Raw genomic sequence first — 234,762 nt, 5'->3', positions numbered from 1 at the left:
GATATATATAAAAAAAAATTGAACTTCTAGATGTGAAAATTATATGTGAAATGAAAAATACACTACATGGGATAATGACAGATTAGATATTACAGATGAAAAGATGACTGAACTTGTACACATAGGAATAGAAACAATCTAAAAAAATTGACTCTTTATAGGAAAGCAGATTGTAGCAGGGACAGAAAGACTATTTGAAGAAATAACAGCCCTAAATTTCCCAAATTTTTGAAACACTAAAAAGCTAGAGATCCAAGAATTCAACGAACACTAAACACAAGAAACAGAGAAAACTACACCAACACACACCAAAACCAAGGTAAAGTGAAAAATCTTAGATGTAGCAAAAAAACATATTAGTATGAAAAAATAAAGATACGAATGACAGATTTCTTGGAGGAAAAAAAGACACGAGAAGAAAGTGAAACAACATACTTAAAGTATGTAAAGAAAAAAGTTGTCAAGGTAGAATTCTGCACCAGTGAAAATATCTTTCAAAACCAAAAACTGAAAGAATTAATCATCAGCAGATTTGCACTCCAATGTTCTCCACGAATTATTAAAGGAAGTCTTTCAGAGGGAAGGAAAATGATAGCAAATGGAAATCTAGATCTACACAAAGGAATAAAGGACAATGGGAATGATGTTTACAGGGGCAAATATGATAAGACTATTTTCATATTATTTAAATCTCTTTTAAATAAAGAAAATATTTAAACCAACTTTTTAAACAAAAAAATAATAATGTTCTGTGGGGCTTATAACATATGTATAAGTGAAATGTATGACAACAGAAGCATAAAGGCTAGGAAGGAAGGAATGACATTGTGAAGTTCTTATACTATATGTGGAGTGGTATAATATTAACTGAAGGTAGACTAAGTCAAAGGTGTATAGTATAAACCCTAAGACACCATTAAAATAACAAAATAGAGAATTATAGGTAATAAGCCAACAAAGGAGATAAAAAGACACATAAAAACAATCCAGTAGAAATGATAAAAAGGAGAGGAAAGGGAACAAAGAAAAAATGGGACAAACAGAAAATAGATAGCAAGATGACAGACTTAAATCTAACCCAACTGTATGTTGCTGACAAGAAATTCACCTCAACTAGAGAAAGACAATTAGACTGAAGATAAAATTATGGGGGCGCCTGAGTGGCTCAGCCGTCTAAGAGTCCGTCTTCAACTCGGGTCATGATCTCACGGTTCGTGGGTTTGAACCCTGTGTCAGGCTCTGACAGCTCAGAGACTGGAGCCTGCTTTGGGTTCTGTGTCTCCCTCTCTCTCTGCCCCTCCCCCATCATGCTTTGTCCTTCTCTCTCTCAAAAATAAATAAACATTAAAAAAAAGATAAAATTATGGAACATAATGTACTAAAATTAGACAAAAACAAACTTGGATTGTCTACATTAATATTAAAGTAAATTGTACAGCAAAGAATATTATCATAAAGAAGGTCATTTCGTAATTATAGAAGGCCAATTAGTCAAGAGGATATAATTATTCCAAGAGTTTATACACTTAATAACAGTTTCAAAATATGGGACCCCAAACTGATGGAAATGCAAGGAGAAATAGACAAATTCTCAATTATAGTCTGAGATTTCAGTACCTTGCTCTTAATAGTTGATATACCACAAGGCAGAAAATCAGTTAAGGATACATAAGACTTGAACTACATCATCAACTAACTTGGTTTGACATTTACTAGAACACTATACTTAAGAAGAGCAGAATACACATTCTTTTCAAGTGCACATGGACACTAAGACAGATTCTATTCTGGGTCATAAAACAAGTTTCAATAAATTTATAAGGATTCAAGACATAGAAAATATATTCTATGACTACAACAGGATTAAATCTTAAATCAATAATACAAAGATATCTGGAAAATGTTCAAATATTTGGAAACTAAATAACACACTTCTAAAAAAACCCCAACCATGGTTCAAAGAAGGAATCAAAGAAGAAATTTGAAAGTAGCTTTAACTCAAAGAATATAAACACAACATATAAGAATTTGAGAATGCCACTAAAGCAGTCCTTATGGAGAATTTATAATATTAAATGCCTATATAAGAAAAGTAGAACGTTCTCAAGGTCACAATCTTAGCTTTCACCTTCAGCGACTTGACAAAAAGAGCAAATTAAACTCAAGGTAAACAGAAGAAAAGAATTAATAAAATAAATAATAAAGCTAACCTCACATCAATGAAATAAACATAGAAAAACAATAGGAAAAAAATCTATGAAAACAAAATTTGGTTCTTTGAGACCAATCACATTGATAAATCTCTATCCTGACTAATTATGAAAAAAGGAAAGAAGACACAAATCACCAATATCAGGAATGAGAGAGATGACATCACTACAGATTCTTCAAGTATTAGTTTTTTTAAAAAATAGTTGTTTATTAGGGGTGCCTGGGTGGCTCAGTCGGTTAAGCGTCTGACTTCAGCTCAGGTCATGATCTCGCAGTTTGTGAGTTCGAGCCCCACATGGGGTTCTGTGCTAATAAGCCTGGAGCCTGCTTCAGATTCTATGTCTCCCTTTCTCTGCCCCCCTCCCCCTCGCGCTTCCTCTCTCTCTCTCTCTCTCTCTGTCTCAAAAATAAACATTAAAAAAAAACTTTTTTTTTTTTAAATTTTTTTTTTCAACGTTTTTTTTATTTTATTTTTGGGACAGAGAGAGATAGAGCATGAACGGGGGAGGGGCAGAGAGAGAGGGAGACACAGAATCGGAAACAGGCTCCAGGCTCTGAGCCATCAGCCCAGAGCCTGACGCGGGGCTCGAACTCACGGACCGCGAGATCGTGACCTGGCTGAAGTCGGACGCTTAACCGACTGCGCCACCCAGGCGCCCCTAAAAAAAAACTTTAAAAAAATATTTGTTTATTTTTGAGAGAGAGAGAGAGAGACAGAGCATGAGTGAGGGAGGGGCAGAGACAGAGGGAGACACAGAATCCGAAGCAGGTTCCAGGCTCTGAGTTGTTAGCAGAGAGCCTGGCCTGGAGCTCAAACTCATGGACTGTGAGATCATGACTCGAGCTGAAGTTAGATGCTTAACCGACTGAGCCACCCAGAGGTCCCAACAAATATAAATTTACTATGGGAATATTATGAACATCTTATGCCAATACATTTGACAACTTAGATGAACGGACAAATTCCTCTAAAGACACAAAATACTAAAGCTCACGCAGGAAGATATAGTTTCAATAGCCCTATATCTATTAATGAAACTGAATTTGTTTTTAAAAAACCTTCCAAAGACAAAAACCAAAAAAAAACCCCAAACAACTCCAGACCCAAATGACTTCATTAGTGAATTATATCAAATATTTAAGGAAGATATAATAGCAATTTCATGCAACTTTTTCAAGAAAATTGAAAGAAGAGAATATTTCCTAACTCATTCTAGGAGACCCTGATGCGAAAACAAGACAAATACAAGACAAGAAAACTGCAGATCAATATCCATCCCTCAGGAACATAGATGCAAAAATTCAAATTTTAGCAAATTAAACCTAGTAATATGTAAAAGAGAAAATACATCATGACCAAGTACAGTATATCTCAGGAATACAAAATTGGTTTAACACTCACAAAACAGCCAATGTAATTCATAATACTAATAACCTAAAAGAAGAAAAACTGCATGACCATCTTGATCAACACCTAAAAAGAACTTGACAAAAATCTAATATATAATTTTCTATAAAAAAAATCTTAGCAGAGTAGGAATAGAACTGTAATTTCTCAATCTGATATAGGGCATCTATGAGAAACCTACAGTTAACTTGGAGTTATTGGTGAAAGACTGAATGCGCTCTCCCTAAGATCAGACACAAAACAAGGGGATTCACTCTCAACATTTCTATTTAACATTGTCCTGGAGGTTTCAGTCAGTGCAATCAATTAAGAAAAAGAAATAAATGTCAACCAAATCAGAAAGGAAGAAGTAAAACTGCCTTTACCCACAGATGGTGTATCTCTATTATCATCTATGTAGATCTGATGGAACATGCAGGAAAAATCTCCTACAATAAGTAAATTTAACAAGGTTGTAGGACACAAGAACACTATACCAAAATTACATTTCTATATATTAACAATGGATAATCAAATTGAAGTTAAAATAATACTATGTACAACAGCATCAAAAATATGAAATAGGAATATATCTGCCAAAAAATGAATGTGACTTACATAATTAAAACTACAAAGGAGCTGAGAGAAAGGAGACATAAACATGTACCAGGTGCATGGGTTGTAAGACTCAATACTGTTAAAATGTCGTTTCTCCCACATTGATGTATATATTTAAAGCCTTCCCAATCATGGTTTTTGTTGTTTGTTTTTGTTTGTTGTTTTTTTGTTTTTGTAGAAATTGACAATCTGTTTCTAAAATTCATATGAAAATGTAAAGGACCTGGAGTACCCAAAATGACTTTGTAAAAGAAGAACAAAGTTAGAGGCCAAATGTGACTTTTCATCAAGATCTGTTGTAAAGCTAGGTATTTAGCAAGGCAGTTTGGTATTGTTGTCAAGATAGACAAATAGGTCAATGGAACAGAATGGCGAGTCCAGAAATGAACCCCACTTATATAAACAATTTACCATTGACAAAATTGCACAGGCAATTCATCTGTTCAACAGATGGTGCTAGAATAACTGGATATTCACATGTGAAAATAAAAATGAAACAAAAATCTTTGATGCATGCCTTACACCATACACAAGAATGAACTCAAAATGGAACACAGATCTCTATATAAGAACCTTCGTGACCTTGGATTAGGCAAATTTCCTAAATATGACACAAAAGAATCATAAAAAAGACTTGATCAAAATTAAAAATTTTCTGTTCTTCAAATGAAACTGTGAAGAGAATGAAAAGACAAGCCACAGGCTGGGAGAAAGTATTTATAAAATATGTATCTAATAAAAGACTTGTACCTGGAATGTGTAAAGGACTCTCAAAACTTAACTATAAGAAAACAAATAGCTCATTATGAAAATGGGCAAAATATTTAAAAAAATTTTTTTCAACTTTTTTATTTTTTTATTTTTTTTTATTTTTGGGACAGAGAGAGACAGAGCATGAACGGGGGAGGGGCAGAGAGAGAGGGAGACACAGAATCGGAAACAGGCTCCAGGCTCCGAGCCATCAGCCCAGAGCCTGACGCGGGGCTCGAACTCACGGACCGCGAGATCGTGACCTGGCTGAAGTCGGACGCTTAACCGACTGCGCCACCCAGGCGCCCCTGGGCAAAATATTTTAATAGACACATCATCAAAGAAGCTCTATCAATGACAAATAGGCACATGAAAAGATGCTCAACATCATTAGTCATTAGGGAAATACAGTTAAATTCACAATGAGATGTCATTTGCAACAATCAGAACGACTAAAATTAAAAAGATTACTAAGCATTGTTGAGGAGGTGAAACAGGAACTCTCACACACTGTTGGTAGGAATGTAAAATGCTGCAATCACTTTGGAAAACAATCTGGCAGTTTCTTAATAAGCTAAATATACACCTAGCGCATGATTCATTTAAGTCCTAGATATTAACATAAGAGAAAAGAAACCATACATTCACATAAGGACTTATGCACAAATGTTCATAGAAGTTCTATTTTTTATTTTTTAAATGTTTATTTTTTTAAAAAAAATTTTTACTGTTTATTTTTGAGAGGGAGAGAAAGCACGTGCATGCATGCATGCAAGCAGGGAGGAGCAGAGAGAGAGGGAGATATAGAATCTGAAGCAGGCTCCAGGCACAGAGTTGTCAACACAGAGCCTGATATGGGGCTCGAACCCACAAACTATGAGATCATGACCTGAGCCAAAGTTGGACGCTTAACTGACTGAACCGCCCAGGCACCCCTATTTATTTATTTTTGACAGAGAGAAAGTGTGAGTGGGGAAAGAGCAGAGAGAGAGGGATACAGAATTCCAAACAGACTGTGCTGTCAGCACAGAGCTGGAGGTGGGGCTCAAACTCACAAACCCTGAGATCATAACCTGAGCTGAAATCAAGAGTCGGAGGCTTACCTGACTAAGCCACCCAGGTTCCCCAAGAGTTTTATTTTTAATTAGCAAAACCAAGAAACAACTCAAATGCCCTTCAATTGGTAAATGGATAAACAAACTGTGGTATAGCTATATAATGAAGTAATACTAGCAATAAAAAGGAACAGATATGCTACCACATGAATTGGTTCAGTTATGTTGAGTGAAAGAAGCCAGGAAGAAGAGAGTACAAACAATATGCCTCCCTTTATATAAAATTCTAGGAAATGCAAACCAATGTAGAATGATCAAAAGCAGATCAGCAGTTGTCTTGAATTGGAGATGCAGAGAAGAGGGGGATGTACAGATTACAAAGAGACATGAAGAAACTTTTGGGGGTGATAATTATGTTATTGCTTTGATTGTGGTGGTAGTTTCATGGGTATATACATAACCCAGAATTTATCAGATTTTACACTTATTTTATTTTAAATTTATTTATTTAAATTCAAGTTAGTTAACATAACAATGCAGTATTGGTTTCAGGAGTGGAACCCAGTGATTCATACAACATCCAGTGCTCATCCCAACAAGTGCCCTCCTTAATGCCCATTACCCATTTAGCCCATCTCCCGCCCTCCACAACCCTCAGGTGTTCTCTGGATTTAAGAGTCTCTTATAGTTTGCCTCCCTCTCTGTTTTTATCTTATTTTTCCTTCCCTTCCCCTATGTTCATCTGTTATGTTTCTTAAATTCCAGATATGAGATTATGTACTTTTATATGTCAATTAATAAAGCTGTTTAATATATATCTACATATCAGATATATAGATATCTAGATACCAGCCTTCCAGAGATCCTTCCCCATACACCACTCTCCCCATGTAGATCCTTCACATTCCAATTCTATTATTTACTACAGATAAGTTATTTCAAGTTTCACCCTATTGTAATCATTCATCAAATATTTATTGAATTCCTACTATAAGCAATGCATTACATGGTAAAGAAGAACTCCGAGAAACATAAAATCTAGAAGGAAAAAAGATCAGGTACACAACTACCATGATTCTGGGTGGTACAAATGCTGGAAGAGGGGGAAGTGGTAAGACTTCAGAATGGGAACCATTACTGTTGCGGTAAATCAGCTTGCTTGGTTGAGAAGATTTCAAGAACAAGAAGAGAACAACCCCAAGTAGAGTGAATAATTAGCAAAGGCTCAGAAGTGCAAAGTAAAATGGGTATACAGCTAACCAGTATAGCTAACCGGTATGCATTGGGGGTGGGGGATATCGGTATAGGACAGCATTTTCCAAACCAATCTCCCTTGTACACTAGAAGCACAAGACATTAATGCACAATCTAGAAGAGAGGGTTATTGACAAAGATGATCAAGTAAATTGGTAAACACAAATATTGATTGCACAAAAGAAGGGTTCTCCAATAAACATGAACAAGTTTCATTACCTGAAGTCTTCTCAAAGGCTTTAATGTAGTATAATTCCTTGAGAATATACCACAGAGGGATATAGTACACAACACTTCCCCTAACTGTTTGGACCATGAAATCCTCTTTTCTGGAACACTCATTAAATCTTATGCAACTGGTACTTTTTGAGCACTGTTCGGGAATCCAGGAGGCAAAGGAAAACTGAAAGGCTGGACCCAGGTTTAGAAGACATCGATTGCACGCCAAGAGTTTGATTGACCTTATTCGACAAATAGTGATGAGCCCCTGAAGGTTTTATAAAGAAAGAAAAATCAAAGTGCTAAGGCTGATCTGTTAATTAGTGGGCAAATATAATGGAAACCACAGCAGGCAAAGTGGCCACTGATTTTCAAACTTTAATCTTCTACCATCTTTCTAAAAATGTTTGTTTGTTTGTTTGTTTGTTTAGAGAGAAAGAGAGAGAGCGCAGGGGAGGGGCAGAGAGAGAGAGAGAGAGAATCCCAAGCAGGCTCAGTGCTGTCATCTTGGAGCCTGACACAGGGCTCAATCTCATGAACCATGAGATGAAATCGAGAGTTGGATGCTCAACTAACTGAACCACCCAGGTGCCCCAGTCTGCTACTATCTTGATGACTGTTAGCATGTCTGCATTCTGCCTACAATATTAACTTTTTCTTTAGGACTACAACTTTTTAAAACCTAAATACTTCAGCTTTACTCCGATAAATAATCAGTGACATTATGGGTTTGATGTCATATTTTCCCATAAACTATACATTAAAATAAAAACATAAGTATTAATATTTTAAAAGTTGGTCTGTGTTCCACCAAACATCACATTAGGCATCACCAATTGCAAACACTGCATACCTTGGGAAATTCTAGATTTGAGCCATGTTTTACCACCATTTTTAGCCATGACCCACCATCTAAGATTTCATCAGGTTTTACTTGCTATAATTTATATTCTGATAAAATAGGCACTTTCCCTAAAAATAAAGTTAGAATTTTCTCTATGCTTCTTAAAACTTCCCTCTAGAAATTCTGGTACCTCTTCAATAAGTGGGTGTGGCCCTTTATCGCTGGTTGAACGAATCAGAGTACTGTACAGAATGAATTCAGGTGCACAGTAGCAGTGAGAAGGGAAGTGAAGGGAAGGATAAGAAGAATTACTGAAAGAAATAATTATTGCAACTTGAGAACTGCTTGGATGTAAAAATTAAAGAAGGGAGACAGTCAAGACTGACTCTGACATTTTCATCCAGGAACTCGAGATAGGCATTGGCATACTATGGCATGGTTCACATACTATCCACTGCTTTTGTAAGTAAAGCTTTATTGGAACACAGCATTGTTAATTCATTTACATATGGTCTTTGTAGTACAAAAGCAGAGATAAGTAGTTGTAACAGAAACCTTATTGCTCTCAAAGCCTAAATAAAGTATTTACTATCTGGTCCTTTACAGAGAAAATTTATTGACACCTAAAAGTAGTGATGCCATGGACAGAAGTAATGAGATAAAGGGGAATGGTCATTTTGATAAGACAATCAGTTTGGTCTCAGACAGATTGAATTTGAGACCGTGGGAGAAAATTTATATAAGAATGTCCAACTTATGGCAAGGATGCGGAGAAAGGGGAACCCTCTTGCACTGTTGGTGGGAATGAAAACTGGTACAGCCACTCTCAAGAACAGGATGGAGGTTCCTCAAAAAACTAAAAATAGAACTACCCTATGATCCAGCAATTGTATTATTAGGTATTCACCCAAAGGATACAAAATATAGATTTAAAGGGGTATATACACCACAATGTTTATATCAGCGTTATCAACAATAATCAAACTATGGAGAGAGCCCAAATTCCATTGACTGATGGATAAAGAAGATGTGGTATATATATACAATGGAATATTACTCAGCCATCAACAAGAATGAAATTTTGCCATCTCCAGCAATGTGGATGGAGCTAGAATGTATTATGCTAAGAGAAATAAGTCAATTAGAGAAAGACAAATAACATATGATTTCATTCATATGTGGAATTTAAGAAACAAAACATAAACATATGATGGTGGGTGGGAGATGGGTTAGATGGGTGATGGGTACTAAGCGGGGCATTGGTTATGATGAGCACTGGGTGTTGTATGTAAGTGATGAATCACTGAATTCTCCTCCTGAAACCAATACTGCACTGTATGTTAACTAAATTCAAATAAAAATTTAAACAAAGAATGTCCAACTTAGAATAGAAATATATTGGACCACCTAGGTGACTCAGTCAGTAGAGCGTTGTGACTTTTGATCTCAGGGTCTTGAGTTCAAGCTCCATGTTGGGAGCTTACTTTAAAAAAATTAAAAAAATAAAAAGTAAATAAAAAAGAAGTTAGAAATATATCACTAGTTCTTGAGTGACATCTTTTTAAAGATGATATTTTTTCCTTTTTAAAAAAGTTGGTAACTTATTCCATGCCTACATCCAAATAGGATTTGAGATGGCTAGAGATAAGTGTTGAAGGAGTTAAGACTGGACATAGCTACCAGGGTAAAGTGTGGCCACTACTTGATAATCCAAACTAGAGCTTTACTTTCTCACCAAGAGAGAAAAAAAAAAAAAAGTAGGAACTTTTCTTTCCTTCATGAAGCAATATAGAATGAAAATATGAGGGAAGAAACTAGCTGAAGGCCAGTCTGTGAGAAAGCTATGTGAGAACGCTACAGAGGCCCGTCAATCCCAGCAAAAGTCTCTCCTGGGCAGACCTTCAAAGTGTGAAAGGCTAATCCTTCGGTTCAACATCTACACATTGCCTAAAAGAGACTGTACAGAGACGGCTGTACAGAGACGGCTGTACAGAAACTCCGTGCTATCCCTGATTGCAAGATGGTAGCTGACTTTTTTTCTGATAACCTCTTGACTTAAGCTTTCTCATCTGTTCACCCCATTGGCTGATGATCCAATCACTTCAATAAGTGTTATAGTTTACAAAAAGAGCAGGAGATTGGGATCGGGAATCTGAGACTCAAGAGTCTGTGCTGGCCCAACTACTCGTGTGATTTGGGCACTACCAATAATTGATATTCACATAACACTTTGATGTAAGGTATGGAGGCAGATATGACTAACCCTATTTTATAAATGAGGACAGTGAAGCTGAAAGAAGCTAAATTACTCGTCCAATGTCACACAGGCAGAATCAGGACCCTGGTCTTCTGATAATTTGGTCTGACTTTCATTGACCAGTCAGTCTTTAGCAGTGGGAAGCAAATGCTCTTGCTTTGGAAACCTAAGACTGCATTTTAAAAAGTAAAAGGAGCGTCTGGGTGGCTCAGTTAAGTGTCTAACTTCGGCTCAGGTCATGATTTCACGGTTCATGAGTTCTAGCCCTGTATCAGGCTCTGTGTTGACAGCTCAGAGCCTGGGGCCTGTTTCGGATTCTGTGTCTCCCTCTCTCTCTGCCCCTCCCCTGCTTGCACTGTCTCTCAAAAATGAATAAACATTAAAAAAAATTAAAAAGTAATATGTTTTTATAACCAGGAAATGTAACATCTTCAACAGATTTAACCACATTTTCTTATCTTCTATTTAGAAGAGGCAAAGATGAAATTTTAGAAACTATGTAAGTAATATGCTCTGTAATATTAGCTATTCCAGGCCTCGAACCTAATGTTAAACTTTGACATTGGGTTGATTTTTCTTTTTTTCTTTTTTGGCTTGACTGTAAAACATGGTTTGTCTAATGCTGCCTCTTAATATTAAATCCTTAAAACAGAGATTATCCGGGCACTCCCAGGCTGGAGCTAACTTGCACATACTTTTCTTCTTTTTGGCCAGATAGTTAAAAAACAATTAAGCCAGTATTTTAAAATTAGAAGTTTCACATAGATGTAAAGATCTAGTTTTCTGGATTTCTGGCTTCCTACGAAAACTCAGAACACCTATCACCACTGGGCTGACGTCATCACAGGCAACAATCAGCAAGGAATGAACAGCAGAAGTCCTGGAGGTAAGGTGCCAGGTGCCATCACTCCCTATTGCTCCTGGATATGGAGGCAGCAAAGCAGTTTCCATTCGTCATCAGTCATCATTCCTATGTTGCTTCTTATTCTAAAAGAATAAGTCTCTGTAACCATACCTTTCTTTTTTTGTTGTTTTCAATGTTTATTTTTATTTCTGAGAGAGAGAGAGAGAGAGATAGAGAGAGAGGGAGTGGGGGAGGGGCAGAGAGAGAGGGGGAGACAGAATCTGAAACAGACTCCAGGCTCTGAGATGTCAGCACAGAGCCTGATGTGGGGCCCAAACTCATGAACTCTGAGATTATGACCTGAGCCAAAGCTGGACACTTACCTGACTGAGCCACCCAGGCTCTCCACCATACCTTTCTTTCAAAGTGAAAGGCTGACATTAAGCGGTGTGGTTTTCCTGGCCCATGTCACTTGCCACTCATTTCCTACAATGAATCTAATCTAAACCATCACTTAAACAAGATTATAAGATATACTACTATTTTATAATCACTAAGAAAAACAACAACACTGTTGTTAAACTAAGACTTGCTATCAATTGTAACACGCATTCCAATTTCAGAGATGTTTAAATACCAAAATGTGCACCTCTGAAGCAATTAGCCAGCCTGGCTTCTGGAAACATTTGAATCCATGACCCCACTTTAAATACGTGTCCATTTCAATGTGCCTTGCATCATGTAGGAACATTTTTAGCACAAAGACAGACTCTTCAGTTCACTTACTTGGAGCTACATGCTTATCATCAGCCACTTTTCTTTTCTTTGAAATAGCCATAGCTGGGGTTTAAATTTTCATTAGATATCAGCCCAGGCCCCACCCACCACCCTCTCCCTTTCAGCCTTGGGTGAAGCTTCCCAGGCCTCTCAATCAGTACCTACAACTGCCGGTCAGACATACCCAATCAATTGATGCTATTCTTTTTGCCAGACATGCCCAGTAGAATGCTGAAGTATATGATCAGCCCCAGATCCAAATATGAGGAAGAAGAGGTCTGAAGTGGGGTCTCAGTCTTCCACTTCCAAGAGGTGATGTTCAAAAACTTAATAACTGGTATAGCAGGAGGACCAACCAATCTGTATAGATGGAAACTATGCTGGAGCTAGGTTCAGAAGGTCCCCTGCTGTTACAGGTGTTAACCTTTGGGTGCTGACTTGTGGGGAGATGTAGGGAAACTTGAGGGAGGGGCAGGAGCTCCCAGGGCATGGCTCCTGGAAAATAACAACCATTATGACTGTATGAGAGTCTACTAGTTAAAATGCAACCTTGCCCCTATGTAAGCTGGGGCATCAAAAAACTGAGATGGGAAAACATCCTAGAAGGATATAAAATACCCAAACTGTATAAAAAGGAAATAAAAAATCTGAATAGAACTATAACAAGTAAATAAATTATATTAGTAATTTAAAATATTTACACAAAGCAGGGCACTTGGGTGGCTTAGTCGATTGAGTGTCTGAATCTTCATTTTGGCTCAGGTCATGATCCCAGAGTCGTGGGATGCAGCCCCTTATTGGTTTCCATGTTGAGTGTGGAGCCTGCTTGAGATTCTCTCTCTCCCTTTCTCTAAAACAAAACAAAACAAAACAAAACAAAACAAAACAAAACAAAACAAAAGCAAACAAACAAAAAACCCAAACACATTTACACAAAGCTAAGCCCAGACCTAGATGGCTCCAGTGGCAAATCCTAATAAACCTTTAAAGAAGTAATATGAATCTTTTGAAAATTCTATCAGAAAATAGAGGAGGGAATCCCTTACAACTCATTCTATGAGGTCAATATTATCCTGATACCAAAGCCAGATGAAGACATAATAAGAAAACAATAAGAAAACAACCAATACCCTTGATGATTGTGAACACAAAAAGTCTTCAACAAAATATGAGAAAAACAAATATAGGGGGCCTGGGTGTGGCTCAGTTGGTTGAGCATCCGATTCTTGGTTTTGCTCAGGTTTGAGCCCTAAGTTGGGCTCCACGCTGACAGTGTGGAGCCTGCTTGGGATTCTTTCTCTCTCCCTCTCTCTCTGTGCCTGCCTGTTTGTGCTCTCTGTCATTCTCAAAATAAATAAATAAACTTAAAAAAAAAAAAAGAAAACCAAATCCAGCAACATATAAAAAAGATTATACATTATGACCAAGGGGGCTTCATTCCTGGAATGTAAATTTGGTTTAACACCTGAAATCATTAATGTAATACACCACATTAATAGAATAGAAGACAAAATCTACATGATCATTTTAATAAATGCAGAAAAAAAAAACACACTTGGTAAAATCCAACATCTACTTAGGATAAAACTTCCTTAACCTGATAAAGGGCTAATAAAAACTAAAAATAACCCTAATGCTAACATCACACTTAATGGTGAATGTTTGAATAATTCTCTTGTAAGATTGGAAACAAGGCAAGGATGTTTGCTGTCACCACTTGTATTCAAGACTGTAGTGGATATTCTAACCAGTGCAATAAAGCAAGAAAAAGAAATAAAAGGCATGAAGATTAGAAAGGAAGAAATAAAATTTTATTATCAGGTGACATGATCCTATATGGAGACAATTCTAAGGGAGATACACACACACACCCAAACAAAACAAAAACAATAACAAAATCCTACTAAAACTATTAAACAATTTCAGCAATATCAGAGGATACAAAATAAACAAAAATTACATATCTATCAATCTGAAGATGAAATTAAGGTAACATTTCCACTCACAATAGCATCAAAAAGAATAAAGTACTTAGGAATATATTTAACAAAAGAAGTACAAAACTTGTACACTGAAAATTATGCAACATTGCTGAAAGAAGTCAAAGGAGACCTAAATAAATGAGATATATTCCATGTTCATGGATTAGAAGCCTTCATATTATTAAGATAGCAATACCCTCCAAGTTGATCCATAAATTTTATGTAACCCCTATCAAAATTTCAACTGCCTTTTTTTGTGAGAGTATAATTTGACCTTAAATTCACATGGAAATGCAAGAGACCTAGAATAGTTAAAACAATCCAAAATAGAACAAAGTTGGAGGATTCACACTTCCATTTTAAGAACTTCCTAAAAAGCTACAGTAATCAAAGCAAGTGGTACTGGCATAAGGACTGACATGTAGATTAATGGAATAGAATTGAGAGTCCAGAAATAAACCCTTACACTTAAGGTCAATTATTATCATCATTATTATTATTACTATTATTTTAAAGTTTATTTATTTATTTTGAGAGAGAGAAAGAGAAAGCACTCATGCAAGTGAGGGAAGGGCAGAGAGAGAGGGAGAGAGAATCCCAAGCAGGCTCCACACTGTAAGCACAAAGCCTAATGTGGGGCTTGATCTCACAAACTGTGAGATCATGACCTGAGCCAAAATCAAAAGTTGGATGCTTAGCCAACTGAGGCACCCAGGCACCCTGGTCAATTATTTTTTGACAAGAGTACCAAGGTAATTCAAGGCACAAATAATAGTCCTTTTCACAAATGATGCTAGAACAACTGGATAGGGACATGTAAAAGAAAGAAACTGGAGCTCTACCTCACACCATATACAAAAATTAACTCCAACTGGGTCAAAGGCATAAAAGTAAGAGCTAAAACTGGAAAACTCTTAGGAAACATAGGGCTATGTATAAGCTTGGGTTAGACAAAGATTTCTTATGTACAATGACAAAGGCACAATAGATAAAAGAAAAAAATAGATAAATTGGACTTCATGAAAATTAAAAATTTTTGTTGCTTCAAAAGACACCATAATGAAAGTTAAAAGACAACTCACAAAATAGGAGAATATATTTGCAAATATGTTTCCAAACACTTGTAGATATATCACATATTTGATAATGAACTTCAACCCCCCAAAAATAATAAACACAACTCGGTAATAAGACAAATAACCCAAGAAAAAATAGGCAAAATGTATGAAAAGACATGGGGTGCCTGGGTGGCACAGTTGGTCAAGCATCTGACTTCTGCTCTGGTCATGAGCTTGCAATTTGTGAGTTCAAGCCCTGCATTGGGCTCTCTGCTGTCAGTGCAGAGCCTGTTTTGGATCCTCTGTCCCCCTCTTTCTCTGCCCCTCCTCCACATGCGTGCTCTCTCCCTCTCTCTTTCTCTCTCTCTCTCTCTCTCTCTCTCTCTCTCTCTCTCTCTCTCAAAAATAAATAAAAACATTTAAAATATATTTGAAAAGACAATTTACCAAAGAAGATATATGAATGACCAATAAGCAAAAAATCAAAATCACTACTCATTGGAAAGTGAAAATCCAAACTACAATGAGAATCACTTCACACCCACCAGAATTACTATAATCAAAGAGACAGACAATAAGAAGCTTTGGAGAGGGTGTAGAAAAATTGGACTTCTCGTAAATCACTGGCAGAAAGTAAAATTGTGCATTTACTTTACAAAGCAGTTGAGTAATTCCTCATAAAGTTAAACATAGAATTACCACATAAACCAGCAATTCTGTGCATAGGTATATACTCAAGAGGCCAAAAACACCTGTTCACACAAAAACCTGTACACATCTTCATAGCAGCATTATTTACAATAGCTAAAAACTGAAATCAATCCAAATGTTCATCAACTGGTGAATGGATAAACAAAATGTGGTATTGTCCATATGATGGAATATTATTTGGCAATAAAAAAGGAATGGAATACTGATACGTGCTATAACATAGATAAACTTCAAAAACGTTGTGCTATAGCCAGATGCAAAAGACCACATACAGTATGATACCAGACAAGGCAAACCTATAGAAACAAAGTTTATCAGTGATTGCCTAGCCTGGGGTAGGAGTGGGAAGTGCCTGCAAATGGGCATAAGGTTCTTTTTAAAGTGATGGAATTTTCTAGAATTCCAATGTGATTAATACTTGCACAACTCTAAATTTGCTAAAAAATAACTGAGTTGTATCCTTAAGATAAGTGAATTTTATGACATGTAAATAACACTTCACTAAAGCCATTAAAAATAGCTATAAACCTGAATAAACAGGTTTATATGTAGCTATAAACCTGAATAAACAATGCACTTTTATGTGTAATTCTGGCTTTTAAATATCTATGACTACAGGACTTTCCTAAGATTGGACAGCCCTAATTCTCAAAACAATGTGGCAGAGACTCCCAAATCTTGAAAACCAACCCTAAATTAATGCTATGGTTCTATGAATACATAGATCATATGCATTAGTTCCTGGCACCTAGTAGGCCTCAAGAAATGTTTACTGGATGAACAATTAAACCATCTTCATGAAAAATACAAAGAAATGGAAAAACATTCCATACCCATGGATTGGAAGAATAAATATTGTTAAAACGTCAGTACTACCCAAAGCAATCTACACATTCAACGCAATCCCAATCAAAATTGTACCAGCATTCTTCTCGAAGCTAGAACAAGCAATCCTAAAATTTGTATGGAATCACAAAAGACCGCGGATAGCCAAAGTAATATTGAAGAAGAAAACCAAAGCAGGAGACATCACAATCCCAGACTTTAGCCTCTACTACAAAGCTGTAATCATCAAGACAGTATGGTATTGGCACAAAAACAGATACACAGACCAATGGAATAGAATAGAGACTCCAGAATTGGACCCACAAAAGTATGGCCAACTAATCTTTGACAAAGCAGGGAAGAATATCCAATGGAAAAAAGACAGTCTCTTTAACAAATAGTGCTGGGAGAACTGGACAGCAACATGCAGAAGAATGAAACTAGACCGCTTTCTTACACCATACACAAAAATAAATTCAAAATGGATGAAGGACCTGGATGTGAGACAGGAAACCATCAAAACCCTAGAGGAGAAAGCAGGAAAAAACCTGTCTGACCTCAGCCGTGGCAATTTCTTACTTGACACATCTCCAAAGGCAAGTGGATTAAAAGAAAAAATAAACTATTGGGACCTCATGAAGATAAAAAGCTTCTGCACTGCAGAGGAAACAATCAACAAAACTAAAAGGCAACGGACGGAATGGGAAAAGATATTTGCAAATGATATATCGGACAAAGGGCTAGTATTCAAGATCTATAAAGAACTCACCAAACTCCACACCCGAAAAACAAATAATCCAGGGAAGAAATGGGCAGAAGACATGAACAGAGATTTCTAAAGAAGACATCCAGATGGCCAACAGGCACATGAAAAGATGCTCAACGTCACTCCTCATCAGGGAAATAAAAATCAAAACCACACTGAGATACCACCTTATGCCGGTCAGAGCAGCTAAAATGAACAAATTAGGAGACTATAGATGCTGGTGAGGATGTGGAGAAACAGGAATCCTCTTGCACTGTTGGTGGGAATGCAAACTGGTGCAGCCGCTCTGGAAGACAGTGTGGAGGTCCCTCAAAAAATTAAAAATAGATCTACCCTATGACCACCAATAGCGCTAGGAATTTCCCCAAGGGATACAGGAGTGCTGATGCATAGGGGCACTTGTACCCCCATGTTTATAGCAGCACTTTCAACAATAGCCAAATTATGGAAAGAGCCTAAATGTCCATCAACTGATGAATGGATAAAGAAGATGTGGTTTATATATACAATGGAATACTACTTGGCAATGAGAAAGAATGAAATCTGGCCCTTTGTAGCAACGTGGATGGAACTGGAGAGTGTTATGCTAAGTGAAATAAGACAGGCAGAGAAAGACAGATACCATATGTTGTCACTCATATGTTGATCTTGAGAAACTTAACAGAAGACCAGGGGGGAGGGGAAGGAGGAGAAAAAAGAGTTACAGAGAGGGAAGGAGGCAAACCATAAGAGACTCTTAAATACTGAGAACAAACTGAGGGGGTGGGGGAGAGGGGAAAATGGGTGATGGGCATTAAGGAATGCACCTGTTGGGATGAGCACTGGGTGTTGTATAGAAACCAATTTGACAATAAATTATAAAAAAAAAAAAAGGAAAAAAAGAAAACTTTATTGAAGAAAGAGAAAACATGCAAGTCTGATGCTTTTCTTAAAATCCTTTTTTTTTAATGTTAGTCATGAAAGGCAGATATCTTAAACCTATATTTTTCTTTTTATAATATGCACACAGATGCACATTTTACATTTATCTTTGAAATGTTTGGCAGGATTTTCTTTTTGTGATTTGAATGTTAGTGCAGAAATTAATGTTAGATCATTTATTAGAAATTGCAAATCAGTTTACTGTCTTATGGCAAGATATTGTTATCTGAAACTGTCCAATCTGATAAAATAATTTTTAGAAGCAAAAAATAAAAAATAGAAAAACCATCTTCATGATGTGAGTTCTCTCTCCAAACACCTGATACCTGAAACTCAGTTAATTATGGAAATTCTTCAAAAAAAATTTTTTTTTAATGTTTATTTATTTTTGAGAAAAAGAGAGACAGGGCGTGAGTGGGGGAGGGGCAGAGAGAGAGGGAGACAGAATCTGAAGCAGGCTCTGTCAGCATGGAGCCTGACTCGGGGCTGGAACTCACAGACCCCCGAGATCATGACCTGAGCCGAGGTCGGATGCTTAACCGACTAAGCCACCCAGGTGCCCCTATGGAGGTTCTTTTTTCACTGAAGAAAACTTAGGGGCACCTGGGCGGCTCAGTCAGTTGAGCTTCTGACTCTTGATATCGGCTCAGCTGGTGATCCCAGGGTTGTGGGATGGAGTCCGTGTAAGGCTCCGTGCTGAGTGTGGAGCCTGTTTAAGATTCTCTCTTTCCCTCTGCTCCTCTACCCCACTCACATGTTCTCTCCCTCTCAAATTAAAAAACAAACAAACAAACAAAAAACTTAAATGAAATGCCAATGTCCCAAGGGGAAAACCTGCTAACAGGCGGACACGACTGGATAGGCTAAAATGAGGTAACATTAGCTCCTCCATGCTATCCACTCATTTGGTTTCAGAGTAGGGGGTGGGGAGTGGAATGTATGATCCACAAAGTCACTTAGAGATCCAAGCTGACCAAGCTTTAACTAACAGGCGTCACGGCACACCGGGAGATTGGAAAACTGTGGATGAGCTTTTCACCGCTATTGGCCAGAAGTGACACAGGTCACGAGTGCTAACATTTCATTCTTCCCTGAACTGCAAAGAGGGCTAGGATATACAGGGGAGTAATGAGATATTGGCGTAAATTTGGTGAGCGCAATTTGGTCCACCACATCGGTCATCTGCAGCAGGGGGCCTTGTCTCAAAGACTATTTTCCACAGCCAGAGATTCCTCCTTCTCTAACTAAGAACCACTGATCAAAAACTTAGGATGGGGATGCCTGGGAGGCTCAGTCAGTTGAGCGCTGCTGCTCTTGATTTTGGCTCAGGTCATGATCCCACGGTTGTGGGATAGAGCCCCACGTTGGGCTCCGTGCTGAGTGTGGAGCCTGCTTGGCATTCTCTCTCTCTCTTCCTCTGCCCCTCTCCCCTCCTCATGCTATTTCTTTCTCAAAAAAGAAAAAAGAAAAACAAAAACTAGGATGGATGAGCTTTGGATTCTTTGAAGCAAGTGTTGAGGCAGGAGACAAACATCCAGCTTGGTGTTTCTGAAGGACTTTACTTTTTATCGGGGGAGCTAATCCTTGATTCACCTGTTTGCCCAACACTGTGGAAAGTATCTGGTACCTGGTGGCAGCTCACTGAGTGTATGGAATTTAGTTTTGTCTCAGAGAAACACGTCAGGTGAAAGCCTACGGTCTGAGTAAGAATACCTCCCATATTCTCATGGTGTTCTTCGATCATAAGGGTTTTTTTTTTTGTTTTGTTTTTGCTTTGGTTGAAATTTCTTCAATTCAGCTGAACAGAACCAAGAAATAGTTCTAAATCCTAGGGAAAAGGAATAAGAACTTATCTAATGTGAACAATGATCCCTTTTAATTGTGTTAATTGCACAACTACCACCACACCTAGTAAAATTCATATTTGTACCACTAGACCAAAAATAAGCTCAACGCTTTAGAAAAATGCAAAGAAATGCATTAAGATTTGTTAGTCAACCATAGGAAAGTAAAGTAATTTGGATAAAGTCTCTTACAAGGCTGCTAACCAATCTGTACTCCATTAGTTACAGTAGTAAGTCCTTTTAATTCCTAGTCTCTGTTCTTGGAACGATCTAAAATTAGGCTATCAGTTTTATCTTCTTCAGTTACTACTCTCATTAGGTCTCACTCCTTCTGAAAACCAAGGACCAAACCCCTTAATTCCTGCAATTTTGACTCTTTATGCAACTTTTTGGGGGTCTTTTTTGCTTAAAAAAACACACACAAAAAACAGGTCCCCAAATGAACCTTCTGCTGCAGTCAGAGTCCATCATTTTTCAGGCTTGCACATATTTGCTAACAACTCAACCAGTACCCGGGATGCCAATTCCCTCCTTTTTTATCTACTGAAATTTCGCCTATTGCTCAGGACCAAACTGGGTCTTAAGCATGTTGTGAAGCTCCCTCTGAATGTTTCAGGTCACACTGATATATATACTCTTGAAGTGCCTGTGGTTTACAATAGGTATCTATGCATCAAGAGCTGTCCAGAAGTTCTGGTTTAGATGTTTTAAGCCTCATTTCCCAGCTAGAGTATGAGTTTTTTGAGAGACTTTATTTTATTATTTTATATCCCCCTATAACAGAAGCCATTCAAAAAATATTTATTGCATTCCTACTCTAATTTATGCTCTGTAGATATAGATGTGCCACGAAGTATATTTATTAGTTGAATTAATACATGAAGAATCTTTAAGGTGCTATACTTTGGCATTATATATTTGGCTGAATCCTAAAAAATACATTATATTGCTATTTCAAATAAAAATTATTCTTGCTTATCAATATTTTCCTGAACTTTCATGTTTTAATTTTTTTTTAATGTTTATTTATTTTGAGAGAGAGAGAGAGAGAGAGACACAGAGTGTGAGCATGGGAGGGGCAGAGAGAGAGGGAGACACAGAATCTGAAGCAGGCTCCAGGCTCTGAGCTGTTAGCATACAGCCCGATGGAGGGCTCGAACCCACGAATCGTGAGATCATAGACCTGAGCCTAAGTCGGCGGCTCAACCGACTGAGCCACCCAGGTGTCCCTCATAATTTTAATGAAAATATCATTTTGAAAATACAAATGTTGGGTTTCTTTTTTGAGAATTTATCCTTATATTAATTACCCATTGATTCTGGTACATATAACAACACTATGTTTTCCTGGGTCATTAGCAGATTTGTCTCTGAATTACCCAATCTACAAATATACAGAAATTTTGGATCCAAAGCGGATTCTAATTTTCTCTTATATTTTGATTACAATTACAATAATACAATTATTGTATTACAATAATATTACAATAATATTACTAAGTGTCCCTCTAAATCCATATTAAACAACAATAAATCACAGCAGTTTAGGAAATACAATAATCTATAATTAATCTTTTTCTTTTCCCTTGTTCCCTTTACCATTCAAAAATTCAATGATTATTTGGAAATAACATTCTTCCAATCTCACCCTAAAAACAGCTTCTAAAAACTCCTTTTCCTGCCACGATTGTGCCTGTATTTTATCTGGTTCTCCTTTGACGCTTACTCCTTTAAAACTATCGAAAAACCGGAAAAGTTTCTTTAACTCTCAAATCTCTGTGTCGTAAAATCCTTTGTCAATTTACCCAGTACGCAGGAGAGGATCTCTGTTTCTTTTTCGAGCGAATTACACAGTTGTCTCCGCAGCCTGATTTGCCAGTTTGGTTCCCGCTGTATGAGTTTGGTGATTCTTTGTACAAATTAATCACCATGAAAAAGTCTAAAGCAGGGCAGTTGCAGACTAAATTATAGCAGTCTTTTCCCGTAAAGCAACCTGGTACCTCACAAAACTCCAGGCGAACAATGAATGATAGAGCATGCACCAATAGGGAGTGGAAGAGAGTATTTTGTGGAAGTTTGCAACCCAATCCCGGAGGGCCAGAGGTGGGAATTTTAAAATGGGGTTTTCTTTTTCTTGGAATTTTCTTAAAGTGGTATTGCTGCCTTTTGATGTTAAAGTTTGTCAAAGATTGCCAAATTGCCAGATTAAGGAATTTTGAGTGTTTTGTGAAAATCGATACACATTCAAATTGACATTCTGGCACAGAATCCCTTGGCTGTTTTTATAGCAATTTCAGGGCTGTAGAAGTTATTTAAAGATAATTCATTATTTATGATCAAAAATAGGATGTTACAACGTGGATGGAATGGGAGGGTATTATGCTAAGTGAAATAAGACAGAGAAAGACAGGTATCATATGTTTTCACAGAAACTTAACAGAAGACCATGGAGGAAGGGAAGGGGAAAAAATAGTTTCAAACAGAGGGAGGCAAACCATAAGAGACTCTTAAACACAGAGAACAAACTGAGGGTTAATAGGAGAGGGCAGGGGAGGGGAGAAATGGGTGATGGGCATTGAGGAGGGCACTTGCTGGAATGAGTACTGGCTGTTTATGTGATGATTCATGGGAATCTACCCCCAAAACCAAGAGCACACTGTATACACTGTACATTAGCTAACTTGACAATAAATTATACTTATATATATGGAAAAAAACAAAAACAAAAATCAGATGTTAGGGATGCCCAGGTTGCTCAGTCTGTTAAGCATCTGACTGGGGCTCAGTTCCTGAGTTCCAGCCATGCTGTGGCTCTCTGCTGTCAGCACAGAAACTGCTTCAGATCCTCTGTCCCCCACCTCCTCTCTGCCTCTCCCCAGCTCATTCTCTCTCAAAATAAACTTAAAAATTTTATTTAAAAAAATTGAATGTTAAATTAATGCATTAAAATATTTCTTTTGTTTTTAAGAAATGAAAACTAAGTGGCTAACATTGATTACTTTTAAAAAGACCTATTGTTAATCATTTTTGGAGTCACTTTCCAGTATTAGGAGCAAGTCTTTTTATTTAGGTTGATTCTTAATAACCTAAGTATTTTTGTTTTTACATAAACTAGGTTTCCTCGTTTTAAGTCCACCAAAAAGTTCCTAAGTACTACAAATTCTTAGGTATCTAAGAATTCTTAGGTATCTAAGTATTTATATCAAAGTTCTTAGAAGTACATGACATTCACCATGCCACATAGTTCCGGAACTTCTGACGGCCAGGTTTAATAAATAGGTAATTGGTAAGTATTTCATTATAACTCATACCTCGTCTTGGAATAAATGTTACTTTCATTTAGTATAACTTTGCTTTAGAGATTATTCATCTCTAACAGTAATTAAATAAACCAACAGGAAACTAGTTATAAAATCAAGGTTGCCTGGCAATGAATCGCTAATAAATTAATCAACATCAAGCTTTTCAAAGAACAATGAATGACAGCAGATTCATGAGAGGAAGTTTAAAAAACCCTTCATTTCAGAAAGTTGCCATGTTAACAAACATCATATTTAAAAAATAAATGTTTTTAAAATGTTCCTTAGCAATGTTTAGAATTATTATTGTTACTATTATTATTTTTATTTTTACTAGCATAATGCTTTCTTCCTTTGATGTTATCTTTCCGCGGACATAGGAATTCTCATTTTAAAGAACTATTTATTGACGGCCTACTCAGTCATTCTAGGAACTGCCATAATATTTAATTTACTAAGCTGTTAGTGTCCCTTTTAGCAACCGTTTCACACAATAGACTTTAGGTATTTCAAGAGCAGAGACTAGGTTACCCACCTCATCTTTGGAACGAACCTGTCAGCGCGCACAGTGAGCCCTTAAATCCCATGCTTAGGCTCACCTCTTGATAACTAACCTTGGCCATATTACATAAACCTTCCAGACATCAGATTTTCATTCGTTAAACGAGTATGATACTAGTACCTGTGTCATGAGACTGCTGTGAGGGTTTAAGGGATTGTGCACAGCTCTTAGAACGCTGCCTGGTACACAATAAGCGCTCGGTGTTACTACTGTTGTAATTCCTCAATGTATACAATGAATAAGTGCACGAGTCCCTGAATGAATGTATGAATGAAAGAACAAATCAGTTATTGGCAAGTCCCTAGGCTGGAAAGGGCTAAGTTGCCCCCCTCAACGAGTAAAGGGAAAAAGTGCTCTCAGCACAGCAAAACTCCAGCCGGAGCCGGAAGTCTAAGTTAAGCTACGGGCGAGGCCAGGCTGGAGGAAGCCGAGCTTTTGGCCAATAGGCACAGCGCTTGAAAAACGAACATCTCGTCCAAGATGTTTTGCAACCGCGAGAACAGGGGAGAATTATCGCGATGTTCCGTCTTCCCTCCCAACTCTCAGGAGCTCGGGTTCCGCCCCGCCCCGCCCCCCGCCGTCCTCGCCTCGCCCCGCCCACTGCCGTCGGCGCCCCGCCCCTCTCTCCGACCCTCGGTTGGCAGTCCAGCGCCGCCTGCGCCCGGAGCGCTGGCTCCGCCGGCGCCGAGGTGAGTGCGGCCGTCTGTTGCTTCGGGTGGCTCGCGTGCCCAGGGCCCCCTGGCCCGGCTCCCCGGCCAGCACGCTGGGTCCGGCAGAAGCGTCCGGGCAGCGGCGAGTGGTCCCTGGCCCGAGCGGGCCCGTCCGGCCTCGGGTCGCCATAGCTGCCGGGCCCTCCCCGCCCTCTGTGGCTGCAGAATTCCGATATCGGGTCTGTGAAATCCCTGCCACTGAGCTCGCTGCTTCCAAACTGTAACGACCTTAGTGTTTGGTTAACTCGGGCAAAGCGGCAGGTGTTTTGCCCAAGACTTACTGGGAAAACAGTCTTTTACAAATGCTTTTAATATACAATTTTTAATTCTCTAATTTCCAGTATTAGAAAATTGGAGTGGGTATTCTACTGAATTAAATACGGAAGTCAGTCTGAGGGTCTCGTTTTACACACACCTGCTTAACATGTGTGGATTTTCTTAAGGTGGAAGGATTTGTTTACTTGTTTTAAACAATAATAAAGTGGGTTGGTGTTTACATGTCAGAAAATTTGTGGAGGTACACTTGGCATACCGTTAATATTATTAAGTGTCCCATTTATCGTTAGTAGATTAAGAGGTAGTGAAGGGAATTTGTGGAAGAAATTAACCATCTTGGTAAAGGCTGTATCTTGCCAATGAATGCGTTTTGGAAAACCATTAGCATTTTTATTGGCACCTTTCAGATTTCATTTATGTAGATTTTATCTCCCACACTGCCTTTGTAGCCAGATGTATTTTAGCAGGGTGAAATGATGTTTTAAAGGCAGCCCAATCCCAGCCTTCAGGATTCAGAAGGAAAGCAATTAGGGTACACTGAATTCTCTTATTGGATCTTCATCGGTGAGTGTGGATTTTGGGTGTAGTTTTGCTTTGTAGTCTCACATTCGTATAAGCGTTGGCTACTACTTAAATTTAATAATATGGAAGAAACAGGCTCCATTGAACACTGAAGTGCCTGAAAGGCTATATTGTAAGGCAGTGCACAGACTTTGGAGTCAGTCCACCTGGGTTGGAATTCTGGCAAGTTATTACTCTCTGAGAAACTCAGTTTCCTTATGTATAAAACAGGCTAAATAATGTCTATTGCAATGCGTAGTTGTATGGATTAGGGATCTTTATGGTACTTAGCAAGCATTTAGGATGTAGTATCTACAAGATGACCAAAGATTAGAAAGTGAAAAAAAACCTACCTTGCAGTATTACATGTTCTACTTTCATCCACTGATCAGCCGTTTGAGGGCACCTGCTTTGTGCTAGATATTGTGTCCAGGCGGGTATACAAGAGTGAAGAAAGAGCAAGATGTCTGCTCTCAGGAGCTTCCAGTCGGTTGGCTAGATTGACAATAGATACACCAGTAAATATTTAGATTCCAGATCATGAGGAGGCCTCCATAAAAAAAAAAAAAAAATAACAGGAGAAGAGTGATTTTTACTTTGAAACCCAAAGGTTGATGGGACAGTGCTTTCCAGGCTAAGAGGAGAGGTAGCAACTGGTGTGAAGAGTTGGACTCTTCCAAGAGACTAGGAAAAAAGGACTAGAAAAGCCCAGGAGCTTGGTGAGAAGCCAGGGAAGGGTATATCTTATCTCCAGATAAGGCTGGAGAAGCGAGGTGGGAGGGGGGGCCAGATTGTGAGGAGCCCTCAATGCTTGGTAAGAGCTTGATTTTCTTACAAACGTTTGAAGGCTGTGTTTAGTTGATATGTGTGCACTAGGGAGTGAGTTTCCCTGAGAAGGGACCATGGGATTTACATTTTTAAAGGTCCACTGCTAAGTGGTTAATGTGTTAGAAAGTATCTAGAGTGGACACCAGTAATACTCATGGCTCTGGCCGGAGATGAGAGTGGTTTTTGGTTTTGGCTGGTGGAGAGATGTGGATGGACTTGAGATGTATTTCGGAGATGGAAACCACTGGCCTTAAGATAAATTGGAGGTACCAGGTGAATGGCAGGATGGACCCACTCATGACTTAAAGCTTTCCATTTAAGGGATGAAAAACACTGGGGAGAATTCGGATTGCTGATGAAAAGCAAAATGTGTTAAGTTTGCAGCCCTTGTGAGCCATCTAACCTGCTTCCAGTTTACTACTTCAGTGAGTAATAACCCGGCAAACTTCTCTTTCGACACAGAATCGATTCTGGTTTAGTTCCCTTCTGCTTTGCAGGTCAGAGAATTAAGATGTAGAAAGATGGAATATGTTGTTCAAAGTGACATATGTGTCATAAAAACAGGTTAAGTGTGTAGGTAGAATCAGTATGGGAAGGTTTTGAATTCTTATGTTGCACCAGGGATATTATTGAATATTCCACATTGTCTGCCCTTTTAGATGAAATGGCAAGTGCTTTCATACTAGATAGGAGTTTGGAAATAATTTAGTTGGAAATAATCTAGTTTCATACTAGATTGGGAGTTTGGAAATAATAGAAAATTACCAAAAAAGTTACAAAACTCTGCTAATGGAAGGCTTATGTTACTGCATTTTGCACTAACTTTGTGTTAAGACCCAGTGAAAATAGTTTTTCTTAAGAAAAAAAATTTTTTTCTTTGAAAGGCACTTTCAGTTAGGGAGTTCCAGAAAGGATGCCCAGGAAAATGAGGGTTTTGCACAGAGCTCACTCAGCCTTTTAATGTTTTTGCATTTCCTTAATATCCTTTGGAATCCTGTGAAGAACCCAGTCTTTGAAATCCACTGGACACCCTCATCTCTACCCCAAAGTGGGGAGGGGGGAGTCCTTGCTTTTATCCCTTATGAGCCATTTGACCTTGGACAACATTGTTGAAGCTCTGAGTTTTTTTCCTCTTGTGTTAGTTAAGTGATTGTGAAGTTTGTTTCTGCTCTGTGCCTAGTTGATAAGATGGCAAATGTTATTTCTCTTCCTACCCGGTCACTTTCAGAGCTAGAAGGGAATTTAATCTGTTCTGGGTTCTGGGCTTTACCAATAAATTGCTGTCTCCCTTGTATATGTTAGGCAACTGAGGCCTGAAAAGATTGTAAGAAAATAATACAAGGTTCTTATTTCCTAGTGCAGTGTTTCTTCTTTCATTGAAATAATAAAACCGTATATTCCTGGACCTGTTTCTTTACTGCTTCTGATAATCTACAAAGCGAAGAAGGAAAAAAATAGAGGTAAAAGAAGGAAAAAATTAGGATATAGGACAATATTCTGTACATAGTAAGAAATGAGGAAAGTAAAGCTGTAAGTGGTCTAGATGTTTTGTATGTATTTAGCAATATTTTTGAAACACCTTAAGCTACACATAAAATGAGGTAGCTCAAGAAGGAAATGGGTTTGCTCTATCTGATTTTTAAGCTTTCTTTGGGTGCATGTTATGAAACTAGTCTCTCTTCTATTAGGCATTCCTATCTCAAGTTCAAGAACTAGTTTTTCAGTTAGGACTGTTGCTGCAAAGTGGTACACATTGCTTAAGTAGTGAGAGTATTTAAATAGTTGCTCTCATCTCCTAAATATGTTCAGTTGTTATGAAGGAAAAATATAGGGAGCAAATGTGTAACTCTCTCTTTAGTGTCTGCTAATAGCTGTGTGTGCTAACTGGTTTATTTGGCAATGCTTATGAGCACTATCATAATGATTCAATTTTCTTGTTCTCTTTAGAAATGGACCAATTTTGACAAGATGTAGTGCTGCAGCGTGCCTGATGGGATATATTCAGTCATGGCATCTGAACTTTGTAAGACGATCTCTGTGGCAAGGCTGGAAAAGCACAAGAATTTGTTCTTAAATTACAGGAATCTGCACCATTTTCCATTGGAGTTACTGAAAGATGAGGGACTACAGTACTTGGAGAGGCTCTATATGAAAAGGAACTCCCTGACAACCTTGGTACAGTATTATATTGCATTTTAAAAAAATCATTTGTAATGTGGTCCTGACCGAGATCTATTTTACATATCCTAAGACATTCAGACCAGGATGTACATCCCCTCTTGTTATCTCAGCAGGTAGTAAGGATACAAATACAGAGGTTTCTCGTTAGTGGAGAATTCATTATCCAAGTCCCTCCAATATGAGGTTACAGGAAGAGTTGTATAGGAAAGCAAAATATTCACTGATGCGCCAGTCATAGAATTAGTTTCCATTCCAGAACCCCACTTCACTTACCCTGTGCATCTGTCTTTGCTTTCTTTGTGGGATAGGCTCCTTAGCTGGTTTTTGGATGTTACCATACCGAAAAAGTTAAAAAGTAAAGAAGAAGAAGGCCAAGAAAGATGACCTTGAGTTAGAGGCATTTAAAAAGAGATGATCTGAATATTAAAATATATGAAGACAGGCATTTGGGAAGCTTCATGTAGCCTTTGTTTTGGGGGAAAAACAACAAAAAACCCTCCCGAACCAAAAACCCTTCTTTATGATTGCACTGTGGAAATCAAATGATGTTGAATCGGCTCTCATCCAGTTTGTTGGAAAAATTTTTGCCACAGACGCAACATTTGATTCACTGTTTTTACATTCTAAGAATAAGCACATAGTTATTATAACCCTATTTTTTTTATTACATATAGAACTTTATTATATATTTTATTACATATAAGATTTAAAAACACTATTTAAACATTTTTTTCCAAGAGTGTCCTAATGTGACTTCTCATTCCCACTCTTATTGTCAAAATTAATCTCTGTTTTAAATGGATGTGCTTTACGTGGCCTTTTCTGGCTATTACTTAACCTCATTTGAGTCTTACACTTGAACTCTTATTCTTATTTTATGATGTCTTGTTTCTCTGTGAACAGACCTATTTTTCATTCTCTTCTCTAAGAGAAGAGTCTATTTGGACTATCCTAAATATCTGAAAGTATGCCTTACTGGCTTCATTTATATAGAGTGTTTTCCTGAAAAAGTCTTATATAATCTGTGTAAAATACCTCCAGTGAGTGGAAAGCATATGATTTGTTCATTTCTGCCATATCTAAAAGTAAATAGAAATATGTCTTTCATTTTTAGTGTTTGGCATTTTGGCATATGTGTTATTTTGAGTGCCTAGTTAGATTTTTTTTAATTAGATTTTTCAGTTTTTTATTTTTTTAACATTTATTCATTTTTGAGAGACAGAGATAGAGTGTGAGTGGGTGAGGGGCAGAGAGAGAGGGAGACACCACATCTGAAGCAGGCTCCAAGCTCTGAGCTGTCAGCACAGAGCCCAACGCGGGGCTCAAACCCATGAACCATGAGATCATGACCTGAGCCGAAGTTGGACGCTTAACCAACTGAACTACCCAGGCACTCCATAGGTTTTTCAGTTTTAAAACTGTAATTATTTTGGGGAGCCTGGGTGGCTCGGTCAATTAAGTGTTCAACTCTTGATTTCAGCTCAGGTCATGATCTCATTATCCTGAGATTGAGCCTCGCTTTGGGCTCTGCGTGGAGCATGGAGCCTGCTTGGAAGCCTCTCTCCCTCTTTCTCTGCCCCTCCCCTGCTTGTGTTCTCTCGCTCTCTCTCTCTCTCAATCTCTTTCTCAAAATAAATAAACTTAAAAAAATTATCTTAATCAAACTTTAATAGTACAGTTATATTAATCCTTTTGCAAAATCATCATTGCATGATTTACCAAGTATTTCCCTCCTCCCTTTGGGGAACGAGTGTTGTGAGAAATAATTTGTCAAGGATTAAAGCCCAGATTTTCCCATGTTTGTTATTTTTAAAAAAATTTCTTTCATGTCTGTTTATTTGGGGGGGGGGGCAGAGAGAGGGAGAGAGAGAATCCCAAGCAGACCCCGAACTGACAGCGTGGAGCCCAATGTGGGGCTTGATCTCATGAACCATGAGATCATGACCTGAGCTGAGATCAAGAGTCGGATGCTTAACCAACTGAGGCACCCAGGTGTTCTTTCCGTGTTTGTTATTGATGTACTAGGAGAAAACTGTGAGTAGATTACTTCTTAACTGTTAGTCACAATCTACTGGAGTATGGTTTGTTCAAAGAAATTGATCTTTGTTTATGAAAGTTATAGTGAGCTTTTGGTTTTGTGTGGTTTCTCAGCTAAAGTTTTCCCTTTATGAAAATACCTAGGTATCTGCTATACAGTTGTAACCGATATTCATAATGGCTCATAAGCATACATTTCAAATTCATGCTCTGCCACCTTTTTGTTGATCAGAGATTAACTTGTTGCATATGTTTATGATAGGTGTATGTATTTTATTCGAATGCTTTCTAGTGAGCTAGAACATTTGATTCATGTGTATCAAAGAGCTTTTAAACTGTAAAGTGCTATGCAGATATCAGGGTGTAGGAATCATAGCAGCCATCCCATTCCTTTACGGTGCTGGATATAAGACACCTAGTATATACACCTAGTATATACACCTGGTATAGTCTAGGAATGACTTACTGCATAGGTTTTGAAAGCAGATGAAATAGTACTTATCCTAGAGTGCTCTAAACTAGTGACTTCAGGCTTTTAGAATGTTTGCTGGTGTTCTTGATACAGTGTATTTCCTAAAGGGGATTTAGTATGTGGATTTTTTTTTTTTTTTTGAGAGAGAGCATGGGGGAGGGGTGCCAAGGGTGGGTGGAAAGGAGACAGATCTTAAGCAGGCTCCACACTCTGTGCAGAGCTCAACATGGGGTTCCATCTCGCAACCGTGAGATCGTGACTTGAGCCGAAATCAAGAGTCAGACACTTCACCAACTGAGCCACCCAGGTGCCCCTAGTATGTGGAATTTGACCCACAACTACGATACTGACGAAAGGGGAAAAGAAAACATTGGAAACATGATTTAACACATATGGGTTAATTGGCCTTTTTTTTTTTTTTAAAGGAAGCTTGGGAATCTGCCAATAATTTGCATTTTCACATTGTTTTATTTTTTTTAATTAACACTTTTATTGTGTTTAAATCTTTTCTCCTCAACATTATCCCTTTCCCTTCTCTCCCCTCACCATATGAGCCTTTCTGTGAGAAGAGAAGTCATTAATGTACCGTCTCTGCCCTTCTTCCTTTCCTCATCAAGGGGCTTGGTATAGCAGAGTGGTTTATATTTTGTAGGATGATTGTTAAATGCTCAGAATTTGAGAAATGCCATATTAAAACTAAAACACACAAAAAAGCCTTTTTTATATATTTGATAGAATAAAGTTTTCATATTTTAAATCCAAAAATGATACATGCTCTAATATTAGTGACCATATAGGAACATATGGAAAGTAGTTGTCTCTCCATCCAGTTTTTGAAAAAAAATTTTTTTTTACATTTATTCATTTTTGAGAGAGAGAGACGGAGTACAAGTGAGGGACGGTCAGACAGAGAGGGAGACACAGAATCTGAAGCAGTCTCCAGGCTCTGAGCTGTCAGCACAGAACCTGATGCGGGGCTTGAACTCACGGCGTGTGAGATCATGACCTGAGCCGAAGTCGGATGCCTAACCGACTGAGCCACCCAGGCGCCCCTATAATTATTTTAAATGCAGTTCAAGAATTGTTAAATCTCACCTTTGTGGTAGTTAGAAGACGAGAGAATAGGAGATACAAGTTCTGTGTTTGTCGTGGGATGGGTATTCACATAGTTATTGAATAAGTAAGTAAATACATGAATATAAAGTAGATTAATATAAGGACTCTCATGTAGGTATAAGAGTTCCAGACTGAGTGCCTCTGAAAGCAGGGACTCTGTCATAAATTCTGTATCCTCATGCCTGGCCTACTGCCCAACATTTGTAGGACACATAATCTAATTCTATGTTGCAGGACTGTAGAAGACTTTTTAAAGAAGATGCTATTTGCATTGACACTGAAGAGTGACTTTGACAGGAGGTTAGGAGGAAAAGAATTCATTCAACATGTCTTTACTGAGCACTTACTATGTGCCCAGTATTCTTCAAGTCACTGACTTGGAACAAATTCTTATTCTCATGGAATTTTCATTTGTTGACATCCCAAGCTGAAGAGAAAGTATGAACTAAGACTCAGTGGCAGGACGTTCAGGGGACAAGTGTAGGCGCCTATTTTGCCTAGAGCAATGTTGTGTTTTGTTTTTATTTTTTTTATTTTTTTTATTGTGTTCTTCAGAGCCTGAGGGTTCCTAAAAAGGGCTGAGGTGGAGAATTATGGGAAAACTGAGCAGTAGTGTGTCTCCTCTGCAGTCAGAGCAGCTGTCCTTTTGTTTGCTCATATATTGGTGCTCTTTACACAAAACCCCACGTGGGTGGGATGTGTAGATCTAATAAATGTTTGCAAATTCCTTTTAGCAGAACCATTTATTCGGAAAGTTTGATGAGTAACATAGATGTAACTGGGAATTATTCTTATTTAGGGGAGGGGATAGGCAGGATTCTTGCTCAGTCCACACCTCCTTCCCTTCTAAGGAACTGTGTGTCTAGGAAACCACAGAGTAGAATAGAAAGTCACTAACTTAGCACAGCTGACATGAGAATTCTGCATTCTACCAGGCAAGGCCATCTGCTTGGGGAGTGGAGATTTGCAGAGAATGCAGGCTTGAAGTTGTGAAGAATCACATGGCACTTTGGCCAGAGAAAGGTAACAGGATTGTTGGCATTGTTCAGCAAGCTGTTGGTTGCCAGGCTTAATGGTGGAACTGTGTGCCTTGTTTAGGGGAGTTTCTCCTACAGCACTCAGCTGAGGTATGAAGAAGGTGTGCTGTTGTATTCTTGAAGGCTTAGGTGTTTTCCAGGTGGATACAATACAGTACAGAAGGACTAAGGGGATTTAGTAATTTGGCAGGAGGGATTGGGACATGGATGATGGAATATGGAACGTGAGCTGGATTGGAGGCAAAGAAAGAAAGGAGGAGTGCATGAATAGGGAGAATGGAGAGGGGCCAAAGGATCCACTGACATTGAAGAATTGTATTAGGCACGATTGAGTAAGCCATCTAGGGGGATGGGACATGTGGTTCTGGAGAGAGACTGCAGGTGTAGAGAAGTTTCAGGTGAAGGCCGGCTAGGAGTGTGCTGGATGAAGGGGGCTAAGGTGAATCCTACCCCCATTCCCCCTCAGTTCTGCACCAGTAGCTGGAATCAGATTTCTAAGAGTTGGAGAAGGAATATAGCTCGGAAGCAGCAATCACCAGCTCTCACCCCTAACCCGGAAGTTCATGGAGGAAGGGAATTAGCAGGGGAAGCATTTAAGGACTGCAGTCACAGGAAGGGGCTGTTTCAGTGTTTAGTAGCAAAGATAACAGACCCAGGTTCTATGTGCTACACCTCTTTGGACCTCAGTTTCTTCATTTACAAAATAAAAGGCCACAAGAGACTTGGAAGGGGGGGGTAGGGAAGAAATCCCAACCAGGAAGTGAAATCCCTTAACGGATCTGCCAACTTCTCTTAATGAGAATAGCAGGCAGGAGGTTTTCCTGGGGACATGGAATAGTGACCTACCCAAATACTAACGGAGCTCTCACCAGTTACCAGTTTTGTTTGTGAATATGAATGGACAAGAAAAGACATCTAAGTTTTAATGAAAGAGGAGAGTTTGGCTTATGTCTGAGCAGTAAGAGCAGCTGGATCTTGATGAAGCAATTAATCTGTGCTACAAGAGAGAACCTCACTTAAAAGTGATATCCTGCTGGGATTGACGGGAAGCAGAGGTCTGTTCATCACATTCCCAAATTGGGATGGGGCATAAGGCACGGAAGTGTTTCCTTTCCTGTGGACCCAGGAGAAAACATTCTTGACCTTCCCCATAAAATATAAACAGGCAAATAAATAATAAAAGAATACAGATAGTCCAAACACAAAAAGGTGTTTAACTTCCAATGGAAGGTAAAACATCGATCATCCTTTCCTACTAGATTGGCAAAGACTAATAAATACCTAGTGTTGAAGATTATTAATTTTTGATGTGGAAGACAATAAGAAGATGCTCTCACACACTATCAGATGGAGTAGACTGGGCTGAGTACTTTTGGTGGCTGGTTTGAGCACATCGGTCGGCATTTTGAAAGAGTATGCGTCTGAATCAGTATTTTTCACCTGTAAGAATTTACACAGCAGAAAAAAAAATATCAAGTGAACATTTGTGAATATGTCAAATGAACATGTCAAGTGAACAGGATGGTCATCAAAACGTTGGATGCAATGAAACATTATGAAAACCTAAATGTTCATCAGTCTGGGATTGGTTAAAATCTGATAGCAGCTAACATCTTTTGTAACATCATTTGTAACATCATAGCAGTAAGTTACAAGCACTGTCTTAAGCAATTTACATGTATTAAATTAATTAACTAATAAATTAATCTAAGACAATCCTGTGAAGTAGGCATTATTATTATCCCTACTTTATAGATAAATAAACTGACATTAAAAAGCGCATCAATCAAACTTAACAGTGATTAGAGCTGTAGGTTGAGGGAAGGCAAGAGAGTGGGGGTGGGAGCTGGAAGAGAAAGAACCTTACCTAAGGATGCAGAGTACAAGGGAAAGGTTCTGTGAAGTTTGGTTTATGTTTTTTCACTAAATACCTACTAGTTTTACAATTAAAAATTAAAGTAAGATTGTTGGCATAGAGTACCGCTAAGATCTTAGCTAGCTCTCAAGTTGTGTTAATCAGTGAGTCTAGATATTTTGATTTACAGTGATGACGATGCCTGCGTTTATGCTGCATCGACAGCTTCTGCAGCTGGTGGCAGGGTTGAGGGTGCAAGGGGCTGATGTCTGGGAAAGTAACATAGCTATGCCCTCCACCCCCTTTGAATTTGGTTAAGAGTAGGATCTGGATTAAATGAACATCACAGAACCTTGAAGGGAAAACAAAGAAATAGTAAAAGAGCGTCGTGCCATCAAGTGTGGCAGAAAAATTTGGGAGAGGGAATTAAGTTTTGTTTTTGTTTGTTTGATTCACTTTGAATTCCAACATAAGGGGCTTCTTGTTATTTCTTAAATGGAATGTGTGGAAATGATACGTCAAGTAGTAAAGCGTTCAGATGCTCTGTTTGTGTTTTAATGCTGATGTGTAGTATGTGATGTAGTTCTGCAAAAACACTGATTATAAATGTATCCTGTCTCAGTAATACACACATGCCTGAAGAGTAGGAGTTTTGTTATAAACCAAAGCTGCTTTTCCTACTGAATTTTCAGATTTCACAGTTTGCCCCCTGATCCTTACTGGTTGATTGACGGTAGTTCCCTGTCAAATAGGTAACAAAGTATTTGAAATAGTTTAGAAAATGAATGTCTGACCCCTAATTTCATTCTGTTTCTTGAATCACAGAATTTCAAAGCTAGATGGAGCTTTATAGGCAGTTTAGGCGATTTTTCTTTTTGGGGAAAGTAAGCTTAGAAGAAGTTAATGGACGGGTCCAAAGTCACTTTTGTGGCCAGTTAGAGCATGTACCGGGTCTCCTCATTTGTCACCTAGTCGGTCTTTTGTTTTAATTCTGCAAGTATTTACTGATGACCTTTTTCTGGCCTCGCACCATATAGTTAAAATGTAACCACATTTATCTGTTTCAGAGCAATGAGGTGTTCCCCTTTAAGTGAGTTTTCCTAGTTACCTCTGTGACGTTTACCTCTGAGATCTACTGTGTAACTTTTCCTGATAGAAATGTTTTTAAAACTTGTATCTCTCTATACTTTCTTAAAATATGGGGAACATGATTTAGCCTACCCTTTGTGATTTGTAGTTTCTGCCTTGGGAGTTAGGAAGGGAGGGTTTAGAACGAGGTGGCAGGGAGAGAAGTTTTTCCCTTACACCAGACCATATCCTTGGACACTGGAAGGGCTCTGTTTGCCAGCAGAAGGCTCAAAAGCCATTGTTATGTATGTGTTTCCACAAGTTGAAATTCATTTTCAAGCATGCACTATACTAAAATGAGCCACCTGTACCTTAAAAATGAGATGCCAGTTTCTAAATGTTAGCCCCATCAGATCAGTCAACAAATACGTATGTGAGTGAGGTACCTGAAGTATAATACATTGAGCTTTGGAATATGCTCCCCACTCATAATGAACAATTATGTCATACATCGTCTTTTTTTTTTTTAATATTTATTCATTTTTGAAAGACAGCACAAGCGGGGTGGGGCAGAGAGAGAGGGGGACATAGAATCTGAAGCAGGCTCCAGACTTGAGCTGTTAGCACAGAGCCCGACGTGGGGCTTGAACTCATGAACCACGAGATCATGACCTGAGCCAAAGTCGACACTTAACCGACTGAGCCACCCAGGTGCCCCATCGTCTTTTTTTTAAATGCTTATTTATTTTGAGAGAGAGAGAGAGAGAGAGAGAGAGAGAGCAGACGTGCACTTGAGTATGTTGTGATGGTTTGTAACTGAAGTGCCTTTTTTCCTTCAGTACCAAAACTTCATTAACTTTTTTAAATTAAAAAATAATAAAAATAATTTTTGAGGTGAAGTTTATGTAATGTAAATCAACCATTTTAGAGTGAACAATTCAGTGGTGTTTGGTACATTCACAGTGTTGCACAACCAGTGCCTTTGTCTCGTTCCAGACATTTCCATCACTCTGGAGTAAAACCCCTCACCCATTAAGCAACTTCTCCCCATTCCCCTCCACACTTCAGCCCTGGCGACCGCCAATCTGTGTTCTGTCTTTATGGATTTATCTCTTATGGATAGTTCATATAAATGGGATTATTCACTATGTGCCCTTTTGCGTCCGGCTTCTTTTCACTTAGAGTGTTCTCAAACTTCCTCCAAGTTGTAGTGTGCATCAGTTCACAACTTTTATGGCTCAATAAGATGCTGTTGTGTGTGCATGCCACAGTTTGTTCACCCATTCATCCATTGATTGACATTTGGCCTCTTTCACCTTTTTGCTCTTGTGAACAGTGCAGCTATGAATATGGTTTACATTTAAATGTTTGAGTACCTATTTTTAATTATTTTGGGTATATACCTACCTAGGTGTGGAATTGTGGGGTTATAGGGTAGCTCTGCCTTTTTGAGGAACTCCCAGAATGGCTGAACCACTTCACCAGCAAGGTATAAGGATTCCAAGTTTCTCCACATCTCCCCAACACTTGTTATTTCCCAGTTGTTTTTTTAAATATTGTTATTATAATAGGTGTGAAGTGACACCTCGTTATGGTTTTGATTTGCATTTCCCTAATGCTAATGATGTTGAGCATGTTTTCATGTGCTTGTTGGTCATTTGCATATATTTACAGAGTATTCAAATTCTTTGCCCATTTTTAAATTGGGTTGTTTGGGGGGTTTTTTGGTAAGAGTTCTTTATATACTCTGGATGCTAGACCCTGAGCAGATACATGGTTTACAAATATTTTCTCCCATTTTACATGTTGTCTTCACTGTCTTGTAATTCATTTTCTTGTAATATCCTTTGATGCACAAAAGTTTTTAATTTTGGTGAAGCCCAGTGTATCTGTTTTTTCTGTTGTTCCTCATGCTTTTGGTGTCATATCTGTGAATCCATTGCCAAATCCACAATGATAAAGATTCACTTCTATTTTTCCATGAGTTTTACAGTTTCAGCTGTTCTATTTAAGTCGTTGGTCCATTTTTAGTTAATTTTTGTATGTAGTGTCAGAGGTCCAACTTCATTCCATCTTTCATAACTGCTATAAGAACTTAAATACATTTAATTCATGACTTCTTTGAAATGTGTTTTTAGAAGTCAGAAATGGAGCAGGTTTTGCCGAACCCTGAATCATAGCGGTTTGCAACAGCACAATTACTTCTTTTACTCACACTGTCATGACTCTCTTACTGCTTGGGGACTCTGGTTAATGGTGTCGAAAGTCAGGGATGGAGACTGACAAAGCTTGCATCACGTGGAGGTCACTGTGAACTTTCTGAGCTTTTATGTAACTTTTTGTATTTCACTTCAAAATTTTATTTTTATTTTTTTCATTAAAAAAAAGTTAATTAGGGGCGCCTGGGTGGCTCAGCTCAGGTCATCATCTCACAGTCCTTGATGGAGCCCATCATTGGGCTCTGCCCTGGGTGTGGGGGCTGCTTGGGATTCTCACCTTCTCTCTCTGCCCACCCCCCCCCCCCCACCTCCCAAAATAATTTTTTTTTTTTTTAAGTTTAGTTGTGGGACTAAAGGGGGAAAAAAAAACATTTCATTCACAAACTGTCACAATACACACAACAAGCTTCGCGGTGTTTGTAAAGACACATTTCAAAGTCGTGAATTAGATGCGTTTTAGTTCTCACAGCTCAGGCTCTTGAAGGCTACCACTTCAACATAATTCCACTGAGCAGAGTAAGTCACTTAGCCACATCCAGCTCGAAGAGACAAATGCAGTCCTACCAGGTGCCCAGCCAGAGAAGAGGAAGAAGCAGGTGGCTCACAGTGCCTACCAGGGCACATCACTCAGCATAGTGTTTGCAACATATTTGAACTATTTGTTCCAAGATACACGATTTAAAAACGTTCGCATGTAAGGAGGTAGGCAGTTTTCCTTAAAAGGGTGTAGTAAAACATCATTGATTCAAAATCAGAGGTAAATTTTATACTTAAATGTGCTTGCTGAAGGTTACTTTTACATTCCCCGTAAAGAAGAGGTGTTCAGCTAAGTGCAATGTGGGATTTAATGCAGAGAATTTTGGCTTAATTTAGAAAACATTTGTAACTAGTTTAGCAGAAAGTAATTCAGTGATGCTTACCAGTAGGTGTCAGCCACAGCCTGTGCAGTGGGCTGCTCATTTGTCAGGCTGGTTGGGCCTGAACTAATTAATAAGGGTTCGGGTTTTTCCCCACCCGTGTTGTAATGAACTGCAATTTTCTTAAGGTCACCTTGCTTATTTTTAAATAAAAACACAGTGTATCTAACTGTTAATAAAGATATGGTAATGCACCATTAGCAGTAGAAACATTATTCAGTGCTTAATTGTGTGTGAAGCTGTGTATCTCAAAAGAGCTAACCAGTTTCTCATGGGATAATTAGAATGCTGTTGGATGGCACGAAATCGTCATCTGGGAAAAATGATCGCAGGTCAAGATATGATACTGATTGTAGCAGATAAAATAGATGAGTCTTTTTTCTGGATAAGTTTTTCCTTTTTAGAGGACCAGCTATTATTAAGCCTCTTACTGCCCCCTTCCCTCATCCTTCCATCCCTAGTTGCCTAGCTTGCCTAGGAAGCTTTGTATGTATGCCCATAAATGGAAATGCATATTCTCCTTAAAAGAGAAGATACCCATACTAAAAGAAACATTTTGAGGATTTCTGCAGATCCAAGAGTAACATCTGAGGAAAGACTTGTCATGAAGGACTTCATTGCATATATTGATATCAAAACATGTGGGGAAAAAAAAAGGAATCACAGCATTCAGCATTTGAAAACTAAATATAAGTGACTTGATCAAAAATGGGTACTCAGTAAATGCTTCATTGTTCTCATAACAATATTTGTATTTAACATTTGGTTATCATAAAAGGACAAGGATATATGTGTATATAAGCAGCTTTGGATGCTGTGGCTAAGTATTTAAATTCATCAGTATGCCAACTTAAAGTGGTAATGTCATTTCCTTGTTTAAACCAGTGGATTTCTATTGTGTTCAGAATTTTTAAAAAGTTTTCCCATTTTATAAAATATAAGTTCTAGTGGTCTGTTCCAGGCCACTCTGCGAAGTCATTATAAACCTTCATACCCTATGGCCCAGGCATATCACACTAATGGTGTTTCTCTTACTGTTTAGAACCCAAATTGGATGTAATATGATTGATTACTCAATTATGTAGCAGTTTATGTGCATACCACATTATCGAATGTAATGGTTTTCAATTATATGAGACCCAACATGTTCACTGTTAAAAATTCAAATGATACTAACATAGAGTGAAGAATAGAGAGCACCCCGATCCTTTTCCTAATGATGATCATTGTTACTTGGTTTCTGTCTGAAAAATTAGTTTGTTGCAAATACAAAACCTTCTAGTCCTCAACACCTATTAACACAATTGTTTTTATAACAGGATTTTCGAAAGTGTAAGATCTGTTCAGGAGTAGTGTTCGGGAGTTACAGCAAAATAGATTGTATTTGCAATTTCCCAGACACACCTCCCTGCCTCACATTTTCCTGTGTTGCTTCTTGTGCCTAGAAAGCTGACCAGAACCCTTCCTCTCTGCCCCATAGCAACCTCTGATAATTTATATTTGTCTTTAGGACTCAAGCTACACCTAATTACTTCTAAAAAAACGATTACTGATTCTTTGTTATTGATACCTAGCTTACCTACAGTATGTTTGAGTGTAGAATAAATATATATCTATTACTCCTGACTCAGTGTGCTCCTTCAGTCTTAACAACTCCTGTCTTTGTGTTTGTGTGAATTTGACCTGGGTGGCGGGGAGGGGGGAGAGGGAGGGAGAGAGATGCAGGCTGGCTTTCAGTTGCTTAGAGGAGGCTTTTCCTTTTGCCTCTGGCAGAGAGAAGCCCACTTGCAATCTGGGAGTGGGATTTCTGGGATTCTTTTTGTGGAAGGGCCAATCCTTCCAAAATCGGGACTGGGTAAGGCACCTAGATCTTTCCCAGCCTGTCTTTCCAGTGGCCTGTTTCCTACCCCTGCCACCCCCCCCCCCCCCCCCGGACCACCTGAGCCCCAGGACCACTCTGTCCTGAGCTTAGTTAGGTCTGGCTTTCTGGCACCTGGGGATTTCCCTTATTTATTTAGTTTTTCCAAGGCACCCAAATTGGGAGTTTGGGGGTGAGTATTAGTTTTCTAGGGCTGTTGTAACAGATTACACAGGATAGGGGGCTTAAAAGAACAGAAATGTATTCTCACTGTTCTGAAGGCCGGAAGTCCGAAATTAAGATGTGGGCAGGGTTGGCTCCTTCTCAGGACTCTGAGGGAGAATCTGTTACTGTTTCCTTGGTTCTGGTGGTTGCCAGTGATCCTTGATGGTCCTTGGCTGTGTCACTCCAGTATCTGGCTCTGTTGTCAGATGGCATCCTCCCCTCTGTGTATGTCTGTTAAGAACAGTGTAACTTCTTCTGTGGCCGTTTCTCAGAAAGACACTGATTTTATTTATTTATGTATTTATTTATGTATTTATTTATTTATTTAAAGTTATTTATTTTTTATTTTTTAATTTAATTTTTTATTTTTTAAAATTTACATCCAAATTAGCATATAGCGCAACAATGATTTCAGGAGTAGATTCCTTAGTGCCCCTGACCCATTTAGCCCATCCCCCCTCCCACGACCCCTCCAGCAGCCCTCAGTTTGTTCTCCATATTTATGAGTCTCTTCTATTCTGTCCCCTTCCCTGTTTTTATATTATTTTTGTTTTCCTTCCCTCATGTTCATCTGTTTTGTCTCTTAAAGTCCTCATATGAGTGAAGTCATAGGATTTTTGTCTTTCTCTGACTAATTTCACTTAGCATAATACCCTTCCAGTTCCATCCACGTAGTTGCAAATGTATTTATTTATTTTTGAGAGAGAGAGAGAGAGAGAGAGAGCGAGCAAGGGAGGGGCAGAGAGAGATGCAAACGGAATTCCAAGCAGGCTCTGCACTGTCAGTGCAGAGCCCAACGCACTGCTCAAACCCACGAAACTGCTAGATAATGACCTGAGCCGAAATCAAGAGTTGGGCATTAACCCACTTGAGCCACCCAGGTGTCCCAAGACACTCATTTTAAGCGTTCAGATTTATAGATTTAAACTGTAGTATGGGCCATGTAAGCATAAAACCCAGACCTGCTGATTTATTATTTTTGCATTATTTCCTTCAGATTTACACTGCCCCCCCCCACCAAAGATCATACTCTGTGTTTAAGCTCATTAGAACTGTTTGTACATTTCTCAAAGATAAAATTTAATTCTGAGTTTTTAATTTTCAGCCAGAAAACCTTGCTCAGAAGCTTCCAAACCTTGTGGAACTGTGAGTCTGTTTATTCATATTTTTATACACAACAAGAATGAAAATACTTCTAAGTTATTTGAAATACTAGGACATACAATTTTAATGTATTCATTTATTATATTTTGGTGTCATAGTCATAGAGGTAGACCTGAAGTTCTGCTAACCCCAATAGTATTTTAAAGTATTTTACCATTTAAATTTGTGTTTTAAATATTTTACCTCAAGGTAGTAAAGATAATGAAGGATACTTCCACCCACCCCCCATCCCTCCACCCCTGGGTACAGCCTCTTTGTCACAGAATCCTTCTGGATAGTCAGTATAATTGGGAAGATTTATTGTTACTACATGTGATACTTGATATAAATAGTCCAATGGTATAAAAGGTTTAACACACAGAGGAAAAGCCTATTTCTCTGTGTCCTCCACACTGCATTTGTTTTTTTAATTCTTTTGACAATTACCTCCATAATGCTAAATAATATGTTTACACCTTTGTTTTCTGGTGCATCAACTTTAAGTCTCTATTGACTTACCCGTAAGGAAGATACTTAGAACCTTATATTTCCCTTGCTTTCCAGCTCCCTGCTAATTTTGTTGAAGGAGGAGTTTGCACTGCTGTTTTTTGTTCTCTTAATTATTTGGCAAAATTTTCAGGAGGTAAAGTAAGGAAAACTAACTTTATACCTCCATCTTTAATCTGGGAGTCTGTCATTTCCTGTCTCCCCACCGCCCCATCCTTTTATTTTGAAAAATTTCAAACTAACAGGAAAGTTGAAAGCATAATACAGTGAACACCCATATACACTTCACTTAAATTTAACCAGTTAACATTTTGCCACATTGGCTTTCTCTTTCTGTCTCCTACAGTCTTCCTCCCTTCTTCCCTTTCCAGCTCTCACACGCACACACACACAAATTACAGACATTATGATACTTTACTACTAAATATATCAGTATGTATCTCCTAATAATAAGGGCAGTATTGCACATAATTATACTATTATCACACTTTAAAAGTAATATTAACTCAGTAATATCATCTAATATGCATTTCATATTTTAATTACCCTAATCCCTCCCGTCCCCAATGTCTTTAAAGTATTGTGCAGATTTGTCTGATTTTTTTCCTCTTGATTAGATTCAGTTTAATCATCTTTGGTAATGTTCTACCCCATTTGCTTTGTCAAGTTTTTAATTTCATTCTCTTTATATATGTGTGTGTATATATATATATACATATGCATATTTTTTGAAAGGCTTTGAGAGTGTTGCATACATCATTTTTTTTTTTTACCTCTAAATAGTTCAGCGTATATTTCCAAGAAAGATGTCTTAACATTATTTTAGGTCTATTTTTTGTTTTTATAGGTTCTTTATAGTTTCCTTCATATAGGTTTTGAACATTTCTAAAATATATTTCTAAACATTTAATATATAATTTTTTGCTAGTGTAAATGAATTTTCTTTTTTTTTTTAATTTTTTTTTTTAACGTTTATTTATTTTTGAGACAGAGAGAGACAGAGCATGAACGGGGGAGGGGCAGAGAGAGAGGGAGACACAGAATCAGAAGCAGGCTCCAGGCTCTGAGCCATCAGCCCAGAGCCCGACGCAGGGCTCGAACTCACGGACCGTGAGATCGTGACCCGGGCTGAAGTCGGACGCTTAACCGACTGAGCCACCCAGGCGCCCCTGTAAATGAATTTTCTGTTAGCTCTTCTAAGCAGTTATTTTTTCAATATTAACTTTATATCCTGCTACCTTGCTAAAATCTTATTGAATTAGTTTTATCATTGATCCCTCAAGGTTTTTCAGGAATACTCTCATGTCTGAAAATACAGATAGTGTTGTTTCTTTTTTTCTAAACCTTAATGCCTTTTATTTATTTTTTCTAGTCTAACTGCACTGGCCAGTCCCTCCAGAACAGTGTGAAATTGTACTTGAGATAATGGGCATCCTTGTTTTGTTTCTGACCTTAGTGGGAATGCCTCCAGGGTTGCCCCATAAGAAAGATGCTGACTTTACAATTAATGTGTGTATGTTCTATTGTGTTAAGTAAATACCCATTTGTATTAATAATCTATTGCTGCTTAACAAATTACCCCAGAATGTAGTGACTTAAACTGTAGTAGGGGTGCTTAACAGAGTAAATACTTATTATCTCATATTTTCTGAAGGTCTAGAATCTGGGCTTGGCTTAGCTGGGTATCTTGGCCTCAGTGTCTCTTTCAAGGCCGCAATCAAGGTTGTTGCCCAGGGCTGCTGTTTTTACCTGAACATTCAACTAAAGAAGTATCCTCTTCTGTGTTCACTCATGTGGTTTTGGCAGGATTCAGTTAATCTCAGGTTGTTGGCCCGAAGGTCTCATTTCCTAGCTGGCTGTTGGCAGGAGGACTCAACTCCCTTAGGTCTTGCCACTTGGCTTCTCTATAGTGTTGCTCCCGACATGGCGGCTGGCTTCCATCAGCACAAGGGAAAAAGCAAGAGAGGGTATGCAAGACAGGAGCCACAGCCTTTTTGTCATCTAATCATGGATGTGACATCCCATCACTTTTGCTATTTTCTGTTCATTAGAAACAAGTCAGTAGGTCCAGCCCACACTTAAGGGGAGGCTATAACACAAGGGCCTAAATGCCAGGTAGTGGAGATCAGTGGAGACCGTCTTGGGGGCTGCCTACCACATCATTAATTCTGACTTCCTCAAGAATTTTTATTAGTAATGGGTGTGGAATTTATTCAAAGCCTTTTTCAGACTTTAAAGAAAAAATTCTTGAGGACTTCAGGCAGAAAAATGAAACAGTCGTGAAGATGAAGATAATTGCAATGTAATACCCCAAACTGTATTATATATCCAGCGGTGGTTGCTTTCAGGCTTGACAGTGTTTTTCTTTGAGCCCTTTAAAAGTATTTTTATATAATATGTATAATATAATGTGTAAATGTTTATATATAAGTTATATACTATAACATAAACAATATAACTGTTGTGTATATTATATAATTATATTATTATATATTAAATATATTATATATTAAGTATACTGTATATTATATAACATAATTATTAAGTATATATTAAATTAATAATTATATATTTATTATTAAGTATTAAAACAATGATCTATGAACTAATAATATATATTATATTATTTGTTATGTAAATATACTATATATAATAAGTTAGTGGGATTTTAGTCATTTTCCACATGTATTAATATATCATTTTTGTCTGGCTGCTTTCAAGATTTTGTTTTTTGGTTTTCAGAAATTTAACTATGATGTGCCTTGGTTTAATTATCTTTGTATTTATGTTGGAATTTGCTGAGCTACTTGAATCTGTGAATTTATGTCTTTTCCCAAATTTAATACATTTTCAATTATTATTTCTTTGAGTAATTTTTATGTACTGTTCCCTTTCTCCTTCTTGGGCACTGTTTACACATTACATCTGTTAATGTTGTCCTACATTCCTCTGAGGCACTGTTCATGTTTCCTTCAAGCTTTTTTCTCTCTGCATCTTAGATTAGGTCATTTATACTGATCTTTTTCAAGTTCATAAACTCTTTCCTTTGTAACATTAATCCTGTTGTTTAGCTTCATCTTGTAATTTTTTCAGTTTTAGGATTTTCTTTCTTTTATTCTCTCTATTTCTTTATATTATAGGCATATTTTACTTTAGATCACTATGTATATCTATATAAAAATTTCTTGTCTGCTAATTCCAACATCTTGGTTATCTTGAGCTTGATCTCCATTGTTTATTGTTGTTAATGGATCACATTTTCTTGGGTTTTCATATGTTGAATAATTATAGATTATATCATGATAATTGGGGATTTTATGTCTTGGAGACTGGAATCTGTTGTATTCATTCAGAGAGTGTTGATATTTTTGCTTTAGGAGGTAATTTACCTGGTTTGACTCAGACAAGTGAACTGGTTTTTGGAGGGCAGCTGAAAACTCAGTTCAGTTCTTTCACCTGGACTGTAATTTCTTCCATATTTGCATGGTTCTGGGATTGCCATTGATTTAGACAAAGTTTATAAATAGAATTTGGGGTTACGCTTCCCTGGCTCTTTTTTTCAGGTATTTTCCCTTTACTTGCCAGTGGTCATGGTTTCCCTGAACTCTGTCCTCCTGTTCTTTAGGTTGGTAAGAATGAAGTTTCCTATTAGAATTTTAGCCACTTTGCTTGGTAACTGTCTGTACTTTGCCTTACTCTAAATGCTGCTTAAAAAACAAAACTCGGGGCGCCTGGGTGGCGCAGTCGGTTAAGCGTCCGACTTCAGCCAGGTCACGATCTCGCGGTCCGTGAGTTCGAGCCCCGCGTCAGGCTCTGGGCTGATGGCTCAGAGCCTGGAGCCTGTTTCCGATTCTGTGTCTCCCTCTCTCTCTGCCCCTCCCCCGTTCATGCTCTGTCTCTCTCTGTCCCAAAAATAAAATAAAACGTTGAAAAAAAAAAAATTTAAAAAAAAAAACAAAACTCAAACTCACTCAGTGCCATTCGTTCTTCTAAGGTTTGACTCTTCTCCAGGATGGCTTGTTTTTGTTTACTCTGTAGTGCCTTAGAGTCGTGTGTGTGTGTGTGTGTGTGTGTGTGTGTGTGTGTGTGTGTGTGTTATCTGCCAGAGGATCAGTCCGGTGGGAGTTTATTCTGCTGTACTGAATTGGAACTTGCATTCTTTTATTTTAACCTCTCTGTGTCTTTATAACTCAAGTGATTTTCTTGAAGTCAACATTAGTTCGTTATTTGATTTTTGACCAATCTGACAATCTAGGCCATTTAACTGGAGTGTTTAGATCGTATTACATTTAATGGGATTACTGATATGATTCATTTTAAGTCAACCATCTTACAATTTGGTTCTATGCGTCTCAACTGTTACTTATTTTTTCCCTCTTCTCTCCTTCTTTAAAATTATTTCAGTGTTATGTAGGACCCCATTTTACTAACCACTACTGACTTATCAACTCTCAGTGTTTTAAGGCTTACGTTGTGCTTCCTTAACCTTTTACAGTCTCCCTTCACATAACAGACCACTTACTTCACTTGTAATGTGGGAACTGTACATCAGTACTTCGTTCTTTGTGCTGTTGTTGTATATGTGTGTTTGTGTATCTGTCAGCATACGAATATACGTACGTATCATGTGTATGTCAGTCAGGAGCCAGTTGGGAGATAGAAACCGTACCCCTAGTTGAAACAGGGAAAATTAATATAAAGAATTGCTGACTAGTGAGGTGTTATTAACCGCTAAAAGAGATTAAGAGAACTCTGTGGTATTCAGAAGTAGCAAGTACAAAAAACAGCTATTACTTCTGGGCTGAGAGAAAGTAGACAAGGAAGGGACTGAAAAGACTTAGGAGAGCTCCAGCCCCTAGGCTGAGATTGAGAGCTCTTCAGTGAAGGGCCTGACTGGGAGCACACAGCCTGCTGGTGGCCGAGAAGCTTGCCAGCTGGTTTAGGCTGGAGCCGATCTATAATATCAGCTCAGTGTTGGAGGAAGGTGTTGGTAGTCTGGAGCTGGTGTGTAGAAGCAGCTTGACAGTGTGGCCTACCCACCACAGAAGTGGCCACGGGGTGGTAGTACAGTTGCCTAAGGCCCGTTGAAGCTGGTATGTAGAAGTGCATTGATGGATGGGGAGAGTGGGCCTGGGGGTGCGGCCAGAGCTGCTTCAGAGCTGGGTGGGGAGTCACGGTTGGAGGAAGCAGCTTGAGGTTTCCCAACAGGGCTGCCGAGGTGAGTGCTTCTGGGCCTTGGCTCCTGTGCTAAATAAACAGTTGCTGGGGGACTGGACCCAGAAAGGAGGTCCTTGCTGCTGCTGTCCTCTGATAGAGTCACTCCAGTGCCCTCTTCCAGCCCTAATGTTAGGCCAGTTGACAAGGGAGAGTTGACAGCGTCCAGGTCAATCGGGTATAGAAGGTAGATCTGGAGCTGACAGACCAAACTGATACATTGTTAATTCTCAAGAAATTTAAAATGAGGAAAATTGTCTTTTATATTCATTCCTATATTCTCTCAGATTTGGTTTACCTGAGTAAAGTCTTTATCTCTCCTTTTTTAAAACAAATTAAACTTTTTCCTTTGAGATAATGGTGGATTCTCATGGAATTGTAAGAAATAATACAGAAAGATCCCGTATACCCTTGTAGTTTCCAGCAGCATTCACATCTTGCGTAACTATAGTGCAAGATGAGCACCAGAAAATCGGCACTAGTGTTATCTTCCTCCAGTGTTCATCATTTTCTGTGCACTCATTTGTGTGTGTGTGCGTGTGTTCTGTGAAATTTTATCACATGTGTACATTTGTACAATCCCTACCATAGTCGGGTAGAGAGAGTACTTTCATCACTGCAAGCATTGCTTTAACTGCCCTTTAATTTTTTTATTTTTATTTATTTTTAAATATGAAATTTATTGTCAAATTGGTTTCCATACAACACCCAGTGCTCATCCCAACAGGTGCCCTCCTCAATGCCCATCACCCACCCTCCCCTCCTTGAACTGCCCTTTTATAATCATGTTACACACGGTCCCCAAACCCTGGTAACTGCTACTCTGTTCTCCATCTCTATCATTTTATCACTTTAGCAATATTATGTAAATGAAAGCATATAGTATGTAACCTTTTGGGACCTTTTTTTCATCCAGCACAATCCCTTGAGATCCATTCAAATTGTTGTATGTATCAATAGTTTGTTCCTCTTTGTTGCTGAATTATATTTCATGGTATGGATGTAATGCAGTTTCTTAGACCATTTACCCATTGAAGGACATATTGGTTGTTTTGTTTTTATGTGTAATAATTGATACTGCTTGTAGCATTTCCGTACTTTCATTTATTTTTTTGGTGAATAAGTTTCCATTTCTCTGAGATAAATGACTAAGACTGCAATTGCTGAGTCCTGTGGTAATTACACGTGTCACTTCTTTTTTGGTTGAGATATAATTCACATACCATAAAATTCACCCTTTTAAGTATATAATTCAGTGGTTTTTAGTATATTCACAAGGTTGAGCAACCATTACCGCTGTCTAATTCCAAAACATTTTCATCACCTCAAAAGAAACCCATTTAGCAGTCATACCCCCCTCCCCCAACCCCCTAATAACTCCTTGGTGACCAATAATCTGCTTTCCATTTCTATGGCTATGCCTGTCCTGGACATTTCATGTAAATGGAATCATACAGTATGTGGCCTTTTGGGTCTTGCTGCTTTAACATAGCATGTTTTCAGGGTTCATTTATGTTGTAGTATGTTTCAGAATGCATTCTTTTTTGTGGACATACTATGTTTTGTTTATCCATTCTTTAGTTGATAGATATTTGGGTTGTTCACACATCTTGGCTATGGTGAATAATGCAGTTATGAACATTTCGTGTAGAAGTTTATATATGAACGTGTATTTTCAGTTCTTTAGGGTTTATCCTACTACTGGAATTGCATTGTTAGCTTTGTTTAACCTTTTGAGGAACTGCCAAACTGTTTTCCAAAGCTGCATCATTTTACAATTCCACCAACAGTATGTGAGGATCCTAACTTCTTCTCCACATCCTCATTAACACTTGTTACTTTCTGTCCTTTTGATTATTGTCATTCTAGTAGGTGTGAATTGGTATATCATAGTTTTGATTTGTATTTTTCTTTTGATCTTTTTTCATTTGCTTATTGGCTGTTTATATATTTCTTTGGAGAAATGTCTATTCAAATCTGTTTTCTATTTTAAAATTATGATATTTTTATTGTAGAGTTGTAAGAGTTTTTTATGTATTTGTATGCCTTATATATTTGAGATAGCTCTATATATTTAAGTGCTTTATATTTTTGAGATATATATATTTATATATTTGAATGCTTTATATATTTGATACCATATCAGATGTATACTTTTAAAATATTTTCTTCCATTCATGGTTTATCTTTTCACTTTCTTGATAATTTTTTATCTGGCATTTTGTGTTTCGGTATCATATCTATGAAATTGTTTTAATCCAACATTATGAAGATTTACCTCTGTTTTTCTTACTTAAGTTGTATCATTTTAGCTCTTACATTTAGGTCTTTGATCCATTTTGAGTGAATTTTTGCATACGATGCAATGTAAAGGCCTGACTTCTGTTTTTGCATATGCAACTCCAGCTATCTCAGCACCATTTATTGAAAAGGATACCGTTTCCCTATTGAATTGTCTTGGCACCTTTGTCAAAAATCATCTGACCGTGAACATGTTGGCATATTTCTGGATGCTCAATTTTTTTCCATTGATCTATTTGTCTATCTTTTTGCCAGTAGCACACAACTTGATTACTGTAGTTTTATAGTTAAGTTTTGAAATAGAGAAGTATGATTCCTTCAACATTATTCCCATTTCTCAAAATTGTTTTAGCTCTTCTAAATCCCTTGCATTTCCATGTGAGTTTTAACATCTGCTTGTCAAATTATGAAGAAAAAAAGGTATCTGTGATCAATGGTGGCGATGGTATTGAATCTTTAGATCAATATGTGGAATATTGCTGTCTTATGTCTTCTAATTTATGAATGTGAGATGTCTTTCCATTTAATTAGGTCTTCAATTTCTTTCAACATTTTTGTGTTTCAACACCGAACACTTTTCAGTGTAAAAATCTTGAATTTGTTAAACTTATTCCTAAGTTTAACTTATTCTTTTTTAAAATTAAAAAAAATTTTTTTAAGTAGGCTTCACACTCAGTGCAGAGCTCAATATGGGGCTTGAACTCATGACCTGAGCTGAAATTAAGAGTTGGACGCTAAACGAACTGAGCTACCCAGGGGCCCCAGTATTTATTCTTTTGATGCTGTTATACGTGGAATGGTTTTTCTTAATTTCACATTAGAATTGCTCATTGTCTGGTATGTAAGAATACACCTGATTTTTGTATATTGATGTTTTACCCTCAGCCTTGCTGAACTCATATATTAGCTCTAATTTTTTTTTTTTGGTAGATTCCATAGGATTTTCTATATACAAGATCATGTCATCTGCCAGTGAAGATAGTTTCATTCCTTCCTTTCCAATATGTATGCCTTTTATTTCTTTTTCTTGCTTTATTTTTGGCTGTAACATGGAATATTGAATAAAAGTGGTGAGACCAGACATCTTTGTGTTGTTTCTGCCTGATGTTAGGGGGAAAGCTTTCAGTCTATTGCCATTCAGTGTGATGATGGCTATAGATTTTTCATAGGTACCCTGTATGTAATTGAGGAAATTCCCTTTTATTGCTTGTTTGTTGAGTATTTTTAGCATAAAAGGATGTTTGATTTTGTCATATGGTCTTCTTTTCATCTACTGAGATGAATGTGTTTTTTTTTCTTTATCCTGTTAATATAGATGTTGATTTTTGCTTGTATGTTGAACCAACCCTGCATCAATGAGGGAAAATCCCATTTGGTCGTGGAGTATAATCCTTTTTATAAGTTGCTGGGTTTGGCTTACTAGTATTTTGTTGATGAATTTTGTGTCTGTATTCATAAGGGAAACTGGTCCTTGGTCTTCCTTTATTGCGATTTCCTTGGTTTAGGTATCAAGGTAATATTGGCCTCATAGAATGAGTTGAAAGAGTTCCCTCCTCTCCTTTTCCTTTCCTTTTCTTTTTTTTTTTTTTTTAAGTTATCTGCTCAGTTACCTTAGTGGTCACCTGATGGTTAGATTAGAGATTTCCTTCGCTACCTGAATCCAGTAGTCTCCCAGTCTTTGCTGAGGACTTCTGTTATTGTATGGTGGCATGCCTTCAGCTCCCAGCCAGGCATTCGACAACTTTGCCTTATCCTGCGCTTCCTGCTTATGCAGGAGCCTCAAGTTCGGCAGAGCTGATTGCTTAGAGTCTTTCACCTCTTTCCTGAGCATTTGCACGTTTCTGACCTGCCTTAGACCTTCTAGAATTCCAGAAATACAACAGAGCTTTTCACAGCTCCTCTGGACATCTTGCCCAGCTTTTCCATTTAAGGTTTTTGGTTGTCTATTGTTTGCACCAGCTGTTATTTATTGACTCAGGTGGGTGTGAAGTCAAACAATTGCCCATAATGTGTTTCAACTGGGGAAAGAGTTTTTGTAGGGGGCAAGTTTCTAGGCAGAGCAAATTAAAAAGAACTTTGCAGGTGGGGCCTTTCAGGGAACCTTGAGACAAAGTCAAATGACGCCAGTTCCCTGGGAGTGAGTGCTGACCTGGTTTTGTCCCTTCAGGTGCTAGGCACGCTGCCACTTTTTCACTTCGATTGTGGACCGGGTTTTTGTTTTGTTTTTCCATGCTTCTGCAGAGTGGAGAGTGAGGGATACAATTAGAAGAATTGAAAATGCCCCAAAGTTCACACAGCTCACTGTGCTTGCTGAGATTTTTGCCATTTTTCTTAAGATATAACCCTCCTTGTATCACTTTGGCTAGTTTCCAGAGTTTTGTACATAAGCTTCTTACTACTACTTTTGCCAATATTCTTGTTGATTTTATGTAAAATAATTTTTGGAGGCCCTTACTCTTTCACTTTTGCTCTGGATTTGTAGTTTCCTAAGAAATTGCCAAATAATTTTCCAGGTTGGCTCCACCTTTTTATATTCTCCCCGAGCAAGGTATTGTTTCAGTTTCTCCACATCTCACCAGTATTTGGTGTTACCATTAGTTTTTATTTTTGTCATTTTGATAGATGTGTGGTTTTATGTCATTGTGATTTTAATGTATATTTTTCTAATGGTTAAGGATACTGAACATCTTTTCAAGTATGTGTTGGTTACCTGTGTCTTTTCTTCAGTGAAACTCATTTGTTGCTCTTTTTCTAGTTGGATTTATTTTTATTCTTCAGTTTTAAGAGGTTTTTATTTTTTATTTTTTTACAAATTATAGAAACCAGTTCTTTGTTGTATATGTTGTTTACAAATATTTTCTCCCAATTTGTAGTTTGTCTTTTCATTCTCTTTTTTTTTTTTTTTTAGAAATTTATTTATTTCAAGAGGAAGAGAGAGAGAGAGAGAGAGTCCCAAGCAGGCTCTGCACTGTCAGTGTAGAGCCCAACACGGGACCCGAACTCATGAACTGTAAGAATGTGACCTGAGCCAAAGTCAGACGCTCCCACAGCTGAGCCACCCAGATGCCCCTATCTCTTCATTCTCTTTCTATTCTTTTGTAGAGCAAAAGTTTTACATTTTACCAGTTCTGCTTTTATGGATCATGTTTTTAGTGTCAAGTCTAAGAATTCCTTGTCTAGCCTTAGGCCCTGAAGATTTTCTGTGAGAAAAAAATTTCACATTAGTTTTTTCTCTGAAAATGTTACAGTTTTTGTTTTACAAACATCTTCATAGTCTTGAAGTTTTTGTTTGTTTGTTTTGATCTTCTGGAATTAAAATGCTTTTTTTTATATAGATGGCAAACAGCCCATATTATTTTATTTTTAAAGTTTATTTTGAGAGAGAGAAAGTGCATAAGCAGGGGAGAGGTGGAGAGAGAGGGAAAGCAAGAATCCCAAGCAGGCTTCACGCTGTCAGCGCCGAGCCTGACATGGGGCTTGATCCCATGAACCATGAGATCATGACCTGAGCCAAAATCAAGAGTCAGATGGATGTTCAGCCAACTGAGCCACCCAGGCACCCCTGGAATTAGAATTCTTGATGACTTTTTTTTTTCTTTTCTTTCAGCACTTTTATGATGTTCATTATCATCTGGCTTGCACAGTTTCTGAAGAGACATCTCCTGTTATTCTTACATTTGTTCCTCTGTATGTAATGTGTTTATTTTTTCTTTATCTACATTGAAGATTTTTGATTTTATGCTCATTTTCAGGGATTTGATTTTGATGTATCTTGTGGTTTTCTTTTTTTAAAAATTTTTAACCTTTATTTATTTTAGTTTTGAGAGACAGACACAGAGTGCGAGAGGGGGAGGGGCAGAGAGAGAGGGAGACACAGAATCCGAAGCTCCAGGCTCCGAGCTGTCAGCACAGAACCTGACACGGGGCTTGAACTCACGAACAGTGAGATCATGACCTGAGCTGAAGTCGGCCGCTCAACCGACTAAGCCACCCAGGCGTCCCTTCTTTTTCTTTATATTTGACATTCGTTTAGCTTCTTGGGATCGTGTTTCTATGATTTTCATCAAATTTGGCAATTTTTTGACGTTATTTCTTTAGGTATTTATTTCTATACTCCTGTCTCTGTTTCTGGGACTCTTGCATGTTTGTTACACTGTTTAGTATTTTCCTTTAATCACTGACACTCTTTTCAGTTTTTTTCCATCTTTTTTTGTCTCTGTGTGCTTCAATATGGACAAATTGTATTTCTCTGTCTTCAGTGTCAGTAATATTTTCTTCTTCAGTATCTAATTTGCTGTTCATCCCACCTAGTGAAGTTGTTTTACTTTGTTCATTATGTTTTTGATCCCTAGAAGTTCTGTTTGGTTCTTCTTCATACCTTAACGTCTCTCTTGCAGTGTTCATATTATCCTTTAAATAGCTTGCTATATTTTTTGTAGTTGTTCTAATGCCTTTGTTTGCTAATTTTATTGTTTCTATTATACTGGATCTACTTGTATTGACTGTTTTTAATCCTGGGTATTGGTCACACTTTCTTGATTCTTGGCATATCTACTACTTTTCGATTGGATGCTGGATCTTATAAGTTTTACATTGGTGAGTCTGTAGACTTTGTTGTCTGCCTTTTTCTTGTGCTGCCTTATTCTGGCATGAGGTTATTTGCAGTTTAGTTTGATCTTTTCATGGTTTGTCTCCACACTTTGTGAGGACAGGTCTAGAGTAACCTCTACTTTAGTGGTATTTTAACCCTATTACTAAGGCATGGCCTTTATAGGATCTGATTTGAATGTGCCAAATAATAAGACTTGCTGTTCAGAACTTAAATGCTTTCTAGTCTGGTGTGAGCTCTGTGGACCATTCAGCAGATAGATTTTCAGTTACTTTGCCTAGGCTACATTTTACTATTCAGCTATCAGTCAGAGAATCCTTCAGTTTTCACAGGATTTTTTTCCCTGTAGTATCCTCTCCCCCAAACTCTACCCCACTACCCCACGACTTCCAGTTGCCTCGGTTTCTCTGAATTCTGACTTGTGTCTCCATAACTTAGTGAGATGTACATACTTTGTTTGGGACGCAGTCGTATACCATCAGTTTTACATCCAGGCAGAAACCTAGGGATCTTGTGTGGCTTGCCTTGTTTCTTCTCTCTCACATAACATAATCCTAATTTCCTGTTTTTAGTATCAAAATAATTGTGTCATATATTCCTTCCAATTTTCTTTTTGCTTACAGCAGTCAGGTAAATCTGGTCCCTGTTACTCCATTATGGCTGGAAATAAAAGTCCTGATCTTTTAATCAGCAACCTTTTTATTTTGGAACAATTTTATATTTACAGAAAAGTTGTAAAGATAGTACAGAGTTCCAGTATACTTCTCATCCACTTTCTCCTGTTTTTAGCATCTTAAAATTTTGTCAAGACTAAGAAAGTGACATTGGCATAATACTATTAAGTAAACTTCTGTATTAAATTTTATTTAAAAAACTGCCAGACCACTTTCCAAAGTGGCTGTATTGTTTTGCATTCCCACAGCAATGAAAGAAAGTTCTTGCATTATAGGAGAACATGATGAAAACTAGTTACATTGAAACTCCAACATTTCAATTACTTTGAAATTACAAAAAGCAAGTAAAGAGAAGTGACTCAAAATTGTTGAACCTTTGATTACAGGTGACTCATGATAACTGTATAACAACAATAACAGTGGCATTCATGGCACTCTGATTATTCTAAAAGCCTTACATTTATTGATTTATTTAATCCTTACAACATCCCTGTGTTGTTGGTGTTACTATTCTCTGCTCCTACAGATTATGAAAGTGAGAAGTTGAGTTTGGCCACATGGCTACTGAAATGCAGTCATTCTGGCTCCAGAGCTCGCTCTCTGATCCATTCCACCAGTGATGATTCTTTATCAGTTGCACATCACAATAACTTGAGGAGTTGAGATGGTGTTTCACTTGGTGGGGGATGGTCCTGGGCACCTACATTTTGTAGTTAGGATTGGGAACATTCTCTTCTTACTGTAGACCACATCTTTAACGTAGATAAATTTAATGTGTTAAAATACACCTTTTGATTTCATTCATGATGTTGAGTGCTTTGGTTCATCTTTTGATTTCGACATTTTAGGATCCTTTTGCATATGTAGAAATTGAGGCAAATGTATTGTGGGTAACTGAAAATCAGCTGTCTCTTTATTTTGGTGTCTAGGCACTCTGGCTTTTGTATAACAAATGTAAATGTGTGTATATGTACGTATGTGTGTGTGCATACTTATTTACATAGAGTCTTTTAGTTCAAAGAATTTTTAGAGTCACCTGAGAGTGCAGTTAGGAATTCCTTCCTAAAATTAATGTTTAAAGAATATGGATTTTAAAATGTGAAATCAGTTTATACGTACAAAGCAAGGAATAAAAATATCATAGAATGGTATAATTGTTTAACGTGTTAGGCCCAGCAGGTTAGTACCTACACAGAATTTATTAAATGCAGCATGGAATAATCTTAAATGTATTAATTTTGTGTCTTATTTTGTGTCAGTGACATTTTAACCTTTGATGTTAGGTTTAATAATGTAGAAGAAAATTTCAAAATTAAATTTAAAAATACTTTATGAAGACTGATTGATGAGGCATAGTAAATAAAATGATAGTTTTTTTTTTTTCAACGTTTATTTATTTATTTATTTATTTTTTTTTTTTGGGACAGAGAGAGACAGAGCATGAACGGGGGAGGGGCAGAGAGAGAGGGAGACACAGAATCGGAAACAGGCTCCAGGCTCTGAGCCATCAGCCCAGAGCCCGACGCGGGGCTCGAACTCCCGGACCGCGAGATCGTGACCTGGCTGAAGTCGGACGCTTAACCGACTGCGCCACCCAGGCGCCCCTAAAATGATAGTTTTGAAAAGATCAAAAAAATTTCGTTCTCTGAAAATCAGTGATACGAATTTATTTATATTAACATTTTATATTATGTTATGTAGCTAAGTTCCATGTCCAATGTGGGGCTTGAACTCACAACCCTGAGATTAAGAGGTGCATGCTGTGCTAACTGAGCCAGCCAGGCGCCCCATACATTTATTTTTTGAAATTATTACTACGTGATCTCCAGTTGTCACTGTTGTTTTGTTCTGAATCAGGCTGCTGCTGATTGCATAAAGTCTCCACCAGAGGGTGCTAAAGATACTTCAGTGGGAAAAGTGTTATTTACTTAGGCTTGCCTGGACTTGTCAGCCAGATAACCTTTTTTTTTTTTTTTTCTTTTTTAAGAAAAGAATTTGATTCTTGTTTATGAGATTTCCTTTTGCTGTGAAATAAATTATGTACCTTGACAGTTGAGTATTTTGACAGATACTGTAAATGATCAGCATTTAGTCTCTCCATTCTTGGTTCCTGTCAGTATATTAGCTTGAAATAGCCTTGGTTTGCTTATTTTGTAAGTCTTCCATTTGAAATTAAAAGTTGCATTTTCATTTACATAATAAGTGTTGATTTTTCTTTACACAATAGGTGTTTTTCTGAAAACCCAAATACTTTAAAATGAACTAGAAAAACTAGTAATTTGTTTTGTAATTTGTAATTTGTTTTGTAAAACTAGTAATTTGTCAGTTTAAAAAAATAACTCAAAATACATCTATTGTGTATGCTTTTATTTTAAAATAACAACTTAAATCAGTAAATAGGTTTAATATTTGCCATTCCAGCATAAAATACCATTCTGAAAATATTATTAATTATCTGTGATGGCCATGTGCTTTATGGCATGCACTTAGATTGGGGTATGATAGAACATTTTGGTCCCTTTATATTTGATAAATTTCTAAGTGAGCATTTTACAAATTGGTTATCTAGCAAAAGGACTGAATGATAACAGCTCCGTTTTTTTTTTCTTCTTTCCCCACAGATACCTTCACTCAAATAACATAGTTGTGGTGCCAGAAGGTAAGGGCACTCCAATTTTAGTTACGACATAACCATAGTTTAAGCTTTGCTTCATAATAGTAAAGCAAATTTTGGTTGGTGTATTAGGGAATTTTACTTATAAAGCATCTTTAACTTGTTAGTTTCAAAGATTGTCTGCCTTAATTAGTAAATTCAGTTAGCAGTTTTGATTAAATTAAAAGATCTATGTTTTTACTATTTTGCAAGCAACAGAGGCAGGGATATTAACTATTAAAATATTTAATTTGGTAGTACTTGCATTAAAGATTTGTCATAACACTTGGGTCAAATTAATTTTCCCTTCACCTTTCTTTTCTTTTTGAAGCCATTGGATCTCTCGTAAAACTCCAATGTTTGGATCTTAGTGACAATGCCTTAGAAATTGTTTGCCCAGAAATTGGTCGTCTGAGAGCTTTACGTCATCTTCGATTAGCTAATAACCAACTGCAATTCCTACCTCCAGGTAATCATAGTCTCTAGCACAAAGTAGTTTCTTGCCTATTTACAAATCTGTTATGCCTGTTTCTCACTGTGTGTCTAGGCAGTGGGCTTTGGGTATATTTAGGATTTGAGGTGGTCCGTTTGTTTGAAGGTGAAACTAAGGGTGAAATGTGTTTAAGGGAGTTTTCCCTGATGCAGACATGAGAAGGTGGCATTTGTGCTTTTACCTACAATTACTACAATTATGCATCGCAGTTAGTGCCCCGTCAAGTCACTGCCCTGGCGAAATATTTGTACAAAAAGGTAATTCAGTTCAGAATATTTTACATAGAGAATTCAGATGAACTTTGCATGATGTAATCATTTTAGTATCCAAAAAGGAAATACGTACAGTGTTTTCTCTCATTCTCTAGTGAGGTAATTGTTGTACATTAACTTTGATTTAATAAATCTTACTAGAATTTCACAGCAGAATTTAAGTTTGAGTCCTGGGACTAATTGTCAGTTCTGCCTACTGAATATCCTCTTAGATTGTGATGTGCCCGGTATGGTACCAAAATTCTGCATTCTCTTGAGCTACCATTAAACCCCGTGACTTTCTTGTAGGGAGCATCCAGGGACCTTCCTTTGTGAATCCATACATTTGCAAGTTTTGCCATATGTCATCTTCCATATTTAAAAAACAGAAAAAAGATGAAGTATGTAAAAAAAATTTTTTTTAACTTGTGCTTTAGGTATTATATGGAAGTTACTTTGCATTCAAGAATGAGCAGAGAAAAAGGCAGATGTCACATTGTTGAGGCTTATTTCTACTTAGTAACTCAGGAACACCAACCAGTCTCTTAGTGTATCCGGGTGAAATGTGTGACTCAACCAGAATTACAAATTACTACCTGTTGTGGGACTTCAGGGTCATGTGAGAATGTTAAAAACTACTCATGTTTAATCCATGAATGAAAAAATCTGTAATATTTCTTTGTGATATAAAAGACACCTTCTCTAAAGGTTTTCAAATATAAAAATTTCTGAGTGAAGCATTATAACTGATTAATTTTTAGACTTTACATGCTGGCCTTAATATGTAGGCTCAATATTTACAAAAAGAGTACAGCAGTTGACTCTGCTTAAGAAATTCTTTAACCCCATATAATTACTGTCTTACATTTTCCAGTTACAGTTAATACAAAAAATTTTAATGTGGTGTAGGAATCTGATCTTTTCCTTTAGAGTTTATTGTATGTAATCAGGCTCAGTGGTGTTTTATCATTCTAGCTTTCAAGGAGTTTATATATTCAGATACTCAGGAAATTAGATTCTCTTTTGGAGATTGCCTGGGAAATGTATCAGTAAAGATAATACTTCGGGTTTTTATACTCTCATATATGAAACTTCTACAAGATCTATTGTAGAATCAAAATACATGAATATAATACTGTACTTATAAATCCTTTTTCATATAAATTTAAGGAGCATATGACAAATGCAGTTCTCTGTTAAACCATTGTTCCTTATATTCTATTATTCTGTTTTTTCCTGTAATATAAGAACATTTTGTGGTAGAATGTGGTCATTTCCTTCCATTATATACTCTTGGAGATTAAGGATGTGCTACTGATATCATTGACTGCTTCCTAATAACCAGTGAAGGGTATAGGTTTTTGGACTGCTTTCATATCATTTTTAGTTTATATTTCACCTGTTGCGTGATTGTAAGCATTTATTTCTGGTTTTGTTTCCATAGCTCTCTTCTGTTGTATATGTTTGGTTTTGCCTGTTTTGAGTAAAATTACATACAGTAATAGCTGTATTTTGAATAGAAACTTTTGACTGAGCCATATGTAGATTTTTTTCATTCTAGGCCATCATGAGTAGCAGTGGACTAGATCTTACTAATTATTTGGTTCACTTTATTTTTTTATGAGGTAATTGCGAGTGTTATGATTTGAATGGCAATGGGGCTAGGTACATGTCCCCCAGTGTTTGATCGTGTTGATCATATACAGTGGGAAATATTCTAAGTGTAGTTAAAAAAAAAAAATGTGAGGGCTCCCATGTTGTCTCCATTTGATGACAGTAGAGATCATTTGATGTTTGATTGTTAGCTCCACCCAGTCCTGGCTATTATGTATGATATAAACTTCTATGTGTCCTATTTCCTCAAAGACTTAACATTTCATTATGTGTATTTGTTGTGGTTGAAAACCTTTGAATATAATTTTGTATTCAGTATTTAAAATTTGAAAAGTTTTATACCGATATTTGAAAAATCTGAAACATTTGAAAAATCTAGATGCGTATAGAGTTTTAAAATTAGGAGCTAAGAAGGGATTACAGGGGTTTCATGAACGCCATGTAGTTTGCACACAGTTTGGTATCTGCGATTATGTACATGTTATGAAAAAGGTCCAGTGTTTCTACCAGTTTCTCAAACACATCCATGACTCATAGTGGCTGATTCTGTTGAGCTGTCTGCCAATACCCACATGGTAGTGGTGGCCTTGTGGACTGGAACTCATCTTCTGGGATGTCTCTTTCCCCCATTCTGTTAGATTGTGTGTCCGGCCATTTTCCTACCTTGTGACGTGGCCTTATCTCTACAACTGATTGGTCCTGGTGTTGGTACACCTGACCCAAGCAGGACAGTTCTCATCCTGGGAATTTTAGAAGAGGCTGGTGAGGGGCAAGGAAAGAGAATAAGAGAGAGCAGGGAAATTGGAAAAAGAAAATCAACCTCTCTTTCTCTCTGGGCTGTTGCACAATGCTGTGTAATCTTGTGAGGCACTGGGAAGTAGGCACACGGACTGGGAAACAGAAAAAGAAAGAAAGATGAAGGAGATACACAGAAGATGGAGGCAGAGACATTCTATGTTTTCTTTAGTATCCCAGTTACTAGTTGTATTCTTACGGCTCATAGGCTTTGTGCGTAAGATCGCTCTTGTTGGCTTCTATGAAGCCAAACAGCCAAAAGAGCTCCACTTAACACGGCCAAAGGCTTCACATGGCCATTCTGGGGAATAGGATTAATTGTATCTTGAACTCTCCTCTTTGCTTAACTCTTAACGCTTGGAAGTTGCAAAGGCTCTTACTAGTAGTAGAGGGTTAACAACGGCGTGATCTGTATGTTAGCAATAGTATGTGTATAAAGTGGTTCATCCTGTCATCTGTTTTTTTTTTCCTCTTTGCACCATATTAGACATCTTTCTCTTTTTTTTTCCCCCTGAGCACAGGTCATTTTTTAGGAAGAACAGAGAACACTGTTGGGAAGTAGTGACAGGATACAGGAATGTAGAGGCAGCTTAGAAAGAATGTGTTACTAAGTCAGTGTAGGGGAGGTGCCACCTTTCCTCTGCCCTCTTAGGGTCTCCAGCTCGGCCCAAGAATTAACTGACATAAGACAGATCCACAGGAGAAAACTATACAGATTTTACTTAGTAATTTTTACACGTGCAAAGGAAACCTCACGAGAAAAATGAAGACCCGAAGAAGTGGTTAAAGCCAAACACCTCTACACTAGATTGGACAAAGGGTAGTAGTTATGAAAATGTGACCAGACAAAGGGGTTTGGGCTAGGGCAGTTAGTTGTGAAACAGTGACTAGGAATGTAAAGGTTGGCTTAACAAGTTTGGTTCATTAAGATTTCCCTGGGCCTCGACTCTCCATTTCTGGCGATAAGAATGTCTCCCTCCTGGTACAGGGAGGACGCCTTTTACATGGGAGTTTCTCTCGTGCTTCTAGGGAGAAACGTGCCTCCTTGCTTCTGCCACTTTCCAGTGTCTTTAACTCAAAATAACTAATATGCCAGACTCGCGTATTTTGGGGTGGCATGCCCTGAACTCCTCCACCAGCCACCACAGTGGGCCATGACAGCTTAATCCCACGTAAAACACATCCGTGGGAATCATCCTGCTCAAGTGTTGAGAGGCCTAAGCGTGAAAACATCAACTCCCCCAAATTACTGGTTCAGAGTTGCTTGGATGAGAGGGTCCCTGGGGCCTGTTGTACCTACATGCATGTGGCATAGCAGCAGCCTTCTGTGGAAAAGGCCTCAGCCACTGGGATATGGATACTGCAGTGGAGCCCTGACCAAAGAACACGGAAGTGGTAGCTCTGAGAGATACACACATGGGGCTCCAACAGACATCATGCACCGTGGACTGAAGAAGGGTGCTTGATACACCTGCTTGAAACATCTTCCTTAGTCCAAAACCCGGCCTGAAAGAATAAGGCCAATTTAATAGTATGGACTTAACTTGTCTCCAAGATGAATAAATCATCACTCAAAAAAAAAAAAACCAAACTGTTCTGGATTATTGACATCATGGTCTATGGTATAAAAACTTTGGAACCTTGAAGCACTATTTGCCTGAGCAGACTTAGTTCCCTTTAAGAAAAATTATTATTTTAATAACTTTGTATTTTATTTGGCAATGAGTTCTATAGGTTTGTATCCACATACCGTAAGGAGAAAGTTAAATAAATGTTTTGGCTAATTTTTTTTTACTGTGTTATCTTACAATTTTATTTTTGACCTTTATTTTTCACACATAAAAATTATATATTTTAAAGGTATGCAACATGATTTTTTGATATACGTATACATTGTGAAATGATTACCACAATGAAAGTAATGAACATATCCATCACCTCCCATAGTTACTGTGTGCACATGCGCGGTGAGAACACTTGAGATCTACTCTTAGCAAATTTGAAATATACATTATTAATTATTAATACATTGTACAAATGTATTAGTGATCCATTATTATTGCCTTTCTTTTTAGAAAAACTTTTTATTATGGAAAATTTGAAATACAAAAGGACACAGAATAGAATGATGAGCCCCCACACTCCCAACACCTAACTTGAACAGTTATCATAGCCATCTCCTCTCTTGTACTTTTCTTTTAATTTTTGTTCTTCCCATTTTTGCCTTACAGTTGTTTTATTGAGGTAAAATTTACATAGAGTGGAATGCACAAATGTACACTTCGGAGATTTGACAAATGTACATACCCACGTAATCAATATCATAGTCAAGATATAGAACATTTCCACTACCCCAGAAAGTACTCTCATGTGTTCTCCAGTCTGTGTGCCACAGGCGAACACTCCTCTGACTTCTGTGACCACAGACTAATGTAACCTGTGGTTGCACGTAATACGTGCACAGCCATACAGAACGCTTGCTGTGGCTGGCTTCTTTCACTCACAATAATGTGTCCATGCTGTTGCATATATTGGTAGCCCAATCTTCTTTAATTTGCAGAGCGGTATTCTAATGTTTGAATATACGGTTTATATATTTATTTTCCTCTTGATGGACATACAGGTTTCTTTTAGCTTTGGACTATGATGAATACAGCTAATATCCAACATTCTTGTGTAAGGCTTTTTATGGATGTATATTTTCATATATATGTATCCTTATTACAGTTCACTTATATGTTACCACTTAATATAAATTGTAAGAATCATCCCAGTAGTATACTTCATGTACCCTCCTTATGTTACTTTATCATATTTTTTCTATATATGTTATGAACTCTACAATGTAGTGTCTATATTGCAACAGTCAGTTGTCTTTAAAGGAAATCAAGATCATTAAAAGAAGATATTCTTTGTATTTACCCACGTATGTTCTATTACTTGTGCTTTTCATTCTTTCCTGTAGTTGTAGTTTCTATCTGGTATTGTTTCTCTTCACAGTACTTCCTGTAGGATTTCTTGTGGTGCAGGTTTGCCGGTCATGCACTGTCTCAATTTTCTTTATGCAAAAATGTCCTTATTTTTGAAGAATCTTCTCTCTGGATATAGAATTCTCAGTTCACAGGATTTCTTTCTGGCACTTTATGAAGGTGACCTTCCATTGTCTCCTGACCCCATTGTTTCTGATGAGAAATCAGTTGCAATTTGTATCATTGTTACACTGTATATAATATCTTTTGTCCATGGCTATGTTAAAATTTTTCTCTTTATCTTTCCCTAGCAGTTTGTTTACGATGTGACACAATGTAGGATTTTTAAAATATCCCAGTTGGGGTTTTCTTGATTCCCAAATTGGGAAGTTTTCTGTCATTATTTCTTCAGATATTTTTCTGCCCTGTTTCCTCTCTTTTGGGAACCCCAGTTATCCACGTTAAATCATTTGACAGTCGTTTCACAGGTCCCCGAAGCTTTGTTCTTATTTAAAAAATACTGTTTTTCTCCCGATCTAAGGTTGGATGATAACCTGCTCATCGTCTTCTGCTCACTACCTTCTTTTGTGTTCTCCTGTATGCTCTTCATTAAACACCCATTCACCCTCTCACAGCTTGCTGCCCTTTCGTATCCTGTCCTACATTTTCCAGCTGCCTCAGCTACCCAGGCCGGACCTTTGGCTCTTGCGCTCTGCGAGACCACCGAGCACGGCTTGGGCTCCACTTCCCTGTGCTGTGGCCCAGCGTGAGCCCCTTAGCAGAAAGCCACATCCAACACATCCCTCAACTCTTGTGTTTCCTGTATTTCAAAGATCAGAGTTCTCTGTTTCCTGTCTATTGCTTGAGAACTGTTGCCTCATATGTTTTTGAATGTTTTATTGTATTTTAGTGGGGAACAAGTCTGGTGTCAGTGACCCTGTTGTGTCTTGGAGTGGGAGTCCTATTAGATGTTCTTTGATTTCTCATCTGATTGCTAACCTGCATGTTTTCATATGTATAAATTAGGTAGCACTTAAACGTTTGTATATTGCCTTCTCCTACTTCCAGCATCAGAACTGGAACATTAATTGTTACAGAGCAAATTTAAACTCATTTTATTCCAAAGGTCTTTTCTGACTTGATTAAGTAAAATTATGTGATTTATTAGGAAGACAAATACCATGCACTTACAAATAAAGGAATATTAAGGCAGGTTTTCCATCAGTGCAGAGCCACTTGGCAAACATTTTTTGGATTCACCCTTTGGTAAAGACCACAAGGGCTAGTGGATATTAGAAGCATCCTCTCATTCTTGATAGTCAACAGAAGCCTGATGCTTTTGCAATTTGCTATAAACTCCCATGAGAGAAGGTTGTGGTAAGAAACAAACAACAAAATGTAACCAGGAGTCAGAAAAGATGTTGCTTACATCTGGCATATAAATCAGCCTATTTTTTTGAAATGTTTTTATCCTTGAAAAGTTGTTTTGCATACCAAAAAAGGAAAGATTTTTAGTCCAAATTAAAAACATTAAAGCAGTCTATGTTGTACTTTAATAATAAAAATTCTAAAAAATAACAAAAGGACATATGTATGCAAAAATAAAATACACAAACACAGAAATATGTACTACATATAACTGGCATGAATTTTTCTAAAATCTCAGCCTTCAGGTATGGTCAAGTTTATTACTTTTTTCCTTTTTTTTTTTTTTTAGAGAGGGAAAGGGAGAAAGAGCGTGTGTGTCAGGGAGAGGGGTAGAAGGAGAGAGGGGGAGAGAGAGAGAGAGAGAGAGTCAGAGTCTCAAGCAGGCTCCATGCTCAGCGTAGAGGCTGATGCAGAGCTCGATCCCACAACCTAGGGATCATGACCTGAGTTGAAATCAAGAGTGGGACATTCTACCGACGAAGCCATCCAGGTCCCCCTATTTTTTCTTAAAATGTGTTTTTCTTCCAGTTGAGCCTCTTACTGCTTTATCGAAATGAAATCTAGTGTCTCTTCTTAGACCTGTCCTGTTGCCACCTAAATAGTTCTGGAATCTCTGTGCTCACTGGTCTGATGTGGAGGTGGGGAGGGGAACATACCAGCCTTCCTGCTGGAGCACAGAGTAGGAATGGAGCCTGGTCATTCCAGAGCTTCCACCATGGCTCACTGCCCTACTTGGTGAGACGTTATTGGCGTAATCGACAGACGATAGCACAGCGTGTAGTGCTTCTTCAGAAGTGCTGAGCCTACTCCTGTGGGTACAGACTGGTCACTGGTGGTCCACATTGGCGGTCCCTGAGTTACAGTTTCTAGGAACGCTGGTGACTCCAGGAACACTGCTCAGCCCTGGTTTCATTGCTGTCTCTTCCATTGTAGCTCAGAGATCAACTCAGGGAAAATAGAGCAGCTCTGTTTTTGAATCCTCAAACACAAAGGATCTTATGGTACCTCCTCCCCCCAGATGATCATGGCTCTTCACCCATTTTACCTTCCTTGGTGGCTACTCTAGAAATTCAGGGTACTTTATCCTCCTAGGGAGAATCAGCTTTTCACTCATTCCACATCAGTGCTGGTAAAATAACTAGCTAGCACTTTTTTTCTCACTAATAAAGAATCCAAATAATTAATCTTTGGCAGAGCACCCCTCTGATGTCACCAGGCTGTATATGTATGGTCAGCATTTAAATAGACTTTTCTCTATTTTGTGGGATTATCTACATTACCTGGGGTACTTAACTGTTTCATCCACCTAACAAAGAACTATCTCTTGGTTCAAAGTACCATGCTGTGTATTAGAGGAAGGGGGGGACGGTGAACATGAACAAAATCTAGACCCAGATTTCAAAGGAGCTCATGTTACTTTATTGTCTAATATCCTAAACTAATATTTGTACTTCCAAAGAAGAGACTAGACGGAGAGGATAGAGAAGTACTGAGTGTGTTAGTACTCAGTTATCTTGGTGCAGTGCAGAGCGGTTAAGATACTCATTTGACAACTAAAGGATAGAGGGATAAAATCTAACAACTTGCCCATCCTGAGCTTGCTAGATGACCACTGAGTAATGAATTGTCTGTTAGAGTCCTAAACTCATATTCAGAATCTGTTCTTTCAGTGTCTCTCACAGATACAACATTACCTTACTAGTGTCTTTGTTATACATAATACTCTATTAGTAAGGTAGTTTTATACCATAGCTAAATATATATTAGTAATGTTATAGTGATAGTTTTTTTTATTCAGGTTTTTACATAAAATTATCTTGGTAGACTACATTAGATAAAGCATGTGGGTTTTTCTGGGGTGCCTGGGTAGCTCAGTCGGTTAAGCATCTGACTTTTGATTTCGTCTCAGGTCATGATCTCGCAGTTTGTGAGATCGAGCCCTGTGTCAGGCTCTGCACTGATAGCCTGGGGCCTGCTTGGGATGCTCTGTCTCTGCCCCTCCCCCAGCCGTGCACACTCTCTCTCAAAATAAATGAACCTTAAAAACACATGGATTTCTCAGAAAAAGTGTTTTTACTATTGATATTATTACATATTGTACAATAGTTACAAATGGAGCTAAAACTTTAAGATTTTATTTACAAACTTTTCCAAGCTTTGAAAATTGGGGAAAAACTTTGGAATAAAAATGGCCATTAAAATTCTTCTAAAAGAAAAGAAGTTTTGTGTTCTGGACCATGCATCCTTCTCAGTGTCAAATAAATAGAGAAAATACTCCTTTTTAGGAAAGATGTGAAGGGAAATGGCAGAACACGTGCCAAGTGTCTGAAAAACAAAAGTTCATTGTGATGATACTTTTTAAAGGCAAAAGGAGAAAAGTTAGTCCTTTGAAACTTGGAAAGCCTCTCCCATCAATCACACTACTGGCTAAGGCATGTTGAATTCCTTTCCATGGTCCATTCCTTTGTGAAAAGATTTAAAAGCAGCTAACATCATAATAGCAGCGACCCAGTTTGAAATCCTAAGGGGGGTATTTCCAAATTCACTTTGCAGGCAGTGCTGTTATTCTTCCCTTTCTCTGTACAATTAATTTTTCTTACCATGGTATCTTACGAGCTTGGTGCTGATTGGGAACCGTGAAGACAGTACTGAGGTCAGTTGGAGAGGATTTAAGAAGTCATGCATGAGGTTGAGGGCCTGAGCTGACGTGCAGTGGTGTTCAGGAGCAGATGATGTGGATTCGAGTATTTCTCATTATTTTATCTCTCCAGTGTATCCACCTCCTAGTCTGTCACACACAATCCTGACAGGATTGTCATTCTGAATTACAGATTTGAAAAACTACTCCTACAAGTTAAAATCTTTTGCTTAAATAATTTGCCAAGTGTTGTGGTTGCAGTGATAGAAGGCCCATGATGGGTTCATAACCATATGTCATCACGAATACCAGGAATTAAGGGTATTAAAAAAAAAGCTGATGCATATCAACGATCTTAATTTTTTGGAGTGAATGTTCTTGAGAACTTAGAAAATATATATTTTTAGGCACCATTTCTTAATGCAAATTCAGAGATTTAATTGTTATTTTTGGATCTAAATCAGCCTGCAGCACAGTATTTTCAAGGTGGTGTGGAGTAATTTCTGTCGTAGTTTTGGTATCTTGGCAAAACTTGGGGTACATAGTTCATTTTTACTGAAGAGCTTTTGAGTATTAAATAGGTTTTTCATATATTCATAGTGATTTGATTTGTATTTATGAGCCAGTCTTTGGAACAAGCAAGTTTTAAATAGATACATTTAAGAAGGTTGTATTTTCATGGTTATTTTATAGCTGTTAGTATTTTTTTACCTTGATTTCAGTATATTGTTTTTGTGACATGATCAGAAAATTATAGTTTTAGGTCAAACTGTATAATTGTGAAGAAAAACTAACTGGCAGCATATGGGTTATTTCCTAATAAGTATTGTCTTCAATGCATAAAACATTTATTTTGTTTCATATTTTATTTGAACTTGTTCTTTGCTTCATCTTTAAATCGTTTTAACCTGTTAAAAGTTTTAAATCATACTGTCTTCTTGCAAGTAATTTTAAAGGTAATGATTGTTTTAGTGAATGGAAAGATTTATGATTTGCCAAGGGTTGATGTAATGAGAAGTAATTAAAATTTAGTTTGATACGACTTATTGCCAACCTCTCCCCTCGCTGCCGACGGCTGACATCACAGTTCTTTGTTTAATCCTTTTTACTATTCCTTTTTAAAAAATCAAAATTTTACACAGATATGTTGTTTCCAAACAAATTGTGTTAGTTTTCATTGTGTATTTACTTGTAAGTCAAAACTGTGGCTGTCAAAGTGTCAGAGGCTTTAAAAAATTAATGTCCCTTTATGCTTGCAATAAATGTCATTAGTTGGTTGCATGTCTTCTCTGTTTCTTGGATAGATCTGCTGACATTCCTGCCCCTGACTTCTTCTGAAAGAGAATTAAAGTCTGGCAGGTGTGTTTTGATGATGATTTTCTTTTTAATTTCAAAAGTTTGGTATTGGGGCACCTGGTTGGCTCAGTCGGTTAAGCATCCAACTCTTGATATCAGCTCAGGTCATGATCTCATGGTTTGTGAGATAGAGCCCCACATCGAGCCCTGCTGACAGCATGGAGCTTTCTTGGGATTCTCTGCCTCTTTCTCTGTCCCTCTCCCGTTAACTCGCTCTCTGTCTGTCTCCCAAAAATTTTTAAAAATGTTATTTATTATTTTAGTGTGAACTTACAGTATCAGTATCTTAGTATTTATTTTTTCAGGAGTAACAGTAGGCTTTGTAGAAGTCATATTATTTACTTATACATTTAGGTTTTTAATATGAATCCCATCTTCCTTAAATGAGATAATTTTTAGTATAATTTTATAGTCATTATTGTAAAATGTTGAAATAATCCTGAAAGATACATATGGATGTTTAGAATAATTCAGAATCTTTCTTTCCTTTTTCCATTTGTACCTTCTTGTAAAGTTTAAGTATGTAGGGGCGGGTGGGTGGCTCAGTTGGTCAGGCATCCAACTTCGGCTCAGGTCATGATCTCACGGTTCGTGGGTTCGAGCCCCACGTCAGGCTGTGTGCTGACAGCTCAGAGCCTGGAGCCTGCTTCAGATGCTGTGCTCCCTCTCTCTCTGCCCCACCCCTGCTTGTTCTCTGTCTCAGTCTCTGTCTTTCAAAAATGAATAAACATTAAAGAAAAATAAATTTAAAATTTAAGTATGTACTTTTTATGAATGAGGGTGTAAGTTTTTTATAAATAAGATTAAAAAATCTTATCATTTAAATCTTCAGTTGAGTAACCAAAGAAATATTCATGTAATTTTATCTTTGCATGACTTGAAAAAGATGTTTAATCTAAAGCAGAGCAAATACAGCCTGGAAAACATGTTCTAAAACTATGCACAATTATGCATATTGTTGTATGTATCCCAAACCCAAATCATGATTTCTGTTGTGCTATCACTGGGTGGCTGAATATTTTACCTATTTGAGCACATGAGACAATTTTTCTTTACTAATTTTTCTGCATAACCAGTGAAGGAGGATTCGCTCATACTGTCTTTCATACTTGTTGCCCTGCAATCTGTATACACACGAGAGGGACTGCCGTGTTCAGAGATAAATTTCCATGCTTTGTTCACTTGAAGTGAAATGATCCAGTGGCATAATTGAATATATATATTTTATACATATCATATCCCTGCATTATTTAGCAATATAAGAACCAAATATATTTAATGAATGATATATTATGGACTATAGAATACTGTTAATTTTAAATGAAAGAGAAAAATGAGTTTTCTTCTCTTTGTCTTTTGAGGTTCTAAATATAGTAGATCCAGTCAGCTTTTTAAATCAACACTAAATACTAATTTTACCTATTCTGTACTTCTTAAGAATTTTTCTCTAAAGTATCAATCATCATTTATATATATTTTTTGAATGCTCTTGGTGGTGCCTATGATAGCCTGTGAAATTGCTTTTGGACTTTATGGCTGCAGCTATTTAAGCTTCCTACACTTAAAAGTCCATGGAGCCTTGAGAACTGTGAACTTTCAATAAACCAAAGCCTATAAACTTAATGTCACTTACTCCCTCTGTCTCCATTTTCTTGCTCAGTGTGCTACATAGGTTTTAACTTGATGGGTTCTGATATACCTTCTATCACTAAAATCCAACATCCTTAAATTTCTTCGAACTCTAACAGGTTTCATTTTATGAAGGGCATGGAATGAGTGATGAAAGACTGTGTCCGCTACTAAAAGACATGACATAATAGAAGATATAAGTGTTTATCTCCTATTGATAGTTTCAATTCTAACCACTTCTGAATCAGAAACTATGTGAAGTTATGATATATAAACAGAAAAGCTAGAAATAGCATTTCAGTTTACTTACCTCCGGGGCACTGTCTGCAACTGATTGACAACGTGTGACCTGCACACAACTTGTTTTCCCTCACGTTACATTTTAAAGTCCTCTAAATAATATCTTGTTAATTTTTATAACAAGGTCAGTAATTATGTTCCTGGCATGAGTTAACAATTCATTTAAACTACTGCCCACTGAATTTTTTTTAAACATCTTTACGGAGGTACAATTTATACAGCATAAAATTTACCACTTTACATGTTCAATTTGGGGAATCTTATTAAATGTACCCAGTTGAAGAACCCTTATCACAATCTAGTTTTAGAAATGTCCATCATCCCCAGAAGCCCCCGAGTTCCTTTCTGTCCCTAGCCACTGTTCCTACCCACAGCCAACCCCTAATCTATTTCTATAGTTTTGCCTTTTCTAGAGATCACGTATAATGCAAATCATGTAATATGTAGCCTTTTGTGTCTGGCTTATTTTACTTAGCATAAAGTTCTTGCATGTATGTTGTTGCAGGTTTTAGTAGTTTGGTGTTTTTAATTGCTAAGTAATATTGTGTGGATGTGCCACATTTTGTTTATTCACTAGGTGATTGACGATTACATTTTTTTTTAACTGGGGCTGTTACGAATCATGTTGCTGTGAACATTTGTGTGCAAGCTTTTTGTGGGCACATGTTTTCCTTACTCTTGGGTAAATGCCTAGGGGAGTAAGTGTGGTTAGCTATATTTTTCACTTTGAAAGAAACTGCTAAACTACTTTCCAAAGTGGCTGTACCATTTACATTCCTGCTAGCAGTGTATGAGGGTTCTAGTTCCTCCTTATCCTTGCCAACGTTTGGTATTTCCAGTCTTTTTATTGTGGCTATGCTAGTGGCTGTATAGTAGCAACTCATTAGGATTTTATTTTGCATCTCCCTAATAACTAAAGATTAAGCATCTGTGTCCTCCCAAAATTTATATGTTGAGATCCTAACCCCCAAGATGATGGTTTTAGGAATTGGTGCCTTTGGGAGGTAACTAGGTAATTGAGGGCAGAGCCCTCAAGAGTGAGATTAGTGCCCTTAATAAAGGAAGCCCAAGAAAGCTCCCTCACCCCTTCCACCATGTCAGGTCACAGTGAAAAGGTAGGTAATAAGAAGGCAGGCCCTCACTAGACACTGGATCTGCCAGCATCTTGATCTTGGACTCCCCGGCCTCCAAAACACTGAGAAATAAATTTCTGTTGTTTTTGTTTTGTTTCTTTGAGAAAGAACACACAAATGGGGGTGATGGCCAGAGAGACAGAGGAAGAGGGAGAATTCCAAGCAGTCTCCATGTGCAGCGTGGAGCCTGGGACTCAGGGCTCAATCCCACAACCTTGGGAGCGTGACCCGAGCCAGTATCAAGAGTTGGACACTTAACCGACTGAGCCACCCAGATGCCCCGAATTTCTGTTTTTAAGCCACCCAATTTATGGTATTTTTATTATAGCAGCCTGAACAGACTAAGTCATTATCTTTTTGTTGTACTTATTTGCCATTTCTTTGGTGAAGTGTATCTGTTTAGAAATCTTTTGCTCAATTTCAAATTCAGTTGTTTGTATTATTAGTTGTAAGAGTTCTTTATATATTCTGATGTTAAAGGATAATTTTCATAAAATATGAGAAGGTAATGATTTCCATACAGATATAAAAATTTTTAGATGTGTTAAACCTTTTATTCAACCTGTTAAATGAGGTATTACAACCAATTCAAAGGAGGATGCAAAGAACAGAGCATTTATAGATTAAGAATATTAAAATGAACTAAAAATGGAAACAAAACCTTTTTTCCACAGAGGGTTGTCCCTCCATTGAACATAATTTATTTTTGTGTTTATAAATAAGGATTATTTTACATTGCTATCAGTAATCTACAACTTACAGAGTTGTGAAATAGCTCTCATAGAATGGGAATCAGATAACTTGGAAGGATGTGTTGGAGACCAGGGGTTAGCAAACTCTGGCCTATGGGCCAAATCTGATGCCCCCCAGATCTGATGGGCCTCCACCTGATTTTGTAAATAAAGTTTTATTGGAAGACAGTCATGCCTATTCATACACATATTGAATGTACAGTGGCAGAAGTGAGTAGTTGTGACAGTGACTCTCTGGTTCACAAAGCCTAAAATGTTTACTTAAATGACCGTTTACAGCAAGTTTGTCCTGTTCTTGTCTGGATGCAAGTCCTTTATCAGATGTATTATGTGTAAATATTTTCTCCTAGTCTGTGGCTTGTCTCTTCATATTCTCTCATTTTATATATGGGATATTCAGTTGTTCCAACATAATTTGTTGAAAAGACTATCCTTCCTTTGTTGAATTTTCTTGGTACCTTTGTTGAAAATCAGTTGTCTGTAAACATGGGTTTATTTCTAACGTTCCTTCCATTAGTCTTTATGTCTCTCCTTATGGCAGTACCACATTGGTTTGATTACTGTAGCTTTATAGGAGGTTTGAAAGGAGGCCATGTATGTCTTCCCATTTTGTTCTTTTCCTTTTCAAGTTTCTTTTGAAAAATTAAATTTCATTGATATTTTTACAATCAGAAAATTATTTTTTCCTTCTTTTTGGGTACTTCATCTGTATACATGCTTCTTTTTGTAGCAATAAGAAGATAACGATGAGAGTCTGGGGGTGCCTGGGTGGCTTGATCAGTTAAGTGTCAACTTTAGCCCAGGTCTTGCTCTTACAAGTTCATGGTTTGAGTCCCTCTTCGGGCTCTGTACTGGCAGCTCAAAGCCTAGAGCCTGCTTTGGATTCTTTGTTTTTCTCTCTCTCTCTCTGCCCCTCCCCTGCTCACACTCTGTCTTTCTCTCAAAAATAGATAAACATTTAAAAAAAATAAAAAGAGAGTCTGGAAGACCTTTTATCAAAGTGATCGATGGGGATTATTACATTATTGAGTATAATTTCTAATCAATCGATTACTTTTATTTTTTTTTATGTAATTATTGACTTTAAGCTTATGTCTCTAATTTTATTGTGCCTTCCACAGCAGTGTGCCTCTTGTCAATAATATAGAGACAGTGAAGGGCCAGACAAGGGGGCCAGATGGAAATGGTGTGCGTTGTGACTTCAGTAAGATGGACAGTTGACGAATAGCCTTGAGAGCGAGAGAGATCGCTTCTGCTTATCCAGCCCCTGTGACCTGCTTCTCCTCCTCACTTTTGGCCAGATCTTGGTGGTGGGAGTTGAGCAAAAAGAAGATGAAAGCTCTGGGTTTTGTCTCACATCAGATTACTTAAATGCATTTCAGTGTTGTGTAGAAATCATGGAAATATGTATAAAAAGATTGGATGAAAGGATACCAAACAATTTGAATGATTCCTGGAAGGGTTCTTTTCTTTGTGGCTTCTTTATAAATAAATATGAATGTCTGTATTGCTAAAGAAGTAAATATTGTGAACATATTTATTTGTTTTTCTTTAAGTCATATTTGGTCAGCCTTTCAGGACCTATTATAACACTCAAATTTTAATTTTTCTACAATGTCTAAATTCTGGTATTTATATACATTTCATCCATATAAAACACAGATTTTATAGCATATGCTTGATTTTTTAATTCTTTCATAGAACTAAAGTAAAATAAATATTACTTTGAAATTTATCTGTGTTTAACAAAATGTTTATAAGAGAAATATCACTCCGATGTTGTAGCACTAAAATTCTCTCAATACCCTTAGGAGTCAAGGTTTAGCTTTTACTAAAAGTATCAGGTGTGTTTAAAATATTTTAAGGTATGTTACCTAACAATTTAAACCCCTTTGCTATGCTAGTTAGGGGAAAGTAAAATTTGGAATTTGGAAAATTGTATTTTCCTACTATATTTTTATGTCATTCTCAAATCTGAAAATAAACAAAATGACTTTGTTCTTTTGAAATCCTTCTTTGTGTTCCTTTAGGCAGGTCCCTGAATGCTCTACTTAGTTTCTCTAAACAGTGCTCTGCATAAAGTATGTTAGTAGATCTTTATAAAAATTGTGCTGAATAACTTCCCATTTCTTCCTCACTGCTTAGAAAAAGAAGGCAGTATTTCCATATCAGTCATTGACACATTAAGCCTTGAATGGTAGTAGTTTATTTTCAACACCATGATTAAGGCTATTTCAAAAGAATACTTTTGTTAAACGTTTGTATTTCTCCCTTTGTCTTCATTTAATTATTTCTTAGTATTGCTCTGTATTAGGCTAAATTACTTTGGTGTCTCTAATTAAAAATTAAATAATCTTAAAATGATCCGGCTTTTAAGAAGACAAGCAGACTAATGATGCTGAGCCTTTTTGCTGTTGGCCCAGACATTGCCCGCTTTGGTTTCCTAATTTAGTAACAGAAATAAAACTATGCACGACTGGGCAGGTTTGGCATGCCGGCATCCAGCCAGGAAGCCTGGATTTCTTAAGTAAGTAGACCGATGGGGATTTGCGGAAAACACAGATTACGTTACGTGAGCTTTGCACTTTGCAAATCCCTGACTATTTAAAGGAACTCAGCTAACCCACTGCCACTAAAATAAAAGGCAGTTTTGTTTAAACACACATGTATCTAAATGATGTATCGTTTCCTTTCCCAAAATTACCCTTCATCTTTGCGTTTTTAATTTCTTACTTTTGTAAACTTAAAAAAAAAAACACACTTTGTCTTTCGGTAAAGAGTACAGCAAATTTAGTTAACTCTATCCATTTATTTTATACATTTGTAATACCTTTCAAAATAACATATAAAAGAGTTGGTAATACACATATGTAATGTGCTTCTGTGTGAGGAAATGAAAACTCTGAAAGAGATAAATTTAAAACAACAACAACAACAACTTGATTTTACACACCACCCATGGCCCCTGCTTGCCAGACAGCCTTGGTTCCTGTTGTCTCTGCTACACTGTGTGGGTCTCATTAATGTTCAGCATTGTGCGATGCGCACTGCACTCTGGGAGGGTTTGCAGTAGTTGTTTTCTTGAATATTTGAGCACTGGCTGCTTTTCCTCCTTGTTGGTGCTTCTTGTCTGGCATATCCTCAGTCTTCTTGAGGTCCATTGCCTCTGAATTTAGAGAAGAGCCTTGACGCCCAAAGACTTTTTCTTCCCACTTTTTTTTCTCCTTGAAACTTGTATGTGTTTCTTTTAGACTCTGTCTTTCATTGTCAGACGAGGGCCAGTTGTCCACCCTGGTGATCTTTTTTTAATTTGGCCTTAGACTAAACACTGGAGGCAGACCATTCTGAAGCATACTTTCTTAGAGGGAGAGAATATCTTATCCCTTGTGAGACTTTTGACAAATAGAAATGAACAATTAATTCTTTTCTCATATTTGGGAGGATGTGGGTCAGGTATGGAGGAGGATACAATGTGCATGCTCCAGATCCTAGTATATCATCATTCGCTGTAATATGAAACAAAAATGGATTTACTGTAAGTTTAAGTGTCAAATTATATCACATCAGCTTTAGAATCAGTAAGATTTCTCCTTGTAAAATTGCCCTCTACAAGTGTAGGAAAGAAAACTAAAAACATCACAAACTTCTTGACCAAAAGTGGTTAGACAATCACTAATCTATAAAAATAGTTTTTAAAATGATCTATTCCTCCACTTAAAAAAAAAAAAAGTTGATTTTTTGAGAGAAAGAGAGCAAGTGGGGGAAGGGAAGGGGCAGGGGACAGAGGATCCAAAGCAGGCTCTGCCCCAATGTGGGGCTTGAACTCAGGAACTGATCATGACCAGAGCTGAAGTTAGATGCTTCATCAACTGAGCTGCCCAGGCACCCTCCCTATTCCTCCACTCTTTAAATATCTGAATAGGGCAAATGCCCAGCCCTGGCATCAGGATTTCTTCTTTGTTCCTCCCATATCTCCTCCTTCTACCTCTTGATTTATTCCTGTGCTCTTAAAATCCATATCCCATGAGGACTGACTTAGAGTTCCTTGGCCTTTGGCCTTACCTTTGCTTTCGTGAGACAGAGGGCACTGTTCCAACAAGGTTTCGGCTGACTTAGAGATGGGCAGAGGAGAGGTCTCTGTTTTCAGAGACAGAAAGTGGTGTCTATTGGTTATTGTGTAATTCTGAACATGAGTGATATCTAGTATGGAGATATTTTTGCTTAGTAAATTTAATCTTTTAAAGGCATTGGGTTCATATTGTTATTGCTAGTAGTACTAGGTGTACTTCTTAAAAAAATTTTTTTAATGTCTTTATTTTTGAGAGAGAGACAGCATGAGCAGAGGAGGGCAGAGAGAGAGGGAGACACCGCATCCAAAGCAGGCTCCAGGCTCCGTGCTGTCAGCACAGAGCCTGACGCGGGGCTCGAACCCATGAACCAGGAGATCATGACCTGAGCCGAAGTCAGACGCTTAACCAACTGAGCCACCCAGGCTCAGTAGTACTAGTAATTTTCTAACAATGATAATAATACCTTAATAGCTACTCTAAAAGCGGTAAATTTTACTCCTTCTCCAGGTAATCAAGAGATTATTATTATTATCAGTAGTGCTTTTACTAGGTATTTAAACTTGGCTGGGCATGCTATTAAGTGCTTAACTACAGGGGCTCCTGGGTGGCTCAGTTGGTTGAGTGTCCAACTGTTGATTTGGGCTCAAGTTATGATCCCAGGGTTGTGGGATTGAGCCCCACCTAGAGTTCCATGTTGAGCATGGAGCCTGCTTAAGATTTTCTCCCCCTCTGCCTTTCTCCACTCCTTATGCTCTCTCTCAACCTCTAAAATAAAATAATAAAAAAAGAGACTAAATTGAGAATCTTGCTAAGGTGCAGTATACTATGCTCATTAACAGCAAAGACTGTGCCTGACCCTGGTCATTATGGACTTTCTTCCAGATGTGATGGAAAGCCTCTGGAGGATCGTGAGCAGGGGAGTGAGATGATATGACTTAAGTTTAAAGGGATCATTTGGGCAACTGTGTACATAAGGAGTCAAGGACAAACACTGGGAGACAAGTTTGGAGTTCGCTGAAATAACCCAGGCAGGAGGTGATGGTAGCAGAACTGTTGATGAGAAGCAGTTGGATTTGGGCTTATTTAGTGCTTTATAACTTTTCAGTGTTTCATGCACTTTCTCTTATTCTCAGGGCAGGTTTTATCCTTGATTATAAATAGGAAATCTGGACGCACAGAAAGGTTATGAGCCTTATACAAGTTTACTTAATAAGGTAGAATTGAAACTTACACCAGGTCTTCTGATACTCAGGCCAGTGTTTTTTCCAAGCTGTTACCAGAAGTACATATTAAAATAAAAGTATTATACTAGCCTGTGGCACTGTATTTGTTATCTATTGCTGCGTAACAAATTACCACAAATTTAGCAGCTTAAGGAAGCTCATACATTTCTTCTCTCAGTGTCTGTGGGTCGGGGGTCTAGGCACAGCTTACCTGGACCTTCTGCTTAGGGTCTCACAAGGCTGCAGTGAAGGTTGGCTTGGCCATGACTGCGGGCTCATCGGAGACTCAAATGCAGAAGGATGTGCTTTTTACTAAAGATCCATTAATACTGTTTGTTGTGTGTGTGACTGGGACAAAAAAGGTTAGAGTCATATAGTGACTCTTAGTATCTTTTAGCATGTTAGCCATCTGACAAAGGTATTCTTGACTGTTTTCGCTTCTCAAGGGAAAGAATTCTATTAAAGAATGGTGCCCGTTTTTTCCTGTAGGATCCCTCCCTTCTTACATCAGCTTTCGATACATACACGTAGCATTTGGAGTATTAAAAATTTGTTCACTATAATGTGTAAGAATCTTAGTGTCCAGGGTGTGTGTTGGGTGTTATCTGGCCCCTTATTTTGCTGCCAGGGGTACACACCCTCATTAGGCCCGTTAATGGGTATTTTCCATTTTGCTTCCTAATTGACTTTTACTGTTGCTCTTAGTCCAATGCAAGGGTGATATTTTGCTGGTTCTTTGGCTGGTGAATTAAGAAAACTACTTTTGGAACCAACCTCTGGGTTCAGAAGCCACTCTGAACTATCACTTGAATCTCTAGTTCTGTAGCTTTTCTGAATTCAACCACAGCTTAGTTGATTATTCTGACCAGTCTTCCTTTTTTAGACATTCAACTGAGGGAAGCTGTCTGTAAAAGGCTTTTTGGTACTCTCATTCACAAATTCTTCTATTAGTCTGTTTTCTTATGCTTTCTGCTTTACTTACTTGAAGATTTCTGCTTACAAAATTGGTATTCTGGATAATTCAGCCCAACCCTCGTTTAAGGACAATTAGAAAAACTGGAGGGGGAGAAAATCTCTTTTAAAGGCTCTGGTGAGCTAAGAAGTTGGTAAAGAATTCCCAGGCCAAAGAGATTGCAGTCTTTACAAGCTATTTCCCACTGAAGCAAACCTGAGTTGCTTAGTCGAGGCACAGCATGTGGAAGATGCATGTGGGACGTGTTGTGCCAGAAAACGGGGAACCAGCCAAAGACTATCGTGGTCATGTGAAAATAATACAGAAGTCAGAGGTGGACAGTTTGACTATCAAGGAGAATAATAGTTGAAATGGATTGAGATACATCAGATATATTAACTTTTATGTATTCATAATGACCCTCTTTAAAAAAAAACTTAGTAGTAAACTCTGGAGGTTGATAAGGGGACCAGCTTTCTGAAAAATTTAAAGGGAAAGAATTAAACATTCTGCCTTTTCTAAACCAATTATATTTCAGGGCAACCAGTTGAATTAAGGAGAGTTTTTCTATATGGAACAATTATAACTAATACATATAGAAGGTTGAAATTAGGAAAATCAATACTTTGTAATATCTGATGAAATAATACATTGCAGCAAAGATCATTAATAGCTTCCTGAACCAGTAGATAAAAAGTCTATAGAGAACTTTGTACTGGACGGATCAGACTGATGACACCTGAATTCACTAATTAATCTTGACATCATTGAAAAGTGGGTCAAGCAGACATTATTTTCTTCCCAGTGAGATGTAATTGGAACTATATAGCCCTACCCATAAGATACAGTCTTACCAACGAAAATTGAACCTGAATCTGTTTAAGCTTTCAGACTACCAGTTTGCAGGGAATACAAGGGATAGGTAATTATCTTAAATGATACCATGAATATACAATAAATCATATTTGGAATGTTGGAAATTCCACAACAGATAACCGTTTCTTTAAATGAAAACATGAAACAAAAGGGAGGGACTGTTACAGATTAAAAGACTTAAGGATCATATCAGCCCAAATGCAGTTTTTGGGCTCTGTTTAGATTTTTGATTTAAATAAATCTGTAGTAAAAACACATTTTTTTGGTAAGTATCAGGGAAAATTGATCATGGATAATATATTAGACAATATTAAGATTCTTGATTTTATTAGATATAATGATAGTATTGTGGGTTTAGTTTTTGAAAGTTCTTATCTGTTACAGTATATACTGAGGTATTTTTGCAGGTGAAATACTTCATAAGGTGGATTTGAAATAAAGCAGCTTCTGTATGGATCGCAGCCCAGCTTCCAGTCATCTGGGCTGTCAAAACCATGAAAATTTTTGACACTGCATTCAGATTGCTTATGTCCCCAAGTGCCTGACAGAAGCAAGTAGAAATTTTCTCAGGCAGAAGATAACATTATCCTAGGTCTCAAATGATTTCTATAACCTGTTTTTCAAATATGAAGTTAACCTAATGGAATGTGTAGAATAACATACTCTGCCAACTCAAGAATACACATTCTTTTCAAGCACATTTACAAAAAATGAACAAGAAGTAGAACACTGTCTTTGTCCTAGCTCATCTCTGCCATTGTAGCCTGAAAGTGATCAAGGACAATATGTTAATGATGCATATAAATAATAAGTGAAACTTTATATAGAAACAGACAGTTGGCCAGAATTGGCATGGAGGGGCATCGTTTCCTGCTACTTGACATAGATTGTCAAATAATGAAAAGGTAAGTCTCACCATGAGGGAAGATATTTGCAATACATGTAACTAACAAAGGGCTTTCTATCTGTAGTGAACTCCTACAAATCAATATGAAAAAGACCAGCAGTCTAGCTTAAAAAATCATTGGCGGGTTCAGGGGGGCCGAGAGGGGGCGTCACCTGGGTGTCTCCGTCCATTAAGCATCTGACTTAGGCTCATGTCATGATCTTGTGGTTCATGAGTTTGAGCCCTGCGTTGGGCTCTGTGCTGACAGCTTGGAGCCTGGAGCCCTCTTTGGATTCTATGTCTCCCTCTCTCTCTGCCCCTCCTCCACTCATGCTCTGTCTCTGTCTTTAAAAAAAAAAAAAAAATTGAAATTAAAAAAATTTTAAAGGGGCACCTGGGTGGTTCAGTTGGTTAAGGGTCTAACTTTGGCTCAGGTCATGATCTCGCAGTCTGTGAGTTCGAGCCCCGCGTTGGGCTCTGTACTGACAGATCAAAGTCTGGAGTCTGTTTCAGATTCTGTGTCTCCGTCTCTCTCTGGCCCCTTTCCCACTTGCTCTCTCTCTCTCTCTCTCAAAATAAAAATAAATATTAAAAAAATTAAAAAAAATGTTTTAAGCATCAGCAGGAGTCTTGAATAGGTACTTCCCTAAAGAGGAAATCTAAATGCCTAATAAATGTATGTTAAAATGTTGAGCTTCATTAATCATCAGGTATGAGCAAATTTGAAATCACAGTAAGATTCCACTAGATACCAACTAGACTCAAAAAGAATGACAAAGGGGCACCTGGGTGGTTCAGTCCCTTAAGCGTCCCACTGTGGCTCAGGTCGTTATCTCACAGTTCATGAATTCAAGTTCTGTGTAGGGCTCTGGGCAGACATCTTAGAGCCTGGAGCCTCCTTCAGATTCTGTGTCTCCCTCTCTCTCTGCCCTTCCCCACTCATGCTCACTCGCTTTCTCTCTCTCTCAAAATAAAATAAAAACATTAAGAAGAATGACAAGGGGCACCTGGTGGCTCAGTCGGTTAAGTGTTCAACTCTTGGTTTCAGCTCAGGTCATGATCTCATGGTTTGTGGGTTCGAGCCCTGCATAAGGCTCCACACTGTGTGTGCAGAGCCTGCTTGAGATTCTCTCTTTCCTTCTCTCTCTGCCCCTCCCCTGCTCACACTCTCTCTGTCTCTCTCAAAATAAACATTAAAGAAGAAGAATGACAAAACAGCATTTATGAACACATGAGACAGCAGGGGTTGTCATACCTTATAGTGTTAATGATGTGCATACTCTGACCAAACACTTCTCCTAGACTTATGTTTATTTATGAACCAAAAGAGATGTACAGTAATGTTCATTAAGTTCACAATATTCATAATTGCCTCAAACCAGAAAGACACAAGTGTCTTCTAACAATAGAATGGATGAAAGTAGTTAATTTACATAATGGAATATTATAGAACGGTGAAAAGAGGCAGGCAGCTGCATCTCACAATATGTTTACATCTCACGAATACAACATTGAGCGACAGAGGCCAGTCATAAAGAATGCATGTTCTATGATTCCAATTATATAAAATTATAAAATAAGCAAAACTAAATCAGTCTTCAGGGATGCTCAATTGGGTGGTAAAAGTGAAAAGACAAAGAGGTGATTTTCATAAATGTCAGGATTGAAAAGTCTGTTACAGGGACTTCAGCTTCCAAGGAGGATGTAGTTTGTTGAGTCAGGCGAATGCTTCCGCTGTTAAAACAAAAAGGTCAAACTGGATAAGTTTCAAAAGTCTTATTTTTTTTTTTCAACGTTTATTTATTTTTGGGACAGAGAGAGACAGAGCATGAACGGGGGAGGGGCAGAGAGAGAGGGAGACACAGAATCGGAAACAGGCTCCAGGCTCTGAGCCATCAGCCCAGAGCCTGACGCGGGGCTCGAACTCACGGACCGCGAGATCGTGACCTGGCTGAAGTCGGACGCTTAACCGACTGCGCCACCCAGGCGCCCCACAAAAGTCTTATTTTTAAAAGCATCAGAAACTGGAAGCAATTTTGAGACAGGTGATTAATTTATTTGTCTTTGTATCTCCCAGAGCTTTTCATTCCCTACCCTTCACATGGGTAGTCAATTAATATTGAATGAATGAAAATAAAGTGAGAGGCAAAGCACATATCTAGAATGGAAGATGGAGAAAAATGTTTGCTGCTTCCCATAGTCAAAGTTTAGGGAGAAAGGACTATATTATCTGGGTACCCAAGGGAGAGAGACTTGTCACACTGGATCCTACATGGGACCCTAAGATACTATGCTATAAAAATTTGATTGTCCTCTTTCAGTCTTCTATTAAATACATATGTGTATGACATATGATACACCTTTAAAAACACACCCATTATTTATGTTTTGGGAAATTAAATGTTTCTGTCTTACAGTCTTACCTCCTTGTTATCTTTTGTACTTTTTTTGTAGTGAAATTTTGGGGAAGCCACAATGCTGGCTCATTACCTTTGGAATCCTTGAATCTTAGCACAGGAATAGACCTTATATGGAACATGCTATTTCCTCACGATTAGATTGAGTTTATGTATTTTTGGCAAGAATACCATGGAAATGATCTTGTGTTCTTCTCAGTGCATCCTATTGGGGGGTACATGATATTATTGTGTCTTATGATTGCTAGTGATTAACCTTGATCCCTTGGTTAAGCTGATGGCCATTGGGTTTCTCCACTTTGAATTTTCCCTTTGTAACTGATAAGTATCTTAAAAATACTTTGAAACTGTCATTCAGCTGTTTCTCCTCAGACCTTCACTTTCTGATTTTAGCATTCATTAGTGGATTTGACTACAACAGTGATTACTGTGGTGTTTGCCTAATGTGACATTTGTATTTCCCTCATTCCTTCTACATTTATTAATTGAAATTCTGTATGGAATTATCTTTTATCTATTTATACTAGTAAGAACTCATAGATATTTGTTTCTATGGATTCTAATTCAGTGCCATTATTTTGTTGTTCAAATTGTTCCGATGTTAGCCATTGGGAGTTCCTTCTGGTTGGCTCCTGGTTGGTCTTTTTGACATTTCCCCATACTTTTTCAAGCACTTTCTTATTTTTCTCCCATCATGTTTCTAGCTTATTTTGTATTTTCTGTGTCTCAGCCCCGGTTCCTTTTATTGGAGAGTGATATTTAGAAACCCAGATCTAGAGCGCCTGGATGGCTCAGTCAATTAAGCATCTGACTTCAGCTTGGGTCATTATCTCACAGTTCGTGAATTTGAGCCCCACGTCAGGCTCTCTACTGTCGGCACAGAGCCCACTTTAGATCCTCTGTTCCCCCCTATCTCTCTGTCCCTCCCCAGCTCATGCTCTCTCTCTCTCAAAAATAAATAAACATTAGGAAAAAAAAAAAAAAGAAACCCAGATCTGGGTTGTTTTTGCCAGTAATATTTTTTTCCAATGCGTGGCATTGTGAAACTGAATTTTTTGCTAATAAATGGATATGAAATCATTTTCAGTCATGATTTTATCAGTTGTCAGATTAGCTATCCTTCCCATTCTTAAATCACTTACGCATTGGAAAAGCAAGTCCTTTATGAAAGTAACTTATAAAGATGTTTAGTAGGATAGAGCCATGCAGAAGAAACTGGTAGTACTTACTTGACCTTTACATGAAGAGTTTTAATGCTGGAATCTTGATGTACTGTGATTATGGGCTTATCTTAATCTAGTAACTTTGTCAAAAAGCAAATGAAGTTACGTTGTTTTAGTTTATTCTTTATTTCTTTTATTAAAATTTTTTTTAATATTTATTTTTTAGAGAACACGCATATATGAGTGGGGAAGGGGCAAAGAGAGAGAGGGGGAGGCTTTGGGCTTTGAACTGTCAGCACAGAGCCTGGCATAGAGCTCAAGCTCACAAACTAAGATCAAGACCTGAGCTGCAGTCGGATACTTAACTGACTGAGCCACCCAGGCACCCCTATATTAGTTTTTCTTAATAGCTCAGTCTATACTGGTTCCAAATCAATACCACATTCCTTTTTGTAAACATTTCTTAACAGATTTACTGAGGTATGTTTTATTACATATCATAAAATTCATGATATAAAGATTCAATGTGTTTCAAACGGCTATTGTAAATTCTAAATTATTGGTAAATTTTATAGTTGTACTACCACCACTATGATCCAGTTTGAGAACACTTTAATCATCATGAAAAGTTTCCTCATGCCCAATTGTGATCAATTTCTACTCCCATTCTAAGACAGATTTTCTGATCTTCTGTCTCTATGGTTTTGTTTTTTATGGAGATTTCATATAAATTGGATCATACAATATGTGGTATGTTGTATTTGGTGCTTTTACTTAGCTTAATGTTTTTGTTGTTAATTTATGTAGTTGTGTGCCTTGGTAGTTCATTCCTTTGTGTATATCTGATTTATATTTCATTGTATGGATATACCGTGTTTGCTTTATCCATTTACCAGTTCATTGATTGTTTCCAGTTTTTGGCAGTCATGAATAGTGTTAGGGACATTTGCATACACATGTTTGTGTGGACATATGTCCTCATTTTTCTTGGATTAATACCTAGAAATTGAATTTCTGAGTATATCATAAGTATGTATTATCTTTTGAAGAAACAAACTCTTTTCCAAAGTAGTTGTATCATTTCACATTCCCGCTAGTTATGTGTGAGGGTTCTGTTTTTACCACATCCTCACCATCACTTGTATTGTCAGGTGTTTTGTTTTTTTTTTTTTTATTATAAAAGACATGATTTTTTTCTAGTGGATTATATAATGGTGTGTGTGTGTGTGTGTGTGTGTGTGTGTGTTTTAATGTTCATTTTGAAAGAGAAATGTTCACACATGGGAGGGGCAGAGAGAAGGAGAGAGAATCCCAAGCAGGCTCTACACTGCCAGCACAGAGCCCAATGTGGGGCTCTATCCCGTGAGATCATGACCTGAGCCAAAATCAAGAGCAGGATGCTTAACTGACTGAGCCACCCAGGCACCTCTCATTGTGGTTGTAAGCTGTATTTCCCTAGTCACTAAGGATGTTTGAGCATCTTTTCATATGGTAATTTTCCATTTCTTTGTGTTCTTTGGTGAAGTATCCATTTCTTCATCGTGTTCTTCATTTTCTTACTAAGTTTTACAAGTTCTTTATATATTTCAGATACAAGTCTTTTATCAAATATATGATTTGCAAATATTTTCTCCCAGTCTCTAGCTTCCCTTTTTCCCCCCTTAATGATGTCTTTTGAAGAGCAAAAGTTTTCAGTTTTTATGAAGTCCTGTTTATAAATTTTCTCCTAAATTCTCTTGTTGGATTCATAGTTTTACCTTGTATATTTAGTCTGGTCAATTTTCAGTTGACTTTTTTGTGTCATAGAGATTATATCTAAATTCATTTGTTTTTGCATGTGGATATCCAACTATTCTAGCACCATTTGTTAAAAAAAAATTATATTTACCTCGTTGCCTTGGTACCTGTTTCAAAAATCAATGGGCTATAATTATGTGAGTTTATTTCTAGACTCTGTGTTCTGTTCTGGCCTTATGTCACTATCATGCTGTCTTGTTTACTGTGGTTTTGTAGTACGTCTTAAAATCAGATAGAATTAGTTCTCCAACTTTTTTCTTCTTCTCTAAATTGCCTTGACTATTTTGCCTATTTTGCTTTGCCTATTTAATTTCCATATAAATATTAGGATTAGTTTGTTAATTTTTTTAGGATTGGTACCATTTATTAAAAAGTGATAAAATTTGCCTATGAAGCACTATGTGCCTCATTTTTTCATTATGTGAGTATTTTATATTACTAATTCAGTTTCTTGTTCTAGTTCTATTGATTTGTATTTCTTCTTTAATCTCTCTCTCTTTTTTAAAAGATTTTATTTTTAAGTAACCTCTATACCCAATGTGGGGCTCAAAGTCACAACTCAGAGATCAAGATTTGCATATTCTACTGACTGAGCCAGCCAGGTGCCCCATCTCCTTTAATCTTTTAAGGAATTTGTCCATTTCATCTATACCATCTGGTTTTTGGCATAAAGTTACTCATAATGTTCCTGTACAATTATTTTGATTTCTGTAAGTTTATTCCTCATTTTGGTAATGTGTGTTCTTTCTGTCTCTCTCTCCCTTTCTTGCTCTCTTTCTCTTTGGTTAGTCTAGCTAAATGTTTGCCAATTTTGTTCTTTAAAAGAACGAACTTTTGGTTCCATTGGCTTTCTCTGTTATTTTTCTGTTTTATAATTTATGGATTGTTACTCTGATTTTATTTCCTTCCTTCAACTTTGAGTTTGATTTACTTTTCTTATTCTAGCTTCTTGAGGTGGAAGTTTATATTAAATATTTTTAGATCTTTCTAGCTAGTGCTAGAAAGCATTTTAAAAGTATAAATATGCTTATTAAAGCACGACTTTGACAGCTTCTCATGAATTTCTATTGTTGTGTTTTTGTTTCCATTCAATTTAAGATAGTTTATTTAAAATTTTTAACATTTATTCATTTTTTGAGAGACGGAGAGAGACAGAGCATGAGTGGAGGAGGGGCACAGAGAGAGGGAGACACAGAATCCGAAGCAGCTTTAGGCTCTAGGCTGTCAGCAGAGAGCCCAGTGCAGGGCTTGAACCCACAAACTGTGAGATCATGACCTGAGCCAAAGTGAGCCGCTTAACCAATAGAGCCATTCAGACACCCCCAATTTAAAATATTTTCTAATTCATGATTTCTTCTTTGATTCAGGAGCTGTTGAGAAGTTTATTATTCAATTTCCAAATGTTTGAGGATTTCTCAAATTTCTCTGTTGATTTCTAATATAATTCTGTTGCTGTCAGAATATACTGGCATATTTTCCGTTTTTAATCTAATAAGACTTATTTTATAGTCTAACACAGGGCTTGGCAAGCTATGACCCATAGGCCTTTTGTTAAATGGCTTACAAGATAAGAATGGTTTTTACATTTTAAAGGTACGTACTTTTTAAAAAGACAAAGAAGGTTATTATATGATGTTAAAGGTGTCAGTCCTTCAAGAAGTTATAACAATTGTAAATGTTTAATGTGTCCAACAGCGGAGCACCTAAATATACAAAGCAAAACCAACAGAGCTAAAAGAAAGAAACAGTAATAAAGTAATAGTTGGAGACATTAATACTCCATCCTCAACAATGGATGCATCATCCAGACAGGAAATCAATAAGGAAGCTTTGGATTTGAACAACACCATAGACCAAACGAGCCTAACAGGCATATACAGAAAATTGTATCCAACAACAGCAGAATACATTTTCTTCTCAAGTGCACACAGATCATTTTTAGGATAGACCATATGTTAGGCAAGTCTTAGAAAATTCAAGAAGATTGAAATCATATCCAGTATTTTCTTGACCACAAGGGCATGAAACCAGAAAATCACCAGCAGGAAGAGAATTGGAAAATTCACAAGCACATGGAAATTAAGCAAGACTGTCTTGAACAACCAGTAGAATAAGGAAGAAATTAAAGAGGAAATTAAAAAATTTCTTGAGACAAGCAAAAATGAAAATGTAATGTACCAGAGCATATGGGATGCAGCAAAAGCAGTTTTAAGAGCAAAGTTTGTAGCAATAAATGTCTACCTTAAGAGTACAGATCTCAAATAAACCACCTAACTCTACACCTTGAGGAACCAGAAAAAGAAGAACAAATGGAACCCAAATTTAGCAGAAGAAAGCAAATAATAAATTTTAGAGCAGGAATAAATGAAACAGAGAACAGAAAAACAATTGGAAAGATTAATGAAACTAAGAATTAATTCTTTGAAAACGTAAACAAAATGGACAAACCTGGGCACCTGGGTTGCTCAGTCGTTAAGTGTCTGACTCTTGATTTTGGCTCCAGCGATGATCTCATGGTTCACGATCTCAAGCCCTTTATCAGGCTCCCTCCTGGAGCCTGCTTGGGATTCACTCTCACCACCCCTTCCCCTCTTGTGTTCATGCGCTATTTCTCGCTCTCTCAAAATAAAGAAACATTAAAAAAAATTAAAAAGTGTTTATACAGGAGATAGTAATGAAAGAAGAGAGAAACAAAGACATAAGACATAATAAAAAATAGTGAAGTTACATATAAATATAGCCTTATCAATAATTGCATTAAATGGGAATATTTGAAATACTGTCATCAAAAGGCAGAAAATTTCCAACTTTATAAAAAGGATAAATTTTGAAGTCAAAAATTGAAATAAGTGAATAGGTTCAAATAGGTTGAAAATAAAAAGGAAAAAGATACACCTGGCACACAGTATGTATTAGCTGAAGGACCTATTTTAAGAACAGATAAAACAGACTGTAAGACAAAAAATATTACTGGAGGCAAAGAGAGAAAATTCATAAAGATAAAACAGTCAGTACTTAGGGAAAATGTAACATTACAAATGTATATGCACTTTGCTACAGAAACCCAAAATACAGAACCAGAAAATGACAGAATTAAAAAGGGAAATAGACAATTAAACAATTACAGTTGAGGATTTTAATACACCTGTCTTTCCATCAACTAGAACAACATGAGAATATAGAAAACTTGTATAACACTGTTGACCAACTTGAACTAACTTAACATGTAATTATCCCTCCACTCAGCAAGAGCAGAATACGTAGTGTTTTATAGAACACCTAGAATATTCTCTGAGATAGATCATGTGCTAACCATGAAATGAGTGTCAGTAAATTTAAAAGAACTCATTTCCTTCCTGTTGGTTTTAGTTACCATCTGGTATCATTTTTTTTTCAGCTATAAAGACTTTAATATTTCTTATAGGGCAAGTCTACCAGCAAATGGTTTTTTTCACTTCTTATTCATCTGGGAATGTTTTATTTTGACTTTATTTTCAAAGGATAGTTTTGCTGAATATATAATTCTTGATTAACTTTTTTTCATCATTTTAAATATGCCATTTTAGCATCTTCAGACTTCTGTAGTTTCTGATAAGTTAGTTTTTACTTGTATTGTTCTCCTTTATGTGTGAGTCATTTTTCTCTTTTGGCTTTCAAGATTTCCTATTGGTATTTATCTTTCTGCAACTTGACTACTGTATGTCTAGGTGTGGATCTTTTTATGTTTGCCCTACTTGATAAATTGAACTTCTTGGATATGTAGATTAATATTTTTCATCAAACATGGGACATTTTCAGTTATTGTCCTTAGACATTCTTTTTTTTTTTTTAAGTGTTTATTTTGAAAGAAAGAGCGTGTGAGCAGGGGAGAAGCAGAGAGAGAGGGAGAGAGAAAATCCAAGCAGACTCCATGCCCCGTGCAGAGCCCAATGTGGGGCTTGATCTCACAAACCATGAGATCATGACCTGAGCTGAAATCAAGACTCGGAGGCTTAACTGACTGAACCACCCAGGCGCCCCTGTCCTTTGACATTCTTTTTGCCACTTTCTCACATTTCCCTTCTCTTGGGACTCCCATTATGCGTATGATAGTATCCCACAGATCTCTGAGTTTCTGTACTGCTGATTTGATAATTTCTGTTGATATGTTTTTGAGTTTATTGATTCTTTCCTCTGCAACCTCACATCTGCTCCTGAGACTATCTAGGAAATTTTTCATTTCAGTTACTATATTTTCACTTTTACAGTTTTTCTTTGGTTCTTTTTATGGCTTGTATTTTTATATTTAGGTTCTCTATCAGTTGAGTCATTATCATCATATTTTTCTTTAGTTTTTTTGGACATAGTTTCCTTAGATTATTCAAACATATTTCTGATAACTGCTTTGAAATCTTTGTCAAGTTCAGCATCCAGACCCATTCAGAGTTAGTTTCTGCTGACTTCTTAAACATGTTTTTTTCCTCCTGGCTATGGGTCACATTTTGCTGTTTTTTTTCCATGTCTTGCATTTTGTTGTTGCTATTGTTGAAAACTGCAAAATTTAGGTAATATGTTGTCGCGGCTTTGGATTTTGATTCATTTTTCTGAGAGTTTTTATTTATTTTTTTGTTATATAGCCTCTGATGACTCTACTCAGATTTTAGTCTTTTTTTTTTTAAACATGGATTTGTAGCTGTTGCCACTGTGTCTTTGTAGTTTAGAAGTAGCCATTGTAGTTTAGGAGTAGCTCAACACTTCAAGCCTGTAAGACTTCTGTCTTTTGCTGATTGAAATTGTTTAGATTGGAGAGTACCCTCAAAGGCAGTCAGTTATCACATCTACCTTGGCTTTTACTTTTGGTGGACTCTTTTGGATTCCCCTGCACATACATATAGCTTCCCAGTTGTCTAAGGATTGAAGACTGATTCAAACATAGCTTGAGAAGTCTTTTTGGTATCCTTAGTATTTTTCTGAAATGTAGCTCATCTGGCACAATGGAGTTTCCTCCATCCTTGCAGATTCATGTCTAAGACTATTATCAAAGACAAATGTAAATCTTTGATTATAGTTTTCTGAGCAATAAGATATATATATAACTTTGGGGCACCTGGGTGACTCAGTTGGTTTAGTGTTCGACACTTGGTTTCTGCTCAGGTCATGATCTTGCGGTTGGTGGGTTTGAGTCCTACTTTAGGCTCCATGCTGATAGCATGAAGCCTGCTTTGGTTTCTCTCTCCCTCTCTCTGCCCTTCCCCTGCTTGTGCACTTGCTCACACACGCTCTCTCTCTTTCTCTCTCTCAAAATAAATAAAAGGAAAAGATAAATATATAGCTTCAGACTTCGGGTTTTATTTTACTTAGGGCATTATTTAACATCTGTTTTTATTCTTTTTACTCCAAAAGAATAAAATAATCAAAGATAGAAAATGGCTTTTGTAGATTTTTGATGTTTCAGAGAATAAAAAGATGAGATTTTTCTTACAGATTTAAACAAGTAAGCATGCAATTCGTGTAATAATTCTCAGAAGAGCACAGTATAATTTCCATGTTGACTATTGATTTAACATGTGAAACATAATTGAATTATTGAGGACAACAGCAGATCAACAGACTATAGTATCTAGGCAACAGAAAAGTAAATTCATTCATTTTATTGTTTTAGGTGCTACTGTTCCTATATTAATTGTTTCTGTGATGCCAAGAGTGCCTTGGTGTTTTGAATCACTAACCTAATTAATTTTCTTTTCTTTTTTTTTTTTTAATTTTTTAATGTTTGTTTACTTTTGAGAGAGAGAGACAGAGACAGAGCACGAGCAGGGGAGGGGCAGAGACAGATGGAGACACAGAATTCAAAGCAGGTTCCAGGCTTGAGCTGTCAGCACAGAGCGTGATGCAGGGTTCAAACTCACAAGCCATGAGATCATGACCTGAGCTGAAGTCGGACACTTAACCAACTGAGCCACCCAGGCTTCCCTAACTTTCTATAGTCTAATTATGGGCTGAACTTCCAGTGGAAAGTTGCTCCTATCCTAAAATGTTTGTGGTAGGAAACAGTCCCAGGATTGCATTATAGCAATGCTATTGGCAGTCCATAGCTTTGCTTGCTTTTTAATTAAAGTTTTAATTTTAAGATAAGTATAGATTCCTGTGTAGTTGTTTGTCCATATGCTTTGACCCAGTCATATTTTTCTTTTTAATTTTTTCCAACTATTAACTAATTTTGCAAAAATTAGCTATTGCTGCTTGTGCATAATGAGAATGGGCCATGTAGAAAGGTTTAACATCTGAAACTCTGTGACACTCATTTTGTTAGGCACTGACCATGACAGTGGTCACGATTAAGATAAGGAATTAGAAACACTATCTTTGCCTACTAGTAGTCTGTTTCCCACCCCTGAAACTTTTATTATTAAAAAATTTTTTTTAATGCTTATTTATTTTTGTGAGAGAGAGACAGAGCACAAGCAGGGGAGGGGCAAGAGAGAGGGAGACACAATCTAAAGCAGCTTCCAGGCTCCGAACTGTCAGCACAGAGCCTGATGTGGGCCTCAAACTCACGAACCGTGAGATCATGACCTGAGCTGAAGTCAGACACTTAACTGACTGAGCCACCCAGGCACCCCAAAACTTTTATTTTAAAATATGAATTTGTAACAAAAAGTATTACACTTTGAAAAATTGAATAAAGCATCAAATTAAGCAAATTTTGTGTGCCATTAATGGAATGAGCTCATACTTTTTGCAAATTTTAACACCGTTATAGGTGTAATTAAATTCTTATGCCATGTTGGCTCAACTAGTAAGCCTTTTGTAGAGTTTGTAGAGACTATGCTAACAGTTTTGCTAAACTTCAAAGTTGTTTAAAAATTATTTCACTTATACTTTTAGTCATTCATAAATTGTAACATGTAATATATACTGTTTTTGTCTGTTAATGCAAGCAAATACAAAGGGAATACAAAATTATTTGATCAGTAGTTATACCCATATTTTTGTTGGGTCATTTTAAACCAGGATGGCCTCTTTTTCTCCTTTAGTTTCATTTATTAGTATTCCACATGGAACTTTTTTTCTGAAGAATTTCTGTGGTAGAAGCCATTTATCTCGTAATCATGAAAATCATGTCTTTGTGAAAGAATTGAAGAGATTATGGATATGGCTTGTTCCATATGTTGTTATAGGTAACTTTTAAATTATTGCTACTGTAATGGCAGCATGGGCCATAAGGGGCTGAATGCCTTTTTGCTAGAAGGAAGAAAGTGGAAAGTTGATGTGTAATGGAACAGAGTTTTAAAGACAGATTTGAGGTAAGATATAATTTTAAAATTCTCTGAACTTTCTTCAAAAGGTCTGCAAGAATAAATAAAAGTATCTGTAAAATTGGGCTGTAAAGATCAGGGCTGATACCAGCTTGGACCTTAGGGCAGTGTGTTGTTTTTTTTTTTTTAATATATTTAGATCTTTTTTTTAAATGTTTACTTATTTTTGAGAGAGAGAGAGAGACGGAACATGAGCAGGGAAGGGGCAGAGAGAGAGGGAGACACAGAATCCAAAGCAGGCTCCAGGCTCTGCACTGTCAGCACAGAGCCTAGTGCGGGCCTTGAACCCATGAACTGGAAGATCATGACCTGTGCTGAAGTCAGATGCTTAACCGACTGAGCCACCCAGGTGCCCCAGGGCAGTGTTTTTTTAAGCTGACAGCCAACAGTTACAATAATCGGAGTCACAAATGTCATTAGTACGTAAGGTTACATTGACCGCTCGTATTAAAATAAAGCCAGAATTTCGTAACACATTTTGATGTTGTTTCCCTTCAGCTGAGTTTGAGATAATTCCTTTCTGCTTTTCCTATACAAAAGTAAAGAAAAAGATTAATACTAATATTTAGAGTGTTAGACTTTTCTTAATGGAATACATGGGGGGGGCGTACACCTTCAAAGTTGATTATCAGCAGTTTTCTAACCTTTTCATACATGCTGTGTGAAAAAAGTGTACCGTGGCCAAATGAATGGGAAACTGTTGGTACATCAACAGTTTCCTGACTTGATAAACCGATCTTTAATATGCTAAAGTGTATTTGATAAGCAGTATAGCATATTGTGTTTCCTAAACTTAACCTAACCATGGGAGCATTGCTCTAGACTAGTGTTCTGTGAACATAGCTGGAGTAAACAAACACTTGTCGAGATGAGTGATGTTCCAGGAACTCTGTCACAACTATTATCGCAAACATTTGTTTTAGATAAAATTAATGTACAAAGTAAATATGAACGCTTTTTTTTAGCTCTTGTTTTTTGAAGTTACTTTCTGGGTGTCGTTTTGACATAACCTAGTTTTTACTAAACTGCCAGTTCAAATAATTAAATGAAAAAATATGAATTAATTTGGGAAATGTTAATATCCTTGGAAATTTTATGTGCAACTAACTCATTTCTGAAAGAAATACGACTTCTAGGCATAAATCATCTGTTCACATTGAACTATTTGGTATTCTTTATGTGCTTACAAGTTTTTATTGTTCCTTTACTTCCTGTTATTGAGGGGCATTTGAAAGGTTTCTTAATGTAACTCACAACAAAAGATTTCTGGAGTATAATAAAAGGTTTTGAACTCCTGTGTATGTTGACTGGCTCACAGCAAAGCAACGGTACTACTTCGCAATATTTTTCCAAGGGGTTAGGAATAAATGGAAATCTGAAGAAATCTATTTCTGTGTGTTCTCTTTCCAAGCACCATACAATTTTCTGTGATACTTGCATTTAACAGAAACTCTTTAGACTGTGGCTTTTTTCATTTTATGACAGAATTTGTAGGACCCTCAGCAACATAAATTTGCATAGCAGCACTGTATGTACACATTTATTAAATTTTTTCTTTCTGTTGTATTTCAGTGAGCTGAAATGTTGTTAGGAAGTCCAGATTCTTAGAATTTTATTCACAGATTTATATGTGATCATTTCCAGGCAGAGTAAATACAGCTAAAAATATATGTATCTCTATATTACACATTTTTAAAATTGTTGAATCTCTTTTTCTAAGGAATCCCAAAGTGTGTGATGAAGCATTTAATTTTATATTATTATTGACACATGAGCATAAGAATAAACATTATATAGAGTAAACATTATATAGAAATAAACATTATAGGAGAGTTTAGAATTAAAAAGTTAACATTATTCCATGCCCTCATTTCATTTGTATCCTCGATGTTAGTCACTGTGGTGTACTTTTTGTTTTCATTTTGCTGGTTATTTCCACTATAACTGCAAGTTACCTCAAGCTGTAAACCTAGAAACCTGTTGCTTTGCTGTTAAGATTGACGGGCAGTATGCACAAATTCAGAACTTTCTAAGGTCAAATTTCTTTTTTTTTAATTTTTTTTAACGTTTATTTATTTTTGAGACAGAGAGAGACAGCATGAACGGGGGAGGGTCAGAGAGAGGGAGACACAGAATCTGAAACAGGCTCCAGGCTCTGAGCGGTCAGCACAGAGCCCGATGTGGGGCTCAAACTCACGGACCGTGAGATCATGACCTGAGCCGAAGTCGGCCACTTAACCTGCTGACCCACCCAGGCGCCCCTCAGGTCGAATTTCTTATGTTGATAGTGATAAGGTGAATTTCTTATAAAGGACACCCATTCAGAAATCAGAGTTATATTTTGTATTTAATGTGGAACTCTTTTAATTAATGGAGTTTTTTAAAACTAAGGTTCATATGTTTTCCCCGGGGTTTCTAAGTGTTCTGTCAGTATCAGTGGAGATCATTTTCTTTATCCACCACTTTCTGTTTTTCAGGTTGATTACATATGGGAATTTCAAATAAACTAGAATGGGTCATTTGAAATGTATACAGACTAAAATTTTTTTCTTTAAAGTTTTTTCCTGTTTTGGGGCACATGGGTGGCTCAGTATGTTGAGCGTCTGACTCTTAATTTTGGCTTGGGTCGTGGGATCGAGCCCCATGTTGGGCTCCATGCTGAGCATTGAGCCTGCTTAAAATGGTCTTTCTCCCTCTGCCCCTCTCCCCTGCTCACACACACTCTCTCTCTTAAAAAAAAAAAAAATTAATTAAAAAAAAATTTCCCGTTTTGTGTTTAGAAACTGAGGTGAAAGCCATCATTATAATAGTAACATTCCTTTCTGATAGTGAAACATGGATTGCTTTTAGCTATCCTCTGCAAAGTAGTAAAATTAAAAAAAAATTATTTTGGACCATGATTCTATGATATTATGACAACAGTGGTTGCCGGGTCTCATTCAGGTCAAAGCCAAAAAACTCCCATTGTGCTACCTCAGTAAAGAGGTAAAAAGCCTACCTAGAAGAAACCTGTGAAATAGTCACTAAAACATAACATAAAATGAAAATCTGCATATGTTGTCTCCATGACTCTGCAGGATGAGGAATTTTTCCAAGTAGTAATCCATGTACTGACATAAAACAGTAATAAAGAGGGGCACCTGGGTGGCTCAGTTGGTTAAGCCTCTGATTCTTGATTTTGGCGTAGGTCATGATCTCAGGGTTCATAAGATCGAGCCCTCCATTGGGTTCCATGCTGACAGCACGAGCCTGCTTGGGATTCTGTCTCTCTCTGCCCCTGTCCCATGCTCGTGGTCTGTCTCTCTCAAAATAAATAAGTAAACTTAAACAGTAATAAAGATGCTAAATTTTAGAATAAATGTTTTTAAGTTTTAAAGATAGTATATCTGAAGAAGAGATGTATGCCATTTCTTTCTAGCAGTTAGTTATAATTGCCACTTAGCAAGAGTACTTTCTAGATACTTTTTGTCTTCTGCAAAATTCTCATTGACATTTTGCTAGGTACTTCAAATGCCAAATTGACTATTTGGTTAGATAACTGATAAACACCTGGTAAATTACTTACTTTGAAGAACACTCAATGAGAGTCTAGTGTATAATTTAATCACGCATAAAATGTCAAAACAATGTTATTTTATACTGTCTTTAACATTTAAAAATTTCTATTGGGAGTTAATTGGCAGGCTTGATACCCAGACACAAATATTTAAGTCAAATCAGTTTCTTTTGTGTTTCTCACATGTCATATGTTCAGAGCATTTTATTTTAAAGCTCCCAAATAATATTTAATTGTCTTTCATAATTAAGAGGATGTCTTAACATGCTAGTTTGATGTTTCTCACTTTAAAAAGTTCTTGTATATTGCTTATATCAGACAAATGCATGGTTAATAGATTGTTTTCAGTGAGCTTTCTGGTATTTTCCATTTTATTCTCCACTGTGAATATTTGTTATTAAACATAACCTGCCACACATTCACAGTTATACATAGCAAGCCCCTTGTGATTGTGGACAGTTTTGTCCTATACTGGAAGACCCTAAGTAGTGTATTACAAAGGGTATTAAAAATGTTATTTTTAAGTTCCTGTTTAATCCATAAACTGTTTCCCCTTGGAAATAATATAATTGGTGAGTAGGTTCTGAAGCAAGTCTCCTAACACTTATTTAACTCATGGTGCCTTTGATACACATTATGCACCTGCTGTCATAGGAGGGAGCATGTGCAAGTGAGCACCTGTGGTGGGGGAGAAGCGTGAAGATGGAGAAACACACTGGTACCATTTGGACCCCACAAATAATCACCCCCTCAGTCCCGTTGTATCAGGATGTGAACCAAATTCAGGCTATTTCTGGTCCATCAACTGGTCCAATTAAGGAATGGATTTAGCTTTTCCAAACTGGATAGATGTAATTACACTTACCCAAGTATGAAAAGGATGTAGTGGTTGAACAAATGTACCCAGATTCTGAATTCACAAAGCCAAGTTATTGTTAATTCCTTCGAATTGATTATCTTAAAGACACACTCATTCCAACAAGAGTCTGTGGTTGTTAAGTTTAAATAAGATCTTCAGATAAAGTTTTTAAATAATTTCCAAAACCAAGAAAGCATCATCGTTTTAAGAATGTCCCTGAGCTATTGTTGAACATACTCAGCGTGTGTGATTCTGAGGATTCCAATCTTGTTTAAACATTAAATTTTTTTTTCTTTTGGGTTTACATTCAGAGTTTGAGACATGTTCTTCTTAATAAAATTGGTAGTGTCAATCCTGTCCTTCTTAGGGTGGATTTGATCCCTAGATTCCATGAAGCAATCCTGTATCAAGATCTTAAGACAATTCTAAGACAAGAATTTCAAAAGATATGAATGAAGACATGGAGTTGGGTTTGCTTTGCTGGCTGATGACCTTGAAGGACAATATTTGCTTATATAACTTCTGAAAATTTTGGTGACATTATTTCATAATCATTCTTGATAAATTATATATCTTATATTTCTTTGCGGTTGTATAAAGGAAATAATATACAAAAATTTGAAAATGCTCAGCCGTCTGGGCCTATATAATATGTGGGCAGCTAGTCTTCTGTTAATCTCTATTCTAGAATATTCCCATTCCTTATGTCCACAGAGATAATTATAAGGCATTGGGGAAAACTTAAATTGTGTTCATCATGCGATAAAACTCTGGCAGTCTTGGATTTCACAGTTTCTTTTCAAGGATTTGTAAGTTGTCTTGAAGTTCTACAGTAGTTGTAATTTTGATAAATTTGAATCATAAATTGTGAGGTTTTTTAAGGCTGTAAGTCTAGTCTGGGGTTACATAACAAGTGAGACAGTTTAAGGGATTAATTAATTAATTCAAAGAATATTTACTTAACACCTACCATGAATTAGAATCTGGTAGATGCTAGGGTTATGGCAGTAAATAAAGGCAGTCAGTGCTCCTGCTCTGGTGAAGTTTATTTTCTTATGGGAGGCACTGACTGTGGTTTAATAGGTAAATAAATGAATAAATAAAATAAGTAAAGATTGTGGTAAATGCAGGGAAGGAAATAAATGGTATCCTATAATTTAGAAAAAGCAGTCTTATTTAATTAGGGTGTCCAGGAAGGCCATTGTGAAAATACGATAGTGGAGTTCCAAAAGACAAGAATGCGCCCACAGTGTGAGGAGCTGGGCAAAGAGCATTCCTGGCAGAGGTAATAGCCAATTCAAAGTCTCTGAGGGAAGAAGTAATTTTGACACTTTCTTCGGCCAGAAAGAAGGGCAGGGTAATTGGATTGTCGGAGGTGGATGAGAAAGTCAGGCCAGTACTGATCAGGGGGCCTCATCGCTAGTAACATGGTGTGTGAGACTTGATGCATGTACATTGGGAAGCCAGGGCAGAGTTTTGGACAGGGAAGAAACATGATTGGACTTACATTTTAATATCACTTTGGCTTCCCTTTAGAAAATGGGTGGGAAGAGGGCAGAATGGAAGCAAGAAGGAGGCTTTGGGGTGAGTTCGGGCAGGAAATGATAACAGTGCTGGGCTCAGTGTTTAACAGTGGAGGTAGAAAGAAGACATGTGGTGGGTGTTTTGCAGTGTGGCCTATCACTGTTACTCAGCAGCCTTTGTTGTCGGTCTCTGTGGAGGAAATGACAACTTCCAATGGTATTCCCAGATTTGGCCATTACCTAGTTCATAAAATATCCACAAAATAAAAGTCTTCATTATACACTTTTTTTGTTTTAGTAAAAAAATAATTTTAAAGGGTTTAAGGGTAAACTTTCTCTACCTGGACTGTGAACATGTTTTGACCCACATGTGGAAAGCAGGCCGTTTCTAGACAGGCTGCTTATTTGCAGAGTGATCGGTCTGGATTTAAAAAGACAACAATATTCAGCCTTGTAGAATTCTAATTCTCACGTCAGATAAGTGGGTTAAACTTCTTCTTAAGGAAATATTAATTCAGATGTTTGTTATGACTTTAGAATAAATGTAGGATTTGATCCCAGTTGTCACAAGTAATATCTAAGAGGTTGTATTGTTTGGTAATTGCTGTTAACCCAAGAAACCTGACATCTATATGCTGTTGTTAGCCCTCCTTCAGAACAGACTGATAGGTCATTTGAATCTGAGTTGGCCTTCGTTTTTTTTTATTTGACCAAGGGACGTAGTCCTGCCCATTTTCTTAAAGACCTCTCCCTCTTAAGAGCCCCTTTGGGTCTGTGTTAGACATAAGAAACACACAGACTGTGTTTGTAGTTGTTTCTGTGCCAAAAACTACATCAATTTAAAAATATTTATATTCAGGATTTACACTTAGATTATTATGTGGCATAATGAGGTGAAAATTATAAATATTGTTTTCTGCCATACATTATTAAATTATATAGGACATTGCATTTAATTACCTGAGGTACATGTTCTATCTTTTTTTTTACAGATGATTTTTTTGAAATATCAAACCAATGATCTAAATATTTGAGTAAATAACCCAAAGTTGCAGCTGATAAGTAATAGGATTATGTTTTGAACCTATATCGGCATATCAGAGTATGTATCTTCCACGGCCGAATCAAGAGAAAGAGAATATAAAGAGAGATACTTACTGTATATAGAATGGAATTTGGCATTGCGGTATTGTCTTTTATTTCTTGCTCTTCCTAACCTAGTGTGCTTTGGAGCTCAAATTAGAGCTGTTTCTAGTGGTACCGGAAAAAGCCAGTGCTTGAAAATACCAAGCCTTGTTATTGACTCTGTCTGTGGTCACTGGCTTGGCATGGAGTGGGTGGCTTCCTTCCCATTGCCTCTTAAATTTTAGGTTAGGTCAGTGTGTATCAGCAGAAGAGTGATGATTTAAAGGAGACTTAGCTGTTTTTTTCTTTTGAAATTGGCACTCTAATGTTTATTTTTTATTTTTTTATGCTTAGTGTAAGTAATTACTATGTGGCGATAACGAAATCATTTTCAGGATACTCTATAAGTAGCTGAAAAGTTTGAAGGTATTGTATATTTAGTATAAAAGTAAACAATATGACTGTGAAGGTAGGATTATTCTAGGTACATTAAAGAAATAAAGTATACACACAGATATGTACATCCTGGGGAATGGTATGGCGACAGAGAGACCAGATGAAAAGAGCAGGATTCTACTAGTATTCTAGAAAGAATGCATTGTAACTCTACATCAGTCATACCACATTAATTTCAAGATAGCATAGCAGTAAATATTTTTGAAGGTGCCAACATTAAATCTATTAATGATAAATTAATTATAGAACTGTTATTAAAAAGAAATGTAGTAATGCCATATTTTTAAAAAGACTTCAGAAAAATTCAAGGAACACATCATTAGATATAAAAACGGCTGAAGAACTGGGCAGCTCTTTCTGCCCAAGGGTCCTGTCCCCATGCTTTATTAAACTTTATTTAAAAAAACTTTTTTAAATGTTATTTATTTAGGGGAGAGAGAGAGAGAGAGAGAGAGAGAGTGTGTGTGTGTGCGTGTGCAAGCAGGGGAGGGGCAGAGAGAGAGAGACAGAATCCAGAGTAGGCTCCAGGCTTTGAGCTGTCAGCACAGAGCCTGACACGGGGCTCGAACCCACCAGCCATGAGATTGTGACCTGAGCCAAAGTCAGACGCTTAACCAGCTGAGCCACCCAGGTGCCCCTTGTCCCCATGCTTTAATAAAATCACTGTTTTACACCAAGAAGAAAGAAAGAAAGAAAGAAAGAAAGAAAGAAAGAAAGAAAGAAAGAAAGAAAGAAAGAAAAAGAAAAATGGCTAAGGAACTAATTGAATTCTGTAAATTTTATACCCAGAATAATTATTCTGCTTCTTTCTAATGTCCAGAGAATCAATATATAGGATTTTTAAAATTTTGCCTTAATATACATTTTATTTTTAACTTTTAGAAAGAATTTTGTTTTTGAAAATAATGTGTCACTGTTTTTATTTTTTATTTTAACATACACAGAAATTTACCCTTTGGTTGTGTCACCACCACCATCATCAAACACAGACAAAATCCCAGTTATCCCCTGAGATTCTCCTGTGCCCCTTGTACACCAGCCTTCATCCATCCCATAGGACCTGTGTACTTTTATAAGTTTCATTATTTATTTTCTTCTGTTTGCTTTGGGTTTAGTTTTCACTTCTTTTTCTCATTTCTTAAGGTGGAAGTTTAGGTAAGGAGTTTGAAACTTTCTTTTCTAATATAGTCATTTAAGGCATTAAATTTTACACTAAGCACTTCCTTAACTGTATCCCATAAATTCTGATATGTTGCACCCTTTTCATTTCATCAAAATATTTTGTAATATTCCTTATAATTTCTTTTATTTGTGGGTTGTTTAGAAGAGTGTTGTTTAAATTTCCAAATAATGGGAATTTCTCAGACTTCTTCCTGGTACTGATTTCTAACTTAATTTCATTTTGTTTACAGAACATACTTTGTATGATTTCAACACCTTTAAATTTTTAAAAAAAATTTTTTTTGATGTTTATTTTTGAGAGAGAGAGAGAGCATCAGCAGGGGAGGGGGAGAGAGGGAGACACAGAATCCAAAGCAGGCTCCAGTCTCTGAGCTGTCTGCATACAGCCTGATGTGGAGGTTGAACCCACAAACTGTGAGATCATGACCTGAGCTGAAGTTGGACGTTTAACCTACTGAGCCAGCCAGGTGCTCCTCATTTCAATACCTTTAAATATGAGACTTGTTTTTTGGTTGAGTGAATGGTCTTTACTGGAGAATGTACCATGTATACCTGAAAAGAAGGTATATTCTGCTGTAGTGTTGTGTAAATGTCAAATTAGGTCTATGGGGTTGATAGTGTAGTATAAGTTTTATGCATCCTTGTTTACATTCTATTGAGAATAATGTATTAGAAGCTCTACTTTTCCTTTCTGTTCTGTCAGTTTTTGCTTTATGTATGTTTGGGTCTTTAGGGTCTATGTACTTATAAATTGTTATACATTCCAGAGGGACTAATCGTTTTATTGTCATGAAATGTTCCTGTTTGTCTCTTAATAATATTTTTGCTTTAATGTCTATTTTTTCTGATATGAATATAGCTAGTCTATTTCTCTTCTTGTTGTTTTTTGCATGGTTTATGTTTTTTTGCGTCTGTTTTACTTTCAGCCTATTTGTAAAGTTAAATCTAAAGTGTGCTTCTTAAAGACAACATGGCGTTTCTTAGACCATCTGACATTCTTGTTAGATTGGGTTTTGTTTGTTGACATTCACTGTAATTGTTGATAAGGATGTGTTTACATCATACATTTTGCTATTCGTATTCTACACAACTCATATCTGTTATGTTCCTCTGTATCTCCTATATTGCCTTCTATTGACATTTTTTCATTTTTATTTGAGGTATAATTGCCATATAACATTATATTAGTTTCAAGTGTACAACATAATTATTTGATATTTGTGTATACTGCAAAATGATCACTGCAATAAGCCTAGTTAACATCCATCACTATAGTTATAAAAATTTTTTTTCTTGTGATGAGGACTTTTAAGATTTATTCTCTTACCAACTTCCTTTTTTTTTTTTTTTTGAAATGTTTATTTTTGAGAGAGAGAAAGAGACAGAGTATGAGCAGGGGAGGGACTGAGAGAGAGGGAGACCCAGAATCCAAAGCAGGCTCCAGGCTCTGAGCTGTCAGCACACTCTGCATGTGGCGCTGGAACTCATGAACCGCGAGATCATGACCTGAGCTGAAGTCAGATGCTTAACCAACTGAGCCATCCAGGCACCCCATCTCTCTTACCAACTTTCAAATATGCAATATAGTATTACTAACTATAGTCATGAATACAGTACATTAAATCTGTATGACTTTATTTTATAACTGGAAATTTATACCTTTTGACCCCCTTCTCCTATTTTGCCTGTCTGACCCCACCCCCAGCAACCACTGTTCTGTTTTCTGTATCTATGAGCTTTTTTTAAAATTTTTTTTAACGTTTATTTATTTTTGAGACAGAGACAGAGCATGAATGGAGGAGGGGCAGAGAGAGAGGGAGACACAGAATCTGAAGCAGGCTCCAGGCTCTGAGCCATCAGCACAGAGCCCGACACGGGGCTCGAACTCACAGACCGCGAGATCGTGACCTGAGCTGAAGTCGGACGCTTAACTGACTGAGCCACCCAGGCGCCCCTATGAGCTTTTTTTTTAAGTTTCCACATATAAGTGGTATCATATGGTATTTGTCTCTCCCTTATTTCACTTAGCATAATGCCCTCAAAGTCTATCATGTTGTCACAAATGGCAAGATTTCATTCTTTTTTATGGCTGAATAATATTCCATTACACATTTTCTTTATCCATTCATCCATCAATGGGTACTTGCGTTGTTTCTATATCTTGGCTATCACTGAAGTGAACAAGGAGGTGCATATATCCTTTTGAGTACATTTTTCTTTGGATAAATACTCAGAAGTGGAATTGCTAGATCATATGGTAGTTCTATTTTTAATTTTTTGAGGAACCTCCATGCTATTTTCCGTAGTAGCACCAATTTATATTCTCAGCAACAATGCATGAGAGAGTCCCTTTTACTCCACATCCTCTCCAACAGTTGTTATTTCTTGTCTTTTTTTATAATAGCCAATCTAACAGATATCAGATGGTATCACATTTGTGGTTTTGATTTGCATTTCCCTGATGATTAGTGATGCTAAGCATGTTTTCATGCGTCTGCTGTCTTATCTGTATGTCTTCTTTGGAAAAATGTTTGTTCAAATCTGCCCATTTTTAAATTACATTGGGTCTTTTTTTGCTGTTGAGTTGTAGGAGTTACTTATTTGGGACATTAACCCCTTATCAGATATATAATTTAGAAATATTTTTTTCCCATTCATTAGGTTGCTTATTCATTCTGTTGATGGTTTCCTTTGCTGTGCAGAAGTTTTTTAGTTTGATGTAGTCCCACTTGGCTATTTTTGCTTTGGTTGCCTTCGCTTTTGGTGTCAGATTCAAAAAAAATCATCACCAGGACTGATACGAAGGAGCTTACTGCCTGTTTTCTTCTAGGAGTATGGTTTCAGGTCTTACATTCTTTAATCCATTTGAGTTTATTTTTCTGTATGGTGGAAGATAGTTGCCCACTTTCGTTCTTTTAAATGTGGCTGTCCAGTTTTCTCAACACCATTTATTGAAGACACTTCTGTCCCCATTGTCTGTTCTTGACTCCTTTGTTGTAAATTAATTGACCACGTTTACTTCTGGGCTCTCTGTTCTGTTCCATGGATTTTTATGTCTATTTTATGCCAATATCATGCTTTTTGATTACTATCATTTGTAATATAGTTTGAAACCAGGGGGTGTGATACCTCCAACTTTGTTCTTTTTCAGGAATGCTCTGGCTATTTGGGGTTTTGTAGTTCCATACAAGTTTCAGGATTATATGTTCTATTTCTGTGAAGGATGCCATTGATATGGCATTGATAGGGTTTTCATTGAATCTGTAGATTGCTTTGGGTAGTATGGACATTTTAACAGTAGTCTTTAAATTCATGAGCACAGTATATCTTTCTATTTATTTGTATCTTCCTCAGTTTCTTTCATCAGTGTCTTATAGTTTTCAATGTACAGGTTTTTCACCTCCTTTGTTAAATTTTATTTCTAGTTTTTTTTTTCTTTTTGATACAATTGGAAATGGAACTGTTTTTTAAATTTCTTTCTGATAGTTCATTATTAGTGTATTAAAATGCAACAGATTTTTATATATTGATTTTGTAAGCTATAACTTTATTGAACTTGTTTATTAGTTTAACAGTTTTTTGGTAGAATCATTAGAATGTTCTCTATATAATGTCATCTGAAGTAGTGACAGTTGTACTTCTTTCTTTCCAGTTGGGATGCTTTTTTGTTTCTTTTTCTTGCTTAATTGATCTAACTAGGATTTCCAATACTATGTTAATAAAAGTGTTAAGAGTGGGCATTCTTGTCTTTTCCTCATCTTAGAGGAAAAGCTTTTAGCTTTTCACCATTGAGTATGATGTTAGCTGTGGGCATCATATATGACCTTTAATATGTTGAGGTAAATTTCCTCTGTGCCCTGTTTTTTGAAAGTTTTTGTTAGGGAACAGTGTTGAATTTTGTCAAATGCTTTTTCTGCATCTATTGAGATGATCATATGATTTTTATCCTTTATTTTGTTAATGTGGTGTTATTACATTGATTTGAGGATATTGAACCATACTTACATCTCTGGGATTAGTGCCCATTTGATCATGGTATATGATCCTTTTATGTATTGTTGAACTCAGTTTGCTAATATTTTGTTGAGAATTTTTGTGTTGTTTTTCAGGAATATTGGTTAGTAATTTTCTTTTCTTGGAGCATTTCTGGTTTTGGTATCAAGGTAATGCTGGCCCCATAAAATGAGTTTTGAAGTGCTCTCTCCTCTTCTATTCTTTGGAAGAGTTTGAGAAGGATTGCTGTTAATTTTTCTTGGAATATTTGGTAGAATTCATCAGGAAAGCCATCTGGTCCTGAACCTTTGTTGGGATGTTTTTGATTATTGATTCAATCTCCTTACTAGTAAATGGTCTGTTCAGATCTTTTGTTTCTTCATGATTCATTCTTGGTAGGTTGTATTTTTCTAGGAATTTATCCATTTCTTCTAAATTGTCACATTTGTTGGTATATTATTGTTCTTAGTAGTCTCATGTGATCCTTTGTATTTTTGTGGTATCAGTTGTAAGTCTCCTCTTTTATTTCTGATCTTATTAGAGTCCTCTTGTTTTTTCTTGGTGAGTCTACCTAAAGGTTTGACCATTTTGTTTATTGTTTCAAAGAACCAGCTCCTAGTTTCATTAATCTTTTCTATTTCTTTTATTTGTGCTCTGATCTTTATTATTTCCTTGTTTCTATTAACTTTGTGCTTTATTTGTTTTTCTTTTTCTAGTTCCTTAATATATAAAATTAAGTTGCTGGAATTTTTCTGGTTTCTTGATGTTGGAATTTTTTTGCTACGAATATCCCTCTTAGAACTGCTTTTGCTGTACCTCATATAAGTTTCAGTATATTTTATTTCCATTTTCATTTGTCTCAAGTCTTTTTAAAAAGTTTTCTCTTGAGGGGCGCCTGGGTGGCGCAGTCGGTTAAGCGTCCGACTTCAGCCAGGTCACGATCTCGCGGTCCGTGAGTTCGAGCCCCGCGTCGGGCTCTGGGCTGATGGCTCGGAGCCTGGAGCCTGTTTCCGATTCTGTGTCTCCCTCTCTCTCTGACCCTCCCCCGTTCATGCTCTGTCTCTCTCTCTGTCCCAAAAATAAATAAACGTTGAAAAAAAAAAATTAAAAAAAAAAAAGTTTTCTCTTGATTTCTTCTTTGGCTCATTGGTTTTTCAGTAGCATGTTGTTTAATTTCCACATATTTGTGAATTTTCTAGTTTTCTTATAATTGGTTTTTAGGTGTTTTGTGTGTGTGTGTGTGTGTGTGTGTGTGTGTGTCACTGTCATCATACTTTCCTTCTTTGAACTTGTTATTTTTAGTTCTTTTTTTTTATTTTTTAAAGTTAGTTCTAGCCCAGTGTGGGACTTGAACTCATAACCCCAAGATCAAGAGTCGCCTGCTCTACCAACTAAGCCAGCCAGGTGCCATTCTTTTTAGTTCTTTCAATATATTTATTATAGCTGGTTTGAAGTCATTGTCTGCTACATTCAACATCTGGATCCACTTAGAATCATTTTCTGTTTATTAATGTTTTCCTGTGTATGGGTTATATTTTCTTGTCTTATTGCATATTTTGTAATTTTTAAAAATTTTTTTTTAACATTTATTTATTTTTGAGACAGAGAGAGACAGAGCATGAACGGGGGAGGGTCAGAGAGAGAGAGGGAAACACAGAATCCGAAACAGGCTCCAGGCTCTGAGTGGTCAGCACAGAGCCCGACGCTGGGCTCGAACTGACAGACCGCGAGATCATGACCTGAGCCGAAGTCAGACGCTTAACCAACTGAGCCACCCAGGCGCCCCACATATTTTGTAATTTTTAATGGACACTTTAAATAATGTAGTAACTCTGGATTCTGATTTTTTTTTTCCTACATGAGGATTATTGCTATTTCTGTGTACCAATTTGATATTCATAGTAATTTTCCTGGACTAAAAATATGAAATCCATTTCCCCTACAGTGTGTGACCACTGATTTCTCTGTTTTTTTTTTTTTCCTTCTTGTTTTAGTTTTAAGACTAACTTATTAGGATTTGATCTATGCAGCTTGGTGGTTGAACACCTTGAGCTAGTAAGACTTCTATTCTCTGTCAGTGGATCTGTGTGTGGATTCAGAAACCCATTTAACATTTAGGCAGTTTCCAGATGTACCCTATTATTTTCTGTTGGGCTGTCTCTTTTCTCCCATGTGCATGCTTGCAAATTCTCTGTAGACCTAGAATTTGTAAATCACTTGAACCCTGTCTGGTCTTCCCTGTGTTTGCTCATGACTTCCTCTCAGCATGGTATATATGGAGAGTCTGTCAAATTTCTTCCTGTTTCATATCCCATACCTCCTTGTTAAATGGCCTATCTGCCCAATTTAGTGCTTGCCTCAACCAAGAACATCCCTCAGCCTCATAAAATCATTGGCCTCCCATGTTCACTTGTGACCAAGATTATGACAAATTATTAAGCACAGTAGGTTTTTCACTTTTCATTTCAAATCATGTAAGCCCCCTCCAGCAGTGAGACTGCTGGTTGTTTGTACTCTGCCCTGCCATATTAGAACTATTGTACCAACCAAGCTGGGTGGAGCGATAGGAGCCACCCCAAGGAAGCATCCCACATATTTCCACTCTTTTTTTTGGAAGTGCCGTCGTTTTTCATGAATAAGTGCTTCTCCATTTGTTGAAAACTTTTGGTCAGTTTTCAGAGTACTGAAATGGTTGCTTTTGATAGTTTATAGTTACTTTTTTTTTAGGGGAAGATTTGGCAACCTTCTCACTACATCCTACTGGAAGGCCCAGCTTTTTTTTTTCTTTTTGGTTGTTTGCATGATACATGTTTTTATCACTTTATATTTAATCTTTGTATTTATATTTAAAATGGATTCCTTTTAGGGGCTCCTGGATAACTCAGTCAGTTGAGCATCCAACTCTTGATTTTGGCTCAGGTCATGATCCCAGGATTGTGGGATCAAGCCCCATGTTAGGCTCTGCACTGAGCATGGAGCCTGCTTTAGATTCTCTCTCCTCTCTCTCTCTGCCTCCCTCTTCCTCCACCCCTCTGCCTCACTCACACACACACTCTCTCTCTAAAATAAAAAAATAAATTTAAAAAATGGATTCCTTCTATACTAAGATCTTGTACTTCAATCCAATCCGGTAGTCTCTTTGAATTGGTGTCCTCACGATATTTGCTTTTTTTTTTAGTTTTTCATTTATTTCTTCTTTAATTTCCTGGTCAACCCATTCATTCTTTACTAGATATTCTTTAACCTCCACGTATTTTATTTTTTTCTTGTGGTTGATTTCAAATTTCATGGCATTGTGATCTGAAAATATGCATGGTATGATCTTGATCTTTTTGTACTTGTTGAGGGCCAATTTTTTTTTTTAATATTTTATTTATTTTTGAGAGTGAGAGAGACAGAGCACGAGCCGGGGAGGGGCAGAGAGAGTTGAGGACACAGAATCCGAAGCAGGCTCCAGGCTCTGAGCTGTCAGCACAGAGCCTGATGTGGGGCTCAAGCTCATGAACCGTGAGATCATGACCTGAGCCAAAGTCGGCCACTTAACTGACTGAGGTTGAGGGCTAATTTTTGACCCCATATGTGTTCTATTCTAGCGAATGTTTCTTTGTTTTTTGTTTTTGTTTTTGTTTTAAAATATAATTTATTGTCAAGTTAGCTAACATACAGCGTGTACAGTGTGCTCTTTGGTTTTGGGAGTAGATTGCCGTGATTCATTGCTTGCATACAACACCCAGTGCTCATCCCAAGAAGTGCCCATCACCCATTTTCTCAATGTCCATCACCCATTTACTCCCTCCCCCTCCCATTAACCCTCAGTTTGTTTTCTGTATTTAAGAGTCTCTTATGGTTTGCCTCCCTCTCTGTTTGAAACTATTTTTTTCCCCTTTCCTTACCCAGTGGTCGAGAATGTTTTGTGTGTGCTTGAAAAGAATGTATATTCTGTTGCTTTAGGATGAAATGTTCTGAATATATTTGTTTAGTCCATCCAGTCCACTGTGCCATTCAAAACCATTGTTTTCTTGTTGATTTTCTGCTTAGAAGATCAGTCCATTGCTGTAAGTGAGGTAATAAGGCCTCCTAGTATTATGGTATTATTATCAATGAGTTCATGTTTATTATTTATTTATATATTTGGGTACTCCAAAGTTGGGGGCATACATAGTTACAACTGTTAGATCTTCTTGATGGATAACCCCCTTAATTAGGATATAATGCCCTTATTTATCTCTTGTTACAGTCTTTGTTTTAAAATCTGGTTTGTTGGTTTTTTATTTAAGTAATCTCTACATCCCATGTGGTGCTTGAACTCACAACCCTAAGAGCAAGAGTCACGTGCTCCTCTGACTGAGCCAGCCAGGTGCCCCTGGGCTATTTCCTTTTAATGTTATTATTGACCTCTTTAGATTTAGGCCTACCATTTTATTATTAGTTTTCTGTTTGTACCCTCTAGTTTTGTTTCTTTATTCCCTCTTTCCTGCCTTTCCTGTTGTTTAAATATGTTTTAGTATTCTATTTTAATTCATGTATTGGCTTTATAGGCTTATCTCTTTTAAAATTTATTTTATTTTTGGCTTATTGCATTAGAAGTCACATTATACATATCTTTCAAAATCTTTGTGGAAACTCCTTTTGCTTTCCTCCACTGACCTTTGTGTTATACTTATCAGAAGTAGTACATCTTCATACATTGAAAATCATACTAGGTAATGCTTTGTTTTTTGCCTTCAGCAGTCATGCATATCTTAAAGAACTTAAAAGAAGAAAAGTAAGTAAGTAGTCTATTAGATTACTCAGTTATAATAACTCTTAAATTTGAAGGCATAATGACTCAAACTTAGAAAATTTGACGAAAGACCTAAATTTATAGGTTTAAAAAGCTCAGCTAAGAGGGCCTGGCTGTCTCCATTGGTAGAGCATGTAACTCTTGATCTTGGGGTTGTGAGTTCAAGTCCCAAATTGAGTGTCGAGTTTACTTAAAAAACTCAGCTGTGACCCCAACTAGGATAAATCCAAAGAAAGTCATGTACAGATATAGTCAGTCTGTTAATGACTAAAGTCAAAGAACACATCTTGAAAGTACTTAAAGAAATGATTCAAGTACCTGTGGGGTTTTCCTTGGACACTATGGAAGCTAGAGGACAGTGGAACATCTTTAAAGATGTACTGAGAGAAAAGAATGGCCAACCTAGAATTCTATATCTAATGAAAATAATCTTTAGGAAATTACAGTGATAATGACACTTCCAGATAAAGGAGAACTAAGTAAGAGAAGTTGTTGTCAGCATACCTGCTCTACAAGAAACACTAAGTTTTTCAGTCTGACTGAACTGATAAAAGCAGGAATCTCAGATTTTCAGGAATGAAGGAAGAGCAGCAGAGTTACTTAAGAGCATCCTATTGTCCTGGCCTCAGTGTAATCTTCCGACTTGATCACATTTGCTAGATTTATGTTTGGCTGACAGTTGCCTAGTTTTTAGCTTGAGTCCACACTTACGATTCTGTTTCTTTATTTCTCCTGAAGTATTGCTATCCCCAGGCTTATTTCCTGTTTCTTTTGTGTAAGTTAGAATCTTAAGGGCATCTGGGTGGCTCAGTCAGTTAAGTGTCCCACTTCAGCTCAGGTCATGATCTCATGGTTCATGAGTTTGAGTCCCACATTGGGCTCTACATGGACAGAGCAAAGCCTGCCTTAGATTCTCTCTCTCTCTCTCTCTCTCTCTCTCTCTCTCTCCCTCTCTCTCTCAAAATAAATACATAAACTTAAAAAAATGTTAAATTCTCAGATTGTTTGACTCCATTACTTTCTTAAAATGTATTTTCCATTGGCTGAGCTTAAGCAAGTATATTTTTTAATCAATTATTGAAGTTAAGATAACCATGTGTAGTTTTAGATTTGTGTCCTGGTATAAAATGGTCATGAAAATCAGGCTTAATTGAGTCTGCCTAGAAGCTATTTAATTTTATTTTTCTTCCTCACATACTTTCATAGTATGACAAAATAATTTTCCAAACACATTATACATAGTACTCAACTCAGTACTTCAGTTGAAATAATAGTTTGAGTTTTTTGCAACAGTTTGAAAGGCCTAAATAATAAGCTACTGAGAATAACGTCCTTTTGTTGTATTTGTTCATTTAATATATGCAGTCCTACATGTTTCAGATTTAATAAAATGCTTTTTATTCATCTCATATAGGAAGTAAGAAATGTCAGCTTTTCGTTCCTTCCAGTTCCTTAGTCCTTTGACCTTTGGTACTGACAGTATTGTGTTTCCCTTTTTTTTTGTCAGAAATGTTATTAATTTTAGTATCTGAAATATGTGTGCATGTCTGCAAAAGCAGAGTATAAATATTGATCTGTTACCACTGTAAAAAGTAAATCATCACGTTATGGAAAATTTTAAATCATAATCACGTATTATTTCCCCATCTCACGATACAATAAGGCAGTGATGAATCAAAATGGTGGATAATTGCAAGCCTTCGTAATTTTTGCAGCCACATCAAAATACTTTTTTACAACTTTAATTATTTTGGAAATAATGATTAAAATAATTTATTTTGCTTGCTCCCATGTGATTTTTGATAGATTTTTCAAATTTCTTTAAATACATGGTTTAATAGATGCTGCAATTCAAAAGTATTGGTATAATTTTAGTCTTTTCATAAAAAATAAAGTATTTGACATTGGCATCACCATACTTAGAGTGTAGTAATCTAGAAACGCTAAAATTATCCTTGACCAGTTTTTATTTCACTATTTTCTGTTTCTAATCAAGCATACTTGATGCTTTTCTTAAAATGTTTCTGGAATTCTTTGAATTTGTCACGCTGCCTCTGTTCTCATCAAATGTCTACTTGTTTTCTCAGCCTAGAATCTCTTTCCATTCCATTGCTTTTTATATATCCATCATTCTAGTTTTTTCAAAAGAGTGCTGTTCGTCTTCAAGAATCTTCAGGAAATGTCGTGTTCTCACTACAGTAAACCCAAGCTTCTCTACCCACTATTCATTACTACTCATGCCTCCATGAAGCCTTTCGCATTGAACTTATTTCCTACCCTTCTCCCATAGATATTTGTTAGGTTCCAAATAGCCCATTGTGTGTACTGTATTTGTTATTTCATTTCCATGCCTTTCCAGATCTTTCAGTCCCACCCCCCGCCCCCTGCTGGGAATGCTATATCCATTTTTCTTTTCACCTATTCAAGTTGTTGTCTCCTCCAGGCTTTGCAAAAGCTTCTCCAGCCCCTCATCTACCTCCTCTTTCTCTGACCTCCTATCATGCATCGTCTTTTATATGTAATGCAATTCTCAGTGGTGGAGACCTGGTCTCTTTTTTTCTCTGGCGCCTTGCCCCGTGGTGTGTAGCTGATTGGTTGTATTTCCATCCCATTTCACTCCTATAATCACTTTATAAAGTGATGTCAGGAAAGCTTCTTGGTGCTATTTATTCAATTCTAGAACATAATGATTCTTCCCTCAACTTCCTCACCCCATACTACCCAAATCAGAAGCATTTTTTGGTGTGAATTAGGTAGGTAGATAGGCAGATATACGTAAATGAAATGCTGTGCTAATGGAACCAAGAATGAAATTGACTCCTGTGTGCACCAGTTTGGTTCAAATAGAACAAAACTCCAATTAAGCATCACAGACTGTTCCCTGAATCCTCCCTGCCCTTTTGCAAATGCAAACGTTGTCCAGTATTAGGGAAATTGTGGAATAAAGTATAAATTCCCTAGCATAAATCCCTTGTAATATAAAAATAACTAGAAATTAATACATTTTGTACTAGTACTATTTTTTATTAAAAATAGTTACGAAAAATATTCCAGGTAGCCGTCTCTAACAAAGACTGACCAGCTTTTTCCGTAAATGGCAAGATAGTAAATATTTTTAAGCTTTGCAGGCCACATACGGTCTCTGCCATGTATTCTTTTTTGCCTTTGTTGGGTTTTTCTTGCCACCTTTTATTATTTATTTATATTTCTATCTATCTATTTATTTATTGAGAGAGAGAGAGAGCAAGAGAGTGAGCACGTGCAAGTAGGGGAGGGACAGAGGCAGGAGGGAGAGAATCCCAAGTAGTCTCCATGCTGAGCACAGAGCCCAATTGTGGGGCTCAATCCCATGACCCTGGGATCATGATTGCAGCTGAATATAAGAATCAGACACTTAACAGACTAAGCCACCCAAGCACCCCAGTCACCTTTTAAAAATATAAAAACTTGGGTGTCTGGGTGGCTTAGTCCATTAAGCATCCAACTCTTGAATTTGGCTCAGATCATGATCCCAGGGTTGTGGGATTGAGTCCCGCATTGGGCTCTGCACTGAGCATGGAGCCTGCTTAAGATTCTCTCTCTCTCTCTCTCTCTCTCTCTCTCTCTCTCTCTCTCTCTGTCCCTTTCCCTCTGTTGGTGTTCTCTCTGTGTCTAAAATTAAAAAAATAATAATAAAAACAAAACGTAGAAGCCAGTTTTAGCTTGCAAGCAGTACAGAAGTGCACCATGGGCCAGAGTTTGCCGATGAGCCCTAGTTTGCCAACCCCTGGTCTGTAGCAGTAAGAAAAGGTAATCTGTATAACTGGGCATCCAAGAGGGTAGAAGACTTTCTGTCCAGTAGAGAAGACATTGCTAATACTAACCCTAGCCCTGAACAAACTGGGATGTGCCCAGTGGGGTGCAGTAAAGTAGCAGGAAACCTTAGCAGGTAAGCAGGAAACCTTACCCTGAGAGGACTGACTCCTGGAACAGGGTCAGGGTTAGAGAAGGCCAAGAGATGGCCGCTGAGGTCTTCAACTTGGAAGTTCATGATGAGGAAGAAGTAGACTTGCCCTACACAGGGCTTCCTGTAGAGGCTTGAGTGGATTGTGCTGTCCTGACGGAATAAATGTCCTTTCCTTAGAGATCGCTTAGCAGAACTTACCCTGCCCAGAGAGGCTTGGGGGTGGTTTTAACTGAGAAGGACAAAGTACCTTGTAACAACCTCCCAACCTTCAGACTTGGCATGATTGTACTCCCCATGGAACAGATTACAATTATGGGTATTGACAAGGAGGGCATATTGAAGTAAATGGAAGGACTTCATTTGGGTGGAATTAAAGTAAATCTTCATAGGATGTGTACACTTTGAGTGGGTTTGTAATAAAGAACCACATGCTTGGACAATATCTAAAAATGTTACCTACCGATAATTTAATCTTATTATGTTCTTCACCATGGTGAAAATTTCCACAAGACATCCTAATTTTTTGTCCAAAAGTTTTTCTGTTTAGTTCATATGAACAAGATACACTCCCTGGGATACTATATATTTTTAAGTCTCCTACTGTTTACTTAGATAGAAGTCACAAAAGTAGCAAAGTCACTTCACCTTGAAGTGACTGTAACTGTTCTTTTCCCACACTAGCAACAACTTTCGATTTCATCAAGAAGCAGAAGCCCTAGTGACAGACTTCTGGCTCATGTTCACTACCTTGTATCTCTCCCCTTTCCAAGCTAGCCCTCTTTTCCATTAAGAAAAAAACGTTGGCAGGCTAATTTAAAGACACCTACCTCTGTTGGATTATTTGCATACTTCAGCATTCATGTTTCTGGAAATCATGGCAGCTACTGATTTTATTTGTTTGAACTGTTACAGTATTGATTCATTTTATTCACTTAATTTAATCAGAATGCGATTTATCTTAATTTTGATTTTGGTTGTAGAGGTTGGCGATTTGAAGGAGCTGCAGACACTAGACATTTCTACCAATCGTTTGCTAACTTTACCCGAGAGGCTTCACCTGTGCCTTTCTCTGCAGTACCTCACTGTGGACCGAAATCGTCTATGGTGTGTGCCCCGTCATCTCTGCCAGCTGCCCAGCCTCAATGAGCTCTCCATGGCTGGAAACCGTCTTGCGTTTTTGCCACTTGGTAAGTGATCATGTTTGGATGGCAAAGCAAAAAAGCCAAAGAATAGGATGGAAAGCCTTTGCTTTCTTGACTAGTAAGGATAAGGTGGTTTCCTTCATTCTGTTCGCCTTGAATATTGCCTCTCTGAATCCATTTTTGTAGTGAACAAAGCATCGTTCATTCCCAGTTGACCAAAAATGTTTATTTCAGGCAGGGACCTCATATTTGATAACAAATCTGTGCTGAAATGTTGTTTAGACACAAAACGTATGTGACAGGAGAGGATTTGCTCTGAAAAAGGTATTAAAACATATGTGTTTGTATTATACATTTAAGACCATAAAATTAACAGAGGATATTGAGCAATCTGGAAGGATAGCTACTGGTACAAAGATACCTGTTTAGATGTTGAATTCAATGTAAAACAATGTGTATTGGATTAGAATGATTAGAATTGCCAGACTACACAATTTTTAAAACTTTAAAATTGCCTGAACTGCCTGCTGCGCTAGAAATGTCACACTGGCTAACAAATAATATATGATGCACTCTAGATTTCCGTAGCTGGCCCATTTTAATATTACAATACATTTATATTCACTGAGAATTGTATTTTGTTAGCTTGTAAGAAACAAAGTTGCCATTTAAAAAAAAATTAAAATATGAGCCCCCGTAGAACCCTAAGCCACCACAGTAAGCCTCCTATGATCTTACTCATAAAAGCATTTTTTATAATGAATAATTTGTGCCTCATGGCAGTGGAGTATATCATTTACTAGCCCCTGAAAGGAAATATTTCCACCATAATACAGTACATGGGGCACCTGGGTGGCTCAGTTGGTTAAGCATACGACTTCAGGTCAGTTCACGATCTCAGTGTTCATGAGTTTGAGCCCTGCGTTGGGTTCTGTGCTGACAGTTCAGAGCCTGGAGCCTGCCTCAGATTCTGTGTGTCCCTTTCTCTCTACCCCTTTCTCACTTGCTCTCTGTCTCAAAAATAAATAAACATTTAAAAATAATAATAAAAAAATACAGTACACATACTATTTTCAATTAAAAATAACTGGGAAACATGAAAAGCAATTTGAATAATAACAAATAATTATCCACTTTAAGAAGATTACTTTTCCATAAATATAAATAAATTCTATACTTAGAAAATTAACAAGATGAAATAAAGCCATTTCAGAAGCCAGTTACATTTCTAAGAAATCAGAGCTTTCTTTCAAGTGAGAAAAATATCACAGGGCTCTCGGGTGGCTCAGTTGGTTGAACGTCTGACTCTTGATTTCAGCTCAGGTCATGATCTCACAGTTGTGAGATTGAGCCCTGTGTTGGGCTCTATGCTGACAGTGCAGAGCCTGCTTGGGGTTCTCTCTCTCCTTCTCCCTCTCCCCTGCTCATTCTTTCTCTCTCTTTCTCTCTTTCTCAAAATAAATAAACTTAAATCAAGTGAGGGGGCACCTGGGTGGCTTAGTCTCATGGTTCATGAGTACAGAGCCTGCTTGGGGTTCTCTCTCTCTCCCTCTCTCTCTGCCCCTCCCCTGCTCACACTGTGTCTGTCTCTCTCAAAATAAATAAATAAACTTAAAACAATTTTTTAAAAAAATCAAGTGAGAAAAATACTAAATATAAAGAGATTAAAAAACTAAATGTACCTGCTGCATGAACCACAGGTTATAAAACAATTACAGTGGTCAAGTACCAAGCTACAAATCCAAAAATCCGAGTTCTAACCTGGTACCACCACTCCATGGTGCATGACCTGGAGTAAATCACTGAAACTTTTCTGAGCTTCATTTACCGTATCTGTAAACCAGAAATAATAGCATTTATCCTGTTTACTTTAGAGTTATTTTGAAGTTGAATAAGATAGTTCATGTATAAGAGCTATAAAGTGGTATTACAAATGCAGATGACTCAAAAGAGAAGGTACAACTTGTGGATTACCATATCCTGCTTTTTAAAAGTTCTGTCCTCAGGAGCCTGGGTGGCTCAGTTGCTTGGGCATCTGACTCTTGATCTCAGCCCAGGTCTTGATCTCAGGGTCGTGAATTCAAGCCCTGTGTTGGGTTTCACGCTGAGCGGGAAGCCTTCTTTAAAGAAAAATAAAAACAAAAGTTTTGTCCTCCTTCTCATATCAAGACCCTTTGTAGTAACCACCCGGACTTGTATTTACCACTTCCTAAGAGCTGCTGCCTATACCAACGCTAACTCCCTACCAAGTGATTGCTAGGACGGTAGGGTCAGTGCTGATAAATGAATTGAGGAAAGGAGTGTGGGAGGGAAGTGAAGGATGTGATGATTTGATTTGTGTGGTGTAGAACTCAGTGGTATAACATCAGCCCTCGGGGTAAAGGTGGAAATTCCATTAGAAGCAACCATGGTTTGACTCTCCGGTGTAACCAGAAACAGATTAGCTTGTTAAATCTGAAGTTGCCCATACTATTGTTGGTAGGATTATTATTACTGTCATTGTTACCACTGACCACATATATAAGGAGTGTTTCCGTGAGTAATGCTACTGCAAGTATTTGTAAGAACAATCGTGTATTGAATTAGGGATTCTGTTAGGCACGGTACAGAGGCTCTCTAATTTAATTATTACAGAACCTATTGTTCTGTTATACAAAACCTATTGACAACTTAACTTTACAGATGAGGAAATTGAGGTTCAGAGAAGTTAAGTAACCCACCCAGAATCAGCTAGTGAGCTAGTGAGAGACAGAATTGAGTTGCAAACTCTGTCTGATTCTCATCTCCACATTCTTTCCACTTTGACAAGCTATCTCCACATTCCAGGCATGATCCCTCTGCTAGGGGACTTCACTTGGGAATATGGCCACTTCCAATGCCAAATTTGGGCAGCTATTTTGGACTCATACACTCCTATGGAAATGCTCCGGGCCCTATTCAGTCTCTGTCTGTTTGCCGCCAGAAGGTGTAGCTTTGTCTCACCTGCCCACTCTGGACATCAACCGGGTGCTCCCAGTTACTTGTTTCTAATCTGTCTTTAGCAGATCCTGTAGTAAGAAGAATCTTCAGCTTAGGCCGAAGACCAGAGTTTATCTAGCTCTCCGTTGGTGTTAGCCACTCTTCTTACTTTGCCTGGCCCCTCCCACCTCGGTGGAGTTCTTGATTCCTTCATTTTGAAGTTGTGCTGCTAACAACTTGATTTCCTTGTCGTCTTCTTTCTTCCATCACATATGCTTTGTCTCAAGTCTGAACCATTCACCCAACAACTGGCCCCATCCTGCCTCTGGCTCTGATCTGCAGCCCTGTTTTCATGTCTGATACCAGAGGTACGCTGACCAGAATGCCATCCAGCTCTGGACCCCTGATTCAGCCTAGAAGCCCGTATACAATTGGACTTTTTAAACTAAATGAAATCTTGTTTACCAGTCTTTAGCCTTTGGGGGCCTTCTCAAGTGCAGCCAGTCTCCTTTGTCTTGCCTGTTCTACCTTGCTCACTGAGGCTTGTCCAACCACGGCACCTTATTATGCTGGTCATTTGCCACTCATTCTTACCTGTCGTTTTAGCAGTGGCACAGCCAAACGTGTGTTGTGGTGGTGGCAGTGGTGTTGGGTGTTGGGATAAAACAGAAGCCAAGGGAACTTGACCACTGTGAGTGTTTGTGGTGCCGAGGAGTGGCGCTGTCTGTCAGGCTGCACGTTACAGCAGCGGATGGCAGGAGTGGCAGTGGCTGGTACACGGTGATAGAAGTGGTCGTTGGGTAGAAGACACAGTCCACTAAACACTGCCTGGCTGCTTTTCTGCTTTGGCAACTCAGTTAGTTATTTACTGGCGCATCTTCTTTCTGCGCCCTGGTAAACGCTGGCACGGGTAAGGAAGTGGGTGTCTGTTCGTCAGCACTCAGGGTTCAGTGGTGAGTGGAGCCTTGCAGATTAATTTCTGTCTCTGGGTTTCTCATCACCCCCAAAACCTTGGCCCTGCGTTCGGAGAGGCTTCCTCTGTGCACTGGTCGATAGGGTGTCAGAGAGTGTGAGAAGCAGGCGGATCTGCCCTGGGCTCTGAGGAGGGTCCCTCCCAACAGTCGAGGTGACCGCAACTCTCAAGCCTGGAGCCACGGACAGCCCAGGAGACGGAAGCAGTTTCACATTCCCCTGGGCGCCATCCCGGCTCACAAGGCTCACGGCCCTGGCGGGACACAGGCCTGTGGTAGGTAGGTTTGCTTTTGCCATAGGAAGATTTAGGAGCAAGAGGAGGAGGCTGCAAATTGTCCGAAGAAAGAAACAGGCTGCCGGAAGCAGTGCTCCGCCCTGGTCTCGGACTGAGTCTCTGAGAACAGCTGAAATAAAGGGTTGGGAAGCACGGGTGGCCTTTCTATCTTGTTGTATTGGGTGAATCTTCATAAAGAAGTGGGTGAGACGACCAGAGAGCTGCACCAGCGAGAGGCAGCCAGAGAGGGCTTTGGGAGTTTGGAGACAGGGTCATCTGTGAAGGTGAGGACGTTGAATCCGAGAGAAAAATCAGCCCTTTTCTCCATCTTGTTTGTGGGTTTTGTGGGGGAGGGGGAGTTGTTTTCTTTTCTGGTTTGTTTTTTAATACGGTGAAGGTGGCGTTGGAAAGGGAATTCAATTGAGTCTTTCAGAGAAAAATAATTAAATCCGTAGCTGTCCTTCCGTGGTGTTTGTGTACTTGCTACCTTTTTTTGAAGTCCTTTCTCATAAACCAAAGCTGTCTAGGGGTGCCTGGGTGGCTCGGTTGGTTAAGCGTTCGACTTTGGCTCAGGTCATGATCTCGCAGTTCGTGAGTTCAAGCCTCGCGTCAGGCTCTGTGTTGACAGCTCAGAGCCTGGAGTCTGCTTTGGGTCCAGTGTCTCCCTCTCTCTCTCTCTCTCTCTCTCTCTCTCTCTCTCTCTGCCCCTCCTCTACTCATGCTGTGTGTCTCTCTCTCTCAAAGATAAATAAACATTACAAAAAAATTTAAACCAAAGCTGTCTAATGGTAAGAACCATCAAGGACAGAGTCAGATGACACATGCAGCTGCTGGCACTGCCTTTCCTCAGAGAACAGAACTTTTCTTGGAGACTTAGCTAATAAGGACGCCTCTTTACAATAGTTAGGAGATACTATGTGGGGACACACACACACACACACGCACACACACACACACACGCACAACCAAAGTTTTCAAATATGCGTCTCTTATGTCTAAATGTGATTCTGCAAGCACAGTACAGGAACTTGAAGACTTAAGAAACAGGTGCTAGAATATCTCTGCCTGCGGTTGGAGGTAGGAATCTTATTTCGGGGAGTTACTTACTGAATTCAGTTGCTTGCCAAAGAAGGTTGACTTAGAAGAAAAGCAATTTTTTATGGGGCCTCTTAAAAGAATGTCATGTTTCAGCCTCTTCAGAAAGCAACTATAGAAGGTGTATGTTGGATGACGTAAATCACTTGTAATGCTAGTAAACCATACGACTCTTGGAGTACATTCTTTTTAAGATGAACAGATGCGTTAAGAAAGAAGGATGCTCCTATTCTAACTATACCATAATAATGGTAATTGAGTGACAGATTGGTCTACTAACAGAAGCTTTTTCCACAGTGCTTACTATCAGTGAGAACAGGGAAATGAAAGCTATGATGTTCACTAGAGATTTTGAAATGTATTTGTTGATTTAATAGAGTTCTGTACACTAGCTAGAGTTGTGACTCATCTCTGGGCTTTTGAAAGTAGGAAAATACAAAGGAAAGGGTTTCTGCCCCCCTCCCCCACCTTAGGCTTTTTTTTTTTAAACCAGGTGTACCTGGTTTCTCTTGCATAATGAATAAGCCTGATTATTCAGTGATGTTCACAGCTTATTTAATGATGAATAATAGATATATGTACCATGAGGTTGCCCATGCACAAACTGGCTGTGGAAGGGCATCCTTTAGCGAGCCCCTAGGAAGTGCTGTGTCATCTAAACTCAATGTCAGTCACTTCTGTAGTTTAAGGAAACAAGAGAACAAAAGTTGCACCCACCTTAGCAGGTGGAACTTTCGACTATTTGAAAACAACCACCGAATTCTTTTTTTTTTTTTAATGTTTATTTACTTTTGAGAGAGAGAGAGAGAGAGAGACAGAGTGTGACCAGAGGGAGGGGCAGAGAGAGAGAGAGAGGGAGACACAGAATCTGAAGCAGGCTCCAGGCTCCACTCTGTCAGCACAGAGCTTTGTTGTGGGGCTCGAACTCACAAACCACGAGATCATGACCTGAACCGACTGAGCCACCCAGGCGCTCCAACAACCAACGAATTCTTAACTAAGAACATTTGGCAGATGACTCTGAGATTTATAGAATATTCTAGTACATAAACTACCATGGAGTGAACCCAAACCTTAGAGAATAACTTCCTACTAACAGGAAATTATGTGGGTTTCTAAACCAGTCCCAGAGCCATTCCTTCTAGGAGATTCTAGTAGTGCAGTGTTTATGTTCTCAGGAAGAGTTACTCTGTGTGCCACAGATGTGCTGTGAGGGAGGCGACCACTCCATTACTGCTATGGAGTAATCAGAGACATCGAGCATGACTTTGATAAGGAGGTAAAACTGGCCCTTTTATCACATAACAGGAGATCACTCCAGTTTTCTGTAGAAGTTGTAGTGGTTTTTTCCTTTATAGGAATTGGATACCTCATATAGAAATAAAAACGTTTATGTCAAGTATGGTGCCATTTTAGAAAGTAGCTTCTAGGCATTTTCAAAACTTACACTGAAATCCCTTCTCTCACTGCAAATGGCATATAAAAGACACAAATCTGTTAACTGTGCTTTGTTTCCCATTGGTTCTTGTGCTTGTTCGCTCTGTATCAGCTTAGAAAGTCCACAAAAGAATGTTTCCTGTTTTTTAAGAAAATATTTAAGTCCACGCAGTGAAACTACTCAAACTTCAAACCAGTATGGAAACCACTTAATAATTCTGTAATCTCAGACTTAGAGATGAATGTAAACTGCACTCTGCTGAACCATGAATGTATTTGATCTGCAGCTTGAAGAACTACTGCCTTGAGGTCATTGTTTAATGGGAATTATTTCCAAAGTTTTTAGCCTTAAATCAGTTTCACTGCTTAGAAGGTTTGTTAGTACAGACCAGCAGTCCCTGAGTTTGGAATTAGCCCTGTGTTTGAGTAGAAGTTATGATGACTGCTTTCCAAGGAGAGACCCAAGCATGCCTCTAATATCATGTTCTGTGGGGATTATTGGGTATGTCTCTAATCAAAGGCATAGTGAAACAGGAGAAAAGGGTTTGAAAACAAGGCTCAAAAACTAGTAATGGAAAAAAATGAGAGAGAATTATTCTGTCAGTTAAAGTCCATGCAGACTTTGTTTCAGGAATAAAGTTATTATAAGTCTTGTATTTCTTCGAGAAAGTAGATATTCAGTGCTCTTTTTTGAGCTCTATCTTTTTTACAAGGATTAGTAACAAAAAATATTTATTCGTCTTTGTGCTGCTTACTCATCTGATCCCTTTCCGCTGTCTTAATGATACCTCTGCTTTGTTTTCCTTGTATCACAGTAAGCCTTTGCTCTTGCCTTAAGGTTTTCTTGAGAGTGAATATGATTGTTGAACATGGCTTCTGCAGCATGGGCCACACACTGACTGTACTGTGCTAATGTGTGAAGAGTTCACCTGGTGTAGGTGAGCTTTAAATGAACAACTGTGTGTGTTTCTCTAAGTTTTGAAATAGGACTTGGGGATATGAAAGTGACTAAATATGAAAAAGTTAGCCCTGTTTTCTTAAATACGAGTTAAAAAAAAAAGAGCAGCTGCTCATTCTTTAAAAGATACAGATGTGACAGTGTTACAATAGCCATACGACCCAGAGCAGTCTACAGGTTCAGTACAATTCCTATCAAGATACCAATGGCATTTTTTCACAGGACTAGAAGAAAATAATCCTAAAATTTGTATGAAACCACAGAAGACCCCAAATAGCCAAAGCAATTCCTGAGAGAGAAGAACAATGTGGGAAGTATCATTTCAAGCTGTGTTATAAAGCTATAGTAATCAAAACAGTATGGTGCTGGCATAAAAACAGACACAGAGATCAATGGAACAGAATAGAGAGACCAGAAATAAACCCACACTTACATGGTTAATTAATTTCCAACAAAGTGGGCAAGAACATCCAGTGGGGAAAAGACAGTCTCTTCAAGAAATGGTGTTGGAAAAACTGGACAGCAAAATGCAAAGGAATGAAACTGGGTCACTTTCTTACACCATGTATGAAAATCAACTCAGAATGGATTAAAGACTTAGATATGAGACCTAAAAGCATAAAACACCTAGAAGGAAACACAGGCAGGTGACCTCTTTGTCATCAGTCTTAGTGATATTTTTTTGGATCTGTCTCCTCAGGCAAGGGCAACAAGAGTGAAAATAAATGGGATTATATTCAAACTAAAAAGCTTTTGCACAGTGAAGGAAACCAGCAACAAAATGAAAAGGCAACCTACTGAATGAGAGTAGTTGCAAATTACATATCCGATAAGGGGCTAACATCCAAATTTGTAAAGAACTCATAAAACTCAGTATCAAAAAAATAAACAAACTAATTAAAAAATGGACAGAGGACCTGAATAGACATTTTTCCAAAGAAGACATACAGATGGCCAACAGGCACATGAAAAGATGCTCAACATCACTAACCAGCAGGGGAATGCAAATCAAAGCCACAATTTGATATATCACCTCACACCTGTCAGAATAGCTAATGTCAAAAAGACAAGAAGTAAGTATTTGGTGAGGATGTAAGAAAAGGGAACCCTGTGCACTGTGGTGAGAATATAAATTGGTGCAGCCACTCTGGCTTCACCAGTATGGTGGTTCCTCAGAAAATGAAAAATAGAACTATTTTACAACCCAGCAGTTCCACTTCCAGGTATTTATCCAATGAAAACAAAACCAGTAATTCAAAAAGACACATGTACCTTTAAAAAGACATGTACTCTTATGTTCACTGCAGCATATTTACTAGCTATTGTAAATAGCTATGATATGGGAGCCATCTAAATGTCCCTTGATAGGTGAATGGATAAGGAAGACGCAGTATGTAAAAACAATGGAATGTTAGTCATCAAAAAATGAAATCTTGCTACGTACGACAATGTGAAAGGACCCTGAAGGCATTATGGGAAGTGAAATACTGAATGACTTCACTTACGTGTGGAATCTAAAACACAAAAATTAACCATCTAATGAATGTATAAACTATGAGTTTTGTTCATAAATACGAGGAACATAGATAGCTAGAGAGAATAAACAAACTAATGGATGCCAGAGTAGAGAGGGTGGAGAGTTGGACAAAAATAGGTGAAGGGAATTAAGAGGTACGTACGGTCTTCTAGTCCTGAAATAAATGTCACACAGCAATGTAATGTGCAGTATAGGGAATATAGTAAAAAAGATACTGATGTGAAGTTTTTTAGAAAAAGTAGTAGTAGGAAGACTAGATCTTTGAGCAGAATCTTTGCCAGCAAAGCTTTTGTGAATTTGGTTTTGGAACTTGGAGTTTTTAAAATGGTGACAAGAATGGGCGTTAGTAGGGAAAACTGGAAGATGTTGTCAGTGGACTGTAAAGCAAAAATCTGGAGCTTCTATCAGTCATAGTTTTCAATAAAGTTCTTCAACTTTGGGGGGCAGAAAAAAAACAGGTATAAGTCCAGTTGGGCAACAGCTCAGGAGATAACAGAGTGAAGACACTGCTCTCCACGCTGGCTGCCATGGTGATGACTGTTGTAGGGGCCCCTGTTGGGTTCAGTCGGTTGAGTGTCTGACTTCAGCTCAGCTCAAGGTCTCACAGTTTGTGAGTTTGAGCCCCACATGGGGCTTGCTCCTGCCAGCACAGAGCCTGCTTTGGATCCTCTGTCCACCCCTCTCCCCGCCCCTCTCCCGCTCATGCGCGCGCTCTCTTTCTCTCTCTCAAAAATAAACAAACATTAAAAATTAAAATAAAAAGACACACTGTTGTAATTCCTGAGTCTGCTGGACAGTCAGCATGAAGTCTCCTTCTCTGGCATCTTCTCTGAGGGAATTCTTGGCATTTCTTGAAATTACTGCTGTAAATCTGTAAGTCAGAACTACCCTACCCGTTATCAGGTCTTTTAAAGGAAGCAAAGGGATATTTTGTTCATCGTGTGTCTGCCTGGCAGTGTCTTGACATCACACCTGGATGCCTGGGCACAGTGCCATCCTCCGGCACCCACAGCACCCAGGCGGCTTCCTAGGTAGTATCACCTCCTATGTTATGTGGGAGTTCCCTGCTTATATGGAAATAATGTGTTTAGGGAGGCTGTCTAACTAATACCATGGTGAACCAGGCCAGCACGCTTTTAAATTCCACCTCTGCCATGTAATTGCTGTGTGATCTTGGGCTTAGAAAGACTGTTTGATTTGTCTAACTCTCAGGAACAGGGTAAAATTAATACCAACTTCATGGGACTATTGTGGGTATTAAATAAGATCTATTTAAAACACCTCTGTCACTCGTAAATACACCATAAGCATGCAGTCAGTGTGAACTATTTTTATCGTTTCACTAGACTGTTCGAGAGGGTTGGAACTGTATGCATCTTCACTTTTGTACCCCAAGTATCTAGCACAATGTCTGGCTCATTGCTTGTAATAATTTCTTTGTCACCTGAACTATGCAATACAAATAGAGATGCTGGGGGTGGGGTGGTGGAGAAGAGAAATAGAGATCCTGATGCTTGAATAATTAAGCCAACAGCAAAGGAAGCCTTCAGTCATTCAAATTCATTAAAATCGATTTAATTTAACAGTTGTTGATAATCTATGTATAAAGCATCTTATTATAATTCACTGTGAAATCTTACTTTGTACAAGTTGAATAGATCACAAAGAATATGATTATGTAAAAGATTTAATGGATATGTGTGCGTATGTTTACAGAAACTAACACTGTCAACTATACTTTAATAAAAAAAAAGAAACTAACACTTAAAAAAAAGTCATTCTTCTGAAAAAGTGGTCAAAAAGTTCTCTTTATAAAAGGCATCACGTAGGTAAATTTTAAATTTGTTTTAAAGATGATTTTGGAGTGTGCTGTAAATTACTCTGAATTCCTTGTGAAGAAGCCCACGTTTTATAATTCCACTAAAGTGTAATTATGACTAATGATCTATCTGACTGGTGGAACTATGATAATTGGTGTGACATAGACTATTCCAAACAACCTATGTAGGTCTGTTGCTTTGATGTTGTAGTTTCTGTTACCCCATCCTTTTGTGGAAGGGGATACATCATTCACCTTTTGATAAAATAAATGAGTTTCATACTGGTAAGTGTGCAGTAAACAGTTCCTATTCAGTTCTGGCCCATGCTGTCATTCCGTGCTTCCTTTTTACAGTAGAGTTAAAGGAGCAGCAACCGAGATACACAGGTTTTTCTTCCATCTTCAGCCATGTGGACTGCATATGCCAGAGCCTTGAAGTTAAAAAAAAAAAAAAAAAAAAGAAAGAAAGAATTGGAGTTTGTGCAGGACTGCTAGCTTTTGCTAATTTCCAAGTAACAATACTTTGATCTGTGCATCTGGGAAAAAAGGGGAAACATTTTAGACAGTACCGCATTTTTAAAAGCCACATGAAAAAGTTCTTTGTTGCTTTAGCATATATGCATATGGACAACTTCCTTGCTTTATAAGGTTGATGTACTGGGCAGTTTTTGCACAGGAACTTTAAAAAAATATTATTACCTGGTATATTTATTGCAAGGTATTGGTATATTAAAATTAACGGAAGGAAGAAAACAAACCAACTCATTAGCTAGTACGTGAATGGTCTCTTCCAAAGTTATTGAGTGAAGATTTTTCTCTTTAAAGAACAGAAGAACTGTTTCAAAGCTTTTTCAGCAGAAACCACTTACATTTCAGCCTCATTATGATTAAAAATGCCATTCCATTGTGCTTGGGGTTTCGCCAGCGGAAGGGTTTTTTGGCCAAGAGCATACTCTCATGAGGCTGTCACAGCTCTGCCCGTACAGCCTGTGACCTTGCCAGACCAGGTGTCTAGGTGTCTCAGCCTCACCAGTAGGCTGTGCTGGGTCAGCTAAAGCAAGAGTTGCCCACTTCTCTTTATAATCTCGGACTCCGTTTTGTGATCTTTCCTTTATATTCAGAGGAGAGAAGTAAGAGACAAAGATGTGTCGAGAACCGGTTCTGACACAAGGGATCAAGCTTGGTGCTGTAGAAGCCTGTGAGATAGGATACATATCATTGTCTCCATTTTGCAGAGGGGGTAACACACAGGGAGTGTTTCATTTCCTAGTGCCCGGGAGCAGTTAGAAAGTGGAAAGCCAGGATTCAGACTCTATCCCAACCCCATGGCCCACGACATCCATAATTTCAGTGCTGCTCTCTCTTACTGTCTACAAGATTGTGTTATATGCAGAGTTGAAGATTCTGTATCAAGTACTCCTGTCCATGCGGTATTTTGCTTATCACTGTGGGATGGATTTGAACACCACTGATTCACATTTTCTTCGAGCTTCAGTGGAAATCAGTTCATTCCATTATGGGGCATATATAAAAAAATTACATTCCCCAAAAGGGTCATGAGATACAAAAAGGTTTCTGGAATATTTAAAATCTAAGGTGAGAGAACCGAAAAGTGGGGCACTTGGGTAGCTCAGTCTAAGCATCCGACTTCAGCTCAGGTCATGATCTCACGGTTCATGAGTTCAAGCCCAGCATCGGGCTCTGTGCTGACAGCTCAGAGCCTGGAGCCTGCTTTGGATTCTGTCTCCTCCTCTCTCTGTCCCACCCCCACTCTCACTCTCTCTCTCTCCCTCAATAAAATCAATAATAAACATTACCAAAAAAAAAAAATCTGAGCCAAACAGCATTTTTAAATCATTCACTCTTCATATTTTCCCCTATAAAACTAGGATAGGAAAGAAGAGGAAAGCATGTAAGAAGCAGCAAGTATCAGCTTTTATTTAACTGTGTATTATGATCTTTGCATGGGGCTCACTTAATTTTTGCACAAGCTCTTTTGGGTGTATTAGAGGGGAGAGGTGCTTCCTCTGTCATGTCCCATTTTGTGTCCTTGACTCAGAATGAATCACTGTCTCTAGAGGCTGTTGCCTCCAACTCTTTTCTGTGCAATTAAACTATAGAAAAGTGTTAGTGCCTTTTGCTGCATGCCAAGGAGAATTCTCTCTTAATTGGCCTTCTGCTGTAGGGCCACACTTCCAAATATGTCACCTACTAATAATTAGAATAATAATAACTGCCATATATTGGAGGTGTATGACAAGGATTCTGCTTGATAATTTAGAAACTTCATTAGTAATTCTCACTGAACTTAAGAGCCAGCATGATTTTCTCCTTTATATGATTAGGGAAAACTGAGGACACTCACTTAGTAAATAAAACGGTATTCTGACCCAGATTGTCGGACTCCAAGACTGTGTTCTCACTCCATGAATTAGTATATTCTACTCTTTCCTGCTGCATAAGCTCAAGTAAACCATCTTTCTTTGAGTCCCACAGGGGCTCTGAAACTAGGGCTTTTTGCACTTTATCAATGTAGTTTCACTTTTTAAAAAAAATTCCAGAGTTTTCTATATGCCTTTAAAGTCTACAGATGTCTATTTGTGATGACGGGAGATTTGTAGGCACGTCAGAGAAGTAGTAAAGGAATCTAGAATAGGAAGTTTTTTGATAATGCTGAGGCCTTTTTCATTGCAAGTGGATTCTGGTATTTCTCTCTCTATTTTTCCCATGTGTGTTCTTTAAATGTATAGCCTTTAATACCAGTATATATGTGTATACACATTTACTAAAGTAGCAGGACACATTGTTTTGGCAAGTGTATGTTCTTAGGCTTAAAAGAAATATTGTGTAGTGATTTAAATTTCACAGGTTACTTCTACTCTCATTTGTCATAACAACCTGGTAAGGTTGAGGGACTGGGCACTATTATGCCATTGAACATCTCGCTTGGCTAATAACTGAAAGAACAGACAGGTAAAATATGAGCAGACAATTCACACACACACACACACACACACACACACACACACACACACACAAGTAAAAAATGGCCCTCAGACATATTTGAAAACATTTTCAAATATGTTCACAATCATAATTAAAGAAATGCAAATTAAAACAATGCCGAGATATCATTTCTCACCTATCAGAACGACACAAATTTGTAAAGAGGATAACATGTTTTAAAAGTTGGCAAGACTGTGAGAAAGGCAATGCCTTCGTATGTTGCTGGAGGGAATGCAAATTGGTAGAACCCTCTGGAGGGAAATACCAAGAATCTACCCATCTTTTGACACAGGTGGAGATGTATACACGGATTCACGTATATCCATGTGTTTTATAGCTCTGTCCACTGAGAGATCCTAGAAGCAGTGGCACCCCCCACAGGACTGAGCATGCGTGGCTCAGATCTCGGTTTATAAACACCATACCCCAATAAAAGGAGTGGAGGCTCCTTGGAGAAGTAGTTGATTTCTGGGCTAGAGGAAGGAAAATACAAGCTGAGCTTAGAACATCTTGTGCCAGAAAGTAAGGAAGTGCTCAAAAAAGGATGAAAACCGGGGGGCCTCGGTGGTTCAGTTGGTTAAACGTCTGACTTCGGCTCAGGTCATGATCTCAGGGTTTGTGGGTTTGAGCCCCACATCAGCCTCTGTGCTGACAGCTCAGAGCCTGGAGCCTGCTTCGGATTCTCTCTCTCTCTCTCTCTCTCTCTCTCTCTCTCTGTGCCTCTGCCCTGCTCACTCTGTCTCTCAAAAAAATGAGTAAACATTAAAAAAAAATTTTTTAAAAGGATGAAAATTTGTTAGAAGAACCTATGAGCCAACTTTAAGCTGCTCCTAATTGCCAAAGCTGGAACATTTTGACCAATACAAAATCATAATAGTATTGGGATTTTAATCCTTATGATAAAATAAATATCCATGAATCCATACTGATATCAAAATCAGTCAGATAGGGGCAACTGAGTGGCTCAGTCTGGCTAAGCATCTGACTCTTGGTTTCAGCTCAGGTCATGATCTCACAGCTTCTTGGGTTCAAGCCCCATATTGGGCTCTGTGCTGGTAGTGCAGAGCCTGCTTGGGATTCTCTCTCTCTCTCTCTCTCTCTCCCTCTCCCCGTCTCCCTCTCTCTCTGCCCCTCCTCCACTTGTGCTATTTCTGTCTCCCTCTAAATAAATAAATAAACTTAAAAAAATCAGTCAAATACATAAATAGGAAGGAAGGGAAGGCTCTTCCTTACCGAATTGCACTTAATAAATGTAGACAGAAAGATGGTATAGCATTAGATAAATACCGTGCAGTAATTATTGCAAACCAAGATCCGTTGTTGGATGCTGAAATTAATATCCAAGATTTGAGGACGAACAGGACATTTCCATAGCCTTGGGGTTGCAGTAATGTGAAGACTGGACCTGTGACTTGGAGGGGCTACTTCCAAGATGGCTCACTCACATGGCTGCTGGCCATGGGCTCAATTCTTCTCCAGAAATCTGCTGGAAGTCTCTTCTGACCAGGAAGTTGTCTTCCTCCAGAATGAGTGATCCAAGGCAGAAAGCAAAGAGGAAGCCACAATGCCTTCTGTGGCTTACTGTCTGCAGTCACATACCATTTCTGCCTCTTCTTTTTGTTAGATATCGTTAAGCCACCACACTGGGGAAGGGCATCTCTAGCCAGCAGCCCGGAAATTATTTTTTCTCCCTGAGAGTTGCCACTTCCTCTTTGTTGACTCCCAGCACCGCCATCTTTGCTTCCTCTTTTTGTGTCTTTCTCTAGTGCTAGTCCCGGACAGGATTATCGGGATTATGATAGGACTAGCAGTGGGAAGGAGGAGGCAATATGGACCCTTCCCCACCCGATGCCACAAGGAGCCCTTCTTACCTCAGTCTTCTATCACCCCTCCCACCTTCTGTAACAGAGTGTCCAGAACCCAGCTGTGAATCCATAAAACTTCTATAAGCCACTTTCTAGGGCAGTGATTGTACTGACAGTTCTCTTTTTTTCCTGTCCGTCTTCATCTGTATTACTACATACTCTCATCTCTATCCCCAAGGCCTACCACAGTGCCTGCAAGGTCCTTCATGGGTAAGTGGGTTTTCTCTTGAGATGTAAATATACTTAAGAACACCCTAATTTAGCTCTATGGATCCCCCCAGTCTTTCCCAAACTGCAGAACTGCAGGGAAGAGATATACTTCAGAAGCCTGTTGCCTGTTTGCACAAACAGAACTCCAGAAAATTTTTCAAAAATGATGCTCTTGCTTCAGGGAGTAGAGGGTTAGCAAGGCTGCTGAGGACTCTGTTCTGTGGCAGTGAAGACAAAGAGACCCACCCAGTGAGTGCTAGGAGTGGAAAGGAAGGTGGTTGAATATTCTTGGGCACATGGTAGGCAGGAAGGGACGTCCTTAGCACTTGGAAGTGTCTCTACTGCCTTCGTTAACTCTGTGCCTCATCTCTTCACCGAGTCCCCCCTCCAGTCTTGGCTCCCCCATTGCCCAGCTGCTTCTGGAAAACATCTGGATTCTGTCTCTTTCGGCACACCTGTTCCTGTTGCAGACCCCTCTTTTTGGGCCCCCCATTCCCGGTACATACTATTAAATAACAAAAATTCAACTGAGTCAGTTTGAAGATCTAATTGGCTTAAGTGATAACGGAGCAGTATTCCATCTAGCAAGTAGAAAGGAGTTCTGTCAGGCTGTAGAAAAGAAAAAATCTTTAAAGGCAGAGAGGGAGCAGTAAAAAGGAAATTATTAGGAAAGAATGCATTGTTTCAGGCAAGATTGCCCCGCTAAGGGGAACGGATGGGGTCTATCAGTAAATTTCCTGGTGCTGACCAGGAAATTCCATGTTGACTGGTTAAAGGGTACATTCCGGGGTGGGGGTGGGGGGATTGAAACTGCAATTAGGTTAGGTATTAAGCCCCTGTTTGGTGACGTGGCCGAGCATAAGTGACTCCATTCTGGGCCTGTGGTTTTCTTTTTAACAAGGCCCATTCCCATCCTTATTGGCCTTGTCCACCATGCTTTCATACCTCACTAGGGGACTGAGATTTAGAGTTCCCTTTTCTTCTTCCTCTCCCTGCAGCATTGGACACTTGTTCCTTTCCTACATCAGCCTAGCTCCAGAGACTTCAGCCCAGCCAGGGCCTGATCCCTCGCCCTGCCCCACTTCTGCTGTTCCCATCTCTCTGCCCGGGGCAGGTGAGACACTGGTTAATACAGGGGTAGAACTAAGCTGGTCTAGGCTGATCTGCCAACTTTCCATTGGAGGAAGATGAAACTGAATGAAGACCTACAACAAACATTATTCTTAAATTAAAATTGTTTATAAAAAGTCATAGAAGTTCTGTGTGGGAAGGAAATTTAATAATATTCAATTCCCATTTATCTCATCTTACAGTTCAAGAAATCAAGGTCCAGGTGGGTTAGGTAATTTTTCTATAGTCACGTTTTCTTTTTTTTTTTTTTAATGTTTATTTATTTTTGATACAGAGTACGAGCAGGGGAGAGGCAGAGAGAGAGGGAGACAGGATCTGAAGCAGGCTCTGTTCTGACAGCAGCAAGCCCGATATGGGACTTGAACTCATGAACCGTGAGATCATGACTGGAGCCAAATTCAGACACTCAACCAACTGAGCCACCCAGGTGCCCCATACAGTCACGTTTTCTGATGCACATAATCTACTATGTGAGCTTGGTTACATATGCAGAGTTCAATGAAATCTATAACAGTTTGTCTTCCAGAATAGAAACTTTGAATTATTCTGATATTATGGATTACATTTTACATTTCACATCGTGCTAGTATGTAGTTATGGGAATTACAGTTCTTCTCTTTCTAATCCAGATTTAGGTCGATCTCGAGAACTACAATACGTATACGTGGATAACAACATTCACCTGAAAGGCTTGCCATCCTATCTGTACAATAAAGTCGTCGGGTGCAGTGGGTAAGGCTGATTTCGTATTTTATACTATAGCTAAACTCTTTTCCACGCTCATTTCTATTTCATTTTTTGGTCCTGATGTAACTTAGAAATAGGTGAACTTTGGATAATCATTTTTGATTTTGTCTTTGGCCTTAATATGCTAAACCAAATACCTTTTGCAACTAAGAATATTGGGCAATCAATTTGCAGTATTATACTTCCAGTTCAGTTAGTAAGCAAGTGGTTTATTATTTTCCAGTCAAAAACGAATCCATGTATACTATTATAAACTCAGTAGTATCAGTCACTGAAACTGGAGGAATCAGCATGAACTTAAAAGCTTCTGCACTCCACTGCAGTGACAGTTTTACTCCAGGAATAGCCCTAGTATCTAGAACTTGACCATTTCGAAATATTTAGAATGCAACATTTGAAATAGTCCCTTAATACGAATCATGATTCTGGCAACCAAAACAGATGTTTCAGTTCAAGGAAAGTGATAGGCTTTTATTTTCAGAGCAGCAATAATCTTTCTCAGTCAGGCTTTTAGAAAAGCAGTTTCAGCTTTTTATTTTCCTTTATTTTGTTTTACTTATTTTTGAGAGAGAGAGAAAGAGAGAGAGACAGAGCGTGAGTGAGGGAGGGTCAGAGAGAGAGAGAGGGAAACACAGAATCTGAAGCAGCTCCGAGCTCTGAGCTGTTGGGGCTCTGAGCCCCAACGTGGGACTTGAACTCATGAGCCGTGAGATCATGACCTGAGCCAAAGTTGGATGCTTAACCAACTGAGCCACCCAGGCGCCCTTCAGCTTCTTCTTCTATAAGAGTGAGACAGAACCACCTTAAGATGTTTCCTAGAGTGGTATGGGATTAATATAGGACAACTTGGCTACCAGAGCCTGCTTTTAACTGGCCTAACTTTCCTCACATAAACAGCCAAAGAATATTTGGGAGATCTTTGAGGCTACTTAGCCCATATATTTCACTCTGTCCTTATAATCCTGACACCCTGCGTAACCTGGTTCATACTATATGTAGTTCTGGCAAGAACGATGACAATAAGCTTGTACACAGAGAACAGCCACTCCCCTGTTGGCCTGGCTCCAGAGGATGGGCTCTGAGCAGTGATGGCCCCAGAGAGGGCATTCCTAGGAATAACAGCCTTCCCTTAGGAAAAATTATACACTTGTTATCTTGGAAGAGCCTTCGATGATGCTTCGAAGTGCGCACGTAGGCTGATGAAATACAAGCCCAGAGATGTAGTTCAGAACCTTCTGTGAAGCAGAGATAATAGAATGTGTGGTGGAGTTTTTAGCTCGGTGATTTTTCGACAGCTGATTATGTGACAGCTGTGATACTACTCAGTCATTAATCCTAATGAGTTCTTAAATGATCTGTAATACAGCCTAATTCTTCCAAGTGGTAAGTAAAATGCCCTCCCTTACCAAGATACACAGAATGATGCAAGCAGGCTCCAAGGCTGAAGGCAGTTTTCCCCCCACCTAAGCCTTCAGAGACTGCACAGAAGTCTCTACCACAATTAAGGAACAGCTTTTACTTAAGATAAAGAGCCTTCTACTTTGGTGTATAGATATGGATGTTATTGACTGTGCTGAATACGGAGACACTTTTTCATGTTTACCTTGGTGTCTGGTAGCAGAAGTAGTGAATTTTATAAGAGCTCCAAATCTTTGAGAGTATAAATAATAGGGCAAAATATGCAAATTATTAGCCAGTAGTCTACCTTTATTATTACTATTAACACCTTCCTGTGGAAGTAGTGGTAAGAAAAATATTCAGAGGACAGTATCAGACAATCGGTTTTGTAATATTAGTAGTTTTTGGTAGTAGTAAGTGTAGTCCCACTTACAGATGAACTGTGATCCAAAAGGCATATTTAGTCTGTGGTTTTACTCAGAATGCATTTCTCACTACGATCAATTCAGGTGGTTATATTCCTAGCCAACTTATTAAAAAGTCATTTAACCCCATTTTGCACCCCCCCAAAATTCCATGATATTTTGTGGCAAAATGTACTCAGAATTCTTTTTTTTTTAATGTTTATTTTTGAGAGAGAGTGTGTAAGGGGAAATGCAGAGAGAGAGAGGGGGACAGCGGATCTGAAACGGGCTCCATGCTGACAGCAGAGAGCCCCATGTGGGGCTCAGACTCACGAACCATGAGATCATGACGTGAGCTGAGTGAAGTCAGATACTCAGTCACCTGAACCACCGAGGCAACCCTGTACTCAGAATTCTAATAGATGGTGGTTACTGAAGGTTTGGCAACAGAATTAAGGGACCCCCTTCACTTTCTCTGTCTTGTTGAATATATGCAAAGGGACTCCCCTATTCCAAGTCAAAGTGGGGGGGGGCGCTGGGAGAAGGAAGGGCAAAGAGTAGAACAAGGATCTGAGGTGAACCTAATATAAAGAGCAAAAGGGTTTTTGAGGCCTAGAAAGTGTGCTTCTTGATTCTGAACAAGGATCTTGGTTCACTTAGTTCATTCAGTGAATATTTATTGAGCGACTGCTGTGATCATATGTCAGACAATGGCCATACAGTGATGAGTAAAACCATATAATCTAACCAGGGATCCAAATAAACAATAAATAATTGATCAGACTTGATGCTAATTCTCTTTAAGGAGATGATAGTCAAGCAGAGAACCTAAGGTTCAACATGCTTGGTTCTCTACTGCTCTCACGTGTTGCTTCTTAGATGCAGGCCTGGAATAGAAGGGCACAGTGGCTTCTGCTGTACCGCACCATCTCTGAAACAATTACATTCCCTCTTCCGATGGAGAGAGAGTCTAAGAATTAGAGCAACAGAGCAGAATGAACACAGCTTTGGGGACTTGTGGCACAATATAAAAAAAATCTGCTATGTGTATAATTCGTATCTCAGAAGGAGAATACAGAATCATATATAAAATTATAAACAGATATAAATACAGCAAATAACAAATGTCATACAGTTTCAAGAAACCTCAGAAGTCTCACACAGTTATCTTTGGTGGAAATAAAGTTAGCACCTCCTTATAAGATGTTCATTTATTTGTCATATAATTATTCATCAGTAACTAGCAAGTCAGCCCTGTGCTAAGAATTGTGGAAAAAACAAAGATAACTTAGATGTTAATCCTAATACATAAAATGGCTGTAATACAAAAAATAAATACCTTAAGAGAGGTAGAGTGATAGAAGTGTAGAGCATGGGAATATTTTTTGTGACCTAGCCTTGAAGTTACACATGGTCATTTCTGTTTTATCCTATTGATTACACAGGTAACTCCTACTCACTGGGGGAGGAGACTTCTTAAGGGAGCGGATACTAGGAGGGGAGGTCGTGGGCGCCATCTTGGAGACTGGCCCTCACAGCTTCCTTGCATCCACTGCTCTTTGCTAGTTTCATGGAAAAGTATGGTTTTTATTTTGTCTGGCTCTTTCTGATTGTTACTATAGGAGTAAATGTCTTCAGTTCTTCTGTATTTTACCTACAAAGAGAAGTCCCTCCCATTAGAATTTTAGAGAATGGTAATTGGCACATTTGCCTATTTGAGAGAACTTAATGGTAAAAGTTATCCTATACCAGTTATTTTTTTCAGTTGTCTGATCATATGCGGAAAAGAAAACTGAGCCACTGCTTTGCTTTTTCTTTTGTAAAAACAGCTGGATTGGGGTGCAGGTTGGTTAAATGACTTGATTAATAGAACCACTTAAGGTAACAGAATTGTTTATATGAGAAATGCATTCTGAGTTCCGAGTTAACCCAGCAGTCTAGAAAAATAGCCTTTATATTACAGTCTATTTTTATGTAGTGGCTGCTCCCCATCTAATAACAAGCAATATTAGATACCTGAACCACACTTTGGGGCAAGCACAAAACAGTGTAGCTACAGATAAAAATACCAAAGAGAGAGTTTTCAGTTTGGTTCCGACAAAGTAATTAATTGTTTATGAAAACAAAAACGTTAACACTCCTTTCTAGTTTTAGAGGAATATAACAGAATCCAGCATCTTCACAGTATAACTTTCACAGTGTCCAGGACACAACCCAAAATTACATTTGAATAATTAAGGAAAAATGTGACCTATTCTCAAGGGAAAAGACAATCAGCAGAGACCAACCTGCTTGAGAGGACCCAAAATGTTGGCCGATGAGGACTTTAAAAGAACTATTCTCAATGAAGTAAAGAAAAATAAGTTTGCAGTGAATAAAAGACCAGGGGAAAAAAAGAAACTATACAAAAGAAACAAATGGAAATTCTAGAGTTGAAATACAATATCTGAAATAAAAACTTGACTTGATGGGCTTAAGAGTAGAATGGGTATAACAGAGGAAGAGGCAGTGAGCTGGGAGGTAGAACAATAGAAATCATTCAGTGTGAGGAACAGAGAAGAAGGATTGGAAACAAAAATGAACACACAGCATCAGGGATCTGCCAGACAATGTAGAAAAGCCTGATAGAGGTATAATTGGTGTCCCAGAAGGCACAAATTTTTCCTCATTTTTCTCTTAACTAAGAGAAATGCCTCAAAAATGTTTGAAGAAATCACATCTGAAAATTTCCTAAATATGATGCAAGACCTGAGTTCACATTTTCAATGGGCTCAGCGGACCCTAAGCAGTATAAATTATGAAGAAAACAATGCCCAGGCAAAGCTACTGCAAACCAAAGATACAATGAGGTAACACCTCACACCTGTCAGAATGGCTAAAATTAACAACACAGGAAACAACAGGTGTTGGCAAGGATGTGGAGAAGGGGGAGCTCTCTTCTACTGTCAGTAGGAATGTAAACTGGTGCAGCCGCTCTGGAGAACAGTATGGAGGTCGTCGAGAAACTAAAAACAAGGGGTGTCTGGGTGGCTCAATCAGTTGGGCATCCGACTTTGGCTCAAGTCATGATCTCACAGTTTGTGGGTTTTAGCCCTGTGTGGGGCTCTCTGCTGACAGGGGAGAGCCTGGAGCCTGCTTCAAATTCTGTGTCTCCCTTTCTCTCTGACCCTGCCCTGCTCACACTGTCTCTCTCTCTCTTTCTCTTTCTCTCAAAAATAAATGAACATTTAAAAAAAAAAGAAACTAAACATAGAACTATCCTATAATCCAGCAATTGCACTGTTAGGTATTTACCCAAAGGATACAGATTCCAAGGGGTTCATGTACCTCATTGTTCAAAGCAGCATTATCAACAATAGCCAAACTATGGAGAGAGCCCAAATATCCATCTACTGATGAATGTATAAAGAAGATGTGGTATGTATATACAATGGAATATTACTCAGCCATCAAAAAGAATTAAATCTTGCTGTTTGCAATGAGGTGTATTGAGCTAGAATGTATTATGCTAAGTGAAATAAGTCAGAGAAAGACAAATAGTATATGATTTCACTCACATGTGGAACTTAAGAAATGAAACAAATGAACACATGGAAAGGGATGGGAAGAGAAGAGAGAGGGAAACAAACCACAAGAGACTCTTAATGATAAGGAACAAACTGCAGGTTGTTAGAGGAAGGTAAGTGGGAGATGGGCTAAATGGGTGATGGATACTAAGGAAGGCACTTGTTATTATGAGCACTGGGTGTTGTATATAAGTGATGAATCACTGAATTCTCCTCCTGAAACCAATATTTGACTGTATGTTAACTAACTAAAATTTAAATTAAAAAAAAAATCAAAGGTAAAAAAATCTTGAAAGCAACCAGAGAAAAATGACAAATTACGTACAAAGGAATCATTCAGAAGAATGTTACCTTCTCATCAGAAACTGCGAAGGCCAGGAAACAGGAGAACAACATTTTTAAAGTGCTAAACAACAACAGCAAAAAAACAGTCAACCTAGCAGCCAGCACAAAAATACTTCTCAAGAATAAAAGCATAATAAATGCATTCTCAGACCGAACGAAGCTAAGCCTTAAATGAGGCCCTGCCAAAGTGGCAGACTGTATTCAGACCAAGGCCCATTTTCTCTGGGTGGCAGTGTCTGTCCTTCTCCTTATCCACTTCTCCTTTCCTTTCCCTGTAATTTAAGCTGGGAAAAAAAACTTTTTTGCTAAAGGGAGGGTAAATCTAGTAGCTGTTCCCACAATAATGAACATGCAAATGACATCATGTACTATCTAAGGAATTCCAAGATCATCATTTAGGTGCTTTTGGTAAGAGAATTTTATTATTTTAACATGTTAGGTGAAATAAGTGTGACAATGCATACAAGTTAATGTGCTAAATGACATACATGTTCTGGAACATAATCTTAGTGGCACAAAGATGTCACCATTCACATAGCTTATTTAGGGTTAAATGTTGAACGGCAGCTCCGAAAACATTGAGTTGAAAGAAAATTGTGTGATAATTGCTGTAAACTATCTGTATAATTAAGCCAAAAGTACTAACATTTGTGACAGATTTTAACTCATTTTTATAACTCACTTAAGGATTCAGATACATAATTTTTTTTTTTTTTGGTAACCGCCTTGGTATTTCATCTAAAGTGATAAAAACTACTGAGTTGGAAATCAAAGATACCAAGGCTTCATAATTGCCAGCTAATAATTATTTCATTGTAAACTGAGACATATATGGGGCTTCCATCCCTCCTTACTGGCAATTCATTTCATAATCACCTCTTTTTTTTTTTAAGTGTATTTATTTGTTTTGTGAGAGAGAAAGCAGAGAAGGGGCAGAGAGAGTGGATGAGAAAGAATCCCAAGCAGGCTCCGCGCTGTCAGCGCAGAACCCACCATGGAGCTCAGTCCCATGAATCGTGAGATCATGATCTGAACCCAAACCAAGAGTTGGACACTCAGCTGACTGAGCCACCCAGGTGCCTCCGTAATCACTTCTTATTGAGATGTGCAACACTAGCTTTCCAGCCTGCTCTCCCACTTGCCATTCTCTTCCATGGGCCAGACATTCTGGCCGGAGGGAACTGTGTGTTTAACCCTGTGCGCCCTGCACATTCACAGAGCTGAATCCCTGTTCCCTTTCCCTGGAATATCATGGTGCTAATATTAATTTGGAACAATAGATTCCTTCACGGCAACATCTAGACTGACGTTTTGATTCAGAAATTTTACCATTGCACTGTGTATTGTGGTATGCTACCAAAAGAATCACTTATTGTAAGAATAGGAAACAAGAACAGCTATAAACATTGCTTTACCTTTTTTGTGTGCCAAGGAAGTGTGCTCGCTGATTTTATCTGTGTCTTGCACATCATCTTCCCAGCATCCCTTGCGATGTTTGCCCCATTCTAGAAATGAAGAAACCGGAGCTCAGAGAGATTAAGTAAACTGCCCCAGGTCACAAAGCCAGGTGGTATAGAGTTATCATCTGCTTCATCGTCCATACTCGTAACCTCTGCACTGTGCACACTGCCTCCAACTTTGGTCTAGAGTCACCTCTGTATGTTTAAGCCCCTCTGCTAGCTCCTTGAGAGTAGAGACGGAAAATACCTTTCTTGTTCCTGCATCATTTCATGTAATGGGGGTGTAGGATATTTCATATCTGATGAGATCAAGGGAGGTTGGCCATGCCCAGCAGACAGGTCCCCTAACTCATGTAATCTCATCCCTTATAGCTTGCATTGGTGTTTTTTTTTTAAATGTTTTATGTTTATTTATTTTCTTAGAGTGCATGTGTGCACGAGTGAGGTAGAGGTGGAGAGAGGGGGAGGCAGAGAATTCCCAAGCAGTTTTTGTGCTGTCAGCACAGAGCATGATGTGGGGTTCGAACTCATGAACCCGTGACATCATGACCTGAGCCAAAATCAAGAGTGTGATGCTTAACCAACTGAGCCACCCAGGCACCCCTGCCTGCATTCTTCATAGCGGCAGCTTTTCTCCAGCATGAAGCAGAGAAGGCATTTAATAGACGTGTCATAAAATGAATTTAATTAGCTTTTTATATCCAGTGGTGAAGAGTAGGAACTTCTGCTAAAAGAATTGTCCAAGGGAAATTAGATTCCATATAAAATGAGGATCCACTTACTTGTTAATGTGAGCCTTTTCAGCAGTTTCCTTCAGATACTTGTCTTTTTAATTATGGGAGATGAGGAAAGCATTAGGAAAAATCTGGCTTTCAGTTTTCTACACCTTTATTTGTTACTCTGTATTGTTAAATTCTTTGGGCAGTGTCCATGTATAGCTCATGCACAATTGTATTAAGAAGCAGCAGCTGTTAAGGCAATAAGAGCGTGAAGTAAATAATTCACAAATGACTTGCTTGTTTTTTACTCTGCATTTGCATTGTTTTATGGTTCTGCCCAGGGTTCTCATACTGCAGTGTAGCTGTAAAGTTTGGAAGCAAATCATATTATTTTACCTTGTGTATTAGCCAGGGTTCTCCACAGCAACAGAACCAATAGGAAGTGTGTGGGGGTGAGGGGGAGAGGGAGATTGATTTGTTTTGAGGAATTGGCTCATATGATTGTGGGGGCTGGCAAGTCAGAAAGCTCCAGGGCTGGCTGGACACCCAAGGAGGAGTTGATGTGACAGCTTGAGTCTGACGGCAATCTGGAAGAGGACCTCAGTCTTTCTCTCCTAAGGCCTGCAGCTGATTAGATGAGGCCCACCCACATCACGGAGAGTGATCAGCTTTATTCCAAGTCTACCGATTTAAATGTTCATCTCATCCAAAAAATACCTTCACAGAAACATCTGGTCTAGTGTTGGACCAAATATCTGGCTACCATGGCCTAGCCACCTTAATACAAAAAATTTAATCATCACGCTACATGTAGTATATCATCAAAAGAATCATTTATTGTGCGTTTGCCTGTGCTTTCAGACTTAGTGGCCATACTGCATAATAGCATTTTGGATATGGTCTTCTCATGTTAATTTTGTCTGTATTAGGAAAGAAGCAATGATTATAAAATAAACTTTAGATTCATGTCCTCAACTTCACAGAATGCTTCATCAGGGTAATATCTTTCTAACCCGCAAAATTCTCCTGCCAACCCACAGGTGTGCTGCTACAGACTCTGGTGCTTATGTGATCACATGGGGTGAACAGAGGTTTTTGAAAGCCAGAGGGATAAAGGCAAAGTAAATAGCAAAGGCAGATCTTGCGAAAACTTTCATATAAACTCTGACATTATTTGACAGGCGAGTGTATAGCTGGTTTGCATGAGTGCACCCATACCAGCTGTGAAATTATTGACGGTATTGAAGTATTTCTACCCAAGTTGGTGAACAGCTATTGGGCGAAGTTCCCTGAGTTCCCCAGCTGCCAGGTCTGCTTCTCCCCTGAGAGCTCATAATCCACAACAAAAGGCTAATGACTAACAGGGCACAGGGCTCCAGGACCATGCTTCACCAGCATAAGACCGTTTGGGTTTTGTTTGTTTTAATAAGGTATAATTTGCATACAGTAACAGTCACCTTTTAGTGTACATTCCTGTGAATTTTAACAAATACATACAGTCATAAAGCCACAACTATAATCAGGATACAGAATAGTTCATTCACCTCAAAAATGTCTTCCCGTGTCCCTTGGAAATGAACCTCTGGCTGCCCACTCCAGCCCCTGGAAACCGTGGTCTGTTTTGTGTCCCTATACTTTACCCTTTCCAGAATGTCATGCAAATGGAATAATATAAGCTTTTATAAACATTCATATATAGAGTTTTGTGTGAACATAAATTTTCATTTCACTTGGGTAGGATACCTGAGAATGCATTTGCTGGGTCATATGGTTAAGTGTATGTTTAACTTTATAAAAAACTGAACTGTTTTCCAAAATGGCTGTGCCATTTTGTACTTCTGTGAGCAACTTATAAGAGTTCTTGTCGGTTTTTTTTTTCCCCTTTCAGACATGCTAATAAGTAATGATACCTCATTTTAATTTGTATTTCCCTAGTGACTACTGAGGTTGAACATCTTTTCATATGCTTATTTCTATCCATATATCTTCTTTGGTAAAGCATGTTCCAATCTTTCAGTCATTTTTTAAAAATTGGATTGTTTTAAATTATTGACTTTCTTGAGAGTTCTTTATATATTCTGAATACATGTCTTTCATCAAATATGTGATTTGCACATATTTCCCACCAGTCTGTGGCTTGTCGGTTGTTTTAACAGAATTAACTGGTATATGTTATAGCACCTCATAGTACCCACCCCCGCCCCCAACACACACGACTCAAGATACATTTAATTTAATCCATAAATAAGACCTTTTCCAAAATCCTGTTTGACAGATTACTGTCATTTTCCTGTATATTCATTTCCCTAAATGTGGCCATCCTGCTGGGTAACCAAATACAGATATTTCTAATGCTTATTAGGTTGCTAGCACATCTCCTGACCCTGAGACTTGTGATGGGCCCCGGTGAGCACCCCCAAGTTATTTTTCTCCCACCATATGGATGACTCAGTGTTCTTTTTCCCATTTCCTTTTTATCTTTTCTCTTTCAGACTTCTTTATCTATGTGTGATGACTCAAAACAACGGATCTGTATTTGGAACTGCTTAGCTATCAGTATGGAAACTGCTAGATAGAAGAGAAACCTTGAACACGAATGAACAGCAGCAGAACACCTATAATACAGTTAGAAAATGTGTAATAGAAACTTCAAACATTGTGGTAGATCATTGGCAAGAGAGGATATCAGAGAAGAGTTTATAAAGGAATTGGATTTGGGATGATGAGTAAGATTTGTATTTGGAGTGACAGGATGTGGAAATTTTCAGGCCTGGTGTGGCCTGTAGGCAGGAGTGGCCGTGGTGCATTTTTAGTAAAGACTAAAATGTATTCCCCTGTTCACTATATACGGGGATCAGGACTCAAAATCTCCTCCATCTGTACCTATTCTCTAGGTCAGTGATTCTCAATCAGGAACAGTAATGCTCCACTCCAGGGTGTTTGGAAATGTGTGTAAGTTGGGGAGGGAGTCGGCTTTAAGCCTGGGGTCCCTACTGACATGTGTTAGGATGCTAAATGTCTTGCAATGCACACAAAAGTTCTAAACAGTTAAGAACTTGTGCCCCCACTAACTGCTAAAAGCACTCCCAATAAGAAGCATTGCCAGTTATTTCATGCCATCACAATTATGCTTTAAATATTATTCATGCATGATTCCCAAATAAAGCAAGCTTCATTCAGCCTGGACCACTTGGTCTGACTCATATCCAACCGCATCCAGTTGGCATTTCCGCATAGATGTGTACAATTAAATGTTAACATATCTATAATCAAACTCCTAATTCCCTTATCTCTCAACTCAGTCTTCCACAGTCTGCTACATCTTTTTTTTTTTTTAATTTTTTTTCAACGTTTTATTTATTTTTGGGACAGAGAGAGACAGAGCATGAAGGGGGGAGGGGCAGAGAGAGAGGGAGACACAGAATGGGAAACAGACTCCAGGCTCCGAGCCATTAGCCCAGAGCCTGACGCGGGGCTCAAACTCACGGACCGTGAGATCGTGACCTGGCTGAAGTCGGACGCTTAACCGACTGCGCCACCCAGGCGCCCCCACAGTCTGCTACATCTTAGTCGATAGAAACTTCATTCCTCCAGTTACTCTGCCCAAAAGCTTTGGGGTCTTTGATTTCGCTTTCTCTCACATCCCACAACCAACTCATCACATAGCCTGTTGGTTGTACATTCAAAAATATATTCAGGCTCTTGTCACTTCTTACTACTTCTTTACTGTCACTTTGACCTAAATTACCATCATCTCCCACCTGGATTATAACAGTAGCCTTCCTACTTCTGTCTCAGCCTCCATTAGTCTATTCTCTACATAGTGTCTGGTGATCCTAGCCAAGTCAAAACACAGATCCCGTTTTGCCTGTACTCAGTCATCACTCTTGGCATTCCTTATACTTAGCATAAAAGCCAGAGACTTGGAAGTGACCTGTGAGCATGTACATGACTTGTCTTGTAGGTTACACCTTTGAATTCCTCTCCTATCACTCTCTCCCTTCTAACGTCCACTTAGCCATTTTTGCTCCTCCCTTTCTCTTGAGCACACCAGACTCCTGCCTCTTTGCACCTGTTTTTCCTCTATCTGGAATACTGTTCTCTCATATTTCTTTTTTTTTTTTCATGTTTATTTATTTATTTTGAGAGAGAGATTTTTTTTCATGTTTATTTATTTTGTGAGAGAGAGAGAAAGGACGCAAGCAGAGGAGGAGCAGAGAGAGAGAGGGAGAATCCAAGTAGGCTCCATGCTGTCAGCACAGAACTCCACACGGGACTCGATCTCACAAACTGTGAGATCATGACCTGAGCCAAAATCAGGAGTTGGACACTCAACCAATGTAGCCATCCAGGTGCCCCAGATTTGTTCATAGTCTAACACCACATGTGTTATAGCTCCCATTGAAATTCTCAATCTTAGGGCGCTCCTTAGACATATTAAGAATGGTTACTGTAAAGTTTGTATGTGATAATTCCATAACCTTACATCTTTTTTAAAATTCTTTTTTTAAATCTGTTTCTCTTGATTTTATTTTAGATAGTTTTATCTATATTGTACCTAGTTAGTTTTGAGTGCCTGCCAGATGCAGTATATAAGGAACTGTGACATTATGCTAGGCCTCAAATTGCATTATCTCCCTGTGGAGAGGACTCAAGTATGTGTGCCTTTTATCAGTTTATTGCTTCTCAGTTCCAGATCTACCCTTTTCCTTGGGACTGACGCTTGTAGAATGTTTTCCTTTGTCGTTGATTTATATGAAACTTTCTCAATAGAGGGCCCTAGAGAGATAGTGCAAGGTCAGAACAGGGGTTTCCTTCCCGCGTCCAGGGTGCTCTTTTCTGTGCAGCAACCAGCAAAAGGATGCCCAGTAACACCTCAGCAGCCTTCACTATCCAGCTGAAACCCACACTCTCCAGCAAATTTCTCTGCTTTTTCCTTTGATCAATACATGCCGGGTACATTTTTTATTTGAAAGAACCAGGTTTTGTTTTTATTTATACTTTCTATGCTTTGTTTCCTTTTCATCAATTTCAGTTCTTATGTTTTTCAATATCCTATCCATACTTTGTATTTATTTTGCTTTGCTTCTCCTAGTGTGTATATCACACACACACACACACACACACACACACACACACACACACACAAACACACACACACACATCTCCTGAAACCATCTGTACAATTAAGATCATAAACATATCCATCCCTAAGTTTTCTCATGCCCCTTGATAGTCATTCCTTCCTGCCCTCATCCTGTCTCCAGACAACCACTGATCTGTGTTCTGTTATTATACACTAATTTGTATTTTCTAGAGTTTTATATGAATGAGTTAAATAGTGTACACTCTGTTTTGGTCTGGCTCCTTTCACTCAGCATAAGGCTTTGGAGATTTATTCATGATGTAGTGTGTATCAGTAGTTCATTCTTTTTTATTGTTATATAGAATTCCATTCTATGGCTATACCACAGATTGTTTCTGTTTACTTGTTAATGCGCATATGTGTTGGTTCTAGTGTTTGACTTTATTACAAATAAAGCTGCTATGGACATATGTTAACTGCCTTTTAATGGTCCTAGACTTAAATTTACTTGGATAAATATCTAGGAGAGGAGAGTCTGGACCATATATATCCTTAATTTTTTAGGGAACTGACAAACTTCCAAAAAATGACTGCGCCATTTTACATTCCCACCTGCAATATAAGAGATTTTCAGTTCTTCCCTATTTTTGCCACTTTGGGAATAGTCAGCCTTTTAAATTTATCCACCCTAACTGTTCTGCAGTGATATTTCATTATATTTTTAAATTGCATTTTTCCAGTGAGTAAGAGTGTACATCTTTGCTTGTGTTATTTGCCATCCTTATATCTGCTTTGACATAGTGTCTATGTACATCTTTTCCCCATTGTTTTTTTTGGATATTTGTGTTCTCATTGAGTTTTGAAAGTTCTTTATAGATTCTGGATACAAATCTTTTATCTTCTGTATACTTTGCAAATATTTTCTCCCAGTCCATGGCTTGTCTCTTCATTGTCTTAACGAGGCCTTTTAAAGAGCAGACATTTTTTATTTTGATGTAGTCCATTGTATCAATGTGTCCCTTTGTGGATCTTGCTTTTGGTGTAACCCAGATCACAACGGTTTTCTCCTGGATTGTCTCCTGGAATTTTTAAGGTTTATGTTTACATTTTGGTCTGTGATTCATTTTGAATTAATTTTTGTATATGGTACAAGTATGGCTAAAGTTCCTTTTTTTTTTTTTTTTTGCATGTGGATATACAGTTATTCCCACACCATCTGTTAAAAGTACTTTCCTTTCTCCACTGTACCTTTGTTGAAAATTAGTTGTCCTTATATGTGTAGGTCTATTTTTATTTTTATTTTTATTTTTTTTAATTTTTTTTTTTTCAACGTTTATTTATTTTTGGGACAGAGAGAGACAGAGCATGAACGGGGGAGGGACAGAGAGAGAGGGAGACACAGAATCGGAAACAGGCTCCAGGCTCTGAGCCATCAGCCCAGAGCCCGACGCGGGGCTCGAACTCACGGACCGCGAGATCGTGACCCGGCTGAAGTCGGACGCTTAACCGACTGCGCCACCCAGGCGCCCTTGTAGGTCTATTTTTAGAAACTCTCCTTGCTCCATTGATCTATTAGTCTGTTTGACAACAACACCATATTGTCTTGATTACCATAATTTTACTGTAAGTCTTAAAATTAGGTAGTGTTAGTCCTCCAAATTTATCTTCCAAATTGTTAGGTTATTCTAATTGTTCAGCATTTCTACGTAAATTTTAGAACCAGAATTTCAACATATATTTAAAAAGAAAACCTGCTGTGATTTTGATTGTATTAAATTATAGATCAATTTGAGGAGAATTAATATCTTAGCAGTTTTGAGCCTTTAAAACTATGATCACAATAAATATCTTCCTTTCTCAGCAGTATTTTGTACTTTTCAGTGTACAGGTCATGGATATCTTTCATCAAATTTATCCCTAAATATTTCATATTTTTCATTCTATCATATATGATATTTAAATCTTTTTCATTTCCAGTGATTATTGCTACCATATAGAGTACAAATAATTTTGTATATTGATCTTGTATCCTCCAAACTTGCTAAGCTCACTTCATAGTTCCAGTAGTTTTGTTGTTATTGTTGTTTTGTTTTTTGGTGGTTTTTTTTGTTGTTGTTGTTGTTGTTTTGGTGTGTGTAGGTTCTTTTGGACTTTCTACATACACAGTAGTGTCTTTGGGGAGGAAAGGCAGTTTTACTTCTTCCTTAAAAAGAATCTAGTTGCCCTTTATTTCTTTTTCTTGCTTTATTACACTGGCTGTAAGCTCTGTACAATGTTAAATAGAAGTAGAGAACAAATATGTTTGTCTTGCTGAACTTATTGGGAAAACAGTCTTTTACCAAGTATAGTATTAATTGTTGTTTTGTCATAGATAGCTTTTATCAGATGAATAAACTCCCTTCTATTCCTAATTTGCTAAGAGGGTTTTTTTTTTTTTTTTTCTTTTCTCCCTGGAATGGGTGTTGAATTTTGTTAGACAATTTTTCTGTATCTATTGAAATGACTTTATGGTTATTTTTCTTTTAAGTTTTAGTATAGTGATTTACATTGATTTTCTCATATTAGTGCAATCTTAATTAGTAAGATAAACCTCATTTGGTCATAGTAGCTTGATACATTGTTGAATTCACTTTGCTAAAATCTTGTCTAGACTTTTTCCAACTATGTTCAAGAGTGATGCTGGGTTTTGTTTTGTTTTGTTTTGTTTTGTTTTTTTCTCTTGAAATGTGTTTGTCTGGTTTTTGTATCAGGATAATACTGGCTTCATAGAATGAGTTGAGAAGTATTCCAACCTTTTAACTAAAATTCAACTTCTTTAAATATAGGGCTGTTCAACTTACCTATTTCTTGAGTGAGCTTTCTAATTTTTATCCTTCAAGGACTTTGTATTAGCATAAAGTTGCTTATTGCCTTTTTATTATCTGTAGAAGTTGGGCAATGTCTCCTTTCTCATTCCTGATATTGGTAATTTGTGTCTTCTCTCTGGTTAGTCTAGTTAGAAATTTTTCAATTTTATTAATCTTTTCAAAGTTCTAGCCTTTAATTGATTTTTCTTTATTATCATCCCATTCTCTATGTCATTGATTTTCTTGATGTTCTTTATTATTTCTTTTTTCTGTTAAGGTTTAATTTGCTCTTTTATTTCCAGTTTCTTGGGTGAGAGCTCTGTGTGTAACATGTTATTCCAGGCAGTAATTATAATTGTTATTATAATAACCTTTGCTGCCAGTTCTAACATCTGTCAGTTCTTGGTTGATTTCACTTACATGATTTTTCTCATTATAGGTCATGTTTTCTCACTTACTGGAAAGCCTGGTAATATTTTACTGGATGCCGGACAGTGTGAATTTTACCACATTGAGTGCTGGGTATTTTTGTATTCATACAACTATTCTTGGTATATGACACAACTAAGTTAATTGGAAACAGTTTTATCTTTTCAGATATGGCTTTTAGGATTTGTTAGATGGGAATGGAATAATGTTCCGTCTAGTGTTAGTTATTCTGCACTACTGAGATAAGACCCTTACATGCACTCTACCTAATGCATCATGAATTATGAGGTTCAAGTCTGATAAGAACAAACACTGTTTTCATCCCTGTATGAGCGGTGGGCACTGTTACCTTTAATATCTTCAGCTGGTTCTTTCTCCAGCCTCGGATAGTTTCCTCACATGCCTGGGCTGATCAGTACTCATCTGAATACTTATGGGGGCCTTCTGCAGATCTCCAGAACTCCCTCTTTGTGCATCTCTCTCCTCTGAGGTTCTCTGTCCTGCAAACTCTAGCTGCTTTGGACTCCCTGAACTCTTCGTTCCTTGTCCTCAATTTAAGGTGCCTGCCATCCTGTGACTGATTTCCTCTTCCCTGATTAAACTGTTCTCTTCAGTCAGGTCTGTGCTCAAGTGTCACCTCCTCAGAAAGACTTATTTTGATTAATACAGCTCTCACTCCCCTCTCGCTCTGTTTTATTATAGATTTACCTTTTCACTGTCTGTCTCTGCTCACGGTAGTAAGGCCCACTTCTGATCTTACATGTGTACCTAACTGGATTTCATACTCATATGTATCAAATATCCACAAAAATGTTCATAATAGCCCATCATTGGAAACAGTCCAAATGTTTATCATTACTACACAGCAGTGAAAATGAATAAGCTATAGTTCATGCGACAACACGGATGAATCCCAGAAATAGAATGTTGACAAATGGAGCCAGACACAGAAGGTGTCTGTTCAAATAGGCAAAACCAAACAATAATGTTCGAATTTGAAATACCGGTTCCATTTAGGATATGGGTTTTTCCCAGTCAGGGGTTCCCAGAGTGGCCTTCTGAGGTTCTTTCCTTGAGCCGGGTGGAGAAATTGGTTGAGTGAAATCAGTTGAGTTCCATATTGTCTCCTCTGTAAAATCTTCCCTAATTCCCTGAACAGGTGGTCATTCTGTCTTCTCTGAACAAACATTAGAACAATTATACTGTATTTTTTACATTTTCCAAGGGAAGGAGTCATCTTGGTTTGGTTTGGTTGGTTTGGTTTTTGTTGTTTTGAGTATCTTTGGTGTAGAACCGATGCTCTGGAGACGTTTTCTGGTGGGAGGAATGAACAAGTGCTGGAACTTCAAACATATGAGCCACGGGCTACTGCAGCCCATGCCTGTGCCTTCCCATTGCCTGTTTCTAGTTGAGGACAGAGATACTATCTCCTGTTGTATCTGGAGAGCCAAGATTTGTTGGTACCTGTTTGTCATTAGTCTTGGCAATGAAAAGTCTTGAGACTTAGGTAACCTGGAGGTCAGATAAGGTCAGGCTCCTTAGATTTGGCAACCTGGCAACCACAGGAACAAAGCCACCTCTGCCTTCTGGTGGCTACAGGGGATAAGGCATAACTTCGTGTATTCACAAGGCTTCGCTGTGAATATTTTCCCCACAAGTTTATGGAAGGATCCATCAGAAATCAATTTGCTTTGTAGGGTTTCTTCTCCCACACAAAAATGCTGTGAAACCAAAATACGATAACTCAACAGAGTACTCTTTTTTCCTTTTAATTTTGAAAATTTCAATGAACATGCACTTGGAAAGGGTAATCAAATGAGGATAAATGGAGCTTCCAGAGAAAATTGTGGCGGTCTTGGGAAGGGAAGTTCCTTCAAAGTTTGTCCTTGCTGGAAGTAACTGGCCCTCAGCAGTGCTATAGCTGAGTTCCAACTGATGAGTTTACATTTCTGTGCCAGGCTTTATTAAGGAACCCAGGATAGCATCTGTTCACTTTGAAAAGAATTCTGGCAATTCAGCAGCGTCTTAAGATTTTAAATGTATATTTTGATTAACACATTTTTATTGGCATATATATTCTTTTCCTTTTTTGCTAATACTACTGTGAATGTGTCTTTCTGCAGCTGTGGTGCTCCCATTCAAGTTTCTGAGGTGAAGCTGCTTTCCTTTTCATCGGGGCAACTAACCGTCTTCCTCCCTGCTGAGGTGAAGGCCATAGGGACAGAGAATGATCGCGTCCTGCCTCTGCAAGAGCTGGCCATGAGGAGTCTACATCACACATACCATACTTTCCTTAAAGGTACACGGGGCTTTTCTCTTTTTCTGCCTCTTACTCAGTGAACTTGGAAATTATGTTTTATGCTGCCAAAGTACTTTGGTGTCCATTTTTTTTTTTTATGGGTGGATCCAAATTTACTGTTTTAACCAGTTTTAAATGCCCAGTACAGTGACATGAAATAACATTCACATTGTTGTGCAATGGGACTTTTTTTTAATTAAAAAAAAGTTGTAATTTTATCAATGGTGATCCCTTCAGTACCCCCTGCTGACACAGGAGCATTTGCTAAAATATGGTCTTCAGTCATAAAGGACAGAGGTTAAAAGTTAAACTATGAGGTTTAGGGGCACCTGGGTGGCTCAGTTGGTTAAGCGGCCGACTTCGGCTCAGGTCATGATCTCACGGTTTGTGAGTTCGAGCCCTGTGTCGGGCTCTGTGCTAACAGCTCGGAGCCTGGGGCCTGCTTCAGATTCTGTGTCTCCCTTTCTCTCTGCCCCTTCCCCAGCTCACACTCTGTCTCTCTCTCTCTCTCAAAAATAAATAAAGATTAAAGAAAATTTAATGGAAACCATGTGGTTTAAATGAAGGAAATTGGTATTTGGGAACATGTATCTGGTGGAAGTGAAAAGCCTGGCAGAGACACTTTTCTTTTGTGGGGGAAAAAAAAAATGAAAGGTCTTCTCCTCAACGCAAAGTTGGGTACCTTCCAGCAGAGTGGGTTTTTGCCATGCAGTCTGCTTACATCTGAGAAATTATACACCTGAAGGGGAGGAAATATCAGGAACCTTCGGCACTACCACCACAGCATGTTAACTCTTGGTTTGGAAAGGATTTGGCGGTACATAGATTTCAGAGGTGTTGTGATGTGGGTCTCGGAGACGCTTTGAAAAAGCTGTAGGCCATGTTAAATAAGCTACATTTCAAGTTTTTTAAACTGCTAAATGTTTTGTCTTTGCTTCAAAAAAAAAATCCATACAAAAGCATCTAACATCAGTCAGCCTTCTAGAAATGTCTAATACAAAGTTGAGTTGGTTTTTAATACTAGACAGAAAACTGATAATTATTCACCTATGGGTAAGTTCCATTTTTATAAATGGTTATTGGTAAGTCCAGATAGATCTAAAGGATGATAAGATCATTTGTATTTCCTTCCCAAAGACGAGTCTGTAATTTTTAGGTTTTGCCTCATTGTGACCACTTCTCTTTCTTCTGGATGTTTGCCATCGGTGGGAATCAGTGTGCACTTGTGCTCACGATTGTCTGGGCCACTGGGATGTTTTGCTTTCAACGTTGCTTTTGTATCGCTCAGGCTCAGCCGAGAAGGAGGCCCCCTCTTTATTAATGACAGCTTTATTAATGAAACAGGGAAAAGCTTGGTTTCATTATTTTTTTCTTTGATTTGCTTCCCGCTTTCATTCCTTTCAGTAAATACAATTTAGCTTGAGTAATGCTAAATGCCCAGTCGATTTTGGGAAGAACTTAATGGAAGTCAGTGTTAGTCTTTGGTGCCAGCCCTTTTTTCTTCTTGGTCTCTCACAGAACGTTTTGTAAACCCTCTCTGGGTAAATTAATGCCTTTTTTTTTAATCTTTGTTCTTAAAGAATATTTGGTGTTATTCTTTCCTTGCCTCTGCCTCAGGCCAGCTTTTGTTTGCTCTTAAAAGAGCAAATTTAGGCTTCCTCTTAGTATCAAAAAAAGTTAAAATCTTTCATTTCCAAATAATGCAGTGCCTATCAGATAACAGTTATTTTCAACACGCAATACTTTTTAACTAACCGAGTGGACTGAGTAACAAAGAAACGTATTTCAAGCCCCGTGTAAGGAAATCTGATTTTTTTTTTTGTATTCATGCCTGATTTTCTCTTGTGTTCCAGATTTGAACTTTCTGTCTCCGATCTCGTTACCCAGAAGTCTCCTGGAGCTGCTGCACTGCCCCCTGGGACACTGTCACCGGTGTAGTGAGCCCATGTTTACAATTGTCTACCCCAAGCTCTTCCCCTTGAGAGAGACGCCGATGGCAGGCCTGCACCAGGGGTAATCATGCCTAAGTGGGCACCAGGGCTTACACCTGGGAGAGGGGTGGAGGCCATGCAGGGAAGTATTGTTAAGTCAGCAGCTCTCAAGGTGCCCAGAGTGCTTCCTGAGATACAGCTGAAGGAAACAAAAGCACATTCTCAGCATCACAAGAAAACTGGACTTCCCTCTATTACTTTTTTGGCCGTGTACAGAAGAGTTTTATTGCATATGTTCTTTAGAGTAGCTCATTCTTTGCCAGGAGCCTTTTCCTGCTATTCCGCTATTCACAATAGTCTTTAGGCAATAAGGAATGTCAGAACAAAATATTTGTTATATAATGGGACCAGCCCAGCCTTTCTATTTAATTGGCGTTGCTAACTGAAAGTACATGGCTGAACATTGTGTGTGTGCGTGTGTGTGTGTATGTGTTTCTGTTTTGAATTTCTAACACTTCCAAATGCCATTCTCTTGCCACTCTCTATTTATTGGCGCAGTGCCTTGAATATGCTAAGAATGTTCACCAAGCAAAAACCCCTAAACTGGTGGTTTAAAAAAAGAAAACCAGACAATTAAAATTAGGACATCAAATGAAAAATCCCCCATTAACACAACCTTAGCATATAGATATTCTAAATTTAGGATTTTCTAAATTCACGTTTTTCAAAGTTAAAAAAAAAAGAGAAAGTACTAGAACGCCTCATTTATCCATCCAGTGGTATTTTGGGTTAGTAAGTTTTTCAGAGAACTTGTTACCCCCTATTGAGTGCCAAGAAGCATTTACTTTGTAAGCATTTCTGTAGAAAGAGAGCGAGCCTGGGCGGGGTGCTGAAACTCTCTGAGCCTCAGACTGGGGAGAGAACATCGTGCTGGGTGGGGCTGTCATGAGGATGAGCAGATGATGAAGGTAAAGGCTCTTCAACAAGTGGTAGTTACCTTTACCAGCGGTGTACCCACTCCCTCGCACAACTGCACTTTTACCCCGAATAATCCTGTTTTGTTATACTTCCGGTTCCTGTTTCCACTTTCTGTATTTTTAACGTTTTTTGCTTCGTTGTGCCTGCCCACAAGAAGCCTTCCTCCAAACCTTTCTAAATTTGCTACTTCCAATCCGAAGTGATCACATCACCAAATTTAGTGGGATTCCGTTTAGATTGGAGTTAAAAGGACTGAGTCAGAGTCTGCGTGTATTACTTCCTACACGAATAAAATTAACAAATGAAGTAGCCACAGTGGAGGAGAGCCATAGTTGCATAGGGGCAGGTGCCCGGGCCCTGACTCCAGCTCCTCCGCCCGGAGACCTTGAGCAGAGGACGTAAAATCTCTAAGCTTCAACTTTTCATTAATAAGATGAGCATAATATTAATATCTATTTAATAAGGTCATTGTGAGGATAAATGAGATCATTCATGGAAAGAGCCCAGGCATGTAATAAATACTAAGTAAATGGTAACTATTTTAATCTATTTTTTTTAGCGCAGAGACTTTTAAAAATTTCTCGTATGTGTGTGTTTCTAGCAAATGCTTTTCATGTTAGTAAGATATCATCATAGGATAATCTTAACGAATTCATTAAACTATCGTAAAATCCTTATGCATAGTACAGTGTTGTGTTGTTTTTTTTTTTTATAGAAGACATTTTCTTATTGAAAATATGAAAATGAAAACAATTCTGTATGGTCAGGATACCCTGTCAGTAGCTGATAAAATTCTGAATACCTTTTTCAAAAAGATAAACTTTCTTTTTACCATGGCAATTAACTTGTGAAAGTAAATTAGATCCTTCAAAAGGAGACATTTTTTGTGTGTGTTATCTTTATATGAGATTTGGGGAATTTATTCAGCATTTGAATGTTTTATTGACTGTTACTTATTTCTCTTCTACAACCTAGAATGTCAGTGTGAATAATCTTATATTGTTTCGGGACATAAAATATAATAGTATTAGTTTCACAAAATGAATATATCCAGTACATAGGACTTAAGCAGTGCCCGTTTGTTGAGCAAAGCCAGAAGTGCCTGTGTTTATAGCAAAGATGAAATGCCAAGACATAAACATGGCTTTCTGTGGTAAGTTAATGCTAGGGTTGAAATTGAGAGTTTGTGGCTTTCATTCGGTCCACCAGACTTTGCTCCTTCCCATGTTGCTATGGAGATTGTATTAAAAGCATTGACTTCAGTTTCTATCATAGTCTTTAAAGTACTTTCTTTTGTAACTGAAAACCAACTACTTGAATCTCAGTAGCTTACTGCTGAAAATAAAATCAATATTTTTAATATCATAAACTAACTCTACAAGGTCTTGATAATATTATTTTTAAGTTTTATAATATATTCAGTTCAGTTGGCTTTGCTTGTTGTAAATAATACATTGTATCAGCCAATACCTAAATCATTGTGGACATCTGGCATCATTTTAAAAGAACATATTGGATATTCTTCTAAAATACCAAGTCCCATACAAGTGTTAGTTTCAACCTAAATTTAATACCGAGTGAAACAAAAAGAAATTATAGTATTTTTAATAAACAATAGATTCCCAAACCTTCAAATATCAATAAAACAGAAGAATGGCTAGCATATTCATGATTTTTGAATCCTTATAGCACATTTTCTTTCCTAAAACTTACTGTTCACTTATTAAAATGGAGAACATCAGCATAGAGGGTTATTTATTATTATAACAACGTGTCTGGCTTTTCCCCATGCATGCGTGATTTATACAAGTTCTGTATTTTCCAATAGGAAATCAGGTCACCCAAGGTTTTTCAGGGCTATATATTAATTTGCTAGGAATGCCACAACATTTAAAATGCCACAAAACTGGGTGACTTAAATAATAGGATATCCATTGTCTCACAGCTCTGAAGGCTGGAAGTCTGAAATCGGCATGTTGGCGGGGTAGTTCCTTGTGACGGTTGTGAGGGAAGGGTCTGTTCCAGGCATCTCTCCTTGGCTTGGAGATAGAAGCCTGTCTTCTCCCTGTGTTTTTACATCATCTTCTCTCTATGTCTGTCTTGCTCTGTGTCTAAACAAACTTCCCCTTTTTGTAAGGACCCCAGTGATATTGCATTAGGGCCCACTCTGGTGGGCTTTAATCCTCCCTTAACTAATTATACCTGAAGTGATCCTGTTTCCAAATAATGTCACTGCATTACTCTGCTCAGGCCGCCATAACAAAATACCATAACTCACTGACTTGAACAACAGAAATTTATTTCCTCACAGTTCTTAGGCTGGAAGTCTGAAATCAGGGTGCACATGGTCAGGTTGTAGGGGAGAGTTTTTTTCTTGGTTTGCAGATGGCCACTTTTTTGCTGCCTCACATGGCAGAGAGCTTGTGAGCACATGCACACAGGCTCTCTGGTGTCTCTTCTTTTTATAAGGGTGCTAATCCCGTTATGAGTGCCCCATCCTCATGACCTCATCTAAACCTACTATCTCCAGAAGGACCTAAGTGCAAATACCCATCACATTAGAGGTCAGGGCTTCATCACATGAATTTGGGAGGACATACTTCAACCCATAACAATCCGTTCCAAAAATTCATGTTCTTCTCACATGCAAAATAAATTCACCCTATCCCAACACCCCCCAAATCCTAACCCATTCCAACATCAACTTGTAAGTTAAAAAAATCTCATCTTTTTTTTTTAAATGTTTTATTTATTTTTGAGAGAGAGAGAGAGAGAGAGAGAGAAGTGGGGGAAGGGCAGAGAGAGTGAGATAGAGAATTCCAAGCAGGCTCCAAGCTGTCAGTGGCTCGATTCCACAAACCGTGAGATCATGACCTGAGCCGAAGTTGGACACTTACTTGATTGTTCAGACGCCCGAGTTCAAAATCTCCTTTTAAATATCTAAATCAGGTAAGGGTAAAACTTGGGTATAATTCTTCCTGGGGCAGGACTCCTCTCCAGTTATAAACCATATAAAAACCATATAAAAATATGTTTAATTATTAAAACATTAGTAGACCAGGGGCGCCTGGGTGGCTCAGTTGGTTGGGCATACGACTTCAACTCAGGTCATGATCTTACAGTCTGTGAGTTTGAGCCCTGCATCAGGCTCTGTGCTGACAGCTTGGAGCCTGGAGCCTGGAGCCTTCTCTGAATTCTGTGTCTCCCTCTTTCACTGCCCCTCCCCGCTTTCACTGTGTGTGTGTCCTCTCTCAAAAATAAAAACATAAAAGAAATTAAAAAAAAATTGTTAGACCAGTTATTTATTTTTATTTTGGTGGGGGACAAAGTATGTCTATTCAATTCATACATGATCATAGAAGCAAAATTAGAAAACACAATTCTGGGGGCACTTGGGTGGCTCAGTGGGTTAAGTGTCCGACTTCGGCTCAGGTCATGATCTCGCGGTCCGTGAGTTTAAGCCCTGCGTCGGGCTCTGTGCTGACAGCTCGAGCCTGGAGCCTGTTTCGAATTCTGTGTCTCCCTCTCTCTCTGACCCTCCCCCGTTCATGCTCTGTCTCTCTCTGTTTCAAAAATAAATAAACGTTAAAAAAAATTTTTTTAAAGAAAATACAATTCTGCAAAAGGAAACTGAAGAACTTCAACCAGAAATGACCATTGGTAATAGGTTAAAGTAGAATCTCTCTAAATTGACTTTTTTTTTAAGTTTATTTATTTATTTTTGTGAGAGAGGGACAGAGAGAACATGTTCACACAAGCAGGGGAGAGACAGAGAGAAAGGAAGAAAGAGAGAATCCCAAGAAGGTTCTGCGTTGTCAGCACAGAGCCCAAGGCAGGGTTCGATCCCACAAACTGTGACATCATGACCTGAGCCAAAATCAAGAGTCAGATGCTTAACTGACTGAGTCACCTGGGCACCCGTCTCTAAATTGACTTCTCAACCAAGGATCCATTGAATCAGATTATTGGTGCTCTTTATATCCTTTTTTTAAAAATTGTATTAAGAACATTTAAACATGAGATCTACCTTCTTAACAAATTTTCAAGTGCATAGTACAATAGTATTAACCACAGGCACCACATTCAGCAGCAGCTCTCTAGAACTTGTTCAGTTTGCATAACTGAAGCTGACAACAACTCCCATTTCTTCCTCCCCTTCTCCAGCTTCTGGCAACCACCATTCTACTCTCTGCTTCTATGAGTTTACTTTTTTAGATACCTCGTGTAAGTGAAATCCTGTCCTCCTGGGGCTGGCTTATTTCACTTCGCATAATGTCTTCCAGGTTTGTTTGTGTCATTGCATATGCCAGGACATCCTTCTTTTTTTTAGTCTAAGTGATATTCCATCCTTATGGGATGCCTGGGTGGCACAGTCAGTTGAGCATCCGACTCTTGATCTCGTGGTTCATGGGATCGAGCCCCACGTCGGGCTCTGCGCAGAACCTGCTTGTGATTCTCTCTCTCCCTCTCTCTCTCTCTGCCCTTCCCCGCTTGTGAATGCTCTCTCTCAAAATAAGTAAATAAAATATTAAAAATAAATTATTTAAAAAAATATTCATCCCATATTTCTACCAGATTGTCTTTATCTGTTCACCCATCAGCGGACATTAAGGTTGTTTTCATATCTAGGATATTGTGAATAATGCCGTCATGAACATGGAGTGCAGGTATTTCCTTGAGACTCTGATTTCTTTTGGTTACATACTCAGAGTGGGATTTCTGGATCATATGACAGTTATATTTTAATTTTTTTGAGGAGCTGCTGTACTATTTTCCATAACAGCTGCAGCATTTTACATTCCCACCAAAAGTATACAAGGATTCCCATTTCTGGGGCGCCTGGGTGGCGCAGTCGGCTAAGCGTCCGACTTCAGCCAGGTCACGATCTCGCGGTCCGTGAGTTCGAGCCCCGCGTCGGGCTCTGGGCTGATGGCTCAGAGCCTGGAGCCTGTTTCCGATTCTGTGTCTCCCTCTCTCTCTGCCCCTCCCCCGTTCATGCTCTGTCTCTCTCTGTCCCAAAAATAAATAAACGTTGAAAAAAAAAATTAAAAAAAAAAAAAAAAGGATTCCCATTTCTCTGTATCTTTGCCAATACATTATTTTTTGTTTGGTTGTTTCATTTGTTGTTTTTACAATAGCGATCCTAATAGGTATGAGGTGATGCCTCACTGTGGTTTGATGTGTATTTCCTTGATGATGAATGATGTTGAGAACCTTTTCATGGGCCTGTTGGCCACTTGTATGTCTTTGGAGAGATGTCTATGTAAGTCCTTTGCCCATTTCTAAATCAGATTATTTGTTTATTGCTATTGAGTTATAGGAATTCCTTATATATTTTGGATATTAACCCATCATCAAGTAGTGGGATTCTCAAATATTTTTTTCCCATTTTATAAGTTGCTTTTTCCTTTTGTTTCCTTCTGCTTTGGGGAAGCTTTTTAGTTTGAAGTAGTCCTGCTCACCTGTTTTTGCTTTTGTTGCTGTGCTACTCGTGTCATGTTCAAGAATTCATTGTAGGAGTGCCTGGGTGGCTCAGTCAGTTTAGCCAACTCTTGGTTTCAGCTCAGGTCATGATCTCGTGATTTTGTGAGTTTGAGCCTCACGTTGGGCTCTGTGCCGACAGCACAGAGCCTGCTTGGGATTTTCTCTCTCCCTCCCACTCTGCCCCTTCCCCATTCATGCTGTCTCTGTGTCTCTCAAAAATAAATGAATGAACTTTAAAAAAAAAAAAAAAAGAATTCATTGTCAAGACCAGTGTTAATTAAGAAGCTTTCTCCCAATGTTTTCTTCTAGTTTTATAGTCTCAGGTCTTACATATAAGTCTTTAATCTATTTTGAGTAGATCTTTTTATGTATGGTGTAAGATAAGGTTTCTACTCTCAGTTTCATTCCTTTTGCATGTGGATATCCAATTTCCCAGCACCATTTTTTGAAGAGACTCTTTTTCCCATTGTATATTCTTGGCTTCCTTGTGGAAGATCAGTTAACAGTTTTGTGTGGGTCTGTTTCTAGGCTCTGTGTTCTGTTCCATTTGTGTATCTGTCTTTATGCCAATACCATACTGTTCTGATTACTGTAGCTTTGTAAAATATTTTGCAGTCAGGAAATGGGATGCCTCTAGCTTTGTTCTTTCTCAAGATTTGCTTGGCTCTGTGGGATCTTCTGTTGGCTCCAGGTGAGTCTTAGGAATTTTTTTTTCTCTTCTTGTTAAAAATGCTATTGGAGTTAGTTCCAAATAGCTCAGAGTAACTCATCCACTCATTTATTAATGTGTCCAGTTAGCAGATATGCAGCGAGCATTCCCCGCAAGCAGAGCACTGTGGGAGGTAATGACACCCTGGCTTCAGTCAGCTGCTTTCAAGCTCTGATGTAGAGTTTGGTTTTCTTCAGGAATTCTCCTTGGTCTTTTAGGCCAGAGCGATTACGTGAGAGGGCCAGATGTCCTGGTGACGGATGTGCCTTGGGATAGAGGCCTGTGAGAGGCGTGCAGAACTCATTGTCTTATGGCTTCCCTCATCTTTCAGGACAACTTAATACTCTCTTCTCCACTCACTGTAATTTCACTCACTGTAGTTTATCTCTAAATGATCTCTCCTAATTCTTATATGGTTAACTCACTTACGAAATGTTTCTCATTACCTTATCCTTGCTTTTTATGGCTATTACTTTCTTCTGTGAAACCAGTTAACATCAGTAATACTGACATTATTTGCTTACTTGTATTTAGGATTTTTTTTTTCTTTTAGCCAAAGCCTATTCATTGACCGGCACCCTCTTAAGGTGACTTAGGAAACTTTGCGCAGGTCAAATACTCTTCAACAAATTAAGTAAATTGTTCTTCACTGTTTTTTCCTACTCGTATCACTCAGTTATTGTGCGCTGACCTCTGCAATGTGCCAAACTCTGTATTAGGTACCGGGGATTCAGCCCTGACCACACCACCTGATAACTTCTTTTCACATACATATATTTCACCCCTGACGTCCTAGGGCATGGACTGATCAAATAGAGAAACCAGTATGTCATATTTAAGCCTCTAGGTCTGCACGTAGGATCTTCCCATGAGAAACCGTCACCGTTAACATAAGTGAACAAGCAGATACAATATGTTATGAGATAATTCTCCCTTAATTTGTGTATGAGTTTGGGATGTCATCTGATCAACTCTGTCTAATAAATATTGTTTTTCTTCTGGCTTGAATTTCTGTATGAGTCAAGGATATGCTTTTTGCTTTTTGTTTCTAATCAGGAGACACGTTTGCAAAGAAGATACCATATTTCTTATGTTTTTTTGGGGGCTCCAGAATGTGCCAACCACATTGTGATTTTTTTTTTTTAAGAATAGTGTATTTCTGTATTTTAAAACTAAGCTGAAATGCTCTTTCTCCTGTCTTGCCTATAAATAAGAGATTCTAAAGCAACAAATGTCATGTCTGATGTTCTTTGTAGAATGTACTAACCTCCTTTTCCTAACTATAGAGTTTATTGCTTAGCTCAGAATTTCTCCCTTAAAACTGTCACATCCCTGGTGCCACAGCTTAGGAATTTTAAAGGATCAAACCAGCACAAATCCATTCTTAAGGCAGTAGATTTGGTGTACTTGTAACAACTTAGATCATTAATGCAACAAGCAGATACAATATGTTGTTAGAATCTCCCACAAGTCATAAGTCCACACAGTTGGATTTTTTGTAGCACAACTATGGCACCTCCAGGTTACCCACCCCACCCTTGAGCATCATAAGGAGTTAATAATGATCAGTGGGCATTATGCTTCAGTAAGTAAAAAACAACAAAACAACAACAAAACACATTTTTATGGAGTTGGATTTTTTTGCTTACAGCCTTTATTTTTAAAAATCCAGCGGCATGAAATGTATTGTTTCTATGAATGATTTTCATGTAGCATAATTTTTTTTTTTTAAAGTCAGGAGAGTTAAGTTTAGTTAGCTGATCCTCACAAATCCACTTATCATACTTAAGATCATTTTGTGTCTGAGTTTCATTTCAATTGTGATTTATATACATGTATACATGCTGGTGTGTGTGAAGCAAATTATCTGAAGTAGGGTTCTAACCAACTTTAATTTTTTTTTAGTTAAGGTAATACAGAGTATCCAATGACTTAAAATTTATATAGTTTCCTGAATTAAGAAAATCTCGAAAGTGATGCTTGCCATTCATTTTCATATGAGTGTAATTTGCAAAGCAGAAGGTTTTGATTTTGATGGAGTCAAATTTATCCATTTTAATTTTATAGTTAGTGCTTTTTATGTCCTAAGAAGTCTTTACCTACCCCAGGGTCATAACGATGTTCTCTTTTCCATTGATCTGTGTCTGTCTCTCAGTCAATGCCAAACTGTGTTGATTCTGTAGTTATATATTAGCACTTAATATCAGATAAAGTGATACTTCTACTTTGTTATTCTTTTTCAAAATTCTGTTAATTCTTCTAGGGCCTCTGCATTTCCATATAAATTTTAGAAAAAGCTTATCTTTGTCTCAAAAAAAAAAAAAACCCTTGTGCTGGATTTTGAAAAGAATTGCATTCAATCTATAGATCAACTTGGAGAGAATTAACATCTTTGCGACGTTGAGTCTTCCGGTGTGTGAATCCTGTGTCTTTCCATTTTTTTAAGTAGTCTTTTATTTCTTTCATCAATATTTAATAACTTGCAGCATAGAAGTCCTTAAATGTTTTGTTAAATTTATACGCAAGTGTCCCACTTTCTTTATGTGACTATAAATGATATTATACTTTTAAATTCCACTTTCCATGTGTTCATTGTTAGTATGTGGAAATGTGATTCATTTTTGTATTTCAGTCTTATGTGCCTGCAGCATTGCTGAACTTGCTTAAAGGTCTAGGAGTACATTTTGTAGATGCTTTGGTGTTTTCTATGTAGACAATCGTGTCATCTGAAAGTAGAAATAGTTTTATATCTCCACGTTCCATTCTCTGTGCCTTTTATTTCTTTTTCTTGCCTTACTGCAGTGGTTAAAACTTCAAGTACTGTGTTGATTAAGGTGTTGAAAGTACACATCCCTTATAGAGTATGAAGTTAGCAGTAGGTTTTTTGTAGATTCTAATTACCAGATTGAGAAAGATCCCCTCTATTCCTGTTTGCTGAGGCTTTTTATCATTAGTGGAGATTTTTCAAATGCTTTTTTCTGAGTCCATTGATATCATACAATTTTTTTTTCATTCACCTGCTGACATGATTGATGAAATTGATTTTCAAATATTAAACCAACCTTACATACCCAGAATAACCCCCACCTGACAATGGTGTATAGCTCTTTTTATACTTTTCTGTATTAGTTCAATACTTTGTTGAAGATTTTTCTATCTGTATTCATGAGAGAGATGGTCTATAGTTTTCTGGTTTTAAACTCTCTGGCTTTAGAGTCAGAGTAATTACTGGCCTTATAAAATGAGTTGGGAAGTGTTCTTCCTTTTCTGTTTTTCTGCAAGAGACTGTAAAAATTCCTCTTAGCTCTTCTTTAAATGTTTGATAGAATTCTCCAGTGAAATTGTCTGGACCTGGAGATTTATTTTCTTTTTTTAATTACGAAGTCAATTTTTAATAGTTACAGTCCTTTTCAGGTTGGCTATTTCATCTTGGTTGAGTGTTGGTAGTTTGTAGTTTTCAAGGAATCCATCTACTCTCAGCTTATTCTCATCTTTTTAATGGCTTCAGGATTTGTACTGATAACACCTGTTTCATTTCTTATATTAAGAGAGCCTTCTGTCTATCTTTGTTAGTCTTGCTAAAGATGTATCCATTTTATTGATCTTCTTAATCCTAGTGAAATTGTTGATTTCACTGATTTATTATTGCTTCATTCTGCTTGCTTTGGGTTTACTTTGCCTTTGGGGGATGGGATTGGAGTAGAAGCTCAGATCATTGATTTGAGAACTTTCCTTTTTAACATAAGCATTATGTACCATACATTTCTCTCTCAGCACTGCTTTCCCATGCCTCAAAATTTTTGATATGTTGTCTTTTCATTTTCATTCAGTTCATGTAAGTTTCTATTTGAGATTGCCTCTTTAATCCATGGGAAAGTAGTCATTTGACCCATAGGTCAAGGAAGGTCAAAGAACTGTGTTCTTTTATATCCACATTTGGAAATCTTCCTGTTGTCTTTCCGTTATGGATTTCTAATTTGATTCCATTTGGATAGAGAACATGCTCTGTGATTTTTACTTACTTTAGATTGTTCTTCATAAATTGTTCTTTTTTTTAGGATTTTTATTTTATTTTTTTAATATTAAACTTATTGTCAAATTGGTTTCTATACAACCCAGTGCTCATCCCAACAGGTGCCCTCCTCAATGCCCATCACCCACCCTCCCCTCCCTCCCACCCCCCATCAACCCTCAGTTTATTCTCAGTTTTTAAGAGTCTCTTATGGTTTGGCTCCTTCCCTCTCTAACCTTTTTTTTTTTTTTCCCTTCCCCTCCCCATGGTTTTCTGTTAAGTTTCTCAGGATCCACATATGAGTGAAAACATATGGTATCTGTCTTTCTCTGTATGACTTATTTCACTTAGCATAACACTCTCCAGTTCCATCCACGTTGCTACAAAAGGCCACATTTCATTGTTTCTCATTGCCATGTAATACTCGATTGTGTACATAAACCACAATTTCTTCATTCATCAGTTGATGGACATTTAGGCTCTTTCCATAATTTGGCTATTGTTGAAAGTGCTGCTGTAAACATTGGGGTACAAGTGCCCCTACGCATCAGCACTCCTGTATCCCTTGGGTAAATTCCTAGCAGTGCTATTGCTGGGTCATAGGGTAGATCTATTTTTAATTTTTTGAGGAACCTCTACACTGTTTTCCAGAGCGGCTGCACCAGTTTGCATTCCCACCAACAGTGCAAGAGGGTTCCCGTTTCTCCACATCCTCACCAGCATCTATAGTCTCCTGATTTGTTCATTTTAGCCACTCTGACTGGCGTGAGGTGATATCTCAATGTGGTTTTGATTTGTATTTCCCTGATGAGGAGTGATGTTGAGCATCTTTTCATGTGCCTGTTGGCCCTCTGGATGTCTTCTTTAGACAAGTGTCTATTCATGTTTTCTGCCCATTTCTTCACTGGATTATTTGTTTTTCGGGTGTGGAGTTTGGTGAGTTCTTCTTTATAGAATTTGGATACTAGCCCTTTGTCCGATATATCATTTGCAAATATCTTTTCCCATTCCGTCGGTTGCCTTTTAGTTTTGTTGATTGTTTCCTTTGCAGTGCAGAAGCTTTTTATCTTCATGAGGTCCCAATAGTTCATTTTTGCTTTTAATTCCCTTGCCTTTGGAGATGTGTCAAGTAAGAAATTGCTGCGGCTGAGGTCAGAGAGGTTTTTTCCTGCTTTCTCCTCTAGGGTTTTGATGGTTTCCTGTCTCACATTCAGGTCCTTTTTCCATTTTGAGTTTATTTTTGTGAATGGTGTAAGAAAGAGGTCTAGTTTCATTCTTCTGCATGTTGCTGTCCAGTTCTCCCTGAACCATTTGTTAAAAAGACTTTTTAGCATTGGATACTCTTTCCTGCTTTGTCAAAGATTAGTTGGCCATACTTTTGTGGGTCCAATTCTGGAGCCTCTATTCTATTCCATTGGTCTATGTGTCTGTTTTTGTGCCAATACCATGCTGTCTTGATGACTGCAGCTTTGTAGTAGAGGCTAAAGTCTGGGATTGTGATGCCTCCCGCTTGGTCTTCTTCTTCTTCAATATTACTTTGGCTATTCAGGGTCTTTTGTGGTTCCATACAAATTTTAGGATTGCTTGTTCTAGCTTCAAGAAGAATGCTGGTGCAATTTTGATTGGGATTGCATTGAATGCGTAGATCGCTTTGGGTAGTATTGACGTTTTAACAATATTTATTCTTCCAATCCATGAGCACAGAATGTTTTTCCATTTCTTTATATCTTCCTCAATAAATTGTTCTTCATTCTATGACTTCATGATGGAAGCTCAGGTTATTGATTTTAGAGCCTTCTTCTTTTCTAATACATGTGTTTAGTGTGCTGTGAGCTTCCCTTTAATACTGCTTCTGCTGCTTCCCACAACTTTTTGATTAGTTGTATTTCATTTTCACTCAGCTCAAAATATTTTTTTAGGTTTATTTATTTTGAGGGAGAGCACACGTGAGCAAGCAGAGGAGGGGCAGAGAGAGGGAGAGAGAATTCTGACATGGGTCTGAAACCCACAAGGCATAACCTGAGCCAAAATCAAGAGTCACACGTTTAACCTACTGAGCCACCCATGCTCCCCCACTACAAAATATTTTAATTTCTTTAGAGACCTGTTCTTCCACCCATGTATTATTTAGAATTTAATTTTTAAAATTTCAAATATTTGGGGATTTTCCATATGTCTTTCTGTTACTGATTTCTAGTTTAATTTCCAGTTGTGGTCTGAGACCAAAGTTTGTTTGATTTCTCTTCCTTTAAATTTTTTTATGGTGCAGTTTTATGTCCTAGAATGTGGTTTGTCTTGAATAATATTACACATGAGCTTGAGATGAGTGTGTATGAATGTGTATTTTTCTGTTGTTGGATGGAGTATCTGTAAGTGTCAATTAGGTCCAGTTGATTAATGATAACTAACAACTGTATTCTCTCTGATGTTCTGTTTTCTGGATCTATCAACTACTTAAAGAGCTCTAATAGTGGATTTGTCTGTTTCTTACACTTCTATCATTTTGTGCCTTACATGTTTTGATGCTCTGTTATTAGGTTCATACACATTTTACATTGTTATGTCTTTTTGGAGAATTAACACCTGTATCATGATGTCATGCCCCTCCTTATGTCTGACACTTTTCTTTGTCCTGAATTGAAGTCCACGTCATCTGAAATTGATATAGGTATTAACATGCTTTATCTTTTCCCATCTCTTTACCCTTAACCTGTCTGCCTCTGTATCTTTAAAGTCGGTTTTTTGTACACATTATATATTTGGGCCTAGTTTTTTCATCTGCTTATAGAGTCTCTTTTAATTGGTATATTTAGGTGATTTAAATTTAAAGTGATTATTGATTTAGTTAGATTAATATCTATTGTGTTTATAATTATTTTCTATTTTTTACATTCTTATTTCTTTTCCTCCCTCTTTTTCTGCCTGCTCTGGTTTTAATTGAGCATTTTACATGATTCTATTTTATCTCCTCTATTAGCATACCCATTATAGTCCTTTTTCAAAATGTGTAATGGTTTCCTTAGAGTTTACAATATGTATTTTTTTCACTAATTTAAGTCCATCTTCAAATGACTCTATATTACTCAATGTGTAATAAAGGTGTCTTGTGACAGAATATCCCACATTCCTCCCTGTCATCCCTTACAGAATTGCTGCCCTTCGGGTCAACATCCATCTGTTGTAGTCACACACTACATTGCTACCCTCATTACTTTAAGCAAGTTATACTTTAGTTCAATTGAAAATTAGAAAACTATTTTACTTTACCTTTATTCATGCCTTCTCCAGCAGCCTTCCTGTTTTTATTTAGATCTGAGTTCTGTTGTTTTCCTCCTGGCAATGAATTTTCCTCAGTTATCAGTTTGTCTGAAAAAATCTTTATTCTCCTTTACTTTTGAAGGATAATTTTACTGGGTATAGAATTCTAAGTCAGTGATTTTTTTTTTCTTTGAGCACACTAAATATTTTCCTCCGCTCTTTTCTTGCTTGCATGCTTTCTAATATGTCCACTGTAGTTCATATGCTTGTTCTTCTATAGGTAAGAGTTTTTTCCCACTGTGGCTCTTTTGAAAATTTTCTTTTTCTTTTTTTCTAGTTTGAGTATGATATGCCTGTGTGTCTTTTGGGGGTTGTTTTGTTCTGTTTTTGATATTTATCCTGCTTGGTGCTCTTACACTACTGGATCTGTTACTAATTTTGTAAACTTCTTAACCATTATCACTTCAAATATTTCTTTACCTTTCTCTCCTTCTCCTTGTGGTATTCTAATTATGCATATGTTGCACCTTTAGAAATTGTCCCACAGATTTTAGATTTTCTTTTCTATTTTTTAAAATTCTCTGAAAATTCCAACATCTTTGTCATATCTGGCTCTGGTTCTGATGTTCTGTTTGTCTCTTCAACATGTGCTTTTTCTTGCCTTATGTCTTCTAATTTTTTGTCAGACATATTGTATTAGGTAAAAAAGAACTGAGGTAAGTAGGCATTTAGCGTGAGATTTTATGTTAATCTGGCTGGGAGTTGGGCTGTGTCTAATATTTGCTATGGTTGTAGGCATCAGAGGCTTCAAATTCAAATTCCTAGTTTGCTTGTTTTAGTCTCCTAACTTGACATTGGACTTCCCTGTGTACTCTTAAGAGAGTCAGCATCTTGCAGCTGTTTTATCTGTAATCCACTGTTCTTTTTAATTTTTTTTTAAATTTATTTGAGAGAGCGAGTACGATTCAGGGAGAGGGGCAGAGGGAGAGAGCAAGAATCTCAAGCAGGCTCCACACTGAGTGTGGAGCTCAGCTCTGACACAGGGCTCAATCCCACGACCCTGGGATCATGACCTGAGCTGAAGTCAAGAGTCAGATGCTCAACCAACTAAGCCACCCAGGGCCCCTATTCTTATGCTGGAAACCAGTTACTCTGGTGGTATGGTGTGAGAAAGGAAAGTGTTCTGAAGTTTTATGATTATATCTAAGTATTAAAGTGGGCCTGTATTTCTAGGCTATGACTTTAACAAGTTTTTCTTATGTCTCATAGCTTGTTTTTTCCACTGAGGTGGTATGGGCAGGCTAGAGGGGGCTGGAATGGCAACAGTGCCCTTCCCAAGCTAGGATAAGGTTCTGGTAAACTCTTTTCCTCTGGAAAGCAGTCCTTTGTTCTCGACGATGTTCTGGGTGTGACACATGAAAACTACTTCTTTCCTGCTCTTGACTGAGTTACAAGGGGATTTTTTTTTTTAATTTTTACTATGACAGCCTATAGAATTTCTGTAGGTAAAACCCAAGAATATGTGTGACAATCCTAAGATTGCAGCCCCAGCATTATATGATTCTCAGGCTAGCCTGCGCTCAGCCTCCAGAAGTTCTAATGTCTTCTGTCCAGGCGAGCAAATCCAGGTGTGACTCTCCAGATTCATCCATCTCTCCAGACTCTGAGGTTGCTCTTTACCCTACACCCTCAGTCCCCTGGTGGCCAGAAGAAAAGTTGTTGGTTTTCAGTTTATTCAGCTTGTTCTTATATGCCTAGGAGTGACGACTTCTAGGCTACTTACCAGAGATGAAACTACATGTGTCCTCTGTACATTACAGTTATTTTCAAATTTGTTGAGGTGTGTTTTATAGTTAAGGATACTGTCTATCCATGGACATTTGGTGGTGGAAGGGGAGAGTATTCTGTTTTTGGGTGGAATGTTCTATATACCTCAATTAGATTCTTTGGTCAGTTGAGTTGTTTGGTTTTTCTGTACTTTTGCTGATTGCCTAGTAGCTCTGTCATTTGCTGAAAGCAAGATGGTGAAGTATCCCCTCTAATTGTGGATTTGTCTATTTCTCCTTTCAGTGCTGTTATTTTTAAGACTAATGAGATGATTCACATATCATACAATTCGCCTGTTTAAAGTGTACAGTTCAGTGTGGATTTTACTATATTCATGGATATGTGCAGCTAGCACCACAGTCAGTTTTAGAACATTTTTCTTATCCTACAAGAAACCTTGTACCTTTCGGCTGTCACCTCTGTACTCCCCCATACCCAGCGTGAAGCAACCACTTACTTTCTTCCTCTGTAGATTTCTCTGCCCCAGTCCTTTGGCTAGGGGGAACAAGCTTTTCTTGGCATTTTTTTTTTTTAAACCTATGCCTGTTGGTGGTTCTGGGTTTCTACGAGCATCCTATCTAGCTATATGGGAAGCAGTAAGAAAACCTAGGAAACCCACTGCTGCCATGTTGCCCCTCAAGTCCCAAGGTCCATAGACTGTCTACCTTCAGTCTATCTTTTAGAGTCTTCCTATGCTTGTTTGTTGTGTTATGGACAGTTTGTTGTGCTTTAATTGTAAGAGGATGGATCCAGAAGGACTGGACTGTTCTATCTTGGCAGAACCAAAAGTCCCCAACCAAATATATTTTGTCACTAAAATCCAAAGGGACCCACAGGGAGTATCTATTACTTCATAGTGTAGTTCCAGATGTAAGTCTTCTGAAACTTTACCAATGCAGTAGACACCTGACCTCCTGGAGGATTTCTGTCTCACCTCTAGTACATGTGTCATATTAAGTATCACGTGTGCTTGCTACTTCCAGTTTGTATTCCCCTCATCAATACAAACTGTAATGTCTTGGTGAAAGGAATGCCTTCTGGCGCTCCCACAGGTTTTCAGGAGGTGGCTGAGCAAGGGGCACCACATGGGATCCACTTTAGAGTTCCAGTTTCTCTAAACCTACGATCTCTTCCCTCCAGACTGTGCAGTGGGTTTCCACCCTGTCTCCTTGACTATAGGCATTACTCAGAACTTCTTTTTTTTTTTTTTTTAAGGTTTATTTATTTTTGAGAGAGAGTGTGAGCATGAGTTGGGGCGGGGCAGAGAGAGATGGAGAGAGAGAATCAGAAGCAGGCTCCACCCTATCAGTGTGGAGCCAATGCAGGGCTGGAACCCATGAACCGCGACACCATGACCTGAGCTGAAATCAAGTAGTGACTCAGAACTTTTGTCACCCATGACAGGGGCTCAGGCTAACACGTTAAATCCTGAGGCATATGTGAACACCCTCATTGGCCTGATCCAACCTTAGATTTAGTCCTGCTGGCTGATTTACTTAGAATCCATTTACATGCTTGCTGTCCAGGTTCCTGCTCATAAACTTTGGCAAGATCCTGCAACTTCTTCATGTACGTTCTCTTTCCCAGTAGCAGGCCTTGCAATTAATTTTCCGGATCGTGCTGGGATTTGACACCCCTTATGGCCCTAAAGACAGTGGCCATTGATGGTAGTGGGTCCTGAAGAGAATAGGGACTTCCTTTTTAGGTAACTACCCCAGATGAAGTCAGTGCCATATTTTTTATGGAAGGAAATGCTCATTGTCTTAGAAGGTAAAAAAGGCTGTTTCTGATGTGAAGAAATGTTTAGGGATATCAGAGGTTCAAGGTTCTTAGCTTTGTGTCTCTACAGAGGTTTCCATTTCAAGTGTCAGGGTCCTACCCCTTCCCAGCCAGTACCTTTACCTTAAGAGACTCCACATAAATGTACTTGTACCTGGCATGTGACTTTGCAACCTGTACATTCATGCTTCAGACGTGCCCCTCCTATAGTTTCATGGAATAAGAACTCCTTTAGGACCACTGCAGAAATGTAGATTCTCCCCCTATGCCGTGAGTGGAGACTTCAAGGCATGAAGCTTAATTGGGGGTAGGAATGGAGATGAGGGCCTGTGAGTGATAATCTCTTTAGCAGTCGGAAGAAGCCATCTTGCTCCACAATCTCTGAATTCACTGTGATGCCGTAGCAATCAAGGGCCTCAGCCATTGACTTCCCAGTGCCTTACCCTCCCTTGGCAGTCTGTTTAAGTGATACTTTGAGTACTCATGATGTCAAACCATACTGCACTTTAGCAGTACCCCATTTTTCCCTAGCAAGAACGCCCTACATGCACTTACCAACTCAATTCCAGAATTCCACCTGGATGGACTATTTCCTTACATCCCTCCTTGTAACACTTACTAAATCGGTTGGGGAACTGGCTAGAACACACATTAGCTGGGATTTTGGAGAGAAGTGAATGGAGAAGGCCTATTTGCAGGAGCTGAAGCAGGGTTCAGAGCACCCAGAAGGATGATAAAGCACCTGGAAACTTAGAACAGTAGGAAGCTTTGCCATCTTATCCTTCGGCCTGAAGGACTAGGGGATCTAGAGGCTGCTGAGAACCGAAGCCAACAGAGGGGCTGCCCAATAGAAGCTCTAGTCAGACAAGTAGATGGAGTGGGGTATAAATACCCAACCTTTCCACAAAAGCAAAAAGGTGACTGGCAAAAATGGTCACAATCAAAATTTTCAGAACTCTGGAAATTAACAAAAGGCTTACACCTGATGATTATTTACTTAAGAAAAGCAACTGATGCTCAGTAAGAACATAGACCTTTGCAATATAATAACCCATCATAACCCTATCTTGTAATTTATAACCTTGAAAATCAAGAATCTGCAATCATAGGTAAAACCAGCATTCTAGCAGCAACTGGAAAGGGGTACAAGGAGCTTCTTCAAAGGTCCAATGCCAGAGCATTGTCACTGTCCTACTTGGTGGTTCACTGATAGACCCCACTTGCCAGGCTATCTTTATTTGATCTCAGAGCCCACCAGTGCAAAAAGCCTCTTCTCTGAGAGTGTTTATCAAAAGCTGTCAAACCAATTACAGGCAACTGCTTAACCGTCACAGCTGCCTGAGGCAGTATGGGGCCAATGATAGACTAACCACAAAGTGAAAAAGGGAAGTCGAGGGAATAAGGTTTCTGTGGGGGCTTTATTTAAAAAGCACTAACAAATTCCTGGAAGTCTGTATGGCCACATGCATGCATAGGGATGTGAACATGCTCAGGAAAGACCCGGGAAGGCCCTGAGCTCTCCCCTCTGGCTGATTTTGAGGCTCCTTGCAAGCAGGAAGTGAAAGCTGAGGCGGAGTTGGTGCTACCCGGCAAAGTGTTGAAGTGTTACCGGAGCCATACAAGAAGGGGAGCTCTATCCTCCCATCAGCCAAACCTAGCTGGCAGCCAGTTGGTAAGGGAATCCAGGATTGATCCAGAAATATAAGACAAAAGAATCTACAGAGGTGGGTCTAGCTTTGCCTTGGAGGCATTAATCAGTGAAGATGAAATGGTAGCAAAGCTTCTTTTGGAAGACTGTCAGAGCCCAGGGGAAAATGAATCAAAAACCCACAGAGAAACAAAATGACCGGTGGTTGCCAGAGACTTGGTGGGGAGCAGGTTGAGGAGGGGGGTGGCTCTCAGCTGCAAATGAAGACAAGGAATTTCCGGAGATAAATATATCTTGATTTTGGTGTTAGTTAACTAATTGTTTAGTTTTCAAATCTCATTCAACTGTATACTTAAAACAGGTAAATTTTATTATATGTTTGTTAATATACCTCAATTAACTAGGCTTTTAAAAAGAAGTAAAGAAAGAAATATTCAACTGCCCTAAATCCTCCTGCTATGCCTCCACTGGCCTAATCTAGTAAAAAACCAGCCATCAGGCAGCTTTGGTGACAAGGTCTGGAGATATAACCTTGTGGGCTACAGAGAAAGGCAAAGCCTGGATTAAAGGGTAGAGACCCAGAAGACAGTCAACACAGGGGATCCTGTGGAAACAACAGTAAATTATTCTCTCCTCACAGGAGGATAGCACTTCTGGTGGGAAAAGCAGGCCTCTCATAGCTGGAGAGGTCCAGAGTGGGTCAGAGGGCTCGTGACTCCGTGTGGAAAGGTGCCGATGGGAGTTTGAGATGGGATTCCTCTGCTTTGTGGGAAGAAGACCCCCAAACTCTCTTACTCAGATTCTGAAATTACCTCTACAAACAATCTGTGTGAATACATTTGTGGGATAAAGTCCTTAAAACCACATTCTTACAAGTTCTTCAATATTAAGCGTTCTAGCTAAATTTGGTGATGTTTTCTGTTACGTGATTTTTAATAACGCATTTCAAATTCTGTTACTGTTTTGTTGGCCCTCAGAAGCGGAATTCAGACCGTAACATGGAAAAAGCTTCTTTTCCTTCAGCTGCTAAGTTGGGGGATATTATATCATTTGAAAACTGGTAAAAGAATGAGCACGCGCATACCTCACCTGATTCCAGTGCTCAGTTTTAAAAGGAAATTTACATTTCTGTTGTGTGCTTTTGGGGGGGCCGTGCCTTAATCCTTTACTTTCCATGACTGCCTCTCATGGAAAGAATCCTGAGACTTTCATCTGGAACTCACAGTGTTCTCTCCCTTTTTTCCCCTTCCAGGAGGACAACAGTTAGTTTTGTGGCTTACTGCTGCTCCGCCCAGTGTCTGCAGACATTTGACCTACTGAGTTGATAAACACTCGAGAGCCTCAGGAGTTTTGCCAGCTTGACACTGCAGTTGCCTGTGTATCGCACACTGTTTGTATGGCAGAGGGACGGGACGGTCCAGCCTGGCGGAACAGGCCCTTACATCCTGTCCTGTCAAATGCGGGGGACTGCAAGAACTCTCTGGAAATGTCCCGATTGAGCTCAGAGCTGAAATGCCTTCACCCTTCCCCCACCCCAAGTTGGAATAGATCCTCCCCCAAATTAAGGACCCCTTGTCTTCTGTGTTTTTCTTTTTATGTGAGTATGTCTCATAAGCAAACTATGTAGTGTGATGTGCCTCCCCAAATCCTCAAAGCAAGTTTCAGTTCCCTGAAGAACTCTCTGATTTGATAAGACAGCCAAATTAACTTTTGAACACATATACCTTCAAGGATACTTTTAATCTCCTCTCTTTCTTTACCCAGAGAATTATTTCCCCACAGGTTATTCTCCCAGGTCTTTACCGGAGTCCAGCAAACTCCAATGGCCTCCAGAATATTGAATATCGGGTGGCGGAGGGGGTGGGGGGCGGGGGGGCCTGGGGGGGCTGGGGGTGGAGGGGGAAGTGCCTGAGTTGGCAGCGAAGTTTAGACTCCAGTGAAGGCCCTGCCAGGGTCCCAGCATACACCCTCTGGAAAGTTACAACCCTGTTTATAAGTCTTGCAACACATTAAGAGACTTTTGTGAGGGTTTTTAAACCTAAAAATGTACATCATAAATGAAATACCCTCATATTTTGAAAGACTATTTAGAGAAAAATGATTTTTGAAATTTTTTATTTCCTAAGAAGTTTTTTGGTTTTTTGGTTTTTTTTAATATGAGAAGAGTCTGAGGAATAATTGAGGCTTCAAAAGATGTTCTCTTCTTTCTAGACGTAAACATTTCTTGGCTAATGAGAAAGGGGGAGATAAAACACATCAAAATAGGTCCTCCATGGTTACTTGTTAGATGGGTTTAGGATTAAATTTATATTGACTTTGAAATATTTTCGTTACATGTGGAAAATTCCTACTCCCGGTTTTTAGCAAAGTGATTCTAAGCACAACCTGTGCACATTTGTTTAAGTACCTGGTGCGTTAGATTATCTTCATTTTGACCCTAGATTTCTTCTGTACTTAACATGCTATTGTCCAGATACCACTGAGAAAATACAGGAAAAGCAAGTCCAAATTCAGCCTTGGACTTTAAAAAAAAAGACCATACATGGCAAGTCTGTGAGATTATATTCTGACAGAAGAAATGCTCTTAATGGAGGAGCCACATACTTGCTCTTCCTTTGAAAGGATAGCATTTTTATGTTGCTTTGCTGCCAGATGTTCATCTGGTTGCTGCGAAGCGATTCTTTTTTAATTTTAATTATACAGAGTCTTCTCTAACACAGAACTAAAAGGGGAACAACCAAGATTTCCTTGGTAGGAAAATTATTTTCAAAAAATTTCAGACTTGTCAAAAACTTGGTTTCTGGAATCTTATTAGCTGCCCTAAATCTGTAATGCTAGGCTCTAACAGTGCTAAAAATCCTACACGGTTCCTGACGAATGTGTGATCTTTTCACAGTCACACCACCTGCTGCCCGGAAAGCAGACTATCCACGTAGAATGGTGAAGACAGAACATTCCCGTGCGTTCCAACTGCATTTCCACTGTTCCTACTTCCTCTTGTCCCTTTCATAAGTTGGCCTGTTCAGCCTTCACATTTCAAAGGCTTTTAGTATAATAGGAACTGAAGATCTGTATCAAAATATAACACTTCTTTCATCCTCTGGAATAATTGAAGCTTTAGCGTAACCCCTACATGTACATAAGTTGGCAGCTAAAAAATGTGGCATGAAACTTCACAAATGTGATTCAGGCCTAAGTGGCTGCTGCCTCTGTCATGTAAGCGACGGTAAATACATTGCAGCATCTTTCGGTGTCACCCTGTATAATCCTGTGTCTTCAAATGGAGCCGAGAAATGTGCTAACCTGATATTCAGGTTTCTTGTTGAGTTAAGGATATGTAATACCTTTGTCTTAAGTTGTTTGAAATTTGACAAAGACACTTACAATCCAAGCCTCCTCTCTGTTGCCATTGTGAACGGTGCGCTTTCAATAGCAGCAGTAGGCTAGGCAGACAACCTTCTAGGGCAGTCTCAATCTTAATCCCCGGTGCAGCACCTAGTTTAATTGATGAGCAATGGAACTTACAATCTGGCCTCCATGGTGCTTTTCATCATGAAAATTTTTGTGCTGGATTCACTGATGTCATTCTTAACCCTTTGATACTATAAAGGAATGTTGCAGACTGGAGAAAATTTGCCCATATGCTATGTATTTGAATTGAGTCCAGAGCTTTGCAGAAAATTCTACGGTTATTCTACAGTATATGTGTTTTCTTAAGCAATAGTTATACTAGGTAGATACTTGATACAATTATAACAATGCAAAAAAGAAAAGTGACTTACCTGAAAAATGCAGTCTGTTCAGGGAAGTTTACCTCAGCAATCTGATATGTGGTTAATGGTAAATTTTTAAATCTAGGGTACCCTGTTGGGCAGAGGCCTTCTTATGACCTAGTGCAAAGGGAGTCCATTTTAAGTGGCTTATCCTATCAGTGTTCTTCAAAATGCCTAATTGTGATCATACCAAAATCCTTGCTTATATAACGTTGCACAGACAAAATATCGCATCTTCAGTGAATAAAATCTATATTTTGAGCACATTTTAAAACTTTCAAAAATGATCAGTACACAAAAGAGCCCTGGCTGCTGGAGGATGCACTCCGATGAACAGAGAAGAAAGATGACCTCTTTTGTTACCTAGCCCTTCTCTTCCAGAAAAGTGAGGTATACATTAAATATCTTGGTCCACGTACTTCACGATCACTAAAACCTTTCACAACTGACTTGTCTCACTAGTTCAGTGTACATCTCACTTCTCTTCCATATTTAACAGAACAAATTACAATTGTTTACAGTTACAAAAAAAGCCTTCAGCATCACTTGGCTTACTGAGGCATTGCACATAGCTTTCCCTGAAATATATACCTATTGAATAATCTCTGGGAACTTTCAAAGCCAATTTAAAAGATTATTAATAGTGAAATTAGGTTTCTGTTTCCTGGATTGAAAAATCAGGCCTTTTTTTATCTTTACTGCAGAAAGCTTAAACATGATGCATTACTTCAGAAATCAAAACATTTTCATTCAGATGATTTATGAACATGGATTCCTAACTGGGCCAACACTAATGCAACCTGATGTAATTAAATATTGAAATGTAAATTCATTTCACAGACTTGTAAACACTCTCTTTTTAGGAATCTTATTTTAAAATGTATCCTTACATAACCCTGGCCATTTTACTATGTCTTTATTTTTGTGGTTTCCACTGACTCCTGCTTCCTCCTAATGAGGCTTTCCTACATTTTTACCAGGAATTCAGTGAATATTTTGCCTTCTCCTAAACAGGGGAGATTTTTTTTATAAATGCATATTTTTGGAAATTAGCTCTGTGTCTGTGTACAAATCATCCAAGTCTCACTGCCCCTACCCAGAAGGTACCTCCCCGTGTCATCAGCTAATAGACCTGGATGAAACACAAGTGTCTCTAAAAATGGGATTGATCATAGGTCAGTGACTGTTATCCTTACTCAGGAAAAGAGATTGCTTCACAGGCCAAGATGTTCTCTTTGAAGCATGACTATATGGTTCCTTGTTGTTTGGAGACAGAAAAGTACTGGTTGCCCAGTGTGGTGGCTGGGCAGAAGGTAGAGCATGTGAAGATCATTTCTATATGTAATTAAGAAACTTGGAAGGGTTGGCAAGCTTTTTTTCCATTCACCTTACAGTAGAGTGTGGATTATCCTTTCTACCTGTGTTCAAGAGTTACCAGGTTTTGCTTCTCAAAATGTTCTTGAGACTAGAAATCCTTGATCGATCTATTTTCCTTCCCTCCTTTTTTTTTTTTTTTTGTACAATGAAAAGATTTTTTAAAACTCTGAGTCTGTCTACTGAAAAACTATGGCAACATTCACTTGGACAGTGGACATTTTCTAAAACTTACATTGTATCCAGTTTGGTTGTTCTTATAGCTATTTCTGTTTATAGAATAGTTGAGCTTCAATCATGCAGATGCCTAGAAATGTTGATGATGGTAGCTTCATTGTTTTAGCCAGATTCATTTTGTTAAAAATAAAAGAGCATTAAATACTTTGAGCCAGCAAAAATGATGGAGTAAGGACCTCCAAAAATTCTCCCCTCCATAAAAGCAAGAAGAAAATTGTCAAAACATGTCAGAATCAACTTTTTTTCAGAACTCTGGATATTAACCAAAGGTTTATAGCAATCCAAGGAATATTTATTCAAGAGAAAAAGCTGAATATCAGAAAGAACAGTAAGCTTTGTAGCATTCTAGTTTGCCCTATTTCTATCCCCATCCCCCACCCCAACTGGAAAACCAACAATCTACAATCAAGGTAGAAGCACTTGTGTAGAAGCCACTGGAGGGGACAGAATGGGGTTGGAACTCCTTCAAAGCCGTATTCCTAGAGAATTGTCATTATTTAACTTGTCTGGTGATTCCCTGGAAGATCTCATTTGCAAGATTGTCTTTATTTTGCCTGATCAGAGCTTGCTGGGTGTGAAAAGCCTTTTCCACAGGGACATTTATTAAAAACAAAAAACAAAAAACAAAAAAAAATCAGAGCCAGTTGTGGCTGCCTGAAGCAATGGATAACCATTGGAGCAAACAATAGGCTCGCCAAAAACTTAAAAGGAAAAGCTGAAGAATGAGGTATTTGTAGCACTTTTGAGAAGCTCTGATATTCCTGGGAATTTGGATGGTAATGCTCACGCATGGGGCTTTACACACACCAAGGATTTTAAGCCTCAGGAAAGACCCAAAAACATCCTACATTCTCACCTTAGGTTGACTGAGGGCCTGCACAAGCGGAAGGTGAAGCCTAAGTCAGAGTTCCTCGTTTAATGTTGAAGTGTGTCCCAACATGCACAGGAAGCCCTCAACAGACATTAGGAGAATAATTGGTTTCAGGTTCCAATCATTAGCTTACCACAAAACCACCTGAGTGAAATGTAAGTGACCATCATTACAAAGAGTAGAGACCTTACAGAAATGAGTCCCTATACAAACAAAACCCAGCAACTACATCAAACCTTTGGCAAAGGGTGAGCAAATCTAATTTTCAGAGTTCCCCCATTATTATTTAAAATATAGAGTTTTCCTCAAAAAACTATGAGACATGCAAAGAAACAAGAAAGCATGTCTCATACACAGGAGAAAAAGTGAATAAACTATACCTGAGGAAGTCCAGACATTGGACTTTGTAAACAAAAACTTTAAACCAGCTATTTTAAATATGTTTAAGTAACTCAAGTATGGAAATGTCTCACCAAATGCAAAGTATCAATAAAAAGAAATTATAAAATAGAACCACATATAAATTCTGGCATTGAGATACAATAAGTGAAATGAAAAATCCCTGAAAGGTGCTCAGCATCAGATTTGAGCAGGCAGAAGAAAGAATCAGCATACTTGAATATAGGTCAGTTGAGATTATCCAGTGTGAGGAACAGAAGAAAAAATGAAAAATGAGAGAATCTCAGAGGCCCATGGGATACCATCAAATGTGCCAACATGTATAATTTAGGGAGTCCTATTAGGGGAGAAGAGAAAGACAAAGAATATTTGAAAGAATAATGACTAAAGACTTCAAAATTGGGTGGAAAACATTAATTTACATACCCAAGAAACACAGTGAGTGCCAAGTAGGATAAACTCAAGACACCCATTCCTGGGACACCTGGATGACTAAGTTTGTTAAGTGTCCCACTTTGGCTCAGGTCATGATCTTCTGGTTCATGAGTTAGAGCCCCATGTTGGGCTCTGTGCTGACAGCTCAGAACCTGAAGTGTGCTTTAGATTCTGTGCCTTCCTCTCTGCTCACCCTCTTGTCTCTCTTTCAAAAATAAACATATATTTTTTTTTCATAAAGAGGTCCATGCCTGGACATACAATCACACTGTCAAAAGATAAAGACAAGGAAAGAATCTCAAAAGCAGCAAGAGAGAAGCTACTTGTGTGTATGGGATTCTCATCAGAAATCACGGAGGCCAGAAGGCAGTGGGATGACATAAAGTGCTAAAGTAAATGACTGTTAAACAATTCTATACCCAACAAAACTATCTTTAAGAAATGAAGGATAGGGCGCCTGGGTGGCGCAGTCGGTTAAGCGTTCGACTTCAGCCAGGTCACGATCTCGCGGTCCGTGAGTTCGAGCCCCGCGTCGGGCTCTGGGCTGATGGCTCAGAGCCTGGACCCTGTTTCCGATTCTGTGTCTCCCTCTCTCTCTGCCCCTCCCCCGTTCATGCTCTGTCTCTCTCTGTCCCAAAAATAAATAAACGTTGAAAAAAAAATTAAAAAAAAAAAAAGAAATGAAGGATAAAGTAGGACATTTCCAGATAAACAAAAAGAATTCATCATTAGCAAGGCTGCTCTACAAAAAAAATAAGTAAACAGGGCCCTTCTGGCTGAAATGAAAGGATAATAGAAAATAACTCAAATCCACATGAAGAAATAAAGAGCATGAATAAAGGTAATTACATGGGTAAATATAAAATATAGCAAAAATGCAGTTTTTGTTTGTAACTCTTTTCCTCTTATCTGATTTTTTCTTTCCTCTCTCTCTCTCTTTTTTTTTTTTTTTTTTTGAGAGAGAGAGAAAGTGTGTGAGAGCAGGGGAGGAGCAGAAAGAGGAAGAAAGAGAATCCCAAGCAGACTCCATGCTGGGTGTAGATATGGGGCTCAGTCCCATGACTGTGAGATCATGACCTGAGCCAAAACCAAGAGTTGGATGCTTAACCAACTGAGCCACCCAAGTGCCCCTTATCTTACCTGATTTGAGGCAACTGCAAATATATAAAAATGTCTATCTCTGCAAATATACATATATAGATATATCTGTTGATGGGCATAAAGTGAAAAAACAAAATTTGTATGATACTACAAGTACAAAGGAAGGGGGAGGGAACAAACCTTCACAGGAACAAAATTTTTGTATACTACTGAAATTAAGTTGGTATTAATCCAAACTAGATTGTTATACATTAAGATGTTAGTTATAATCCTCAGGGAAATCACTAAGAAAATAGCTAAAGAATATATAGCAAAAGATACAAGAGAGTTAAAATGGTACGCTAGAAAATAACACAATAGAAGGCAATGAAGTAATGGAGGAATAGAGGAACAAAAAGACATAAGACATATAGAAAACAAATAGGAGAGTGGCATATTAAATCCTATTATCAGTAATTACATGAGATGTAAATGGATCAAGCACTCCAGTTAAAAAGCAGAGATGGCAGAATGGGTAAAAATCATGATCCAATTATATGCTGCCTACAGGAGACATACTTCAGTCAATGACACAACTAGGTTGAAATTAAAAGGATAGAAAGGATCTGTGCAAACTAAAAGCTGGAGTGGGTATATTAATATCAGACAAAATAGACTTTGAGGGGCGCCTGAGTGGATCAGTTGGTTAAGCTTCTGACTCTTGATTTTGGCTCAGATCACCATCTCATGGCTCATGAGTTCAAGCCCTGTGTTGAGCTCTGTGCTGACAGCTCAGAGCCTGAAGCCTGCTTCAGATTCTGTGTCTCCCTCTCTCTCTGCCCCTCCCCTCTTGCACACGCTCTCTCTCTCTCTCTCTGTCACTCCCCTCTATCTCTCTCTAAAAAGAACACTAAAAAAATTAAATCTCTAATTAAAAAAAATAGACTTCGAGGCAAAAATTGTTACTAGAGACCAATACAATTACATAATGATAAAGGATCAATCCATCAAGAAGTAATTATGCACATATGTATACCTAACAACAGAGCTTCAAATACATAAAGAACTGATAGAATTGAAGGGAGAAATGGACAATTCAATAATAACATTTGGAGACTTTAGTGCCTCACTTGCAGTAATAGATAGAATAACTAGACAGAAAGTCAACAAATAGAAGGCTTCAACAATACCTTAAGCCAGGTAGACCTCACAGACATCCATAGAACATTATACTCAATAACAGCAAAATGCACATTCTTTTAAAGTGCACATGGAACATTCCCTGGGGTAAATCATATGTTAGGTCATTAAACAAGTCTTAATATTTTTAATAGGATTTCAAATCATACAAAATATGTTCTCTGGCCACAATGGAATGTAATTAGAAATAAATAGCAGAAGGAAATTTGGGAAATTCACAAATACATGAATATTAAATAATACATTCCTAATGTAGCCGATGAATCAAAGAAGGAATTACAAAGGAAATTAGAAAATTCCTTAAGATTAATGAAAATGAAGACACAACATATCAAAACATATGGGATTCAGCTAAAGCAGTACTTAAAGGGTAATATATAGGTATAAATGTCTATGTTTACAAAATAAAGGTCTTAGATCAATTACCTAACCTGCAACCTCAAGGAACTAGAAAAAAAAAAAAACTAAACCTAAAGGAAGCAGAACAAAGGAATAATACAGATTTTAGTCAAAATAAATGAAATAAAGAACAGGAAAAATAATAAATAAAATTGAAACCAAACTTCAATATATGAGTGAATAAAAAGAAGAAAAGTTGGTTCTTAGAAAAAAATCCACAAAACAGAAATGCCCTTAGCTACACCAGGAAAAAAATAAAGAAGACTCAAATTACTAAAATCAGGAATGAAATGTTACTGCCAATCTTTTAAAAATAAAAGAATTATAAGGGGATTTAGATGCCAACAAGTTAGAGAACTTAGATGAAATGAAGAAATTTGTAAAAAGACACAAACCCCCAAACTGACTCAAGAATAAAAAAAGATTAAATTTATCTAAAAAAGACATCTAATTAGGAACCAAAAAGGATTGTACAAAGAAAAGTCTAAGAATGAATATATCTTCACTGGTGAATTCTATAAAATATTTGAAGGATAATTAACACCAATTTATTCATAAACTCTTGTAAGAAAATAATGTAATGCACTACATGGTTAGAATGAAGGACAAAGACAACATAATTATCTCAGTAGATGCAGAAAAAGTTTAATATTTGAGAAATGCTTTAAAATTAAGATGTTTAACAAAGTAAAACTAGAAGGGAACTTCCTCAACCTGATCAATGACATCTATGAAAAACCTATAGCTAACATCATATTGGTGGCAAAATGTAAGTTTTCAGCCTAATATCAGGAACAAGACAAAGATGTCCCTCTTACCACCTCTATTCAAATTTGTATTAGAGGTTGTAGCCCAGGCAATAGGCAAGAAGAAGAAATATAAAACATCCAGTTTGGAAACAAAGGATTAAAACTATATTTTCAGATAACATGATCTTGTGTATAGAAAATCATAAGGAATACACACACACACACACACACACACACACACACAATTAGCGCTAATAAAGGTTCAACAAGGTTGCAGGATACAGAATTAATATATGAAAGTTAATTAGTTTTTATACATATGCAATGAATAATCCAAAAAGGGAATTAAATTATATTTACAACAGCATTAAAAAGAATAAAATACTTAAGAACAAATTAACAAAAGAAGCACAAGACTTACCCACTGAAAACTGCAAAACATCACTGAAAAAATTAAAAACCTGAATAAATGTAAAGAAATGCTATGCTCATGGATTGGGAGACCGCCATATTGTTAAGACTGCAATATTCCCCAAATTAGTCTACAGATTCACTGCAAATCCCTATCAAATACCAGCTGCATTTGTTGCAGAAATGAACAGGCTGATCCTAAAATTCATATGGAAATGCAAGAGACCCAGAATAGCCAAAATAATATTGAAAAGAGGAACAAACTTGTAGGACACACACTTCCCAATTTCAAAACCTCCTACACAGCTACATTAATTAAGACTGTGTGATCCTGGCATAAAGATAGACATGTACATCAATGGAATAAAATTGAGAATCCAAATAAACTATTACATTTATGGTCAATTTATTTTTGACAAGAGTGCCAAGGCAACGTAATGAGGGAATGAATAATCTTTTTAACAAACAAATGGTGCTAGAACAACTGGATAACCACATGCAACAGAATTAAACTGGACCATTACTTCATACCACCTGCAAAAATTAGCTCAAAGGGATTAAAGACCTAAATGTAATAACTAAGATAAAAAACTCTTAGGGGCACCTGGGTGGCTCAATCAGTTGAGTGTCCCACACTTGATTTCAGCTCAGGTCATGATCTCATGGTTAATGAGTTTGAGTCTCACATTGGGCTCTGTGCTGACAGTCCACAGCCTGCCTGCCTGGGATTCTCTCTCTCTCTCTCTCTCTCCCCTTCCTCTGCCTGTGCTATCTCTCTCTCTCTTTCCCTCTCTCTTCCTCTCTCTTTCTCCCTCTCTCTCTCTCTCTCTCTCTCTTTCTCTCAAAATAAACTTAAAAAATCTCTTAGAAAAAAACATAAGTATAAATCTTCATGATGTTGGACAAATCAAATTTCTTAGATATGACACCAAAAGCACAAGCAAAGAAAAAATAAACAAGTTATACTTCATCAAGATTAATAACTTTTGTTCCTCAAAGGACACTATCACAAAAGTGAAAAAAAAATCCCACAGAATGGGCATAATTATTTCCAACTGTATATCCGACAAGGGCCTAGTATTCAGTATATATAAAGAAGTCTAACAACTCAACAATTAAAAGAAAAGAACTCCAAATAAAAATTAGGTACAGGATGAGGCACATCGGGAGCTCAGTCATTTGAGCGTCAGACTTCAGTGCAGGTCATGATCTCCTGGTTCGTGAGTTTGAGCCCCACATCAAGCTCTCTGCTGTGTGGAGCCCATTTTGGAACCTCTGTCTCCCTCTTTCTGCCACTCCTCCCTGTGTGTGCACATGTTTGTGTGCACTCTCTCAAAAATAAATATTAAAAAAAATCTTTTTAATTAGGTAAAGGATTAGAATAACATTTCTCTAAAGAAGATATCTAAATGTCCAATAAGCACATGAAAGTATAGTCAACATCATTAGTCATTAGGGAAATGCAAATCAAAATCACAATGAGATACCACTTCACACCCACTAGGGTGGCTACAAACAAAAAGATGGACAATGGCAAGGGTTGCCAAGGACATGGAATAACTGAAACCTAATTGTTGGTGGAGATTATGAACTGTACAATGATGACTCATCTGTTTTGGAAAACAGATTGGCAGTTTCACAAAAGGTTAAACCTGAGTTACCCTATGAGCCAGAATGTGACACCTAAGTACCTAAGAAAATTCAAAATTTATGTCCACACACAAGTGTGTACACAAATGTTTATATTCATAACAGTCAAAAAGTAGAAAGAATTCAAATGCCCATCGGTGAATGAATGGATGAATACAATATGGTGTATTCATATGATGAAATATTACCAGCCATGAGAAGGAATGAAGTACTCACACATGCTACAGCGTGAATAAACCTTGAAAACATGACAAAAAACAGACACAAAAGGCCACATATTGTATGCTTCCATCTATGTGAAATGTTCAGAATAAGCCAATTCATAGAAACAAAGTAGATTAAGGGTTGCCAGGGGCTAGGGGGAGGGGATAATGGGGACTGACTGCTTATGGGTGTGTACTTTCTTTTTGGGGTGATGAAAATGATCTGGAGTTAGTGGTGACGGTGTCACAACCTTGTGAATATACTAAAAACAACTGAATCTCACAGTTTCAGTGAGTTTGGGTGAATTTTATGTGAATAATATGAATTTTATGTGAATTATATCTCAATCTTAAAATCAAAGACAGTGATGCAAATTTACATACCTGTTAATGAACTAATTTTGGATAGACCAACAATCTTTCCAAAAGCCATGAATGGAGCTGCCCATCTCTATGGCTGTGAAATGGATGAAAACTCAGTGTTAACAACGTATCTAGTTTCAGAGTCTGTCCTCACTGGTTAACACCAGCATCAAGCCAATTCTGCAGTAGTTTAAAAATTCCACTTGGTGAGTTCTCCAACTCACTTAATCCATTGATCAGTCACCATCCCAGTGTGGGCCTCTCAAACCAAAGCCCACTGAAAGTAAGACACCATGAAATTAATGTGTTTGAAAACAGAGGGACGCCTGGATGTTTAAGTCGGTTAAGTGTCCAACTTCAGCTTAGGTCATGATCTCACGGTTTGTGAGTTTGAGCCCCACATTGGGCTCTGTGCTGACAGCTGAGAGCCTAGAGCCTGCTTCAGATTCTGTGTCTCCCCCTCTCTCTGCCCCTCCCCCACTCATGCTCTGTCTCTCTCAAAAATAAACATTAAAGAAAATATTTTGTGGCACAAAAACAGATCAATGGAACAGAATAGAGAACCCAGAAATGGACCCACAAACATGTGGCCAACTAATCTTTGACGAAGCAGGAAAGAATATCCAATGGAATAAAGACAGTCTCCTCAGCAAATGGTGCTGGGGAAACTGGACAGCGACATGCAGAAAAAATGAACCTGGACCACTTTCTTACACCATACACAAAAATAAACTCAAAATGGATGAAAGACCTAAATTTAAGACAGGAAGCCATCAAAATCCTTGAGGAGAAAGCAGGCAAAAACCTCTTTGACCTCGGCCGCAGCAACTTCTTACTCGACACGTCTCTGGAGGCAAGGGAAACAAAAGCAAAAATGAACCATTGGGACCTCATCAAAATAAAAAGCTTTTGCACAGCTTAGGAAACAATCAGGAAAACTAAAAGGCAACTAACGGAATGGGAGAAGATATTTGTAAATGACATATCAGATAAAGGGTTAGTATCCAAAATCCATAAAGAACTTACCAAAGTCAACACCCAAAAAACAAATAATCCAGTGAAGAAATGGGCAAAAGATATGAATAGACACCTCTCCCAAGAAGACATCCAGATGGCCAACCAACACATGAAAAAATGCTCAACATCACTCACAATCAGGGAAATACAAATCAAAACCACAATGAGATACCACATCACACCTGTCAGAATGGCTCACATTAACAACTCAGGCAACAACAGATGTTGGCAAGGATGCAGAGAAAGAAGGTCTCTTTTGCACTGCTGGTGGGAATGCAAACTGGTGCAGCCACTCTGGAAAACAGTGTGGAGGTTCCTCAAAAAGTTAAAAATAGAACTACCCTATGTCCCAGCAATTGCACTACTAGGTATTTATCCAAGGGACACAGGTGTGCTGTTTTGAAGGGGCACATGCACCCCAATGTTTATAGCAGCACTATCGACAATAGCCAAAGTATGGAAAGAGCCCAAATGTTCACTGATGGATGAATGGATAAAGAAGATGTGGTATATATATACAATGGAGTATTAGTAGTCAATCAAAAAGAATGAAATCTTGCCATTTGCCACTACATGGCTGGAACTGGAAGGTATTAAGCTAAGTGAAATTAGTCAGAAGAAGACAAATATCATATGACTTCACTCATATGAGGAATTTAAGATACAAAGCAGGTGAACATAAGGGAAGGGAAACAAAAAAAATATAAAAACAGGGAGGGGGACAAAAGACTCAAGTATAGAGAACAAACTGAGAGTTACTGGAGGGGTTGTGGGAGGGGGGATGGGCTAAATGGGTAAGGGGCATTAAGGAATCCATTCCTGAAATCATTGTTGCACCATATGCTAATTTGGATGTAAATTAAGCAATAAAAGATTTTAAAAATAAATTAATTTAAAAAATTTCTTGAAAATACAATCAAGTGGAAAATTCTGTAAAGTACTAGGAAGCCATATTTGCTTTTTTTTCTAGTTTGCAATCCCATGTCTTGGCACCATTTTTACCTGGAACAAAAATGTAAAGGGAGGTATTCTTTACTACAGGTCCTATCTTTTAAGCATAATTATTAAATATTTGTGTTTATTTTATCAGGTATTCCAAAAACACATTAATCCAAAGCTGTTCAGAATTCTCTGAAACTGATAAAAGTCACTATTAGATATATTGGCCAAGTAACTACACCCTGTTTGAGGATAGTCAGCCTAATTTAGTAAACCAAAACTATGTCTAGATTTTAAATAAAATGTAGGGATTTTTAAATTGTATGTAAGAAACAGTAGTTATATCTGGCTCTATTCAGGTATATGCTCTTTATTTTTAGTTGATTGGACTGGTAAAGAATTTAAAGAGAAAAAAATGGAAAATTCAATTGTAATATTGTTAGTTTTATCTTCCTATTTGAAATAATACAGGTAAATTATTTTTTGAGCTATTACTACTGAGTTCTGTACATTGATTATATAATTAAATCATGCAAAAAAGCAGTTATTAGACCATCCTAAAAGGAAAAACCTGTTCTTTTTAATTTACCTGTTCTTTTTAATTTAATTAATCTAAGACTTCCTGCAAGTATTCTCTATCCAGGTAATTTTTTCAAGGTTTCATAATTCATATGAAAGTAGCCTTTTTCTGATTACAAAAGCAGGGTGCCTGGGTGACTCAGTCAGTTAAGCATCCAACTCTTGATTTCGGCTCAGGTCATGATCTCACGGTTTCGTGAGTTCAAGCCCCGCATTGGGCTCTGTGCTGATGGTGCAGAGCCTGCATGAGATTCTCTCTCTCCCTCTCTCTTCCCCTCCTACCCCTCACACACTCTCTCTCTCTCTCTCTCAAAAATAAATAAATAAACTTTAAAAAAAAAAGCAACACTGCAGGCTAGAGGAAAGCAATGAAGAAAACCTTCCCATCCTAGTAACACCCTCCTCCCCCTTTCCCTCCCCCCCTGCCCCCACCAATCTTTGGATGAGTGTTTGTCTATCTTTTCACTCAGAATTTTCTATGAATTCTACACACACATGTGGATTTACCTGGATGGCATCTTAGTACACCTACTATTTTATAACCTGCTTTCTTCACATGATGTATTATAAAAATTCACATCAATAAGTACAGATATACGTAATCACTGCATAGAATTACATTTCTACCAATATTATGTAACATATTATATATATTTAATATACTGCCAGACAAAAATATATTTTTGTTTCTAATGTAGTTGAAAATAAAAAATTTTCCCCCATTTCTTTAGGACCAACTCATTTGGGAAAGCATGTGGGAGAGGGATGCTTCTTGAAGCCAGTAGAGTAGTGCATTACTAATTTCCTAAGCACACATCACCAGCTTCACTCTCTTCAACCAGAGCAATCTTGGGAAACTTAACCCTTTTATTTAACGTCAAATTCTCTGGGACTAGAGACCTGAACTAGGATGTAATTCAAAAGATACTTTTAGGGGCGCCTGGGTGCTCAGTCGGTTAAGCGTCCGACTTCGGCTCAGGTCATGATCTCACGGTTCGTGAGTTCAAGCCCCGCGTCGGGCTCTGTGCTGACAGCTCAGAGCCTGGAGCCTGTTTCAGATTATGTGTCTCCCTCTCTCTCTGTGACCCTCCCCCATTCATGCTCTGTCTCTCTCTGTCTCAAAAAATAAATAAACGTTAAAAAAAAATGAAAAAAAAACAAAAACAAAAAAAAAACAAAAGGTACTTTTATTTGTGTCACTGTCTAGGCTGCCACCACCAGTTGTAGTTTCCAGGAAAGAGTTTTCCCCCCAAACATTTCCATATATAGATACATTTGCTTTATATATTTGTATTTATGTTTATATTTAGAACAGCAATAAAAACATGACCTGGAATTTGATTAAGCTGTTGTTTAATATTAAATTGATAGCATTCACAGCCGATTCACCACCAAGATATTTAGAGTTAGCCTAATAATCTGGGGTCACTGCAAAAATAAGATCCGGGATCCAGCTTTAAGAGAAGCAGCTCACAGAGCCGCATTCATGGCAAGGAGAAAATGGCATCGAAAAGACGAGGTAGCAGCAGGAGGGACGTGAGTCAGCTGCAGAGGCAAACCGCACCCTTTGGGGGAGTTTCCCGGCTCACGTCCAAGTAACAGGAATTCTGGAGACTTAAGAAGTGTGAAGAGCAAAGACATTAGACTAAGGAGAAAAGCAAGCGGGACAGGGGGCGGGGATGGGGGTGGGGGGAGAGATGATGGCAAATACCACTGTTCTGGAGGAAGGCATTTACTTAAAACAAAAGCGTGCATAATTTTAGCTGTACCCATGTTTCCTTCTCATCCTCTTTTGCTTTAACAATATGTACCCCGGTTGAGTGAAACAGAATGGAAATTTAAGGAAGGACGTTGAATTTGCTGCCTTGGGTATTCTCCCCTGCCTCTGGCCCACCGCGGTGATGGTGCTGCTATGATTCCAAGGGCCCCGGTTTTGCTGGCGCCAGGTGCTCACCCCCTGAGGCTGAGCCTGCTTCTCGGCTGGGGGTGGGTGGCCTGGAGGAGGTCTTGCTGGCTCTGGCGGTGGCGGCTCCCCTGGAGCTCTTGGGTTCGGTGTTCAGGGTGTTCAGGAAGCCTAGACAGAACACGAGGGAGCCCATCTCTGTTTACCCTCTAGGAGGCTAAGGGTGGGGGGTGGGGGGGGATATTCGAAGGTGAAGATAAGCCCTGAAGTTTTGCAGGTCGTTAAACAAGCCCTAATTGAATGAGATCCACGATTTCAGAAGAAATGGTGCATGATCCTTTCCAAAAGAGCCCTGGATGTGCAGGGCTTGGCAGAGGAAGAAGGTGCGGAAATTCTGAAACTCACTCTAAAGGCAAGCATGGAGGGATGCCCGGGGGGCTCCCTCAAGGGGCGACTGGCGACCTACTCTGATTTCAGCCCAGGTCATGATTCTGGGATCAAGCCCTGTGTTGGCCTCTGCGCAGAGCGTGGAGCCCGCATGGGATTCTCTCTCCCCCTCCCTCCCACTGCCCCCTCTCCCTCTCCTTCTCTCTCTCTCAAATTAAAAAAATAATAATAAATTGGCCTTAAAAAAAAAAAGTCAAGCATGGAAATGTGACATGGAGGAACAAGATTATCTGATACCTACAAATATCAGAAAGAACAAGAAATGACTTGAGTTTTGCCTGTGCCTGTGACTACTTGAAGGAGCTGTCTTCACATGCCACCTTCCTTTGGGACAGTCCTGCCCAGTCCCCTATCTTTGCATGGATCTCACTGATGGATCTGAACTGGCAACCTCATTTCAGAGAATGTGGAAAATTCCTTAAATAGAATTCGTCACGCCCCACCCCACCTCACCCTCAGGTTTTCTCAGGGTTCTTCTCAGCCCCTTTGCCAAACTTGTAGGTGATGTGTGCAAATGTGGGTAATTTCTACTTCAGATCAGTTACTCTGTTTCTGTGAGATGATTCACATTATTTGTACATAAATATTTTAGTGAGTTGTAGTAGCTATAATCTGCAAAACTGCATTGTCCACATTATCAATTTTACAATCACCTCTACTCTACTTGTATTCAAGGAGCCTTCTAGAAGTATCTGAAAGTTTATTTTGGACCACTTCTACGTCATGTCTTTCACTAGCATCTAAAAGAGCCAATCTCGCTCGAGCCTTCATCTGAAAACGTGCCATCTGGCACCTTATCACCCTAAGTTGCTGAGACACTGCACACTTTTTAGTTTTAGTTAAGTGGCTCCTTTCTTTTTTAACCAGCATCTTCCTCATACTAACACTTTTTAATGGTATTTTTACTATTCGAAGTAACATACAAAGCATTCACCTCTAAATGACATCCTGGTTCCTCTTGATAAAAGGAAAAAAATTCAAATGGGACTGAAATCTAGAAAGGGAGCTCACCCAGATCAGCACTCAGAGGGAATTGAGGGGGAAAAAATTCAATGTCCACCAAGTTTGTAAAGCATTAAAAATAATTCTCCTCCCAACCCCACCCTGTCTTGTACTTAGGAAGAAAGAATGCAGGGTATAAATAATGAATGAATAGAATAAATAGATATGACGGGGATGACGTGTGTAAAAACAACTGGTCATACTTTTAGACTTGTGAAGTCAATTCTTTAGCTATGTTTTGCCCTATATAGAGGCTTAAGAATATTCAGATGTGTATCTGTTACACGAAATAATCACTTCAGTTCTAAAAATACTCTCCTGCTACTAACTCAATTAAAAAAAAGTGCAGCAGGAAAGCTTAATTAAGCTTTCTAGGTTGTTAAAACTCTGCTTCCAGAAAAAAACTATACTATTCTTAGAGTCCCCCAGTCCAATTGCAAAGAACAACTAATGTGTTATCAGTCCAGAAATGGTTCCTTTCTTGTGCTTAGCACTGAGATCATTGCATGGGATTTTAATTGAGTAAACCCAGACTGTGCTGGGCAGCTGAAGAGAACTTTGTTCTACTAGTAACATCAGCCTCAGGAGAGCAGAATTGACAAGACGCCAAATTCCTTCAAGAAATTTGGGACTAGTTGAAACCACCCTACCCCACCTTGCTTTGATGATGGCAATTGATGATAAGTTTTAATTTTTCAGCACCTGGTGTTAACAGCAGTGTGCCCAGATCCAAAACAACAACAAAGAAAGAACTAAAACATCATTTAAAGATTGGCAACATGTCCCAGAACCCACAGAGGGAGCAGAGAGTAGCAGGGTGAGGGGAGACACCTGATTCCCTCTCCAAACATCATAAATGAGAAAATCCAACCTGCCGAAAGGCCACACAAAACAGTCAAGAAACGTGTTGTTTGGGGGTCTGGGAAAGGAACCCATAGGCAGGGCTGGGAATGGCTTTAAGTAGATTCAAAGGCTGAGCCCTCGGGAGACACAGTCTGGGGACAACACGTGCCCCTCAGACGCAGGACTTGACTAAGACGCTAATAACCCACCCTGGGTTTCAGACCAGGTGCCAAGTGGTGCGGGGCACAACCTGGTGTGGGGATATGCACGGGACCAAGTGTCCAAGATGAGCAGCCCGAAGATCAGAAGAAAACCAAGGCTCTCCAAGGAAAACGATGAGGTATAGCTAAGGTTTCTCCGTCACAGTACACACTTCAAAGTGGCAGGTGCGGTGCTAGGCTCTGGGGATTCAAAAGTGAACAGTCCAGGGCTGGGGCCTGCCTCCAGGGAGCGGATATTCTAGTAAAAGAAAATAGACAGTAAACAAAAATATACCCAAGTGGATAGCAACAAAGAATGGCAAGTGTTAGGAAGGCAAACAGAAGGTACTAGGAACTTCACCCTTGATCTCTGGCCCGACAGGCTCCTCCTCCTACCTGTCTCTGTCTTTGGCTCCTCCTTCTCCTTCCACTCACTAAGTGAACACAGGCCCCAAGGTGTTGGACTAAGGGTCTGCTCAGCATTCTTGTCCCGACCACTGTGCGTCCACCACTGCCAAGAGCTTCCATCTTCGCCTTAAAAAAACTGCCTTCTCAACTTCATCCAGGCCTGATCATGTCCCCGAGGCCTGACCTGACCACGCCCGCAGGCCCAGCTGACCACGCCCCCAGGCCTAGCCTGACCAGGCCTCCAGGGTTGGCCTGCCACCTCCGCCTCAAGAAAACTCCAGGGCTCATTAAAACAAGGTTGTGGTGATGGCAGCAGTAATAACCGCTGAATTCTGCACTGAAAATGTGCGAGTTTTATGGTGTGTAAATTATACTTCAGTGAAGCTTTAGGAAACAAAGGGAAAAGTCCAACAGCACCCAGCCCTGGCCCCCATTCCAAACTTCCATATGCATGCCCTTGTCACCAGGGAGCCACCTCTGGCCTCAGACATGAATCACCCTTGACTCCTCCCTCTGAGTAACTCCCCAAGTCTAGCAAGTTGCCAGTCAGCCAACTCTCACCCACCAGTATTTCTCAAATCCAGGTCAGCCCCCATCACCACCCTTGCTGAGCCCCCACCATGACTCCACAGTGCCCTTCTAGGGCTCTCCAGTCGGTGGTTGGTAGCATGGGCACGGCCACCTAGGAGCACCTGCCCCTTTGGAAGCGTGCTTTGGGTTGTCGTATGGATCTAAGGCACTGGGCATCTGTGGGTGGGGAAGGGAGGCCAGAGAGCTTCATACATCAACGGTCCCCCTGTTCTCCAGGACTTTAGAATGTCCTAGCCACTCTATTCCATACAGGGAAATCCGGCCTGCTGTTACTTATCCTGATACTAAGTCATTCTTGTACCGACTTGTTCCGCTCTTTGTTTTCCTGCATTTCTTACGCAGAATGCCTTCTTCTATTTTCTCGAATGCAAAATTACTCATTCTATCTAGATGTGAGCAGCTGATTCGCTCACCGTGTCTTTACAGTGAAGGAGCAGGGCAGTCCGCAAACGCTCACGCTGTCCTGCTTGGATGTGGCACCAGCAGGGACCTGCCCCCCCTCGCCCCCCCTGCTTCTTCCAACAAGAGGGGCTGCCCCCGGGCTCAACCTCCCTGGGGACAGGTGGTTTTCTGCACCTTTCCTGGGCCCAGGGTCTCCAGTTGCTAAGCAGCTGGCGCTCCCAGCCGACTGCTACAAACAGCTGGCACTTACAAACCAGACTTCCTGGCACCAAGAGGCCTGGGTATTCCCCTATAACAAGGCCCACGTGGGCCCTATAAAAAGGGAGAGTAATAGAAGTAGGGAGCCTCCACCAGAACACGCGCCTGCCAGGCCCCGCCCTGCTCTCTGGGGAATGCAGGAGGATAGGGTCATTCTTCCCCTCCAGCTTGCTGACCCCGGCTGGTATGGCCTGTTCCTTAAGCAAGCTGGTGACAGTAACCGTGTGAAGCCCCACCAGAACCCTGGGACCCGTGCTGCTATTCTTTGCTCTCTGGGTCAGATGGCTTTGGACTTCCTCACACCCCCTCTTCAGGGCAAGCGGCCCTGCTCACCACCGCTGGTCAGCAGTGAGCTCTCCCTTCCCTGACTCATAACATTTTATCCATAGCTCTCTAATGCTATAGATCACTTCCTTCTTTCCATTCCTCCCACAGCAGTGCTTCCCACGCAGGGTCCTATCGTGGCCGAAATATTTACTGAACATTTGTGATGGTCAAGATACTATTCTAGCTCCCGCAGAGACTCGTACACAGGGGAGGTGGTCCATACCTTTGAGAAGTTCGTAATATACTCACTTATAGCCCTTGCAGTGAAAGGACATCAGTAGAAAAGGGAGACAGAGAGAGGAAGGAGGCAGCATTTACAATCAGATAAGGATAAATGTCACTCTGTTCAAATCCACTGTGTATTCCCGGCCAGGACATCGTGACATGGTGACTAAGCTAGGGAGTCCAGGTGCTGGCCATAGCAGTCCTCCCCAGGAAGGTCCCCCTCAAGCTCAGCAAGGACAAGGTCCTGTCCTATGGGCCTCGTGAAGTCCCCTCAATACTGCCCTGTGCTGTTGGATTGGAGAAAGCAATTTACTTGGGGAGGAAGAGAGTCCTCCATGAGAATCTCTGGGGTCCTCGCATCCTTTTTTCTAAGACAGAGATGGGGGGTAGGGAGTGCGGCTTTTGGCCATGACAGAGGGAAGCCCAGTTGCCACTCCTCTGGGGGACCCTAATGGTCCGGGCTGGTTGCAAAGGCCAAATAGTGTCTTCTAAAGTGAACAAATGAATGGAGGAAATGAATGAGAAAGTAAGTCCCCTGAAATAAAATGGTATCTGCCATGCCCACGCGTGGGCTTGGGCTTCTAGATCACCACGCGCTCATTGTCCCACAGCATTGCTCCCCCACAAAGTAAGAAGATGGGCCAGCCCCAGGAGATGGGGGAGGGTCCCCAAGAACCTTCTTCTCTGTTCTTTGGCAAACAGTGCCATTTCCAGCCGAGGCACACTGGGCACCTGGGCAGGCTGTGGCTGGAGGAATTGGTCATGGCATGGTCAAGGGACAAAGGGCACCTGTGTTCATTACTGGGAAGTGAGAGAATATAGACATGATATCGTCAGACTGAGCAACATGCAGCTCCCGATGCAATGACTTGTAAGTGATTCTCGTAGACGTAAAATGGTGGCATCAACACCTTCTGTCTCAGAAAAATAACTCTTGCACCAAAAAATGCTTCAGTCACAAAACTCTTGCTTTGTTCTGAGGCGGTTAGTGGGCCTTACAGGGCCAGAGGTTTGTGACAAGAATTTTCATCCTTGCTCTGAAAGCAATGGCGACTTTCCAGGTGCGCTGAACAGCCCTCTCAGGTCTCCCCAGGCTCCCCGCCAGCTACCGCTCTGTCTTGGATGTGCCAGGGTTAGCGTCTTAAAAATAAAGACTCCTTCCAAATGAAAGCTAGGGCAGACTCGGTGGTATTTCTGCAGACAAGAAAGAGGAAAAGAGCAGATTCTCTAAATTAAAAAAAAAAAAAAGAAAAAGAATCCTGACGTTTACCCAGACCCAAGCTAGGTAACTGGATGGTTCCTTCCAGAGGCTCAGTTGTCCTTCTTAACCCCCACCCCCACCCCAGCCTCAAACTGGGCATGTCCCCACCTTCATCCAGCACGGTGCTGCGTGTTGATCTGAGGAAGCTTTCAGCCCATCCAGGTGGACACACACACAGTCAGAAGCACCGGGATTGGGTGGGCGGGGGGGCACAGACCCAGCACCTTCTTCCTTCTCATCCAGTCAAGCAATGCTGTCTGGGGCCTACCCATCCTGCCCCACGTCACACACCTCTCAGCTTAAGCACTAGCCAGTCAACGGGTCCGTATGGAAGTCCAGCCTGTGCACACACCCTGCCTGGCTGGAACCTCGGGCGGCATGAGGGATGATGGCAGGCAGCTAGAGAGCAGGATATGTGGGGCCGCTGGCCAAGGAGGGCTCAGAGAGACCCTTTGACGTCTGTCTGCCAAGACCCCACCTGGTCCCTATGGGCCCAAAAGATTCATTTCAGGCACACAGGGCCCAGAGTGCCTTGGAAACCTGCTCTTATTTTTTGTTGTTGTTGTTTTTAAATTTTTTAATGTTTACTTGCTTTTGAGAGAGAGACAGAGTGTGAGTGGGGGAGAGGCAGAGAGAGAGAGGGAGACACAGAATCTGAAGCAGGTTCAAGGCTGTGAACTGTCAGCACAGAACCGACGCGGGGCTCAAACTCACGAACCACGAGATCATTACCTAAGCCGAAGTCAGATGCTTAACCGACTGAGCCCCCCAGGTGTCCCTGGAAACCTGCTCCTATTAACAACTCTTTGATCGTTCTGTTTTTCTCAATAATCCTTCAACAGAGTCTCAGATCTGACTGAGAGGCCTGTGGGTAGATGCGAAGCCCTCCTGAAGCCCATGTGCGTGGCCTGTGATACGGGCACAAGTTTGCCTCCACTCAGTTCACACTCCCACGGAACCCAGGGCCGCCTTCCCTCTCCTCATGCTTCATACTTTGGAGACACTTGGCCTGACACACTTCTCCTGCTGACATGAATTACTTGGACGCCTTCAAACCCCAAACAAGGTCACACAGCAAACCACATCTCCCTGTGCAGCCAGGCCTCCACTCCCGCCAACCCCAGGAACGACTTTGAAAGAATAAAATATTAGTGGCGGTATTAACGCTGCGCCCTCCCAAGACTCTGGCCCCTTCAACAGAGGCAGCCTGTCTTGTGAACGCGGTCTGGAGTTTCTCTGCTTCTTTGTCATGTGTTTACAGACAGAAAAGTGCCGCGCGCGATATGGTGTAGTTTTGTGGGCACTATGGGGATAATGTCACTTCTTCAACCATTTTTCTTCACTTACTTTGCTCTGCTGAGACGGAGCCCATCAATCCATTTCGTATGGGGTTCTCCTGAGCTCCTGGCCACCGCCCGCACCCCCAGAAAGGACCCTCATTTGCTGACTCTGGGTGTGAGTCTGGCCAAGGAGCTCCGTGGCTCCTTCCACACCACAACATGATCATTGCAGTGATAATGTCACTCAAAGAAATGAAAAGCAAGTTGTGTTGGCCCAATTTTACGTTGAGAGGGGGTTCTGTGTGCCGCTTGAGGGTTGCAAAAGACCCTCAGGGCCAGGAGACACCTAAATGACAGTTTCCAGATCTGGTGACAGCCCTGGCACCCTGAAGAGCACCTAATCCTGGCAAGGAGCAGAGGGAGCTCCAGAGCCCAGGCCAGGCTGGGGCCTGATGCTTTACCTGCTTCACCTGCCTCTCCAGCCACTGCCTTGTTTAGACACACCTTTAATCTGTACCTGTCAAAAGCATCACCAAGAGCACTGGTCTGGCAGCCAGCAGGGGTTCCTTCCCATCAACCCCTTGATACCCAGGGCCCCACTGAACAGGGAATCCTTCTAGAAGGGCTCTATGTGTGGTAAACTCCCCTCCAAGCAGGGGGATATCGGCAGGGGGTCCTCAGTGCCTGCCCTAGGGTTCTGTGAGACGCACCCAATGCCATTCTCTGGCTGTCTGTTTCTCTCTCTCTCTGTCACGATGCAAGCCAGGACACAAGCCAGCCTACTTGCCGAGACTCTGAAGCAAAGAACCAGTCTGAGCTGAAGAGTTTGATTTTCTGGGGCTTGCCTCCTTTTTGACCAGTTTCCTCTCTTTTTAGACTGGGGGTCTATTTACCCCTTGCTTCTGTCCTTCCCCTAACCCATCCCCAGGCCTGTCCCAAGCATCCCTGCCCTAGCGCTCAGACCGATTGGCCCTAGGGTTAGCTCATCATCTTGGGCACCGTGATTGATTGAGGGATTGAGGCCTAAGCCAATCAGCGCACAGCATTACCCTGAGCCCCAGAACTGGTTCTCAAGTGGTTGGGTGGGGGTATGTGACCCAGATGGAGAGAGTGAGATGTGAAAACAGTTCCTCCCTCTTAACAGCAAGTAGGGAAAGAAATGTCTTTCCTTTCTCTGAATATCAGGGCATGTGGCTATGAGGCATGGGACTGCCACCACCATTTTGCCACCGTGAAGGAAGCCAGACTGAGGATGAGGCTCATACAGTTAGGGAAGGAAAGCAGAGAGAATCACAGATGGGGCCAGAGTCCCCGGATCAAGCCAGCCCTGAAGCCCACCTAACACTAGCATCTCCTTATGTGAGAACAGACTTTCCCGTGGTTTGGTATCTTCATGGAGGTAGTTTCCTTTGCATGTAGGTAAGCAAAGTCTGGGGGCCTCCTCCGGGCACCCCCACCCCTGATACACCTACACACATAAATTCACTTTCTGGCAGACTTACCTTCTCTGAGACTAGTCCAGGTGACTCAGGAGTCACTGTTGTACATTGATGCCGTGGACTGATAAGCTCGAATAAACAGTTGCATCAAAGTTATCTTTGGCCTTGGCTTTGCCCATCCTGGATCTCTTTCCCAATGCTCCTCTCTGGTCTCTGTGAAGACCCTCAGCAGAAGGACTGGAGGCTGGTCTTGGTGGTATCCAAGTGAGCTCTCTGCTCCTAGGGAGGGAGCCCAGATTCGCCACTTGACAATGGCAGGCTGTGTCTCTCTTTAGAGAGGCTGGAGAGCAGGTCAAGTGTGCCAGGCTACCTTGATTCAAATCCTAGCTCTGACTCTTGTTAGCTATTTGCCCTCGGACAAATAACTGTGTCTCTGTGCCTCAGTTTCCTCACCTGTAAAATGGGAGTCATTCTGGCCACAGAATCAAATGAGTTAATTTTTTGTAAGAAATGTAGAACAATGCTAGAAACATAGTAAGCAGGCAATCACATTTAGTGCTTACTACTTGTAGGAATGGAAGCTCAGTTGAGTGGGTTTCTTATTTTATATATATTTTTTGTGATACTAGTTTGCTTTCCTCCCTGGGGAGAAGTGTCTGAAGGACCCAGGCAGTGCACATCTGACGTCTCCTGGCTGTACTCGGAGGTATGAGGCTTCCAGAATTCCTAGACTTGTCAAGATTCTCATGCTCACGAAGCACAGACATGAAGGGTACGGCAGGTTGGGGGCCGATATCTCACTGCACCCAGGACACACCAATGACAGAGAGCTGGGGACCCCTGCTCTTCCTGAAGCAGAGGTCCCCAGATGACTGCGATCAAATTCCCTGCAGCCCAGCATGCATGGAGCCCAGCATGCCTGGAGCCCAAGGTAAACTGATCAATACAAACTAAAGAAATGAAGATCCCTTCCGTCCAGCACCTGTGAACAAATCACGCCATCAACAATCATGGCGGCCTTGAATGGCCTGAGTGCCTGGGTTTGTTCTGTGTTCCGAATCCCCTCTGGAGATACACCTTGTGTGGAGTCTCAGCTCATTCCAGCACAAAGGTGAGGAGAATTAGTCCTGGAGAGGAGACCTACAGAGGCACACCGGGGAAGGCAAGTGGGGACATCGCACAGGGAAAGGTAACAAGGAGTCGCCACCGGAGGGAACTGGCTTGTCTGCGGCAGTCTGATGTGTCTCCACATACTGCACCGCCTCGCGCCCAAGCATCCTCTCAGAGAAGGCCCAGGAAGGCTGTCTGGCCCTCTCCTCCTCACCCCACCTGTGCCCCTCCCGCCTCCCCAGCCACGAGGCCAGGCCAGCCCAGGCGGCTCTAATTGCAAACAGGCGCCAGCCACACGCCAGCCAGAGCAGACCCGCGGGCCTCAGCCCACCAGTGCCAGGCTCCCAGGAAGCTACCGCCATTCAGGGCTGAGTGTCCTTTGGCACTTTGCTTGCTCTGGACTCCAGGGGCCTCATGGCAATGCTGTCATGGCCGCTCTGCTCCAGCCCATGGAAGTCCTCAGGGGCCTGGCCATTGGCTCTAATATCAGAACTGGCTGGATCTTGGGGCCTCTTTGATTGGCCTTCCCTCTCCTGTCAGCGGGCAGCCCTTGCCCTCCCTGACGCACTTCCCAGACAGTCTGTCAGTCTTCAGTCCCCTTGTAGGGCCCTCCCTCTTTGACCCAGAGGCAATCACGTGACTTTGCTTTGGCCAAGGGGCTATTAGCAAGTGTGATGCAAGTAGGGCCTTGGAAAGTGCTGGCAAATGGGGCTTGCTCATTCCGCTTCTCTGCCACGGCCATTAGAATATGCCTAACTGGCCTGCTTATTGCCAAGACACGTGGACAGAACTAGTGTCCCCAGTTGCTCCAGCTGAGCTCCCCGCCCTCCATCCAAGACCAGTCAACAGCCAGTGGATCTCCAGACACATGACAGTCCAGAGCCTAAGTCACCAGCCTGAGACTTTTGAGGTAAATAAATGCTCCATGCCGCTGAGTTTTGGGGTGATCTGTCGCAGAGCATAATTGCAGAATAGCAAGTGATATCGCCAGCCAGGTGGGGCACCTGTCAGTGCCGTGAGGGGGACTAACCTTACCAGAGAGGAGCTAGAGGCCAGGAAGCAGGTGGCGCTTCAAATAAGGGTCTCCAGGCACCACCCAGGGCCGATCCTCACAAGCAGTCATTCCTGAGGTGCACAGAAAGTGGCAAAAAATGAGGAGGCAAAGGCACAAACACCGGCAGCTTTGCTGGTCACCAACGGCAGTGCTTGGTCTAGGGGCCACGGACCTTCAGAGATGGTTCAGATCCAGGCCCTGCTGCTGGAGCTCGGCTCCCTGAGGTTCTGGGTTCACCATGAGAGTTCACTAGACAGTGTCCACTCCCTTTCCTTCCCTCCTCTGTCCCAACAGACGGTGACCCTGTTCCCTTGCTGCCCTCCACCTCCATGGCTGAGCCACGGAGCTTACAGCTCAGGGAAGGAATAGCCTAGAACCTCAAGGTCTTTGTTTCAGAGCTGCCAGCCCTTCAGGCTGAAGGGAGCTGCCTCGCCCAAGGGCACAGCCCTTTCCAAGAGTGGACCATACCTAGTGACTGATATAAGGCTCGGTCCCCTCACCCCAACTTGGGACAACCCCAGCACCCGACCACCTGAAGACTATGTCACAGCTCACCTCCTCCCTCTGCCCCGTCCTGCTCAGTCACCTTCCCTTCCTTCCACCGGGACGACCCCCAGAAGATACCCTGACAACCTTCCTGTAGGCCAGTCTCCACCTCACAGGCAGCTTCCCTGGGAATCCAACTGCAGGAGGTTTCTGGTGGCAGGAGGGACTCAGTGTCTGTTTTCGTCACCCTTTTAGTCCCCGCAGAGTTAAGGAGGAGCCTGCAATCTCACGTCTTCCCAGGAAAGTCTCAGGACAGCACCTGTAGGGAATGAGGCGGACCAAACCTGCAGTGTAGGGAGATGGACACTGATGGGGCCACAGGAGAAGAGACCTGAGGTCACCAGGGCTCAGCACGGTTTGCCGGCAGAATCCCAGCTTCGGGACAGACCCACCTCACTTCAGCTGTCACCCTCCCAGGGGTGAGACATTTGTCTTTGCTAACAGTTACAGGAAATAATCTATCTAATCTTTGCCCACCCGAGGGGAGTGTATGTCAGCTGCCCTGATACCATAATAGGACTGATGTAAGGGCTATCACATCAGAGAAAGTAGGTCTGGAATGGAAGGTGCTGTAGACGGAATGTTTTCGTCCCCCATAATTCAGATGTATGTAATCCTAACTGCCGATGTGACAGTGTTAGGAGGTGTGGCCTTTGGCAGGTGATTAGTTTCATGAGGGTAGAGCCCTCATGATGGGATTAGTGCTCTCACGGAAGAGGCCAGACAGAGCTCCCTCTTCTCTTCCAACATGCGAGGTCACAGGGACAGCCGTCTGGGAACCAAGAACCAAAACAGCTGGCACCTTGATCTTGGACTTCCAGCCTCTAGAACTGGGACAAATAAGTGTCTGCTGTTTCTAAGGCACCCAGTCTGTGGTATTTTGTGATAGCCTCCCAAAGAGACTAAGAGGGTAGGAAGGGGACCCTGGGGAAGTTCTCTGAGGTCCTCGGTGGCTTGCCTGTGCCTAGGGAGCCACAAGTTCAGATGCTGAGCTTCAGAGACCTACTCTGTAGTAGAAGAGACAAGTTTTAGACACATCAACTCTAATTCCATCTCTGGATACCTACTAGCACCAGGTACAAGGCTGGGCACTAGAGGGATGCTGGCCGAGCCTGCTCCAGGACCTCATGGTGTAGCCATGAACGGTGTATGTATCGTGGCAGTATAAGACTTATCTTAGCATGTGGTGTCTTAGCAACTACACAGTACTCTGTGGAGGAGAAACACCAAGACTGTAGGTGTCCAAGTGAAGGCAAGATGCTGTCCCACTGTCCCACTGGAGCAGATGGGAAATATCCATAAAAATGCTCACAGAGTTCTGAGAATGAAACTGCACAATACCAGGCATGGTCACATCCTTCTCCAACCCAACACAGGCCACACTGTTTCTGCGAGGGCTGTGACCCAGGGCACCATGGCTTTTTCCTGTCATCTCTGCAATAGCAGCACCCAGCACAGGTGGAAGTTCAGTATCTGTGTTGTTGGAGGAATGAGTAGACAAGACAGAGGTGCACGGGTGTATTAGTTAGCTCTAGCTGCATAACAAATCACTCCAAAATGTAGCAGCTTAAAACAACAAACATTTATCTCAGTTTCTGTGTCAAGAATTTCTGTGAGTTAAGTGCAGCTTAACTCAGAGCCTTACAAAGCTGCTAAGTGTGGGGCAGGCTCTCAAGCCCATGTGGGGCTGGAGAATCAGTTTCCAAGTTGTCTTATAGGGCCACCAGCTGGTTGTTGGTTGAACTGATATCAATCAGTTCTTTGCCATGTGGGCCTCCATATGGGGCTGCTCACAACTCAGCAGCTAGCCTCTTCCAGAGCAAGGGCTCTGAAAGTGAGAGAAGAAAGGTTTGATGGAGGTGGCAGTCATCTGGTTGTCTAATGATCTTGGACATCCCATCACCTTTGCTATATCCTGCTTAGTAGAAGTGACTCATTAGTTCTAGCCCACAGGTAAGCGGGGAGAATTGCCCAAACATGGGAATACCAAGAGGCAGGATCACTGGGGTCCAGCTAAGAAGTGGGAACAAAGCCTAGTGAAGGCCATGGAGCTGGAAAAGGCCCAGTGCCTTTGGGAATAAATGCACAGGGACATTGCAGAGCCCACTCCATCATTTCTTCCCCCTCCCCCTCACTGGTGGAAGGCAGCAGCAATCGGCCATGCCCACCTCCTTGTAAATCTGGTTCCTTGCCTCATGGGGTCCTTTGGTCCTGGGTTTTAATCACTCCTCCCTAGCCTCTTTGTTCCCAGCCCTCTTCTTGCACTTGCTTCACTGTGCTGCCTCAGTTTCCCCTTTTTGCCTTTTCACCAACCAATTTGGCAATTCTTTGTGGTAAACTTTCTCTGTTCAAAGAGCTGGTGGAGTTTCTACCCCGAGCTGTGCCCTGAGTGACACAGCGAGGAGGAGGAGGGGGCCAGTGGTCAGCATGCTTGGAGAACTGCCCTGTGCCCGGGGCCTCCCTCAAGCTCCGATATCATGCTCCCGGGAGCCCTGCGAGGCAGGTGTGAGCATTTCACTGGCTCTCAAGTGGGCCTGGTGGTTCACAGGGTGAACCCTTGCTCCTGGCCCCTGCAGTTGCAGGCCACACCCACCACCCCACTCCTCCCCTGCTGCGCTGTGCTGCCTGCCAGAAGGAGACACCATCTCTCATTCCTCCAGGGACGGCGGGGACTTGGAACTCCAGGGTCAAGTTGCTCCCACATTTGGGAGCATTGTGTTCAGTCTGTGAGGACACGGAGCTGGGAATTATTTAAAGGACGTGCTGGGGTTTTGAAATCCGTGGCTGGGATTTGGGAAGGGATATAATGGAGTCCCTGCCCACTATACACCGCAGCATTTCAGGGCTGTCCAAAATGGCTGCCCCAGCGCTGGCCACAGCTTGGCTGCCCACGGAGGCAGGCAAGTGGCCAGGTCAATGGCGGGACACCGAGGGACGCCCAGCTCATCGGAGAAGACCTCAGAACACTCGTACATTTAAATCCACCCCTCAAATCAGGAACATATTTACTTGCACAATATGACTTCATTATGTTTACACACAGTTAAAACCAGAGCCCGTGGGTTCGCCATATACAGGGATGTTGCAAAACGATTGGCCATTTCTGAGCTTTTCTGTAAGGATTAATTTCCTACTTGTTCATTGCCTTTGTCATCCGCTCTCATTTGCCTGCAAGGAAGTTACTGCTCACAGTCTCTGAAAGTTTAAGGATAACTCAGCAGGAGAAACTTAAACCAGGAAAAATTATTCTAGTAGACACTGGTTACTCACTCAGCTTCCACTACCCCCTTCTGCTATCTCAAGAACTCAGATTGTTTCTTAGGGTGACCCCCATCCTCTCTCTTGGTAGAGGGCCCAGGGTGAGCCCCAGGAGGCATAGCTCCCTGGACATCATCGTGAGTAGGTAGGAACAATGGGCCACTCTTGGGCTGGGCATGGGGGGCCACTCAGAGGAACCACAGGGACAGAGCAAGAGCCACAGTGAAGCCCACCCTGGAGCCCCTCACCTCTGACCCCCAGTAATACCAACCAGAGAATTTCTGAAACCAGTTTGAGCTCAATTTCCTGTTACTTGCAGCCAAAAGCACTTTGACTACTATGGTTCTATCCAACTTCTGTTCCCCCTTTAACCTGATGAAAAGTTACCTGTAAACTGTGTGCATCCTTATAGCAGATTCCCTTGTTCTGGTGTGATTCTGAATTGAACACTGATGCTCAGGCTCCCCCCACCCCCATCCATGGCACACTTGGCAGAGGGCACCATACTTCTCCCTGTCTTCATTTGGGGGTCCCCCAAAGCAGACCCCACAACAAGGACTTGGTTGTGGGTGACTGATTTTGGAGCTGGAGAAGGGAGATGAAGGAGGGAGGGTGTGGGGCCCCTGACATGTTTCCACAGCCCTCAATGGGCTCAACCCACTGGGCCCTTAGAGAGATATGGAAACTGCCTCCATGGTGCATTTGTCCACAAGCCCCCATCCCCATGGGATGAGGAGAGGCCATTGAGAGCAAGAACCTCCCCCGGCACTTCTGGGCGGTGCCTGCAGTGGGGGAGCAACTTCCCAAGATGGCAGAGGAGAAAATAGAAGCTTCCAGTAGGTGTCTCCTGCCCAGTGGGAAAGCTGGACAGGCATTGCAGTCTCTGCTCTATGCTCAATCAGGAAAGCCTCAATTTCCTTGTCTGTAAAATGGGGCTAGCGAGAGTAATAACAAATGTACTCCCTGGCCTAAATTAGGGGCTCCGCCGAGTGCTGGCTCTGTGAGTGGCGGCATGCGTCTGCTGCAGGATGGCCGCTGTGTGTGACTCTGGGTTCTGGTTTCTCTCTCGCCACCCACGCTCCACTCCCTCCTCCTGCACCTGCTGGCGGCCTGTGGCCGGGCCCTGTGCTGAGATGTCCCAGAACGGGGGTGGCGGGAGAATGCCAATGGGCACACTGTCTGTTTGGTGTCAGCAGCCGGGACCTCAGCAGACTGATCTGCAGAGTCACCGCCACCCACCTGTGCCCGCAGGCCACGTCACTCGGCCCTCTGGCCTGAGCAGCCACCTGCTTCCGGCCATGGGAGGCCCAGCACCTGACCTTTCCCTCCCAACATCATTTTCCATTCTGCTGCGTTTTTTGGCCAGGCCTGAAATACTTCTCTGGGAGCCGGGAAGGATTGTTCCAAGGCTTGTCATTGTTTCAAGATCAGGTTGCCTGAGCCTCAAGAATCCAACAGAAACCAGAACCTCCTCTGAGTCACTGACACCCACAATGGGGCTTGGGTGGATGGCGGGGAATAGAGGGGAGGGCAGTGGGTGGTTCCCTTGCCCCCATCTGAGTCCAGGATGCTCTAGCAGTGCCCTCCCAGCTTGCAGTGGAGCTGGGATTCTGTAGCTCAGGCCAAATGCCAAATTGGCACGAGAGTCTGGCCCCCAGCCTGGGCCTTGCTCTTCCTTAGCCAACAGGGGAAGGTGGAGGCCCCTCTCGAGCAGGAAGAATGCAGCTGGCCCACCACAGAGCCGGGAGGAAAGAGGTTTCCTGGCCTGGGGTTAATGGAGCAAGGCCCACAGGAAGCTCTTTGCAATCTTCCTGGCTGGGGCATGGGGGCTGCACACCCCCAGGACCCATTGCTGCTCTGTCTTGGAGCCCACTGCCCGGGTCTCCATCCTTCACCCCAGAGGGGCAGCTCATCACTTGGGCTCTCTCTAAACCATTTTCTTGACATCTGTGTCCCACATGTACTTCGAGGAAGGGGAGGAGCTGTCCATGGGGGGTGCTCAGCTCTTCCCCCAGCCTCCTCCCCCTGGAAGAAGGAACTCTAGAAAGTTAGCTCATGGGTTGGCAGTCAACAAATGAAAGCTCTGTCCCTCATCTGCCCCACATTCCTTCAGGAACCTGGCAAACGTCTGTGGCCCCAGATGTGTGTTGTCCGGGGTCTCAGCCCCAGACCCAGCCCAGGCTGCTTATCTGAGTATGTTACACTAAGGCACACTACTCCAGCCACATCTGTGGCCAGTGGGAGGCTGAGCACCGAGTTCAGAACCTGCCAGGATGCCAGTGGCCTCCTGGTCCTCCAAATGTCTGCAGGTGGGGTGCCTAGGCCACCTGAAGCTCCTGGCTCCCTGACTAAGGAGCAGGCAAAGAGGGGCACTGGCTCTGAGCCAACATCCCCCAAAGCAGGGCCACCTATCCTGTCCCTGTAACTCCCTTGGCCTTTCCCGTGGTGCTGCCTTTTAGCACCTCAGCATACCCTGACCTGCCTACCCTCCACTGGCCTCAGCCCTGCTCCACGGTCACCTGCATTGATTAAGTGCCTATTGTGTACCATGAAATGGAACAGACGCAAGCGTCAGGCCTTTTGGTCACAGCGCTGGCAGCTGAAAGATGTTTGCAGTTTATCACCCATTATTTTGATCCTTGTGGCCACCTCTGGGTACACAAGTCTATGAAATCTCCCATCTTCCAGATGAGGAAAGGGAAGCTTGCATGAGGTCACGTGGTTGTAGAATCAGAACCGAGCTGTTTTGAGCCATTGTCTTCTCCATGACACTGAGTGGGCTTTCTTTTTTCAAGGAGCTTATTCCTGATTTGGGAGACAAGGTGGTCCCAGCTGAGACCTCTCCTGAGCCACTGAAGCTGGCCAATAACCATCCAAGCATAATCATAACTATGGGCCTTCTGGAGGACCTTGTTGGGAAGGGTCCCTGTCACAGGACGGTGGGGAGGGGTACAGCCTAGAGGAGAGCGGCCCACTGAGCCGCTGTAAGGGGACGGCAGGGGCAGGACAGTCCACACACACAGGGCACAGACGAGCCAGAGGGCCACACCCTGCAGCTGATCAGGCTGGACTATGGTTGAGGCCAAGGAGTATGGCCTGAGCGACAGGTAATGAATGACACATCACAGACAACTTTGATCTGGGAGATGGGCCCCTGTATGTGCCTGGGCCAGAGTAGCCTAGGGGTGTGGCAGAGGGGAAAGATGCCACTTACAAGGACCACTTTGACCATATGGAAGGTGATAAGGGCCTATAAATTGCATTTGAAAATGTGGAGGCAACCAGACAATTCGGTAACCAGCGTGGCACGTTTTACTTGTAGTCGCCATAACCGTCCTGCACAGCGAAGGTCCCTGCAGGCCTCAACTCTTTTCCCTTCCTCCTCCTGTGGAGAACAACTTGACCCTCTCAAGTGGCAGCTCCTCACCCCGTGTTCTCGGTCAGCAGGACTGGCAGGACCCCACTCACCCCTACCCTGCACCGAGCGATGAGGCAGCCCCACACCTGCCCCTGTAGGCTGTCCTGAGGACTCCCAAACTCCTCTCTGGCTCGGGTATTGGCTGATGGTCAGTTTCGCTCTGTGAATTGTGAACAAAGCAAAGACTTTCGGCAGCCTGGGCTTCCTTGTTCTGGGCCACTCCACTCCATGGTTCCTCTTACCACTGGGTTCCCTTCTTCTGATCAAAATCCGCCCCTGCAAGGATCAGAGAGCAATCATTTATTCCCCTTTAGGGCCAACATCTCAGCTTGGTCGTCATGGTATCTTCAGTTGATGAACATAGCAGCTCACAAATAGTAGGTGTTCAGTAAGCTAGAAGAAGAAGAGGAAAATGTTTCTTGAATGGACGTCTGCATGGATGGACAGATGGGTGGATGGACGGATGGATGGATGGATGGATGGATGAATGTGTGGATACATGGATGCATGGAGGAATGGGTGTAAATGTATAAAGGCTCTGCTAGGCAGAAAATCAACTGAAAATGTCTCTTGAATTGAAGACAGGTGGGGAAATGGTCCTGTTGGCTGCTTCACCTGTCCCCTCCTGGGTTCTCCGGATTGTGAGTGGCAGGTAAGTAAGTTGACTGAGTGGCCAGAGCACTCACAGTCCCAGGTAGTAATATATAGTCTGGGGCAGGGTGGATCTGGGTCAAACTGAGGCAGGACACAGCAATCCCAGTGGGACCATAGTGTGAATGGATACCACAGACAATGCATTAGATGTCACTTTGCAGGGTCCCAAATCCCCCCGGAAAGAGTGGGGATACCAGACAACTTTTACCTCCTGGCTCCACTTTTATTTTCTGATCATCTGCCTGATGAGGCCTAGACTGGAGCAAGATGGTTTCCAGGGCAACTTTGCTGCCCACTGACTGACCCCTGGGTTTCATGGGCCACAACGTTGAAGGTACTTGGGCCCCAGGTTTTCTCAAGAGCTTCAAGCCAGCCCCAAAGGGAAGCTGCCATGATATTTTTATATACCTATAAAGTTTGAGGTCTTTGCAGACCTTTGCCAAATGTGTGCACATACACACACACACATATATATATAAAACATATGTATATACTATGTACACACACACACACATATACATATATAACTTTTGTAAGAATAAGAAACAAAGTGCATTAAGCCCTGGATATCTGAGAACACTTTCAGAAGCTCAAAAGTGAATGTCTGGAACAGGAAGCTCACAGTGGTGGCCCAGCCAGGGCGCTTGGAGTGAGCTTGGCTCTGAGCTCCATAAACATATCCTGATGTGGCTATTGTGTGGCTTTGTGATGGCTGGAGGGGCTGAGCTGAAAACCCCCTGAGGTAGATGAGTGTAATTTGGAGCAGGCCAATGGTGTCCATTAGTGGTGTCAACCACCCAGTGATTGGACGCCCAGTGGGGCTGACTTCCTGGCCCCCCAATGTCCGGGCAGGACCATGGGACCAGTTCTGGCCAATGATCAAAAGTGACCTGTGACACTTTCAACCTTATGCATCTGTATGCTGGCATGAGATCTTCCAGAGGTCTCTTTCCTCTGAAATAGAAGCTGGCAAAGTTCAAGATGGTGGCTGCCCCATCAACCGGGTCTTAGAGGGAAAACAAAGGTCAGTAATCTCCCTATCAACCGTTACTGGCATGTGCCATGAGCAAGAAAGAAACCTTTGTTGCTATTAGTCACCACGATTTGGGGGTTGTTTGTGACGGCAGCATAACCTAGCTTGTCCTGGCAGATTTGAGGTCCAAATATTCTCAATAATCCCAGAAAAATCGCCTGACTTTCCTTCCGGTCATGGCCAGAATGTGCTGGATCTCAGGTTCTTGGTGGGTCTGACCTAGTTTTCCTGGCCAATCCCTGGATTGTTTCAATGCCTCCACCACCACCCCTCACTCAGAAAGCCCCCCAACCACTCATTCTGGGGTCTGGCCCCATCTGTAACAGTTGTTGCCCCGGGGGGCTGTGATTTCAAGCCAGGCTGAGGAATTGCGGTGATTGGGTGACCTCCAGGGAAGGTGTCTCCTGGAAGTGCGGACCCCAATTGGCAGAAAAATCTGTTTTCACACTTGCCTTGTTTTTTTGCTGAAAGCTGATGGTGTCTCCCCTGGATATGAAGGCAGCAGGGAGAAATCTCTCTCCCTGGAATGCTCAGGGTTAAGCAGGGGGCTGAGATGTGCGTGAATAACCTTGCAGGTGCAGCCCCGTCTCCTGGTCTGTCTGAAACCCATGGGCATGCTCTGCACACCTTGTGTGGAGCAGCCCTAAGTGCCCTCGGGCCGGGCAGCCCACAAAACGAGCATCCCTCAGCTCCCAACCCCGGCAAGCTCGATGGGGAGGTGGTTTTTAACAGCCTCCTGCTTATCGATTTCTGTGCGGTGAGGTCAACTTCAGCTCACTCTGCCATGGAGGGAGGCTAGAAACCAACGTTCTTTTGTCCCCATCTATTTCCTGTGGGCTCTTGGCAGTGTGACCAGCTCCTTGCTGGCTGTGTGACCTTGGGCAAATCACCTCACCCTGGCTCTCGGTTGGTCCCACATCCCTGTCATCTGGCCGTGACACACACTGAAAGCCTACAGGGGACTTTCTCAGTGGCTGACATACAGGAGCATCTTACCTCCTCACCCAGCCCCCCCACCTGGGTGCGAGTCTTATCCACTCCTGTTCTGTCAGATGAAGACACTGAGGCACAAGGAGGTAAAGTAACAGAATGGAGGTCGCACAGCTGGTGGCATCGGATAAGAGAAAGCACTTAACACAGTGCTCAGCTCTGAGGATGGCTCAGTAACTGACAGCTCAGACATGTGCTGCTGAGACCCACCCCCTTTACCTGGGGCACCACTTCTCCCAGTGTTCATGCCCCATGCCAGTTTGCCTTTGACCTTTATTATCCCCTCCCCCACCTCGTTCCCTGATGGGGAGCAGCGCAAGAAGGCTGTGGCCGGCTGTGGCCACAGCCTTGTAGAGACTTAGGCTGGACTTCCTGTGGGGTTCGGGAGTGGGCAGAAGCTGCCAATGGAAGACTGAATGGCAAGCAGGTAACAGGGCATGAGTGAGGCCTGTTGGCCCACCCGAGGGAGGCAGGGCACCCATCCATGCAGCAGTGACCACCCCGCACACCCAGGCGGCTGCCTCTCAGGCCCGTTCCTGGGCTTTGCCTCTGCCCGTTCGGCACTCACTCTGGGCCCTGGCTGAGAGCTCACAGCTTCTCCAAGTCCTGAGTGCTTCACAGCGGCTGGCCGCTGTCCCATTTGCTGGGGGGTCCCCTCCCAGTTGTCCCAAGATGAGCACCCCGCATGTCGCAAAGCCTCAATTCATATGGAGTCCTATGTGGGGCAGGGGTGGCTTCCAGGGGTGAGCTGAGGATGTGAAAAGGCCATCGAGACAAGGAAGACAGGTGTCACCTCAGCCACACTCATGCCTGGAGCTGGTCTGTGCTGCATGATGGTGGCGGGGAGGGGGTCAGACGGAGCCTAGGTGCTGGCCAGGGACCCAGGTGTGGAGTGTACAGGCATACTCTGGTCACTTCCCCTTCTCGGGGGCCACTGCCCACAGGACCCTGCTGCCCCCTCCCTGCTGTTAGGTGGAGAACAGTAAGAGGAACCAGAGGCTGGAATGGCAGGGCGAGGACTTCACTGAATGCAGGTCTTGACTCCTGGGGAAGGCGGCCCCGGAGCTGAGGCATCCACCCGGCCCAGCCGCTGGGGAACAACGCCCAGCGTGGGTGTTCGGCCTTCAGCAGGCACCACGCCCTTCCACCCCTCACAGCTATTTCTGCAGCTTCCTGGCTTGGTTCCCCTCCCTCCATCCCCACCCCTGTCATCCTGGGTTAGACCTGAACTGATGGGAACAGAGGCCCCAAGAGGAACATGCAGGGTGGGCCCTGGGCCCCCTGGTGGAACAGCATGGGGGCATCAAGAGGCTCCTTCACCAGGTGAAGGCCAGATTTAACTCCCGGGATTCCAGTGAAAATGGAAAAATCAGAACAGCTGTGACTCAATCCGCCTCTCCTGCTGGAGCTCCCTTTGGCTCTTCCCTGGGCTCTGGGGGTTTCTAGCAACTTCTCCCGTGGCAGGGCCCCCAAAGAGCTATAGGGGCAGATGGCCATGTACAGCCACTGAACTGGTTGGAGGGGCCACGAAAGCCTGTGACGGCCTCCATTTTATTTCCTCTGGAGTGAGGTGAAGGACCAGAAGGTGCCTCATTGCCAAGGGGACAAGCTGCGGGGGTCATTAAATGACACCAGAGACTCAAAGTACCCAGCCCCTGCCACCTGCCAGCGTCCCGATGGACAGTCGGCCATCCCTGGGACAGCCTGCCCCTACCCCCCACTATACCTCACAGCAGCCACCTTGCAGACCTTGCTGGCCAAGCATAGGAAGAACAAGACCTGACATGAGGGGTTCATGTTTTCATCACACATTCAGAAATTTCTTTTATTCGTTTTCTCACAAGAGCTTGTACCTTTTTTTTTTTTTTTACATTTATTTATTTTTGAGAGACAAAGAGAGACAGAGCATGAGCAGGGGAGCGGCAGAGAGGGAGACACAGAAGCAGAAGCAGGCTCCAGGCTCCGAGCTGTCAGCACCGAGCCCGATGCGGGGCTCGAACACACGAGCTGTGAGATCATGACCTGAGACAAAGTCGGACGCCCAACAGACTGAGCCACCCAGGCGCCCCAAGAGCTTATACCTTTACCTCTGATAAGAAATCTACTTTCTAGGGGCGCCTGGGTGGCTCAGTCGGTTTAGCGTAGGACTTCAGCTCAGGTCATGATCTCACAGCTCGTGTGTTCGAGCCCTGCATCGGGCTCGGTGCTGACAGCTCGGAGCCTGGAGCCTGCTTCTGCTTCTGTGTCTCCCTCTCTCTCTGCCCCTAACCCACTCGCATTCTGTCTCTGTCTCTCTCGAAAGTAAATGAACATTAAAAGAAAAAAAAAAAAAAAAAAGAGGGGCGCCTGGGTGGCGCAGTCGGTTAAGCGTCCGACTTCAGCCAGGTCACGATCTCGCGGTCCGTGAGTTCGAGCCCCGCGTCGGGCTCTGGGCTGACGGCTCGGAGCCTGGAGCCTGTTTCCGATTCTGTGTCTCCCTCTCTCTCTGCCCCTCCCCCGTTCATGCTCTGTCTCTCTCTGTCCCAAAAATAAATAAACGTTGAAAAAAAAATTAAAAAAAAAAAAAAAAAAGAAATCTACTTTCTGAAAGTCAACCTGGGATCCCTGGAGAGCCTCATGGCCACCCCATTTCAAATAGCACCACCACCCCACCATCTGCCTGGATTCACCTCTGTCTCTGCTGCCAGTAGAATAGATGCTCCCTGGGGGAGTGGCGAGTCTGCTCTGTTTACTCCGTATCCTCAGAAGCTAAACTGCCTGGCATGCCCTAAGTGCTCAATCAGTATTTCTGGAAGGAATCAAAAGGATCCCTTGCTCAGAAGAGGTGACGCTGTCTCAGCAGGTTGGGGAAGAAGGACCTTGGGGTCCCTGCCACAGAGCCCCTCCTGGCAGCTCCTGTCATGGCCTAGAATCAAGTGCACCCCTTTCCCCATCCTGTTTGCAACTTGGGAGGCCCTGGGCCTGGACCCCCCAGGTGGGTGGGGGGGACCTGCTCCAAGCTGCCCGGCAGGTGCACTTCCTCACCACCCCCCCCCCCCCACCCCCGACCATCCCCTGGCAGGTGGCGAAACTCCAGCTCCACCCTGGACCCATGAGACCAGAGTCTGCTTTTTAACCAAGTCCCTGGGTCCATACGAGTGCACATTTCAGTTTGAGAAGCCCCGGTGGCCCGCCCACAAATGCCCTCTTCTCTCCGGCTGAGGGAAATGCTTCGCTGAAACCATCCTGATTTCTTTTTTCCTCTGCAGCTACTAAAACAGTGCCCTCAGCCGAGAGGGATGAGCCTCAGCGTTACCGCAGGCGGAAACGGTGAAGGGCAAACCTGGCAATTAGCCACGGGGAGCAGGGAGCCAGAGAGCCAGGGAAGGGCAGCAGGCTAATTGCAGGGTGTGCCGGTGGCGGGACGTGTAGGGGGAGGAGGCAGCCGCCTCTGCGTGAGCGTCTGTCGGGGTGAGCACCCATGGGGATGGCAGGGGAGGAGCCGGGTGACAGAGATGCAGGAGAATGTGTGAACCCAGCAGCTCAGGGGCCTCCCTGGGCCCGCACCCAGCCCTCCCCCACGTCTGCGAGCCACCCAACCTGCTGGGCTTTTGTCTCTTCGAGGCTGGACCGCCCCCCTGCCCCCCCTTGCCACTGCCCCCCCCCCCCCGCTGCCCTCCCCCTCAGCGAATGACACTCAAGGAGCCTACCCCCGGTACCTGCAGAGACCTGCACTGGGCTTCTTGGTAGCTGGAGGGTCAGGCTTCCAGCTGGAGGCTCTGTTTGCTCCCTCTGAATTGGTTCCAGAGAGTTCTAAGCCTTCAGAGTGATATTCACACGGGGGCTCCAGCTCCCTAGGGGGTTCCATGGAGGGGTGTGGAGGCAACCACCAGGGCAAGGAGGCCACCTTGGTGGGCACATCCCACCTTCAATCAGGCAGCTCTGCTCTTATCTGTTTTATATTATTGGAATTCTGAATGAGGCATCTCTTCAGAAGTAAGTTCTCACTACTTTTTCTCTTAAGATTTTAAAAAATGTATTTATTTTGAGAGTGCGCATATGCGCGAGTGGGGGAGGGGCAGGGAGCGGGGGAGAGAATCCAAGGCAGGCTCCGTGCTGTTGACGCAGGTCCTGATGTGGAGCTCCTGACGTGGGGCTCGAACTCAGAAACTGGAAGATCATGACCTGAGCCCAAATTGAGTTGGACACTTACCTGACCTTGAGAGCTTGTTTGGAGGTTCTAGCAGGGGAGCGCAGCTACTCGTATACCCTTGACCGAAGAACGGTCCTCCTCTATCGGGGAAGGTCGTCCTCTTCGACCGAGCGCGCAGCTTCGGGAGGGACGCACATGGAGCGGTGAGGGAGGAAGGGGACACCCGCCTAGCCAGCCAGATCAGCCGAATCAACCCTGGTGATCAATGGGGTGACAGATGTCGCAGCCAGATCGCCCTCACATCCGACACTTACCTGACCAAGCCACCCAGGTGCTACTTTTATTTTTTTTTTTTAGTTAAAAAAATTTTTTTTAAATGTTTATTTATTTTTGAGAGACGGGGGGGGGGGGGGATGGGGAGGAGAGAGAGGGAGGCACAGAATCCAAGCAGGCTCCAGGTTCTGAGCTGTCAGCCAGAACCCAATGCAGGCCTCAAACCCACCAAACGTGGCATCATGACCTGAGCCGAAGTCGGATGCTCAACCAACTGAGCCACCCAGGTGCCCTGTTTTTCTCGCTACTTTTAAAAGAAGAGAGAGAAGGAGAATGTGTTAATCCCATATACTGTCTCCTTTCACAGATCAGAGGTAAGTGGCATGCCCGAAGTGACTTGGTAAGAGGTAAGTTCCGTCTTCCTTCCTCCACTTCACAGCTGCAGAGAGGGTAACCCCACAATTGTCTCCCCGGGGAGATTACCGAAGTCTTCATTTTCGTTGCCTAAAAGAAGACGAGGAGGCTAAGTATCAGGATAGGTAATTCCCCCAAAGGCTCACAGAGGTTGGAGGTCCTTCCAGTCTCTTCTGGCTCTCTCGGCCCAGCTTTGCTCCATCCGCTGCCAATCAGTCATTGTCGGGGATAAGTACCGTGCTGGGTGCAGACACCAAGCTGCACCCCCCCCCCACCCTGGGCCGCCCCTCCTGAGGCTTAGAATGCCACAAGGGACCCAGACAGGAAACAAAAGTGGATTTGATTTCACCTGTGATCAGCACATTCAAGGAAAATGGAACCAGTTGGGGTCAGAGGGGGGTTAATCGTCTACTGCTCAGGCTGCCGCATGTCCCAGTGGTCTGCCCCCAACCTGTGACCTCTCTGCCATCCCAGGTCGATACAATCCGCTTCATCCTTCCTGTTTCAAGCCAAAGCCCGCTGCTTTCAGGGGCCTCCCTGTGCCCCCAGCCACAGGCCACCGCCTGCATTGAGCCCCCCGGACAGCTGCCCCTCCCATGAGGAGGGTCCCATTCTGCCTGTCCCCACACTCAGCAAACTCCCTCTGTCGTGTACCTGGGGGCACCCAGTAGGCCCTCTGTTGTGTTGAGCTGCTGTAGGATGAGCCTCTGAGACTAGTTTGAGTGTGACCCTGGGGAGACATGTAATTCCTCTGGGTCCCCCTGTCCTTGGCTGTAAAATAGAAAGTACCAGAAGATCTCTCAGTGACCCCATCTGGGCGTCTGTGGCCTGATGGCCTCCCTCCAGGGCCACTGTCATGGAGGTTGTTAAGTCATAGGCCATGTGGGGACGCTGGCAGGTGGGCCAGTTCAGCACGTCTGCCTTTGGGGACTGTCTTCTGCTCCCCAAGTGTGGTTCCAGGGGTCTGCCGTCCCAGTCACACCCCTTTTCCCTACAGCATGGGTACATATGAGAGTCCTTCTGGGAGACCTGTGTGGCCTGAGCCAAGTCTCATTGCCCCCTGGCTTGGCTCTTCCTCCCCGACCCCTCTGTATACCTGTTTCTGCATCTTCCCAAGAAGGCTGCCCGCCTGGTTGGGAGAGAAATAGCCTCTGGCTTTTCCATGTTGCCCACTTTGTGTGCCCAGCCTCATGCCAGTGCTTGGATCTGAACCCATCTGGCGTGGGGCCTGGGCTTTGTGCAGCAAGGTGAGACCACTGCCCATGGGTGAAGACAGCAGACCCACCACTTCCGAGGGAGTCCCTCAGCCCCAGCCCGGGTGACCGGGAAGGGAGATATGATCAGCTGCACAAAACCCCAAGATGCAAGGCAGCCAGTGTCCTCGGTGCCAGTGGCCGGGATGCGTGCAAGGCTCTCTGGGGGCTCTCCCCCTCACCCCTGCCTCCCGGGATCCTCCCCATGTACCCGCTCCACTCACTGCTTCCTGCTCCCCCTACCCCGTGGCCCCCTCTAGCCACGGGGAACAGCTGCCATCTGCTCCATGCTGGCGAGGCAGGGAACGCAGCCAGCCGGAGCCCGAGGCCTGGGCTCTCACCATGCGCTGGGCTTCCCTGCCTCCTTCATTTGGAATGACTTTCCACGTGGAAGGTACCCCAATGTCTGGCGTCCGGAGGTGTGGAGTGGGTTCGTGGAGTGGGTTCAGCACTGGGTCACTGAGGCCAGGAGACTGGGTAACCATCCCTGGTTGTAAAGGCTCATTCCCAAGGCAACAGTGATCTTGTACAACGGTCCCCCCCTCATCTGTGGATTCACGTTCCATGGTTTCAGTTATCCGTGGTCAACCGTGGTCTGGAAGCAGATGATCCTTCTTCTGACATCATCGGACAGTAGTAGCTTAACGCAACGTCACAGTGCCTACTGCATTCACCTCCCTCTACCTCGTCACGTAGGTAGGTTATCATCTCCCATCATCACAAGAAGGGTGAGTACAACACAGTAAGATACTTGAGAGCGAGAGAGAGAGAGACCACATCTACATCACTGTTCTGTTTTATTATTAGTTACTGCTGTTAATCTCCTACTTTGCCTGATTGATAAATTGAACTTTATCATAGGTACGTATGTATTGGAAAAAATGTACGTAGTTATGTATGAACCGGAAATCCATGCTTTCAGGCACCCACTGGGGGTCTTGGAATGGACCCCTCGCAGATGAAGGGGCACTGCTCTACTCCAAACCCGGGGTTGCCTCTCGGAGCACCTTTAGCCAAATCTAAGTGCTTTTCCCCAGCTAGTGCGATTAGCAGCATCTAACCCTGCAGCCCTGAGACTTTTCCTGAGTCATCCTGGGCTGCCTGGAATGGCGGTGTGGCTAACACAGCCCTTCCCTGTCACCTTCCTGCTGCATCTGTCTGCTCCACGCCTGGTGCAGGAAGGCAGAGTCACACTGCTAAGTGGGCTGCATGACAACGATCTATTTTAACATCCAGATTCCCACCCAGTTGCACCAAACTGCGTGATGACCCTGTGTGTGAATGCATGTTGCAAAGGACGTGGCAGGGCAGCTCCCCCCGCCCACCCCGATTTGGGGAATGAGGGGGGGGAGGTACCTGCGACATTATTTATTCCCCTGGACTTACTTTATTCCAGACTGCTCAGATAAAAGCAGACCCTTCATTGTCCCCCAAACCTGAGCTGGCCCAAGACCGAGCGTCCTCAGACCCAGGCTCCTGTCCTCCCTGCCCCCACCCTGGTCTCTAAGAAGTTTTGAAATAATGAAAGGAGGTAAGGGGGGGGAGGTACCCAAAATAAAGGCCTCTGAGGATAAAAGCCCGAATCCAGTCTTTCCACTGAAAAAAGACTTCCATTTGTTCTTAGGTAGAGTTTAAAGAACAGAGTATTGTCCTTGTGAAATGGTTTCATTTTAAGCCTTTACTTTGGGGGTTTGTTCTGGTTTTGTGCTTTCTCTCTTCTCTGTGGCAGCCGTGCATGAAAGGCTGGGGTCAGGCCAGGCATGTTGGGGGGCGGGAGCTGCCGGCTTCTCTTTGATTTACCCCAAGAACAGCAGGAAGCTCGTTCTACCTGGAGATGTCTGGCTGTCTCCTTCGGGCCGGTCCCAGACTTTGCTGAGAATAATTCCTTCTTGAAAAAAAAAAAAAAAAAAAAAACATAACAATTCCCATTAAATGTTTCAGATCGTCCACGCCAAACTCAAAGCTCAGAGAGAGGGCTTTGAAGGCTTTTCACCGAACAAAAATAAAACCCTTTGCAGACACTGGAGGAATATTGCTGAAATAACTCCCAGGTATATGAAATCGGCCGAGATGTGTGAGCGGCAGGACAGCAGTCCCTGTGCCAAGGTGGAGAAGATTTGATGAACAAACAGTAGAAATGAGGAACATGGCTGGGAGACAGCCTGCTTCTTGGGGGATTTCAGGGGTTTTTATGATTTGATCCAACATCGGGTCAATGTTGCTGGCCACCGCTGATTACCTCCATTAATGAGGGAAACACATCGTCCAAACAATGAGGTATCCCCATGTCGGAGGCTCGCCCCCTTCCTACCTTCCAACAAGATGGCTGGGGAGGAGTGGTCCCCACCCTGGCAGAAACCCCATGGTGATACAGGGGATGGTCTTAGTTTTCTGAGCCTGGAGCCTAAGCAGACATACCCAAATTCAGTTCATTCATTCATTTATTCCTTTACTCAGTAAACATTTATTGAACATCTACTATATGGCAGGCATTGTTCTAGGGGCTGGACATATAGCAGTAAACAAACAAACAAACAAAAATCCTGGGCTGCCTGGGTGGCTCAGTTGGTTAAGCGTCTAACTGTGGCTCAGGTCACTATCTCGAGGTCCATAGGTTCGAGCCCCACATCCGGCTCTGTGCTGATAGCTCAGAGCCTGGAGCCTACTTCGGATTCTGTGTCTCCCTCTCTCTCTGCTTGCCACTGCCCATCCCCCACCCCCACCCCGGCTCATGCTCTGTCTCTCGCTCTCTCTCAAAAATAAATAAACATTTAAAAAATTAAAAAATATTTCCTGCCAGCCATGCTTGTAGACATCGGCTACGTGGTCCAATAAACCCGGACAGAACATCTGACTGTTCTCTGGGGTGAACTTCTCAAACGGGAACGTGCAGACATATCACGTGGGACCTTGTTAGACGCAGGAGCAGAATCTGATCAGGAGCTGAAGAGGGTCCTGAGGCTCAACATTTCTAACAGGCTCCTAGGCGGTGTCACTGTGTTCGGCCATGGTTAGAGCACCGAGCTGTCTGGGTTCTGTTCCAGCTCTGTCATCTGCTGTGTGAGCCTGGGCAAGCGTTTCCACCACATTCTCCCTCCGTGCTCTCATCTATAAAAGAGAGGTTGAAATTGTCCCCACTGCACAGAAGTGTATTATGGAAATCAATTTCTTTTTTTTTTCCTTTCCTTAAGCGTGCTTGAAGCCTACTTTTCCGTCACTATACATAGTCTCAGCGATGCATCTTAGTAGCTTACTGTTGCCCTGAATTTCCCCATCTTTCCTGCCATACCACTACATCTGCTTGGTTCAGAAGGCTCCTTCCAGATCTGAGAAGGTGGAAGGGTGCATAGCTTTGTCCTCGAATGCCACCAATTGGAGTGGCGAAGCCTGGGGACTGGAGGATTTCTCCATAACGCTGCTGCAGAGAATTGTGTCATCCATAGCCAACTAGCAGCTGGGGAACTCTTGGCTCTTCTGCTGAAGATCTGAGTGATCACAGGCAGGGTACTTAACGTCTCCACACTTCATTTTTCTCATGGGTAAAATGGTTATTCCTAGCGCCGACTCCCAGCGTTGGTTGGCCCTCCATTTCTCTGCTTCTTTTGAGACCCAATTTGGAAGCAGGTCCGCAAGGGATAGAGACATCTGTCCCAGGCAGGTGGCATTTTGACTTGGAGCTTCAACCCCCTGAGTGGGTGGGTTTGTGAATATGGACGCTCACAGTCATGGTCAGGTTGACAAGTCATAGGCACTGATGCCAACCTTAGTTCCAGCAGAGGTCTGAATGTCCCCAGTGGTGATAGTTCCAAAGGTGAAAGAATGAAGAGGCACACAACACGTGTGATCCACCAGGCAGGGCAGGGCAGGTGTCCAGTGATGCCTGAGATTCTTCATCTAAGCACTGAGGAGCCTGAGGACCTGATCTGGAGTCAGGGGCAGGCAGACACGGCTGCCTCTCCTAGCCTTCAGCATACTGCCTCCCCCCACACTCAAGGCACGTGACAGGAGCCCCCAGTTTCAGTGGGAATCCAGACCTGCCTCTGACCAGGTGGGCAACTACAAAGACTGGGTAATTCATTCAAACTCTCTGAGTCTCAGGTTTTTACTGAAAAAAAAAAAAATGAGAACATTGGGATGATGGCTTCTCGTGGCAGGGAGATGCCCATCTCCTGTGGTCGAGGGTCTGCAATATCACTGTGGCTGGTGGGAGAGGAGGGTTTACCTCAGAGGGTCCCATCCCAAACCCATGTGGAAGCTTCCTTGTCTACAGAAACACCATACAATATTTAAGACATACACTTTGAAAGCATTGTTTATCTGAAATTGTTTTAACCAGAATCCTGTATTTTATCTGGCAACACCCTACAGCAGACCCCATGCTCCCTTGGGGTCTCTGCCCCCAGCCCACCAACCTCCAGGAAGCCTGGCCCCAGTGCTCCTCTCCCACCCCGCTCCTACCCCTCCCCAAGCCCATGTGCCCCTCCTCAGTTCCGAGAAGAGGATGTTCTGTCTTTTGCTTTGACACTACTAAGACACAAACTCTATGCTTATCTTGGGCTTCCTTTTGGATTTACAAAAAGCTGTCTTGGATTTTTGATGTTGCTGTTAAACACATTGCCTGTGTTTTGCTGCTTTCATTCCCGCTATAACTGACAGTATTTCTATTACTCCTGAAAATAATCAGGGTGTGGCCACCTCTGACTGGCCACAAGGGAAAAGGTTGGATGTGAGGACTTGAGGAAAGAGGCAGTTCAGGGATGAATCTTTTGAACCACGGTCTCTCTGCACAACCAGCCAGCGAACCAACAGCCAAAGCTGCCATTACTGTCAGGTGCAGTGGGGGAATGGGAAGAGAGGGAGTTGGGCTGGCAACCCAAGGGGATGGACCAGCTTTACATGTCTTAAGGACTTCTGGTTTGGAGTCTGGCTGTGTGCATGGGTGAGGTCCATTTAAACATATAAAGTAATTAATAAGTTCCTTTTGGAATAGGAAATGCTTGCATGGCATTTTTTTACTCCAAACAGTACAAAGTGGAATTTAGTGAAACCTCTCTCCTACCCCATCTCCAAGCTCTTTGTTTATTCTCTGGAGGCCAACATAAGAGCCAGGGTCTCTTGTCCAGCCAGACACAGATCAAGCACCCTCAGGCACATTTGCTTCTTTGTGCTTGGGTGTGTATTGTACACAGGCTGTAGCTTATGATTTTTTTTTTAACATTTATTTATTATTTTTGAGAGAGAGAGACAGAGCATGAGCAGGGGAGGGGCAGACAGAAAGAGAGACACAGAATCCGAAGCAGGCTTCAGGCTCTGAGCTGTCAGCACAGAGCCTGACACGGGGCTCAAACCCACTAACTGTGAGATCATGACCTGAGCCGAAGTTGGATGCGTAACTGACTGAGCCACCCAGGTGCCCCAAGGCTGTTGCTTACAGTGGGCACTATTCTGCTTCCTTCCCTCACCCTCCTATCTTGAGAGCATTCCATCGCTGTGCCCCACCCCCCACCCGAAGTCATCCTTGATGTGCGTCGTCCAAGGCAGCAGGGAAGGTGGCCTCAGTGTCTGTCCTGGGAGAGGGCCTGGCATCAGACGTCTGTGAAACACTCGGATGGGCCCTGGGAATGCCGCCTTCTTCCTGGAACTATTGATCCAGATCACTAATTAATATTTACAAGAATAATTTAAAACTTAACTTTGCATTCAGAAGAGAGTCCAACCCAAAGCATAGCTTTAAGATTCCATCTGATCTTTGTTGATGTACTTAGAGCTGTTTCTACACACTTTTAATTAGTGTATACACGCCAACTTTTGTTTTGCCCCCCTCATAAACATTTCCCTGTACTAACATAAGATCATATCTTTTTGATTTGCAATGGAAAAACTGTGTCACGACTTTTTTCCATCACTCAAGCATCTATGGAGTGGATATTATTGCCAGGAGTTTTCTCACTGGTGTTTGAATACAAAAAGGAATGTGAAATATGTCGTCTGAAAACTGATTAACTATTAAAATGGCTCAGCTCTCCTTTGCTCTACATGTAAAGATTAAACGTAATAACAGTCATGTAGCCCCCTCTTCTGCTTCAGAAAATGGCAAGCAGAGAAACAGCCCAGCCCATTCCATCTTCGTCACACATGCCCTTCCTCGCAGGCCCTTGGCGTGGAAAGGATTAGCAAACTATGTCAGAGGACAGGAGCCAAAACTCACACCGCACACTAGCCAGGAAAACACTCTCCTCTCCAGGCCCTGCCCTCTCCCCACCAGACCCAACACCACCGGTGCCTGATAAGAAATCACTGAGCAGGACAGTGGGTATTTTGGAAGCTAACTTTTCCCCTTCATGAAGTTTGCTTAAATACTTACTGGACCAAGTTGGAAAAGAGAGTATATGGTTCCCCCTTAGAGGACGATGAGGTGGAATCTTCAGGACAGATTGCCTTTGGACATTTTATTTAAGAATGAATCTCTGGGGCGCCTGGGTGGCTCAGCTGGTTAAGCATCCGACTTCAGCTCAGGTCATGATCTCATAGCTTGTGGGTTCGAGCCCCGAGTCAGGCTCTGTGCTGACAGTTCAGAGCCTGGAGCCTGCTTCGGATTCTGTGTCTCCCTCTCTCTGTGCCCCTCCCCAGCTGGTGCTTTGTGTCTATTGCTGTCTCTTTCTATAAAAAATAAATAAACATTAAAAAAAAAATAAAAGTTATAAAAAAAAGAATCTTGAGCTTGGTGCAGATGTAGGCAACAGGAGATGGGATGTCACAGCCCTTAACACTGGAGCTGGAGAGGCGTCACCCAATCAGAAGACATAGCAGTGAGCAAGCTGGTGTTGGATCCTGGAGCCCGTGGCCTAGAGGTGGGGGGAGGGGCAACAGGTGTTAATGCTTTAGATGTGGGCACCTGGGAGGGGCCCTGGAAAAGGACTGGGGCAACTAACAGTGGGAGTACCAGCAGCCGTTATGGGGCCATGATCTGGAAGGGTGGCTGGGTTAATACCCAATACCCAATACCCATCGCTGGGGGTAGTGGCTGGACACTAGTCCCAGGTGTAACCAAAAGTATGGGCTCGGTGGCCCTTACCTTCTTTCTATGCACCTTCTCTGGGACCATCCTCAGCAATCCTATGTCTCGCTCAATGGTTCAACTCCATAGCAGGTTAATAAAAAGGAGGTAATATACTGAAGACATTAGGGGATCCGGGAGAGATTGTCACCCAGTGTTCAGCAAAGCATAGTCCTGCAGGAACCATGCCCGCTCCTCTACCCTCAGTGGCCTCATGCATTGTCCTTTTCTCCCACACAGCCTCCGAAGACCTTCCTAGTGGTCCTGAGTAATTCTGCTCTGACACCAGCAGCTGTATAATTTATGGTTCAAACCAGGGTGCTCTGGAAGTGAAAGGGGGGGCTTTTAGCAACCACACCAGGTCCAAACCCAGCAAACCATGAACTTCCGTCTCCTGGGCTCTGACTTATACACCCCACGTGGTGCCACAAAAGCCAGTGGTTTGCTAAATTGGTTTGCTATTTCCCCCCATTCTACTTGGAGGCAAGAACAGCTTTCTCCCTGTGGATCGATTCGGCTGCTAAGAAAATATTTCCTCCCTAGCCTTCCATGTATGTTGTCAGAAGGAAGAAAGGAACTTTAAAAATGGACGTTTTATGGGCAGTCTTTGTGTCCCAGGAGCTCCATGTTCAATCTCATTTAACTTAAGCTTCACAGGCCTGTGGGAAGGTGGGAATGTCCCCATTTTATAGACAAGGACATTGAGACTCAAGGAGGTCCTGGCTTATTGATGGAGGGGCCAGGATGTTGAGCCAGCTAACTAGTTCAAAGAGGACAGTTTACCAATTATCTAAAAGGGAAGAAGGGAGGTATATTCGGAAGGCCATCTACCCTAAAACGAGTTCTTCATAAAGGACTCAACGTCATGCCCATGACACTTAACCTTTTCCTTCACAGGCCTTTTTCTTTTTCACATTTGACCCTTTTGAAGTTTTTTTCATCAGTGGGCCGTTTCTGCCTGGTTTTGATAGCCACATTTTTATTTACATGCAAATTCGCAGCAAGCAGCTCGCATGTGAATACTATTCTAATTATTATACTTCTATGGCTCATCAGAATGCTGTATCGTAATTGGCTGCAAGATTGCCGATAACCCACAATAGCCTGATTTGGAGCTGGACCAATTTTTGCATCTGCCTAATAAAAGGAAACGGGAGACCGGGAGAGTGTTCACCTATTTTATATGTGTTTCTTCAAGGTCAAATAATCTTTTATTCCCTTCCCAATCTACATATTCATAAAGACCTTTGTACAATTAATGAGACGGAAGATTAAATGGTTGCAGATTAAGACCAAACCCTACTGTTCTCATTAGAGTAAAAGTTACTTAGTCAATCAGATTAGAATTCCAAATTCAAACCAGCTAACCCAGGGGTGTAACAATGCCAAGACGCACGTATCGCCTTTCAGTTGGCAGCTTGCACACAGCCACTGGAGCCTGGGGGTGGGAAAGCCAGGATCCCTGGTGACTATTTCTACCTGTGCAAAGATGCTTCTCCCAGACATAGACCCCAGTTGCTAAGTGCCCCCATTGGTAGATGAATAGAGGAGAAGGGAAGGAATCCTATTGTATCACAACAAGGCAACGTTGCCTGACACGGTTGGTAACAGAAGAAACAAAGTCTCCCCGTGTTGGTTGGGTTGTAGATTTTCCTGGGACTCCTCCTCCAGGAATCTTAAGGAGTTTTGACACTTAATGAGACCTTAATGGTTGAGGTCTTGGATACAGAAAGATTTAAGATGACGTCCCTTTTGATGGGGAGCTTGCAACTTCCTTTGGGATGTCAAGATCCATACATCTGAATAGATGACAAACGGAGATGGGTTTGAAGCAGAATCTTCACTTGTTCCTCACGGCCTCATCCAGTAGTGTTTCTCAAAGTGCAGTTCTGGAACCTGTTTCCCAACAAGCTGGGACCTGGCCAAAGTGAAGATTGCTGGTCATACCCCAGTCCAGCTGGTGAGGCCTGTACATCCTTAGATTTGACAAGCCCCAGATCATCCTGATGCACACTATGGAAATCACTGGCTTGGAATATCCATGCACGAACTGATTCAGAGAATCCACTAACTCCTAGATATAAGATACGGCATTTTATTTTTACATGTGCTCATCTGGGAAGACTTTGGTAGTTTCCACCAGGTTCTCACAAGTGGCCATGCATCCCAAAAAAGGGTCGTAACCCCCTGCATAAAGGAAAGATATTAGGAGAACAGAAGTTGGCCAAGCAGGGGACACTGGTGACCACATAACCCAGGACAAACTATAGAGCCTCCCCTGTGCAGTGAGGTGTTGGCCATTCTTTCCTTCCAACTCCGTGCAGGTGCAGGTGAGAGTACCAGGTGAGTTCACAGGAGAGAGGGTAACAGGATGGCCTGGATAAGAGCTCTTCCCAGCAGAGGAGGGCTTATTTGGTCCAAGGAGGGTATTCTGGGTGAGGACGCAGAGCAGTCTCCCAGGTGGGAGCGTGGCCTGCCAGCCCTGAGCCCCGAGTCTTTTTCTCCATCTTGGTTAAGCACGCCCAGTCTCCCTGCCTATCACTCTACTGTTTCTCCAAACTTGGAGCTTGGTCCCATTTGCACCTGGAGCAGACAGTGCAGTTTTCCTGGCTTTGAGTGCCTCCCCCACCCCAGAGAGCATGGAGACTTATTCCAACCTTCTGTATGATTGCCAATGAGATCACGTCTGCCTCTCGGGAAGGGGCGATTATCCTGCTGTACTGGGTTATTACGCTTTACAAGTGGTTCCCGGCCTGCCCGGCTATTTGCCCGCCCCAGGCCACACACACCTGGCTGGGCCAGGGCAGCTGCTGGGAGCCACTCCTCGGCAGCTGGCTCATTAGTAGACATGGCCTGCGTGGTGGGCAGAGATGGGTGGGGGATAGCGCCCAGGCCTGTCTGGGCCTTGGGGCCAAATCACAGTGTGAATGGCACATCCCCCCACCATGCCTCTCCCAACCTGGCTAAGCTCTGGGTATCGAGTAGAGGACCTGCAGGCCCTCAAGGCTGGGGAAGAATCCTTACCCATGCAGAGGCCCAAGTGTACTGGACCGTCAGGGTCTTCATCTTGCAGAAGGCCCCCTACCCTGTCCCGTGTGGAGGAACCTCATCAGAGCTCGCAGGAATAGTAAAGGGACGCACCAACAGTCTCTCAAGCATGAACTTGGCCAGGAGGCTTGTCCTCCACTCAGACACGTTGCTGCCCCAGCCTGTGGACCCTAATCGCCATCACTGAAACCACAGTCCAGCTTTCCCAGATTTCCCTGACGGTCCCTTTCTTGCCCTTGGTTTGGTTCGCTCCCAGTCTGGGATCCGGGAAGATAGCATGTAGGGGTCAGAGGAAGAGGGACGGGCACAGGAGCATTCTGACAGCTCTGGGGACATGACCAGCACCCACAGGAGGCCCTGGCAAGCTGGGAGGGAGGACGGGAAATCTCACAACAGGGGCCACACTGTCTCGTCTCCATCGCCCCTCCCCCGCGTTAACCTCTGTCCACCCTTGTGTGCTGCCCACCCATCCCGGGGCTGTGGGGGCTGCCAGCTTCCTGTGTCCCCACACCTGTTCTTGCCACAGCTGTCAGTGGGCCTCCAGGGGTCTGCGGTGGGGGAAGCAGCTTTCAGGAGGTCCACGTGGATGTCCTTGTCCACACCCGGTGAAGGGAGGGTCCTCACGCTGTGGTTGAGCACCTGTCCTCCAGCTTTTATCTCTGTCCAAACCCAAAGCCTCGTATACTGTCTTTCCGGGAGGGCAACTGTGAGGGAGAAGGAGAAAGCAGGCAAAATCGTTTTCTACATCTGGGTCATAGTCTTCAGCATCAGGGAAGGGGTACCCCCAGATAACCCTCACCCCCACTTGCCCAGAAAGTCAGAGGCCAGAATTGCACCGTCCAGAGCACATCCCTTCTGAGCACCTGTGCCCATCTGCTTGGGTTGCTCCAACAAAATAACCACAGACAAGGAGGCTTAGATGGCAGAAGGCTGTTTTCTCACCGTTCTGGAGGCTGGAAGTTCAAGATCAAGGTGTCAGCGGGTCTGGTTTCTTCTGAGAACCCTGAGGGAAGGATTTGTTCCTGGTCTCTCTCCCTGCCTTGTCGAGGGCTGTCTTCTCCTGTGTCTTCACATGATCTTCCTTTTGTCCATGTCTGTGTCCAAATGTCCTCTTCTTATAAGGACACCAGTCATATTGGATTAGGGCCCACCTAATGACCTCATTTAAATTGAATTACCACTTTGAATACACTATCTCCAAATAGCATATGTTCAGAGGTCCTGGGAGTTAGGACTTTACCATATGGCTTTTGAAGAGGGGCACAATTGAGCCCCTAACAGGCTCCCAGGGACCTGCTATTTCTCTGGGGCTTGATGGCCCTCAGAACACAACTGGTCCTTTTCCTAGGAGGTCGACAATCAATGATGAAGGAAGCAAGCATGGAACCAGACTCAAAGAAAACCACTCCTTCTTGAAGTTGGAAGATCCTGGATCTGCTTCATCTAGCCTCCTGCTCCAGTGGGCCACCAGTTAATCTTTCTGGTGAATCTGGAGCCTTTAACTTCTTTGGGTCGAAAGTGTGAGGTGAGAAGCACACACGCAACCTGACTTTATGAAGCAGGTGCCCTTACTCCTACTTTCCTGAGTAGCAAAGTGAGGCACAGAGTTATCCTGGAAGTGGGAGAGATCTAGGGCCTGGACCCAGCCTGGCTCATCCTGGCGCTCACAGTCCTACCCAAGAATTTGAAGAAAATGTAGGAAATTTTTAAAAAATCTCAAGGTGGGATAGGCTTTTTAAAGCATGACAGAAATCTAGATGTATTTAAGGAAAAGACTGATAAATTTAATTACCCAGTAAAGTTCTTTCATGGCCAGGGAAAAACACATGTAAAATGTAGCAATTACCACTTTCCTTAATGTATAATGAGCTCTTCCAAATCAATAAGAAAAGGCCCAACAACCCTAAAGAAAGATGGGGGCCAGGGAGGGAAGAAAGAAAGAAAATCTATGAACAGGAAATTCACAGAAGAAATGTAAGTAGCTACTAACATGCGAAGGATCAACCCAAGAGCCCTCACAGTTAAAGAAATGGAAATCACTTAAAGAAGATGTGGTGTATATATACAATGGAGTATTACTTGGCAATCAAAAAGAATGAAATCTTGCCATTTGCAACTACATGGATGGAACTAGAGGGTATTTTGCTAAGCGAAATTCGTCAGAGAAAGACAAATATCATATGACTTCACTCATATGAAGAATTTAAGATACAAAACAAATGAACATAAGGGAAGGAAGTAAAAATAATATAAAAACAGGGAGGGGGACAAAACAAGAGACTCTGAAATATGGAGAACAAACAGAGGGTTACTGGAGGGGGTGTGGGAAGGGGGATGGGCTAAATGGGTAAGGGGCATTAAGGAACCTACTCTTAAAATCACTGTTGAACTGTACGCTAACTACCTTGCATGTAAATTTAAAAAAATAAATAACATGGTTAAAAACAAAAACGAAACAAACAAAGAAATGGAAATCACTGAGTCTCCTTTTTCACCTGTTGGGGGGCAAAATAAAAAGGTTGACGATTCCAGTATTGATGAGAGGGTGGGAAAGGGAAATTGTTCTGTAGTTGGGGAGGGAGTATAAGTTGATGGAACCTGTTAGGAGGTATCTAGGATCTGGCAGAATCCAAACAAAACTGGCTTTATAAATACCATTCCCCTCAGCAATGCTGCCACGAGGTACAGGTATCTCCTGCTTTTTGAAAGTTTGTGTCACACCGCTTCTCTTTTACAAAAGAACTGCATTGGAACCTGTTTTTGAAAACCAAAAGAAATATGAAAGGATTTTTGCTTCTACTCAAAAGCCACAAACAATATTCAGTGTTTGTTTTGCAGAAAGCCCTTACAGAGGCCGTGCTCACGCCAAGCAGCAAGGATGGCCCCACACTCCCCCCTCCCTGGGAACTACAGTCAGCATCTCAGCAACAAGCCACCAGAGCCTTGAACTTTTCTGTGAGCATCTGTTTCTTATCTCAATTTATTTTGTGCATCCATCAGCATGGTATGTCCAAAGGTATCCAAAAAGAAAGGTTGGGGGGGGGGGTTGAGAGCCCTCCAACAATTTTCCATATAAATTAATGTTCATTGCTTCTTTGCTTTACACCGTTTTGGCTTATGAAAGGTTTCACAGGAATCTGGAATCAGGAAAAACTCTGATTTCGGATAGTGGGGGAAACCTGTATCTGCCCACAGATTCTTAAGAATGCTCATTGCACTAGCCTTTGGAATAGTAAAAAAATCTAGAAACAGCCTCAATGCACTGATAGGGCAATGACTGGATGAATTATATCTTTTGCTCCCTGAAATGTAATTCCACTCAGGTGTTAAAGGGACCAAGGTCAGGGCGCCAGGGTGGCTCAGTCGGCTAACTGTCCTACTTCGGCTCAGGTCATGATCTCGTGGTCTATGGGTTTGAGCCCCATATCGGGCTCTGTGCTGACAGCTCAGAGCCTGGAGCCTGCTTTGGATTCTGAGTCTCCCTCTCTCTCTGACCCTTCTCGCTCATGCCCTGTCTCTCTTTCTCTCAAAAAAAAAAAAAAAAAAATTTTTTTTTAAATTTTAAAGGGACCGAGGTCAATTCAGAAATTCTGGCATAGGGATGGGAGTTGGGGGTAATCCAGGATATATATGTGTATATATATATATATATATATATATATATCTCCTGTATATATCCTGTATAAAGTATATATATATCATATAAATATATATATTCTGTATAAACTTTATACACACACTTTATTTATTTTGGGACAGAGAGAGAACACAAGCAGGGCAGGGGCAGAGAGAGAGAGAGAGAGGATCCCAAGCAGGCTCCACACTGTCAGCACAGAGCCCACACAGGGCTCGATCCCACGAACTGTGAGATCATGACCTGAGCTGAAATCAAGAGTCAGAGACTTAACGAGTGAGCCACCCAGACGCCCCATCCAGGATATATTTATATTAAGTGAAAAGGTGGAGTGCAGCCATGTGGGGAAGCCGCCTCCCATCAGTGTGATTACATGAAGGAGAAAGGCTCCCTCAGGGGAGGAGCCCCGCTGGGAGAAGCTCACCTGCACTATGCCCTTCCCTCTCTGTGTGCTGTAGGGCTCTCAGGCTTTTGGGTGCATGGGGAGCCCCTAGAGGGTCTTGTTGGAATGCCCCTAGCATGTCTGAGTCAGCAGGTCTGGATGTGCATTTCCAACAGGTTTCCAGGGACCACATTTGAGAACCACTGCTGTCATGAACTTTGGTGCCATGTGGGGTTTTGGTTTTATAATTCTTTAAATAAATAATTTATAAAAGTAATCCCTGGCCCAGGACGAGTGCTGGCCTGCGTCTCTCCTCTACAACCCACGCCAGCGACTGATTTTCACCCTGTTGGTCAGGAAACCGCTCACTGCCAGCGTCTAAACTCAGTCTCCTGCCTTCATCAGCACACTCCCTCCCTCAGTGGGGCCAAGCCCCATTCGGAATAAATCTCCCACCGTCCTGCTGGAGACAAGGAGCAAGGGGACCCCATCCCTGGAGACTTTTAAGTTCAAAGCTCCAAATCCCGTCACTGTTAGAGCAGCCCCTTTGGGGTCATGTAATCCCAAACCATGGGATCGGTGTCCCTCACCCTTCCCCCCAAGATAGAGAAAGGCAAAAAAAAAAAAAAAAAAAAAAGGAATGGTTGACACCTGTCCCTGTGGAAAGGTGACAACTTCACCATGACAAGGTGGAAAACTCAGCCTGATTCCCAGGAGCCTGTGCACCCATAGACTCTTGGCTATAAAACCAACAGTGAATTCTTACACTGGGAAGGAGCTTCCTAAGTAAAGCCACGTTTAATG

The 234,762-nt window shown here is 40.5% G+C and overlaps 1 protein-coding gene across 3 annotated transcripts; it reads left to right on the top strand.

Annotated features, from left to right (window-relative positions):
• Positions 1–24,787: 24,787 nt before the first annotated feature.
• On the top strand, positions 24,788–177,002 carry LRRC28 (leucine rich repeat containing 28). Of its 3 annotated transcripts, XM_047086715.1 has the most exons (11): positions 24,788–24,873; positions 26,881–26,984; positions 28,507–28,734; positions 42,650–42,690; positions 58,614–58,651; positions 58,977–59,114; positions 117,089–117,295; positions 135,142–135,244; positions 153,636–153,811; positions 155,665–155,824; positions 176,690–177,002. In XM_047086715.1, exons 3-11 carry the CDS (start codon positions 28,567–28,569, stop codon positions 176,760–176,762), a joined length of 1,104 nt encoding a protein of 367 aa, XP_046942671.1. In that variant the 5' UTR covers positions 24,788–24,873; positions 26,881–26,984; positions 28,507–28,566; the 3' UTR covers positions 176,763–177,002. The 3 variants fall into 3 exon arrangements, with proteins under 3 accessions (XP_046942671.1, XP_046942670.1, XP_046942672.1); XM_047086714.1 differs by lacking the exon at positions 26,881–26,984 and having other exon boundaries at positions 24,791–24,873; XM_047086716.1 differs by lacking the exons at positions 26,881–26,984; positions 117,089–117,295 and having other exon boundaries at positions 24,791–24,873.
• The last annotated feature ends 57,760 nt before the right edge of the window (positions 177,003–234,762 follow it).

The sequence above is a fragment of the Lynx rufus genome, unplaced genomic scaffold (genome assembly GCF_022079265.1).
Source record: "Lynx rufus isolate CCGP_SWC_20201006 ecotype Redwood Valley unplaced genomic scaffold, mLynRuf1.p SCAF_21, whole genome shotgun sequence".
Lineage (NCBI taxonomy): Eukaryota > Metazoa > Chordata > Mammalia > Carnivora > Felidae > Lynx > Lynx rufus.
This window is presented reverse-complemented; position numbering and strand designations above follow the sequence as displayed.

Coding starts and splice junctions, on each gene's coding strand:
- LRRC28 (XM_047086715.1), top strand. CDS start 28,567: ATGGCATCTGAACTTTGTAAGACGATCTCTGTGGCAAGGCTGGAAAAG. Junction 58,652..58,976: donor CATAGTTGTGGTGCCAGAAG/GTAAGGGCACTC, acceptor TTCTTTTTGAAG/CCATTGGATCTCTCGTAAAA. Junction 135,245..153,635: donor AAAGTCGTCGGGTGCAGTGG/GTAAGGCTGATT, acceptor GTCTTTCTGCAG/CTGTGGTGCTCCCATTCAAG.